Genomic DNA, 250,409 nt, shown 5'->3' with positions numbered 1-250,409 from the left:
CTTTCTGTTCTGCCTTCTCATTGGTTGTAAACCCAAACACATGACTGCCTCATCACTGCCTGTATGTACAGCCCTCCAGGTCCTCTATGGTATTGAGATTAAAGGTGTGTGTCTCCAATGTTGGCTGTATCCTTGAACACACAGAGATCTACCTAGCTCTGTCTACCAAGTGCTGGGATTAAAGGCGTGCGCCACCACCGCCACACTCTTGCTATGGCTCTAATAGCTCTGACCCCCAGGCAACTTTATTTATTAACATACAATTAAAATCACATTTCAGTACAAGTAAAATACCGCCCATAGTAGTCATTTAGGGCTGTGGAGTACCAAGGGTGGCTTTTACAGTATCTCACCTCTATAACTACAGCTCTCATCATGGCATCTTTAAAAGCATTTTCTAACACATCATGTTTATTCTTTGACCAAAATGTGTTATTCAAAGTGTATTTTTTATTTCCAAGCATATGGCTACACTCTGGCTATCTTGTTACTGATTTCTAGCTTAATTGCATTATGGTCAGACAATATGCTCTATGTGATTTTAATTCTTTCAGTTTTTTAAAAAACTTGTTTAGAATATGGGTGGTATTCAGAATTTCTGCTTGTGTTTAAAAACATTATGTCACTGACAGCAGCTTTCTAGATGAGTCTATCAGGTCAGGTTTGTTAATGCTAATCAGAATTTATGTGTGGTTAGACTTCACTTATTTGTTCATCTGGGTTTTTTTTCATTTTTATTTTATTCTGTATGCATAGGTATTTTGTCTGCACATATATGTGTGCACCATGTGTGTGCTTGGTGGCTGAGGAGGCCAGAAGAGGGCTTTGGATCCCCTAGGACTGGAGTTATAGGTAGCTGTGAGCCACCATGTGAGTACTAGAAATGAAGGTCCTTTGAAAGAGCAGCCAGTGCTCTTAACCATAAAGCCACCTCTCTAGCCCCCTTATAACTTTTTTTTAAAATATAAGATCTCACTATTCTGCCCAGGGTGCTCTGGAATTCTTGAGCTCAAGTGATTCTCCTGCCTCAGCCTCCTAAGTGCCACTATGCCCAACTACTAATAATTACTGAAACAGGGGCATTAATTTCTCTCATGATCATTATAGAGTTTTGCATTTTTCTTAATACTCTGTCAAATTTTGTTCTCTATGTTTTCAGTTATATCATCATGTACATATACACTGAAAATTCGTATGACTTCCTAATGAGTTGAATTCTTTGTACTGAGTGGTCATCTTTATTTCTGGAAATGCATGTTGACTTCAGTCTATTTTGTTAGATGGTAAGATAGATACACCTGCCTTAGGGCAGGGTTGTTGGGGGTTTATCCACAGTTTGTTTTCTCTGTTTCATTCACATTTACTTTCAAGATGCTTTTTTAGCGGTGTGGAGCGTGCTGGAGAGATGGCTCAGCAGTTAAGAACACTGACTACTCTTCTGGAGAATCCCAGTTTGATTTCGAGCAGCTACATGGGCAGCTAACAACCATCTGTAACTTCTGTTCAAGGGAATCTGATACCCTGTTCTGGTAGCCCAGGCATAGCACACATGTGGTACACAGACATACATGCAAAACACTTATACATATAAAATAAAAAAATAAACCTAAAAATTAAAAATATTAGAATGTAGGGCTGGAGAGAGAGAGTTCATTAGTTAAGAGTGTTTGCTGCTCTTGCAGAGGACCTAATTCAATTCCAGTGCCCATGTTGAGCAATTCGCAACTGCCTGCAACTCCAGCTCCAGGGGATCTGATGCCCTCTTCTGACCTCTGTGGGTACTGCACAGACGTGGCATACATTTATACAGATTCACACATATCCACAAATAAAAATAATAAAATAGATCTTAAAAAATAAATTTTAGGCCAGGTGGTAGTGGTGCAAGCCTTTAATTTCAGCACTTGGGAGGCAGAGGCCAGTCTGGTCTACAGAGTGAGTTCCAGGAAAGCCAGGGCTACACAGACAAACCCTGTCTAAAAACAAAACAACACACACACACACACACACACACACACACACACACACACACACACACACTGAATAAATAAATACTTTTTAGAATGTGCCTTTATTCCTGAGTATACTTTTTCTATTCTTTGCGTGTTTGTTTGTTTTTTTTCAAGACAGGCTTTCTCTGTGTAGAACCTGGCTATCCTGGAACTTGCTCTGTAGACCTGGCTGGCCTTGAACTCGCAGAGATCCACTTGCCTTTGCCTCCTGAGTGTTGAGATTGAAGGAGTCACCACACCCAGCTAAAAAAAGTCTTTTGCTTCACTTCCTTTCCTGAAGGGGATATTTTCTAGATACAGATTTCTGACAGTTCTCCCCGATTCCTACATTTTCTTCTTCCACGTAACTCAGGATGCCCTTGAAGTCACAGCAATTCTCCAGCCTTAGTCTCCCAAGTGCTGAATTGTAGGCATCTGGCCCAAGAATTCTTTTTCTTTTTAAAATACACAACCCTTCACAGGTTTCATGTTTTCCTTGTACAGGGACCATGCTAATCATGTGTCATCCCAATTTTGGTAGCAATACAAGTGCTGCCATGGTGAACACTGAGACTTCCTGTATTTTGGAATTCTAAGATTATGTCCCTCCTGTCTTCCATGTGTTCTGCTTAATGAGTTGTTGGTTTCCTAAGCATGCTCATTGTTTTCTATCTAGATGCTTTCAAAAAGAAAAGAGAGAAGGAGGAAGGATGGGAGGGAGGGAAGGAAGGAATTTGGAGTAGTTGGGCATGGTGATTCATGCTTGTAATCCTAACACTGAGGAGATGGAGGTGGGAGGAGTGTGAGTTTAGGGCCAGCCTGGGCTACATGAGACCGTGTCTCATGAATGAATAAATAAAACAATAAGCAAATAAGATGCAGGTAAGTTCTTCATGAATGAACTGCCTTGTCCTTGGTGTGTCCTCTAAGGACTGGACTGCTCTTGCTTTGCACCCAGGATTGGGTATTTTTCTCTCTGCTCTGAAAGCAAACAGTGTTCCCTTTTTGCAGCTACCCTAGAATCAGGCAGTGAAAGTTCCTTTTTCACCACCCATCACAGTGTAACAGAACCTGCGCTCATTGTGGGAGGCAGTGTTGTGTTGGGATCTGATGGCCACAGGGTTTGAACACCCTGTCTCCAGCAGGTGGTGATGCTTTAGGCGCTTGTGGAACCTTTGGACATGGAGTCTCACAGGAAGATGGAAACTTCTGGTGGTCCTGCAGGTAATAGTCACCTCTGGTTCTGGCCAGAACTTGGTTTTCTAATCCTCCAAGATATAAAAATCCATTCCTGAAGTTTCTCCCTCTACAAAAAAGAGCCTCTTCAGCCACCATACTTTCCCCACCAGATGGACTGTCTCCCTCTGAACTGGGAGCCAAAGTCACCCTCTCCTCCCTTAAATGGCTCTGCCAGGTATTCTGTGATAGCAACCAGATGTAACTAATACAGCGTGTCTTCATGGCCTTGATTTCACAGCTTGCCAACTCTGCCATCTGTGCTCTGTGCCACAATTTAGTCCCGAGGGACCCAGGCCAGTGACAGAGTCCTGCTGGCCATATATATTATTTATGTATTTTATGTATATAAGTGCTCTATTTGCATGTATTCTTACATGCCAGAAGAGGGCATCAGATCCCATTATAGACAGTTGTGAGCCACCATGTGGTTGCTGGGAATTGAACTCAGGTCCTCTGGAAGAGCAGCCAGTGCTCGTAACCACTGTGACATCTCATATTAGAAACAGCACATCTACAGGCTCCACAGGAAGGAAGCAGCAGCTACCCAGATGCCTGGCTACACACACAGGCATGCCAGGATGGGAGACCAAGAGCCCGTCCCAGCACTAGTTCCCGGGGACCCATGTGACTGGGGCAATGCTGCATAGTGAGAGGAGACAGCTCATTGCAAGTCTTGCCTTTCAACACAAAAAGTGAACTTTGGGAACAATATGTACAAAATTTGGGCATATGTTTCTGCTTGCCGAGTAAATTTGAGTGGGGCTCAGAAGGGAGAAGTGATGAGGGGTCTGTAAGGCAACACCCTTGCATTTGGCCCTTTTGACCAGCGAAGCTAGTCATGATCCAAGTGTCTGTGGCACATAAGAACATTGTGTTACAAACTTGATAGGATAACCACAATCACAGCATATGGAATGCATATATATATATATATATATATATATATAGTATATATATATATATATATATATATATGCACACACACATATACACAAACATTTTCCTCTGAGAAGTCACTTATGGCTTCCACATGGGATCTCAACAGACAATATATCCTACCATAGTTCATACATCACTAAGGCCATACAATATAAATTGCCAATTATTACTGGGTATTACTGGATCCACCAAATTTTGAAGATGGGTATGTAACACAAAACGCCACTGTAAAAGGGAAGAGGTATGTTTCAGACTTGTTATGGACTGAGTTATCTCTCACAAGCCACCAACAATTCATATGTTGAACCCTAGCCTTCAGTGCAGCTATTGGAGACAGGTCTTTAAGACACTGGGATGCGTAGATATAAAAGAAAGACTGTTTGAGGACACAGCAAGAAGATGGCCATGTGCCAATGGAGGTCTCAAGAGAAACCAATGCCACCAGCCTCTTGGCCTTGGACTTCCGGTCTCCAGGACCATGGATGATAGCTTCCTATTGTCTGAATTAGTCAGTCTGTGCTGTGTTATTAAGAGAGCAGAGACCAGACTGACCTGCTCCGAATCTATCTGAATGTGCCCAGCTTTGAATGATTCTGTTTTCGAAAGCAACAGCCTTGACCTGAGTCACTTCACTTTGAGTATAAATGCCAAGAAAGACTGACTCTATACACCTTGTTTACACAAGGGACAGCCATCACCTGTCAGCAAAGCAAAAGATACAAACTGGTGAATAATTTACTCACGTCAATCAATAACGCTACCTGAAAGTACACCAATTTATATCAGAAACGCCAGGTGCACGAGCTTATCAACCACAGCAGATGCAACCCTGTCATCAGGTCTATAAAAGAACAACTACCCTAAGACGGAGATGGAGAAAGGAAGTTTGGTCACCTGGTCACTTCCATGAGCCCCGCCCAGGAGAGCTGCTGGAGGAAAGGACTCCTGCCTCTGTCCTTGGGCTCCAGCCCAAGTGTATCTCCCGACTGACACTCAGTTCATACTAAACTAACTGTACCTTGAACAACCTGCCACCAGAGCTGCACCTGACATCACTGTCCCGGAACAGTTCTGTGGTCACAGGTTAGTGAGACTTCTTATCTGGACCCTACAGACTGTTTCCTATGTCTGTAGCCCATTATCACTGCTGTTCCCACTGCCCTCATCATTGTGGGAAGTAGAATGTGCCATCTGAAAAGCAATATTAGAAATTAAGATTGGAATGTAAGGGGCAGGAGAGCTGGCTCAGTAGTTAAGAGCCCCTGCTGCGCTTTCGGAAGACCTGAGTTCAATTCTCAGCACCCAGATCATACAGTTCACAACCTCCTGTAACTCCACCCTCTAGGGGGATCTGATGCTCTGCTCTAGCTTCTGCATATAAACACACACACACACACACACACACACACACACACACACACACACACACCCCACATACACACAGTAACTAATAAAATAAACCTTTAAGAAAAGATTGACATGAACCTGTGATTAGCAATGGCCAACTATCAGGCAAAATCAAGAATACTAGGTCCATTGTAGCCAATGAAACTGATGTAGCTTGTGAATTTTCAAATGTATCTACGTTTCTGATATAACTCACAATAGCCTAATAAACCAAAATCAACATAAGATTGTTTCCATTTGGGTGTGCCTGTGCAGTCCCAGCACTTGGGAGGTGGAGGCAGGAGGATCAGGAGTTCAAGGTTAGTCTCAGCTATGTAGCAAGTTCAAGGTTAGCCTGGGCTATATGGGAATCTGTCTCAAATAAAACATTTAAAAAATAAAGGATCTGGGTACAGTGGCACATGGGTTTTTATCTCAGCGCTTGAGGGGTGTAGGCAAGGTGACCAGGAATTCGATGTCATCCTCAGCTGTATGTCTTAGAGCTCTTCATCTTGTGGTATGGGCAGCTTCCCTCTGAGAGCACTTGCTCTCCTGCTCCCTCCCTGCCCTCCCTGCAGTTAAGGTTTTATGGAAAGGTCCCTAGAACAAGTTGGCTGAGGCATTCAAAGTAGAGCCAGGGTACAGATGATTCTGCCTGTGTGGCTGGTAGAGACTCCAAGACTCCTGGCAGCACCAGAGCTCTCCAACTGGCCTGCGATGTGGCCCCACACCTGGGGAGCGAGCAGTGATCTGTCTTCATTGGAACAGACCCTTGTTCTGGGTATGGCTTTGTGTGTGTGAGAGAGAGAGACAGGGCTTTTCTTGTTTGTTTGGGGTTTTTTTGTTTGTTTTGGTTTGGTTTTGGTTTTTTGAGACAGGGTTTCTCTGTGTAGCTTTGCGCCTTTCCTGGAACTCACTTGGTAGCCCAGGCTAGCCTCGAACTCACAGAGATCCACCTGGCTCTGCCTCCCAAGTGCTGGGATTAAAGGCGTGCACCACCATTGCCCGGCTAGGGTTTTTCTTTGTGTAGCCCTGGCTGTCCTGGAACTCACTCTGTAGACCAGGTTGGCCTCAAACTCACAGAGATCTGCCTGCCTCTGCCTCCTGAGTGCTGGGCTTAAAGACCTGTGCCACCACTGCCCAGCCTGGGGTATGGCTTTTGTTTTCAGTCCACTGAGATTTCTCTGGTATTGTTACCTGGAGACTCAGTGGCTCGACCATCCCCCCAACCCCCCACCCCACCCCCCAGTTTGTGTGTGTGTGTGTTGAACTCAGGGCCTCACAAATTAGTTAAGTGCTCTACCACGGAGCCAAACTCTGGCCAGGCTTGTTGCCATTGATGCTAACCCATCTACAACTGCTTCTGAACAAAAACCAAAACCAACCAACAAAACAAAACAAAAAAAACCCCAAAGAATCTAGGCGCTCTGCTGTTCATGGGACTTACAATTCTTTTTGTTAGCTTGTTTATTTTTCTCTTTAATAGAGAGTCTTGTATCTCGCAGGCTGGCCTTGAACTTGAAATCCTTCCATTTTAGCTCCTGAGTGCTGAGATTACAGGCAAAGCCACCACACCTGGCTCCTCATGGTACTTACATTTCTTCCCATGTAGCTGTAATCTCAGAACCTTGGAACAGCTTCTTTAAGGAATCCATTGGCCACAGCTGGAGAGCAGGCCTTGCAGGGCAGAACCCCGTGCTATCAGATACAATTTCCTGCAATCCTTAGTAAGCGGTTCTTGTTTCCTGCCGCCAGGATGGGAGACTGCAGGAGCTTTGGGAGAGGTGACCCTCAGCACTGCTTCTGAGGGTCCTACTTGCAAAAGCATCTGCTTCCAGGGCCCAGCACTCTGTGCTCTGCAGACTTAGAGCCTTGGCAGTGTGTGTGTGTGTGTGTGTGTGTGTGTGTGTGTGTGTGTTGCATGTGTTCTGCTAGATCATGGTCTACCTGAATGAAACTCTTCACTCCAGAGTTCACCCTCCCTGGATTTATCCTGTTATCCAATCCGTCAGCAGCTCAGAACTCACTCTGTCGGGTGAAGGCCCAACGAGAATATTTATATATATTTATATTCTGTTTTGAGACAGAATCTTATTCTGTAGCCCATGCTGGTCTGTTGTTGTTTTGTTTTGTTTTGTTTTGTTTTGAGACAGGGTTTCTCTGTGTAACTTTGCGCCTTTCCTGGAACTCGCTTTGTAGCCCAGGCTGGCCTCAAACTCACAGAGATCCGCCTGCCTCTGCCTCCCGAGTGCTGGGATTAAAGGCATGTGCCACCACCGCCCGGCTGCTGGTCTGATACTTACTATGTTGCCCAGGTTGACCTCTGACAATCCTCCTGACCCAAACTGGGATTATGCCACCACACCTGGCCACATTTAGAAGTGGGAAAGAAAACAAACATGGAGGTACAGACCTGTAATCTGAGCTACTTAGAAGGCTGAGGCAAGAATATTGCAAGTTCAAGAGCCGCCTGGCTACATAGCCAGAGGAAGATAGTGAGACCTGTCACAGAATAAAAAAAAAAAAGGCCGGGCTGGAGAGATGGATGGCTCAGAGGTTAAGAGATTGTTCTTCCAGAGGTCCTGAGTTCAATTCCCAGCAACCACATGGTGGCTCACAACCATCTATAATGAGATCTGGTGCCCTCTTCTGGTGTGCAGACATACATACAAACAGAACACTGTATTCATAATAAATAAATAAATCTTTAAAAAAAAAAGGGCCAGTTGTCACCGTGCCTGTAATCCCAGCACTCCGGGGGCAGATGCAGGGGCTCAATGTAAGATGAGGCCAGTCTGGTCAATATTGTAAGTTCCAGGACACCCAAGGAGGCTGTGCTATGGTTAGGTTATTCTATATTAATTTAGAAACAGTGTCTCATTATGTAGCCCTGGCTCCCCCTGGAACTCACTCTGTAGTATATAGACCAGGCGCAGAGATTTCTGTCTGCCTCAGCCTCCCAGTTGCTGGGAATGAAAGGTGTATACCACAATCCCTGGATGTGATTTAATTGTCAACTTGGCACAAGCTAGATGGAGTTACCTGGGAAGAGAGTCTCCATGAGAGTTTGTTTACACTGGTCTGACCTGTGGGCATTTCTGCAAGGAATCGTCTTAATTAATTGATGTGCGAAGACCCAGTTCCCTGTGGGTGGTACCATTCCTGTGCAGCACCCCCATCCCCCAACTGTATAAAAGTGAAGAAATGGAGCTGAACACAAGCAAGCCAGCAAGCCAGCAAGCCAGCAAGCCAGCAAGCCAGCAAGCAAGCATTCCTTCCTCTCAGTTCTTGACTGCAGATATGATGTAACTAGCTGTTCGAAGTTCCTGCCTTGCGCTTCCCAAAATGATAGACTGGAATTGCAAGCTGAAATAACTTATTGGTTCCCTAAGTTGCTTTTCATCAAGGACCCTAGGACTCCCTGTCACAGGACAAAACAAAACAGTGAGGCAACACAGTGCTGAGATACAGCTTATTGGCAAAGCACTTGGCCCTAGGTTCCATCTCCAGTATAAGAAGGGGCAGGGGGCAGAGAGAAGCGGGAGGGCAGAGCTGTGAGTGAGTGTTGGGATAGGAATAACAATTGCTTGCTGAAGCCTGAAAGCGTTTCTCTCCCCACGGAGCCTTGGAAAGCCGCTCTTGGAGCCGGGAAGCCAAGGGTTAAGGGTTGGAACACCCACGTGCAACTCGCGGGCGCTGCTCATGGCTGCTCACATCCAGCACGCAATGAGGGTGAGTGATTCCTACCACGGATAGTCCCTCACACGCGCGTGGCCCTCGGCGACCCGCAGGCATATTTGAGCTGGCTGGCTTTTAGAACCCCGCCTGGCGCAGCAGGGTCCTCTGCAGCCCCAGGGTCATTTTCCACAATGTCGTTTCTCACTTTAACGGACCTGAGACTTGTTTCTTACGAATAAGCGAAGCGATCTGGGGAAGCCAGGGGGCGGGCGACACTGGGCCGGCGCCGGCTGGAGCGCCCGCAGGGGCGGGCCGGGGTTCGGGGCGCTGCCCGCGGTGACGCGCGGCCCCCGCCCGCCGCAGCGACACTGCGATGGTTGAGCCGGGCCGTCGGACGCCGCCGCCCGAAGCCTGATCGTGGGGAACCTTGGTGAGCAGTGTCGCGGTCCTTGGGATCCCACGCACCCCACAGCTGACCGGGGAGGGGACGAGGGGCGCGCTCATCAGGGCCCTTTACGCTCCGCTCGGCACCTGGCAGCGAGTATCTAGGGCCGGCGGACGCGGGCTGGAGGTGGCGCGGGGTGCCGGGGATGACACCGGGATGGAGCGAAGTGGTGACGCCCAGAGTGGCGGAGATGGCACCGGAATAGAGAAGGGTGACGACACCCAGGGTGGATGGGATGGCGCAGGGTGGCGACTCTCGGGGTGGCACCGGGATGGAGCAGGATGGCACCGGGATGGAGCAGGGTGGCGGGGCTTGCTCGACCTCTCCCTCCCAACCCCCGTGATCAGGGGTCCGGAGGCCTTGCCTGGGTTGGGGGTCTTCTTTGCCTCTCTAGGAGATTTCTCGCGCTCCAGTGGCCATTTATTTCACCGCCCCGGTTTCCCGCGGTGTGCGGGAGCAGGGCCAGCCTTGCGCAGGCCTAGGGAGCCGCGGGTGACGCTGCGCTGGGTGTGGACGCGCAGGTGCGCCACCGCCAGGGATTCGCGACTTGTCTCTACAGTACCTCCACGGAGATGGTGCCGCCGGGGCCTTTTTAGATTTTTATTTTGGGGCAGGTGGCTTAAAATATTCCCAGGTCCCCCTTTCCGGGATGGACATACAGCAGTGGGATGCTGAGAACATGCGGAGGCCACCGAATTACTGTTTGCTTGCGTTTGGGAGTTGGTGAGAGGACACTGGCCTGGCCAGTTTACCGAGGAAAAAGATCTGCCTGTCCGTTGACTCGCCTGTTTAAAAAAACAGTTAAGATTTAAAAAAACAAAAAACAAAACCTTCTGCTTCCTGGCTAGATTCAGGCTTTCTCCACAAGGTGGTGAAACGCTCAAAGCCCCCTTTTGCAGGCTGCCTGTAAATATAGGAAGCTGGTGGTGAAGCCGGCGGTGACTCACAGATCTGGGTGCTCACTGGCAGAACAGCAGGACACCAGAAATGGTTCAGATCCATGGTTTTGGGTCCCAAACTAGAGAGCAGAGTTGCGGGAGGGAGTGCCTCCGGCTTGTGGTGTGGGTGGAGCGAAGAAGGCCGGGGCCTTCTTTCTACCAAGGTGCAGAATTAAAAAAGCAGGGCACAAGGCTGTCTTGACCCTCTTCTCTCAGAAAACAAATGTGTGGTTGTGAATTTATACCCTTATAGCATTCACCGGCAGTACTTCACTCTACACTGGGGGAGGAGGAACCTGGTTTACCTTCTTGTAACTAAGCTTTGAGGCACAGAAAAGCGTAGACATTGGAGTGTTTTCTGCAAGAAGAGCACTGGCCAAGCCCATGTGGTTCCATGTGGTTTCTGTGTCTGTGAGCCTGTGTCCCCCTGCCCAGGGGCTGCCCTGGCAGAGCCAGGTTCCATGGCTGTAAGGAAGTGCCATACAAACTGGTTTGATCCTAGTTTATAAGAGTCAGCCATGTGCGAGCCACCACAGCTAGTTCACATACTAAGTACACTTGTGATTTGGAGAGGAAAAGACGGATGTAGGCTGAGTCCTGATGGCCCCAAGAACCTCTCACTAGGGGTCCTTGCTTCCTTGCCTCTCTCATTTCTCACCCTGGAAGAATCTGCCACCCACAATGGCAGCTGATAGCAGTCAGTCAGCCAGTTCAAGGTCTGGAGTTTGGGTACTGAAGTTTGTGTTCATTATAATTTCACAGTCCGGTAGAGTGGAAAATGTTATCATAATTAAAAAAATTTTGCTGGGCGTGGTGGCTCATACCTATAATCCCAGTACTCTGGAGGCTGAGGCAGGAGGATTGCTTTGAGCTCTGGCTGGGCTATAGAGTGTGTTCTCCACCAACCTGGGCTACAGAATATGACCTTGTCTCAATACTGAATTCAATAAAAGTTATTATTATGAGAAATGGAAAGAAAAGAAAGAGGAACCCTGTCATAAGCAGCAGTGCAGGTATCCTCCTGATTCTCTTAGGGCGGAGGTTGCACGTGAATCCTTCACCATCTCCTTGCCTAGGTCTCTAGTGAGAACAATGTGGCCTTCTCCGTCAGAACATCCAGATGGGCTCTTTCCCCACCTCCCTTCTATTTTTGGCTTTATTATGGCAGGTGAGAGCACTTTTCAGGATGTCTATCCTCTTAACAGATTCTAAGCATAATGGTTTCGGTGTGAAATGTCTCCCACAGGCTCGTGTGTGAACATCTTGTCTTCAGAGACCCAGCCACCGAGCCCCCTGCTGTGAAACTGAACTACAAAAAAACCCCACTCCTCCTCTAAGTTCCCCTTGACCTAGTATTAGGTGGCAGCAACGAGAAAAGTCACACATAAAGTTCATAACACGCCTGGTGTCAATCATGGCCAATTATCAGCTGTAAGCACAGCGTCCTATAGTAGATATCTAGAGCATGTGTCTGCTCCTACTGCCCACCATTGCAATCTTATGAATGTCTGGCTTGACCGTGGTGGATACCTCACAAGTAGAGCCATGTGTCCCTTTTCTGTCTGTAATTGGCTTGCTTGACTTTCCATAATATCCTTAAGCAGCATGTTCAGCCATGCTCCTGTACATGGTGCAAATCCGTCTTTGTCAAAGCCAGTATCTCACCATGTGTACCCCATATTTTTCAATCCCTTCTTGATGAGTGCTCTTAGCCAACTTCATGTGGATTTGCTATGGGTCATTACAATATCATGAGTGTGTTTTAGGGAGTCAGGAGTTGGCTGGGAGGGAAGTGGCCTCAGGAGGGCCATGTGTGCTCCACTGGGCCTGCCTTGTCCTGGTGTGGTTGTGTGTGGGAGCGAGGAATGGTGCTGGGGAAGAGGCAGCACCGAGGGCTGTGTTCCCGGAGCTGCTGTCCCAGCTTGGGGACAGGTGCCACAGCCTGGAGCTGGGAAGAGCATGCTGCTAGCAGTGTTCACAGCCCAGTTGGGTGTTTCCTTTGAGTGTTAAGTATATAGGAGGCTTGGTTAGGGTGCAGTCCACACTGGCTGTTCTAGGCCAGTAAAACTACTATATCCACCAGGTCTCCTCACACCCTGTAGGTATACTCTACGGTTGATGGTTGTCTAGGAATAGAGAGTTTAGGAATAGAAGTCTTTGCCTGGTATGGCTGGCACAGCAAAGGGAACAGCTGAGCTGCAGAGGGGCTTAGACTGTCCCTGGCAGTAGGCGGAACTCAAGGGCAAGGTCTATTGTGGTGTCCACACGGATCATCACCTTTTAGGAAACCTGGTCTGCCCTGCTGAGGCCCTGGCGCCCTTTTCATGTTGTATATCTCTTTCTTCACTCCCCTGTGTAGTAAGCCAGCTGGGATTACCTAGTGTTTCTTGTCCCTCCTGGGACTGGAGAATCAGAGGGCAGGTCCAGCATGGAGCATTTTTACCACTGGGGCCTTGCTGACCTTACAGCTATGCTTTCATGCTTTGGATTCCTCTGCAGCTCTGATTCCATGTCGCAGAAAAACAGGCCACCCCAATCACTCTTCAGACAGCAGACATAAGCAGTGGACTGTGCGCCCAGAAATCCACTTGAGTCGGCACCAAACAGCACCATGAAACATCCCTTCCTACTGGCTTATTTGCTTTCTTTCTCTCTCCCATTCTTTCTTCTTTTCTCTTTTGTGTATGTACGTGGTGTGTGTGTGTGTGTGTGTGTGTGTGTGTGTGTGTGTGTGCACATGAGCGCACGTGAGCACAGTCATGATGGATGCACACATCATATCACACATATATGGAGGTTAGAAGTCAACATTGATCCTCAACTTCCATCTTGAGACAGGGTCTCTTGTTCTTTGCCACTGCACATGTTAGGTTAGCTGTCTCCAGAGCCTCTGGAATCTTCTGTCTCTACCTCCCATCTCACAGTAGAGGCACTAGGATCACAGACACACGACCCACACCTGGCTTTTCCACGTGGGTTCTGGGGATTCTAACACAGGTTTTTATACTTTCATAGAGTGGTTAAGACCTATTGAACTATCTCTCAGACCTCTTTTTCTTTTCCTACTTTTCCTTTTTTATTCCTTTTTTTCTTTAGTTGTTTTGAGGCAGTGTCTCGTTGTGTAACCTAGGCTGGCTTGGGTTGAACTGGCTATTGTAGCCCAGCTTGGCCTCAAACTTATGGCAAATCTCCTGTCCTAGCCTCTTGTGTGTGGGGATCATAGGTGTACAACACCACATCTAACTTTTTGACTGCTTGTTTTCTTTCTTTCTTTCTTTCTTTCTTTCTTTTTTTTTTTTTTGAGACAGAGTTTCTCTGTATAGCTTTGTGCCTTTCCTGGATCTCGCTCTGTAGACCAGGCTGGCCTCGAACTCACAGAGATCCGCCTGCCTCTGCCTCCCGAGTTCTGGGATTAAAGGCATGTGCCACCACCGCCCAGCGACTGCTTGCTTTCTAACTTGGCTGTTCCCCTCTGCTGATGTTTTATGGCCTTTGTATTGTATCCAGTTTTGTTACACACACATGCTCCGACTACACTCAGGCCATCCTAGGTTCTAGGTTGTGTCTTTTAGAGTGGAGACATGCAGAGCAGGATTGTGTTGCCCCAGTGTTCACCTTGGATAGGAGGTTGGCAGGTGCATGGTTTTTGCAACTTCCAGCGGGCATTGGTGAAGTCGGTGTCCTCAGCAGTTCACAGTGGAATGTCAAAGAATCACCAGGAAGCCTGAGTTAGGGGACCTTCCAGCCACCACCAGCTCAGCTGAAATTCTGGAGAGAGGAACCTTCTGGAGCCAGGGCTTGGGAGCCTGTGTGCGCTTCCCTGGGCTCCAAGGCTATGCTCTTCTGCCTGTCTCCCTACCCCCATAGTATATGAATTAAAATCTCAGGAGGAGAAGAACGTTTTGGAAGTAAGCCAGGAACTGAGATTCAAGATCTTCTCCTTCTGTGTACATGCCCAGCATGAACCCTGACTCTGTCTCAGGGTGGAGACAGGCCAGGTAGGGCTACCCAGGGGAAAGGTCAGTGGAGGCCTTTCTGGAGGTACCAGAGAAAGCTGCTGTCTCCCACTGTCCCTAGGGATTCCATTACATGACAGGCTTAAAGAGGGATGGGGGTGACTTTGTAGGCTGTGTGTGTTTTAACTGTGGCAACATATACACGTTATAAAATTGGACACCTGAATCTCTTGTCTTGAGCAGTACATGGTTCTGTGGCATTAAGTACATGTGTACTTTTGCAAAGCCATCATGGCTGTCACCTACCTCCAGCTCTGTTTTCATCTTGCAAAACCGAAACTTTAGGGGCTGGAGGAACAGCTCAACAGTTAAGAGCCCTTTCTGCTCTTCCAAGTGTTAGAAACAAAGAATAATCTTGGTGTCACACAAAGGAATTTTTTTTTTTCTGGAGCTGAGGACCGAACCCAGGACCTTGAGCTTGCTAGGCAAGCGCTCTACCACTGAGATAAATCCCCAACCCCAGGTTTTTTTTTTTTAATATAAAAAACTATTTCTTTTTCATGAAAGGGTGTGCCATGATCCAAACAGAGTTAGTAAGCACACCAGGGTAGGAGGAACCCTGGGTCTTTACTCTAAGGCAGGTGCTGACTGTCCACAGGGGCCTGTGTGTAAACAGCAACTTTAACAGGTGGGAGAGATTAAAGATGGGGGAGACTTGTGGGATACTGACCCTTGGCAGGCTGGCTACCTCTGACAGGATAAGCCTCTTTTCTCTCAAGAGGACCTGAGTTCAGTTCCCGCACCCATGTTGGGCATCTCATGAGTGCCTGTAACTCCAGCTCCAGGAGATCTGACATGCTCTTCTGGCTTCTGTAGAAACCTGCACATGTAGACACACAGACATATAAATTCAAAAGTAATAAAAATCTTTTTAAAAACTCCCAAACTTCATCCCCCTTAGATGCCAACTCTCCACGGAACTCCTCTGTCCCCGTTTCTGATCTGACTGTTCTGGGGAACCAGAAGTGAAATCACAGTGTGGGTCTTCGGTTGTGACTGACTTATCTCACCAAGCGTCATTTCTTCAAGTCTCACCCATGCTGCACGGTGATGTCCGTCTGCGTTCTAAGGGTGCTGGCATCCCCTTCTGTCCTCTTCTTTTTAATTGATTTTTTTAAATTCATGTGTGTATGTCTCTGGTGTCAACAGGCTAGAAGAGGGATGGCCTCAGGTTCCCTCGAGCTGGAGTTGCAGGCAGTGGTTAGCTGCCTGACATGGGTGCTGGGAATTGAACTAATATCCTTTGGAAGAGCAACAAGTGCTCTTAACTGATAAGCCATCTCGCCTTCCTTCCTTCCTTCTTAAGGCTGGGGAGGACCATTAACTGTTTGCGTTTATCCTTCAGTGTATGTGTGTGTTGTCCACATTTTTACCTTGTGTACAGTGCCTCTGTGGACATGGCTGTGTGAACATAGCTGTGTGGATGCCCGAGCCACTCTTTATTTATTTATTTTGAAATAGGGTATCACTATGTAGCCCTGGTTGACCTCAAGCTCACGGAGATCTACCTGCCTCTGCTTCCCAAGTGCTGAGATTAAAGGTGTGCGCCATGCTTATCCCTGAGACCTTCTTTTTGTTTGTTTGTTTGGTTTTTTTTTTTTTTTTTTGGTTTTTCGAGACAGGGTTTCTCTGTGTAGCTTTGCGCCTTTCCTGGAACTCACTCTGTAGTCCAGGCTGGCCTTGAACTCACAGAGATTTTCCTGCCTCTGCCTCCCGAGTGCTGGGATTAAAGGCGTGCGCCACCACCGCCCGACTCTTGTTTGGTTTTTTTTTTGTTTTTGTTTTGTTTTGTTTTTCAAGACAAGTTCTCTCTGTGTAGGCCTGGCTATCCTGGAACTTACTTTGTAGACCAGGCTGGCCTCAAATTCCGAGATCCACTTGCCTCTGCCTCCTAAGTACTGGAATTAAAGCTGTGCATCCCCACCCCCTGGCTGAGACCCTTTCCAAAAAACAAACAAACAAATAAATAAATACACATTACAAAACAAAAAACAAATAAAAAAACAAACCCCCAAAGCACTGCCTCCACCCGGAGCAGAGCCCCAGATCATATGACATTCTGTTTGAGGTGCTACCATGATGTTTCCATGGGGCCAGCCTCAGTTTCCATTCCCACCAGTGGTATAAAAGGTCGCAATTTCTGTGCAGCACTTGCTTTCTGTTCATGCTGTAGGCACTCACCTTCCTGCGGCTGCGAGGTGGCATCTTACTGTGGTTTGGATTGGCATGTCTGTGGTGGTTACTGACAGCAAGCATCCACCCTTGTGCTTGCTGCCATCTCTATGCTGGTGTCTTTCTTCCTCTTGACGTCTTTGGGGGGGCCCCATCTGCTTCTCCCAGTAGATTTTAAGCTTTTTTGAGAAGATCCATGCTTGACTCTCTTCTCTACCTCCTGGGTGCATTTAAGGAAGGCCACAGGTGGAGTACAGATCCCCCATATCTCCCAACTGTTAGAGAAGCCTGAAGTGTAGTGGGCAAAGTCGACGACAAATTAAGGCATTCATTTGTAGTGATTTACTAAACTAAGCTTTATGTTTAGATTTTTTTTGCGGGGGGGAGGGGATAAATGTACACAGTGGCATCTCTTGGTGGTAAGCACCTTTTCTCTTGGGGTTGCACAGATATGAGGACACATATCCAGCCCTGGCACACACAGGGGAATCCCCCATGCCAAGGCCCACCCCCCCAGCCCTACTGCCCCGACAGGAAGAGGTAGCTCTGTTTCCTTGGCACATTAGCTCAGCCCCTGCACTTCACAGGAACAGGCCCACCGGGCTGTGCCTTTGTGTCTGGGTTCTTCCATGAGTGCTGTTTCTGGGTTGACCCACTTTCATCCATGTCAATAATTCTTTCATCATTGCTGAGTAGCGTTCCGTTGTCTGGTTACATCTCTCTTTCATCCGTTCACCTGCCAGTCTGGGGCCCTCATAAAAAAGTGCGTTCCTGATATTCCTTCTCTTTTCTCCTCCTCTTCTTCTGCCCTAGCTGTCCTGGAACTCATTCTATAAACCAGGCTGGCCTCAAACTCACAGAGATCCACCTTTCTCTGCATCCTGAGTGCTGGGATTAAAGGCATACACCACTATGCCTGGTTTGATATTCTTTTTCTAAAAAGCAAAATTTTATTTTATTTTATTTTGGTTTTTTGAGACAGGGCTTCTCTGTGTATCTTTGGAGCCTGTCTTGGATCTCACTCTGTAGACTAGGCTGGCCTCGAACTCATGGAGGTCTGCCTGCCTCTGCCTCCTGAGTGCTGGGATTAAGGGGCAAAGTTTTATTTTTGCCCAATTCTGTTTTAGTTTTTTTTTTTTAAAAAAAAAAAAAACATTGATGTGTGTGTGTGTGTGTGTGTGCATGTGTGCATGTGTGTAGGTGGAAGGACAATTTGCAGGAGTCAGTTCTCTCCTTCCATCACGTGGGTTCCCGTCTTTGAACTCCGGGCATCAGATTGGTAGCAGATGCCTTCACCACTGAGTCATCTTGCTGGTCCTAATTATTTATTGTTCAATTAAATGTTTTAGATGAGCATACAAAGTAATGAGTTATACCAGGGTGCCTTCATACATATGTTAAAATTATAATTAAGTTTTGGTTAGCATACAAAGAAATGGGTTTCACTATGTCATTTCCAGACACAGATACCATGTTTTATTCTCATTTATCCCCTCCCCAACTTCCCTCCTCTGTCCCCTCTTCCTTTTGTTGGTCCCTTCCTCCCCAGTTTCCTCCCCTCCCCCCTTTCCTCTCCCCCTCCCCCTGATTTCACGTCACCCTTATCCTGTTACCATTTCCTCTCCCTACTTTCTCTCCCTTTATACCTCTTCTTCCCCTTTAATACTAGCACTCAGGAGGCAGAGGCAGGGGGATTTCTGTAGTCTGAGGTCAGCCTGGTCTACCTAATAAGTTCCAGTCAGGGCTACACAGTGAGGCTCTGTTTTACAAAAAAGTGAAAAATGGACTATCAACCTATCCTTATTCTCTGTCTCAGGTTCTACCAGTGGTATGTGCTCTGGCTCAGCCTTCCTGTTTTCCATGGCCTCGAGGCTTGGGAGGCCACTGGTGGTATTTGGAGATGTTTGTCACTTGAGTTTATCTGATGTGTCATGATCAGAAGGAGGATGTGATCTGGGACAAGAACACCTCAGCAGGGACATTGGGACCAACATGTTGGACATCCTGCAGTTCCCAGGACCAATGTCCCTGCCCTGTGTGAGGTGCTCTGTAAGGTAGCAGCTTTCCCTTGCACGATGTCAGGAAATGGCATGTGGAGCCTGTGCAGTCATTTCCTGCTTCTGACTCCAAAACTGCACACTTGCATCTTGTGGGCTCTGCGCTCCCAAGGCTGCAAGTCCCTTCTTCCCATTTACACCCACTAAGTGGAGTTTTGCGGTGAGGACAGGTGGTTCCCACTCCTTGGGGATGAACTTATTTCAATCAGCAGAGGACTCTGGTAGTTACTTTATGCCAAGGCTAACTTCCAGAGATAACAGCCTTTACTTAGCTCTATAAACGTCTCTAGCTTCAGCTTTCAGAGACAGGAAGGCCCCTGCAAGTTTTCCACAAGACTGGGTCAGGGGAGAGGCTCTCGCTCTGCAGCTCAGGCTGGCCTTGGGCCTCCTGCAGAGCTGGGATGACATGTGTGCACTGACTGCACCCAGCTCTGTATCCGGAGCTTGACGCCTGTTTGCTCTTGCTTCTGGAACTTAATTGATCTTTGTGCCTGAAAGCCTTGGAGGTCTGTCTTTAGCTCTGATGTCTCGTAGTTTTACTAATATGTGCTGAAGTCAATACTGGATTTAGTTTTCTAGGGGCCTGGTGAGCCCTTTGAAATTCAAGGTTTTTTTTTTTTTTTAATCTATATGGGAAACTTCCTTGTTATAGCTTTAAACTTTATTTATTTATTATTTTTTTATGTGTATGAGCATTTTTGACTGTGTATGTGCCAGTGCAGTGTGTGGGTGTACAGTGTCCAAGAAGGCCGGAAGAGGGCGTTGGATCCCCTGGAACTGGAGTTACAGAAGGTTTGAACCTCCGTGTGGGTGCTGTAATAACACATGTCCCTGGAAGAGCAGCCAGTGCTCTTAACAGCTGAGACATTCTCCAGTTCTCCTGGTTATAGTTTTAAATGGTCTCTAGCCATTTGTATATCTGCCTTTGCCTCTGTCTCCTCTCCTCTCTTCCTTTCCTTACTCTGTAGCCCAGGCTGGCTTGGAATTCACTGTGTAGCCCACACTGGCCTTGAACTCATTACGGATTCTGCACAGTCTGTTCAGGTGGCTGAAGATTAAATACATGAGCTCTGTAGACCAGGCTGGTCTCAAACTTTGAGATCCACCTGCCTCTGCCTCCTGGGTGCTGGAATTAAAAGCATACGCCACCACGCCAGGCCCTTTTAATGTTTTCTTTATATCATTTTATTTTCTTGGATTTCCTGCCTTACTGATCATCAGTGTCTCTTATTAAATTTTCATTTGAGTCTATTCTCCCTTGAGCATCTTAATATGAATTTCTCATTTTTAAGATATTTTTTTTCTTATCCCTGCACTTGGGAGGTAGAGGCAGGTGGATCTCTGTGAGTTTGGGGCCAGCCTGGTCTATGGAGTGAGTTCTAGGACAGCCAGATCTACACAGAGAAACCCTGTCTCAAACAAACAAACAAACAAAAGAGGCATTTTTCTTCTAGTCATTCAATAATTCTTTGATTTCTTTCTTTCTTTCTTTCTTTCTTTCTTTCTTTCTTTCTTTCTTTCTTTCTTTCTTTCTTTTTTTTTTTGTCAATTTTGGATTTGTCATTTTTCTTGTTTTATACCCTCATGACAGGATATCCTGTAGTCCAAGTCGGCCTTGAACTCATTGTGTAGCTGAGGTTGGCCTTAAACTACTGATCATCCTGCCTCCACCTCCGGAGTGCTGGGATTATAGTGTGTGACCCTCCTTCTCATTTTAGCTTTTGAACCGTGTGTGTGTGTGTGTGTGTGTGTGTGTGTGTGTGTGTGTGTGTGTGTGTGTGTTGTTGTTGTTTTCATGCCCTCAGACTGTCTTGGAAGGTGCCTTTTGCTCTGTGGACAGCTTTCCCGCCTCCAGTGGTTTTAGAGACAAGTGTGTATTCCTTGTTCAGTTTTCCTCGTGCGAAGTCTCGTTTCTCAGTCCCTCCAGTTCTCTCTATGGACTTGGATTTCCTGTACAGGATTGCTCTTTGGGCATACTGAGTCAGGTCGGTGGAATACAGGCATTCGAATGACAGCTTTCTCTTTCTCCTTTTCTCCCTCCTTTCCTCCATCATCCCCCTCCCCCTCCTCTTCTTCCCTCTGTGTAGCCCAGACTGGCTTGGAGATGGCCTGTTCTCTGACCTCAGCCATCTCAGGCTAGGATTCCAAGTGTGTACACTATGCCCAGCTGTCCTTGCCTCGTTAGGCAAGAGCTATAGCACTGAGATACGATCCCAGACCTTAGATTTTTATGGGTGGCTCTGAGTATTGAACCTAGGGCTTCAAACAGTTAGGCAAGCCCTCTGCTGTTGAACTACATCCCCGTCCCTACCCTTAACCTCTCTTTAAGTCACATGTCTGCTCTTTTCCCAGGAGGTGGCATTCTGGGTTCTTTGAGATCCCTGCTGTGACCTGGCCAGCAACTGCCCAGTGTCCTCTAGCTGGTGGCTCTCACTGCCCAGTGTCCTCTAGCTGGTGGCTCTCCCTCACCTGGACTGTGCACACCTTCCTTCCCCATCTGTTTCTTATGAGTTCTACAGGCCTGCCTTTGCTTCCTATAAGGGCCTGAGGCTGGAGTGGGTGAACAGCAGGAGCGATGCAGACTGGGATCTGTTCCTTTTCTTTTCCACTCACATTTGCTTGGCAGTTTGGTGTTTTCTGTCTTTAAGTGTAGATCTGTGAAGACTTCTTAAGACTGTGGAGTTATTTGTATGGTTTAGGGAGTTGGTTAGTCCAATCATGCATGACCTTCCAGGATGACCATTCTTGTACAAGTCTGTGGACACTTTAGTATTTCTGGGGCAATTCCTCAGAGTAGAACTGTTGGGCCATAGGGTAGGGGTGTGTGTGTGTGTGTGTGTGTGTGTGTGTGTGTGTGTGTGTGTGTGTGTGTGTATGTGTGTGTGTGTATGTGGTTGTGTGTGCATATGTGTGTGTATGTATGTGTTTATGTGTTTATATGTTTGTGTATATATATGTATATATGTGGCTATATGTGTGTGTATGTGGTTATGTGCGTGTGGTTGTGTGTGTGTGTGTGTGTGTGTGTGTGTGTGTGTGTGTGTGTGTGTGTTTTGTATAGTCAGAGGTTGATATCGATGTCTTCCTAAGTCCATCTTTACCTTATTTTTGGAAGCAGGGTCTCTCACGAAATCTGGAGCTCACTGATTTCACTAGGCTGGCTGACCAGCAAGCCTTGGGATCCTTCTATCCCTGCCTCCCAGCCAACTGTTCTAGGACTGACCACTGGCACTCTTGCTGTCCCTCTTGTCTCTCCAGGAGCCTTTCAATGGCTGTGAAAGTTGGGCTCTTGTCTGGGAAGTGGGCAGTGAGCTATTTCCACAAGAGTCCTTTGGTTCTTGGTAGGCAGAGAAGTTAGTTCATCACCAAAGGACTCTAGACTCGTCTCAGAGTTCTCACAGATGGCCTCAGAGAGTCTGGAGCAGGTGTGAAGTGGGCTGTCCCAGTATCCATGACAAATGCCCTCTAGTGATGCACAGAGCACACACCAAGTTGTACTTTGGTGCCTTGTGTGCAGAACATCAGCAGCACTGGAGAAGTGATGTGAGTGAATTAAAACACAGCCTTTCTCCCCCAGCACTAGAGGGTACTGGATGCCAGTCAGCTTTGCCAGAACTCCTGGTGGCGGCAATGGAACCAAAGGGGGAAAGAGACATTGTGGCAAAGCACTGTCATGGTCCACATGGCAGCAGAACCAGTGGCAGGATCTGGGCATGTAAGTTACCTCCAGTCTCAGCTTTAGTTAATGCTGGCTCGAGTGTGTCATGTGCCTGCCTGACTTTCCTGTTTCTTTCTTTCTGACATCTTAAACCTTTTGTTTGAACTTGAGAACGTTGTCAACAGGAGCTTAGCACTGGTGTCCTGGTTTTGACTCCTGTCACACCAAAGTTTGTGTGCCTTCATCTTAATAAATTAGCATTCTCCCCATGAGAACTGTGGGTCTCAAGCCCCAATTTCCTCATCTGGTTCAAAGACTCTGAGGAGAAATTTCAGCCCCACCTATACACTGGAATTTGACAGGGAACAATGTCATTTTAAATTAATTTTCAAAGTGTTGTTGACCCTGGTCTACCTGGGCACTAGTGCTGTCCTTGTCTGTCTGTCTGTCTATGCTTACAGCATTGGCTACAACTTGTCATTACGTGTGGGTGTTTGGGTGACTTTTCTGTTCCTATGATATTCAGCTTACAAAGAAGAAAGGTTTATTTTGTCATGATGGTAGAGGTTATGACCAACTTTCAGGATCACTGGGCCTTTGATGGCACTGCACATCATAGATGAGATGGCACTGAGATGGCACTGCGCATCATAGATGAGATGGCACTGCACTGCACGTCATAGATGAGATGGCACTGAGCAGCATAGATGAGATGGCACTGCACGTCATAGATGAGATGGCACTGAGCAGCATAGATGAGATGGCACTGCACATCATAGATGAGATGGCATTGCACGTCATAGATGAGATGGCACTGAGATGGCACTGCACAGCATAGATGAGATGGCACTGCACTGCACATCATAGATGAGATGGCACTGCACGTCATAGATGAGATGGCACTGCACAGCATAGATGACATGACACTGCACGTCATAGATGACATGACACTGCACAGCATAGATGAGATGGCACTGCACAGCATAGATGAGATGGCATTGAGATGGCACTGCACAGTGTAGATGAGATGGCACTGCACGTCATAGATGAGATGGCACTGCATGTCATAGATGGGATGGCACTGCACAGTGTAGATGAGATGGCACTGCACGTCATAGATGAGATGACACTGCACATCATAGATGAGATGACACTGCACGGTGTAGATGAGATGGCACTGCATGTCATAGATGAGATGACACTGCACAGCATAGATGAGATGGCACTGCATGTCAAGGCATGGGAGGCTGCTCATCTAATGGTGGTCAGGAAGGCTCTGCAGTCCCAGTGTCCCCTTCAAGGCACACCCTCTAACCTCACATCCTCCACTAGGACCTACCTCTTAAAGGTCCTACCGCTTTCCAGACTTTCAAACTGGGTCTTTGGGGAACTCCTTCAAGCCACCGCAGTGCTCACGGCTCAAATTCTGGCCCTCTAGTCTAAAACATGGGCACAGCCTGCCTTACTTCCAGTGGGTAGTGTGATTTGGGCACATCCTCTTTCCTTGTTGCATCCCGCCTTTCCAAAAATCTTGACCTTTTCCCTAGCTTGGCCTGTGAGGCTTGGATAAGGAAGGTGCCCAAGAGCCAGGTGTCTGGAAATGGTAGCTATGGTGCATCCCTAACAACTCCTACTGCTTAACTGTTGTCCAGGAGGTGGATAAAAGTCTTCGAAATGTACATGTATAAAAGTCTTGACATTGAGGGAAGTCCCACAGGGTGGGTCTCACAGCTGGAGAAGGGACACCAGGCTCTTAGGAGGTCGTGGGAGGTGTGACTCTTCCTGCCCCTGCCATGGGCTCAAGCGAATTCTCAGAAAGCCTTTGGGTGTGCTCCTGAGTATAAAGGCATAGAAACTGCCCTCTTTGCATTGCCTGCACGCTCTGTCCTCACAGTCACGGCAAGTGGGCCATGAAAGCTTTGAAAGAACAAAGCAGTTCTACCTTAGATTCAACACATAAAGCCCCAGACCAGACTCTGCCTGCTGCTGCTGTTTGGGCTGCCAGGTGTCTCAGGTGAGCAGGGCTCATGCCGCATGCTCTTGTATGGAGTCCCCTGTCACCTATGCCCTTGGTGCCTTCTAGCTTTGGTATGCCCAAGGTCTGCATTGGGTCCCTTGGTGTCAGATTAATACGCACACACGCTGCTCTTCTGCACTGGGTCCTGTTTGCATCTGCGATCTGCTCCATATGTATTATGGCAGGAGGTTGTGGACTTGGTTCAGAGAGGTAATAGATTTGTTCTGTGAACTGCTCTTGAAGGCAGGCATCTGAATTACAGGATTTCTGCCCCACCCATAGCCCACAGGTGTGACTAGCAAAGCTCCATTCTACATGCTTCCTATAAGATGCCAGACAACATATAATGGGATAAATCCCACAGAGTCTTTGACGGTCAAAGGAATTTATTCAGGGGTTAACTCACAACCAGAATAAAGGAGTTGATCACAGAATCCTGGAGGGGTGGGGCACCTTCCAATGCAGTTCTCAGGAGAGCTCTGCCTTGATCCGCACCAGCATCTAAGACCACGAGGTAGTGAAGAGAAGAGAAAAGAGCACACGTATGTGCATCCCAGGTCTGAAGGGTCCCTGGCGGCCATGCCCATGGCCAGGTACCTGCAGCTACCTGCCGCCTCACTAGGAGCGGTGCTTCAGGTCATGCCACAAACAACCACCCACTACAAACATAGGATCTGAGTCTGCTTAGATCTCTGTGAGTCCACCCTGGATGAAGCTGGGGCTCTTCACTACCTTGGACAAGGCCAGGGGGAGGGAGGATAACGGATGCCCCTCACATATGCTGACATGTTGTTGTCCTTCCTCTTTGCCATTGGAGCTTGAAATGGAGGTGGTTGCTAGGTGAATGGTGGAACAGATTGTCTGGGCTTTACTGTTCTGAGCGGTGAAGACTTGTATCGTTCATGGCAGCTGCCACTGGAGCATAGAGAGTTTCTCCTGCTCCTGACCCTATGGTGACCGGCTGGTTCCAGGTCTTCCAGGTGGACTGGGAGGTGTTGGTGTGGTTGCCCCCTGAGCCTCTGAAGCTCGTTGCTAGACCTTGTTCTGGAAAAAGGAGATTCTCTCTGGTGGCTCAGCCAGGGTGTGGGGTGTAGTTGTGGGGACCTATGTGCTGCTTCTGACTGTGCAGAGGAGGGGCTCAGTATGGAGGCTCTGCAGATCCAGGGCCTCTACCTGGAAGGTTTTGTGTGTGTGTGTGTGTGTGTGTGTGTGTGTGTGTGTGTGTGTGTGTGTGTGTGTGTGTGTTTCCCCCTCTGGAGGGATGTTAAAAAAAAATCTATTCACCCAAGGTAGACAGGCCAGTGACAGAACAAGGGAAGGGTTCCATCCATGTCCAGGTTGGTGATCCTGTGAGTTTATTAGGGTTACTTATAGAGCATGGGGGACTCACCTCTGGGAAGTTCCCTGGGGGACTCACAGGCAGCTGCACCTCTATCTGTTTCCCAGCCAACGTATTGGTTCTTACGGCAATCGGAATCTTGGGGAGTTTAAAGACTACCTGTGGATCTCAGGAAGGCCTTTTGAGTTTTGTGACCCTCTTCCCTCCTTCCACAAGAGGATGTTAACGGGCACAGACTCATGAGGTCGCAAGTAGGTCATCACCGCTGCTCTACTGCAAGATGCCATTGGTTATGACAATCAAATCTAAAGGAAACAGCTGTATAACACTTACTTCACCCACTACCTAGAAGAGCTCAACATCACCCTTCCCAGGAATCCTCAGAAGAACCATGCTTCTCTCCCCTGATACAGTCTCTGTGGTGGGTAGCTGCAGGCCCGGGGAGGGGAAGGGAGGGAAGGAGATCAGGGTGTACTTGTGACTAGTCCATGTGAGGCTGTAATTCTTCAGAGATTGGCTCTCCCTGCATCACATGGGCTCTGGATCTCTGACAAGCTTTGAGCTAGTGACTGGTGACACTTGAGGCATACTGCAGTGACGTAACTCCTGTGCTCACTCAGCTATGGAGCTCTGGGATCCAGCAGAGGCTGCAGCCCCTTCCTCCACCACTTCCCTTCCACCTCAGGTGAATGTTGGATGCCAGGGACAGGAACACCTCAGGCCCAGCAGGAGCAGGGGCTTACCCAAGCAAGTATGATAAATATTCTTTTGAAATCCCACTCACAGAGTGCCAAAATCTGCTCTGAGTTAAGACTCCCATCCTAGATCCCAGACTCCTATCCTGGGTTCCAGACTCCCTGTCTTGGGTTCCAGACTCCCATTCCTGGGTTCCAGACTTCCTTTCCCGGGTTTCAGACTCCTATCCTGGGTTCTAGACTCCCATGCTGGCTTCCAGACTCCCTGGGTTCTAGATTCTTGCTCTGTGTTCCAGATTCCCTCTTAAGCTCCCAGAACCACATTCTGGGGGCTTCTACCTCCAGCCCCCAACCCCAGGTAAAAGCTGTCAGCCTGCATCCCACCAGAGTTCCTCTCCTCTTCATTAGGATTTGAGACAAGGCTTGTAGGTGTTTTAGGAAGGAACCCCAGGGAGCAGGGACAGGGAGGACCACTTCAGGGAGGGAGGGTAGTACTGTTATTTGGCTCCTTCTATGGCTGCATTTTGGATGTAATCCCCTTGCAACAGAAGCAGGTGGGAAAAAACTCACATTTGCCAGCTTCAGAAAGGGCAGGGAAGTGTAGAATGCCCTCTCCTGACCCTGTTGGCAGAGCATTGCTTACAAATGCCTTGTGTGAAGGAGACTCTGCTTCTAGAGTGCTGAGCAGGCCTTAGGCCACACCCTGTGGTGGCAGCGAAGCTGGAGCGTGGAGTGTGCAGGAATACATGGCCAACTGCTCTGCTGTCAGGCTGTGCCAGACAGAGGATGTTCAGAACATACACACCTTCCCAGTGCAGAGCACATAACTGAATCCAGCATACCGCCGAGGCCAGGAGACCAGCTCTATGGCATGACAGGGATTGTCTGTGCCCGTTTGCTTTGGTCTTTCCACAGCTCCACATACAGTTACCTCCTCCCTTCCAGTGTGGCAGAAATGTGGGACCCTCAGTTCTGGGCACTCTGGGCTGAAGGCAGCAGCTGTGCCCCATATTAACCCACGTGAAAGTGGCACCATCTTCTTCTCCGCTCCACCAGTGTGAATGCCGGGCATTCTCTGCTCTGGTTTGCGTGACATATGCCAATTAGCAATGAACATAATGGTGCTGTGTTCACTTTGGGTACTGAGTACAAGTCAGGGAGAGGACTCAGAAGGCATCCCATTGAGAGGACCTGCCACCAGCCCTTCCCAGGGCCAGATGGGTGTTTTGTGGGATCCTTGGCCATCTTTCCTGTGAGTGTGTGCTGGCCCACATCCCTCCTGGGCACTGCTCAGGTCTTGGGGCTCCTGGAGATGAGTATACATGGTACTGCTCCCAGAATCTGTGAGTGCCATTTGCTCCAAAGTGGGCCCAGGTCAGGGCTTGGGGCCTAGCTAGTGCAGCAGATTGGTGAGTGACTTCAATTTGTGTGTGTGTGTGTGTGTGTGTGTGTGTGTGTGTGTGTGTGTGTGTGTGTACACGCACGCGTACATGGGAAGGGCCGTATCAGGGAGTAGGAGATCACGTTTTTCTGGGTGGATAGCACTGTTGAAAATGTATACCTTGGGTTCCAGAGTCCCAGCTGCAATTCACTAGCCATGCCTTCCAGGTCTGTGGTGTCCCAACCTTCAGGACTGGACAAGGCAGAGGGCCATTGTAGGGCTATCACAGCTCCATGCTGTGGGATTGTTGGGTGGCCCTGACAGATGATGGCTTCTAACCTGTCTAATCCTGGACAGCTGGTAACAGTGTTGACAATTGTATTTTCAGCTACACACCCGTACTTGAAGCTTCTTTGGGTTTGCAGGGGTGAAGAAGAGCCTTTCTCCCTTCTGAGCTTTGCTTCTCCTTTGGGAGGCCCCAGGGCCAGCCTTCCTGTTGCCAGTGCCCAGCAGGCAGGGTGGGGACATCATGATGCATCTCAGTGGCACTGGCTGTGCGGCCATCAGCCTCTGGTCTCTAGCTGGGGATGGTTCCGTGGAGTGTTGTTTTTTTGTAGAAGCCAAGCTTTTCTAGGGGGTGGGGGAAGGGACCAAGTGTTTGGGTCAGGAGGTGAGCACCCTGATGTGCCAGTGTCCACCGATTTCTACAGAAAGTGTTTAACATAGTTAACATGGCCACAGCAAGGAGGCAACTCTGACCATGTATGGAAGGAGAGGTCAGGATGAGGCCTACCACTTCTGTCTTCCCAGTTCCACCTCCACAACGATTATGGTGCTGAGCCAGCCCTCGGGATGTCCCAGCCTCAAGTCCCACACTTAAGCCATTTGTTCCGCAGTGGTGCATGGTGGCCTCAGGAGAACATGGCCGCTGATAGTTTTCAGGTTTCAGAGATTGTGGCAAAGGTCCTATCTACTCACAGTGGAGGCGGGGGGACAATTAGAGCTATGGCCTGAGCTATCCACCGCTATCAGCAGCTGTGGTGACTCTCAGTCAGACACCCAGAGAAAAAGCTTATTTGACCCCTGAGGGATGTTGGGAGGTTACCTATGTTTTTGCCTTTTGTTGTCAGAGTACAGGTGCTACTTTAAAAGGTAAATAGAATTGTTGGCAAGATTACAACTGTGCTACATTCTCCTTCACCAACTGTCACAATGCTGGGCTTAAATGCCACTGGAATTGGCTCTAGCCCCAGGGTTTCAGGAGGGAGAGGAAGAAATGGAGAAATAATAAGTGAGGGAGGAAGGGAGAAGCTGATTTAGGCATCAGAAATATGAACCCTGGAGCTACAAGGCCAAGAGCCAGAGCTACAGCTGCTGTGGCCAGCGCAGGTCTCCTCCAGCCCCATGTGTATTTTCTTACCCATTCATAGACAGGGGTGAGAGGGTAAACTCTACTGTACAAAGCTGCAGCTTAGGCCCTGCCCAGTGCTCAGACCACACCCCCAAGAGCTACCTGATATGATATCAGACTAAAAATCTCTATTAAGCCCCAAGAAAAACTCATCTGTCACTACCAGCTCTGTGTGGAAGCATTTTAGGGAGACTGTGAAAAGCCAGGCCTTTCCTCTCCCACATTTGAGGCTCGACTTGAGATTTCCAATGTGGAGGCAATGGTGATATGGGTCTGGGTGGTACCTTGGTCCAGAGGGACAGTGAGCAGCAAGCATGAGGTACCTCTGCAGGGGCATGGAGAAAACAACATAATGATTCTAATAGACACCAAGAAAAGAGTTCAGTAAAATGCAGTAACCATTCATGATGGCAAAACAGAAGAATTTAACAAAGTCAGAATGCAGATGGGTCTTGAACCCGATGGAAAGCGTCCGGTGGATCTGCAGGCAACATGGTGCTCGATGGGAGACTGTTGGGAATTTCTCAAGTCAGAACAGTAAGAGGCTCTCACTGTTCTCAAGTGTTACTGGTACTTCTGTAAAGCAATAGAAGAAAAATAAAAAGTAGAATTGGAAAGGAAAAAAAGAAGCTATCTTCCACCTATATTGTCTATGCAGAAGAAAGAGTATGGAACATACTTTCAGAACTTATTAGTTTATTAACTTTCTATTCCAACATCAATATCAAAAGGATCACTGGTGTTTTTGTGAGGGTTCTCTAAGAACAGAACCAATGGGAGATGTGTGTGTGTGTGTGTGTGTGTGTGTATGTTGTACATATATAGGTATGTGTGTGTATAATATATATTAGTTTATTAATTCAGCCTTAAATAATAACAGCTAAATCACACCTGAGATGCTGAGAACTGGATAGCTGTATATTCCTTGAGGCTAAATGCGTCAACAGTCACACAATAGCTGTCTCTCTTGAGGTAACAACTGTTAGTTACTCAGTCTACAAGGCAGGTTCCTCATTAGTTCCAGTCTGGTGCCAGAGAGCCTCTAACCTCAGAACACTCCCAAAGTCCAAACAGGACTTCACTGAACATGGCAAGCTGGCTCAGAGGGGTTAAGTCTGAACAAAATGGCAGAGGATCTAGCTTTCCATACTTCAGGCCTTCGTCCAGCATTAGAGGGGTGACCCTGGTGCTGGTGCCATTGCCAGGGGCCAGCTCGCTGTGAGCTGACTATGGCCTAGTGAGGTCCACCAGGCTGGTTGCTGATATGGGAAGACCAAAACAAAACAAAACAAAAAAAGACCTTCCAAAGAACACCTGAAGATTTTTTTTTTACTTTACACAATAAAGATTTGTTAAACAATAAATTAAAACATTATAAAACATAGAAGAAAAGATGGATAAAATGATTAACATCGCTGTAGAGAGAAGACAATCTAAAAACGGAAGGAAAAAATAAAAATAGTGACAACCAGTAAAGGGTTAATAGCTAAGAAAGCCTCATTCAAGGCAGTGAATGACTACTCCCACAGAGACAGAGGATGAAGGAAGGGACCACATGAGCGTGGACACAGAGGCCTGAGCAGCCAACAAGCGTGTCTAAGATGCCTCTCACCTGTCACTAGGGAAAGCAAACCTAACTCAGTCAGTGTGGCCAGCACGGAACATGGCCAGGTGTGGTGAGGAGGCAGCTTACCATGACTGGTCAGCACTTTGGAGACAAGCTCCGGTGTTTAACAACGTCAGGATTCCTGTTCTCCTTTGCTAGCCACGCCCACCCCACCCCTGGGTACCTGCTTCAAAGACACCTGAGCAGGTGGGTGTGAGATTCATACCAAGGTTTCACTGTAGCACCATTTATAAAAATAGAAACCGCCTAACTCCTCATCAGTAGAGAGGAGGAGGAAAACTCGGTAATGTGATTTTTTTTTATATCTGTGGGAATACAGTGGAGACAACTGAGGATCTGCACACCCCATTGTGGATAAACATCAAGAGCACAATGTTGGGCAAAAGGCTCTGCAGAGTATGACATCACTTCTGCCGTGTTCCACAACACACGGAGCAATAATAGGATGATCATGAATATGGGCTTGTGAAATGAAAGCCCGAAGCCACCCATGGGAGTAATGAAAACAGGTCTGAGTTATGAGCAATTGCCGTAGGAGGTGTGACCAGGGGTGGGACATTGGAGCTCCTCGCTCCTGGCAGAAGCTGATGTGGTGGTAGCTTAGATGGGTGATGGGTTCTGATGCTGGGTGGTGGGGCTGTGAGGTGCAGGAGAGGCAGGGGCCAGGTGTTCAGTCAGCTGATTAGTGGGTGGGGAATTAGGAGCTAAAATGGAAGGAAGAATGGCCTTTGGGTGTGGGGGCAGATCACCTGGACTTCACAGGTCTGCGGCATCCCTGAGTGGGAGGATGTATGGAACTGGGTTTCCAGTGATGCGCTGGCAGTTTGGGAATCACTGAGTACCCAAGTTCTCCTAAAGAGAACAGGTGACAGTGGCCCCCTAACGGGAAGGGAGAACAAGGGTGAGGCTGGCAGAGGTTAATCCAGGGGCCTCTTGGTGACAAGAAAGATGGTTCAAGATTCCCTAGGGGGTTACAGTTGCCCACGTGCTGTGCGACAGGAGTGGTCCTGTTATTGCTCAGGTTGGCCGTAGGGCCCACTCCGGTTAGTCTGTTGGTTCCACTCTGGGGGCTGAGCCCTGGTTCCGAGAGCTGCAGGGCTTCTGCAGGAAGTCCGTGAGGATTGCTGTTTCCTTATCACTCCTTTATTTTCCCTAGTCTCTACAATGAGGAGATTTATGTTTTTAATTATGTGTATGCACGTGTGTCTGTGCACATGAATGTAATTGTAGGCTGCCTGGCATGGGTGCTGGGAATGGAAATCAGGCCCTCTGTCAGAGCACTGCACGCTCTTAACTGCTGAGCCATCTCCCCACCATCTCTCCAGCCCCCACAGACTTCTTCCCTTTGTCCTTTCTTTTCTTCTTTCTTTCTTTTCTTCTGTCTTTCTTTCTCTCTTTCTTTCTTTCCTCTTTCTTTCCTTCCTTCCTTCCTTCTTTCTCTCTCTCTTTCTTTCCTTCCTTCCTTCCTTCCTTCCTTCCTTCCTTCCTTCCTTCCTTCTCTCTCTCTCTTTCTTTCCTTCCTTCCTTCCTTCCTTCCTTCTCTCTCTCTCTCTCTCTCTTTCTTTCTTTCAGGGTCTCACTGTGTAGCCCCTTGGCTGTCCTAGAGCTTACACTCTAGTCCAGTCTGATCTCAAACTCACAGAGATCCATCTGCCTCTGCCCCTCTCCCCTCCAAGCACTGGGTATATTTTCTTTGTATAGCTAGGAAACAGATATGTTTCAAATAAGCTAGCTGCTGCTGAAGGTTTATGTCTTAGTGTGGTGCCCAGACCCTGTCCCTTCTACTCCCAGTCAGCCTAGGGACTCTAGAAGGGGGCTGTCCCTTTCTGAGACCCAGGTAAGGACAGCCTTTGGGGAACACATTTGTTGCAGTGACAAATGAATATACCTAGTTAACACATTTGCATAAGTTTGTTTTAAAATAAAAATAGATTTTTCTGACTTACAATACATATTCATAGTCATAAAATACATGTAATTTAGAAATTCATAAAGCAGAAGGTTAAGTCCTCTGGGTTTCTGTGACTTAGAGGTAAAACCATGCGATGTTTTGGTATATGCATGTTCAGACTCTTTTAAAATGTGCGTTCCAGGGATCAGACTCAAGTTTAGGGCTTGTGCAGCAAGTACCTTTACCTGCTGAGCTATGTCCACAGCCTGCACATTTATTTTTCTGTGATTTTTCTGTGACTGCTGTGAAGAACCCATGCAAAGGTGTGCATGTACTCATGGGCTCACACATGCTTGCACACCTCCCCACCCTCACCCCCCTCCACACACACACACACACACACACACACACACACACACACACACACACACACACACTGTGCATACTTTTTCTTTTTCACCGTGCTGGGACTTGAGCCTGGGACCCACCATGTGGTGGGTGTGTGTATACATTTACAGCCAGCTTTTCAAAAGCTTAGCAATAAGCTGTTTCTGCCTTACCCGTTGGCAGCACAGACATGGGGCCCTGTCAACGGTGCCATTCCGCACTAGTGTTTGCCTTTTGCTGTTGGGGCGGATTCTGTCTCTATTGTTGGACCTTAAGGTTGCTTCCAGTTTTACATTCTTGTGCTGTTGGAAACATTGCCGCAAGCCTCTTCAAGGGAGTCATATTTAGTTCCTAGAGCACTGCCTGACTCAGGGTGTAACCAGGTGTATTGTGAAATAAAATAAAACCTGAGTATGTTCTAACATGGAGGGAAGGGGAGCTGTCCTCTGAACGGATGCTGAGACTCAGGATGGCCCCACTGTGTTGATGCTCTGGCTTCATGGTCCACCTTGTGCTACAGCACAGCGGGTGGTTGGGAACCTGACCTCAGACTCCCTATCCCGCATCACTCTGGTTAGTTGTGGGTTTGAGGGCAGGTGGCTTGACCTAAGTTTCCTCGGCTGTGAAACAGCAAGAACAGCAGTGACCAGTGGTGGGGATGCTGTGATTGGCAGGGGAGTTAGGACAAGAAGGAGCACAGAAGAGCATCTTTGCAGAGTGTTCCTGTTGCCACCGCAAACAGGCCATTTGTTCTAACAGATTGGAACTAACCAGACCCAGACAGACAGCAGATATCAGGCTCCCTGCCTTAGTGTGCTGCCTTCTATTATTATCTGTCCCCTTGTGGAGGGTGATGACTATTGGGTCTAGTGTGGGGGACATGACTTTGGGGCCTGACTAGAAGAGGTCAGTGGGAGGAAAGGGTGGTGCAGGCCAGGGCACTGGGAGTGGGGCAGGGCTGGCGGGAGCAGAGTGGGCATGCAGGGTCTCCCTGCTTAGCGCTGGAGAGCCAGGCCTGGGTGCCCATATCTCAACTGGACCTAGACTCAGCTGTAGCCACAGTTCTTTTCCTGGTGGTTAAGTCCCGGCAGGGCAGCCAGGGTTACATTGTTTTCCCCAATTCAAGCAAACCAGATGGAGCCAGAGTGCTGCCTGCTGCCGGGGGAACCCAGGAGACCCACACTTTCTAAGGAACTGCTTTTCAGGCCAGCAGTGTTCTCCAGAGTCACTCAGACCGTGGTGCTGAGCTCCACAGCACTCTTCTAGTTCCATTATTCAGTGCTCTACCTACGTGCCTTCAGAATGAAAATACCCTTCTTAGTGGAAACACATTCCAATAGTGACCTTATAGTGACGTAAAGTCCCTATGGGGATTCAGTGCCCCAGAGGAAGAGAGGAGCAGAATGTATGCAGAAGCAGCCCGAGATTGGGACCCACCCTGAGTAGGAGCTGTCCAGGCCTGGCCTCTGCTCCTCACTCTCCCATTCATGTGAGAGCCTGTCTAGATCCTCTCAGGAGTCAGCATTCGTCCCTTGGCTGTGTAGCTCAGAGCAGTCAGGATCCCCACAGCGGTACAGTGCCAGAGCCTCCCCGGCTGTGGTCATCCTGAGCTCTGGGCCTCCATATCCAGTGAGGGAGCCCAGAGTACTGAGAGAAGCCTCTGCGTTTGGGGAGAGCTCCAGCCACGCTGGCTGCAGGGCTCTGCTTAGAAACGGCTGGAGAAATGGTTCCTCCCCCTGGATGTAGTCACAGCATGGTAAGTTCCATCTGAAAAATAAAAGCAGAGTTCTTTGCTGAGTCATAGAAGCTTCAGAGCTGATTTGCACAAGCCGGGCCGAGTCTGGGCAAACAGAGAGAGAGTCACAGCATCTAGATGAGAGATGGGCAAAGAGGGCAGAACCTGAGGCTTGAGAATGTAAGTATGTGTTCTGAGTACTGCAAATGCTTTGTCATTTTCCATCCGGGCTAAGGTTTGCCTCTCCAGGTTTATTCTTCTTGAATTCTCTGCTATATTGAGCATGCACATATATGTGCTAAAAGTTAGTAGTGTGATATGTATCTTGAGTGTGCAGGAACATGTAGAGGAAGATGTTCCAGGTCTGCTTTTATATGCACACTCATATACTTGGGGGGTCGCTGGGCCTGATTCTCACATAGTGTTCCTTTAAACATGGCTGTCTGTTTAATTGACTATGCAAGTGGAACCTTCCCCCTGGCAGCTGGGATGGGGTGGAGGATCTGAGTGGCAACTTTGCTTGGTTCCATGGAGACAAAAATCCCATGAGCAGAGCCTCTGGAAACTCTGGGCACAGCCTGGGAGCCTCCACTGCCTTCCCCTTCCTAGATGAATGGGGTGATGAATTGGACTTGCCTCTTGTTTTCTTGTGTGGTTTTTGCTTCTGTCCTCACCTTCTGCCTGCCCTCTGATTGGAGGGTGTCTTCTCTTTAAAACTTAGTTTGGAATCACTTCTAAGCAGGGCACTAGGAGAAGCAGCAGCTTGTACCAAAAGATATCCTCTTGTTATCTTAGAAAGGAGCCATCATTATTACAGGGTGCCTCAGTTTCTCCACTTGCTCAGAGAAAACCTGGTGTTGACTGGGGCTGGCAGGGCCACAGTGGAAAGGTATTGCAGGTAACTGGTAATAACTAAGTTATCCTAATGATACCATGAGACAACTGAGCAGTTGTGAACCTGCGCACACAGGCTGTTTGCAGCCCATCACCTGTCATTTTTGTTATTGGTTTGTAGTGTGAGAAATGTAAAGTTGCAAACAGGTCAGTCTTCCTCATTCAAATCCAAGATCAGAGTTGGAGACTTGAGACTTCTTGGATTGTAGCCTTTGAGTAGATGAGAACCAGCACGTGATCTTTATCCCCTAGATAACATCAGGTGATGTGAGGAGCACAGACTGCATCCTCCATCCATATCCTAGCACCCAGCACTGCTTGCCCTGTCTTGGAAGGACACTTTATCAAACACTTGACCAGACTGAAGGCAGCTCCCTGCTTGCTCTGCACTTGGGTTCTTCTGGAAGGCCCCAGGAGCTGCACCAGGGCAGCTACACTGTGTGATAGCTTGAGAAGTGTGCCCAAAGTTGTCTGTGTTGTCATTCTGCTGCTGTCTCAGGGCATGGGTGTCCCAGGGACCATGTCAGCAGCACAGAGAGCTGGAAAGGCTGGCCTCGCAGGAACCGGATTCTTTGCCTGGTGGTTCAGTCCAACTTTGTGAGAAGGGCTCCGCTCAAGGAGAAGGCTGAAGCCATGGACCGAAGCTGTGTGCTTGATGGAGTGACTTCAGCTTCCGCTGGGCAAATGGGATGGTTAATCCAAGAAAGGAGAAAGCCTGCCCAAGGGTATGTTTCCCCTGGGCTGTTAACTTATTAAAATTCTCTCTGGGACCCAGTTATGGTGGTGCATGCCTTTAATTCCAGCAATCAGGAGATAGAGGCCGGTGGATCTTTGTGAGTTCGAGGCCAGCCTGGTACATAGAAAGTTACATAGACAGTTCTGAGCCAGCCAGGGCTACACAATGAAACCCAGCTTGGTATATTTGTTTGTTGTTTGTTTAAATGCTCTCTGAACCAAGAGTAGCGGATGTGAATGTCTTTTTTCCCCCTGTTTCTATAACATTACCTCAATGAAAACAACTTAGGGGGAAGGGCTTATTTTGTCTTACAGTTCAAAAGTTCAGTCCATCATAGTGGGAACATCCTGGCAGCAGGAGCTTGAAGTGGCGAAGGTTTGGGCTCGCTGGCTCCTTTTTTTTTTAATTTAAAGTATGAAATCCCCTGCCTAGGGGACAGTCCCACTCACAATTAAGATGGGTCGTTTCACTACAATTGACAGAATCAAGATAATCTCCTACAAGTATGCTCGTAGAGTTGTCTCCCAGGTGCTTCTTGAGTCTGCCTAGTTAACAATTAACATTAACCAACACAGCACACCTGTAATTCTAGCACTCAGGGGACTAAGGCAGGGGGATAGCTGCGAGTTTTAGACCAACCTACAAAAGAGGCTGTCTCAAAAGAAATAAACATCAACAACAACAAAACTGAATTTCCTCTGAGCCAGCACTTTTAAATTGATTTAATTATTCTTGTGTGTGTACACAGCATGGTGGGGCGTGTGGAAGTCAGAGGACACCCTCGAGGAGTAGGTTCCTTCCACCTTTAGGTGGGATCCGGGGATCAAACTCAGGGCTCCGAGCTTGTGTAGCAAGTATGTTTACCCACTGAGCCAGCTCACCAGCCCTCAACCACTGCTCTTACACACGGCCTTGACTTCTGGTTGGTTGACGGGGCTGACTTTGACTCAGAGGAATGCTAGGGTTTGAAGTCCCCACAAGAAGTCTGTGTGAATACCCAGTCAGGGCCAGCCATGCTACAGCCCGGCCAACAGGGTCTGAGCTGTGAAGAGCCCTGCGTCTATGTGATGTTCACACTACACAGGTCCACACCATTGTCTGCCCTGCAATAAACTGAGATCCAGTGTCATCTTGGCTGTGGGGAGGGGTGTCAGAAGTGGAGGGGCCTTTGTCTGCTTTATTCCCCTCACAGAACCCCTGATGACCTTTGTGGGCCCCTGATGAACTCTCTCACTGACAAGAGATAAGGCTAGGATAGTTCCTGAAGTTCAGGGCATGTTTGAAGTGGCTTCCTATGACTTGCAGAGTGCTAGCCCTGAGTGCTAACCTCAGGTCTCTGTGGTTGGCTTCCTGCTGTGCCAGCTGCCGAATCCCACTACAGTTATTAAAAAGCACAGTTGGCAGTAGTGTGGGTTTGGTTGCCTTTGACCTCAGAGCAGGAAGGAAATGAAGCCAAGGGCAGAGGCCCTACCTGAGACATTGATGTAAGAACGATGAGCTGAGTCGGAAAGCTTGGTCACTCTGGAGCTTTCCCTGACCATCTCTTCTGTGTATGCATCAGCAAGTGTCCTCTCCTGTCCTCCAACCCCCTCCCTTCCTTCCTCTCTCCTCTTCTCCTCCCCCCTCTAGCCTCCCTTCCCACTAGAGTCTTGCTAAGTGGTCCAGGATGACTTGGAATTTGTTATCTTTCTGCCTCAGCTTCCCAAGTGATCATAGCGTTACCATGCCCATTCAGGTTTCCACTGTTTATTTTTGTCCTAAGCAATCTTTTCCTGGTCCAGCATTCTGAAGATGCTGTCTGTTTTCATCTTCACATTTGCCTTTATCTAGGTGGTCTCTAATGGTAGTGGAGTGTGGTGCTTTGTCAAGTAGATGTACATAACTGTCCTAGCATGATGGAAAGGTCACTTTTCTTCATTAAATTTATAGTAGTTATCATTGTGGCAAAGTACTTGGCAAAAGCAGCTTAAGGAAATGTGGTGGCTTCAATAGGTATGGCCCCCATGGACTCATGTGTTTGAATGCTTGGCCAGTAGGAAGTGGCACTATTAGGAAGTGTAGACTTTTAGAGTAGGTGTGGCCTTGTTGGAGGAAGTGTGTCCCTATGGGGACAGGGGTTGAGGTCTCATATGCTCAAGCTATGCCCAGTGTGGTACACAGTCTCCTTCTGCTACCTGCAGATCAAGATGTAGAACTTTCAGCTCCTTCTCCAGCATCATGTCTGCCTGCGTACCATCATGCTTCCCACCATGACAATAATGGACTAAACCTCTGACCTGTAAGCCAGTCCAATTAAATTTTCCCTTTAGAAGAGTTGCCATGGTCACGGTGTCTCTTCACAGCAATAGATCACTGACTAAGACAAAGAAAAAGAATTTATTTTGGTTTAAAGTTTAAGAGAGCATATGGTCCATCATGGCGGGAAACTGTGGCAACACAAGTGTGAGAGTCTGGTCATGTTGCATTCAGTCAGGGAGCAAAGAAGTGAATGCTGGTGAGCAACTGGCTTCTCTTTCTTTTCATTCTGGGACCCCATTCTACAGGACAGTGCTGCCCACATTCCATGGTGGGTCCTCCCACCTTATTTAAACCTCACTAGGAATGCCCTCATAGACAGCTAGAGGTGTACCTCCTTGGTGACTCCAAATCCCATCAAGTGGACAAGACCGGCTATCACTGAGTTCTTTTGGACCCTTATCATAAAGTAGAGACTACATAGTATGAGGATGTATTTTCTTTCTTTCTCTCTCTTTTTCCCATATGTATACCAGTCCTTAAGCCAAAATACACCTCCATGGTTGCTATAGCTTAATTGTAAATTTGAAATCAGGTAGAAATTTCTAAGTCCAAGTTTGTCCTTTATTTTCCAGAATTGCTTTGGTAATTTAGATAATTCTTTTCCAATACTTATTTTAGAAGCAATTTGTTTAGGATTTTCACTGGCTCATTTTTTTGTTTGTTTTTGTTTTTGTTTTTGAGACAGGGTTTCTCTGTGTAGTTTTGATGCCTGTCCTGGATCTCACTCTGTAGACCAGGCTGGCCTCGAACTCACAGAGATTTGCCTGCCTGTGCCTCCTGAGTGCTGGGATTAAAGGCGTGCGACACCACCACCGGGCCTTATAAATCTTCTTTTTTTTTAAATTACATGTGCATTGGTGTTTTGGCTGCATGTATGTCTGTGTGAGGATGTCAGATCCCCTGGAAACAGAGTTACAGACAGTTGTGAGCTGTCATGTGGGTGCTGGGAATTGAACCCGCATCCTCTGGAAGAACAGCCAGTGCTCTTAACCACTGAGCCATCTCTCCAGCCCCACTGGCTCATTTTTTCAAACAACACCATAGCCATATTAAGTTCCTCAGTCCCTGAACATGGTTTGTTTCCCTGTGTACTTCAGGATTCTTTAATTTCCTCTCAAGAATGCCTCCTAGCCACAAGTGCACAAACACTGTAACAATTTAGTTAAATTTACACTGAAGTATTTCATTTTATTTTGGTGCTATAGTGTATGGAATTGTCTTGAAGCAAAACTGTTGCTGCAATCTAGAAATATAATGGTGAACAGCATTGATGAACAAATTATTTTTCTCTTTTGCCTTTCCAACATCTTAACTTTCCAAACTCTCAAATGTGCTCATGGTAGATTCCTTGGGCCTTTATATTTTGGGTTGTGAGCCTAGCCTCTAGCAACTGAGCCATCTTTCTAGCCCCTTTAGGCCTTTCTGTGTAAATGATCATATCCTGTGTGATTACCAATGAGTCTTTGTCTTCATTTGCCATGGCCCTGAACATCCCCCGCCCCCTACAATTCTGAGAAGTAAAAAGGAGAGAGGCCCTTGCATTGGTTTCTGTTTTAGAGAAAAGAAAACAGCTCTTCACTCTTCACATGTGCTGTTAGTTATGGTCTTCATCACATTTTTATATTTATTTGTTTTGTCAGGGGACAGGCACACATGCCACGGTGCACACGCGGAAGTCAGAGGGCCGTTTGTAGGATCTGGTTCTCTCTGGGTCTCAGAGCTGGAAATGAGGTGTTCAGGTGTAGTCAGGTACCTGCACCCACCTCGCCACCTCGCCAGCCCCACTATGGTTAGGTAGCTGCTGTTTATCAAGCTGATGGTGTTTCGTTTCCTTTCTAATTTGTTTACATTTTTTATCGTGGATATATTTGGAATGTTTTCAAAAACTTCTGCATCTTTTGAAGTTATTTTTTCAGTATCTTAGTATAGTGATAAATTGAATGGATTCACTTAAAATTATTATTTTAACCAATTTTCTCTAATGTGTCCCCATAATGATAAAACTTACTGATGAATTTGAGTAGCTAGTTTTGTTAAAGAGATTTTCATCCATTCTCATGAGGGATATTCATTCTCTTTTTGGAATATTTTGGCTAGTTTTTTTTTTTGAGTGTGTGTATGTGTGTGGTGTGTGTATGTGTGTGTGTGTAGTGTGTGTGTGTCCTTGTGCATGGATGCCAGAAGTCAACCTCAGATGCCATTCCTTAGGAGCCATCCACTTTATATTTTGAGACAGGGTCTTTCACTGGCCTCAAGAATTAGGTTCTGTTGTCTGGACAACAAGCCTGAGGGACCTGTCTGTCTCTGCCTGAACACTGAGATTTCTATCACACACTACCATGCCTGGATTTTTCCATGGGTTCTAGGTATTGAACTCAGATCCCCGTGCTCACTGACTGAGCCATCTCCCCAGACTAGTTTTGGTGTCAGGGTGGCTAACCTCCTGAGATGACCTGGGAAGTGCACTCTTTTGTGTTTCTGAAAACATAAGTACGGATTTGGTACCATTACACTTTAGACATTGGGTGCATTGTCCTAACAGATGCCTCTGTGCTGAGGGTTTTCCTTAGCACATGAAAAGCTACCCCAGTTGCCAGTGAGCATCCTTCTCTGGGGGATTTCAATGTCACAGGGTGAGTGGTGACACCCCTCTTCCATCCTGATGTTGATATTGTGTTTCCTCTTTTTATTTCATTAGTTTTATCAGATGTTTATCAATATTATTATGTTTTTCTAAAAAAAACTTTTGGTTTTATTTTCCTGTTTTCAAATATATTGATTCCTGCCAATGTCTTTCTTCATGATTTACTTTTTTGTATTCTTAAGAGAGGAAAATTTGCACATGATTAGAAACCTTTTTATGTTCCAGCTTAAGCATTGTAAAATTTGTATCACATTTATTGATTGACTGATTTGTATGTGTATGTGGGTGGGTGGATGCACACATGTCACAAGCCATGGAAGTCAGAGGACAGTTCATGGGAGCCAGTTCTCTCCTTCCGCCATCTGGGTCCCAGGGACTCCACTCAGTCCCTTCGGGTTGATGGCAAGTTGTTCTACCCACTGAGCCATCTAGCCAGTGACCCAATGTAAGAATTTAATTACAAATTGGTAAGAAATAAAATAGTTTATTGTCATGATGCTTCCTCTTTTTTTTTCTACTTTTAATGTGTTCCATAAATCTTGGTACATTTGTTTTCAGTTTTATTCAGTTCAAAAATAATTTTCTAATTTCTTTATTGGTAACTTTTTTTGTATATGAGTTACTTAGAAATTTTATTTGTTGTTGTTTAAATTTCAAGGTAGTTACCTGGATAAGGAGGCACACATCTGTAATTCCAGGACATGGGAGGTGGAGGCAGGAGGGTCAGGAGCTCAAGGCCATCCTTGTCTCCAGAGGGGCCAGCTTGGGCTACACGAGGCTTCGTCTCACAAACACACACACACACACACACACACACACACACACACACACACACACACACACACACACACATATATCTTTCTAGTACATGTTCCCAATTCAATTTCTTTTTGGCCAAATAATATACATTGAGTCATTTAAATAGTTTAAATATTAATTGTATTTGTTTTATCACCTAGCATCCTGCTGTTGGGAGGTAATTACAGCCTACCGATGTCAGTTAGGTCACATTGTTTGATAACACTGTTGGGGTCTTCTACATCCTGACTAATGTCTGTGTACTTATTTTATCTCACTGAGGTTACATGTCCCATTGTAACTGTGAATGTGGCTGTTTCTACTCCTGTTTCTGTAAGCTGTTGCCCTGTGTATTTTTGAAGCTTTGTAGTTTGAAGCACACACAATTAGGACAACTGTACCTCATTGATAAAGTGATTGCCCTTGTTGTTATAGAGTGCCCTTCCTGGTCCCTGGTCCGTCCCATGCCCTGAAGCCAACCCTTGTCTAACACCGAAGAAGTCACTTCAGGTTCTCACTGAGACTTGGATCCATTTACCTTTTCTGTTCTTTTCAGCAATCTGTGTCTTGCAGTTGATGTGAGGTGCTTTGCTGTTTGGCTGTTGAGTTTGGGGTGTTTTTTAATGATTTGTTTTTTTTTTGTGTGTGTGTGTGTGTGTGTGTGTGTGTGTGTGTGTGTGTGTGTGTGTGTGTCCACATGTGCCTTTGGTGCCCTCAGAGGCCAGAAGAGGGTATTATATCCCCTGGAGCTGGGGTTTCAGGTGACTGTGAGCTGCTCCACATGGATGCTGGGAACTGAAGTTGGGTCCTCTGCAAGAGCAGTATGCACTCTTAGCCACCTCGCCATCTCTCCAGCCCCTGAGTCTGGTTCTTTGAGACAGGCTGGCTTTGAATTTGAGCTATAGCCAGGGATGTCCATCTTAGTTAAGGTTTCTATTGCTGTGAAGAGACACCATGATCATGGCAACTCTTATAAAGGAAAACATTTAATTGAGGTGATTGCTTACAGTTTTAGAGGTTCAGTCCATTATCATCATGGTGGGGAGCATGGCGGCGTTCAGGCAGACACGGTGCTGGCTACATCTTGATCAGAAGGCAACAAGAAGTGGACTGTCTCACTGGGTGTAGCTTGAGCAAAGGAGACCTCCAAGCTCAACCCCACAGTGACACACTTCCTCCAGCAGGTCACACCTAATGGTGCCACTTCCTGTGAGCTCATGGGGGCCAATTACATTCAAACTACCATAATGCACTTGAACTGTTGACCCTCCTCCTGACCTCTGTTTTGTAGAAAGCAAAAAGCAGAGTCTTGCCTTTTACAAAGTCTGACCTGAAAGTGTCTTATGTAGTTAACTTATTTTGTCTAAGATTTGGTGATATGGTTGGATTTAAATTCATTTTTTTCTATTTATTTTCTATATGAGTCATCTCTTTTTTGTTCCTCTTTCCTTCTCTTGGGTCAAATATTCTTGAGGATGCCGTTCTGCCTCTCTGCCACCTTGTCAGTCATGCCTTTCTTGCTTAATTTTCAGTGCTTGCTTTAGAGTTTTAAGACCACTAGCTCACCACAGTCCTTCCTGAAGGTGAGTACTACTGCACACACCGTGACTTCCTGCCCTGTTCCTTTGGCTGTTTTAATCAGGTGTTTTATGGATGTCGTCATTCCCACAGTGCATTGCTACTGGCTCCACTATGAGTGACCTATTCTTTCAAGGGTAAAAAGTAGAAATAAAGCCTCCTGTGACATGCACCCTCACATTCACCACCCTGGGCATTGTTGGCTCATGTGTGTAGATTTAGCTTCCGTGCATCCATTTCTGCCTGGAAGACTTCCTTCAGCATTGTCTGTGTGCAGCTTTATCTGCTGCAAAAGTCCTTTCAACTTGTGCTCAGCTGGAAAGCAAGCATCTCCTTTTCACTTTTGGGAACTACTGTAATAAGGTACAACACACACACACACACACACACACACACACACACACACACACACACACACTACCTATATAAGTAGAATTCATGAGACTTTACATTAATGCATTAAGAACATTTCCATCAACCCTGAACTTTGAACCCTTCGGCAGTAAGTCCTTCGTCTGCCTGCCCCAGCCACAGTGACCACTCACTGTATTTCCTGCCTCCATGGCTTCACCCATTCTGGACATTTCATGTAAATAGAATCATATATGTGATGGGTGCTTCATGCCTGACTTCTGTCATTGAGAACAGTGTCTTCAAGGCTCATCTTGCGATAGCATGTATTGGTTCCCCATTCTTTATCATTGCTGAACAATAGTCAGTTGTGTGGATAGACCCCATTTGGTTTATTGGCTAACGATCTGGTGCACTTTTGGCCACCTTTAGACTAAAATGAGTAACACTGATGTGAATGTTCATGTGCAGGCTTTTGATTGGACATGGCTTTCCCTTTTAGGTATGCCGAGGCATGGCACTGCTATTTTGGAAGCAACTGCAATGCTGTGCATTCCTACCTGTTGTGTCTAAGAATCTGCCCTGGCAGCAGCCAGCTCTACCTGCTCTACAAAGGACTCTGTCTGGAGAGGCTTTCCCTTCTCCAGCCAGTGTTTATCGCTGATTTCTCCACAATGTCCAGTTCCTGGAGCAGGCAGAAAGGAGGAACTTCACCCCCTCCGTGGCCCAGCTGCCCTCCTCCCAGGGGCTTAGGGCTTCTGTGGTGTCTGAGAGACAGGTTCTGGGAGGTAAGAAGGGCTTCATGTTGTCCCCAGGGGTGGCTGTCCTTGCTGCACACTCCTCCAGTGCCTGTGCTTGGTCTCTCTGGTGGGTGTCTGGCTTGAACCTCTCAGGAGGAACATGGTCTGGACTCCTGGTGTGCTAGCATGTCTGATTTTGTTCATCTGGATCCTTCTTACTCAGGGCTTTCTCCTATGTTCTGCAGGTTCTCTGGGGTGAGGTTTGTCACTGGCATTTAACCCCCTGGGATCCCTTAAGTTCTTCAGTAGGCTGGAGGACAGGTGGGATTTTGTAGATTATGTGCCTTTTATCTTGTAATCTCCTAGATCTTAAGCAGAGGTGGTTATTCTCATGATTAATTCATATTCTCTCCCTCTGTATGTGTTGGCTGCAATTGAAACCCATGACCTTGTATATTAGGTAAATGATCTACCACTGAGATATACATCTAGTTCTATTAGATTCTTTTTTGTTTTATTTTGTTTTTGTTTCCCAAGACAAGGTTTTACTGAGTAGCCCTGGCTGTCCTGGAACTCACTCTGTAGACCAGGTTGGCCTGGAACTCACAGAGATCCTCCTGCCTCTGCCTCCTGAGTGCTGGCATTAAAGGCATGCACCACCACCGCCCAGCTCTTCTCATGATTTTTAAAATCAATTTTACTTCTCTTTTTTGTAAATTAAACTCATCTGGTATTATATCTAGTAAGGTCTTTTTCTTTTTTTCCACAGCCTGCTAACATAGTGCAGATAATTCCCATTGCATTCTTGCAAACATGCCCCCCCCCCCCCCCGTGTTATCAGCCTCCTAATTGCACTGCACGGCTATAATAAAGATATGTGGTGTGAAAGCTATTGATCTTTCCTGTGTGAGTCCCTTTCATCTGTTTAAGCCTGAAAGAAAAGGCTTTTCTCTCCAGAGCTTTGATGAATGCTCACTCTCACTTGGTCCCAGTAGCTTTCATGCTTTGATTTTTTTTCTCCTATCCACAATTCTCTTTAATCCACTTGGAGTTTTGCAGTAGAAAAAGAATATCCATAGGGCTATTTTCCTCTCCCATCAGCCAGCCAGCCCTCTCAGTGCTATGGACAATGTTCTGTACTTGCCCACTGCCTAATGTCTTAGTTGGGTTCCTATTGCTGTGATGAAACATGACCAAAAGCAACTTGGGAAGAAAGGGTTTATTTCACCCATAGTTCTATAGAAGAGTTCATCATCAGAAGCAGTGAGGGCAGGAACTCAAGCAGGGCAGGATCCTGGAGGCAGGAGCTGATGCAGAAGCCATGGAGGGATGCTGCTCACTGGCTTGCTCATCATGGCTTGCTCAGCCTGCTTTCTTATAGATCCCAGGACCACCAGCCCAGGGATTGTACTACTCACAATGAGCTGGGCTCTCCCCCATCAGTCACTAATTAAGAAAATGCCCTACAGCTGGATCTTTTTTTGAGACAGGATTTCTCTGTGTAACAGTCCTGGCTGTCCTGGAACTCCTTTCTTAGACTAGGCTGGGCTTGAGCTCACTGAGATCCGCCAGCCTCTGCCTCCCAAGAGCTGGGATTAAAGGTGTGTGCCAGCACCACCCAGCTCCTACAGCTAGATCTTATGGAGGCATTTCTTCAACTGAGGTTTTTTTCCTTTCAGATGACTTGAGCTTGTGTCAAGTTGACATAAAACTAGGCAGCACGGCTAGCATATTCCATGCTTACACAGGAAGGTAGGCCTGTTCCAGGACCTTGTGCTCTTTTCCAATCATCTGGGCTCTAATGAGGTCTACCTACCCCACTCCACCCCGGGGTTGCGAGCTTGCATTATGTAGAATAAAGAAATTATCATTTTTTCCTGTTAGAAACAGTTGTTTCCTTTGTAGGTCCATGCTAAGCGTGTCACTTTCAGAACCTCCACAGAGATTGTTTTCTGCTCTTCATGTACATGTTGTGACTCGTGGGCCCTTCATGGAGTCTGAGTATTAACCATGGCAAACCAAGTTGCCCTTGGCAAGCTGGTATATGGTCAGCAGGCTGCAGTGTTGGACAAGCACGGGCTGGGGTAGACCCGAGGGAACAAGTGCAGGCTTTGCATGAAGAAATGACCCAAATGCTGGTCCCGGTCTGCTCTGTCATCCTCCCTATCCCATGCTCACCTTTACTCCTGTGACCTGAGGAACTGGAAATAGGGCCTGGTTTGCAGATGGCTCTCTGTACAATGTGTGGTGCCGCCCGCAGGGAATGGTGCCACCTGCAGGGGACAGGTGCAGCACGTCAACCCCGCTTCTGCCACTAAAGCCTACACTCATTTTCTATTGCTGTTGTGAACAGTTGCCGTGTGCTTACAGTTGAAAACAAGGCAGTTTGTGTGTTAGAGCCCCAAAGCCAGCAGAGCAGGGTGGGCTAAGGCACAGTGCTACAGAGCTGCTCTCCTGGAGGCTCTGCATCTCTTTCCTTGCTCACTTAGGTGATGAGCTCCTGGTGGTAGCTGGGCTGCGGTCCACATCTTGTTTGTGGTTTTAGATTTGAAAGATATTTATTTAAACACACATGTCAATAGTTAGCTGTGTGCTTCCCAAGATAGAATCTGAGCTGGTAGGTTTGACTGTTTATGTACAAACAAGAATAAAGATGGTGTTTTGGGACACTGATTCACACCACTTCTTAAGTTTTTAATTGTTTAGATGCATGTAAGATAGAACTTACCTTCATCATTCACAATCGAACAACTTGGGCTGTTTAATGGATCCATTTTGCTGTGCAGCTGATCTCCAGAGCTTTTTCATCTTGGGAAACTGAAACGTCTCCATTAATCGACTCTTTGTCCCTCTGGTCAGTCCTACAACTAACTAACTCTCTCTCTCTCTCTCTCTCTCTCTCTCTCTCTCTCTCTCTCTCTCTCTCTCTCTCTCTCTCTCTCATGTTTTGTGAAGCTGACAATCCAGTACCTCCTGTGAGTGGATTCCCACGTACAGTGTCTTTTTGTGGTGACTTATTTCATTCAGTGAAAAGTCTTCAAGGCCATCTGTGCTGTGGCATGTGCTATCATTTCTTTCCCTTTTGAGGTTGAGTAACTGTTGCAGTTCGAAAGAAAAATGTCCACCGTGGGCTCAGTAGTTCTGATCTGGAGGATAGTGGAAGCAGTATAGAGTAGAAGCTTGCTGCAGGCAGCGGGTCAGTGGGAGTGGGCTTTGAGCCTGAGTGTTGCTCAGCCCTACTTCCTGTCCTCTTTCTGTTTCCTGGCTGCTTCTACCCTGTGACCAACCACTTCACACTTCTGCCTGCAGACCTTCCCTGCTGTGAGGAACTATACCTCTTCCTAAACATGTGCCAGAAGAGACCTGTTCTTAGCTTGCTTTTGTCATAACTAGCAATAACAATAAAAGTAACTAACACAGTGACATTCCTGCTTACCTGTGACTGCTCATCTGTAGATGGGCCCTCGGGCTTCCACCTCTGGGCTGTTATGAGTCATGCCACTATAAACGATGGTGTGTGGATATCTCTTCAAGATCCTACTTTCAATTCTCCTGAGTGTGTGTTCAGAAGTGGAATCACAGGGCCCATGGCAATTCTATTTTTAATGTTGTGGGAACCGCCAGACTGCGCTCCACAGCAGTCACACCATTTTGCATTGCATTCAGTACTGCACAAGGTACCAATGCCCCACGTCCTTCCAGCACTCTTTTTTGGCCGTAGTCATCTGAATTAGTGTCTGGTGTCATCCCTCAGTGGTTCTTGATTTCCCTATTAGTGACTCTGAGCATCTTTCCATGTATTTGACTGTTGACTATCTTCTTTAGAGGAATAGCTGTTCAAATTCTTTACCCACGTAAATCAGATATGTGCTTTCTCTGTGCCACAGGAACCACTGTGTGCTACGGATATAAACCTCATGACGTCCATGCTCTGCCAATATTCTCGCCCCATCTATGGGCTTTTTTACTTTTTGATGCGTGGAAGCATTTGCCCCAGTTCAATTTGTCTTATTTTCTCTGCTTTAATGTCGGACAAATAATCACTAACTCTAAATGTCATGAGGCTTTTGTCCTGCATTATCTTCTAAGCCAGTGGTTCTCAACCTTCATCATGCTGCAACCCTTTAATATAATTCTTCATGTTGTAGTGACCCCCAACCATAAAATTATTTTCATTGCTACTACATAATTGTAATTTTGCTACTGTTATGAATCATAATGTAAATATCTGTGTTTTCCAATGGTCTTATGGCAACCCCTGTGAGAGGGTCATTTGACCCCAAAGGGGTCACGGCCCACAGGTTGAGAACTGTTGGCCTAAGAGTTTCGTGGTTTTATCCTGAAGACTAATCTGCTTTAAGTTAGTTGTTGTATGTGATGGAGGCCAGGGTCCAGCCAGCTGTGCCATTATGCAGATGGGTCTGCAGTTTCCTCAGTACCGTAAGCGGGAAAGGCTGCCCAGTCTCCCCTGAGTAGGCGCTCTTGTTAAAATGCTTTACTTACATGCAGCCTGCAGAGAAGCTAGCACACACTCAGTGTTTGTGTATAAGCCTGCATACTGGAGGGTTTCCTTCTAGGTTTCATTCTGTGGCATGCATATTTAGCTTTATACCACTCAGTTCTTTTTTTAAAAGAGTGTGTGTGTGTGTGTGTGTGTGTGTGTGTGTGTGTGTGTGTGTGTGTGTGTGCGCCCATATGTGGAAGCTGAAGGACAACTTTTTTGGGGGGGTCCATTTGAAGCATGGACTCTCTTAGTCTGCGCTGCTGTGCAGCACACTCCAGATTCTCCTGTCCCATGATCCTCCTGCCTCTGTCTCCCATCTCCCTCCTGGGATTAGAAATGCATGCACTGCATCCAGACCTTTTCATGAGTTCTGGGGATCAAGCGGGTTGTTGGGCTTGGATAACTAGCATGTTTACCATTCTTACTAGCCCTGCCACTCAGCTCTTATTCCAAGGCTTGGTGATAGGTTTGCAGGCCCTCCTCCTTTGCTCTGTGTGACCTAGAGGTACGTGCTGGTACTTGGTGTAAGGTCACCTCCTCAAGGCCAGCCAGTCCTTCTTACATCCATCTGCCTGACCCTGTGTGGAAGGTGCTTGCTCTTTAGGACTCACATGGTTAGATAGAGCCACCTGACATCCAGGTCCTTAGTCATATGTGTAGTTCTGCTGTGTGATATAACACGATCACAGCCCTCTCCAGAGCGGTGGACAATATTGGGACATCATTATTCTGCCCAAAACACATAGTGTCCCCAGGATGTTTTCTGGGTGTTCAAACCTAGCCATTCACTCTCTGCCCTAAACTAGTGGAGTTTCCCGTGCTGTGAGAAGAACTGTGTTCCTGGGAAATCTAACATTAAAGAAAAGTGCTTTATCTAAATGGGTGTATTGTCAATTTTCTCATGGCTGCGATAAAGTACCTGGCTCAAATACTGTAAGGGAAGGATCTATTTTGGCTCACAATTTGAGCAAATTCAGTTTCATGGCAGAGAAGATGTGACAGAGGGAATTCACTCGTATGTGACTGATAGGACTGTCATGTAGCTTTCTCCCATCTGGGCTGCTGAGCAGGAAAAGCAGAGACCTCAGGTCACAACAAGGCACCTATAACCCTCTAGTTCTGCCCATATGATTGCCTTAAATCCACCAGCTAGACCCATTATATAAAATATTCCACAGTCCCCCAAACAGCACCACCAGCTGGAAACAAAGTGTTCAAATACATGAGCTTGTATGGGATATTTCACATTCAAATCAACTTACTGGGCATGTGGGTGCATGCCTGGAATCCCAGCATTCGGGAGACTGAGGCAGGCAGATTGCAAGTTCAAAACCAGCCTAGACTGCACATTGAATTCCAGGTCAGCCAGGGGTATATAACAGAACCCTGTCTCAAGCAAAACAGGACTAAAGATATCTAAAATAAATTGTTCCCATAGATAAAAATGCAGGGAACTATGGGAATTGTTCCCATAGATAAAAAGGCAGGGAACTATGGGAATTTTTCCCATAGATAAAAAGGCAGTGATTTTGATTGATAATAACAATGATAATTTTATAAAAAAACCTCACTAAAAAAGCATTTTATAACTCTAAGTATATTTTTATTGATAACTAAATGACATGTACTAGTTAATAAAAAATAGGCAAAATCAAACTTGAGTGGTATGCAGTAAGCTTTGCAAGCACAAGCCCACACCAATGAAGGAAATACAGAGACTTCAAGGGAATTATGGGACATTTTATTCCTGCCAGAGGTCCATGGCAGCAGAGCTTCTGGGCCCGTTGACCCATCTCTGAAGCAGCCAGTCCTTTTGGACTGCGCATACCAGGAATTAGTCTCTGATGTGGGATGCTAGTTATTAGTTAGTTGTCAGAACCAGTGGCAGCCTGAATGGTGTCTACACCCATACTTCCTCAACCAGACAGACACACTGCTGTATAGGTTCAAGGACTCCTGCGTGGGAGGAAGTATCCTCAGCTGGGTGATTAGAGGCACTCTAAGCAAGGCCCTTGTTTCCTAGAGAGCAATTTCTTTTTGGTTTTCAAGACAGGATTTCTCTGTATAACAGTCCTGGCTGTCCTGGAGCTCACTATGAAGACCAGGCTGACCTTGAACTCACAGAGATCCACCTGCCTCTGCCTCCTGAGTGGCTGGGATTAAAGATGTGCACCACCATGCCCGCTGTGCTAGAGAGCAATTTCAAGAGTAAAAGTTTGAGATTCAAGGGCTAGAGAGATGACTCAGTGGTTAAGAGGACCCCAGTTTGGTTCCTAGCTCTCATGTCAGGTGTCCCCAACCACCTGTAACTCTAACTCTAAAGGATGTAGTACCCTCTTTTTGCCTCAGTGGGTACCTGCACACACGTGGCAGGCACATAAACACTTAAAAGTATATGTATTTGAGGTTCAGGGTCACACTATTCTCAGCTCTCTTGTACCAGCAGGGAGCAGCCCTAAGGCTGTATGTTCCTGGCTTTCTCATTTCCAAGCTCCCATCACAACTCTGCTTTATAAACTAACATTATTCTTTTTTTTTTTTTTAGTTTTTCAGACAGGGTTTCTCTGTGTAGTTTTGGTGCCTGTCCTGGATCTCACTCTGTAGACCAGGCTGGCCTCAAACTCACAGAGATCTGTCTGGCTCTGCCTCCTGAGTGCTGGGATTAAAGGTGTGCACCACTGTCACCGGGCATAAACTAACATTATTCTTAAAAGGATATATATTTCTTTTCTAGCTACTTTTGTCCAAGAATAATACACCGAGACAGCCATGGTAGTATTTCCTCCTAAATTATATTTGCAAAATACTAATCATGCAAGGGTATCATGAAAAGAGGCTTGCCTGGATTTGTCTTGTGGTTGTGATAAAGCAACTGTTCTGAGCCTCGCTCAAGACTTTCAAACTGGTCGCCACAGTGACACTGCACCCACTGTCCTCAGCCATTAATCCTGGATGGTGCAGAGCTCTGAAGCTGGAACAGGAGACCCAGGCTGTGAGTCCAGCTGGCACCTGGCCTTTGACTGCTGCTGGTTGCCACAACGCACACTGAGCCAGACTGCAGGACTGAAGGAGATCTGGAGATGAGAGTATGCACAAGGGGAGGCTTGATGTGACCTGAATGGAGGTCCACCAGGCCTCTCAGAGCTGGCCTGACACAGGGCAGGCTCTGACCTCCATCCCTAATTTGGGCAGCACCATGGCCCTCCCCACCCGTCATGAGGAGCTCTTTCTGTGTCCCGCTGCTCTGCTCCTGACATCCCCCCCAGACCCATTCTGTGCTCATGGCATACACATGCTCTCTGGGAAGTGCCTGTCCATGTCTTTTGCTATTTTTCTACTGAGTTGTCTGGCTTTTCCTTATTGACTGTAAGAGGTCATATATATATATAGAACACAGCCCCTTGTGAAGCATTTGTGTTCTGAGTGTTTTCTTTGACCCAGGCCTTTTCATGATTCCAAACATTTGTCAACAGTTCTTTATTGTACCCTCCATTGGGTACAACCTTTCACTGAAGCAGAGGCTACAGGGCACAGGGCATCACATGAATCCTAAGCAAAGGTGAAACAGTGCAGAGTGATGCATGCCAGGTGCTTGATTTTTGGTAATAAACTAGAAAATCTCTCTTGAATGGATAGATCCTCATCTAGATCCAGTAAAACTTCAGGAGAGGTAGGAAGAATTGATGTGACTCCAGATGGAGGTCTTCAGGAAGGAGGAAGTGTGGCTTGCCTCTATCCTTCCATCTGCCCATCCCTGTCTACCTGCCAGCCCAGCTGTCTACCTGCCAGCCCAGCTGTCTACCTGCCAGCCCAGCTGTCTACCTGCCAGCCCAGCTGTCCACCTCACCTCAGGTTCTCCCTTCACTTGCTCAGACTGGCTGCTGTTTGTTCAGCACAGCTGGGACATGATAAGAAAGGCCCTGAGCACCCCAGCTTTCCCAGCCGTCTCCCTAAGTTAGGGCCATGATGTTCTAGTTCATGAGGCTGTGACCTTCAGTCTGGATGGTGGACTCTGGGGCTGGAGTTATTACCCAAGACTTTCTGAAGGTCCTGAGCTGAGGGGAAGCCTTGTCTGTTATTCTAAAACATTTCATATGTCTGAGTTTGTAGCAGGCTTTCTTTTGGGCCACCAACTAGCCCCCAAATCATGACACAGAGACTTATTATTAATTATAAACACTCAACCTTAGCTTATGCTTGTCCCACTAGCTCTTATAACTTAAATTAACCTGTCTCTCTTCATCTACATTTTGCCTTGGGGCTTTTTACCGTTCTTTCACTCTGTATGTCCTACTCCATGGCTGCCTGCCTGGCTGGCCCCGGGTGTCTCCCTCTCTTTCTCCTTTATTCTCTCTCTTTCCTTCCGTTCGTCCGTCCCTCCCTCCCCCTCACATTCTCTCCTGCCTAGATTCTTCCTCCTACTTATTCTCTCTGCCTGCCAGCCCCATCTATCCCTCTCCTGCCTAGCTATTGGCTGTTCAGCTTTTTATTAGACCAATCAGGTGCCTTAGGCAGGCAAAGCAATACATCTTAACATCATTAGACAAGTGCAGCATAAACTAATGTAACACGCCTTTATATAGTTAAAGAAATATTCTGTAACATAAACAGATGTAGCACATCTTTCCATAGTTAAAGTAATATTCCACAACATGTGTTCATTTCATAAAATAATTGTAGCTGCCCATCTTTTCTTTCATTTATTTTGTCTGTGTGCATGCATCCATGTGCCATGGCACATATGTGGATGTCATAGGACAACTTGAGAGAGTCAGTTCTCTCCTTCTGCCAACTGAGTCTCCAGGATCAAACTTGGATCATCAGGCTTGGTGGTAATAATCTTTACCTGCTGAAAAAATGTTTTACATTTTATTTATTTATTTGTTTGTTTGTTTGTTTGTTTATTGTGTAGTGTGTGTGTGTGTGTGTGTGTGTGTGTGTACACATGTCACGATGTGCGTGTGGCAGTCAGAGGACAACATACAGGAGTCAGTTCTCTCCCCCCACCACGTGGACCCAGGGGATTAAGCTGAAGTTGTCAGGTTCAGCAACAAGCGTCTCTCTGCTGGATTTTTGGTTTCTGCTTTTTTTTTTTTTTTTTTTTTTTTTTTTTGGTTTTTCAAGACAGGGTTTCTCTGTGTAGCTTTGCGCCTTTCCTGGAACTCACTTGGTAGCCCAGGCTGGCCTCGAACTCACAGAGATCCGCCTGGCTCTGCCTCCCGAGTGCTGGGATTAAAGGCGTGCGCCACCACCGCCCGGCCGGTTTCTGCTTTTTTAAAACATCAATTTTGCTGGTTTCTATGGCATAGTGGTTAAGACGTTTGTCTTACATTTAATTTCTTTGTGTGCACGTGAAGGTCAGAAGACAGCTTGCAGAGCTGGGATTTTTCTTCTGCCAGGTGAGTTCTTCTGCCTCTCAGCTTGCGAGGTTCGGCAGCAAATAACCTTATGTGCCATCTTGCCAGCTCAGCTGCTGCTCATTCTTGTGTCTCAAATCAACTAACCAGGCCCGCCAGACCTGCACAGCCCAAGGCCTTGCAGCACACCCTGAAGATAGCTAATGGGAGCCAAGAGGTACTCGGTTTCTTCACACTGGGTGGTGGGCTCTGTTAACAGAACACCTGCCTTCCATCTTGGGTAGAGCACTGGAGAATATTAAATCACACCTACTGTGTAAATGAAATAATGCTAAGTGCAAGCCCAAGATTCCATCCTTTGATTAAAAAACCACCACAAGACCGTGTATCTAGGAAGATGAGGCCAACAGATGTCTTTTCCCTTCTTCTCTTTGGACTGTAAAATCAGTACAAGAAAACACTGAGAAGGGACAGGGCGGCCAGCTGGGGCCTGGTGACCCCAGGAACTCATGGTAGGGAACTTCAGCTTTTCCTTTTATCTCAAATATTGCAGGGGGTGGGGGGAGTTGAAGAAGCCATCAATGGATAGACAGTACAGCCAAGGGGACAACTTGAGGCCTCTACCAAGGGACCAGGGAATGGCAGCCTACAGCAGATGCTTCACTGGGTATGCTGGTGGCAAGTAAGCTGTGCAAACACACCCGAGTTGTTAGAGAAACTCAAATTACAACTGAAATGCCCCATTACTCACTGAAATGGCTAAAAAAGAAAGATGACAATATCAGTTTTTCAGCTGAGGTTCCCTCTTCTCAGATGACTCCACTTTGTGTCAAGTTGACAAAAAAATGACCAGCACAAACTGAAAATTTAACCCGGCTCCTGTCAATCATAACCTCATAGTGGGCGTGGCTTGTCTGGCTGGGTTGTGAGTACCTCACAGAGACCCCAGATAGAAGCTAAAGCTTTTTCTTATTGGAAGGATTCTTTTCTTCTCTCCTCCCATTCCCACCACCTTTTTTCCTATCAACTTCATTTCTCCCGGGGGGGGGGTCTATAAATGATTAATATAAGGGATTCCTTTGAAATGCGGTTGGAAATGTGGCCACAACCCAAATCTTCGATAACTCCATCTTTCAGCCAGCACACTGACAGCTGCTATGCCTGTTTCCAAGGGCTGCTGTCAGCTCGTCATGATGAGCGCTTTTTCACACGTTCCATCGCACCTGCAGCAAGCTGTCCCATTGATTGTCATAACTGAAGGACAACATGTCAGGGGAAGTCCACCCGCCTCCCGATGACTTTGACAGTACTCAAATAGAGTATTTTGTTTTTCTTGTCAAGTTGGTAATATGCTACTTCCTGTAAATTTGTGGAAGGACCACATAACACAATAGATGTTCATGAAGTTGAATGCAGGACAGACCGGACGCGGGATGTTCCTCCCAAGAATAGCGACTTGGTGCCCAGTCTTAAAGGCCAAAGAGGAAATGTCTTCAGCCACCCGTGGGCCCGCCTGGTGGCAGCTTCGGCAGGTGCCTAGCCGTGTTCCTCTCTGTCCCAGGAGGCCGAAGGAAGTTAAACCACAGTGCTTTGAGTCAATGGCTTTGGAGAAAAGCCTCACTTTGGTGGCTGGCTTATATGTTGCCACTTCCCTGGGCCTTTGGATGCCCACGAGGGTCATCTGCTAGGCAGCTGTACACACAGAGGTCAGGCTGCCCAGCTGGGCTCCCCCAGTGCCAGAAGCCAATGCTGAATTCCTAAGAGAAAGAGAGGTCTTCCCAGTTACTCAGAGCTGTGGACTATTCTCATTCCAAACATGGGATAAAAGACAGGTAGGAGTATTTAGAGGCTTCAGCTGGAGCCTGGTGCTAGGTCTGGCCCTGGGGGTACTGTCCTTTTAGACACACAGCGGCTGACATGCTGCCCTGGAGCCACTCCTGTATCTGGCCAGCCTAGGGGACTGCCACAGAGTGACCACATGGCTCTGCTTCCACTTAGGGTCTCTGCCTCTAGCTGCTAGGAAACATATGTGGTCAGACTTGCCTGGATGTCCTTCCATGTACTGCCTGCTCCTCATGTGATAGTGTACCCCACATAGGACCCCCAGGCACTGAACTTTTAGTCCAAGGCTCTCTCTGGGATTGGCAATGGCTGCAGCCAGCAGAGTTGGGGGAAACTCTGGACACTGAGATTCAGCACATCTAATCAGACCTCAGCTTTGCTCTAAGTTGCTGTTTGCCCTCCTATGACTTCCACTCTAAGCCTCCTCCCACAGCACCCAGCTTCCCATCAGCATTCAGAGCCAGTCAGTGTTCCAGAGGCCCACTGTAGTTGGAAGTTTTCCTGTGTCCCACCTGGTCCCACAGCTGCTCAGACCCAATTAAACACACAGAGGCTTATATTACAAACTGTATGGTCTAAGGCAGGCCTCTTGCTAGCTAGCTCTTATATCTTAAATTAACCCATTTCTATTAATCTACATTTTGCCACATGTTCCGTGGCTTTACTGATCTGTTGGCATGTTGCTTCTCCTTCAGTAGTGGCTGGTGTCTCTCCCTGCCTTCTTCCTGTCTCTCTGAATTTCCCACCTGCCTCTAAGGTGCCTTGCCAAGGCCAAATGGCTTTATTTATCAACCAATCAGAGCAGCACATATTCACAACGTACAGAAAGATATCTCCCATCAGCCCATCTCTTCCAACAGTCCACCTTGCTAGCCTCTACTCCAGAAACTCCCTATTCCACCTGAGGAAGGTTCTTCTTCCTCTGGCTTCCAGGTTGGATCCTGATCTCTTGTCACCAGCATTTGCAACGAGACACCAATGGCCAATTAATTTGCCCCTCTGAGTGGTGGTTCTGTTTACAGGCATTTAGCTGCAGCAGAGGTGGTTCTATTTGACTACCATGGGCCTCAACCTGGTCTGCACCCCTGGAAGAAACTCAGATGTGGACTCTGCTGCCCTCCCCATGGCCCTCTATGTGTACCAGGGCCTCTGGATCACTGTGAGGGTCCTGCTCAACAAGGAAGTGCTGGCCCCATGGCCTGTGGCTCCTTTCTATCTCCTCCTACTTGTTCTTTCAGATTCCAAATTTGGTGGACATGTGTCACCGGCCTCCCTCAACATCACTTTATGTTTCCATGGAAATGAATTGTCAGAGTCATAATCTCTTCCCCATAAACAAGTTAACCAGAAAACCTGAGCCTGCTTTAAAAAAAAAAAAGAAAAAAAAACTTCTTATAACTTTTATTAATTCTTTGTGGATTTTGAATCATGAATTTTGATACCACTTACCTCCCTGTCTCCTCAAATCTGTCATCTGCCCTTGCAGTCTCCCCCTGAAAAACAAAACAAAATTTAAAAGAAAAACCAAAACAAACAACACAACAACAACAAAGAGAGAAAGAGAGAGAAGAAGAATCTCACTGTAGAAGCTGTATTGTGGCTGGTTGAGTCACACAGTTTATTTACCGTTTGGCACATTCATCTTTACTTACAAGTGTGCATTGCCACGAGTCATTGGTCTGGCTTAAGGCCTCTGACCAAGCTGCTTTAAAGACTGCAAGACTATGTGTGACAACCCAGACAGGACAGGAATGATGGAGCAGAGCAGGGAGGAACAGTGCTCCAAAGAGTGCTGGGTGTTGAAGGCTTACTCTGATCTCTCCATGTCCTTTAGGTCACACAGTGACATCAAAACACATATCATAGCTAAACATTAAATAAACTCAAGGGCAAGCAGGGACAGAGAGGGGAGGGTAGTCTTCCCCAGATAGGCCCCCAGTGAGCATCCTGAGGTTTACAGAGGTGATTAACCCACGCCAGGGTGCATCCATCAACCGTAAAGCTCTGCCGCCTGCAGTATCTCTTATCACAGAGAGACTGGCGGAGATCAGCCCAACCCTTCTACCGTGGTCTTGGGAAGAAAATTTATTACTTCCTTGGAGACCCCAAAACAAAAGATGGTAGATGGAGCTATTAATTTAATGACTTCACCAAAGAAAGCATGAAAAATTCAGTTCTGCTCAGCACTAACAGCGAAGCAATACGTGCCTGGGAGCTGAGAAGGCCTGGGATGGAGCACAGGCTTTCCCTCAGACTCGGAGGAGAACGTCCAGGGCTCTTTATTTCACTAATCATCAAACACACTTTAACAAACATTTGAGATACTCAGCATATTCTTTTAAAGACTTGTTTTTATTATACGTGCGTGGGTATTTTGTCTGCACATATGTCTGTGAGCCACGCTTGTGTATGGTGCCTGCAGAGGCCAGATGAGGCCATTGGATCCCCTGAAACTGGAGTTGCAGATGGGTGTGAGCTGCGATGTCAGAGCTGGGGCTTGAACCTGGTTCCTCTTGAAAAGCTGCCAGCGCTCTTAACTCCCAGTCACCTCTCTAGCACCACAGTCAATATTTTTATGCTAATTCCAATACAGAGCAAGTTACAGGTGCTTAACCAGAGCCACTCCAAGTGACTGTCTCTTGGCTGTCCCTGACCTGTGCCCTCCTGCATTGAATATAGTTCAGGACTGCCTAGTTCCCTTCCTGTGACTCCCCTCTTCACCCTCTCTGCATCTGCGGCTGGGGCTGAGCTGACACGAAGCCAAGGACGTCCTTAGTCTCCAGGTCTCTGCATCTCTGGGTTGCATCCCTTGGGAGCCCTTGCTCCATCGCAGCCTGCTGCTGACTTCTGCCTCCAGTGCTACTTCAGGCAGGCAGAGCTTGGCAGAGCTCCCCCAGTGGTGGCTCAAGATGGCCCATCTCAGACCACATGGGCCTGCACTGTCTCATAGCAACTTGGGCTGTGAGCACCAGGCTTCTGGAAACGACCCTGACACACACACACACACACACACACACACACACACACACACACACACACACACACACACACAGTATCTTCCTTGCTCCCTCTTGAAGTTGGTTACCTTTGTGTGTGGCTAATAACATGGCTTTATCGAGGCAAGGCCTATAGATTCTTTTTCTGTTTTTGTTTTTGTTTGAGACAGGGTCTCACTAGGTAGTCTTGGCTGCCTAGGGCTTGATTTGTAACCAGGGTGGTCTTGAACTCATGTAGCTCCACCTGCCTCTGCCTCCTGAGTTCTGGTATTAAAGGCATGTACCACTTTTTTTTTTTTAAGAGTTATATCTTAAAATAAGTAAAATAAACTACTGAAGATACTGAGTAAATGTTGGTGCCTTGGCATGGTCATGGTGGGCCCTACAGGGGCCCTGAACCTTGCTGGCAGCTGCTGAGGCAATGGGAGGAGTCAGGGGGATAAATTAAAGCAGGAATTTTATGTAGATGGCTCTGGGCTGTGTCTGATACTCTTGACTGGAAGCTGGTACAGAATTGCTCCAATGGGATGTGGGCAGGATGGGCAGCAGGCTTTGCTGGGCAGGGTATGGCAATCCAGAAGCTGTAGAAAAGTCTATACCTTGGTCACAGGTTAGTGAAGCAATATCAGGGCCCATGGCTCCTTCCATCTAGACCAACAGTTCTCAATTTGTGGGTGGCGATTTCTTTGAGAGTGAAACATCCCTTTCACAGGGGACACATATCAGATATCTTGCATGTCAGAATTTACATTACAATTCATAACAGTAGCTACATTACAATTCGTAACAGTAGCAAAATTACAGTTATGCAGTAGCAAGGAAATAATTTTATGGTTGGGGGTCACCACAACATGAGGAACTGTATTAAAGGGTCAGTGCATTAGAAAGGTTGAGAACCACTGATCTAGACCAAGGCCTGAGGAATCCTTGCCATGTGGCGAGTCCACCATTCAAGATAGCTCCCTAACCCAAGACCATTTGGGTACTTGAATGCCATCAGCCATTTTGTTGAGCTGCTTTTGTAAAATGCTGGTGTTTCTAGCCAACGGTATAAACAGAATAAATTTGAACCCATTTAAGGGACCAGCCTAGGTGGCCCCCAGACCCTAGGCATGGGTGTTGGACAGACAACTGGGAGGAGTTACAGCTAGTTGTGTAGCAACAGAGAGCTCACACTCAAGGCTTCCATTCCCAGAAGGGGAGGGCAGCAGGCAGCTGCCCAGGGCTAAGCTGGGTTCTAGTGCTCCAGGGAGCCCAACCAGGGTTTGTGGGTTCTTCCTTGGTGAGCTGGTACCCTACCTCCATGTGAAAGGACAAATACCTCACTGAGTCCTGTATGTTCTGTTTCCTTCCCCACCCCTCTCCTCCCCTCACCTCTCCTTCCCTCTCCCTCCTCTCCCCTCCTCTTGATTCTGCCTCCTCCCCGAACCCCTGCGTTTCCTGGATGAAGTTTGTGGATCCCTGGGATGACCCTGGGTTGTGGCCTCTGCTCCACCATCTATTCTTAGCTCATGGTTTACACTTACTGTTGCCATCATGGGTCTCACACGCACATATGAAACTCTAGGTTTAGAGTTATACACCAATCTCTTCTTAAAGGAGCAAAGGAATAGCATGTCCAATGCATGGAGTCCCTGTCTGAGGACACTGAGGAATGGCAGATGCCTCTGTGACCAGTGCTGGTCCTCAGCAAGCACAGTCAGGACCACAAACTCAGCTCTGGGATGAGAGTAGAGAGAGTAGATGTGCCCCCACCCCATCACCAAGGCCCTGAGCTCTAGGCTTGAAGGCCCCTGGCTGAGGGGCTACTGTAGCAGCTGGCCATATACAATCTGCTCACTGGGGATGTGCTTTTCCTCTAGGTGAGTGAGAAAATGTAGCGGAGTGGCACCTGCCAAGAGCTTGGCGTGGATACCCTGGCCCAGACGGAGCAGCTGCCCCTGGGCGTCTTTCTGGCCATCCAGCCTCACCATGTCAAAGAAGGGCGCGGGCAGCCGGGCCAAGGGGGACAAAGCAGAGGCACTCGCTGCATTGCAGGCTGCCAACGAGGAGCTGCGAGCCAAGCTCACGGATATCCAGATTGAGCTGCAGCAGGAGAAGAGCAAGGTGGGCGCTTATGCCTCTGCCCCAGGTCCCTGCCCCGAGCTCCTGCCCCAGGTCCCTGCCCCGAGCTCCTGCCCCAGGTCCCCTGCCCTGAGCTCCTGCCCCAGGTCCCCTGCCCTGAGCTCCTGCCCCAGGTCCCCTGCCCTGAGCTTCTGCCCCAAGCTCCTGCCCCAGGTCCCCTGCCCTGAGCTCCTGCCCCAGGTCCCTGCCCTGAGCTCCTGCCCCAGGTCCCCTGCCCTGAGCTCCTGCCCCAGGTCCCCTGCCCTGAGCTCCTGCCCCAGGTCCCCTGCCCTGAGCTCCTGCCCCAGGTCCCTGCCCTGAGCTCCTGCCCCAGGTCCCCTGCCCTGAGCTCCTGCCCCAGGTCCCCTGCCCTGAGCTCCTGCCCCAGGTCCCCTGCCCTGAGCTCCTGCCCCAGGTCCCCTGCCCTGAGCTCCTGCCCCAGGTCCCCTGCCCTGAGCTCCTGCCCCAGGTCCCCTGCCCCGAGCTCCTGCCCCAAGCTCCTGCCCCAGGTCCCCTGCCCTGAGCTCCTGCCCCAGGTCCCCTGCCCTGAGCTCCTGCCCCAGGTCCCCTGCCCCGAGCTCCTGCCCCAGGTCCCCTGCCCTGAGCTCCTGCCCCAGGTCCCCTGCCCTGAGCTCCTGCCCCAGGTCCCCTGCCCCGAGCTCCTGCCCCAAGCTCCTGCCCCAGGTCCCTGCCCTGAGCTCCTGCCCCAGGTCCCCTGCCCTGAGCTCCTGCCCCAGGTCCCCTGCCCTGAGCTCCTGCCCCAGGTCCCCTGCCCTGAGCTCCTGCCCCAGGTCCCTGCCCTGAGCTCCTGCCCCAGGTCCCTGCCCTGAGCTCCTGCCCCAGGTCCCCTGCCCTGAGCTCCTGCCCCAGGTCCCTGCCCTGAGCTCCTGCCCCAGGTCCCCTGCCCTGAGCTCCTGCCCCAGGTCCCCTGCCCTGAGCTCCTGCCCCTGGAACCAAATGGTCTTATATAAAGGAGGATGTGGCCAGGTCTCTACAGAGGTACCCACTCCTTTATCCTGGTGGATATCTTTGGGGAAGAGAATGGCAAGTGGAGAGAGTTGGGAGTCCAGAATCCAGTGGGAGTGCATGCAGGGACCCCTAACCAGTGGGACATCCCTCTCACAGAGGGCGTATGCCGTGGGTCCCGAGGGCCTTGTCAAATGGCATAGTCCTGGGGCCAACGCTGAGTTTCCCCTGAAGTATTCGTAGTGGACTTGAACTAAACAGAATAAGTTGGTGTGAGTACACATAAACTCGGGATTCGACAAGTGCTTTGTGAAGCCAGCCATGAACCAACACTGGCTGTGCATTGAAAAATAAACTACCCTCTGTGTGCATGCAGGAAAAGATGGGCCAGAAACCGAGAGCCTCTTACTATGGCTGAACCACACTTGTGACCATACTTGTAGCCCCAAACATTTCGCTTGCCCTCCTCCAAAGCATTTTGCAGCTAGGAAAAATGACTTGTTAGGGACCCAGCAGTTGCAGCCTTCTGTTCTCCTGTGACAATAAGGGTCTTTTCATATAAAGAATTGGGGGCCATGGAGATCACCAAGCAGAGCATTTCTGTCACATCCTCAGCTACTCTGTCACCAACCCCACTGCAGCAGCAGCAGCACGTGTGTTTTATGTGCAGCTTGTCAAAACACATCCATCTCATGACATCCTGAGGATACCTTCACCTGCTCATAGCATTTCCGCTGCTTCCAAGTTCCAGCAGCCCTGTCACTCATCTGGAACCATGTGCTCAAGGGATCTAGCAGGACAGGTATTTGCAAGAGTGACAGCAGCAACAAGGTACCCCTGGGCCTGTGTGGACACAGAGCCCACTGCAAGGACAGGAAGCTGCAGGAAGAGACCCTAGAAGCCAGATGTGCTTAGAGCCCTCAAGTGCTGTTTAGTCGGAAGACATGGGCATAGCACACCACACCACAGGGTGTGCTGTGCATCCCTGGCACTTCACCTGAGACCTCCTTTCCCAGGAGTCACCTGTGCTTTGTCCCTTCCCTTTCCCCAGTCAGTAAATGAAGACACACGTCAGAAGCAGCCTTCAAGTCTCCCACGAACTGTCGCTTCTCTCGGCAACTAGAAATCAGACTGAAGGAAACTATCAGGCATGCCTGTGGCTCGCATGGCCCCACCCACTTATCACTCACTGGAGGAATATTTGCTCAATGAAGTCATTGTATGAGTTATTTTCCTTGTGGCTGTCACAAAATAGCTGACAAAATCAGCTTATTTTTGGCTCCCCGTTTGAAGGTACCGTCCATCACGGTGGGGAAGGTGGCGTAGCAGGAACTCGGACAGCTGTCCCCACTGCATCCACAGTCAGGAAGCAGAGAGATGAATGCTGGTTCACAACTTGCCAGGGCCCCAGCACACAAAATGGTGCCACCCAATTTTAGGATGGATTTTCTGACCCTAACTAATTCAATGTAGAAACTCCTTCCCAGACATGCACGAAGGTTGATCTCTTAGGCGAGTTTAGATCCTGCCAAGTTGACAATATTAATATCAGAGTCAGGGCCAGCTAGGAAGTAAAGGATAAAGTTGAACATCATGGTCACTAGCAATGTTAGTTCTCTGGAGTTGGTCCTCCATAGGCATCAAAACTAAGATCTTACTTCCCACTAGCTGTAGAACTGGTCCTCTGTCTAGTTTTCAAGAGATTCCAGATTCTTCTGAAGCTTCTGGTGGATAAGGAGCACCAACAGATGGCCAGAGAGACCCTTCCTAGGTAGGTAAGCTCTCCCTAGACCTCCAAACATGTCTGGAAGAAACCTATAGCCCCTTGAGGCACCTGGAATGCCACTTGGTGGTCCCCATACTTCAGGGCAGCTAGCTAGACCTGTGCTGTGGGTGGGGACACAGGCGGGACACTCCAAGGAGTACCACTGCCCCAGCAGAGCCTGAACCGTCACAACCCCAAGGGAAGACCCAGATTCAGGCCCACGGAAAAAAAGGGCACAGATATAGATTCTATGAAGTCGCTCCCACTGGGTAATGCGATCTCAGTTTGGACCTAGCTACCCACATGTCTCAGCTGTGACCCTGGCCTAATGCCCACTGCAGGCTCCTTTCTCTGTCTGAGAATTCTTTGTGCACTGATGCTCCGAAGCAGCAATTTCTTACTCTGCAAGGTCCAGGGTCAGGTGTGGAAGGAAGCCAACAACTGCAGCCGCTAAAAGCTGAGCACCTCAGACTTCACCGACAGCTGGCTCCTTGAAGAGCATTGAGCGTATTAAGGCTTGTCAGTGAAGAACAGGAGGGCACCAAATCCAACAGGACTTTCCCCAGGCTCACAGAGCGGAGGCTGGGTAGTTCAATGATGGCTGTCGGCTGTCTGCTGTCTGCTCACTGGGGAGGTTGAGAATCTGTAAGGGCTATGAAGCCAGGTCCCACTCTCAGCAGTCCTAATGCTGGGCTGAAGGCCTAGAAGTTCCTCGGGTGTCACTGGCATTCAGTCTATGTAGGAAGGTTGAAGAAGCTGAACACCGAGCTCAGTAGAGAATGGCAGCAGCAGGGGTAGACACACTCACTCAGAAGTGAAGGCAGGCGGGCAACACTGCTTTGCCTCAGACCTCTTTTTTTTTTTTTTTTTTTTTTGGTTTTTCAAGACAGGGTTTCTCTGTGTAGCTTTGCGCCTCTCCTGGAACTCACTTGGTAGCCCAGGCTGGCCTCGAACTCACAGAGATCTGCCTGGCTCTGCCTCCTGAGTGCTGGGATTAAAGGCGTGCGCCACCACCGCCCGGCTGCCTCAGACCTCTTTATATTCGGACTGTGTGGTGGTTTGAGTAAGAATGACCCCCATAGGCTCATAGATTTGAATGCTTGGTCACCAGGGGGTGGCAGGACTGGACAGGATTAGGAGGTGTGGCCTTGTTGGAGGAAGTGTGTCACTGAGAGTGGACTTTGAGGTTTCAGAGCCCAAGCCAGGTTCAGTGGCTTTGCTCTTCCTGCTACCCGTGGATCTGGATATAGAACCCTCAGCTACTTCTCCAGCACCATGTCTGCCCGTGTGCCGCCATGCTCCCTGCCATGATGACAATGAACTAAACCTCTGAAACTGTAATCAAGCCCCAATCAAATGCTTCTCTTTTATGAGAGTTGCCATGATCATGGTGTCTCTTCACAGCAACAGAACACTGACTAAGACAGACTGCCTGTTGGGATGTGCCACTTTGTTTTTATAAAGACATAATCTTATTATGTAGTCCTGGTTGGCCTGGAACTCAATATGTAGACCACGCTGGTAGCCCGGAACTCACGATGATTCACCTGCCTCTGCTTCCCAAGTTCTGGGGTGAGCCACCATACCAGGCCACCATTCATTTTTGGTTTTTTGAGACAGGGTTTCTCTGTGGAACAGCCCTGGCTGTCCTGGAACTCACTCTGTAAACCAGGCTGGCCTCAAAATTACAGAGATCCACCTGCCTCTGCCTCCCAAGTGTTGGGATTAAAGGTGTGTGCCACCACCACCTGGCTCAAATGGTAGTTTTTAAAAATGAACGTCCTAACACACTACCATTCAAAATTATACTAATTTGATACTTACATGCTGAGAGATGATCGTAGGGATATATTAAAGATCTTTCCCCCCATAATTAAGTCATTATGTGTCTCTATTATGAGCAAAAACTACATACAATAAAAATTCTGTAACTCACAATATCTATGCCTTGCATCTAAGCCCCAGTGTTTCCGGCAGTATTTTCTGGTTCTGAGAATGGCTGATAGACTCTTTTGCTTAGGAAAAATCTCTTGTTCAGGACAGATGCAATTTTCAGTTTTGAATATTTCCTATAACCTCAGATCCAGGGGGCTGAATGCACATTGACAGATAGTTCAAAACACCAGCAGGGTATTGGGGGCGGGGCTGGGGAGGCAGTGTGAGGAGTTGGGAGGGTGGAGGGGAGGGCAGCTGGTACCCTGTGCCCTGGTTGGGCCCAGGCAGAGATGAGGATAAGGGTGAGCATGCATACAGGATGGTCCTCGGGTTTTGGCCTAAGGCACTGAGAGAAGTCTGGATCAGGAGTTTGTAAGGAGATCCAGAGCTGTGGTTTGGCAGGTGCCTGGGAGACCCGCCAAAACAGCCAAGTGGAGACTGTCAGCTGGGCAGCTGAGTGTCTGTCTGTATGCCATTCCTTGGAGAACACTGGGCCTAGGTGAGTGTAGAAGTTACCAGGTGTTGGGTGATGTCAATTTGAGAGTATATAGGAAGAAGGGGACGCAGTGCCAAGTGCGGAGCCTTCAGGTGGTTGGCAGTGAAGGAAGACCAGCACCAAGGAAGCCACATGGTGCTGGCCTAGTGCTGGAACTCTCTTTGGGTCTTCATTTCTTTTTATTATTAAGAAATTTTCTATTCACTTTATATACCAACCACAGATTCCCCCTCTCCCCACCCTCAGCCTTCCCCCCAAGCCTACCCCCACATCCCCACATTTCTCAAATCAAGGTCTCCCATGGGGAGTCAGCAGAGCCTGGCACACTCAGCTGAGTCAGGTCCAAGCCCCTGCCCCCTCTGGGTCTTGAGCCTTTCTTCTGCTTATTGTGCCCAGTCATGACTGATTTTGTGTTTTTGTCTGCACAGTCCCAGGTGGCTGTATTTCCACAGCACTTGATGCCAAAGTCTTGAACTTAAAAAGAACTCGCTAGTGTTTCCCTGGAGAAACATGTGCATATTATTCTGGGTAGTAGTGCTTCTGTGTTCATGGAGTGGGAAAAATATTCCCACAAGGAACTTTGGAGGTAGCCAGGGCTCAAAGAATAGGATTCTCCTTATTGCACAGAGCCATGGCTCTTTCTGCGTGGAGCAGGCAACCTGGCTTCCCTGACCCTGCCAGAGGCCAGCCTTGTTCTGTACATATATCAGACAAACCCATGCCCTCAGCTATCTGGGTATATAATCCCCTCTATTCCGTATCCCACATCTCTCTGCAGCCCTGTCTGGTTTTCCTATTTCCCTCAGTCCTCCTAATGAAACAGACAAAAGCCTTTGGGCCACTAGATCTGATACTGCAGTGTGGCTAGGTTTTCCCTTTAATTAAGTATTTTATGTGTATGGGTGTTTTGTCTGCATGAATGTCTGTGCATCACATGCATGACTGGTGCCCTTGGAATGAAGCTAGAGTTAAAGATGATTGTGAGCCACCATGTGGGTGCTGGGAATGAACTCCAGCCCTCTGGGAGAGCAGCCAGTGTTCTTAACTGCTAAGCCATCTCTCCAGCCCCATGGCTAGGTTCTGAGACTGTGACCTTCACACCTTTTCGTAGATGTTAGCATGACCTACAGGAAGAAATGTGCTTGCCTCATGATTGCAACACTGCACACACCTAGTCTCAAAGCATTTGGCACCTAAATTCATGGCCCACTAATGGTCTTGACCTGATTTTAGCAAATCAAGTTTCTCCTTTCCAGAAGTCCCTAATCCAGCTCAGGGAACCATAAGCAGTGACCAGAAGCTCCAGGGAGGTTTCCCCAAGGAACACAAATAAAAGCAAGTGTCTATCTGCCACATTGTTTTAACCTGTCACTAGTTCTCAAGTTCCCCGGGTGGCTGGTTGGGTTAACACCCTTAGAAGCTACTGAAGACTGTGGAGCAGGTCCCCTGCTCTGCAGGTGACTCCTCGGCAGGTACCAGGACATGGAAGATGCTGCTGGGTTTTCATTACAGTGAATCCTGAGAATGTCTGTAGGAGAACATTCAGGGATGTGCACAGATGTGTCGGGTACTAATCTCAGTTCTGCTAACAAGAGTGAGACCATACACAGTCACCTCATTATCCAGGCTTGGGAAGTGGCTAAGGAGATCAGGGTGTGCATAATACGTAGTGTGCCGATTTGGGGCTTTGGGACCTCACAGGGAATGAATGTTTGATGATGGGGAAACCGTTGCTGTGTGGTTAAGGAGGCCTAGGAAGCACAGGCAGGATGTCTGAGCAGATTTCTCTTGAGTTTCTTTGTTCAGAACCTTTCCCTGTGCTGAAGGTGAGAGATGCTTTCCTATGCTTTCTACTAGATGGTCTCCCTCCCTCTCTGTATATGTGGTATATATGCATGTATGCACATGTGGGTGTGGGTATGTATGTATGCATGTGTGTTCACCTTATATGTAGGACCAAAGTTGACACAAGTATTGTTCTCAGTTGCTCTCTGTCTTAGATATTGAGGCAGGGTCTCTCACTTGACCCAGAGTTCACTGATGAGGTTAGTCTAGCTACCCAGCTGGTCCTCTGTAATCCAAGCAGTAGGATTATGAGTGCATTGCCATGCTTACCCCACATCCATGTGCAACTTCTGGTCCTCCGGCTTTTCTAGCAGTGCTGAACTTCCTGAGTCATTTCCCCAGCCTGTCTGCTAGAAAACCGACATTTCACATATCCAAAACCCTCCTAGAGTTGACATTTGTGCCTCATGCAAGTAGTGACTGAGTCTTCCATATGAATGTGGAATAGCCCTGGCACCACATATTTACTTATTTAAAAAAAAAGGTATTTGTTTTATTTTGGGGAGGTTATAACATAATTACATAATTCCCCTTCCTTTTCTTCCATTCACATATTTATTTTTAAAGACTATAAAACAGAGCATGGAGGACACCCATATATGATCTCAGCACTTGGGATGGGGAGGCAGGAAGATGGCAAGTTCCAGGCTAGCCTACAATGCCTAGCAAGATCCTAATGATAAAGAAAGAAATGGCCTTCCATTCTGCACTACAGCACATGTTTATAACCAGCAGAAGACACTTGTGTGTGAGTCCATGCAGGGGTAGCACTGTGGACGGCATCCCTTGCCCTCCCGAGTTAATGCCCCAGGTCATGTGACTCTGCAGCCCTACTTTGCTTTGACAGCACAGTAGTGACCTAGGCTTAAGCCTGGTCCTCTGTTTTTCTCTGTTTAACTTCTTGCCTCTGGCATTACTGCAAGAAAGATGCATCTAGATTAACTGCCATTCCCAAGAGACGTGTGGTTTAGTCACCAGCTGCACCAGCCCCGTCATCGTGAGCCGGGGGTCTGTTTTCCCCGTGTCTGTCTGAGGCTAGCTCAGTTCCTAATTCTTCCAAGGCAGGACTTGAGTCTGTAATGAGCATGTTCTTGTTCTGCTCTTTTTCTTAAAAGCTGCTTTAGGGAGTCTTGAGTCTTTGTATTTCCATACAAATCTTAGAATATACTTGTTAATTTCTGCTTTCTTAGCACCCCTGTGGATTGAGTTGCATTGAATTTACAGGTCATTTGGGGGAAAGCTGACTTCTTTATAATATTGAGCATTTGGATTTATGAACAGAGTTGATTCTGTCTATTTAGCCCTTTTGAATTTCTAACAGGCTGTAGCACAGAGGTCCTGACTGTGTTTCTTAGCACGTGTTCACAGGCATTTGATCACCTAATATATGGTACATCCTAACATTTTCATTCCTAACGACACAGAGATCTAGTTGATTTCACAGTTGAACTTCTTGTCTCTCTTCACATTCATTCAACCAATCTGTAAAAACACACATTTTGTCAGGATGTGGGAGAGTCACAAGCCAGTGAGGGGGCATGGCCCTGGTGAGACGACATGCCCCTGGCAAGCAGGTGTGCAAAAACATTAACAGTGGTGCTCCAACCCAACAGATAGTTCTTAGACACACCACATGCCAATCTATTCAAATTAGAACCATCAGCTAATCACAGAACACAGCTCTGAATCATCCTACAGCCTAGTTGGGGATGCTCTGGGACTATTCTGATGAGCAGAGGTCACCTAAGGACACACACACACACACACACACACACACACACACACACACACACACACACACACACACGTTACCAGAGAGACAGCTGAACTCCTTCCTTTCCAGCTAATGGCCAGATGAAGGCCTCAGCAAAAGCCGCCACCTGTCATTCCTGTTGCTCATTTGGGTCTTCCCAGGCCAAAGCTTTGCGTGGCAGTTCTTTTTATTATCTTCCAACCATCTCTGGTGAGGTTAACACTGACAGACCATGGGCACAGACGTGGCAGATGGGTTCAGGTATATGTGTTCTGTTTGGTGTCTGTTCCTATAAAGGAATCACTCATCAGAGAGTTGATTGATAAAGATGACCTTGGATTCTAGAGCACTCATAATTGAAGGCTTGGAGACTTTTATTTTCATAAAAATACTCAGAGAGCATGTCCTTTCCAGCAAAAATGTGGCCAATTAAGCATCACTTTTGAGCTAAAGGCTAGGCTCAGACCCTGTCATCTGTCTGATTTAAAACCTCAAAGCCTTCAAGCTGTCTGCAGGTCCCGGCAGTATTGTTAACTATTATTTGAGAGCTGTAAATACTCTTGTAGCATGAATACAGATGGTTGTTGCATCTATAAACAACTGGGCTAGAAGCCCCTGCAGGATGAGATGTGGATTCCTGGGGGTATGGCACCCAAGCGGGTCCCAGCACCCTGTCTGACACAGGACCCCTGCAGCTTGCACCGCACTTCTGGCTCAGATATCCTCTGTTCTGAACAGCATCTTGCCAAGCCTTCCTGTGCGCTGCCTCTCAAGTCCATGTAGAAGTTTGCTGCTTGAGAGACGTTTTATTTTTAGATTTATTTTTATGTGTCTGAGTCTTTTACCTGCATACACATATGTGCACCACGTACATGTAGTTCCCACAGAGGTCAAAATAGGGGTGTCAGATATCCTGGAGCTAAAGTTATAGATGGTTATGAGCCATCATGTGGGTACTGGGAATTGAACCTGGGTCCTCTGGAAGATTAGCTAGTTCTTTTAACCACTGAACCATCTCTCCAGCCCCTTAAGGAGACCTTTCTAAAGCGAGCGAGCTTCAGCCTCCCTTTCCATCTAAAAGGGAGCCTGGTGTGTATTAGTCCACAGCACGAGGCAGAGGCAGTGTGCTGACAGCTGATGAAGCCAAAGGTCATGGGCCGTGCTTGTGTTCTGAGAAGTGCTTGGCTATTTCCTTACCTTTGGTGGGGAGGCATTTTCTCCCAAAGCTGTAAGTCTCAGGGAGTCAAACTGAACCACTGACCCACAGTCCCTGCATTCTAATCTGGGAGGATCAGTGGGCAAGAATTGGTAGGAAATGGCTAAGCTGGACAGTAGGTGAGAGGGGAATTATTTAAGCAGATAGGAGTACACACTATGAAGCTACCGTTTAATTGTTTTCCCATACAAGGTAGGTAATCAGATTAGAAAGTCCAGAAACTGACTTGAGTTGCAACCAGTGGCTGCTTTTGTAAACAGAGAGACAGGCGATGCTAGGAGAGATGTAATGTAGTGGTCATGTCTGGTGCATAATTTCACGGTCTCAACGAGGGTTTGGCTTCTGTAATTGGCTGAGGCTCAGTCACTTGGCTACAAGAGACAAGTCATGTTACATTGTAGTCCTGCTGGAACATTCAGCCAGGCCAAAGTTCACTATATACAGAGGTCCCTTTGGACCAAATTCTCTGTTTAAGGGTTCTGTGGTGATTGTGTGACCGTGTGTTTGTAGTGTCCCAGCCTTCAGCATCTGTAAGCAGAAGAAAACCCTATGGATGGAGCTGGAGATACGCTCAGTGGTTAAGAGTACTTACTGCTCTTGCACGGGACCAGAGTTTGGTTCCCAGCACCCATGTCACATGGCTCACAACAGCTTTTAACTCCAGCTCCAGGAATCTAGTGCCCTCTTTTGGCATCTGCAAGTACTCACACACAGGCACATATGTACATGCACACATGCATAAATCCAAATAAAATATGTTTTAAAACATGGAAACATGAGAGATGGTGTTCAAGTTCAACAGTAAGAGAACGGGCTCGAAAACATGATGGAATGTTAAGAAGCTCTTTCAGCTTCTAAAATGAAGATGATTTTCAAGATTTTTGTTTTGGTTTGATTTTTTTGTTTTTGTTTTTGTTTTTTGTTTTCGAGACAGGGTTTCTCTGTGAAACAGTCTTGGCTGTCCTGAAACTCACTCTGTAGACCAGGCTGGCCTCGAACTCACAGAGATCCGCCTACCTCTGCCTCCCGAGTGCTGGAATTAAAGGTGTGAGCCACCACCGCCCAGCTCATGTGACTTTTCTACAGCTGGTTACAGTGAACGTTTTGAACCTTTAGGGAAGAGGGAAAGGAAAGTACACAATGAAGCATCACTGCTGCTTACATCTGAGAAATGTAATTTAGGAACGTTTAGTATCAGATAGGGTGGGGCTGTGACCCTCATGACAAACCGTGTTCCTAGCCTTCCTACCACCCCCTCAGCTGCCACCCAGCTGCTGGGGCCTTGCAGACTTTGAGTCCCCATGTCCTCTGTGGTTTACTCCCAGGAGAGAAGGGGTGAGGCACATGGTGGTTGTCTCCCTGGAGATGAGCTGATTTCCTAAGCAGTTGTGCTGGGATGCTGAGCTGACCTGAGGTGGGTGATGATGGGGTGAGAAAATGAGCAGCATCAGGCACATGGAGAAAGGTGGTCACATGTGTAAAGCACCAAGGGAACCTAGCAGGCCCCACTGCCAGGGAAGGGACTCTACTGTGGGAGCCAAGCATCTTTCAAATGGGATTTTTTTTTTAAAGTAGATATGGTGGTAACTTCCTGTAGTACTGATACCCAGGAAGCTGAGGCAGGAGGCCAGCCTGGGCTACCTGGGTGAGACTCTACCTCGAAACTATATGTATGTGTGTATGTATATGCATAATGTATGTATGAATACAAGTTATATATATATATATATACACATACATACACACATATATAAAATATAAAAAACAAAAGGGCTGTGTGGGCAATGGTAAATACTGAACATGAGCAAAGTCACTCTAATGTAAGGACAGTAGAGGTCCCTGAAGATGATGGGGACATAAAAACAGAACATAGAAACCTCACACTTAAGAAAAATGTGGCTGTGTTTTAAAAGGAGGCAAGGGGCTCCTGAGAAGTCTCAGAGAGTAAGAGCACTTGCCACGGAGACTGGCAGCCTGAGTTTGGTCTCCAGAACCCACATGGTGGAAAGATAGAACCAGTTTCCACGAATTGCCATTGACCTTCACACTTGCAATGTAGCCTGTGTGCCTCCTGCCCACATGTAAAAGTAAGTAAATAAATGTAATTTTAAATTTTACTTAATTTTTTGTATGTGCATGTGTTTGTATGAGTTTATATGTACCACATACAAACAAGAGCCAGTGGAGACCAGAAGAAGGTCCTGGATTCTCCTGGAATTGGAGTTACAGGCAGTTGTGAGCCTCAATATGGGTCCTAGGACTCCAACATGGGTCTTCTGCAAGGGTAATGAGTTTTCAAGGAAATTTCTTTTCTTTTTTTTCTTTCTTTTTTTTTGTTTTTTTGTTTGTTTGTTTGTTTTTGGTTTTTGTTTTTCGAGACAGGGTTTCTCTGTGCAGTTTTGGTGCTTGTCCTGGATCTCGCTCTGTAGACCAGGCTGGCCTCGAACTCGCAGAGATCCACCTGGCTCTGCCTCCCGAATGCTGGGATTAAAGGCATGCGCCACCACTGCCCGGCTAAAAGGAAACTTCTTTTTGAAAGAGCATACATGAAACCAAGACCCAGACCAGCAATCCCAGAGTGTGCTCTAGTAACATGAAAGAAACCACAGGTGCCAGTGTACACTGTACATGGAGCAGAGGAGACTCCACGGTGACTGGGGGACAGCAGAGAGCGGCCATGCATGGAGAGAAGAGTGAGCAGCAAGCAGACGCTGAGGGGTCTGTGTCTGGTAGAGCCTGCATCCAGTCACAGAGCAGACATCATGCAAGAATCCAGGTGACATCGTTCCTATGGCTGCTCCTAAGGACTCTTCAGACACTGAAGTGGACAGGGACACCAACCGGGCTATGAACATGGAACCCAGAGCCCCTCTGTGAGTTAGACCCCAGTGAAGGCACAGATGCCACCTGTGACTTGTGCTTAGGGCAGCCTGCCAGGCTTGACATGTCTGAATCCATTGGGAATTATGAAGTATTTTGAGATTTATAAAGTACTTTGAGATTCCTCAAGGAGAATGTAAGTATGAAGAGAGAGTGTACAATGGCTGTGGAGCCGGCCATGCAGTGAGGGGGGGTTATAGAAAGGGCAAGAACACCAGCCATTCATGGTTATCACACCCAGGGGTGTCAGTATCAAAACTACCGAGTCCTGAAACAACTGTCTATATAACGTGGGTTTGGGGAATGAGTGATTGCATCCCCTCCTGATTCCTTGAGAACAAAAGTGCTCTGTGTGGAAGACCAGAGATTCAGCTGGGGCAGGGGGGCTAGGCAGAATCTCTGTGGTCCTGACTTTGAACTTAATGTTGATGTGAACTTGAAAGATGTATGTGCATGTGATATCAATACGTACATCTATACATCCATCAGTAACCCACCCAGGAGGAATGAGCAGTCCTAGGGCCATGGCTGAGACCTTGAAATATCACTTTCTATGAAAACGAGAAGCAGTCAGAGCAACTAGAGATAAGCAAAGCAAACCTGGACTGTGCCACATCCCACAGTTTGGGAAACGACTTGGGTCTCAACAAGAGGATTCAAGAGCCTCCTGAAGAGGCATTCACTGGCCCCAAACGGGACCAACACTCCAAGCCTCACTGAAGATGAGATTTGCAAAGAACTGAGGCCCATCAAGTGTGCTTGAATCCATACGCTCCTCGGGAAACAGTTAGTACTCCGTGGTTGGCAGGGAGCCAGTTTATTATCTCACAACTGAGTAATTAGAGGGAAGAATCAATTATTTATCTTGCTTTTCCACCACAACCAAACAGCAGCTGAAGGAAGCCCCCTGCCCCTCCCTCCCATTGCATGGTTTGGAAATGCTGTCAGGCCAGAAGCAACAGGAGGAAATGAAAAGGCATGCATGAGAATCCAGGGCCAGGCCCTGCCCCTCTAGCCCTGGAAGGCATCGGTGGCTGCCCTATGTCTGAGAAGGCTGTAGTGTTTCTCACAGCAGCCAACACCCCAGTGCCAGTCTCTGCCAGCTGTAGGCTTTTGTGAGTGTCAAGTGACTGTGATGATTAATCTTGATTATGGACCTGGCTAGATGGAGAGACATGTGCATCGGTAAAGCACACCTCTGGGCGTGTCTGTGAGGGTGTCCAGAGCCAGGTGGCATGAGGAACAGCAGCTAAGAAGAAAAGAATCACTCTAAATGTGGATGGCATTTCCCAGTAGTCTTTGGGGCGGGGAGCAGAGAGACGAATGTGGAAGGCAGAAGTTGGCCAGCATCGGCTTCTGTCCACCATGAGGCCGTTGACTTTGCTTCCCCACCTGTCCCCCCCAAGCTATGATGCTCTTCCTTCACACACACAGGCCTAGAAGCAGGGGAGACAAGTGACCATGGACTGACACCCCCTGACACTGTGAACCAAGGTCATCTGTCCTCCCCCAGCATGTCTGTCTTTACCCAGCTTCCCAGAATTCCAGGAGAGCTAGTTACCTTCTGTGTTGAGCCTTGAAGTTGACTAGTGGCATTTCTCCAAGGCACAAGGGAGACTCCCAAGATTCTCCAGGGCCTAACTTCTGCCCAGCTTTCATGGCTGTCCTGGGATGGGGATCTTACTCTGTCACATGCTTTGTTGGAAGCTAGTGGCCCAGCCTGGGCACTGTGAGTGCTTTGGGAGGGGCAGGAGAGGAGAGGGCTTCTGGTGGTTGGCTGGATGTTAGCCAAGCCTTCCAAACACGGGGCAACGTCTCAGGCCCTGGACAGAAGTGACTTCCTTATCTCCAACAGCTTCAAGGTGGGATAGAGCTTCACCCCACCTTGGGCTATTCGGCTCACACTGTTCTCCACTCTCCATAATCTACTCTGTGACACTGGATGCATGCATCTTCTCTTCACTCATTCCCACTGGGACGTTTTCACAAGGTCTGAATATGTGTCTGCTGAGAGAACAGAGCCAGGCTCTGGGCCATAGATACTGGTCTTGGTTCTGGCCTACCAAGTCCCACTCAGGACTCAATGTACCCTCAGGGCCTAGCCCTCAGGAGAAGCTAGCTATCCCTGCCCAACTCAGCCATTCATTCTTCCTTCCTTTAAACACATAGAACATTATGGAATCATCCAAAGGATCCATGGAAGAAGAGAAGGACTTTCTTCAAAAATTTCAGAAGCACTATGTGGTAGCTCATGCCTGTAATCTGTAGGCTGAAGCAGGAAGATTTCTGTGAGTTCAAGGCTAGCTTGGACAGCATAGTGTTAGCTCGGGGCCAACCTAAGCTACAATGTGAGACCCTGTCTCAAAAAACTGAAAGCAAACAAACCCCAGCTTTTTCTTTTCTCATTTCTGGGGTTCAGTTGAAACTGGAAAAGGAGGAGATGCACATTAAATGGGGGTACAGGTGCCTGCTTGCTCTTGCTTCCAGTAATGGTCTGTTCGGCAAAGCAGACATCCACACTGCTGGATGGCTGCCTACTGTCCAGTGTGCAGGAGGGACAGGCAGGGGCATGCTGGGCCATAAGAGGACAATACGGCCACCAGCCCTGGTGCCAGCTGTGTGAGTCAGTGTCACACGCCTGTCCTGTGGGGAAGCAGCAGCAAACAGCCCCTGAAAAGTTGCCTCTGGTGGGGGAGGGAGGAAGGCCAGCCTCAGAGGCAAATAAATCAAGAACAGTTTGGACCTTAACTGTCCCCAAAGACCCCTGTGTTAAAGGTTTTGTCCAGAGATCATGGCACTGGTGTAAGTTGGAGGAGCCTTTTAAGTAGGCTAGGGCTGGGGAGAGAGCTCAGTAGGGAAATGCTTGCTGTGCAAGCATGGGGACCTTAGGTGTACTTGGAACTGGAGTGGGCAGCTTGGCTGCTGTCCGGGGATGGAGGGTAAGGAAAGTGGGAGCCTAGAAGATGGATGGCTCCAGCAAGATTCCCCCCCAAAGAAGACAAGGAGAAGAACTAGAAGATGGGGTGGCATGCAGGGATTAAATAGACACCAGCACAGGAAGGACTTACTCACTATGAACTCCCAGTTGGCTGCTGTGGAAAAGGGCTATGTGGGAAATATCAGTCATTTCAGAACTGATGGCGCCCACTACGGGACAAGAGAGTTGAAGGCCGTCAAGACCTGGGGAGGCCAGTCTGAACAAATTCAGCATAGAGTGACTGTTTTAGGGTCCCATCAGGAAGCAGGTGGCTCCCCAGGTGTGTCTTTGAGATTCATAGTGGCACTGTTTTCCAGGAGTGGGTATAAGGACTCCGCACACCTACTATGAGCAGGAAATTGATCAGAACAGTAGCAGCCAAAGAGGGGGATGTTTTTCCAACAGAAGCAGGCTGCTCCTTCCCCTAGCAGTGGGATGCAAGGGGCTGTGACACCCATACCCTGCTGGGTCACTATTGGCTGATCCCCTAGAGGGCCTTAGAAAGCCAGGATAGCCTTTGGGCACAAAACAGTCTTCAGGTCCTTCTGGGCGCAGGTGATGGGTGTAGCCCTCAGTGTCACCAAGTAAATTGGCCCTTGGAGACCTGAGAGTCAGGACCAGGGAGAAAAAGAGTGTTTGGGGACCTGTGTATGTGAGTGCATGGAGCCTTGGGAAGCAACAGGAAAGGAAAGGGGTTGATTGGGTTGTGGGTCCCCTCCAAAGTGAGTGGCCAGAGAGGCATAGGCTGCAGAACTAGGGCAGATCCTGATGTGGGAGCAGCCAAGAGGGGCCTGTAGGTATCATGGAGGGACACAAAGTCAAATGCTGCCAGGGGGACAGACCACTGTGGACTCCACACTGTGGAGCTTTGTGTCTTCATCTGCTCATCAGGGAGAACTGGAGTCCTGCTTGGGTGAAGGCAGAAGGTGAGCTCCGTGGATCACAGGGGAGCCATGGGACAGACAGAGCACATGAGAATTTTAGCCACTATCCATTATATATCCATTATATAGTACTTGCTATAGTCAGGTGACCACCCAATCAGAGCCCCAAAATATCTGGATGAATAGGAAGCACATGGTCACATTGTTTCCAAAACCTAGACGTGAGGTGTCATCTAGAAAGACAACCTGGCTGCTAAGAGGCTTCCGCATTTGCCATAGAAGGTAAGCACAGCAGGTTCATTGTTTGTGTGAAGAAATAGGATCTGCAGAGAGTTAATAGAAACTGGCTTGAAGGCTCTGCCCAGGCACAGACCTGCCAGTGCCCCTCCACTGCTTCTGTGAGGCAGTGTCTATTGAGAAGCTCTCCTTCTCCTGCTCAGCTTCCTCCTAGAAGGACCTGGAGCAGATTTCCATGGACAGAGAGTGCCCATGACCACCTTTCCTGCTACGGTGCAGGGCCATGTATGCTGCCGGCCACCCTGCACATCCATTCCCTCCACCGAGCAGGGTGACTCTTGTTTTAATTGCCAGCTAAAAACACATTTGGAAGTCAGGTAACTCCTAAGTTTGCAGGAAAGCAACCTTTTAACTATGCAGGCCTGCCTCGGCCGTTGCAGGTGCTCAGGGCTCCAACAACCTCCGTCTCACCTATTTTCCAGGTCAGCAAAGTGGAGCGGGAGAAGAGCCAGGAGCTGAAGCAGGTGCGTGAACACGAGCAGCGCAAACACGCGGTCCTGGTCACCGAGCTCAAGACCAAGCTGCACGAGGAGAAGATGAAGGAGCTGCAGGCGGTGCGGGAGGCGCTGTTGCGGCAGCACGAAGCGGAGCTGCTGAGAGTCATCAAGATTAAGGACAATGAGAACCAGCGACTGCAGGCGCTGCTCAACACCCTGCGGGATGGCGCGCCCGACAAGGTGAAGACCGTGCTCCTGTGCGAGGCTAAGGAGGAGGCCAAGAAGGGCTTTGAGGTGGAGAAGGTCAAGATGCAGCAAGAGATCTCAGAGCTCAAGGGGGCCAAAAAGCAGGTGGAGGAGGCCCTGACGATGGTCATCCAGGCCGACAAGATCAAGGCCGCCGAGATCAGGAGCGTCTACCATCTGCACCAAGAGGAAATCGTCCGCATCAAGAAGGAGTGTGAGCGTGAGATCCGCAGGCTGGTACGTGGCTGGTGGGCAGGTGGGAAGGTGGGCAGCAGGGCACAGCTCTGGTCCCTCCCCAGCCCATTTTCTCCACTCACTTACCTCACACCCTCCCTGTTAGTTCTGAGGACTTCAGAGGTGCAGGAGTGCAGAGCCAGGTACCCACAGGTAGGCAAGACCCCATCTGCCCCTCCATCGTGGACAGCAGTGCTCCCTGATCCCCACTCAGAATAGGAAATTTTCAAATCAGAGTTCCTGTCCTCCCCCCGAGGGGCCGTGGAGGAGTCCCAGGTTAAGCTAGAAGCCAGGTGAGGCTCACACAGATGGCAGGAGGATTCTGAGTTGCTGGACAGATCAAGAGGGGAGAGACTAAGAGGTCTCTGTGCTGGTGAGGTGCCTGGAGCAGCTTTGAGATTCCTTGTGCCATGTGTACCTCTAGGAAGACATCGTCCTAGGCCCGACCCTGTGAGATGCTCAGGTATACTCAATGTCTGGAAGTGTCTGTGTATTCTAGGAAGCCCACAGACCAGGCATCCTGTGGCAAGGACTGGTCCAGCCAGTGTTCTCAGGCCCGGTACCAACAAGCAGAAGAGAACATCCAGGAGTTGTGGGGAGTGGGTTAGGTGTGACTCCTCTATTGGAAAGTGTACTTCTCAGGGATCTGGGGAAAATGGAGTTCTACCTTAGAGGCACACACACTTAACCTCATCTTGTACTGGTTACTTTTCTATTGATGTGATAAGACACCATGACCAAGAGAACTTATAAAAGAAAGGGTTTATTTGAGCTTACAGTTGCAGGGGGTTAGTAATCCATGGTGGCAGAGTGGAGGTAGCCGGTGATAGGCCTGGAGCAGCAGCTGGAAGCTTGCATTTCAAGCCACAAGCAGGAAACAGAAAGAATGTACTGGAGATGGTGGGAGGCTTTTGAAATTTCAAGCCTGCCTCCAGTGACACACCTCCTCCAACCAGGCCACACCTCTTAATCCTTCCCAAACAGCCACTAACTGGGGATCAACCATTCAAATGCCAGAGACTTATGCAGGGCATCTCATTCAAATCACCAAAAGTATCCAGATATCCTAGGCATTGAGGCAACTCCGTAGTAGGATGTAGCCATCTTTCTAGTTAGGGTACCCAGGGAGTCATCCTTCTTCCACTTTCCTGGGTTTCTGGTGTTCAGAGACATACTTTAGGCCACACCACTTCATGGAATTTCAGGAGATAGTAGCAATTTTCTGGACACCACCAGAAAGAAGAATTTGGGCATTGTGTAGGAGACATGACTTTACCATGATGAACACAGGGTGTCTGCCCTAATCCTAACCTGGAAGCCCTGCCCCTTTCCAGAATGTTCCCTGCTCTAATACCCCTACCCCCTCTCTTCTCTATCTGTCCAGAACCATATGCTGTCATTGCTTTTAGTAACCCCAAGATGTGGCCTGAGATCCCACATAATGTGATGTCACATAGTGTGACTCGGCCCTAGCCTGTCTATCTGGGGAAGTAAGGAAGCTGCCCTCAGGCCTCTAGGAAAGTTCACTCTGCCTGCTCCATCGGTCCTTTCCTTTGTCCTGCTTGGAGACCGTGTCCCAGTGTCCATAGCAGAGGAAGGCAACCTTACTTCTCCGCAAAGCTTGTAGGAAAATAACTGTGTTCCATAGTCCCCCTCCCACTCTGGTTTGGGTCCCTAGAGGCAAATAGCTGTGACTCCCCCAGCTGGTGGCCCTAGATTTTACCCCAGATGGTCACAGTATGTTTGAGCTGTTTCTCCACTTCGGTCTATGCTGCCTTCTCCATCCTGCACGCCACGCCTCCCTCCCAAAGTGCTGCCCCAGTGTTGCTTATCTAGCCCTGCTTCACCATAGCGTCCTGGGTACATCTCAGCAGGAAACAGATGGTGCATCCTCTGAGAAGCCCCCGAGGATGATGAAGGAGGGTGATGAGATGAGAAGAGTCCTGGGTAGGGTGAGTCGTCACTGGGTCTGGCCACCACCGGGGCTCCAGATCCAGAGGGAAGGGCAGCGCTCAGCACAGGAGAACATCAGGGGCAAGACTCAGCCAGCTACTGTCAACTCCCAACCCAACAGGGAGCAGGGAGCACGTGTCCAGACCACTCACCTCCCACTGACCCAGAGACCAGACCCGAGCATGGAGGAACAGGAGGCACCATTGCAGGGGCCAGCTCCCCCATCCAGGGTAGGGGTTGAGTCAAAGGCCTCACCCGTGCTAGGCAAACACTTACTGAGCCACATCCCCAGCCCTCCACCTTTTGGGTTACAGGGCCTGACAGGAAGGTCGAGAGAAGATCCAGGGGGCAGAGAGAGCATCCGGGGTGCAGCTCTATGTTGGGTGAGGGAAGGCTATACAGTTCCATTCCTGCTGCTGAGGGTTACACACCTGTGGCTCACATCCCATTGTATCATACAGCTCACACATCTGTATGCACTCCTTTTGAGTTATTTCTTCGTTTGCTTAGTCTCCTAAGCATCTGTCACTAACACATGCCACTTTTCCAGTAGAATGGTGAACCTCTCAATGCTGTCAAAACAGAATTTCAACCATTCGCCTTTGAGGTAAAGCTGTTAAGCACCGCCTCTCCTCCTGTCTCTATACCCAGCTAAACAGAGCACAACCCAACAATTCTGGACCTTTCTTCATTGCTCGAATACCCTGTCCTTTCTTCTGCCCTGTTCCCCACCAGCCCTGCCTTCTCCTTGAGCTTAGGACATCTCTGAAATGTCACTGAGCTGCATGGATAACACGGGCACCTGCTCATCTACAGCAGGCAGGTGGATGCTCTCTCTAACTGTCCTCCAGCTGGGGAAAAGACACTGTCAGGGTTCCAACCCCTTCTTGCCTCTCATCTTCCCTTCATATCTGCTCAGCAGAAGTTGGGCCTTTGAGTTCACACTGAATTTATTATTTTTCTCCCAACCTTGGCTTTCTGTTCTATTTTCTAGGAAACATCCTCAACTTCCTTGTTTATTTCAATCATTCTAAGTGTCAAAGATACTTGCTCTCTGAAGTAAATCCTTTGGCTCCCTCTCCCCCAGTCACCAATGTACCAGCAGCTCTTACTTACTGAGAACGGTCTACTCTGGAAGGTTCAGCTCCTTCATTGTCTGTGCCGACGCAGAGCCCCTCTCCACCTGTCTTTCCCACTGAACAATTCTCTTAACCTCTCCTTTACACCCCAACTGGGGAAACACGTGGTGTGCGTGTGCATGTGCATGTGTGTGTGTGTGTGTAATGTGTGTGTGTAATGTGTGTGTGTAATGTGTAAGGGGTCTAATACCAAGGGCTCTAAAGTGAACTTTCAAAAATTACACAAGTGGGGGAGAGTGGTTTCTTCTTTTTTCTTTCCAAAGAATTCCTGCCACTTTAGTTGGGGAAAGAAAAACTAAAGACCTCAGGCAGGAAAGGAAAAATTAAACCTTTAATTGTAGGGGAAGTGACTTTGTATGTAGAATATCCTAATACATACACAAAAATAGGACAGAAGATCTAGCTCAGTGGTGGAGTCCTTGCTTCACATGCTCCAGGTCCTGGGTTCGATTTTATTCTCAGAACTGAATAGGAAACAAGATCCTATGCAACCAAGAGACGGCTCTCAGATGTGCACCATACACAGGAAATGGCAGCAGTGTTCTCCATGATTATCATTCTCTCCGCAGAGCCATGAAATATCCAAGTTGAAGATACACACATGGTGTACCTCTCTACAATACTACACAGTCCCCAGGGGTCCTGGCATTCTAATGAAAGGACAGTCAGGAAATACTTTCGCCTGTTTCAAAGTCTCTCAGTGTTTTTCTCTATAGAATCCATATTTAATCTAGAAAATATCCTTTACCTGTCAGTTTAAAGCTTGGAGATATACACATCCTATTGACAAGGTCAATACTTCCTTCCCTCTTGAGACCATGCCTAGCAGTCTAAGAGCTCTGTTTCTCATCCAATCCAGTCCAACACTGAAGGGCCTTGGTTTCTTTCCATCTGCTGCATTACTCACCGTCCCCACCAGGTGTCACTGTTGGGAGACTCTTCATGTTTTCATGCTGGGCTAGGAGTTTTCTTCTGACCCTTGACCTCAGCTGCCCACACATAAGCCATTGGAGGTGCAGCTGGCCTCTCCCCTACTCCTGAATCCATCTTCAGCCACTGCTTCCAGACACCAGCCATGGATAAATTGTACAATTTGATGACATAATGAAAAACCCAAAGAACAGGCTTGATCCTGTGCCCAGGAGGCTGGAGATGCTAGAACAAGCCAGTGTCGCTCTGGGTCAAAGGCCCATGTCACTATTCCCTATGGGTCCAGAAACTAGGCCCAAGGCTCTGGGTGCAGGGCCACCTCTTCTTGTGACACTGGCCAATGGGGGCTCCTTACTGATGACCTCAGGACTGCCTGCATCATCTCACTCGGCCCCTAGTTTATAAGAGGACACCCTGTTTTCTAAATCCTAATTGTGAATTTGGGCTGACTCTCTAGACTCCACAGTTTGGATGCACCTGAGGTGGGTGTCAGGCTTATAAACTAGATGCTGGGTACTTTGAATGTCTCCCTAGAAGGGCGGGGCCCAGGTGCTGTAGCCTAGGGAGAGAGGGCAAGAGCTCAGTATGGACAAAGAGCCAGAGGTATTTCTGAGGACACCAGAGACAGAAGCTGTCTGGAGCAGAAGCTGAAGCAGGGCAGAGCAAAAGGGGGTGGGGACATCGCCCATGGGCGGGCTAACTCCGCAGGCTGAGGACAGGGCCGAGAGTGACTCTGGATCAGAGAAATTTAAGAACCCTTGAGTCCCAGTTCAATGCCAGTCTGTCTAGGTATACAGGTGTTGGCCAGGCCTTTGACCTAGACATGCAACCATGGTCTCCCTCAGCCCAGCAGGCCAGAGAAATCTTGTTTCTAAGTCCCTAGGCAGCAGACCAGCTCAGCTCACTCACATAGGGAGATATCATGAGCCCCACAAGGCAAGATAAACTTGGGATTCTAGGGGCATTCCCCATGGAGAAACCTTGGCTGCAGTTACATTTGCAAACATTTAACTGTCTATGTTCTTGCACTGTCTGGCTGAGACGCTGCCATTTCTTCACTGGGCATACTGCTAGTGTGGAGCCTTAGGCCAGTGTGGTGCGATAAAGGCCAAGAACTCCAGGTCAGGAGGGATGATGGGGCTGAAGGAAGAAGCAGTGGGCCTTGGGAGCTCTTCCCAGACTGATGTCATCCCTTCACATGCCATCTAAGCTAGAGTATTTGAACAGGGGCCATGGCCCCGAAGAGGGATGGCCCATTAATCAGTGGACCGGGCTACAGCTGGGGCTGCTGTGGGAAGCACAAGTCTGGGAATCCTGTTGGAGTCTAGGCCCTGGAGACAGAACACAGTGGATCCATCCCCAGGTGTTCTGGGCTGGGGAAGGGAACTGAGAAGGTCCTGGGTTCATCTTAGAGCCACCAAAGCAGATGCTATAATTTGAAGTTTGGCTTCTGCCCGGCCAGTGGCATTGTCTGACTACAATTCAAGTCTGTTTGAGGGAGTGCTTATAGTAGGTACCCAACTGGTCGTTACATTCTGACCTGCAGTCAGGCTAAGCCACACCTGCTATCAGAGCCAGCAGAGTGCTGAGCCCAGGGCCCTAAATGATGGGCTAGGATGTGGCCTAGTAGAACTCAGGAGCCTCAGAGAAAGACTGGTTGGAGAGAAGGAAGCATGGCCAAGATGTCACCTATAGACACTCGAGATACATCTGGCCAAGGCAGGGCAAGACTTGGGACAGCCAAGGCTTTGAGACTCCTATCTGAGTTCAATAGTCTTCTCACTTTTGCCCAGAAAGTCACAGCACGGGGAGGGAAGAGTCAGAACTGTCTGTCCACCTCTGCCCTGCATGGGAGTTCAAGACAGACAGACCCTCTCTGGTAATAGGTGGGTCCTGTATGGCCCCCTTGGTTTCATCTGTGCACACTGTACTCCGTGCTCCTGGGTAAGCCAGGCCCTGGGGACTTTCTTGGCCAAACTTTCAGTAATGTCATAGTGAAGTGGAAGGGGTGGGGAATCTCATGCTCGAAGGTTCTGGAACATTCTGCACAGGCTCACTGTGATCTCAGAGGGGGACGACTATCCACCTCACAGTCCTGCCTTCCTCAGAGTCTCCAGCCCATGATCTCCAAGGGCAGGACTGTGCTGAACACTGGAGCATTCGTGCAGGGTTGCCATTGAGTCCGGGAGGGTTCTGCTGTGCAAGCACACAGCAGTTGCACACAGAGTGTATTTTATAAAATACAACCTTGGACTATTATTCAAAACTCTATAAAATAGAGGAATTACAGACAAAAAGCAATTTCCTCTCCCTCATAAAAGTCTGTGGCTTACAGTATTAGCCCCTCCTGCCCAGCCATTAGAGCAGTTAGCTAATGTGATGTGCTAATATACAGCACTAATGAAAACCCTATAAAGAAAGCTATAAAAGTGAGGCCAATCCCCAAAGCGCCAAGTGCCTGGTGGAGGGCTGGGCCTGGCCTTGAGTATCCACGATTTTGTTTCACCGAGGACATGTGTCTCAGGGAGGTGGTCAGAAAGGCATGGAGGCCCTCTTCTCAGATGGAGCAGACAGAGTCACTAGTTCTTTTGAAAACAATGCCACCAGATGCGACAGTAGGTTTCCCAAGTCCCTGAGCACTCGCCAGCAAAGCTTCAGGTTTTGCCAAAAGTCCACGAAATCAATTTAAGCCACCCCAGCCCATCTGCCAATCTCACAGCTGATTTGCCTAACTTCTGGGGCCCAGTGGCCACTGCTGTGCAAGATGAGGGAAGATCCCAGGGGTGAGGTCTTGGCCACAGATGTCCACCGAAGATGCTTATTTGGAATGTGCTTAGGCAAATCAAGAGCCTTTGAAAATGTCAGTGCATAGATAGACTGTACCCAGACACAGCTGGAGCTGAACGCTGGACACCCACACTTGCTTTTCCACCCATCTTGCTTAGACTGAGGGATAACTGCTATGCAGGAAAGGCACAAATGCAGAGGACAGTGCAGTGGCTGCAGCTTGCAGCTGGGTGTAGCCATCATTGAATTATGAGACCTAGTACCTGCAAACGCTTCCCAGAGATGCCCTTCCCACATATTGCTCTTGCTTCTCCCAACTTCCTGGAAACCACACCAGCATGTTCCCTGGCAACCCGGCAGTGTGTTATCCATTCTTCTCTAAAGGGGTTCATGCTGTTTCAGGTTTGGGCTGTTGCAAATATCCCGTTCATGTCCTTGGGTGGCCTCATGTACTGGCTTCTCCTGCTATCTGTGTGGCCAAGAGAAGTGCTGGGCCATAGGAAGAGCCAGTGCCAACCTCAGAGCACTCAGTTGACCAGAGCAGGTGAACTCACTTCCTCCCTGCCTTTGGTGGGGGAGCAGGGCCCCCTTCATTCCGCATTGGGACCACATCCAGCACTGCGGCTCTGTCACAGTAGAGAGAACAACCTCCCCACCCTTGTGCCATTGACACACTGTCTTTTGTAAAGCACCTGTTCACACACATTGGCTCTTGGAGAATGTTTTTCCTGCTTGATTTCCATAACTTCTCTCTATATTCTGGCTAGCACAGCAGTCTTCTCAATGTGGCTGCCCCAGACACCCCAGCAGCATCTGTGGATGAACGTGGCTCCTGATATCAAGGAGATGCAATCTGTCCATTCTTGTAATGTGCACTTTGTGTCCTGCTTAAAAAAATCCTTCATGTAAACATGCCTGGGCTGTCACCAGACAGGATACTGTTTCGCTCTGTGGTCCATGTGATATCTGCTCTTGTAAATGGTATGAAGTGGATTCTTTCTTGCTCTATGAACGTCTGCCATTGTGGAACTAATTCTGGGAAGTCTGCTTCCTCCCGTTAACTGTAGTCTCATTCTAGCTCATATCACGTCACGTGTCCTTGCACTGTGGGTTGTTTTTGACCCTATGGAAATCTGTCTGCTTTTCTACCCTGCATCTTCACAGCATCTTAATCCTGTCACCGTGAAGCAAGTCTTGGTATCTCACCAAATGTAAATTCTCCAGCTTTGCTCCTTATCTCCTATATCATCTTCATGTCCCTGTACCATTTAAAGCAATCAGTGCATCAGCTTCCACAGAAAAGCATTTCTCCCTGCCTTTAGGAAGAGGTGGAGTCTGCTGTCCTGCTTTTTCTCTGATTTCTCTCAGCCTCGCTTCATGTAGCTCTCTCTAGGTCTGGTCTTCTTTTGCTGGGTTTCTTTGTGTTTAATATTTGTTGTTATTTGACTTGGCGTTGCTTTTTTACATCTAAAAATCTCTTTTCTGATTTTTGCTGCTGATGCATAGAAATATCGTTGGCATTTTAACTGATTTTGAACCTGGCAGTCTTTACTTGGTAATTCTGATAGCCTGTGTGTAGATTAGCTTTGGATTTGCGATGCAGAGCCAGGCCTAATGGCACAGGCCTATATCATTCCAGCTACTCCGGAAACTGAGAGAGGAAGGTTGTGACTTTAAGTCCTGCCTGGACAAGTTAGTGAGAGCCTGACTCAAAATGAAGAGTGAGAGAGGGTCAAGGTTATATCTAGGTGGCAGGACATTTACCTGTATGTGCAAGGCCCTGGGTTTAACCCTCACTACCAAAGAAACCCCATGATTTTTATGCATGTATTCGTATTACCATGGATAAAGACAGCTTGCTCCCTTCCTTTCCACTCTCATACCTCTGATGTCTATTCCTGTCTTAGTGCACTGGTTCAGATCACAAGCACAATTTTGCAGATTATTTCTGACTCCATCCTCTCCCTAATCTCAGGGTAAAGGCACCAGCCTGCACTTTATCACTGAGAATGCTGTCAGCTGCAGGGGGGTTAGTTAAGCCCTTGATGAGAGTAGGAAACTCCCCGAGACTTACCATGAGTGGCTGTGGAACCTCATCAAGTGCTTACTCTGCATAAACTCAGATGATGGTATGGGCTTTTTGCTTCTCTCATTGAGGGGAGAAATTGCACTCACTGCTTTGTAAATGCAAACTCAACATGACATTCTTAAATCTTACTTGGCCATGATACATTGTTTTGTTTTTCATCACTGCATTGAGGATTTCCTCCCACTTTATTATAGGATTCTTGCCAAGTTGTGCAATCTAAATTTGGCTGGCATTATAAAACAATTTTTAGAAACATCTCCTTTTTTTCTATTCTCCTTATGAACTTTTGAAGGGGTGGGCAGAATCTGGCTCTGTAGCCCAGGCTGGCCTTGAGTTGTATGAGTGCATAGCCTCCTAAGTGCTGGAATTACAGGGGTGCACCACCATCCATCTCTGCTTTGAGTTTCTTTTAGTAGTAGTAGTAGTAGTAGTATATTTCTTCTTCCAGTGTTTGGACAAATTCACTAGTGAAGATCAATGGGACTAGAATTTTCTTTGTGGAATATTTTCAAATTATGAATATAATTTATTTAATAAATAGAAACCTTTTCATATTTTCTACTTCTTGTGTCAAGTTGAGTAAAAATGTATTTCTAAAGGCACATGTTCAATTTATATAAACCTTTAAATGTACTGCTATAAAAATTGCTCTTAATGTTCTCTGATTGTACTTTTAATGTCTGAGGAGTCTGTCATGACATGAGTTTTCCTCCCCCCTCCTATGCCTTCTTTCCCCTCCTTCCCTCCCTCCCTCCCTCCCTCCCTCTCTCCCTCCCTCCCTCTCTCCCTCCCTCCCTTCCTCCCCTATCCCTGCTCCACTATCCAGGGCCAATAGAACTTCTTAAATCTGAAATGATGTCTCTCAGTGGGTTTGAGAAATTCATGACCATTACATAGGCAAATATTTCTCCTTCCTTCCTCTCTGTCCACTCACATGTGTATTAGACATCTTAATTACACCCGCTCCTTCCTTTTTATGTAATTTATTGTTATTTTATGTTCATTGGTGTTTTGCCTGCATGTACGTCTGTGTGAGGGTGTCAGAAGCCCTAGAACTGGAGTTACAGACAGGTGGGAGGCTGCCATGTGGGTGCTGGGAATTGAACCTGAGTCCTCTGCAAGAGCAGCCAGTGCTCTTAACCACTGAGTCATCTCTCCAACCCGCCACCCCCACCTCACTCCTTCTCAAGAAATTCTTTTTGTATTTCTTTTCCCTCTTTAACTCCTGGATATTTTCTAGGATTTTTATTCTGGGTTTATGATTTTATTGCATCCAGTTATGCTAATAAAATTCCTAATTTAGATATTGAGTGTTTTCATAGATTATAAATCTCAACTGAATTGCATTCTAACCATTTTCCATCTCTATGAGAAAATACTTGTATGTGACTTAAATTTGTATTTGTGTGTGCATGTGTGTACTGTGTGTGCTGCATGTACACATGTGTGCATGGGTGCATGTGCCCTTGAATGCATACAGAGGCAACAGGAGGATGGATGTCAGGTACCTAGTTGTACTACATTCCACACTGTTCCCTTGAGACATGGTCTCTCACTGACCCTGGAGAAGGCCAGCAAGCCCCAACAATCCTGTCTGTTCTCCGCACAACACTGGGGTTACAGGTGTTGGGATCAAAATTCAGGTTCTCATGCATCTGCAACACGTCTTCTTACCCACAAACCATCTCTCTAGACCCTCCCCCTTTTTTGAGACAGGGTCTCACATTGTCCAGGCTCCCCATAGCCTTGTTATGCAGTTGAGGATGACTTTGAACTTCTAATTGTTCTACTTTCCAACTAATAGGATTACAAATGTGTGCACTCACACCTGGCAAGAAAAACATTTTTTTAGAAACTTTATTTTTATCTTATGTGCATTGGTATTTTGCCTGTATATATGTGTGAGGATGCCACATCCCCTGGAACTGAAGTTGAAGACAGTTGTGAGTTGCCATGTAAGTGCTGGGAATTGAACCCAGGTTCTCTGGAAGAGCAGTCAGTGTTCTTAACCACTAAGCAACCTCACCAGCCCCAAGAAAAACATTTTAAGGCCCTAACCCTATTGATTATTTTCAGTGTGTTGATCACAATTATTTTTTTAGGTTCTGTTCTGCACCAAACTCCAATATTACATTCATCTCCAGGTCTGCTTTTACATCTGGTTTACCTCTGTGGTTGTTACTTTTCCAAGTTTTCCAACAAGTGTTGCCATTGTGGCACATCCCTGACACTGTGGGGGAAGTGTTGTTATAGCTCTGCAGAATGAGTTTCCTTCTGGGTCTGGCTGGGTTTTAGAGCAGATCTGTTTCACCCTCATTACCCTGAAGTTCTTGCTTATAGTGCCTTGTGTGGATTCTGCAGCAGCCTTTTCAGCGTCTGGCCAAATGCCCACCCCACTCACCAAGGTTAGCTGTTTCAGGGGAGGAGACCCCCAGGGAAAGTCTGGGCCAAGGCTCCCACATGCCTTCCTGTCTCCAGCCTCCCACTCCTGCACTGTGCGCTTGTTCAGCACACAGAGTTGCTGACTACACAAGGCTAAGAGCAGGGCCAACTTCCCCTCCATGTCTGGAACTAGCATTTCAAAGGATTTTTCTAGAAGATTCCAGTGACAATCCACCATTGTCATTCTGTTGACAGACTGCCACAAGATTGTGGATACCTGAGCATTCTGTCTGTAGTTCAAGTTCACAGTAGCCATGCCACAAATCCTCCTGTGTCCCTGAACCCTGAGGGTGGGGAATGTGCAAAGCCTAGAATGTCTTATTTGCCATCTCCATAACAACACTCAGACTGCCTCTGAGGATGACTTGAGGCTGGAGTAGCTGTTACTCTGACATCCCCAGCTCCAACTCAGCTAGTCCCTCTGTACCTTCTGCTGTCTAGGCTGCACTTGGGCCACCTCCAGGCTTTCCATCTGGTCAGCATTTTCTTTTCACCCCCACCCCTCGAGGACTCTTCCCTACTCTTACCACTTGACTAAGCCCTTCCAGGACCAGCTTTTAGGAAAACGAGTCCCACTACAAAGCACTGTGTCCTTCCTTACCTCTCACATACCCTGCTGAACAGCAGCATTCGCTGGTGCAGAAGGCATGTTTATCTGTTTGGGGTCATCTGCAGAACCTGGAGAGCCACTGGAAGAAGACAGGCGGTGTGAGCGCCCTCTGTCGTCAGTGAGAAGCACTGGGTAGCAGGTGCCTGTCCTAGGAACAGCTGTGGGGGACCCCCCCCCATGGTGAGAAGTGTGCCCTGAGTGGCAGACATGCCTGGTGGCCGTTTGGGGTATAAATGGATGAATGATTCTCAGTACGGCAGGATGGGGATAGATCACGTCTACTATCAGCTGTGACGGGGGAGGTGCCCCTAAGCTCTACCTCTGTGCCTGAGAGTGTGTCTCTGCCCATTGATGGGATTGACAGGGCCCCAAGAAGTTTTGATGCAGAGTTCAGGCCACCTGTAGGGAAGCATTGTAATGAGCATGCTCTTTGAGTCAGGATATGAGGTATTGTAAGTCCTCGACAATCATCCTCCTAAACACCCCTTCCTGGAAACTCAGAGTCCCCGGAACCCCTCTGTGGTTTCCAGACAAGGTCTATAACTGAGAATTAGAGGCAGCAGCAAGGGAGTGGCAAAGAGCAGGAGGAACCCTGGTGGTAACCAGCAGGCTCCAGCATGATTCTGAATCTCCACCTGGAAAGGGTGTTCCCGTCACAGCAGCAAGGACACACGGTTTCATTTGTCCATGCTGGTTCTGGTGCAGAGCGGACGGGTACAGGAGAGAACATGTGCCAGCATGTGGTTTCAGGAAGCTGTCACAGTCATCTAGGAGAGACAGTAGCATAGATGACCTGTTCCTCCAGATTTAGTGGGGCTTCCCAGGTTTAGTGGTGGGGACATGCTCTAGAGACCCCTCAGTCCAGACTCACAGGAAGGTTACTTGCCAGATGTGGGGATGGGTGTGGACCCAAAAGAAGGTAGTCTGCCCTGTGGACCCAAAAGCTACATGGGAGAAGGGGAGAGAGGGAAGAAGGGAGGGGTGGAGGGAGGGGCAGCATCGGCCTAGGACCCCCAGCCTCCAGCCTGTAATGACACAAGTCATACTTGGTTAGCATCCCCTCACAGAAAGGGGGTGACATTTGTGGGCACCAGCACACATGTGGGCAGGAACCCTGTGCTGTTTGCTATGGTGTCCTGGGCCATCTTACTCTTTGTGGTTCAGTACACACAGTAGTGTCTACCATGAGTGAGGGGCCATCTTGCTAGGCAGAACACCCTAACATGGGCGGGGGCCTGACATACATGCTCTCTTCCCATGAAGGCTTGTAGATATATCCCAGCATGATTAGGAGACAAAAGGTTCAGACAGGTTCAGCTTAAAACACTGAGTGAGTGCTGGACGTGGTGGCACGTGCCTTTAATCCCACCATGTGGGAGGCAGAGGCGGGTGTGAGTTCGAGGCCCGCCTGGTTTACAAAGCAAGTTCCAGGACAGCCAGGGCTGTTACATAGAGAAACCCTGTCTTGAAAAGACAACAAATAAACAAGCAAACAAACAAACACCACTGAGTGAGAAAACCATAGACTTGGGAGACCCGGTCACCAATCTCTACATGAGCGTCCTGTACCTATTGACCTCAAAGACAGGGCTGCCTTCACTCAAACCAGATGCTCAGGCAGCCATCTCCTGCTTGCACAGGGACTCTCCTGCAGATCCCCAGAGGAGACTATTAATGAACGGCTGGATGAGAACCTAGCCTCAGAACCTAGCTGCTTTCATAAGGTTTTATTTTTTACCGGCCTAGCTGTTCCGCCTCCCTGATTGACCATGTTGCCCTTTCAACACCATGGTGTGCACCACTGAACAGCAATTGAGCCAGTAAGGGTTTCTTTTATCTTGTTCTGCCCATGGCTTGCCTGGAATTTGTGGCCTAGGTTAATTACATATCTGTCTGCGTGTCCAGCTAACGTCAGCAAAGACTGGCTTATTGGTGTTTTTAAACCTTAGCCAGCAAGCAAAGAAGTCGTCTTTGGAAATCTGTTTTGAATTGAGTCTCTCCCCTCAGTGCTGTCCTGTTCCAAACCTAGTGCTGGTTGTGATACTTACAGCACCCAGGTCCCTCCTTCCCCTCCCATGTAGGGTCAGCCTCAGGCAGAGCACGCACCTGCTTGGGCAGCCCCAGTAAGAGGCCCATGATGCAGGTAGCATCCATGTCCAAAAGGGCTTCTTGCTGCCATAACTAGGTTGAGCACAAAGCACACTGCCCTTTGGGGAAGGTGGGAGGGCCGCCACTAGCCCAGCAGGGGCTGTGGCAGGTTAGATATGGTGGGTGTTGCCTTCTGGAGCCTGCTTGGCCAGCTGCCCCTACCCTACCCTGAAAGCCTTAGCCTTCAACAAGATTCACAGGGAGTCTATGTGGCCTGGAGATGCATGGCTGTGCAGTGTTTAGCTTTTGGCTGTACTTCAGAGCCAGCTCCACCTCTTACCTATTCCAAAGAAGAATCTTGTCCACCATGTCCTTAGTGGCAGGAGTGGATATGTCAGGGTGAGTCTCTGCTTTTCCCATTGTACTGCCGGAGGCAAGAACTGCAGGGCTTTCAACCCTGCCCAGTGATGCCCATTGCCATGGACATGCACAGCAAGGGATGGGGGTTTCTTGATGGGCCACTCTGACTGGCAGACACATGTTGCCTGGGGCCTCTAGAAGGGAGTCCTCACTGGGACCAGCCCAGGGTGAGCCAGTTGGATTTGGGTGGCCCAGGGCTGGGGTATTGTATAGCATGGGTGCCCAGCTCTCATCCAGAATATCTGCTTTTGCTTCTGATCCCAGAGCCCAAGACACTCACTGGTGGGGCCGCCATCACAGGGACTTTCTCTCCTAATGCCACTCTGCCTGTTTCTATAGTAACTGCAGATCTGTACCCTGCCTGCGCGTGTGATTGTGTTCTGTTCTCCTTGTAGATGGAGGAGATAAGATTTAAAGACAGAGCAGTCTTCGTGCTGGAAAGAGAGTTAGGGGTTCAAGCCGGGCATGCCCAGAGACTGCAGCTCCAGAAAGAGGCTCTAGATGAGCAGCTTTCCCAGGCCAAAGAGGCTGAGCGGCACCCAGGCAGCCCCAGACGAGAACTTCCTTATGCAAGCGGTGCAGGAGACGCCTCAGACCACTCAGGAAGCCCTGTAAGCAACCCCAGGTCTCGTGTCAGCCAGCCCCGAGTTGTAGACACGTAGTGCCATGTAGCTGTATGCCCCAATGCAGCAGCTCCATGGGGGAGTCCAGAACCTGGGTCCAGCCAGACCCTCCTGCCCCAGACACTGTACAGCAGGCCCCTACTTACCTGGCTCTGACCAGGAGAGCTGATACACTGTCTCCCTCCCTCATCAGCCCAGTAGAAGCACTGATCTCGTTGCCTCCTGGGCCCCAGGTTGCTAAAGGTCACTTGCCGATCATGTCCTACCCTTGGTTGGTGGGGAGAGCCCACTCCAAGCATGAATTGCTTCCCTTCCCTTCCATCTCCCTGTGCACGGGCTCCACCTCTCCTTCACCCATGTCTCTGGCTTGGGCCCTCTTGTGATTGTTGCTAGCACTGGCATTGCCAGTTACTGCCCACCTGCTTATCATGTGACCATGACACTTTCTGCTCCTTCTCAGGCTGCTAGTGACCTTGTGGGGCAGCCAGCAACTGTGTAGCTGTGAGCATATTCATTTCATCACCTCTCCTCATTCAGATTCTCTGTGGTGGTCTGCAGTACCCTGGGAGACCCTCAGTGCTAACCCTCTAAGACTTTGGTCCCCAGCCTCTCCTGCACCTGTTGAATGAGGAATTTGAGCCATATCCAGGACCTTCCTGGACATCCTTTTCTTTGATTCAGGGACAAAAGTTTGAGCTAATCCAGCCTTGGGCCATTGACTTGGGAGAATCTCATTTATGATCATATGGCTTACTTGAGTTCGAACCAATTCCCTGCATGCCCTGGGTCTCTACAGACCACTGCAATAACTCTAGATTCCAGACGTGCATTAGAATGTTCTCATTGATTTTTTTTTTAACATTCCTGTAGTTCCAAAAGTGAGTTTTAGAAACTCAATTTGAGGGAGCACACTTCTTGGGAAAACTACTTTAGAAAGTCTACCAGGAATGTCTTTTCCTGTGCTCATCCTTTGAGAATGACTTGCTGCTTGACAGGGCAGGCCCGTCTGGAAGGCGCAGCTGGGCAGCGGCCGAGAGGAAGCATGGGGCTGATACTCACCCACAATCGGGCTCCCGCACTTCACGCCCTCACCTGCCACATTTGCATATTGCAGACATCTTTGCTTTCCCATCTTGCTGTGTGCAGCGCATGAGCTCCAGGCCAAGTGCCTCTGCCAGGAGGGTCCTGCCAGCAGCCACGGGGAAGCAAAGGCAGTCACAATGCAGAAGTGTGTTGGTCTCCAGCTGGGTTGGGGTTCACAAAGGTTTGTATCTAGGAACAGTTATTTGCAGTTGATTTTTGTTTTAGGAACAGCAGTTGGATGAAAAGGATGCCAGGCGCTTCCAACTTAAAATCGCGGAGTTAAGTGCCATCATCCGTAAACTAGAGGACCGCAACGCCTTGCTGTCTGAAGAAAGGAATGAGCTGGTGAGTGGGCTTTGTACTCCATAGGTTAGGACTGCAGTCTGGGGGGAGGTGGAGGTATCGGTACATGAATTCCTTATGAAAATGAGGAGTGGTGATGTCAGGGGACAGCCTTTCCTCAAGGCTTCTTGGTCATGCTACAAGAAAACTTCATAACAAAAATGTGGTGGGCCATATCACGCCCCCACTTACTTCCTGGTGAGCAGAGCATTGGCCCCACCCTGCTGGTCTTCCCCTTTCTCTCCATCTGCAGGTGAGCTGAGACACATCTCTTGAGATACCTCTGGTTCAGCTGGGTGTGAAGTGGGCGGGAGCAGTGGGACTCTCCCTGCAGCTTGAGCCAAACTTTCCACCTTGCACTCCATACCTATAAATTCTGCACCTACAGGTTCTGAATCTGTAGGCCTCACATCTACAGATCCTGTACCTATAGATTCTGTATCTTAGACTCCCTCACCTACATATTCTGCATCTACGGTTATGTATTGACAGGCTCCACACCTATAGGTTTCATATGTGTCTATGAAGCCAGCCATGGGTCAAAAATATTTTTCAAAAATTTCATCTATCCTGCACAGTAAGTCTCTCTGTCTCTCTGTCTCTTTTGTCTTTCTGTCTCTCTGTCTCTCTCTTTCTCTCTCTGCTTTGTTTCCTAAACAGTATTATCCATCAACTCCTATATTTACTCTGTAAGTAGATTATCATAAACAACCCTACAAGGCACAGCACACCAGGAATGTGGTAGTCTCCATGCCAATACAATGCCACTTCATACAATGGACTTGAGCATCTGTGGGTTGGGGATCCTCAACATATCCACATGCTCGCCTAACACCCCAAGACACAGAGCTCCAGCTGGTCAGCTTGCTGTCTATGTGTAAAGACCTGTCAGTTCTATGTCCTGTAAAGGCTCACATGATGTAATAAATACTGTTTCAGCTGAAGCGCTTGCGGGAAGCTGAAAGTCAGTACAAGCCACTGCTGGACAAAAACAAGCGGCTCACTCGGAAAAACGAAGACTTGTCTCACACTCTGCGGCGCATAGAAAGCAAGCTGAAATTCGTTACGCAGGAGAACATCGAAATGGTAAGCACCTGCTAGGGGTCTGCAGAAACAGCTGCCTGGGCAGAGCTAGGCAGCATCTCCTCTCTGTCCTCCTGGAACACCAGGGGCTTGGGCAAGTCGCTTAGAACCCCGACAATCCTGTGCACAAGGTAGCAACAGGTCCTGTGTATGGAGGGATGGGACTTCCAGGCCGGCTGTGGAGCACTGGCAGGTGTCATGGTAAACTCCACTCTTGCCCCTGCCACTAAGCCAGACTGCAGAGTGGTTAGCGCTGCCTGCCTGTTCCTTCATGCCATGAAAGTCCCAGACACCATGAGGCAAGTTAGATTAAGAGTGACTCAATAGGATGTCACAGGAGGCATGTCGTTAGCCCTTCCAGCCAATAGCCCATCTCCTCAGACCCTGACCTGAAGGAAGAGCACAGATCGTTCAGGTGGCTTGTCTGGGCTGCCTGAGGCCTGATGTATGACCAAGATTTAGGCCTTGGTTTCCCTGGTGCCCTGCCGCGGGCTGCTCCAAGCCTAAGCAGAACAGTCCTTGGCCACACCGAGGAAACCTGATCTGTCACTCAGCCTGGTAGGGAGGTCCTCCGCTCTTACCCTCCAGGTCAGTCACTCTACCACCATGCTTGGTGTTTCAGAGGCAGAGAGCCGGAATCATCCGGAGACCCAGCTCCTTAAATGACCTTGATCAAAGTCAAGATGAGAGAGAGATCGACTTCCTAAAGCTCCAGATTGTGGAGCAACAGAACCTCATTGATGAGCTTTCCAAGGTGAGCATTGCTACACTTCCCTGCTGCCCTGTGCCCCCTGGAGCCACACCCCATGCTGCCCTGTGCCCCCTGGAGCCATGTCCCTCTGCTACCTTGTGCACGCACTGGAGGAAGCTGTGTTCCCCTGATACCGTGTGCCCCTCTGGAGCTGTAGCCCTGCTCACTGCATATCCTCTGCTTCCATGCCCTCTATCTGCACCCACATGTCCTCTGTTGCCACACCCCACTCCCCCATCTGCTGCTCACCCTCTGCTCTCTACTGATGTGCTCCCTGACTCATCTCTCTAGGGTAGAAATGAGGGGAAGGAAGAGCAGGGATGCACTGGTGGGGTCTCCTCAGCTGCCCTCCCCCATCACAGTCACTACTTAAAATGACCGTCTTTAAACAGCTCTCTGCCTCCGAGTCTCCTAACACTGCGGGCCTCAGAGCCTAAGGCCCACCAATGTTGATAAAACCCCTGTAGCCAGAAAGCTTAAGAACAGGCCATCTATTTACTCTAAGTTTTGGAAGCCAAGGACACAAGTCCAAAGTCAAAGAGTAGGTGGCTCTACTCCATACACACACTCTGTCTGGGACCACTTGTTCCCCTGAGCAGCCCTGTGGACTCCAGGGTTCCCTGCTGTGGCCCTATCTTTCCACTTAATACCACCATGGCTTCCCCCTCTTCTGTTCAAATAGTCTCCTCTTCTGTTTCTTGTGGCAATCTTGTTACTGTGTTTGGGATCCATGCTAGTCTAGCATGGTCTCATCGCAGCATCTTTACATAATTACATCTTCAAAGACCCTATTTGGAAATCAGGTTCCATTCACAGATTTGGTGGATAGAGCTGTGGACACCTTTGGGGGCTACCATGTCGGTGGTTCCATTTCTCTGTCCTTGTGTGCTGACAAGGGTTTGTAAGTGGTGCTTCCTGGAACTCTCCACTGTCTTAAGAGTACCTCCTGCCCCCTGCTGGAACCCTGGTTGAGTCCACAATGAGGCTATTTCAAAATGAGCTGCCTCTAGTCACTCTGTGTCCTTTGGAAGGCGGCAGCAGAACAGTGGCACAGATTTCTGTCTCCGGCCTGTCTTGTAATGACCAAACCTGCCCCCGTGAAACTACACAGGACGATCCTTCCCCCAACTCCCCAGACTGTGGGTGGCCTCACTGGGGTCTCACTTTGCTGGCCCTGCTGGGGACCTGAGTTCTTTTCTCATTCAGTCGCAACAATGATGATTGATGAGAGAAATAGGAAAAGTTGAAATCCTGGTTGCTTACAGGTACGTATCATGGCAGTTTCTGAAAGGCCTCTTTCTCCTGCTCTGAGGGAGTAACAGGATGCCCACTGTGAACAGAGACTCCTAGTATTCTGGAAGGTTCTGGGAGTCCTCAGAAGAGAGGAAGGAGTCTTAAGACCCAAACCTCCCTCTGGGCAGTGAGTACATGGCCCTTAGGCCTCTGCCAGCCATGTAACCCTGAGGTTAGAGTTCATGGATTCTGGGGGCCATTCTCTCGGGCCCCTGTAGAGCAAGGTCTGCCCTGTCCACTGCGTCACATGGCGTTTTCTTCCCCTAGACCCTGGAGACGGCAGGCTATGTGAAGAGCGTGTTGGTAAGTACTGACTGGCACCGCCTTGCTTGCTGCATGTAGCCGCATGGAGCCATTCTGTGCCCAAGGCCCTTTATAGTCGTGACAGAAGCAGCTGTAGCAGTCTTGAGTGGGACGTACCACAGTACTCCCTGACCAAAGCACTAGGAACCAGTTCTTGGGTCACATAGGAACAGCTGCCCCAGGTGACACAGAACCAGCTCTGGTGATTTTTCTGTTTACTCCCTAAAGGCCAGAACCAAGAGGCCACCTTTGCCACTCCTACCGGTTTCTCTAACTAACATGAAAGGCTATCCTGGCTGGTCCTCCTCACAAAGGCTCAGGGTAACTTCCCAACAGTGAAGCAGGCACTGGTCTGTACAGTGTCTCAGGAACTACTTCTCCATAAGCAAGGGCCCCTTTCCGTGGAGCAAAGGGGCCTGGACCAGCCGTCCTCCGTGAGTGTCCAGTTTTCCACAAGCCCAGGGCCCACCTACATGGGGGCTTGCTTGCCTCAGGCCGACAGAGGGTTGCTAGTGTGTGTGTGTGTGTGTGTGTGTGTGTGTGTGTGTGTGTGTGTGTGTGTGTGTGTGTGTGTCTGATCTCCGTAAGAAGCCTTCATGCCCAAGGCCACCTTCTACAAGATTCGGAGCAAACCTAGGCCCGTGAACTTTGCCAGACAGCCATTCAGCTACTTAAACAGACCCCTCCAACTGGCTTTTGCAGGAGCGTGATAAGCTGTTGAGGTACCGGAAACAAAGAAAGAAAATGGCGAAACTCCCCAAGGTAAAAGAAGGGAGGGCTCGGGCATAAGAGGCAAGCTTCTAAAACCTGTACAGGAGGGGTGAAGCTCTTCCTCTGCACATGAAAAAAAAAATTATTAAAAAGCGTCACTCTGAAATAACCCATGTAGGACTCAAAGCAAGTCCTCTGTTTATCATTTTAAATTTTGTCAACTGAGATCAGGCCAACCTGCCTTGGAGAGAAGGACCCTGTTTATCTGAGGGTTGCAGGGTCGTAGTTGGGAGCATCAAGTTCAAGTGGCCTTGGAAGTGTGTTCCAGGGTTTTTGTGTTTGGTTTTGTTTGTGGCCCTGGCTACTTTTAGAATTGTAGAATTCATTCATTATTTGAGAATTTCATACATTGTATTTTGGTCATATCAACCCCTTACTCCCCTCTCCAGCTCCTCCCCAATCCCTCTCCCCATCCACAGGCAGCACTGAGAGACTCAGTTATAAAGAGGCCCTGACTGTCTTTACAGCTCAAACCCCAAGGTGTCAGAAATGCCGATTATTCGGGTAAAACATGAGGAAGAAACTCGGGCTCTGACTGGCGGGTAGACAGGTGGTCTCACAGTCGCATAGACGGGCAGTGAGACTGTTTCCCTGAGTTGACGTTTGGCAAGTTCACCAGGTCGGTGGTCAGTGTGCACCCAGTGGTGTGTGCAGCCAGCTGAGTTCAACAGTCAGGGCATCAGACACACCTGGGACCTGTTCCACCAAGACATCCCCCACTCTAGGCTCAGTGTTCAAGAGGAGGGAAGTCAGAATCAAAAGGCCTGGAGGATAGGAGACGTGTGGCTGCAGAGTGAATGCCCAGTCCAGTGAAATTCCCTGGCCACCCTGTATGAGTTCAGCAGGCATGAAGGTCAAGTTCAGGAACCTTTTATCCAGGGACCATGGGTCACTTCCCCATCTACCCTCCACCATCCTTCCTCTAGGATAACCAAGCTGGCTAATAATGCCCAGGCCTCCATCTTGGCCCGTGGGAGACTAACCCCGGCCCTTCTTGAAGGATAGCAGCAAACAGAGAAGAGAGTGAATTGTATTAGAGCTGCCCAGTGGGGGGACAGCTACTCAGCTGTAACCCCACACCTGGGCAACAGAAAGAGGAGGCCAAAGGAGGCCGAGGGCTGCCAGCCACACCTGGCCGGGGTTTGCACTAATACATTGCCTTTGGGTCAGAAGCCAGTTGTTGTGGAGACCTTCTTTGGATATGATGAAGAAGCTTCCCTGGAATCCGATGGCTCTTCCATTTCTTACCAAACTGACAGGACAGACCAGACCCCATGCACCCCTGAAGATGACCTGGAAGAGGTAATTTGGGTCTCCCACAGAGTTCTTTGACTAGCCAGCCCTTGGGGGTGGGTGAGGCACTGAGTCAGGTGGGGCAAGGAGTAGGGTGGAGGTTTCATGTGAACGCTGTTCCCTTTGGATCTTCTGGCCTACCCCTGGCAGTCCTCCCATTTGTACAGTGAGGAACACTGTTCACATTGCTTGGGTGTGTGGCTGCTGAGGGCTGCTCCTTGCCTCCAGTGTCTGGTCATGCTTCCTCCTTCCATGCAGCTTGAGCCCCTTATAGGGCTTTCCACTCTCTTCAAAGGCTTCCCAGGAAGGTCTTAACCTCCAAGCAAGAGGCCAGCACCATTTCAGGCACAGCAGAGCCTCCATGCATTGAGCAGAAGAACCTTTTAGTGCAGAAAAAAACAGCCAAGTATCCTGGCTGGCTAACCCCTCCTGCCAGAATGATGGCCACCTCAAGTCCAGCAACCATCTCAGCTCCCAGGCTTGAAAATCAGGATTTGTCCTTGCAGGGACTGCTCTAACTTGGCCAGCTCCTGTGAACAGGAAGTGGTGGTTCACAACCTTGACCAGATCCAGTGGCAAGGCTATTAGACATATCCTTTCCTGGTAGATGCTGGAGCGTGGCCCAAAGGCTTTGGACTTGCTTAGAAATCTAAGCTATCATAACACATCCATTACCATCAGCCTTAGGGAACAGGTGGGGACAGGGAGGGAAGATGGACTCGTTCACTCCTAGATACGTCCTACTTTCCAAACTGAGGGACACCAGGACTGCAAGGTGACAGCAGACCCACTTGCATCTGCTCTGTAGCTGTGGCAGCAGGTGACAGTGTAGCTTAGAAGCACATATCTGGGGTGATTCTGCCGGGGTGAGCCTGAGGTGAACGATTTTGGCACAGGCCTGTGGGGGGCTGCACTCCCTGGGACCCTGTATTCCTTTTGCAAACCCCGGTGTACTTCTCCTGACACATTTCTGCCAGCAGAGCTGTGGGGGAGCCTCATCTGTCCTAAAGAGCCCTCTGGGTCAGAGCAAATAGGAGTTCCAACTGAGCCCTTGGTCACTGGCTACCAACCAATGAGGCTTCTCCTAGCTTCATCATGGCCAGTTCAGCCACCCACCCCAGGAGCCAAGGGTCACCTCCCAGGAAAACCTCCCTCTGTACATCGCTGGGTCCCAAGTAGTACCCCTCCCCACAGGCTTCAGAGTCCCTCTGGCGTGTTCCTTAGAATGACTATTCACTCTACCTCACTGGGAAGAGTGGAGTCTGGCTGTTTGGGGGTGCTGCCGTGTGGGGCCCAGGTTAATGCTACATCTCTCTTTGCACATGTGGTGCCTGCATGGCGCCCATGCGCTTCTTTAGGGTATGGCCAAGGAAGAGACGGAGCTGAGGTTCCGGCAGCTGACCATGGAGTACCAGGCGTTGCAGCGAGCCTATGCCTTGCTGCAGGAACAAGTCGGAGGGACCCTGGATGCAGAGCGAGAAGTTAAGGTCTAAATGACTTCTACTCTGCGACGATGTTCCAGCTCCCACTCAGCTCCTCCCCGCTTGTCCCCAAGGCTCTACAGGGACACTCGACTTGCTTAAACTTTTGAGCTACGCTCCTTCTGTCCCGCAGTTCCTGGGTCCTGGGTGTTAGCACTGAAGCCATTAAAAGCCAGGGTTCTGGAACGTGAGGTTGGATCAGTTTGAGCTAGGGGTGGAAATGGCATGGGTGGTGGCAGAGTAGATGTGGGTGAGGATCCTTGTCTCTGCTAACGGCTGTAGTCAGGGTACACAGGGCCTTCATCCTGTAAGATGGCGCCACCTTTGCAGCCTCTGAAGGCACAGAGAGAGGTTCAGGACAGTGTGGGAGTCAGGGTTTGTAGGCAGGGGCTGCAAAGCTCCTGTCTTTTTCATCAGTCAACAGCACCCACGTAACCCTGACCAGCAAGGCTGGTGGGTGGGGGAGGCGCTATCTGCCAGCTATTGGAGGCAGTGAGGGCACCAAGTCTCAGGGAGGGACACAGGAAAAAGGGATCCTCCTCACTGCTTTCCAGGGGCAGCTGCCTTAGATGTGGCTGGTGCAGTACGTGCGGAGGCAGGCTGCTTCCTGGGGAGGTGGGGCTCCCTTGAGCAGGCAGCTGTGAGGTCTTGGTCCTGGTTGGCCACACTCTCTCTATTTACCCTGCAGGACAAAAGGCAATTCTACCACTTAGGGTTTTGGAAACACAGCACGACTACTTATCAATTAACTGGACTGAGGCAGAGTGCTCTGCAGCCTGCATCTCTAAGTATGTCTGTCTGATTGTCTAGGCTGTTAGAGAAAATTTGATGTATTCTTCCTCCTTTCTTACAGACCCGTGAGCAGTTGCAAGCAGAAATCCAGAGAGCACAGACGCGGGTGGAGGACCTGGAGAAGGCGCTGGCTGAACAGGGGCAGGTGAGTTCATCTGGTTGCTTGTGGGGTTAGTATCCTCTATCTGTACTTGGAGGTCCTGGGAGAGGCGTGGCCCTCAGTGGTTTCCAAGTTTCCTGTTCAAGAAGGATGGAGGGGGATGAGCACAAACCTACATAGGAATTATTCACTGCATGCTGCAGAGCTGAGCAGGTATAGTATGTTTCATAGTTTCTAATATCCAGGAGGAATGTCCTAGCAAGCTGCGAGTGAAGTGAGAATCTGCCTACCCATGGAACAAGGCGTCTCCTTGGCTTGTCCACCATTGCTCTGAGCCAGGGCAGAACTTCAGGTCCCATGTTCCCTCACTATAAACATCAGATGCGCTGGGCGGTGGTGGCACATGCCTTTAATCCCAGCACTCAGGAGGCAGAGCCAGGCGGATCTCTGTGAGTTCAAGGCCAGCCTGGGCTACCAAGTGAGTCCAGGAAAGGCGCAAAGCTACACAGAGAAACCCTGTCTCGGAAAAAAACAAAAAACAAAAAAAAATCAGATGCAAAAGTCGAAAGCTGCTTCTGACCTGGGTTTCTGGGGACCCATCATCCCCCTAGAATCAAATGGCTCAAGGTGTTTGTTATCACTCCCTCATACCAGAACACCACTTCCAGAATCTCTGATCCCATGGGTGGACATGCTTCCTTGGTCCTGTCCAACCCCAATGCCAAGTGCCTTTCAATGTATTAACTGCTAATTGGAAAGGCAGGAAAACACTCCATGATCAGTGTCCCAGAATTCAGTGCGATTGAACCTGTGGTTTCTTGACACACAGAACCCACTTGCCTCCATTCCCTGGCCACCATGCATGTAAGCCTGAACTGATGGTGTTCAAACCACACCATGCACAGCCTTCACAGACCAAGGCGTGGTCCTGGCCCAGTGATCACAGCTGGGTCTTGTACCAGGTGGCTGCTGTTCTGTTGTTTGTATTAAAAAGAAATGAAAAGAAAAAAAAATGACCAGGGAAGAAGGATGAGAACAACATGTCCCAAGCCCCCATCCCTAACCCAGAAGCTATTTCCAATTGATAAGCACTTGCAAAGAAAAATTAGTTTTCTCCAACAGAGTCTCACTGGGTCTACAGACCACTCTCAAGGGCAGGCTGAATGCCCAGCAGTTGATGGTCAACACAAAACAAACTCAGTGGTATTGGAGAGGTTTTGTCTTAAAGCTTTGTCTGGGCTTTTTTTTTTCCTTTTAAATTTTTTTTAACCTTGCAGGTCCTTTGATTGTATATTATGGTTTCTGGTTTTGTGTTTTTATAGGATTTCTGTGTGTGCAAGTGTGTGTGTGTGTGTGTGTGTGTGTGTGTGTGTGTGTGTGTGTGTCCCGTGTAGCTCTGTGATATTCTCCTGCAGGGTATTCATGTCTGCATTTCAATTCCATTTTCAAGGATATGAAGTGGATCGAGGAGAAGCAAGCGCTGTATCGAAGGAATCAAGAGCTTGTAGAAAAGGTATGCCCTGCCTCCCAGGTGTGCATGCATCTGGCGAGATGCCTTTGCACTCGTGGAGTATGTGGTCGACTTCGTGGGCTAGTGGTAGACTTGGGCACGAGTTCGAGGCCTTTCTGTGGTTCACCATGTGGCAGCCCAAGGCAGCCCACTTCCTAGAAGAGGAAACCAGGACTGCTTTCAGGTCCAACAGAGCTATGTCTGCAGCCATCGTGGTAATTCTGTTGTGCTGATGGGTAAGGACGGCTGGAGAAATCACTGGAACCATCCTGGTCAGATGTTCACCATGAGACTGAATGTCCTCAGAGTAGAGTCCCCAGGTGAAGCTGGACTTTTGTTCCTGACTGTGCAACTCCAGTCGGGCCGTTCCTGGTGGTACCTTCAGCTGTGGGCTCTCTCGGTCATCTCTGCGAACTAAAAAAAAAAAAAAAAGTCAACTCCATTTCCCTGGCTGTGGCTTAATTGGCTGTAATATTTTATCTAATTAGAACAGGTCAGAAAACATGTGATAAGAGCCATTATTAGAGCCTTAGCGGCTGCCTGGTGCCAACACACCTTCCCCAAGGTGGGCCTAGACAGGAGAGGTGTGACTTCCACTTGTGGTACACACTAACACTCACGCACACCCACACTTAAACACCTGTGGGCACACCCGAATGCTCAGGTCCATTTAAAAATCTGTGCTCTCCAGGGAGCTGAAGAGATGACAGCCAGGAAAGAGCTTGCTGAGCAGGCAGAAGGACCCGAGTTCGGATCCAGCAATCACGTAAACCTGGGTGGAACGGCATATGTCTATATTCTCAGCACTGGGAGGGCCTCTGGGGCTCGTTGGCCAGCTGAATCAGTGAACTCTAAATTTAAAGCTCTGTCTTAAAAAACAAAGCGGAGAGGTTGAAGGAGATGCTCTGTGTCGACGTCTGGCATCCACATGCACACATGTAGATGTGCATATCAAAATAGGTATGAGCACATATGTGCACACACACCTACGCCTGTGCTCTCCTCTGAATTTGATGAGCACAGAGTCGCAACCTGGCCCTGCAGGTGCTTTAAAGCTGCCACATGCTCAGTACGAGAACTAGCACTGTGGAAGGATCTAGTGCAGACTGAATCGGCTCACTTACAGGATGTCCTCCTTGCTGGCCTCCTGAATATTAGAACAGGCTTACGGGTCTCCAAGTTCAGTGCTGGGAGAGGCTATAGCTGCCTCCTCCACAGTGGACATCCTGTCTTCATGGAGCTGCTGGGGATGTGAACCATGGATGGCAGACACAGTGTACCTTTGGTTTTGGTTTTGTTTGTAGTGACAGTGATCAAACCCAGAGCCTTGTGCATGCCAGGCATGTGCCCTGCCACTTAACACTGAGCTCCATACCAGCCCTTGTGTGTTACTCTCAGGAAGACAGGACCCCACATCAAGTTCACTCATCCCTAGTGCTGTCTAAACACACCTGAATTATCCGCATCAAATCTAGAATGTGGCCAGGCAACCACACACCCATCCATTCCTCCCCTGGGCCGTGGACCAGCCTGAGCTCCAGGAATGGCACAGGGGACAACTTGTCCTCAATAGCTTCCTGCCTTCTCCATCTGTGGAGCAGTTCTCTGGGCAGCCCTGTGGTACTGGGCAAGTGCCCTGTGCTCACAGAAGCAAGCAACTGTCCAGAAAGCCGGTCTATGCATTCTCTGAAAGAATCAGATGCCTTCCTCTCTCCCCCACTTCCTATCCTTCAGATAAAACAAATGGAGACGGAGGAGGCCCGGCTGAAACACGAGGTCCAGGATGCAAAGGACCAGAATGAGCTGCTGGAATTCAGGATCCTGGAGCTTGAGGTAGGGTAGGCTATGGGGGTGAGGGGCACACGAGCTGGTGGGGCCACAGGGCATGAGCTGGGATCCTCTTCTCAAACCTCTCAGCTCTTGTGATGAATAAAAACCCAAAGGTCATATGGGAAAGAAAAGAGGCCAGGTGGGGTCCACTGTATACCTCCCAGGAAGGGTGGGGCAGATGTGTAGAGTGCAGTCACTTGGGGTAGGGGTGAGGGGTGGCAAGCAAGAAACCAGCATTGTAAAGGAAAGGAAAGCAAACTAAGGCCTAGGACTGCTTCCAGACCTGTGACCTCAGCAAAGCACTGTGGCTGCTGCTGTACTGAGGTGACCAGTGGCAGGGACAATGCCCAGGCCCTGGTGCAGCCCAGCAGACATTCATTCTTGTTTGGAGAAGCCTCTTGGTGGGGAGAGGTACCATACAGTGGTCAAGTGTCCTTCAACTTTGCCCTGCTGTCCCTGGCCTGTGCCCTCTGTTATGACCTACAAAGGAGGAGAGGCAAAGATCCCTGGGTTCAAGGGGATGAGTCATGTCACTGTGCCACCTTTCACTGTGAGGACAGATGGGCAATGTTGCTCTCTAAGACTAGAGGAAGTTATTACACAGTGTGTCCTTAATGGACATTCCCACACAGCCCTGAGTCTTCCATCTCAGTCCAGGGGGCAGAAAGCCTGTTGGACACTGAGTCCAGATGGACCCTCTGCTCAGAGTCCTCCCATCCACCTCCCTGGGCACTGGAGGGCTATGACGCTAACTGGCTGTCCTCCTTGAGTCTTGGCTCCTGTGTGCATCCTCTTTGTAAGGGCTATGAACCCCATCCGTGGTCATTTTGCCAGTCCCATGGATGACTCTACCTGAGCTCTATCCTCTAAGCCTCTTCACAGCCCCTGGGACTTGGGGATGAATGAGCGAGTGAACCCTGGGATGAGTCCCAGTAGGCCACATGGCCGGGGCTCCATAGAGACAGCATCCTACCATCTGGGGCAGCAAGCACACAGGACCAATCTTCTGGACAGTCCATGAAGGTTTCTCCACTAGAGCCAAGTTTGGGAAACATCACCTTGACTCCCCAGTGGGTGGCCTTGGCCAGTGTTCTCCTGCCACCAGCTCAGCACCCGGGAGGGAGGAGATAGGGTGAGAACAGCTCTGCTCCTGCCCCACCCAGCCTCCTTCTCTTTGTCTCAGGAGAGGGAGAGGAAGTCACCCGCCATCAACTTCCACCATACGCCTTTTGTGGATGGGAAGAGCCCCCTGCAGGTGTATTGTGAGGCCGAGGGTGTAACGGTAAGACTCCCCTCCCTTCACCTTGCATGGCCCACCAAGCTGCTGCTCACATGTCACCCTGTCCCTCTGTCTGCCTCCTAGGACATCCTGGTCACGGAGCTGATGAAGAAGCTAGATATCCTGGGGGATAACGCCGTAAGTGTATGTTGCTCTCCTGACTTGTGCATGCCTCTCCACGCTGACCACCCCAGCCCAGCCCTCAGCCCAGGGGCCCCTGAAGCTCACCCCAGACCCATCATAGGCTACCCTGAACAAAAACCCTTCCTGAGGGGAAGCACCTGCTTAGAACGGCCCCCTGCATTTGGGAAAAGTCTGATCTTGGCTCATTGTGACTATACCCTTGGGGCCCAGTCTCCCAGTTTTTGCCACTTCTGGTCTCGGTCCCCTAGTGCCTGGACCCTCTTTGGATCATAGCTCTTCTGTGAGCACGGGGTATTGGTCCGGGGGAGTGTTGCTCATAGGCAACCCAGGATCATTGGGGTTCTCAGTTCTTCGATTTGAGGGTGGAAGCAGAGTCCATAGGTAATCTCCAAATCTCATTGGGAGAAAAGTTCCAATTTCTGCAACAAACTTCTCAAAAGACTACTAATTATCAAGTGAACAGAGTAAATGCAAGCCTCCACTGCACCTCCTATCCATCCTTCAATCCTCTGTGTCATCCTCTGTCCACACTCTACACATGCATACATACATCTTCCACTCCCTCATCTGTTCTCTCCAGCCACCCTGTGTAGTCATCTCCCCAACAGTTCCTTGTCCATCAATCTATCCTTTCAACCATTTCTGTCCACCATACCCCGCCCATCCACCTTTTATATATCTCCATCCATCCTTCTATCCATTTATCATCTATCATCTTAATCCCATCTGCCCATCCATCCTCCATCAGTCCTCCTTCTCTACCTCCCTGCACCTTCCCCTCTTCCCTCCGTTCACTCATCCTGCATCCACTTAGCTATTTATTCTCCATGCATTATCACATATTTGTTGACCCCCACCACCCCCGGCATTGACAGGAGCCTTTCTCTTTACCCTTTCATTTCCTGGGAAGCAGTGAGGAGCAGAGCAGGGAGAAGCACCTCCAGGGAATTCCCTGATGGCCACGTCCACCCCTTAACCACTCTTGATAGTTCCTTTATAGCAAAAATGGTGAAGTCCCATTCAACAGCAGGGATAGCTGTGGTGCATTGTGCCCTGGGGTCTAACCTTAGGTGTAGTTTCTGTCATGGATTCTAACTTCTGGTTTACAGCTAGAGTAATTGAAGCCTCAGAGGTTTACAGAGATGATTTAATGTCAGTTACGGTGATGGACCCAGCCAGTTCTGTGTCCGGGTTCTTCCTTAACCCAGTAGCTTCTCACTTAAAAGTACCACTAGCTTGATTGCCCCAGGATCACCATATAGCCTCTGAGGTCACTGTCACAGACCACCAGGGCAGAGAAGGATGACAATTGGAGGGAACCTGACCAGGTCTGACATGTAGAGACCTTGGCAGTTCCTGCCAATGGGCCAAGTTCTAACTGTAATTATCACAATCCAACAATGTACTGTGAGAAGCCTGAGCTTGTGAGTTCTGTCTGGAAGCACTCAGTGGCCCTGCTGGTGAAGAACCAAGTGACTGTCACCTTCATAATTAGGGTACATGAGTGCCATGGCTGCCGTCACCAGACATGCACATTTCCTACCTGCCTCAGGTTCGTCAGGAGCCAGGGTAGCAGGGGCAGAGTAGAGAAACCAGTGGGGCCAGGACAGAAGCCCACCCTTCATTGCGGGTGGTGCAGCTCAAGCTGCTGCAGTCATCTTGCTGTCACCTGGACAAGAGAGGGCTGTAGACTGATCAAACAGTGTTCCGACAAAGCAGGGCATTAGGGCATGACCTCCAGGGGTCAGAGGGTCAGACCGCATACCCCAAAATGGCACCAAGAGCACTTCAACCTGCTTTGATCCATCCAAGTAGATCCCTTCAATCACCTTGAAGCTACTCTGTTCAACCTCCCCAACGTTCATCGTCCTACCCAGCAGACAAAGCTATGGCCGCACAGCTCTGCTGTTAGGGGGAAGGAGCTTCTAGAAGCCTCTGAGGCTTCTAGAACAGGAGGAATGAAGAGGAGTGAGGGGGATGAGAAGTGAGGAAGAATGAGGAATGGTAGAGATGAGGAGTCATGTGAGGGAGAAGAGTAGGGTAAAGGAATAAAGAACACTGATGCCCAGCACTGGCAGTCAAGGCTCCCACTGTGCCCATTCCAGGCAGTGCAGTCACCTGCCTCCCTGCCTGCCAGAGCAATCACTTGTGAGGAAGCCCTTCTGACTCAAAGACTGAGAAAAAGAAGGAGGTGCCTGCCTTTAGGGAGCTCACCTTCTAGAGGGGGGAAGACCTAGTTTCTTGTGTGACTCAGTCATGGAAGTTGTAGGGGTGGAGTGGGGCTCCTGTTCCAGCCTTAGCTGCCCTTCCCTCCTGCTCCTCTTGGTGCATCTCACATGGGAACTGGGCAGCCAGATTCGACGTAGATGGCCGCCTTACTCTGAGTGTGTGGCTGGCCACATCCAGACAGGGACCCATTTGTCCCCAAAGTCAGACAAATCCTGCTCAGAAGGACCACCTGGAGGCCCTTTGGGGAAAAACATGAATGTAGAAAAAGGCAAAACCAAACACACACATACAGAAACTGGGATCCTTCACAGCCATGGATACTTGATCTTCACCATGGCTGCATGTGCATGATGCTGGCTTCGAGCAAAGATTGGGACAGGGCAGGCCAGAGGAACACTCGCCAGCTGATTAAGCTGCCCCGGCTGGTTCATTGAGACTTTGGATGTTCTGACAGTGAGAAGGTGATGTGGCTAGTACCCCAGAGTGGACAAGGTGGGGGTAAAGGGCATCAGAGATGCAGGAAGATGGTTGAGTAAAAGTGCCTTTTAGCTATAGCCCCAACCCCATGTCCATTCACCCCCCCCCACTCACCCCACACCTACCTCTGACACTGACTGTGTTCTGCTTTTGCACACAGAATCTGACCAATGAGGAGCAAGTGGTTGTCATTCAAGCCAGGACAGTCCTGACCTTGGCAGAAAAGGTAACAGAGATTCTGTGGATGTCTGGGAGGGGCCAAGCTCCTGTAGGTAGATACTCTCCCTGGGAGGAGGGCCTTCAGGGCAGGGGCATGGTCCCCTAGGTCTTGTCTGTCTGGGGAAACTGGCCCACACAGGTCCAACAGCAATGCCATGTACCTCTGCAAGGGGAGATTTGGCCAAACACTGGCCCAAATAGCTCTGTCTCCACCTCCTCCCACAGACTCTGCCCAGTGCAGACTCCACCTCTCCCTCCTCCCACAGATACTGCCCAGTGCTGACTCCACCTCTCTCTCCTCCCACAGACACTGCCCAGTGCAGACTCCTCCCCTCCCTCCTCCCACAGACACTGCCCAGTGCAGACTCTACCTCTCCCTCCTCCCACAGACACTGTCCCTGCGCCAACTCCACCCCTCCCTCCTCCCACAGACACTGTCCAGTGCAGACTCCACCCCTCCCTCCTCCCACAGACACTGCCCACTGCAGACTCCACCCTTCCCTCCTCCCACAGACACTGCCCAGTGCTGACTCCCCCTCCCCCTCCTCCCACAGACACTGCCCCAGTGCTGGCCTCACCTCCATCTCCTCCCAGAGGTTGGAAGCTCCTTGAGCCTGTAAAACTGACAGTGTTCCTTGGTTCCCTCATCTAATTCTGTTTAGCCTCTCAGCCTCATCCTGGTCCTGCCCCCAGCCTAGACTTGCTTAGCAGGCCACCCTCAGTCCTTCCTCAGACCTCCAGCCATGCAGGAAAAGGGGATCCTGGTACACAAAGATTTTGGGAAACAGGCCACCAAACTTCTGGCAGAGTTCTAAGATGCACCTGCTCCTGCTGCTCCCCAAACCAACTGTTCCTCCTCTCCCAGGAAAGGCAGGAGTGGCAGACATCCTGAACATCAGGCGGCAAGGGTCCTGGATCTGGGTGGCACCCACAATAGCAGCCCACCCCTAACTCCCCTTTCTTAGTCAGGTCTCCCTGATCTTCCAGGCTACCTCCTTGGAGTTGGGTGGGAAGTGGTTGGCATTGACGTTCACATGGGAGGTGCTTGGAGTCACTATCACCTGTTCATTGTGTTTGTGTCCAGTGGCTTCAGAGGATTGAAGAGACAGAGTCAGCACTCCAGAGGAAAATGGTAGACCTGGAGAGTGAGAAGGTCAGTGGAATCTCCTGGAGTGCCCCTGAAACTGATGTCACCAGCTCTGAATGCCTGAGGCCAAGGCCTGGCCCTCTGTGTTTCAGGAGCTGTTCAGTAAGCAGAAAGGCTACCTGGATGAGGAGCTGGACTACAGGAAGCAGGCCTTGGACCAAGCCCACAAGGTGAGCCAGTGGAGGGGCAGACATCTGCCTGCTGATCCACCCAGTGAACATCTCAAAGGCCTGTGTGGCCAGGCTCAAAACTTTTAGGAGGCATCAAGACTCAGTGTGGGCTCACTCTCGGCCTTTCTCAGTCTGAGTTCTGAGGACTTCAGCAAATACTTCAAGAGCGCAAGCACATAAGGAATCACATGGATACAGGCGTGTAGGCACATTGAGAATTAATATAGATACATTCATTTAGTTGATCTGTCAATTAATGAGCACATAGTGCATTTAGGAATTAACTGGAGACAAATGAGTGTCCATAGGGAAACATCATTCTACTGGATACTCCCCTTTTGTTCATCTGAAACTTGAAGAAATGCAAGTTTGGCCTGCTCTGTGTATCTGGTCATCCTTTAAGGACTCAGAACCTAAAGGGAATATCCCTATTTAAGGATAACATTGAAAGAGATGCTTCATGGTTACCTATATTACTCTGTATTCTATTGCTATAACAAAAATACTGGAGACCACATAATATATAAAGAAGACAGGTCTATTTAGCTCTCTGTTCTGGAGGCTGAAAGTCTAAAACTGGGCAACCACATCTGCTGGGCTCTGGTAAGGAATCTACCTATATTCCAACACGGCATCATGGTGGGGGTATGTGGAAGGGAGAGATCACAGCATGGCAGGCAGCCCGAGGGATTTGGAGGTCAGGATAGCCCCTTTTATAGCAGCCAGAGGGATTTGGAGGGCAGGATAGCCCCTTTTATAGCAACCCACATCTGAAGTCCTGAGAAGCACGCCGATTCCTTCTAAGGACAGTCCCCTGGTGATAAATGGTCTCCATAGGCTCTTGGAGGTTCCACCACCTTAGCACCATTATGCTAGGAGCCACACCTCTAGCACACAACCCTCCCAGAGACACGCTCAAGCCACTTCCAGAGCAGGTGGCACTTGTGTCTCTTCTGATAAGCCAGTCCTTGCTGGCATCGGCTTGGGAGCCTGAGGAGTTCCACTGGAACATTTGTCAACCTTTCTGTTCCAAGGACACTGAACCCAATCAAGTGTTGAATCACAGCTGGTGTAACAGAGACACTTAGTGGCCAGCTGCAGAGACCTCCTAGGGGAACCAAAGGCCACACCTATCCTTTTACGGGGATTAGTTACACTTGTACAAGATTGTTAGCTTGTGAGCGGTGTCTTGTTCAATTGAGTATCCTTAAAGGCACAGAGAGGCTATGGCGGTAATTCAGGAAGAGCACCTAGTGGTCTAATATGGCTGAGGGCAGGTGTGGAAGCTGGAACACGGCACAATGATCCTATGGTGATCTTAAGTGAGCAACAGTCTATAGGTCCTTGGGGTTATTCCCACATCATCTGCTTCTTGAGGCTGTATGTCAGATGGTAGTAACATTTACTCTAGGGCCATTGCTAGTTCAAGACAAGGTCTACAGACTATAGACTAACTAAAGGCAGGGAAAGTCCCTCCGATGGCATAGGCTCATCCCTTAGTTTATCCTGGACTATAAACAAAGTCCGTATGAAAGTTCTCACTAGCAGGAGTATGTGAAACTTCTGCAATGTGTACTCTAAACCACACATAACCATGCTTATTTTAAAAGGCTGGTGCTCAGGATCTGGATCTGACCTTGTTGATAGAGTTGTCTCCTGAGGTTCTGGGGGAGGGGGCGGGGTGCGGGGAGAGGTTCCCTCCCCAGCACCAAACAAACAAACAAACAAACATATAAACAGTGAAAAAGTGCAGTTCTGATCTCTCTAAAGTTCCATTTTTTCTGAGCAGCTGCTGAGGCAGAAACATAAGCACACTGTGGTCCCAGGACGTCAGCAGGGAGTCCCGGCTGGTGTTCGGGGCCCCACCTCTTCTAGGGTGCCTGCTAGATAGGAAGTAGGGGGTTTGTGACACTTCAAGCCCTTCCCCCAGAGACCGCTGGGCACACTTCCTCCCCAGTAGCAACTCTGCTGAGAGGCAAAGCTGTCCACCCTGGAGAGGGTGAGCCCACCCCTGAAGAAGGGGAGGGCTGATGCCTGTCTCCCGTCCCCAGCACATCCTGGAGCTGGAAGCCATGTTGTATGATGCCCTGCAGCAGGAAGCCGGGGCCAAAGTGGCCGAGCTGCTGTCAGAAGAAGAGCGCGAGAAGCTCAAAGTGGCCGTGGAACAGTGGAAGCGCCAGGTCATGAGCGAGCTGCGAGAGCGCGATGCGCAGATCCTGAGGGAGCGCATGGAGCTGCTGCAGATTGCGCAGCAGGTGCCGACGCCGCCGGCAGGGTGGGCGGAGAGGGTCAGCTGGGCTTCCCGAGACCCACGCGTCTGTCCAACAGCTGTGTCCTCCAGTGGCCACCCCCTCCATACTAGGTCCCTGCCCCTCCCTAACTAGCTCCTAATCTAGCAGTTGTGTTGCTAAAGCCTTTGAGTGGCAGCTCTCCGTGGACTCCTGGCTTCCAGGTCTCCCACGTGACACTGCCCCCTGGTGGTGTGAGTGTGGTCCGTGGACAGCGGCTAACCAAGCGTTACCCAGCCCTGTTGTGTGTAACAGTCTCAGCTTCTGCCTGTGGGGTTGGCCTGAAAGCAGCTTCTATGGACACAAGTCACACCAGACCCTCCTAAACACACAAACAAGCTCAGACTGCAGACTTCAATAAGCTGCTAGACTGGATGCTTCTTTCCCGTGATGGTCAATAGGCCATCGGACAGGGCATGTCAACCAGTAGGATGTGCCTATACCCCTCTACTCATGGGCCCACTCTGGGGGGGCTCCAGGGTAGTCAGGGTTAGGAAGGTCACCCCTGTCTTTCTTGATATGTCAGTGGACTGTCATCGACAGTCAGCTACTTCCAAGGCCCCAGGCCTGAGCTGCAGAAGGAAGGTTCTTCTAGTTCATAGCTCTGACTACTGGCTGCCTGTTGCTCTGTATAATGGCCCTGGGAAGGACATAGGCTGGCTCCTTGCTCTACCATGTAAACACTACAGTTTCTGACCTGACCAGGTCAGAGGACATTGGTCCCATGAAAGGAGAATGACTCTCACTCTATCTGAAGGGAAGTGGTGAGCTGGGGACCAGAAGTTGCTCAAGGCTGGATCAACACAGTAACTGCTCTGTGGGCTATTGTCCACCAAATAAGTGAGGGAAAACCTTGGCCCTTTTATAGCTGGGACCCTAATGCTCTGATTCTTGAATATCTTCCTTCTTTTAATGTTGCAGAGAATAAAAGAGTTAGAAGAAAGAATAGAAACTCAGAAGAGACAAATAAAGGAGCTGGAAGAAAAGGTAAAAATAAAAAAATTTAATGGGGGAAGGCGCAGCTGGAGGGTGGGGGCTGGGCTTGCCTGACAGCTATAGACAAAAGAACGCAAGCTCAGGTCTCACCGCCGAGACCTGGCCTGCAAGGGAGCCCATGCAAAGCAGAGTGGAGGTGAACAGAAAGCAGCCCATCGGGCAGGAGCTGTGGGTACACTGGGCCAGAGCCAGGAGCCCCTCACACAGCCTAGTCCTGCAGTCTTTGCACTGCCTCGGTTTCCCCTCTGGATCCATATGTTGGACCAGTGATCTAGGGTTCTGTTCCATGTCGGTACCCTGGGTGGTGCAGAAGGGTTTAACCCTCCAGGTTCATCATGCTTGGCTGTCTAAAGATCAAGTTCCTGAAAGATAGGCCACAATCCCCAAGAGCTGCTCTCAGGGCACAGGGATCTTTTGCTCCTGACCCCCAGGTAGTGTCTCCAGGACCAGAGATGCTGGGGTGCCTGCTCAGGTGTTTTCTCTGGACGCTGGCTCTGCAGCCTGGGGTGCAGGGCCTCCGTCCATTGGTATCAACAGACTCAGAGCTCCCCAGACCAAGTTGGAAAGCATGTGCCTAGAGACCCCTGCGCCCTGCGGGATGCTGTGCTTTCTTTTCTGTAGCCGGTGTGCTTTGGGGCCAGTTCCCAGGTTGCTGGGGTCTTGAGTCTTACGATCGTTCCTCCCCGTGGATAGATCTCATCAAAGTGACAAGACGCAGAAGGTGGCCGGTGGGACCCACCTCCTGCCTTGTTCCTTCTGGGGAGAACAGGAGGCAGGGCTTGGGCAGGATACCCTCTAGACCACCTCCTCACCAGCCTTAGCCATGGCCTGGGGGTGTTCTCTGCCTTCTGCAGACCAGTCCCTAGCAGCTGTCCATTTCAGCCAGCCCAGCCAGCCTTAGCAGTGACAAAAATGGCCATCGGTGGGGCATTTTGTCGCCACTGCCCAGGAGACCTCACATAAATTCCTAGGTCTGCCATGAAGTAGGACCCCAGAGTCAAGCAGGCATACGCTTTGAAACAAGGACTACCTACACACTCCAGGCCACATGGGCAAACACCCAACATGCACACTGGATGCCCAGCGAAGCCAGGAAGGGACACAGTCTTGTGGTTCACCTGAGCTTCTAACACTACAATTCTGACCTGACAGTCTGAGGACGCTGGTCCCACCAACGGTGGAGCCCTGGGGAAAGACTTCCACTCTTTAGAGAGACGTGGTAAACTGGGGACTGCTAGGTGGCCCAAGGCGAGGCCGACATGCCAGCTACTCGCCCACCAAATAAATGTAAACCCCTGAGGTGGCAAAGTCTTCCCCAGACGGTATGCTTGTTTCATTTTGTGTCTTAACCCAAGAGCACATGTTTGAATTAACACTAAAGCAACATTTAATGGCTGAATGTAATTGCTTGTTTTTTCTCCAAGTTAGTTGGCCCCCACCCCACCCCAACCAATCCTTCAAGTCAAATCTATTTAGGGTATCAGTATACTTGGTTGTTTATAAAGGAGCCACTACCAAAACTAGGGTACTTGTACATGCTGGGTCCTGGGAGCATCTTCCTGTTCTGCTATGGTTCGCGGCTCAGTGACTCTCCATAGACTCCTGGCCCTGGGAAGCTTAGCATGCTGTGTGGGGGTGTGGAGCCCACAACTGAGCCTTAAATGATACCTAGTCCTCCAATGTTATTTGGGGTGGCATTGTCACCCTAATCTTCGGGTTCTCACAAAGCCCCTTAAGCATGTCCTGTGCTTGCCTGCTCCCCCCAGCTGGCCACGGTCCCTCTCTGTCTATGATCATGGCTCGTTGCTTTACAGACACGCTACAAACTCTGATTTTTCTTTCTCTCTCCTTGTGTTTCTCCATCCTCCCCTTTCCTTTTCAGTTTTTATTTTTGTTCTTGTTTTTCTCCCTAGCTTTCATTCTCTGGTCATAGCTGTTCTTGGCACCCTGAGCTGGTGAGTACTTGAGAGGCTGTCATCTCCTGGTGTCGGCCCTGCTCCTTTTTCTGGGAGACAGCAATGGTCTCTGCCACCTAGCCAGATGCCCGCTGGCCCTCACAGAAGCAGAAAGGCCACTCCTGGGTCTTCCAGAAGGCTCCTTGAAAAGCTACCCTCCTTTCAGAAACCAAAAGCTTTTCTCGAGGCATTGAGTCCACAGGAGTATGGTATAAGGCATGCTCATGACCAGCACCCACTGCAGAAGTCAGTATCCACCAGGCAACAGAAGGTGGCTTCATGATTTTTCTGTGTCCTCTGTTGCTCAAGTCCCGTGTCCCCAAGTCACTGGGCCACCTACAGTCACAGGAATGGCACTAATGTGTAGAGTCACTGCTCTGCCTGCACACAAAGACCACACACCACACTTGGTCACCACTTTCTGCTCAGAGGTGAGGACACTTGGGACTTGATGACATAACTCAACTCAGGCCCCTATCTCTGTTATCTAGAGAGTACGGGGAGATCTTTTTCAGGGGACCAGCAGTGACGTTTACTATCCCTTCATCCCCTAAGTCCCACGCTTGTGTCTTTCTTCCAGCCCTCTGCAGAGGTGGACCTTTGTCCTCTAACAGGACCAGAGAGCAGCAGGTGCCGGAGAAAGCGTAGGAAATCGGGTCTGGACACTGACGCCTCCGGAGGGTTTGGGCTCTGTCTCCTGCCCTGTGGAGGATGAGGGCTGAAGCCCTGTGAGCTAAAGTCACTGTCCACTTGGGGCGAGCCAGGACAAGAACTTACCTTGCCGACCAGCGCTTCTCTAAGAGAGGCCCAGCCTCGGCTCCTGGGTCCTGGCGACCTTCAGCCCAGAGAGTAGGCCTCATCCCAATCACAGTGATGTATAATGTTCCCTGCCATGCAGGGGGAAGAACTGCTCCTGTGCTGGAGCCCACACTGAACACTCCCACCCTTGTTCCCATAGTGACTACCAGTACTCTTGGAAGAAGATCTCAGTACTGGCCAGACTTGTCCCTAATGGCAGGATGAAGGCTGTGGTCTCAGTGGTGACCCTGGGTGTCACACTAAAGTCACTCACTGTGGTCCTGAACACTTGCTGATAAACAGATTCCATGCCCAACCTTGTTCTGTCACATTGGTGTCTCTGTGAGGACAGATGAGTTACGCCCCCCGCCCCCCAACTGGCTTCCTCCCCTACCCCCAGACACAAAGGCTAGACCTAGCCTGGTCTGCTGGCCAGGAGCACAGTGGGAAGACGAGAGGAGAGGCCACAGAGTGGAGGCCCTCCTGGCCTGGAAGACCCTCAGCCGATGGATCTAACCTGAGAACTGCCGGTGGCAAGGGCAGGTGGTGATGTCAGCTGAAGATGGCCTCGTCCGGAGCCTGTGTACACAAGGAGCAGGATCCAGGAGAGAAGGTGAAGAGAAGATGCACCCAAGGTTCTGCAAAATTCAGAAGGCAGCCACCGTACAATGGCCTACAGGTAGGTGGCGACATTGGTCCCCTGGGGACAGCCTTCCTTCCCACACTGTTCGGCAGCCTGCTACTTTTGCTTGGTTGGATGTGCCCTTTGAGATGTGGATGAGGTCTCCCCTGCCAGAGTGGCAATGAGAGCCAGTGGGTAATGGGCTGGGGGCTTCCCGTATCCATTTCCAGTTGTAGCCCACAGATGTAGGGTCCTCGCCTTCCCTGTTCATGCTAACTCAGATGCCAGCACCCTCTGAGGAAGCAGCCGAGCTGCCATGGCTTCTGCACTCCAGCCCCGCCCAGGTGCTAGTGAAACTTCTGAGGCAAAAGTTTCCTGTCTCATCTGTGGACCCATCTGTGCCTGTGGCTGGACCCCACACATAGCAGGGACTTCCCTCCCCAGTGCCGTGATGTCCCCAAAGCTCAGATAAACACAGGGTACCTTCTTCCCCATCCCTACAGACAGGAAGCTCTTCCCTGAGACACAAGGTGCTCCATCCAGCCCGATCCCCATGGAAGATGGCAGAAACAGCTATAGCGTGGGTTAAAACTTTCCATCCACTGCACACATACCATGGATTGAACCCGGGGCCTGGAACATTCAAGGAAACTCTCTACCCCTGAGCTAGAGCCCTAACCTTCTCTTTTACTTTTTATTTTCAGTGTCTCATTAAGTTGCCCAGAACTCATTCTGTACCTCAGGGGTTGAAATGGTGATCTCACTGACTCAGCCTTCTGAATAACTGGGAGGACAACCCTAGCTATACTGTGTGTTTTGAATAGATACCCATGACGGGATGATTCTGTTGGCCCCAGGCCCTGTGACAAATCAGAACAGCTTGCCCCTCTGGGCTGCATCAAGACCCTTGTGGGGAGAAGGTGACTGAGAACAGGTTTCCCAGAGGCACTCTGAGGCTCTTGGAAATTGGGCAGATGCTGTGTGTGTGTGTGTGTGTGTGTGTGTGTGTGTGTGTGTGTGTGTGTGTGTATCTTGAGACAAGGAGGCCTGCCGCAGCAGATTTCATCCCCTGAGGGATGAAACTTGCCCAGTTTAGGGAAGGGCACAGAAATTTCAGGTCCGCACACCCAGGGCTACCTTCAGGTTGCAGTGAGGTGTGTGGCTCCAGTATGGCCTAGTTCAGTGGAGACATCCCGCCACCTAGGACTGTATTGTGGTTTCCTTGTAAGGAGTCCTGGGGAGGTCACTTGTCCTGCCACTGATAAATCATAGCCTAGAGTTTACCAGGGAACATGGAAGAACCTGTTGCTGAGCATAGGGGACAGGGAATGTATGGAGGCAGGGATGGGAGCTGTGGACACATCACATGTGGAGACCCAGCACATGCCCCAGGGTGGTAGAGGCTAGCTCTCTTTCCACCTACAATAAAAGAGAAATCCCGTCTAGCCAATGAGTGTTTTCTCCTGTGCACATGTTCCTCCTCATGAGCGCCCACCTCATCTGGCTCAGTGTAGACGAATTTCTAAACAGTCTTAGTAAATAAGAAACACAGAGCCAAATACACAGGCAAAGAGATCAGAGCAATAGCCACGACCACCTTATCTTACCACCAGTGGTAGCTTCCCCAGAGAGAGAGCTTCCTCCTGTCTGACTTGTCTTGTTATTGCCTTCCTGTTCTGCCTTCTCATTGGCTCTAAACCCAACCACATGATTTCCTCATCACTGCCTGTCTATACAGACCTCCAGGTCTCTATGGTTGGTGCTGGGATTAAAGGTTCATATCACCACGCTTGGCTGTGTCCTTGACCACATAGAGACTCTGTCTGCCATGTGATCGGATTAAAGGCATGTGCCACCACCACCTGACTCTGCTTATGGCTCGCTTTGACCTCTGATGTCCAGGCAACTTTATTTTTTAACATACAAATAAAATATCACATTTCAGCACAAATAAAATATCACCATAGGCTCAGCACCTGTGTGTTGGCCTTGTGTCCATCTCTCCCACACGTCTTTCCACTCTGGGAGGCCCTGTAGGCTGGGCTCTCTAAGCTGAGCCTCTCTTCCACAACAAGGGTGTCTATGATTCAGTAAGACTGGCACACTCTGGGGAGAGCGAGCTGACTCTTGTGAGCCACTCAGCAAGACGGTCTTCCCACCAAGCCTCTTCCTAAGGCTACGGGTGTGTCCCCTTGTGGGGCTGTGCAGGAGAATTCCAGGAGACAACCTTGTTCTGAAAAGCATGAGTTTGTGAGGCCTGTCTGTTCAGCAGGGCGGTAGGAGACGTTTACTCATATTTCACACCACACTCGGGTGCATGTTCTTACAAGCATGCTTTATATAAGTCCCTGGTCTTCAGTGTGGGCCAGGCCTCCTGTGCAGGGCAGTATGTGGTCTCTAGTGTCTGTAGACACAGTCAGAGAGCTGTCTGTCTGTCACAGAGGCTTGTTCTAGAAGGGAGCAGTAGGCTGTCTGGCTCAGTGCTACAGGAAATGCCAATATGAGCCACACGGGGGCGCTCCAACCAAGCAAACCCTGCATTGACTAAGCAAGGGTTTAGGCTGCAGATGCTCAGGCCCCTGCTGTGTGCCTTTTGTACCCCACCCCCCTCTGCCACTGTGGAGTTTTTCCACTTGCTTGGCAGAAACAATCCCAATCTCAGATCATCCCGTACCTGGCCTTAAAGGTTACCGGAAGCTGGGTGAAGGACAGTAGACACAGGTCAGCTCAATGCTGGCTTCCAGTGGAAACAGTCCTAAATTCCTGGAGGGGCCCCTAGGTGGCAGGGCGTGCCTGTCCCATCGGTTGCAACCATTCCTATGCTTGTGGGCAAGTGGGCCTCTAGGGTTTGCAGTTACTGCAACTTAAGTCTGAACAGTTCCCACATGAAGGCTATATTAGAATTTCCATTGCTGTGATAAACAACGTGACTAAAAGCAACTTGGGAGGAAAGGGTTTTTATTTCATGTAGTCTCTCATCCAGGGAAGTCAGGGCAGGAACTCAAGCAGGGCAGGAACCTGGAGGCAGGAACAGACGTAGAGGCCATGGAAGAGTTTATTTGCTCAATCTTCCTGGCTTGCTAAACCTTTCTGTGTTTTCCCTCCCTTCCATCCTTCCTTCCTTCCTTCCTTCCTTCCTCCCTTCCTCCCTCCCTCCCTCCCTCCCTCCCTTCCTCCTCATCCTCCTTTTCCTTTTTTTTAAATGTGCATGAATGTTTTACCTCTATATATGTATGTGCACAAAGTGCATACTGATGCTCTCAGGACCAGAAGTTGTTGCATCCCTGGGACTGTAGTAATGGATAGCTGTAAACCACCGTGTGGGTGCTGAGAACTGGGGTCCTCTGGAAGAGCAGCCAGTGCTCTTGACCACTGAGCCATCTCTCCAGTCCCCAGCATACTTTCTTATATGTCCCAGGACCACCTGCCTAAGGGTGGCACCATCCACAATGATCTGGGCCTCCCACATCCATCATTGATTGAGAAAATGTCCCACAGGCTGGCTTGCAGTCCGATGCAGGCATTTTCTCTGTTGTGGTTCCCTCTGCTCAAATAACTCTAGCTTGTGTCAAGGTGACAAAAAAACAGAACCAGGACAGAGGGAAAGCAGGGCCATGTGAGGAGTTCTGGGGGCCATAAGCAGGGACAGCCCCCTCAGAGATGCTTCTCTCCATCTGGACATTAATAGACCATTTATTATTAGACCCATCTGGACATAATAGACACCGCCATTAATAGGCAGTGTATTAATTATGTTTGTGTTGCTGTGACCAAAATAACCTGATGGAACAGCTCCCAGGTTCCAGAGGTCTCAGTCCGTTGTGGCTGGATCTAGGGTTTCTGGGACCGTGATGAGGCATAGATCCTGTTGGCAGGAGCTACTCATCTCAGATCAGACAAGAAGCAGCAAGGAAGGGGGACAGGAGGGGAATAGGGGCAAGACGTTTCCAAGGGCCCATTCCCTAGGACCTACTTCCTCCAGCTGAGACCCACCTCCTGAAGATTCTAGACCCTCTCAAGATAGCGCCACCAACCAGGTGTGATGGCATAGACCCATAATTCCAGCACTTGGAAGGCTGAGGCAGGAGAATCATGAGTTTTAGCTTAGATTGGGCTACACAGTGAGACTGTATTTCAAAACCACCAACAACAAAACAAACAAAAAAAAAATGCTACTAGCTAGTGACCAAGTATGATTGACAACATGAATTTGTGGGGATATTTTGTGTTCAAACTATAGCTATCGGTGTCCCCTTCCCCAAAAAGCATTTTGTGAGTCTAGGCTCAACTCAGACCATCTCCTGCTCCCTGGAGACTAAAGTCAGAGTGGTCAAGGTGGAGGGAAGGAGAGTGAGAAGTTGTGACTACACTTAGCTGGGGTGCCAGCATGCTACTGAGCAGCCTAGGAGTCAAAGCCAGAGGGTCTCTGAAGCTGGCCGGATTACCTGCCTATTATACAGCAAAAGGAACCAGGGATCTTGGAGAAGGGACTGATTCCAAGCGTGGTGCAGGGACAAGCAAACATCTCCCCATTCTCCCTGATCAGAGAGAGCAGCTGCTCAGACACAACTGGTAAGGAAAGGAGCATGAAACTGTAGTGCAATACTCACTCTAATGCCTGCAGAAGTGCTAGCTCTGGGGGTTCAGCAAGGGACAGTCACCCCAGGCCCGCCCTTCCGGTGAGACAGAAACCTGCCCAGCAGCTCCCAGAGCCAGCTGCATGGACCAGAGAGGGAAGAGGAGAAGAGCCCTGACTCCTGAGGCTCCAAGTGAGGGGGCCCGGAGCTGGCTGTGGGTGTGTCCACCATGGCAGCCCCTTACTCTACCGGAGGCCGCAGCACTAGGGTCCTCTTCTGTGGTTGTCAGTCCAGCCTATTTGTGAGGATTCTGTGCCATAATCACAGCTCCTGGTACAGGACTCCCACCCATGGGCTAGGAAAGCCTGAGACCCCTCTTGCCTGAGGACTGCAAAGCCAAGGTTCTGTGTCTGTTTCTGTCCCAGATGCAGCTCTGGGGACTGCTGGTTGATGTATGTTTGGCACAGTAAGTAAATGCAGTGACGGAACTTCACCTGCTTTCTGACTAAGCATCACCATTCACCCCGATGAGCTGTCAAAGAGCTCTTATTTTGAGATGATTTTTAGATATAAAAGTACAAAACTAGCTGGGTGATGGTGGCGCACGCCTTTAATCCCAGCACTGGGGAGGCAGAGCCAGGCAGATCTCTGTGAGTTCGAGGCCAGCCTGGGCTACCAAGTGAGTTCCAGGGAAGGTGCAAAGCTACACAGAGAAACCCTGTCTCGAAAAACCAAAAAAAAAAAAAAAAAAAAAATTGCAAAAATAGCTGTAGAGAAGTTTTGTTGCTTTAATTTTTAAATTACGTGTGTGTGTGTGTGTGTGTGTGTGTGTGTGTGTGTGTGTGTGTGTGCGTGCTCTTCATGCCATGGCACTATATGGAGGCCACAGGTCAACTTGCAAGCTAAAGCTCTCTCCTATTATGTGGGTATGAGGTAGGAAGTGAACTCACGCCGTCAGGCTTGGGAGCAAGCGCCTTCACCTGCTGAGACATCTCACCCACTCTGCTTCGTTCTTTCTATGCAGTTCAGACTGGCCTGGAACTCACTATCCTTTTGCCTCTGCCTATCCGAGCTGGGATAACGGGTGTTTGTTATGACATCTGGCTGGGGGAGTCCTCGTGTGCCCTTTGCCTAGCTTCTCCTGATGTTAATAGCATGCATAATAATCTTAAGGCATGTTCCAAACAACCAGTCCACAGACTGACTCAAGCTTTGACAGTTTTCCTCTGGCAAAGATGTTCTGTTCCTGGATCCCAGGCTGTATCAGTCATCATATCTCTCCACTCAAAGGTATCAGTTCTCAGTGTTTCCTCGTCATGTCTGACATGACACGCTGATATTAACATGTGGGCTATTTTGTAGTGTCCCTGAGTATGATCTACCTTGTGCTTTCTCATGGCCAGCTTGAGGGAAGCATACTGCACCTTGAGAACCCTCATGTACCAAACAGGGGTCCCAGGGGGCAGCATGTTGAATCATGTGTCTTAGTATTGATGCTCAGTAAGGTGGGATCCCTGGGTGAGATTTGCACACAGTGAGCAGAGGGCAGTGGTACAGTACAAACATGCTTTTTCTCCCCAAGCTCTTGGTCACCTCCAGTGAGTTTTCCCGTGTTCTTGTGGGAACGTTGTGTCTACTCTTTCTGCAGGTTCCAGGCCAATCACATCACTTATTTTCTAGAACCTCAAGTATTCTTTCAGGTTGACACTTGTCCTGGTTCCATGTCCCTTCCTTACTTATACACTTTCTGTTACCATGAGGTACTCCAGGCTCGTCTTACATTGTCCCTGGGCTAGGCCTGAGGTCTACCCCTTCTCCAAGGAGTGCTGGGCCCCTGTTGGAGAATATGGTTAAGAAACCAAGATCTCTAGGTCTGGGTGTTCTTGCTGCTGGGTGGCTTCATTCTCCAGTTTCTCTTGGGCAGAGCATGTGTCTTAGTCACTGTTCTATAGCTGTGAAGAGTCACCAGGACCAAGGCAACTCTTTAAAAAGAAAGCATTTGATTGGAGGCTTGCTTACAGTTTCAGAGGGTTAGTCCGTTTTCATCATGGCAGGGAGCATATCTGTGTGTTAAACTATGGAGACTTACCCATCTACTATCTATCTATCCGTCTGTCTGTCTATCATCTGTTTATATATCATCTATCCATCAGCTACTTACCTGTCAGTTTTATTTTCACCCATTTGTATATCCCCCCATTATTATCTATCTACTTCTACCTCTCCATCTATCATCTCTCAGTTGCTATTAAAACACCATGAGTTCAGAACTACACCCCCAGATTCAGACCAATGATGCCAGATTGGCTCTAACCTCACTCTTTTCTGGTTTCCCATCTCTTGCTTTGACAGTGGTGGCTCTCCCACCACAGTGCACTTGTTTATTATTCAGTTCTGGTGTATCTAAAGTCATCTCAGAATCACTAAGGCACAACTTCACTACTGAGAATGCAGCACATGTATAGTTCTGGCTGTCCTTGGTCTTACCGTGCCTAGACAAAAATGTTTCTCTCCAAAATAATTAGCTTAGTCAGAGTTACTATTGCTGTGATGAAACACAAGTCTTTATTGGGAGATGGCTCATTTGATAGAGTGCTTGCCATGCAAACAGAACTTGAGCTTGATGCCCAGAATTCACATTTGAAAAAAAAAGCCAATCATTGGTACATGTTTGTAACCTCAGTGCTTGGGGGGGGTGGGGGTGGGCAGAGACAGCTGGATCCCTGCCTACCCAGCCCAGCTCACTTGGCAAGTTTCAGGTCAATGAAAGAAGTCATCTCAAAAACAGAAATGGATGGTGCCTGAGGAATAACTCTGGGGGATGTCTTCCAGTCTCCCTCACACACACGTGCGCACATGCGCACCTGCACACCTGCACACACATGCATGCGCACAAATAAGAAAGAGCCTTGCTATGAAGTCCGGACACTCATTGTGTAGCCCAGGCTAGCCTCAAACTCACAGCATTTCTCTTGCCTCAGCCTCCTGTGCTGGTATCAGGGGTGTTAGCCAGCCTGTCTACCCAGGCCTTTGTTTCTCTTGAGTCTCTGGAGAGCGTGTTATATATAGAGCTTGTAATTTTGACGAAGTCTAATTTATCCACTGGGACCAGGCAGACTGCTCAGTGGGCAAAATGCTTAATGTGCAAACATGAGTGAATGGGAAAAAGGACATAAAAAAGAAAACACGACTGCTCCTAGGTATGGCGGAGGAGACGGTCTATTGTAGATATGCTAAGGGAGAGCATAGCTAGAGGCAGAGACAGGGACATCTAGGAGAATCCGGGGTGGTTGTGACCAGACTGAGCTGTGGGGAGAGAGGGGAGCCTTGTGCAGCAGCCAGGAGGCCCGAATGTACAAAGAGACAAAAAAGAGCAGGAAACCAAAATGGTTGGATTATATAGGGAAGAGCAGCCCCACCCCTGGGCTGGAGAAGTTCAGAGTAGGGGACAGGGTATGCCATCTAGGAGGGTCCTGTAACAGGTAGGGACTGAGGGATGCTGGGACCCCCTGGCAGCTAGGTCTGCTTTGATGTGTTAAATAGGCACCTCAGCCTTTTGTTCTGGTTTGAAACCCAACAATGAAGACTGGAGTTTCCAGGCCCAACTCCCACATAAATCCTGGGTCGGTGTAACAACCTGCCTATAACCTCTCAGATGGAAGTCAGAGACAGGACCCCCAGAGCAAGCTGACTAGCTAGACTGTCTGAATCAGAGAGCCCCAGGTTCAGTTAGAGACCCTTCCTCATATAAAGTAGATGGTGATGGAGGAAGAACCAGATGTCAACCTCTGGGCTCCACCTACATGTGCACACACGTGTGCCCACATGCATATAAACATGCATGCTCACACATACATATACAGATAAAAAAAGTATCAACATTTTTATAGTGAACTTTTTGGTGTGGGGGCAAAGAAAACACTGACTTGTTCTAAGTCACAGATATTTCCTTCAAAATGTCTGATTCCTTTTGTGTTGGAGGCACTGTGAAGGTAGTTCAATTTTCAGGGGTAGCATTGTTCCCTGAACCCCTTATAGGGAGCTCCTCCCCTCCCTGATTAGCCCTCCTGCTTGGCCGGAATAAGCCCCCGTTTGGTGGTACATCCCAGCTGGAGTGCCCCTGCTCTGTGCCCATGCTGGGGTACAGACAGGATATAGCAGCTGGTGATATCTTCCCTGCTGGTCCCATTTGATCCTGGGGACTGGGGCTGGATCTCCAGGGACCGTATTCCTTCCAGCTCTGGGTCTGAAAGCCCACCGAGTGTGAGATTAACTGTCAGCAGCCTCAGATTTACAGCTCCTCATGAAGCCAGCGCCCGAATGTCAATGAGCAAGCCCTTCTGAGCACAGTCTCAGGCTGCTCCCAATGTGCTGTGGCCCAGGCCAGCCAGAAGGGATGGTGTTGATCTTCAATCCAGGGATAAACTCTTCTTCTCAGAATATACCCATAGTCCACAAGCATTGTGCGGACATAGAATAAAAAAATTGTATATGTGTAATATTCTCCATTTTAACCCAAGGAATGTATCTTCTTACTGACTTGGTCTACATCATTCAGAAATAAAAAGATATAGTGGTTTAGCAATGGTTCCCTAGGTGTGAACACTGAGTTTGAGGCTGGCCCCTCTTAGGGCAGTTGCTATATTTGAAAAGATTTCCTCTAGCCTTTCCTACGGAGCATCTAGTCCCTGTCTGGCTCTAAGGGGCAGGCTGTTAAGCTGCCCCACCCTGCTACTGGAGCCTGCCACACAGTAGCCACAGGATCTAATCAGTTCTTGCTGTTGGGTCCTTTCATATTTATGACCTCCGTGAGGCCATTACATATAACCAACACCCAGCTCTGACACATGGCCTAGTCGGGCCCTTCCCCCACAGAGCTTTGCAGGGGACGCTGGTGCTGCTAAAGATAGCTGTCATTGGTTCTCAGGTCTTTGTGAAGGACCCAGTGCATGTGGGTTTTACATGTCACATCTTCGTGCTGAAATTCACCCAGAAACATCCCTAGACATGGGTGACTCCCTCCCTGACGGATGTTACCTCTCATCAGTGGACCTGCATGCACCTTACCTGTGAATGGTCCTTCCGAGGTGTTCTTGTGTGTGTGTGTGTGTGTGTGTGTGTGTGTTGTTTCTGGGTACCCACTGAGGAGTAAGATGCTGTGTCAGGTGACACCAATATCCAGCTCAAGGAAGTATTCCAGACCCCTTTCCAATTTGTTCCAGCTGCAATGCTTTTATTTGTGCTCTGCCTTTAAAAATCTTTGTTTTTCCTGGCAAAGATGTTTCTCAAATGTTCCTGGGTGTGTTGCGCAAACTCCCAGACCCGCCTGGAACAACCGCTGGGAAACTGAGGGTATCCCCTCCCCCTTACCGCCCCATTGTCTATTTCACTCTTTTCCTCGGGAGCTTTCGCCTGGGGGACAGCTGCCGCCCGTCTATAACGTGACCATCTTGGTCTGCACAATAATGGATCCTTTCATAGCATGACTGTGAGGACATTAATAAGAGACGTCATTGCTAGAGAGGTCAGTGTCAGAAACGGAAGCAGGACACCCCCACTGTCAGCTGAGAGCAGCTGCCAAGACAGGAGAAGAATCCAAGAACCAATAGGAAGCCGGTGAAAAGTGCTTACACCTGCGTGTACCTTGGAGGGATACAAGGGTAAGTGCTCATGTATTGGATTATGTGGGTGCACCCACACGTAAGTGCCTGTGCATTTGGTCGTGCGTGTGCACACCCACCCACTGGGTTAGTTGTATCTAGTCAGGCAAAGGGAGGCTGAGCAATGTGCTCAGTCAGGAGCATAGGCAGAGCCTTGAGTAGCACTGGCCTTAGCCATGTCCACCATGAACAAAGCCCTGGAAGCGTCTAGCCTGGCCCAACCCCTGAAATTGCTCCTGGGTAAAGACCCAGGCATAGCATCTCACTTTTTTTTGTTTTGTTCCTTGTTTTTGTTGTTTGTTTTTTCGAGACAGGGTTTCTCTGTGTAGCTTTGCGCCTTTCCTGGGACTCACTTGGTAGCCCAGGCTGGCCTCGAACTCACAGAGATGCGCCTGGCTCTGCCTCCCAAGTGCTGGGATTAAAGGCATGCACCACCACTGCCCGGCCGACATCTCACTTTTGACAGTTCTCTAAGAGCTGAGGCGGGGGAGGGGGGGGGCCCTGGGTAGGAACAGACCAGTGCTCCGTGTCTCCAGACTGAGCTGACAGGTTAGGAGGTGGGGACTGTGGTGCTGTGGGACTGTGTAATTGTGTCACTCTGCCGCCCCAGGCTCTCCAGAACTCAGGAGCTGTGGCCCTGGGGCTCTGGCTCCAAGCTTTAGGCAAGACCACCATGTGCCCTGGTGTGTTAAAGTAAGCCTAGGGCACAGCACAGATCCCCCTTCCTGCCTGGTGTGAGGCCCAGAGGGGGGGTTCTTCAGGTTCTAGTGGGACTGGGCTTCCTGGGGGCTGCGCTCCCTGGACTTCACAGCAGCCTTTTGCTGCCTCCGTCGCAGAGGGTCGGGAGTCGTCTGTCAGCAGAGAGGACAAGAGGACTCAGCAGCTGCTCCTAAGGCCGGAAGGGTCACAAAGCAATGAGAAACAGCAGGCAGAAAGCATTGGTGGCCGCAGAGGTACCGGGTCCCATACTACATGCACACCTTTCTCACAAGCATAGGGGGGAGGTGTCCAGAGATCCTTGCGTACCCTCTTTCATGAGCTTCTGATTCTAAGCCTTCAGATCACGGTGTGCTCTGTTGTGTTGGACCAAGCCTAGGGCATAGCACGATTCCCATAGTACAAATCCCTCTTCCTGCCTGGTGCTGGGCTCCTGTCTACCTCCAGCCTCTGCTTGCCTCCTCCTTACCGTGGTGCGGGAGTGCAGCACTCTATAGCAGTGACCCACCCTCTCTCTGTCCTATCCAGGGCCTCCCCTAGAGGATGGGACAAAAGAGAGATCACTAGAGGTCCCCAATGGTGAGCTTCGGGTGGGAGCATTGGAAATGTGAGGCCTTCTATGTGAGGCCCCAGGTCGTGGCCCAGCCTTCTCCCTGAATCCAAGCCTTTCTTGCCTGCCCTCTGGGGAATGGGTGAGGTCGGGAGATTGAGCCTAGGGAGGTCGAGCTCCTGGATTCCCACCTAAACAAAGTGTCTCTCAGAATCTTGAATTGGGTCCTCAAAGCATTGGGGTCCCAGAGACAACCACAACAGTTTCCCAGAACTCTGCCTTTACTTAGCAGGGAGGGCAGCAGCGACCCCACGGTGAGCATGGTCCTCTAGAGAAACAACCCACTGAAACACACACAGTCATATATACAGAACAGGCTGATTACAGAGGTTGGCTCACGTGACCCCAGAGGCCGAGACACACCTCCCCAGTCTGCAGCCTTCAAGCTGGAGCCCCAGGAGGAGGGGCCAAGAGGGCTGAGCTCGGTTCCCAGTCCTGCAGTGGCAATTTAGATGCTTCAAAGGGAGAATGAGTTTCAAAGGGAGCTTGAGCCAGGGATCAAGCTGAGCCCTGCTCAGGAGAGTCGGGGAAGTGAGTTACAGAGCAGCAAGAGGCCCGGCCTGGGCAGGATCGCAGCTGTGCCTGCCAGCTGGCAGATATCAAAGCAAGGAGACCTGAGACCACCCCCATCCCCCATTCCGTTTCAAAGGCGGGGCTCTTAGGGCCTTGGAGAAGCCTCTGAGTGGAGATAGCCAAATACACAGTTGTCAGCACCTCTGGGAAGCCCCAAAGGGAGGACAGGTATTGCCAAGAAGTCAGTGTTCTTCTCAGGAGGCAGGTGAGGGGCTGGACTGACCTGAGGCTGCGGGAAGCAGGAGACTGAGGGGAGCTGGGGAACTGGGCCCATGTGCTAGCCCAGGGGTTTAGATGGAGCAGTTGGGAGAAAGAGGGAGAAGACGCCCAATTGCTGTCTGATCAGTTTGTCTATTCCTTGATATCGCAAATTAGAGCGTTGGGAAGAAGGCTTTGGCTCCAAAATGGCCTCGGTATGCCACTTGGTTCTGTCTGGCCTAAACGTGTTTGGCTAATGTGACTGGACAAACAGAGCTCATCAGGAAGATTCTGCTTTCAGCCCGGCCTCTAGTGTCTTGTGGTGGGTTACTTTGGGAGCCCTGGAGCATAGTGTTCAGGGGCAGCAGGGTCCCAGCCTTCCCAGCGGGCTCCCCAGATGGGAACTCTTGTCTTTGCAGCCTGACAGAGGCTGTGGCCCCCCAGCTTTTTCCAGTGTTACCATCTGCAGCAGTTGGTTTTGATCCAAGCTGCACTCTTGGGGACCCGGGAAGGTGTTCATCTCCTTGTGCCAACAGCTCACTGTTTCCCAACAGCTGAGAGCCTGTGGAAGTTCTCAATGCAAACACAGGCGGCGGGCGGCGCTCCCTGCCTCTGTTTTGACATAAATCAGAGTGCTGTTTCCCCATCCATATGCCAGGGCCATTTCTTGCACTCCCCATGGGTGTCGCTTCTGCAGCTCCAACAGCCTGGGTCCTTGTGCCTGCTGGCTGAGCTCCCCACTGCAAGCAAGCGCAGGGGCAGGATCAGGGACAGCCCTGTTGTTACCACCCTACCCTCAGCCCCACCCCACTCTACCCATTTTGGTTCCACGAGCTGAGTCCCCAGATGAGTTACCAACTCACAGGGTATCCCCAGCCTCGCTGCCAACCTAATACTGAAGTTCCGTTAGCTGCTTGCTCACCAGAGAGAGGACAGGCTGTGGCCCTGGTGCTGGCCTTCTTGAAACATGTCAATACCTGCCATGAGGCAGGTATTGGCCTCACAGTCTCCGCTTTAAAGGGGCTTGGAGCTGGCAGGGGATTCCCAGCTGCGCTCTGTACCATGAGCTCTGTGCCCTCCACAGCCAGCATCTGCCCTGTGCACTGCTCAGTCAGTCCCTCTTGCTCTTCTTTGTAAACTGAGCTCTTGAGGAGGTAAGCGGCAGTCTGTGCCTACAGTTGTCACTGTGGAGTCCTTGGTATGGTGCCTGTTATGCCCAGATAAACACTTAGTACATAAAGGGCAAATCAGCAAATGACCACGCTCATGGTGGCCAAGGACCGACTCCTGTCCGACCACAGCCTCATGGCCCGCTCTGCTTCCCAGTGGCAGAGGAAGTAGATAGTCTAGGGCCACCAAGAGCACCCCCATGCTGGGCAGTTCACTAGGATTCACAGGACTTGACATGTGGTCCCACTGTGATTGAGTCATCATCACAGCTGTGTCATCGGACATGCGCGTTCTTCCACCCAGGGGGAGTGGGGAGCACAGTCAGGGCCACGGGGTCCTGAGCACGTTTCTGTGCTCTTCCCTTCCCATGAGGTTTCTATGGAGCACACTCTCCACAGAAGGGAAACACAGCCACATTTACTCAGCACTTCCACTGGGGGAAGTCCACCTGAGATGCATAGCTCCAGGCTTGGCGGAGGTTTGCTTGGTTGGGCCCCCAACCCCGGTCCACTAAGTTCCAGACCTGGGAAGGGAGGCAGGGCCTGCTGTAGCCTGATCCTTTGTGTGGTCCGAGCAGGTAGAGTCTTGTTTCAGAAGTTGTATTCCCAACTCTAGGTTGTGCGCAGGAGAGTAGCTTCAGGCTTCCTGACTACAGGGGCACTTGTGAGTCAGGAGTTGGGGGTCTGAGCTAGCACTGGGCCAGCAGTTACATGGAACACTGGGGAGCCCCATGGGCCACAGATACCGAGGCCAGACACACAAGATGGTTTTACTCTTGCTAACACTGTGCCCCGAATGTCTCCAACCCGAGCTGAAGCTGAGCTAGTGTCCAGAAAGGGAATAGATGAGTGGAGAATAGCATATTTTCACAGGCTTGGACTTGGGGAGTGGGGCAGAAGGGATTTGGGAGAACTAGAATTCTGGGACCAAAACGATGTCTCTGTGTATACATGTATGTGCCCAGTGTGCATGTTATATGGATGTATGGGTACATGTATTGTGTGTGGTGCAGTCACAGGTGAAGACAGAAATTCAACCATTCTAGAAACTGTGCCTGTGTGTATGGATGCATACTGTGTGTCTGTACATGTTTGTGAATTGCTGTATGCATGTGTATGTTGTATACAGATGTGCACAAATGTACGCGTATGTTCAGTGTGCCTGTGTCATATGGCACGGTTATGGATGAGGACAGAAAGCCACTCATTCTGGAAACTGTGTGTGTGCATGAGTGTGTGTGTGTGTGTGTGTGTGTGTGTGTGTGTGTGTGTGTGTGTGTGTGTTAGCACTCGTGTACCTGCACATGCAGTCACAGATGAAGGCAGAAAGCCACCCACCTGGAAACAGCAGCAATGAATGGAGTGTGTGAGCAAAGCAAGGCAGCTGCTCACTCAGAAAGCGAGAGAGGGAATGACCCGAGGCGGTTGAAGGTCCTTTCTCCCTCTGATTTTGGGAGTGGCTATTTAGAATTCTGAATTATTTTCAATGGATTTTTATTTCTTCTTGTTCATGTGTAGTCCATACTCTGGAGAGTTGATCACACAATTCATAGAGTCAGTACATGGGGTGGGAGGGTTGATGGGCATGTGGTAAGAGGCTTGGGTGGGAGGGTTGACGGGCATGTGGTAAGAGCCTTGGGTACGAGGGTTAAAGAGTAGATCCTCAAGGCCTCAGGCCTCATCAGCCTCAAGTGTCACCATGGGAATTCCCCCTTGGAGCTTTGACTTTGTACCTGCAAAATACAAGGTCTAGAATGGAAAGAGTCCCTCCCCCATTTTAATGTTCTAAAAATAGATGGTTCTGTAACAACTTATTCAGAAGTGAATCAGGTTAAAGGCAGAGAGCGTGTTGTGACAGAGTCGATTCCAATTATAATATGTGCAGAACTTAGCATATGTATAATGTGACCGTTTATTTTAATTCTTTCAAACTTTTAAATCTTTATTATTTAAAATTTTTTTTGTGTGTGGGTTGTTCTGCCTGCTTGTGTATCTGTGAAGAACATTCATGCAGTGGAGGCCAGAAGAGAGGACTGGATCCCATGGAGCTGGAGTTACATTAGCTGCCATGAGGTTCTAGGAATCGAATCCTGGTCCTCTAGAAGAGCAGCCAGTGCTTGAAAAGCCTGAGCCCTTTCTCCAGCCCCTACTTTCCTTTCATTCTACGTGAGGTAACATCCCTCTTAGGTTAGTGTTAGCATCTGTGGTCCTGAGTCCTCCTGCACCCCCTATAGCAGGGGCTGATCTACTTGAAAGAAACCTCAGCAGCTCTTTGGGTGGTTAGAAACATTAAAAATTTGAAGGTAATAAGGGAAAGTCAGAAGCTGGCAGGGGCACATTTTTTAAATTCAGAGAAGAGAAGGATATTGAGAGGAAATTGGCAGCCACTGGGGGAAGGTTCAGATGAATTCTCCACTGAGGAATACAGACTAATTCCACTCTGCGTGTGGATGTGCAGGATCCTAGGAGGTTGTCTGCTCAGCCAGAGGCTCCAGACGGGCCATTAGTGCGGGCTCCACAAAGCCAGCACCATCGTGGTGATGGAACACTCCTGCCTGCATGAAGAGCACTCTGCTTGTAACCCTCCCTCTTGGCGCTTCTCTTGACCCTGCTCTTCGAGTGCGGCCCCACATTGTGAACACTCCTGCGCATGTCTCAAGTACATTACACTAAAGCCCTTGTTTCTACTCTTTTTTCAGAGAGAAAACAGTGCATCCATGAGGACGGTTCAAGTGAGATTTCCATTATGCTGGCTGGTCCATCCACAGTCCAGGAAAGTCTTCCCTTGTGTGGACCAGACTGCGTCCTGGTTGGAGGTGGCTCCTCTGCCTCATCACATCCTTGCTAGTCTACGGTTGTCACCCTCTGTGCTGAAGTTAGGAGGGTGTGTGTATGTGTGTGTGTACATGTGTGTTCGTGTGTGTGCTTGCTCAGTGAGAGGTCAGTGAAGGGATCAGAGCCCTTTCAAAGCACTGGGTAGTGAGATGTGCAGGCAGGTGTGACTGTTACATTCAGCATTGTATATTACAAAGCCTAGTAGCCAGGGGGAGGAATGAGAAGGTTGTCTGAAAGTATTAAGTTCATTGTATATTTGTGTCAGGAGAAATGTTCCGGTGTGGTGCAGATGACCGAGTGGTTATAAACCCCTAGGTCAAAATCAGAGGAAAGCTTACAGGATTGGACACAAAGGCCTTTTCTTCAGTGGCTGCAGGATTTCTGCTGGGAAATGCAGTAAGTGCACTTGGTCCTTCCTTTTGCCATTCATGCCATGGTTCCTGATGTGCATGGATAAGGTTCTAGCCCAGTCATGGCTTCCCTAGCTGAGCCTGACATTGGGTTTGGCCTTTGAGTCTGAAATCCTCAGCCCCAAGTGCATGCTGTTGTCTGATTTAAATGACTGCCTTCTCTTGGTTCATTTGCTGTATACTCAGCACTGAATGACAACAATAGCCTGTATTAGCAATGCTGTCAGATCTGTAGGTGAGGTCAACCATTGGGTTAGAGACTGATGGACGGTGCAATACAGGCATCTAGAAAATGTTTCAGTTCCATGCAGCTCCCTACCCAGCTGAGCTCCTGGCCCAGCTCCAAGTGAACTCACAAGAGAACAGTAGCTGATTGGGAACAAAAAAGTTACACTGGAAACTTGTCCCACCTCACATCCCTCTGGTTTAGTTGGATCATGGCTTTGCATGTTGTGTGTGTGTCTGGAATAACTTCATAATACCCCTGACACTCTTAATCACAGGTCTGGGAACTTTGGTTTTGTTTGTTTGGTTGGTTGGTTGGTTGTTTGTTTTAAAGAAAGACTATATAAGACAGAGAAGCATGTAAATAGGTACCAATGATCATGAAGTCATTATTGTTTATGTGTAAAGTATATGTACATAGAAAGGAAAATGACTCAATGAATGTTAGATAATAGCCCACAAACCAAACTGCATTTCCACCCGGCTGTATTCCTGAAAGCATATGTTGAGCTGGGAGGCTGTACTCTCTTTAGATCTCATTGTTTTTATCCATGTGTCATATGCATCTTCTTGTCACATGATCCCAAAGTCAGATCTGAACTTTGGGGGGTGGGCAGTGTATACGTGAGCCTTTGTTACCGATTCTTGCTGCCAGTGAGCACCTGAAGAGCTCAAGCATTTCAAAAGTAAGGTGCATTTTCTAAATCCCAGACTGAACCTTTTACCCCACGTGCTGGGTTAAAGGGGCTTCCCTCCCACATCTGAGATCTTGCTGCTAGCTCCTAAAACAGGACATCTGTGTGCCATGGCACTGCCCCAGTGAAGCAAGAAGGGGGACCCTGACATGCCCCCCAGGAACTCAAACCGTGTCATTGAGGTGTGGGCCTCGACTTCATGTTGTGTTAGGTTGTCAGCCCGCCTGCTCTGTGTGCACGGCACAGAATGAACGGTAGGAGCATTTTCGTTTGTGTAAACTAGAAATCCACGTAAACTGCAGAGTCCTCTGTGAACAGCCACGTGGTGTCTACTTTGTTTCCATGGTCTAGCGTTCTGTTGCTGAAGGCCTATGGCTGTGACTTAAGTCTCTGCCCTCGCAGACTCTGTAGCCTTCAGGAAACCTGAGTGCCTTACATGGCTTGGAAACACCACCTGGGAGTCGGGAGGGAGGGTGGAGAGAGGCCTCGAGGCACTGACAGTTGATCAGCTCTTGCCATCGCTCCATCACTGAACCCTTAAGGTGGGCTGTGTGTTATAACACAGTGATGGGTTTAAGTTTAGGCTCAGGAAAATCCTATTGTGAATATATGTATCAAAGCATATATTTATTGTATCTTTTCTAAAAAAGCTTTATTGTAAACTTATGCAAAAAGGAGCAGAACTTGGTTTCCTGTGGCAAAGTGCCAGGCAGTATTTGTGTTCAATGAAACAATCCTTAACACCCCCCCCTCTAAACACGTGACCTTTCCGTTCAGTGCTAAACAGTATTCCCAGGCTTAAACTAGGTTTGTATGGTGGTCAATTACAAATTTTACACATATTTTTGTATTGTGGTTCCTATAATATATACCAGAGACTTTTTACTTATTTGTAAATTATTGTACAGTTTTAATAAAACTTGTTTTAAATCCTAGCTCAAGGTGTCTCCATGAGTATTATTAAAGTGTGAATTTATTGTCTATGCTAGCCTTTTCTGTCTGCACCATCTGGCCAGCAGTGCCTCTTTCCATGCCAGAAAGGGAATTTGGACCTTGTACCCACTGGGGAAGGAAGGACACACCTTACCTGCAGCCTCATCCAGAGATCTCTAAAGCCCTTGGAAGGACAGCCTTTTAGTCGGAAGAATCTGGCAGCCACTAGCTGAGTGAGAGTGACTACCAAGAAGGCCTCTCCCAGTGGCTTTACCCAGTCCTCTAGCGTGGAGAGGAATTCAAGTAGCTAAGGAAAGGAAAAGGGTTTTGGCATTTTAATAGGACAGTTGACTACACCCATCCTAGAGGCTCTCACACGGCTGAGGAGTGGAGGTTTACAGGTGCACTTGAGGGAATGGGAGTCCAGCGCAGGTGGGAAGGAAGACGACGGCCTTGGCTGGCCCATGGTCCCCCAGCAGAGTGTCACAGCAGCTTATTGTCCCAGCATGGGTTCTAAAGGAGTTGACTGAGTGGACAGTGTGAAGATGGGGTCTTTTTGTTTAAAATCCATCACAGTAGACTCCACAATGACAACAATGATTGTCCTGTGACCTTCTGGAGCTGGGGGTGTGTCTGAGAGCACCTCTGCCTTGTCTCATCCCAAACCCTTGACTTTGGCTTTAGAATAGGCTGCCCTTGCAGATCCTTAGACCCTCTCCTTGTATCATGGTCCAGCATGGATGCGCCCCCCCCCCCACCCAGTACCTGGAATAGAACAGACACCAGCTTCATGGCTTTCACCATGCCTTCTGAGTGTGGGGCAGAAGTTGTGTTCTGAGGGCAAACCACCAGGGTCCTATAGGATTGTAGGTGCCTCTGGTCCTGGCCAATGCATTCAGCACCCTCTGCACATGGACAGCATCAGCTCAGAAAGGCTTATGTGGGCTCTGTGGAGACTATGGGGCTGCTGCATGTCGGGTTCTATGTGTCCTGTGCGCAGACCTCATGTTGGGGGCTGAGGCCACTTGGCCGCAAATCTCCCACTCCCATCATGATGGCATCGTGTCCCTACGTGTCTGTGAAGCCTCTGGCTGGGCTCAAGCTCAGCGTTGTCTTCTGCTGCCTGGAGGACGCCTGGGAAAACAAGGCACTACCAATGGATGCATCATTTGTCAGCTGAAGAGGTCCTCGGGTCGGCAAGCCACACTGGGAACCACATGACCCCTTGGAAGTAATCACGAAGAGATAGGGCAGAGTTGATCCAGACATCGAAAGCTGTCCCAGGGCCCACTCAGCTTGGCCCCAGCCTGCGGGGTCCAGCAGGTAGAAGAAGCAGGACCCAGGCTGTGGGCTGTATGTCCTACAGACAGCAGGGACCAGGAACCAGCTACCGGTTCCACTGGATTTCTCTACCCTGAGTCTCCCCCTCCATCTTCCCTGGCAGTACCGAGTCCAGCAATTTCATCTATCTATCTCTATCTTGGCTGTTTCTCTCTGCCCCTCCAACTTGTTCTCTCCCTCCTGCCCTAGGCTGATGTGGCCTGCCAAAGAACAGTCTGTCTAGGCACCACGGTCCCACAGTCACATCAGGCCAGGCTCTTGCGCTCCAGCCTGAAGCCATTTCTTGAAGATGTCTGGATTTTGCCAGAGATACCAAGCTATATTCTGGCTCCTGCAGCGCCTCCACCCAGACATGAGAATTAGTTTTGAACCCTTTAGCCTGGGGTGCGGGCTACCACAGAACAGGCTAGGTGGGGCCAGGCAGGACAGGTATCTCTCCTCCTGTCCTTCCCCAAATGCAAACTTAATGCATGTTGGTCCCGACAGGTCACAAACCATCCCTCTCCACTCAGCACAGGCGGACTGGAGTGCAATGGTCACAGCCTGTGGCCTCCAGGGTGCTTTTGGAGGAGGGAGGGAGGGAAGGAAAAGGAGAGGGGAAAGGAGAGAGGGAGAGAAAGAGATCACCAGCAAGCTAGCACAAACTAGAGCGGGGAGGAGGGGCCAGGATGCAAATGAGGTTGGTGGGCGGGACCCATATGTAAATGAGTTGATCGGAGCTCTGCGCCCGGCTGGCTCACACTTGGACTCTCTAAGCTCCGCGCGTGTACCCCGCCGGCACGTCCGCGCCCGCGCAGCCCCTACCGGGGATTCACAGCCCACCCGCGGATCAGGATGTCCTTCCAAGGCAAGAAGAGCATTCCCCGGATCACGGTGAGTCTGGTCCCCCGCCCCCGCCTCCGCCCCCGCTGCGTCTGGCGCCCCTTGCCCACGGCGGGAGAGGCTTGCAAGCGCAGCAGATGATCCTCCCGGCCCAGCCTGTAAGTCCCACGCCTGCTCTAGTCCCCGGCCAGGCGCCAGCCTTCCCTGTCCTCTCCTTCGTGTGCCGCCAGCAGCGGAGCTCTCCAGGCCGCGCGGAACCCATTGCTCAGCGGGTTCACAGGCCCGGGGCCCGCCAGCTCTCCGGACTCGGGTGATTGGCTCGGAGAGGCGGGGTGAGCGGCCTGCTACCCGGAGCGTAGGTGGCCGGCCTCCTGCCCGGTCTTGCGTGGGGCAGATGGGGATCAAGTGGACACTGCCTGGAGCTCTGTCTCCAGGATGGCCGGCGGACGCAGCCTTTGTTGGCCCCGGGCCTCAAGGCACTCGAATGTCGGATGCTGTTCCTAGAACAGCCCGTGGGCAGCCTACCCCCCTGGACGCGCCGCTTCCGTGTCTTTAGTGCTTTGTCCGAGACAAAGCGATTTAGCCCTGACTACTAGATCTGGTGCCCCTGGAGGCCCCGAGTCCCTGAATGAAGCTGGGTTCGGAGACTCCACGGGAGGTAAGTACTAACTGGCCACTCTGATCAGCATCCCTCAGCACCACCTTTCAGGACAGACCTCCCCAACACAGACACGCAGAAAGCAGAAGGTCAGTGTGTCCAGCCGGCTGGCCAGGAAACAAAGCCTTCTCACGGGAGGGGGTGGGGGACGACGCCTGGGAGGAAGAGAGGGGGACTTCTGGGATCAGCTGGACCAGGTCAAGGAGCTCTAGGAGTTCTCATAAAAGCTCTGGACTTGTTCTCAGCATAAGAGCTCTGGAGTCTAATCAGGTTGTTGGGGAGGTCAGCTCCCTAGCCTTCTCGGGGGAGTTCTCTCCTTTAGAAAGAAAGGGGGAAAAAAAAGAAAAAAAAAAGCCTCAAAGAGGAAAGAGGCCCCTCTCACAGGGACCAGAATTAGTTCCTGCCTACTCCTAGGGATCCAGGCCTAAGGAGGAAGTGCCATCAGCCAGCTGGCAGTGAGTGGGGACGGTGATGGCAGACTCCTGCCGAGTCAGGCAGTCCTGTTCATGATGATGGAGTGGGCTCGCTGGAACGTCCATTCATCTAGATGGGGCCTGTCACAGCATCACGTGTTCTTTCTGATGCCTGAAAACTGGAGTCTAATAGAGGGACCCCAGAACTCAAGACTTCTGGCTCAGGGATTTCTCCTAATGGCTCAGGGATTTCTCCTAATGGCTGAGTTTTCCTGAGAATGGCTGGAACAAGGGGGAAGCAGAGGGGTGTGGTCCAGAGTAGCAGCCCGACCAAGTGGGTGGCCGTGGTAGGCCTGGGTAGACACTGGTGCTCAGTGGGACTGGTCAGTGAGCACCTGCAGCCAGGCTATGTATGGTCAACAAGCTACTTCCGCGATGGGCCAAATGATAAGTCCTGTCAGCTTTGTGGGCCATACCATGTCTGTCTCACTTAAGGGCTCTGGACAGGGTAGTTTCGTGGACACGAATGAATCTGTGAACTTCATCAGTAGACACGGAAATGTGGATTTTATAAAATGTTTACAAGCCATTCTTTTCAGTTTTCCCCCAACCAGTATAAAACTTGAAAGCTGTTTGTGATTCTGGGCTGTACGGGCAGAGGGCTGGGTGGCATGGGCTGGGCCATAGTTGCCAGGCCTTTCTTTGGAAGACTGTGGTAGTGGTAGAACAGGAAAACCCCGAGAATTCAGCCCAACACTCGGCTCTTGGTCAGAACAGTGAACTATACCCCATCCTTGTAGGCTCACAGGGTTCTGCTTGCCACACTCTCAGCTGCTTCTCGTGGCCTCAGACTATAGGTATAACAGGTAGATTCAGGTAATACAGAACTCAAGCTGGCCTGGAGGCCTGGCCCAGCTGCCACATGGACTGCAGGAATTTGTGGCCAGGCCTCCTTGTTTATTTAGTGAGGAGTGCCTTCCCTGGGCCGTTCACAGGGAGAGTTGTGGCTCATGATGGGTAGGAAAGGGACATCAGTAGGTCTCCCCCTCACATGTGGTTCTGCATGTTCGTCTCCATTTCCCGTGTGTTTCCACTGTTCTTCACCAAAGCTAGGCCATCAGTTCTGAGGTCCATGCAGAGTTCCCCTGCAGTTTCCTCTTTCTGCCTGACCCGTCCCTCCTGGTTGGTCTTAGACATGTCTTTCTTATGGGTGCTAAGCATGGGGACCAATCCGATTCCATGCCTCCATTTTGAGGAGGTTAGCCCACAGGGAGCTGGCCTTACCCAGAAACCCTTTCTTTATCCATGTGAATGTCTTCACACTGCCTCAGAGCCTGTGGCCATCTGATCCACAGCCCCTCCCTCCCATCCTTCATGCCCATGGCCTCTCTATTTGTTAGTTCTTCACATCAACTCCCAGCAACCCATCAAATCTGTTTTCTCATGCTCATGTACCTAACACTGGCCAAGAGCCTCTCGCCTTCCCTGAACAACCCAGGAAGCCACTCAAGCAGCTGTCCTGCCCCCCTTTCCATATCCTAATCCATTTTCTTCCTGACAGCCCAGGTGATCTCTGCATCAGTCAGAACCAATCAAATGCTTCTGCCCAGTGTCATCCCATCGACCCCCAAACCTTGGATGTCCCAACTTGCACAGCTCTGATGCCTGCTCTTCCTCTTGCTCTTCCCATTAGTTATAGCCCTCATGTTCTTCTGAGGCTTAAAACCAACCCAAGGTCGAGCAGCGGTGGTATACGCCTTTAAACCTAGCACTTGGGAGGCAGAGCCAGGCAGATCTCTGTGAGTTCGAGGCCAGCCTGGTCAACAGAGTGAGTTCCAGGACAGGCACCAAAAGTACAAAAAGAAACCCTGTCTTGAAAAAACAAAAAAAACAAACCAACAAACAAACAAAAAACCAACCCAAGCACTTTCCTGCCTCCGGGGCCTTTGTACAGCTGCTTCCAATCCCTCCACTTCTGCCACACCATGCTCGTTCCCCAGAAAAACCCTTGTGATGCTCAGGGTGGCCTCAATTCCTCTCATCCTATCTTTGTGCTCTTCTGTCTGTTCTGAGGGACTCTGGACGAGGAGGTCCTATGCCATGAACACATCCTGTAATTGGTCTTCCCACAGAAGCTGCCCTGACCATGCTGTCCTTAGTGGAGAGTGGTAAAGACACACTGCCTCCATCTCTCTGTCCCTAGGCTACAACCTCTGGAGTCAAGGCTAAGATGTCTGGAGTCTGCTCTGCCCCACACCTTCTGGCACCGTCATGGGCCTGTAGCATTGTGGTGTAACAGTTTGGCCCTGTTATTGCCCACCTAGCTTTGTCAGTACAGCCGTGAGGGACGCAGCCAGGTGCCCCTTGAGAATGGTGAGGTCACCAGCGCTCCCCGTAGGCGGGTCTTCTCTCTGGTAGTCAGATGGAAGGTCTCAATGCAGCAGCTGTTTCCTCACACTGTCACCAACACGGCTTTGCCGTGCTGTTCTCACTCAGCCCCCGCCCTCAGCATCTGCTGAACAGTTAGTGCCAGGGCCACACGGCTCTGAGTACCCTGTTTTGGAGTACTGCAAACCAACCTTTGAGCGGGTTCTCAGGGCTACAAAATGCATCGAAACATTTCAGTCATTCTAGGGGGAGCAGCTCCTAATAGTTCAGAAAGTCTCCATCAGCAACCCCTTGTTTTATCTCTTGTCAGAGTGACCGCCTTCTCATCAAAGGTGGGAAGATTGTGAATGATGACCAGTCCTTTTATGCTGATCTGTATGTGGAAGATGGTCTGATTAAGTAAGTTTCTACACAGGAGTATTTATAGATATGAGTTCGTGTGAATGTTGGTTACCTGGCACTCAGGTGTCTGCTTGGAGGTGAAAACCATGCAAATGCATTCTTTTCCAAAACCCTGACCCTGGGAACAATCCTTGAGGCATGGCAGTCTTGCCAGATAATCACAAGGCCTTGAGTAACACAATGGGTCCAGTGTCCATGTATCTTTATATTATCACAGCACTTAGTACAAGTCTGGGCTCCTACAGATGAGCGGAAAAAACTGACCTGTTCCTGTCTCTGCTTTCTGTGTCACGGAGCTCCAGCATGGGTGTAGACAACACCAGGGACTCCAGTTATGGTCAGTAGACAGCAAACAGGGGCTTCAGTGGAGACCAGGAGGAAGCCACGTTGGCACAGCCCTGGGCCCTACACACTGCCCTCCCGGGATAGTGAGTTTTAGTCTCTAGCATCTGGACAGGCAGGTTGTTGTTGTTGTTGTTGTTCTTCTTCTTCTTCCTCCTCCTCCTCCTCCTCATTTTCTTTTCTTTTTTTTTTTTTTTTTTTTTTTACTGAGACAGGGTTTCTCTGTGTAGTTTTGGTGCCTGTCCTGAATCTCGCTCTGTAGACCAGGCTGGCCTCAAACTCACAGAGATCTACCTGGCTCTGCCTCCTGATTGCTGGGATTAAAGGTGTGCACCGCCAACACCGGCTAAGCCCTCACTTCTTAGAACCACTGCATGGAGCTTGCTCGAGTTCTGATCTGCGCTCTCTATGAAGTGACCACTCTTTTTTGTTGCTTTCAGACAAATTGGAGAAAACCTCATCGTCCCTGGGGGCATCAAAACCATCGATGCTCACGGCCTGATGGTACTGCCTGGGGGAGTTGACGTCCACACCCGGCTGCAGATGCCTGTGCTGGGCATGACCCCAGCTGACGATTTCTGTCAGGGCACCAAGGCGGCCCTAGCGGGCGGGACCACTATGATACGTGAGTGTGCGGGCCTCTTGCCAGGCAGTCATGGAGTCTTGAATGACACAATGGCTCTGGCTTCTGTGTATATTTTTGTGTTATCACAACACTTAGTACGAGGCTGGGTTTCTATCGATGCTTAGGCGTGCTGGGACAGTGCATGGCCATTTCTTTGTTGCACGAAGTGGTTTTTCTCAGTTCTGTTGCTCTATTATATCTCCATCTAAAACATGCTGGGCACACCCGTGCCGTCCCTGCTTCTCTTTCTGGCCCAGTTGCCTTGGCTAGCCCTAGGATGCTGATGGGCTCTGGATAAGCAGATGTGTGCCCATTTACTCCTTCCAGGGGACTGGCTTCTGGCCAGGAACTGGGATTCAGAAATCCCAGTGCTCTGAACCAGGAGAGTTGAGCCTGAACCTCGCCTCTGATGTCTGTTTGCAGTAAGTTCTTGCCTGTATTAAGAACTGAGACTGTGCTGTTTGACACAGGACATTTATCCCACCCTGTTTGAACTCCTTCTGTGTACATCTCTGGATTTGGTCTCAATATTATGACTCCACATACTCATGCTGTATGCCTTCACGGCAGGAGGAAAGGGTCTCTCCTCTCCTCTAGGGTCTGAGGATGAAAGATTGACCACACAAATTTCTTTGTGCACCTGCAAACACGGTAAATACTGTCCCTGCTGCTACCAGGGAGTACAGTCTGGAGACTCCCGGGTACTTCACAACAACACTCAGCCATTGCTACCACCACAGCTTGGTTTGGTTAGCTCGGTCGCAGACTGGAGGAAAATGAGCAGCAAGGTGGTCACCTCAGGCTCCTGCTGCTGGAGGGCATGTGGTGGCCCAGGGCGGCTAGCACAGCTGCACTGTTACCATCCCCTGGTTGGGCGGCGTCTCTGGAAACACCAATGGCATGCACCCAAGGCTGAAGCATAGGCTATGTGGTGCTTGTGCTCACTCCCAGGATCCTGGCGGCTGATCTGTGCGATGGACAAACGGAGTGGGGTGCAGGGAGTATGGCATGGAGGTGAAACAACCGCTGGTTCCTGAAGTGCCACCGTTTGGTTTAGTAGCCCCTCAGCTCTCTCCTGGCACATCCCAGGATTTGGCCAGTGAGCAGTGTTTGGACCTTGGAATGGGAAGGAGACGGCATGATGGCCATGTACAGGAATGATTGGTGCTATTTGGGGCTTGTGGAGTCAGTGAGGCCGTGGGGACTGACTGACTCAGTGGAGGAAGTTTTCTAGAAGCATGCAGGTCCACAGGGCCAGCACTGTGGACAGCTAAAAACCCTGACTGTCACGGCTGTTCTGCGAGGAGCCAAGGTCTGCAGGAAGTGGGGTGATTTGAACTCAGGCTCTCCTCTCGGTGCTCTACTCAGAGAGGCTGGAGAGATGTGTGACAGAAGATAGCTATAAGCTGATGGGAACAGGGGACAGAAGATACCTATGAGCTGACTGGAAGGAAGTGGGAAGGTGGCAGGGCAGGACCTCCCTTGGCCATGTCTTCTCAAACCCCACTCTGGTCTCCAGAATGCAAACCCAAATCTCCCTTGGAGACAGTAGTGGGACTCTTCGGCCAGGCTTGGGGGCCTGGCTGAACATGCTGCCCTTCCACAGTGGACCATGTGTTTCCTGAGGCTGGTGTGAGCCTACTGGCGGCCTATGAGCAGTGGAGGGAGCGAGCGGACAGTGCAGCCTGCTGTGACTACTCCTTACACGTGGACATTCCCCGCTGGCATGAGAGCACCAGAGAGGAGCTGGAGGCCCTAGTCAGGGACAAAGGTGAGCGGCAGTGATGGGGGGGTGGTACCTGAGGATCGCTATGCCTACAGGCAGACTGAGATCCTTCTAGATCCCCTGGGATTTGCTGCCGTCTGCCAGCCTGATCTGAAGGCAGGCATGTAGGAACTGAGTTGGAGAAGAATCGCTCAAAGTCAATTGTACTTTCAAAGACTCCGGACGAGGAGGTCCTATGCCATGAACACATCCTGTAATTGGTCTTCTCACAGAAGCTGACCATGACCCTGACCATGCTGCCCTTGGCTCTCTGTTTTCTAGAAAAGAGATGCCCAGAAGACAAAGAAGCAGCCACACTTCCCATCACTTGGGTTTTCTATTAAGAGGTTCTTTAAAGCTCTGTATCGAAACTGACTCACCTGTAAATAAAGATTGGCTCCATTGTACACAATCGTCCTAAAGCTAAAACCACACCAGAGTTTCTCAGTGGGCTTGACAAAAGGTCATAGTGTGCTGGATGCTTGTCCTATCACTGCGTTCCACACAGTGTCTGTAGCTCATAGGCGAGCACACTCATAAGGGACTCTGCTGCCTGTGTGCTGTGGCCCCGAGGCCATCTCCTTTAGTCTGCAGTTCCCAGAGAATAACAGTCCTCACACTGGTGCCCTTTGGAGCTTAGGGCCCCATGCCTCCTCCACCTGGGTATAGTGGAATCTGCTGTCCAGAAACAGACTCCCTGCAGCCTCATATCTCTGAACCAGGTGGCTGCAGAGCTCCCTCTCCCTGTCAGGATTGCCTTCTAATCAGACATTGCCATCAGACATCACGTGCAAGTCATCACCTGGGAGGATGGCACAGGATGACTCGGTTCTCCCCAGTGTGACCCACATTATTACTGTCTATCCAGCAAGGGGGACAGGGCCCTGGGCTGGGTGGGTTTGGGGCTGCCTTGAGGCCTCAACGGACCTTCATAGGTCCTGGTCCTGGGAGGTGGGCAGATTCTGGCTGTCCCAGAGTTAGGAAGGCTCAGCCTTGCTCTGCTCCTGATTGGACTCCAATATTGTGAACCTCAGCCCCTCTTCCTCCTGTGTGTCTGAGGTCTCAACCCTGCCCTTCTCAGAGTTACCATGAACATTCACTATGAGCTTTGGTAGGCAGGTGACATGCCAGATGGCCCAGGAGAGGCTCCCCCAGCATGCCAGGCCTGGCTGCCATCCCCGAAGGGAGAGGATGGGGCTGCAAGCCAATTACACTGCTCTGTGTCTTACAGAGTGGAGACCTGCCTGACAGGTGGTGGCAATGGTGGGTATAGTCTTACCTGTGTGCCCACTAGGTGGACAAACAGTCCCGATCTTGAGCAGCAGTGAGGGAATGGCTGGGGCATAGCGGACTCTGTCCACATGGCTTGGCTTGTTGATGTGGGGAAGGTTTGCCTGCAGGATGCTATGCTGTCCAGCACAGCTTCTGTGGGAGACATGTCCCTGCCTCTGGGCTCCTGGCCTGGTGTCTGAGCCCCTCTAGCCTCTTTTCCAGGTGTGAATTCCTTCCTGGTCTTCATGGCATACAAGGACAGGTGCCAGTGTACTGACGGTCAGGTGAGGCCAAGTCCAGAGGGAATGAACAAGTGGGGTGTCTTGGGCTGTTGCTGGAGGGACAACCCTACAAACACAGGACTCTCTGTCTGCCTTCTTCACAGATGTATGAAATCTTCAGCCTCATCCGGGACCTGGGAGCCTTGGCCCAAGTGCATGCAGAAAATGGGGACATCGTGGAGGAGGTGTGAGAGGCTATGACGCCCCCGGGCTTGGCTGGGTGGGTCAAGCTGGTGCCTAGTGTGTGAGCCCCAGTGGGCAGGCAAAGCTGAGTGGAGACCTTATGAGAGCTATGACCTCTGTGATACTTCGATGGGAGCAAGATGTCTAAGGAAGAAGGGAATATTATAAGTCAAAGGTCAAACAGCCCGTGAGTTAGGGGGTCTTAAAAAACATTGAAACCACAACATAGGTTTTTCCACGATGTCACAGATCTTACCAAAGTACCCTTACCCGTCCCTTGGAAGACTGCAGTGTGATACCCAGGGTCAGGAAGGGTAAGGGGGTGCTGGCTGGCTGCCAGTAGCCGGCACCTTAGGCCAGCCTTCCCCAAGTCCACTCTGCTATGTGTTCTTTGTGGTTGTTCTATTCTGGGATGTTCAGGGCCATGGTCTATGGTCAAGGTATGGGGCTTGCTGCCAGGCACCTCATATCCAGGGCCTGGGATCCTTGGGGCTGGAGCAAAGCATCCTATTGGTCATTTAGGAACAGAAGCGCCTCCTGGAGCAAGGCATCACTGGCCCTGAGGGCCATGTCCTCAGCCACCCAGAAGAGGTAAGTCTGCCTGCTGAGAATACCATTTCTCCCCTGGCCCTGGGCTAAGTTGGCCCTGCTTCATGGCCTAAGCTGTACCTTGCTCATCCTCTCCTCATCTTGGAGGCTTAATACAATGACCCTCTGCCTTCCCAGTATCCATCTCAACCACTTGTCACCCCACAGCCCTTACCTGAGGCAAGAAGGCAGTGTGCACTTGGGCCCTAACAACTGTGTAGGTCAACCCACATTCTAGACACTGAGCCCGAGGCTGGGCCCTTGCTCCAACAGGGATGTGTGCCTCCAGTGCCTCCGGTCTTGGGGGTGATCTTTGGGTGTCCCAGAACTCACCTGGTCAGGAAGTCTCAAGGATTCTTGTGCTCTGATTGTCCTCTCCCTTCCCCATCTTCAGGTAGAGGCCGAGGCTGTGTACAGAGCAGTCACCATTGCCAAGCAGGCCAACTGCCCACTGTACATCACCAAGGTGATGAGCAAGGGAGCGGCTGACATGGTGGCCCAAGCCAAACGCAGGGGTGAGTGCCAGCGCTCGCTTCCTACATATTCCTACCCTCCCTGAGCTCTGCTGAGAATTGAGGACCTCCAGGCACTAAGGAGGAAAGACCCAGTGGAAAAGCAGGCCTCCTCATGGGGCACCTGCTTATGTTAGTCTTAGGTGAGCAAACTCAAGGGATGTTTAGGAGCCCTGTGTCCCCATGAGGGATGGGGCTGGACCTGAGTCTCCAGCCTTGTTAGGGTAATAACTGCCTACTAGGGGTCCTTAGCAAACTGGGGCCCTGTGTATCTGTTCCTGGATGACCCAAGGGCAGAATTCTGAGTGTGTAACTAAGAGGAGTTCTCAATTCCACAGCAGGGCTCACTTTCATATTTGCTATGGGTTCAGGAGCTGGGGTACACATCCTGAGGGCTGAGGGGCTCCCTGATGGTAACACCTAGACTAGCTGGAGGCAGACACCTATGTCCTGGCACATCCGTAGCTGTGGTTGCCAGGGCTAGACTGTGTGGCTAGAGAGAGTCTGTGAGCTCAGAGGGCCAGAGAAGCCCCAGCAGTCACCGGGGCACCAGAGAGGGCCAGGATTGGGGCATAGGACCAAGGTCATGTATAAAGAGGCAGCATGTTCAATAACAATGGAGGATCTGGCATCCATTCCCCACCCTGTCTCATAATGAGACCTCATTTCCTAGCCCTGCCTTGAGACTGTGGAGTCCTGGGGTGAAAATGGGTGGGTACAGGGACAAATGTTCTTCCCAAAGATTGGCACAGAAACCCACCAGGTTTACAGGTTACAAGATCAGTAGCGGTGGCAGCACAGGTTGAGCAGGGCCTGCAGGGCTCACCCAGGAGCCTCACTCCTCCTCCCAAGAAGATACTCTGCAGCAGGACCAGTCCCCATGCCACTCTGAGCCTAGTGCTTTCCCATCCATTTACAGGAACAGCCTCAGCCTAGTTCAGAGCTCTGGTACAATGCCCAGGCCTGGGACTCGGAGCCTCTCTGAACTGACAGGTTTAATTGGTCAAGTCCTATTCTGTGGCCCAGAGGGAGTGCCCAGCAGCCTGACCCCTAGCGGAGGTTGTGGGTATGGAAAGGATCGTTGTCTCAGCCACTATACCGAGAACCACTCCACAGGGCCAATGACTACTCAGGGGCTCTAGAAAAGAGCACTGGCTTTCCCTGGCGATGTTGACAAGGGACAGAGAGGTAGCAGTGTGAGACCCATGCTGTGCTCAGGCTCCTAGTGGGTGCAGGTTGGTGGGGTGCCTGCCACAAGCCTTGCTCACTTTAGGGGTGGTCGTCTTTGGGGAACCTATCACTGCCAGCCTGGGCACTGATGGCTCACACTACTGGAGCAAGAACTGGGCCAAGGCTGCGGCCTTCGTCACTTCACCCCCTATCAACCCAGACCCTACCACTGCAGACCACCTCACCTCCCTGCTGTCCAGGTGAGCAGCCACCCCACCAAAGCTCAGGTCAGCCTGAGGCCTCCAGGTGCCCCCCCAGAGGAATCCCAGGCTTCTGCAGGAAGGCCGGTTGGGGAGGTACAAGGCCCTCTGGTCCCAGCTGGGGTTCCCCACCCCTACACCCTGCTCTTAGCTCCTCATGATTCTGTTCTTGCCCTCCATATTATGCCCACATTGTCCGTTCTCTCCCTTCCATACTTAAGTACCGGCTCAGATCTCTCCTAGCCTTGGCTGGCTGCCTGGGAGGCTGGAGTTGACCCAGCGGTGGCCAGTTCGGGAGGGCCAGCCCCTGGGCCACTCTGACCCTGGTTTGTTCACAGTGGGGACCTCCAGGTAACGGGCAGTGCACACTGTACGTTCACTACTGCGCAGAAGGCCGTTGGCAAAGACAACTTCACGCTCATTCCAGAGGGTATCAATGGTATAGAAGAGCGCATGTCTGTGGTCTGGGAGAAATGTGTGGTAAGTCTAGGCCTGGGGGCAGGGGGGTGTGGCAAGGGCTGTCAGCAGCATGCTGTGGGAGGATTCCCCCGCCAGAAATGCTCATGAGAGAGACCAGCCTTATCTCTTCAAGCCTTAACTTAGCAGTCCACGGCACCTGGTATTCTCGAGACAATACTGTCACAGCTGTGGATTCCCCTGTGGAGGTTAATATTGTCATATTCACCACCCTGCACACCATAAGCATGTAATTGTTACATGTTAATGAAAAACTTTAAATTTTTAAAAAAGAATTCATTATAGCTAGGCAAAGTGGTGCAGGCCTGCAGCCCAGTACCCTAGAAGCTAACATAGAAATATTTAAAGTCAGCCTGAGCTACCTAGCAGAACCTTGTCAGGAAGAAAGGCAGGAAGGAGAGGAGGGAGGGAGGGAGGGAGGGAGGGAGGGAGGGAGGGAGGGAGGGAGGGAGGGAGGAAGGAAGGAAGGAAGCAGGCAAGAGGGTATACAGGCAGGCATGTACACAGGCAGAGGTTTAGAGGGCAGGTCTTCTTCCTCTGCATCTTGGTCCCTGTCTTGAGATCATCCCTCTGCCACACCTAAAAACCAGAGTGACTGTCACAGTGTCTCAAGGGGCACAGGTGTTGGTATCGAAGTATCGTCATTTATTCACAGAGGCAGCTAGAAACGAGGCTGTGTCCACAGGAGCAGTCACACCACTGGACTGCCTGGTCACTGTCCTTGGTGCCCCTGTCTGGGGGGGCATCCGCTGGGCTATTGCCATGGTGAGGCCGTGGCTGGAGCCCCTCCTGAGCTTGGGATACTCTGTGACACCTACAGCCCAACCTTCTCCTCAGCTGGCTCTCTTGCTTCTCAGGCTTCGGGGAAAATGGACGAGAACGAGTTTGTTGCTGTGACCAGTACGAACGCTGCCAAAATCTTCAACTTTTACCCCAGGAAGGGGCGTGTGGCCGTGGGCTCTGATGCCGACCTGGTCATCTGGAACCCCAGGGCCACGAAAGTCATCTCTGCCAAGAGCCACAACCTGGTGAGGCCTCCGTCTTTAGCAGGGCCTAGCTGAACCTGCTTCCCAGGGGAGTTACCAGGATAGGTGGCAGGTGTCCACCCTCCACGTGGCTCTTCGTAGCCTTGACCTGTCCAGAGCCATATCTGCCCAGCACCTCACTCAGCCAGTGTCTTGTCTCTTGCCCCCAAGGGTATGTGACTGGGTCTGTCGACCCATCCTAGAGATAAGGAGACTGAGGCGGAGGGTGCCACACCTGCTTAGGCAAGGACAGGTGACCCCCTTGCTCGCCTCCCTTTGACTCCATAGGAATCCCATGACTCAGGGTGCTGGGTCGGTTGTGGGTAATTCCTTCGGTGTGTCACTTGTCTGACTCAGTTGCCTTTTTTCTGGGTGGGGCCTTAGCACAGCACGTGCAGGTTACCTGTAGTGCTGGCCAGCCCGGGGGGGTCAGGGCTGAAGGAAGCTGCACATGTGGGCCTCTCCCCAGAATGTAGAGTACAACATCTTTGAAGGCGTGGAGTGCCGAGGAGTGCCCACGGTGGTCATAAGTCAGGGCAGAGTGGTGCTGGAAGACGGGAACCTGTTTGTCACCCCCGGGGCTGGCCGCTTCATCCCCCGGAAGACATTCCCTGACTTTGTCTATAAGAGGATAAAGGCTCGCAACAGGGTAAGAAGCTGACCTGGGTGATGGGACATTAAGTGGGTGGCAGGCGTCGAGGTCTCAGTACAGTTGGTGAGCCCTGGTGTGAGTGAGGTTCTGCCTCCTGGCTGACATGGCTTTGGAAGGCAGAGTGGAAGCTATCACTTGCCCAAGGCCTACTGTTCATTGCCTGTTGTAGGGGAACTGGCCAGAAGGCCCTCGGCAGGCCTGGTCCCTTCTGTGCCTATCATCAACTGCCTACTCAGTGGTGGTGGTATACTTCTTGTTACAGCTGTCTGTAGAAAATACGGACTCATTTATAACCATCTTCCTGAGTAAATTACCATAAAGATGCTAATGCCGTCCAGAGCACACCACCTGATCTCCATTCTCCACTCCCTCCCTGAGGGGTAGGGCAGGATTGGGGACCCTAGAAGGAGCCTGTAGAGGACAGCTCTGTATGAGGAAGGCCCAGTTCCATGTGCAGAGGGAGAGGGGAACATGGTGATGGGAAATGGTTCAGTCTTGCCCGCTGTCACCTGCTGTGTGGTGACACCCCTTCCCCCTTGCCAATAGGATCTAGTCCTGCAGGGCTGGCTCAGACCAGATTGTCAAGTAAGCCCACGAGTCCAGAGGGAGGTGCCAGCCAGGAGCACAGGCCCATCTAACTTCACTCATCGGGTCATTGGTCCATGCTGGGGCCCTGGGAAATGCCTCGAGCTTTGGGAGCCATTTTCAAATGTCTAGGCAGACAGTACCTAGAACCTGTCATCCCAAGCTGCCTCCTGACCACAGTTGTGACCTGGGTCTGGTTCCAGTTCCAGATGGGGTTGCTTTGTTCTCAAGTGGCCTTCCCTGAACATTTTTGTGACTGAGGTTACACTGTTCTGTGTGTGTGTGTGTGTGTGTGTGTGTGTGTGTGTGTGTGTGTGCGTGTGTGCTCACACATGCACACGCATTCAGGAACTCCTGAGAGGTATAGATGTAACCATGTGTGTTGGCTGATTGATATGCAGGGAGAGCACTGAGGAAGGAGATATGTATACTCCTCTGTTGCAGGGGAGCATGGGATTACTGAGCTGGGACGAGTTGGGGTGCAGAGCAGACAGGCAGGGTACTGCCCCTCCATCAACTTAACTGGCTAAACCCCCAACTCTCTCGGCCCCACAGCTAGCAGAGATCCACGGTGTGCCCCGAGGCCTGTACGATGGGCCCGTCCATGAGGTGATGCTACCTGCCAAGCCAGGGGGTGGCACACCAGCTCGCGCATCCTGTCCGGGCAAGATCTCAGTGCCACCCGTGCGCAACCTGCACCAGTCGGGGTTCAGCCTATCTGGTGAGTTGGGTCTGGGCATGGGGTAAGAAGCTCTTCTGCCAGGGCCAGCCTGTGCCCAGAGGGCTCTAAGCTAGAGACTTGGACCTGTACATACACAGGGCAGATCCCAGGGGTGGGCCTGTGGACAGCCAGTGTGGGTCCTGTAGAGTAGGAGGCACTGACCTTGGTGAGGGGTCTCATTGGGGGCCTTGTGAGGGGCAAAGAGGGGGTGCTGCCCTGCTGTGGAAGCCCATTTCTGTCCCAGCATTTGCCTTTAGGGTGCTGCTGAGATGAACCTGCACCTTGAATCAATCAACCTGAGGAGGACATGTCAGCCCAGGACTAAACATAGAATGTCCAACCTCCATGGAATGAGAGGTGTCACCTCAGTGGGGACCCAAGTTATAATATAGCTAGCTCCCTCAGCCCCACCATCACTAGTGAAGTATGAGGCATGGGTCTGAGGTATTTCCTCAGCACTTGGGGACACACTAGAATGTACCTGCCATGCTGACCTATAGAGTTGGCTTTTACTAGCTGAGGGGCTTCCCAACCCCCCATATTGCCTGCAGACCAAAGCCAGACCCTCCCCATCACTTTCCCCACCCTTGAGTGGGGGCTGCATTGCTATATTATCTTTTCTCTCTCATGTCTTTGCTTGGGAGGTGATGATAGTTCCTGGTCACCTGGTGACGTAGGATAAGGAGGAAGTCCTTCAGAATCCAAGATCATCTTGAAGGGGAGGGGCAAGCTCCTACCATCACAAGGACTCAAACAAGGCAGGCTTCCTGGAGGCTTGGCCTTTGCCTTCCTGACCCCACAGATTGTAGGGTCTTTGCCTATACTTTTCAGCCTTAGGGATAAGCAGCCTGCCTGGCCACCTGCCCTATCAGCCATGACTTTGGGGGAGAAAACCAACCCAGGATGCATATTGTATGAGGTTGCATGGATACTCTGTGGTCCTGGTTTAGTGGGTGCAGCCAGCCACGTCTACCTTCCATTTTGGATGGAAGGAGAGTTGGTACTCCCCACCCCCGCCACCCCCCTTACCACACTTACTTACCCTTTCCTCAGGGTCTCAGGCTGATGATCACATCGCCAGACGTACAGCTCAGAAGATCATGGCACCCCCTGGAGGACGCTCCAACATCACTTCCCTTTCCTAGACTTGGGGTCTGGCAAGCTGGTGCTTTCCCCACTGGCAGGGGGTGGGGACCACTCACTTCAGTTAGCTCCTTCCTTTGTAGATGTTATTGTGAAAGGTGCTCAGCCTTGCCCTCCTATACCCCATAAACTCTCCCTTTGGGATCCCAGATCCCACTAAGAGGTACCCCCTCCAGAGGGCTGAATCCAGGGAGAGTTCACTGCCAGAGTGAGAGGACTAGGCGTGGCAGTGAGCAGGCGCCTCTCGCCCACCTGCCCTTACCATGAAGGCCTTCCATGGGAGCTCTTTGCCTTGAGCCTCTGAGCCTTCCAGGGTCTGGGACTAGGCAGGGTGGGCATTTGCTGCTGCCTCCCCCTAAGGAATCACTGCCCTGTGGAAGCCCCCAAGCTTCCACCAGCTCCATGTTTCTAAGGTGCAGCTACCCCTTGGGGGCCTGTCCCCCTGAATCCCCTGGTGTAGGGAGGAGAGCCAGTGAATGGAGCCTCCGCCTTGCGGAGCTGCTGTGACTTCAGGGATCCACCAGTTAGTTCTTCAGTGCAGGTAGCTCCCTCCCACATAGACACTTCCAAGGACCAAACCTGAGCTCCTATAGCAGCCCCTTCTAGGGAGTTTTATGATCCCTTAGCTAAGACACTTTCCTTTTCCTACAAAGTGTGTTTCCATAAGTTTATTTAGAGTAGTGGTTTTGTACCGTGAGGAAACCACAGCCAGGGATCTGCATGCTGCTGTACCAGATGCTGGCCACCGGCCAAGCCTGATGTGAGTCGGGTCAATAAAAAAGTCTGGGTTAGAAGCTGCCTGTGTGTTACCAGCCAGACTTCCCTCCGTCACAAGCATTTGCACAGGGGCCAGGGAGCCCCTGCCACTGCTGCCACCTCTGGCCAGCTGCATGAGATCTAGCAGTGTGGTCTCTGCCTGCTCTAGGCCGTGGGCATGCTGCACCTGAATGGTGGAAAGGGATCTTCCTCTGAGAGGGTCTTTGGCTGTGACACACAGCCAGGTGGTCAGCAGGAGGACATCCATGCTCTGACTGGCCGGACTCAAACCACTCCAGCTGTGGTGAGGCAGTAAACAGGAAACTGAGGCATACCCTGCAGGTGGGATGCCGTGTGGAGAGCAGCCCAGGAGACCAGTGCAGCCGCTCATAGCCAGGCCCAACCCCAGAAGGAAAGCAGCTGGGCAGTTCCTATCAGTGCCTTCCTGAGGTTGGAATTGCTGGGCTAGCCTCCTGGCCTTAGCCTCTTCTCACGGAGGTGGTCTCAAGTTCTTCATTCCAGGTAAAGGAACCCTCTAGAAGCAGGAGATCTTTCCCACCCTGCCTGTCCCTTCTCCTCCCCACATCCATTCTCAGCTGCAGGAACATTTCAGTGGAAGCTGACAGCTGTTGGCATCCAGGATCATAGAGTTTCTCTGGTCTTAGCAGCAACTCTACTGAAGGTCTACCCTGCAGCCCTGACACCTTTTTTGGGGGGCACTTCCTCTGGGCCACATAAACATGGTCAGTAAGGCTTCAGACTTGTTGTTTTTGTTTTTGAAACAGTCTTATTATGTAGCCTTGGCCGTCCTGTAGACCCAGCTGGCCTTGAACTTAGACACCTGCCTGCCTCCCAAGTGCTGGTATTAAAGGTGTGCACTACCATGCCCAGCAAGGCTTTAGACTTGAACCCTGGGCTTTGGCTGGATGCTGTGCTCCATGCCAGTCCCTTTCTACTTCCCCCAGCAAGGACAGGGGTGATGAAGGGACCCAGGAAGTGACTCCATCCCTGTCAGAATCAAAAAGGAGAGTGCACTCTCCCCACAGTCACCCCTTACACACTTAGACAAACCCCCAGAATTATTCCCTTGTGTGTGCCTGACCTCAGAACCTGGCTGCCTGAAAGGGCTGCAGGGAAGCAGTGTGACTGGGTACTTTGTCCAGCATCCTCTGTGTGCCACGCTGTACTTCTTAGGTGTGGGCCTCACTAGGAGCCCTATGGTTAGTCAATCCCGCTGGGTGTGGGTGGTGGTGGTGGTGGTGGTGGTGGTGGTGGTGGTGGTGGTGGTAGTGGTCATGGTGGACCAGACGGGTCGGAGCTGCCTTCTCTCTCCTGGGGCTTCAGCTCTGTTCTCAGCACAGCCAGAAATTCAGATACCGTGGTCACTTTGGCCCCTGGTCACTTCACAGCCTGGCCAGGTAGGAGGGCGGCATTTACTGGGGTTGACAGGAATCTCCGACATAGGTTCAGATACTCTGTGTGGTAACCAGGGTCGGCTACCGTCCTGGGCGGGCACCATACGTGACATGGGATCTCCCAAGTGACCCCACGTAGGCCTGTGAAACCCTGGGATAGAGGGGCAGAACTCGTGCTCAGACAGGAGAGGCCAGCGTAATGACTTAATCAAAGTGCCCTCCGGCCACAGAACCCTGGGGCAGTGAGGGGCAGATGTCATATTTTTGGCTCTATTCCTCCTGCCCTGTAGAAGCCATGCTGTCCGGATGCTACTCCAAGGCTCCTCGGCTTTTGACAATTTTCACTTGGCTTAGACCTTGAAATTGAGCTCAGCAGCCCCACATTTACAGTGTCTGTAAATGCTGAGGTAGCCACCACAATGCCACTGTCCTGTGGCACCCGCTACCCAGCTGCCCCAGTCCAATAGACTTTCCCCATGGAAGACTGCAGGCATTGGATGCCATCACTCCACAGGCCCAGAACACACGCAGCAGGCGACACAGCAGTTCTTAGACTGTAATTCTCAGAGGTGAAAACTATACACAAATTGCAGAAATTGCCAGAGCAGTGTGTATCTCTAGAAAACGTTCTTTGCCATCCCACCCACTCCCTCCCCAAACCCCTACCCTCAATGACATGTCAGAATCAGCAAGACCTGTTCCCACCCCCACAGCCTTGAGCAGCAAGCTCAGGGACATTCTGGCCAGGCCACAAGGCTATGTACAGGCAATTCCAAAAGGGTCCAGAAAGCCAAGGGCTCCTGCCCCAATGTACCACTCGGGCCATCTGTAATCTGCCAGCCTACAGTTAGAGGGGCCAGCCATCATGATGGCTGCAGGACTCCCTCTATGTTGCAAGTAACCATGGTCTAGGTACCGAGGGCCCTCCTCGCCCAACCACCGCTCTCGACGGGCACCCATGGCTCCCAACAGCTTCACCATACTGACAGCCTCACGGGCAGGCTGGGCGGTCAGGTCTTTGCCCCACTGCTGCCTCCTCCTGGCCGTCCTGAGTCTTCAAAGCAGCCTGAGAGAGAACTGCCCTTGGACACAGTCCAGATGGCCTAGCTGCTCCCAGATGAGGGGCAGATGGAGCCACACATGGGCAGGGCTGTGGGCTCTGCCTCACTGTCTGCAGTGGAATCTGTCATATCTGAAGTCTCAGGGCATGGGAGAGGCTCGTTCATGAGTTCCTGGCTCCTCTTCAGCCTGGGGATGGGGGAGGGGGGGGACAACACACAAGTGTATCTATGTAGCCCACCAAGTGGCACAGCATCACTAGCATCCCCAGAGCCCACTGATGAAGAATATATGGCTTTTCTTAGGACCCATGGGATGTGTCCTTCAGGGATGCCAAAAATGTCCCTTGTTGGAAGCCCTGTTTCTGGCAGACGCTGGAACACAGGGAGCTGGAAAGTGGATATGGGTGCTGAGAACATTAGAGGTATGGGAGGCTTAGCCCTCTGCTGCTGGCCACAGAGCCATGAGGCTGGGAGCCACAGGCTCTGCATCTCAGCTCATTCAGAAGCTGTTTCAGTGTGCAGCATTGGAACAGCTTTTCAACGACCATGGCCAAGCCCATAATTCATCCTGTTCTCCAACCACAGGATGGGGCCAGTGTCCTCAACCAGACCCAGATTGCTCTCTGCATCCTCCCCAACCTAGTACAGAGCCACTGCCTCCAGGAAGACCTCCCTGCTTCCCAGGCAGGCGAGTGTTGACCCCTTTCTTAGGCCCCACTATACCAGGCTATCTCCACTGAGGCAGGTGTTAGCTGTCTGTGATCTGTCTTGCCCTGTCAGCCACCCATGCCCTGTCTCTGCCACTGGTACTAGATACTAAAGCTTTTCTGGGTGAGTGACCAAGTGGCAGATGTGACTGGAGGGGCCACCGGGAAGTGACTGGCTCTGGTCTGAGCCAAGTGTGTCCCTGAGATTCTAACCACTGGATTTAAGCTCACCTGGAAGGTCCCCAGGGAGCCCCTGCAGGGGCCTGAGAAGAGGTCACTCATTTCTACCTTCCATATCCACTGCTTGTCTTCCCAGTGAGCACAGGCCACATGGCTGCTGGGTCATCTGTGCTGTGTAACCCCTGTCCCCCTCTATGGTCCCACGCATACATGCACTCACTTTTCTCGGTTAAAAATCACAAAGTCTTGCTGGATGGCATCCAGGCAGTCTTGCAGGTACTCATTCTCCTGTGGACAGAAAGATCATCTGGTGACTTGTGCTGGACGCTACGGGCTGTCCCCAAGCACTGCTCCAACCACCCATTCCCAAGCTCTGGGAAGGAAACTCTCGGCTTCCAAGGAGCTCTGCTCTTTAGAAGCCCACCTCCTACATCTGAGAGCAGACTCACTAAAGACCAGCTGTGGGGGCAGGGGCATGACATGGGAAGGACAGCTTCCTCAACTCTCCCATACTCAGTGAACTTGCACATGGCGCCTGGTAGAGAATCTGGTAGGGACGCTGAAGGCACATTGCTCCCTCAATAGCTGCCTCCACTTACCATTCTCCCTCAGAATCATACTTGTATCTCCTAGCAGCACAGCCAAGCTCAGAGGTGAGGGGCCCTCTGGGGAGCTACAGGGCACAGCTACGGGGCACCAGTGAGAGCCAGGACAACAGCCTGGGAATGGGCATTAAGGCCATCGGTGGGCAGTAAGTCAGAACATGAGACTAAAGAGCAGTGTCTGCAAGATACTTTCTTCCCTGGCTCGGGATCAGTTTCCTGGTATGAGCACCCCAGTTGGGTCTCAAAACACTACAGGACAGCTTTTGGAACCCTGGCTATGGGGTTCAAGGGAAGATCCCAAATCGTCTTGGAAGGGTGCTGAGAAGTGAAAATGCATGCATGGGCAGGCTGAAGAGTAAAGTCTGAAGGACCTACAAGATGGCTACGTTCTACCACAAGGTGGTAAGCTGGCGAGGGGGTACTGGGATGGAAGATTCTGCAAGAACCCGGCCCTGGTGATGGCACATTCAAGAAGCTGAAGCCCAGGGGTGCACTGATTCAAAAGGAGCCTGTGGTGATAGCCAGCAGAGCCTGGGGCTCTTGGTGGTCAGAGAGATCAGGGTTAGATAGGCAAAGGCTACCAGCTGCCTCGGGGCAGGAGACACAGTTATATATTTGCTTTCCAGATCCAATAGCAGTCCTACAATCCTTTACCTGGGAGGGGTTAGGTCCCCTAAGAGGGAGGACAGCTAGGTCGCCGCAAATGCACACCGTGGGGACCAGGTGCCTGCTGCTGTCCCCACAAGGGAGCTGTCTAGTGCTTAGAAGTCTGCTGAGCTAGCCCTCAAGCCCTTCTCACGGGGCCCAGTGGCCACAGGCCCACCCTTTCTCTGGATGCTGAAGGCAAGACCCGGGTAAAGCTAATGGCATCTGTCAGTGCTGGCTTTCCTGCCAACTCGACCAATGGGCAGCAGCTGTCGTGATGAGGGAGAGGAGGGGGAAGCAGATGTAGGTTGAGAATAAAGTGGAAGTTGTGCAGATCAGCACATTTTAGAGACCGAGTGTGTAGCATGGCAACAGTAGTTAACAACGCTGTACTGTATACTTGAGATTCCTAAAAGGGTAGATTTGGAAATTCAGCCTTTTCCCCACATGCATACAATAATGATGTGGAAATGGTGGGCACATTACTTGGCTTTGCTTTGATGATTATTTACCATTTTTGCTTGAAGTAACATAGCAGTTTGTACACCTTAAGTGTCTATAGCTTTTCAGCCAATGATTCTTAAATAAAACTTTTTAAAATAGCTGTTATAGGGGACTTGGGCTCAGTGTATGCAACATTGCAATACCAGGAGGCGAGGGAGGCAGATCTCTGTGAGTTTGAGGCCAGCCTGATCTACAGAGAGAGTTCCAGGACAGCCAGGGCAGTTTTGCAGAGAAACTCTGCCTTGAAAAACCAAACCAAACCAAACCAAACCAACAACAACAACAACAAAAACCCACCAAACACCCACATTGCAATGTAATCGTGAGGATGAGGATTCTGATTCCCAGCACCCACATAAAAAGACAGGTAGGCATAGAGGCCCGCCTGCAATCCCAGTGCTCAGGAGGCAGAGGCAAGGGATTGCCAGAGCAGGCTGCCTAGCTGGCCTAGCTGCATCAGTGAGCTCTGGGTTCATCAAGAGATCATGCCTCAGTAAATCAAATCAAGAGAGTGAAAAAGATACAGGACATCAGATTCTGTCCCCTCCCTGTATACACATGTACCCACATACCCACACACATGTGTGCTCCCCACCACCAGAACACACACATTAAAAAACAAATGCTATAATAAATACCCCTAGACCAACCAGCCTACACCGTCACCAGGAAGCATGGCACCCAGGCTGAAGTAACCAAAAAGAGCCACAGAGACTTTTATCTTTACCTCTGTTTTTCCATTATGGTGTCTCATAAATTTGCCATTCTGCTCGCAAGACATTCTGCAAGAACCAAGGTCCCCTGGGAACAGCCTTCCAGGGGCAAGGATGGGTGGCTATACCTCACACCCCTTCTTACTGAGAATGTGCCACAGACCCTGGCCTGTTCCTTTACTTGTAGGAGGCAGCTAGTTTTCTTCATTCCTGTCCAGTGCCCTCCAGAACCCTTCTTGACACCATGTCAAGGTAGGAACATGAACTAGGTGTGTGTGTGCACACACCCATGAATGTTCACGTGCCACTTGATCCTTTCTTGTGGCTCTGTTCCCTGACTTGGGCGTCTCCTCTCCTTGTATCTACAGCAGGTACAGACCAGTCAGTACTTAGCTGAAGGCTTGATGGGACTCAGAAGACCTCCAGATCTCTTCAGGTCTCTCCTTTTGCATGAGATATCACACACCCAACGTTTTCCCCCATTGCTGTGGCCGCCCTGAGAGGGGCCTCCATTCCAGCAGAGGAACTGACTTTAATCACCAAGAAGAGGTTGGGCTCTGTTCCTAGATGGGCCTAGCTGTGTTTGTCTATGTACTGTCTGACTAGTCTGAGAAGGTAAAAGCCATGTCAGGGATGAGGGTCTGAATCACAGCCTTAGACAGGATTCATCCAACAAAATGCTGAGATTGGCAGGGGTGTGTTGTGAGGGTAGGGAGGAACCAAATTGGCACTGCGATACTGGTGAAAAACCCAAGTATCAGCCGTAGGTCTGACCACGAGAACAGTACCAGAGCAGGGGTGGTGGTCTATCCACTAAGCTCCACATTGGCATATTCCTAGGAATTCAAGTCCCCGGCAGCCTGAGGAGCCCCTACAAAGACATCTAGTAAAAGTGGCTCTGAGTGAGACAAGAGGTAGACTGCTGTGGACTCTGAGTGGCTCCATGAGCCTCTTTCCTACAGACTGTCCTCTTGAGTAGTCCAGGTGCTGTCCTCAGGAGAACTCCTATGATGTCTTCCTGTGCTGGTTCTACTGGGCCTCCCTGCAGAGCGTTCACATTCAGCTCTTCTCCAGTGGCCTATGGTAGGCTGTTGGAGCCCTTGCCAATACACACAGAGCCACCGAATCCTAGGTCAGGTACAGGAGCGTGAGAGCTTGGCTCCTTTGGAGCTGGTCATGTCTGCATCCCAGTCTGTACCCTTGCTGGCTCAGGCTGAGGCCTGGACCCTCAGCGATTGCTCCCAGGCATACTTCCTTAGTGGCTCATATATATGCATAAGAATCTTCTGGTCAGGAAGACATCAGCAAGACTGAATAAACGCTCAGACTCAGCACTAGACTGATGTGTCACTCATGTCGACAGAGAGCCTGGGGAATGGAACCAGTTCCAACACCTAACTCTGTTGCAAACAGATGTGTCAAGGAGCTCAGGTACTGTTCCTAAAGTGCTCAGAATTCACTAGAAATGCAAAAGACCCAGACCAGTGCAATAATCTCAAAAGAACAAAGTGGCCAGAGTCACAATTTCTGGTTTCAACGTTGACTTCAAAGCGACAGTAGCCAAGACAGCATGTGCTGGATGAGGACAGATCAATGGGGTAGGATTAATCCATAAATAAACCCTGCTATTTATGGTCAGATTGATTTTTGAAAATGGTGCCAAGAAGTTCAGTGGGAGAAGAATAGCCCTCTCAACACATTTCTGCAACCATCTGATATCCACAGACAAGGGAATAAAGATGAGCCCTCCTCTGACACCACACATAAACATCCGCTCAAAGTGGATCACAGACATAAATAGGAGACCGGGAGCTATCAAACACACAGGCAAAATCCTCCTGACTACAGGTTCGGAGATTCTCCCCCAACACAGCAAAACAGAAGCGGTGGATGCTCCCAGCGGCTCGGCATGAAAGACTCCAGCTGCAGATGACACACCCACAAAGAAAAGACAGTCTAGCAAGCACATGACTGCCACCCATCTGACAAGCATTTGCACCAAAGTGTAAAGAATGAAACAAAACATAAAGATTTCTGCACTGGGTTCTGCTCTGTAAATAGCTTCCATGTTGCCACTCCCATTCTTTCCGCCAAAAAAAAAAAGAAAGAAAGGAAGGAAGGAAGGAAGGAAGGAAGGAAGGAAGGAAGGAAGGAAGGAAGGAAGAAAGGAAAGAAAGAAAGAAAGAAAGAAAGAAAGAAAGAAAGAAAGAAAGAAAGAAAGAAAGAAAGAAAGAAAGGAGGGGGAGGGAGGGAGGGAGGGAGGGAGGGAGGAAAGAAAGAAAGAAAGAAAGAAAGAAAGAAAGAAAGAAAGAAAGAAAGAAAGAAAGAAAGAAAGAAAGAAAAAGAAAGAAAAAGCTAATGGTCAAAAGATCAGTGGTTTTTCTTGGACCTGTCAGAGCTGAAGACAGAGGGTCCCAGTGCCCCCAAATCTACCGAAGACAACAGAGTCCCAGATGAAAGGGGCTTCCCTGGAGCTGAGACTAGTGGATTAAGAGCTGCAGGAGTGCTTCCTGGAGGACCTCCGAGGCTGTATTCTAGGCTCCACTCACCCATTCCTTCCTGGACTCCATTCCGGGAAGTCAACAAGTATTAATGGAGAACCCAGAAAGGTTCCCCACTTAGGCCTGGAAGAAGAGGGATGACCCGCCAGGTGAAACACATCCAGAGTCCCCTGTGGAAGTAGAAATTGGTGTCCAAGGGAAAATCCACTGTAGTGGGGAGGAGATTTTTCTGAGAGCAAACTCCACTAGCCTTGGCACGTCACCCGAGGAGAGAGAAAGTGCTGGGAAATGTTGGTAAGGGCACAGAGTTAATACAGACTACAGACCCTCCCCACCCGACTTCTGCTCCGAGCGAATGGCGGGCGCACAGCACAAGGTGAGCGGTGCTGACAGAAAGGGGCTTCTTCCTACGAGAACATTCTCCCACTCGGATGAAGAAGTGGTGTTGTTTGAAGGTAAATTTTAATTGGCTAAAGGCATATTGCAAGTTCTACTACAACCACTGGAAATACTTTTACATTGATTTATGTGTCTGCGTGCACACACATACGTGCCAGAGGACAACCTCTGGAAATCAGTTCTCTCCCTCCACCATGTGGGTTTCGGGAATCAAACTCAGGCCACGGGCTTGGCAGCAAGCACCTCTACCCACTGAGCCATCTTGCCGGCCCTCCTAAAACTACTATTGAAAGAACTGTAATTGGTGAGCTGAGGGAGGAGATGGAGGAACATCATGTAATGTGCTTGATGAAAATCTGAGGCAAAGCTGGATAGGAAAGAGCAAACATGGTAAGTAAACTGGCCACAAACACAGTAGATAGGAATCCGACCGTGTCAACATGAGTGGTCCAAACACACCCGCGAGAGACAGATATGGGCACAGAGGACTTGGAAAGATAATCCAGCTTTAAAAGAACAGGAAAGGGCAGTTCTCCAGTAAGATATGTAGTAAGCACAAAAGATGTTCATTAGTCAGTAAAACTCAAAAAAGAGCTGTAGGAGCTGGGAGTGTAGTTCAGTTGGTAGAGCACCTAGCATGCATGGAACATTGTGGGGTATGGCAGGGCATGCCTCCAATCCCAGCACTTGAATGGTAGAGGCAGGAGATCAGAAATTCAAGGTCATTCTTGACTATAAAATTGGTTTAAGACCAGCCTGGGTTACATGAAACCCTGTCTCAAAAAAAAAAAAAAAAAAAAAAAAAAAAAAAAAAAAAAAAAAAAAAAACCCAAAAACCCAACAGAGCATGCAAACAAACAAAATATTCCATCAAACCAAATAAAAACTACAAAAAAAAAAAAAACCAAAAAAACCTAGTTAAAAAAAAAAACCTTCAGTGCTTCATACTCAGTGTAGCGGTTACATTGAAGACGCAAACTGAGCAATAAGAACTGGTGAGGACATAAGGAATTTACAGCCCGAATACGTGGCTAGTGGGGGGATAAAATGCAGCTGCAGAACACACCATGGTGGATTCCTGAAAATGGAGGCACAGAGGTGGCACAGAGGCCGGATGTCACACTAAGGTCCCTCCCACGAAAAAAAAATGAGAGCACACCCCTACAAGGACCTACACACAAATTCATAGCAGTGCTATAATGATTCAAAAGCAGAAGTGGCCTAAATTCCAGTCAGGTGACAAAGGGCTGAGGGAAATGTGTGATATAGTCATGAATAAAACACTAAACAGAAACGGGATGCTTTTCACAATCAGAAGAGGGGAAGAGCTGGCCTTTGGGACAGCATGGGTGAGCCTTGAAAACACGGCATCCAGTGCAAGAAGTGTGCAGAACCGCACACTCTGATTCCATCTAGGTGAAATGTCAGAGCGGGGGACATCCACAGGGACAGAGGCAGCTGCCATGCCTGCAGGGGAAGGCTGGAGAAGAGCGGCTTCTAAGAAGGGGCTATGAGAAAGCTCTCCATGCAGATTCTGGTGGCATGTGTGCTGGAAGCTAGCAACGTTGCACTTCGTGTGAGTATGAGTGTGTGTGTGTGTGTGTGTGTGTGTGTGTGTGTGTGTGTGTGTGTATTGTATGCTATGTGATTGTAAGAAAATAAAGGTATTCATTAAAGTGCCTCAGTCTCAAGGTTCGCAATTTTCCCTAAGAAAGTTGGATGCTTTCCCAGTGTTAGCCGACTTCCAGAACACTTCCCACCCTCCAACTAAAGCTCCCACCAACTGCTGCGGGATGGCACCGAGTTCCTCCCGGTGCGGGTGCCTACCCATTCAGAGCCTCCAGAAGTCAGCATGGCAGTTAGAGTCTGTACATGTCTGGATTCTCACACTCGGTACCCACTCCCACACAGAGCCAGCTTCTATTCCCCAAAGCCCTGGTCCTAAACACCCCCAGCAAGAACCTCTGCCATCCCTACTCTTGGCACCTGGCCCAGGAACTGTCAGGCTGAAAAGCAACACACAGACACCAGGGGTGCCATGGGCAGTTGACGGAGAGAGAGGACAGGAGACCCACCTACCTATCTAGGCCTGAAAAATCAGGGCATCTAGAGGATGACCCCAGCCTTGCATCCCACACCCACTCAGGAACAACACAGGGCCCATCAGATCTGGGAGGGCAGACTCCAGAGAGACAGGCCCAAGTACAAGGCAAACACTGACCATTGATGACTACTACTCTGACATCAACACACAATGGTTACTCTCACCAGCTGCACTGTGGTCTTACGTACTAAACTGTGATTCCCCCACCAAAAAAAAAAAAACAAATGTTCAGTATCTAAACCCTAGAACCTGTGAATGTGACTTTATGTGGGATGCTCAAGATTGACAGTCACCCCCAAAGCCAGAAAAGCAGGGAAGGATTTCCTTCTTGGAGCCTTCAGAGAGCAGAGCTTTGACAACATTTTGACTTTGGATACTGGTACACCTGAGCACTGATGCACCAGGACACAAGTTGTCTGAGCGCTAATGCCCCTGGGCATAGCATCAGGGGCTTTTCACTCTCAGTGCCAGCCATGGCTCACAGCTGGTTCTCTCTGCGTGATCACTGTCCAGAAGGAGCAAGCAGCTGAGGGCAGGTATGCGGAAAGGCCGGGTGTGACGAGGGAAGCTGGTAACGGTAGAGGGCAAGTCCTAAGCCTCCTTGGGACCCTGGGAACACTATTGCGGGACTATAGAGTGCATGCCATGACCAGAGGCCATGCAGAGTGCTGTGAAGGGACCTTGCACACCCCACACAGGGGTGGGGAAGACCCACAGCCTGAGCCCAGCACTCACCGACTGTGAACTGTCCCTGCTGCTGTCCCGAGACTTGTTCTTAGCCAGCCGCTTCTTCTTCTTGTGCAGCGGCCTTGACTCCAGGATCATCTCCTCCAACTCAAAGGTGGGGTCACAGTGCAGGCGGCCTTTCTGTGTAGAGACATGGGGTACTGAGCCCTGCCTGTGGGTGCCACCCCCCTCCCCCCCAGCAGCCTGGAATTGCCTGTCTGAGCGCACGGGCTTCTTACATTGGGCACAAAGCCCGGCTCCACCTTCTTTTCACTCAGGTCATCCCAGAGCACGTGGGCCAGCGATGGGGCTGTCTGCATGTCCTGGAGACTGGAAAACCGGTGCTCAGGGTTCACAGTGAGGAGCTGCAAGGAGACCCCCTCTCAGACGAGTCCCACAGAAGAATGGTCACCTGCCCCAGGTTGGAGCAACCCTTGAAGGTGTCCAGAGGTCTGAGGCTTGGAACCTCAGGATCGCAAGTGACACGTGAGGAAAGGTGGCACCAAGCAATATGGCCCGAGGGACTGTGTGATCCCAGTGCCCTGATGCCCAAGGACAACGGGACCTGCAGGGACGTCCTGCCAAGATTTGCCAGCAGGTGGCAGTGGTAGCCTGGCTAATGTCCTCTCACTGGCACGTGGGCCCAACTAGCTATAAGGCAAAGCCTCTTCTGTTATGATGTGGAACCTCCAGGCTCCAGAAACCCAGGCATCCACATTGGGTCGGGACATCAGGTCACCAGGGCCAGGTGCCTCCTGTTCAGGTGTCATATATAATAACCCTTTCTCACATCTGTCCTGATCATGGGCTCTGCTTTCTGGATCCCCCCTTTAGGATACTCCAATCAACATATTTAGAGAAAAGCTCTTCATGTGATAAACAAGCCCTAGTCCAGTCCCAGGACATCTAGTGTCCCTGTGTCCCTCCATCCTCCTTCCAGTCGTTATAGACAGAACTTGGCTGTGAGAAAGGGAGGGGGGTGGCTTTTTTCTTTGCTCTCTGGGAGTGGTGACCCAAGCCCGTGCACCTTTCAGGGTGGGTGGGGGCAGAGGCAGAGGAGCCTAGAGCACAGTCTGAGTCACGTGCCAGCCTGGTACCCTCTCCCTCCTACATGTGTGATGCAGAAGGTTTGATGCCTGAATTCTTTGCCTGGGTCTGAGCATCCTGTGAAGTAGGGGATGGCCACATCCTGACACATGGGTTCCTGCCAGGGTCACAGAGAGGGGTATGCCAAGGGCCATTATGAGGGCCCAGTCAAGCTGTCTGTGAGATGCACACAGACAGCTTGCTGCCTGCTGCTGAAACTAGAAACCCACTTCTCTGTGAGCCGGACAAGGTCTCAGAGTGGTTGTCCAGGAAAGGTTACAGCTGTGCTAGTGAAGGGGTCTGTGCCCATGGAAAGATGGGGTGCCTCCCTGAGATCCTCAAAGAGTGAGTGCAGAAGGGATGGGACTCTGGTGGCGGGGGGTGAGGAGGAAGGAGGCTCACCTTCCGCAGCAGGGCCACCATCTCCTTGGACCAGGTGGGCACATACTGGACACTCACAGTGCTGAACAGCTGAACAAGTGACTCCACAGCATTGTTCGAGTGGATATCGTAGGGCCTCTGTGGGCAGGGATGCACTGCACTGGGTGTCCCTCTCCACCCCTGCACCCGGATGCACTGCACCAGGTGCCCCTCCCCACCCCTGCACCCGGATGCACTGCACCGGGTGCCCCTCCCTACCCCTGCACCCGGATGCACTGCACTGGGTGCCCCTCCCCACCCCTGCATCCAAGTACAAGTGCAGGCACCCTGGGAGCCAGATACAGCTCCAGCTCTGAGAAGAGCAGCTACCTGATCCAGAGCCCAGTGGGGGAAGCTTGCACCAGGACTGAACTGGGTACCACAGCCCAGAAACTCATCTGTCAAGAATATGCATTTCCTACCACCACTAAGACCTAAGGTCTGGGTGGATCAGTCCCAAAGGCCAGGAGGTGCTGTGTTCATCAGGACTGGGGTTTCATGGAATGGTGGGGGTACCCCAAAAGAGGATACTGAGGGCAGTATGAGGCCTAAGCACATCAGTGTCTCTGCTCCTAGAGAAAAAAACCAAAGTCCCTCCCAGGAACCTGCTGGGCATACATCCTGTCCATTGCTGACCACCCAAGGAGACTCACTTGCTCAGGCATCTACCATACTTTGCTAAAAGCCTGAGTCCTCTGAGGTTTGGGAGTACCATCCCCCCTCCCTGGCTCTCAGCCAATCTGGGGCAAGGAAGTGGCTGGCTTAGGGTTACAAGGTTCCATACCCATCCTCGCAGCAGCTCGTAAGCCATCACCCCCACCGACCACCAGTCCACCTCGAAGGAGTAGCCAGTCCCGCCGTTGACGAAAGAGTGGAAGATCTCTGGAGCTTTTCCAACAAAGAGAGGAAAGAGCTGAGCTGTGGGGCTAGAGGGCCTGATAACCGGGCAACTCACAGTCAGGCCTGGAAAGCAGGCTGCACAGATCTAAAAGAGAACCCTATCCACCATGATCCTGCACCGGTGCACCCGCAGGGAGCAGCGCCCTTCTGGAACAGGCCACAGCAGTTACAACATCGTGTACAGCTAGGCCATTTGGTTCCAGCCCAGGTCCTCTGTTCTAGTGAGTGTGCAGGGACAGAGGGGGCCATCTCATGTTTCCATTCCATGACTCTCATGTACACCCACAGATTTTTCTGCATGTATCAGATCGATCATATAAAAAAGCCTTTCTGTCAATCCTCTTGTGACTCTATATCTGACGGTGGAGGAAGGACTGAGGCAGTGGCATGACCCTGCACGGCCGGGTGTCACCTGAGGCCTTTGGCTTACCCATGTATGGTTTGGTCCCAGCTAAAGCTGTCGCCCTCTCCCCATCCTTTATGATGGTGGCAATGTTGAAGTCGGTCAGGTGTGCGTGTCCTGTGAGGAGAGGGCAGACCTGGTTTTCCAGATCCTGGGCAGGGTGCCCACACTCCTCTCAGTGTCCCAGAGCTCTAGACACTCACCTTGCTCATCCAGGAGAATGTTGTCAGGCTTGACATCTCTAGGAGGACAGAAGGTGACAAGAAAATCAGCTTGAACCCATGCCATTCCTGCCCTGACATCTCTGACAGTCCGGGGCTCCCCAGATGCCTCACTAGAGGCAGAGGCCCCAAAGGCATGACTTGGTATTTAGGGTGGGTTCTACATAGGACCTGGTGTGAGGCAGAGAGGACACTATTCAGAGGGCACCAAGGCCACCCAGAAGCCAGCTACAGGGAAGCCACCAGCAATCCATCTTCTGGGTCTTGGTGACCAGAGAGCATCTAGGACTGTATAAAAGGGTACCTACAGCTGGAAGCCCCCAAGGACTGCAGAAGACCCTCAGGGCCAGGTCCCCATAATGCCCTCACTCCAGAGCCCTGGAACTGCATGGGAGCGAACTCATGTACATCGCGACCACAACTCAGTTTCAGTTCTCTCTCCTTGACTTCCAGACACACAACTAGTGTTCAGAAACCATCACACACCCAAATTATGTCCGGACAACAGAATCCCCAGGGCAGAGAGGCAGAAATCAGGTTTATTAGACTTCTAACACACCTCAGTTTACACCGAGGCTGCAGGATTTCAACCTAATTTCTGCTTCCTAATTCTACCTGCTTGCTAATTAGACATTTTACAATTCCATCTGTTTTGCAAGAACACCGCAATCAGTGTGAAGTCCCAGGATGTGGTCATTGGACAAATAAGAGCCTGGATGTAGCCAGGCCCTGTGGTCCACTCGTGAGGACTAAGTCCTCTGTATCCAGCCTCAAACTGGGTTGTTTGGACAGGGCCCACCACTGGGAACAGGTCCTTATGGGAGGGTGGGATGAGGAGCCAGACCAGACTCTGCTAGACTAGGGATACCCCCCTTAGGTGGTGTGACCCAAGGTTATTACCAACCATTCAACCCCGGTAGGTGCCTCATCCCCCAGGTGTTCACACACCTGTGGATGATGTGTTGGCTACGCAGGTAGTCCAGGGCCAGGGCCATCTCACAGATGTACAGCCTCACCGTGTCCTCTGAGAACTGGACATTCTGCTGTAGGTGGTAGCGCAGGTCTCCACCCAGAAGCAGATCCACCACCATGAACATGTCCTCCTCATCTTGGAATGAATACCTGTGGGCACCAGGGGAAGACTTGGTATATGAATGGCTGAGGAGCTAGAGCAATGGCTCCTGCCACAACTGGTCCTTCCTCCTTCCAGTCTGATCGCCATCCTGCCTAAGGCAGTGACTACATTTCTCCCTGCTCAGAGCTGCACCGGGACTCTAGGGAAAACAGAACAGCCATGCCCCAGAGGGTAGTTCAGCTGTGGAGCAGAGATGCCTGTAAGTGACATGGGAGACCCCAAAGAGTGCACATTCCTGGGCTGTTTCAGGTCTCCCTGGTTTCTTCTATGAGAATAACGAAACAAAACAAAAACACTGGCTGGGAAAAGAAGAACGTGAGTCAGTCCGAGCCAGGGAAATGCTTAGGACAGAGCCGGGCGAGAAATTGGTGTTTAATGACCAGAAGCCATGGTAATGATGGTGGTGGTGACGGTGGAGATGATGCTGATAGCAATGGTGATGATGGTTGTGATGATGGTGGTGGTGATGGTGATGATAGATGATGGTAACGATGGTTGATAGTGATGATGGTGATGGTGGTGGTGATGACAGATGATGGTAACGATGGTTGATAGTGATGATGGTGCTGGTGGTGCCGGTGAAAGTGACGGTGATGGCAGTGATATTGAGGGTGGTGGTAATGATTTCAATGGTGGTGGTGATAATGATGGTTGACCATGGTGACTACGGTGGTAGTGGTAACAGCGATGGTGGTGTGACAGCAATGGCGGTGATGATGACTGTAATAAGAGAAGCCGGTGGTAGTATCTTGCATGTTGATGATAATGGAAACGATGGTGACAGCCGCAGAGCAGTGTTTTAAGGACTTCCTTCCGCTCAGTACTCTCTTTCGTGAGCTCTCGGAGGCAACTCTAATTTCTAAACAACTGACTCTTTCATGAAGAAAGTCACAGAGAATTCCCTTTCGTGTGATGTCCCACTTCCTGCCCTCCATAAGCCACCCTGTCTCATCCTCAGTGGAAGGTGGCCTGGAGAAAGTGGCCCGAGCAGGAGTCTGCAGAAGGGGTCAGGAAGAGGGCCAAGGAGCAAAGAGACTTGGGTTGTCACGGTGGCCCCAGTACACAGAGCCCTAGATGGCAGGTGACATCCTCCAGAGGGCTGGTGTGTGGCAAGTGCAAGAGCAAGAGGAAAGGAAAAAACCGGGTGGTGGTGCACTCCTTTAATGCCAGCACTCGGGAGGCAGAGCCAGGCGGATCTCCGTGAGTTCGAGGCCAGCCTGGGCTACAGAGCGAGATCCCGGACAGGCACCAAAACTACACTGAGAAACCCTGTCTCGAAAAAACAAAAAAAAAGGGGGGGAATACAGACTCTGAACTCCTGGCTTGTGGCCCCCAAGTCACACCAACACCTGCACAGTTGTAACAGCCTCACTGGGGACCTCCTGTGTCACAAGTGAGAAGACTAACAACAAAGAGGTCAGAAGTGTGGTCGACAGCAAGGTAGGGAACTCAACCAGAATCCATGGACCCGACCATTAGGCAACACTGTCTTTTAGAAAGCCTGGGGAGGTTGGGTTGCTAAGGCCCCAAACAGGAAAGTCCTGGGCTTCCTTTTTCCCAAGATGTTTCGTTGTCAACACTGTGTTCTCACCTCACAGCAGACTGCCCTCCTTTCTCCTGACCCACCCCCGTGCCCAGTCCTGACCTCCTGAGCTACAGCATGACAGGGCAGGTCTGAGGGGTACTTCTCATTTAGACCTCTCCACTTTAGATGTCGCTCAGCATGCTGAAAACAAGATGATGTTTATCATAAAAATGCTGTCTGAATCTATCACTCTTCAGCCTGCCTGGAAAGCAGCAGCCACAGCACACTAGAGCTCTGAGTAGGAAGGAAGCCACTGAGTCATGCTGTGTAGCCTCTGGGAAATGGCCACTGTCCACTTTGAAGTTTCTTGGCAAAACAAAGCAGCAGGTTGCAGTTTGGGGGATGGGTCTGTGCTCTAAGCAAGTCTTAGGTTCACTGTCAAACAGAACATACTTGCTTTCCACTGCCCCAAACAGCAGTTGGCTGCTCCTTCCTGAAGCTCTGCCAATGGACACAGGGTCACCTACAGGAGAGGGACACCTATGACTTCTAGAGGCTACTTGGCCAGGGATCCCTACTGTTGGAAAGCCTGTGGTCCACGGAGCCTTTGTCAATCATGCCTGTCCAGGAGCACAGCCCAGAACAGTCTATATAGGAAGTCTACATAGCCCACTATAGGAAGTAGTCAGGGAGAGCCCCTGGGTCAGGGAAGAGCCATGTACCGGAGAGGACTCCAGTGTTAGGAAGGCCCCCTTTGAGTCAGGAAGCAGTCCTGCAAGGGAGAGGACCCTGGGTCCTTCCTGGAGAGGAAGGAATCAACCTCCCAACAGCTCATAGGTTCTTATGTGTCTGGCACTCATTTTGTGCAGTGTGGTGGCTTGAAAGAAAATGACCCCCATAGGCTCATAGCAAGTGGCACTATTAGGAGATGTGGCCTTGTTGGAGTAGGTATGGCCTTGTTGGAGGAAATGTGTCACCAGGAATGGGCTTTGAGATTTCAGAAACTCAACCTAGGCCTAGTGGCTCTCTCTCTTCCTGCTGCCTGCAGATCTAGATGTAGGACACTCAGCTACCTCTCCAGTACCATGTCTGCCTGCATGCCGCCATGCTTCCCACCATGACAATAATGGACTAAACCCCTAAACTGTAAGCTAGCCCCAATTAAATGTTTTCCTTAATAAGAATTGCCATGGTCATGGCATCTATTCACAGCAATAGAAACCCTACCCAAGACATGCAGGAACCTGAAGGTCCTCCCCTAACTTGGTAGTACAATTTAGTGCTAAACTCTGGGCTCCTCAAAGATTCTGGGGGGATTCTATACAAATCCCAGCACATCATTGGTCCCTGGGCCCAGCAGGCCCTGAACACAGAAGCTGAATAGATGGTGGGGGGCACGGAGGCCTGGGGGCAGAGGGCAGAGGAGGGAGGGGAGCATCCCAGTGGTATTAGAGCCAAAGAACAGCAGGGCCCCTTATCCCATTCCAGAAGGCAAATCACACTGCAAGGGGCATCCACAGCAGGTCCTGGGGTGGGCTCACCAGAGGTTCACCAGGAAGACATGCTCGATCTCCTGCAGGATCTCCAGCTCCCGGAAGACATTTCGGACCTCATCACGTTCGATGCATTGCTGCTTGTTCATGTACTTCATGGCATACATCTTCTCAGTGTCCCGCTTCTGCACGATGCACACCTGGAGGGCCAAGAGCCGTTGAGCAGAATGCGAGAAACCAAACTCTTCAGCTCCCTCCACCCTGAGAGAGCCAGGGTTCCCAGCCAGCAGAGGGACAAGGCAGTGAGCAGGCCCCCTCTACAGACTGGCAGAACCCTGTCTCCGTGCACCTAGACAAGAGTCCTAGCTTCATGGTGGGCTGCCCTGTGTGGAGTGCTAAGCCCCTCACCAGCCATGACCTGTGTAAGTGATCTCACCTTACCAAGCTTCAGCACCCCTTCTCAGCATGTAGCTTTGAGGGCCACTGGGGCTGCTGTGTGGTTTAAGTGTGAAATGCTCCTTCCACAGGTTCAAGTGTTTAAGCATCTAGCCTCCAGTGGGTGGCTCTGTTTTGGAAGCTTGCAGAAGCTTTAGCAGGTAGAGCCTTGCTAGAGGAAGCAGGTCGCTGTGCTTGGGAGCAGGGGTGAGGGGTAGGGTTTGGCCCTACTTCCTGTCTACTCTCAGCATCCTGGAAATGCCCTCACAGACCCATCCAGAGGTGGGTCTCTTAGTTGATTTCAGATCCCATCAAATTAACATTCAAGATAAGCATCACGGGAATGAAGGAGAGAACGCACTTAGCACAAAGCTGTGCGTCCGGGAAGCCTCCATCCACCACAGGATCACCGTTTCCACTGACCAGGGACTGTCCTTGATAGCAGGTCCCTGTGCAGTCCTAAGACTTTCTGAGCATGACACTGTCGTGGCCAACTACCAGCACCGGTACTACTTAGCAGAGAGGAACAGGTGATAAGAAGGACGAGGTGAGGAGAAAAGCAGCTGGTACCCCTTGTGGCCAAGAACCAAGGACAAAGATTCCCAAAAGAAAACAGGAAGTCAAAAAACAAAAACCTGGTGCCCAATCAGCACCCACCCTCACTGCACGTCACAGTGACCCTCTGGAGGACAGGTGACTCAGATAACCAGAGCCATTGCTGAGGGTTCCTACAGACTATGGTCTCCAGGTCTCTGTGGAACACTAGCCACAGGTCAGAATGATTCTGGACCTCAAGGTGGGTGAGACTCCCAGGTGTCACCAGAAAGCTCGGCGCTCACTGTATACCTCAGTGTCACCGGCCTCAGACCACCCTGAGGGGACCCACATTCCTTTTCCTGGGAATACACACAAGGTAAAAGGTCTCTAGGATCCTTTGAGGAAGCTGACATTTAACTCTATGTCAGGCCTCCTGCCACTGAGTGGTAAGCTTAATGACTGCCACTCAGCCATTGAAGAGTCGCCGAAAGGACTTTTAATGACATGCCACAACTGTGGGACACCAAGCAAGGACACTAAGCGGTGCAGTATAAACATCGGGGTGACGCACACAGTCTGCCTGGAAGCCAGAAGTGAGCCATGGAGATGAAAGCAGCTGGGGTGGATGGAAGCAGCTGTGCAGACACTTCTTGGCTATGTTTCTGTCACTCTACTGTGACGTTCCGGTGACAGCCGCTGCTGTGGCCCCTGCCCTTACAGCAGCGGCGGTAGGGCTGTCTGGCACTCTGGTCTTGGATGGAGGGTCTGTGGATGAAGTGGCTGAACAGCTTCTCTCAGTCCTGAGCCCTACATATCCTCCCACCATCCAGAGACACACCCTCTGTATCCACAGCTGCAGTTTCCAAGGCAACACTGAATACATAGCACCTTGCCCACAGGCATGGTAAGCCCAAGGGAGCTAAGCCTGAGACATGATTCCAGCAGGATATGGAGGGGACATCTGACTGCCTCTAGGAGCCCATCCACCTCAGCATAAACTCGCCAGTGGCACAAACACAGCCAGGTCCCCGCGCAGGCCACAAAGACCCTTGCGGAACTCTGCTGGAAGCTTCCTGTGCTGAGACTGATGCCCCAGGGATGGGAGCTCACCCTGAATATGCTCCAGCTCCTACCTCCAAGGACCACCACCACCCCTGTACCCCAGTCTCAGAACTGCACTGACTCTGAGGAGTAGGCCTTTGGGAACAAGTGTGGGGTTCAGGGCCCGTAGAGGACATACAGAGAAGGGGGTCTTGTCTCTGAGGGTGAGTTGGGGCAAAGATCCTTCTCAAATCTTTCTTTTCACTTAAAAAAAAATTAAAGCCAAGTGGAGCTGTCCTCAGTAGATAGAGCAGTTGTCTAACATGCACAAAGCCCTGGTTCAACCCCCAGCACTGCATAGAACTGGATGTGGTAGTGCATTCCTGTAAACTCAGCAATGAGGAGATGAAGGCAGTCCAAGGTCATCCTTGGCTACATAGTGAGTTCAAGACTAGCCTAGGTTATATAAGACTCTCTAAAACACAAGAAAGAAAGATAAAAGGAAGGAAGGTGTGGCGGTTTGAATAAAAATGGCCCCATGGACTCCTAAGGAGTGGCATTATTGGAGGTGTGGTCTTGTTGGAGGAAGTGTGTCACAGTGGGTGGGCTTTGGGGGTCTCAGAAGCTCAAGCCAGGCCCAGTGGCTCACTTGCTCTTCCTGCTGCCTGGGGATCCAGATGTAGAACTACCTCCTCAGCTGCCTTCCCAGCACATGTCTGCCTGCATGCCACCATGCTTCCCGCCATGATGATATTGGACTGATGTTTTCCTTCATAAGAGTTGCCATGCTCATGATGTCTCTTTACAGCAATAAAAGCCTAACAAAAACAGAAGGGAAAGAGAACAAAGGGGGAAAGACTGACAGATAGACACACTTACACAGAGGGGTGGAGGTGGGGGGTGAGAGGGAGATCAAAGGTTGTTCCCCCCAAAAAACCATAGAGCTCACTAGCTGGCTTCCCAGGATATATAAGAATATAAACCCAGGCTGGGCAGTGGTGGTGGTGCACGCCTTTAATCCCAGCACTCAGGAGGCAGAGGCAGGCGGATCTCAGTGAGTTCAAGGCCAGCCTGGTCTACAAAGTGAGTTCCAGAACAGCCAGGACTACTACACAGAGAAACCCTGTCTTGACTCCCCCCCCCCCACACACACACACAAAAAAAGACTACAAACCCAGAATCTCCCAAAAAGGCCTCAGACAGTCAAGTTTAACTTGCCTTTCTGTGTCCCTGGACCGTGTTCCATGGACTGTCAAATTAAGCCAGTCCCCCAGAAATCAGGCTAACATAAAGGAGAAGGTGAAAATCACGGCTACTGGGCAGCTGTGCACATGTGTCTGAATAAGCACAGTGGCACTCCAAGCCAGATCATCTGCTTGTTCACGCTTGCTCTGCAAATGCTCTCTCAGGACTTCTGAGCCTGCCGAGAAGACGGCTGGATCCTCCTCTGCCCTCTTGCTAGAAGAACCACATGTCCTGAAGGGAAAGCTGCAGGCAGTGCCCTGGGCGACAGGTAGAGCTGACCCAAAGGCTCTGGGTCAGAAAGGGTTCAGAAAGAAGGAGACCTCAGAATGCCTCAACAACCCTTCGGTAGCATCTGGCCACTTCTCAGAGTCCACCCACCCCCAAACCAGCACCTGCACAAGCCCAGGCAGGTTTGTGTACAGGCCACCGAGATCCCTGCGAAGCACTGCCTGGCTCTCAGCCTAGCTGGGTCTCTTGGGCATTCTGAACTTGGATAGACTTTGATACCAATCCCACTCCGTGATTCTAACCGTACAGCTGCAGAGAAGGACCCACAAGCTTATGGACTGGAATAAGGTGGCCTCTGGATACATCAGCTCAATCTAGGATGGGGGGTCAAGCCAAGTCAGCCATGGTTGGCTACTAAACAACATCTACCCATTCAACAATCCTGCCCACAAGGGTTCCCTCAAGTCAAGCATGGAGTTGTGACTGAGCGCAATGACAGCCAGGTCAGTGAGGGAGTTAAAACTATGCCACACTGGCACACTGACTATTTTGAATTAAAGGTACTTTAAAAAAAAAATAGCAGGCATAAGCCAATCTCTGACTATCGTGCCTCCTAAAAGCAAGAGCTGAAATCCCTTCCCTTAACTGGAAGGGAAGCAATATCCTGACTCAGAACCCAAGACCAGAATGGGAGGGCTGCCTAGACCTCTCTTGTAGGCTGTTCCTGTTTAATCCTCCTACATGTCCTGGCTGCTTCTTTACAGGTCAGTAGCTGTGTGATGCCAGGAGCTCTTGGTCAGACCACCTAGACAGCTAGCTGCCTTGGGTGCTGCCTAAGCCTTGGCCTTCACCACAGAACTGCAGCCCTGTCCAGAGGTTCTGTGCTGACATGGGGTCCCTCCCCATGGGCACATGGGTCAGGTCAGCAGCACCCACTATCTCCCGGGCAACAGGAAGTAGTCCCTTTTGGGGATGGCACCTGTAGAGGGAGCTTATGACATCTCTGGTTTAAGATGTCTCCAAAAGAAGATTGTGACTCAGACCTTCCAGGGGCCAGCAACCACCAAGGAGACCCAGGAACCTCACCCTCCTGTCTTCCGTTTCCCTACTGGTAACAGCAGTCCCTGCAGGAGCCATGGCCTTCAGGCACAGATGCAAGGGCTGAACTATCATGTGTCACCTCAGTCCTCTGCAGTATGGGGAGAGACGCTCTGCAGGATTTTCTAGTAAGACTGCCAGGCTAGACCTCTTATCCTGCAGACAGCCTTAGCCATGGCCCTCTGGCCCAGGCCTCCCGGCCCCAGCTTTCTGGTCATGAGATTGGCTGCAGATGAATGCCCCTCCCCCCCCTTGGAGCAAAGAAGCAGAAGGAGCCCTGTGCTAAGGTGGTCCTCCCTGCCTCAGGTGTCCTCACAGCCGTCCCCAAAGCTTCTACACCAAGACATTTTTAGCTGTCTGTTCACACTCTGCCACCCTCTCTTGCACGTGAAACCCATCCTGGACCATTCTGGAAAGCTTTGGGGGCTGTTCTGTGATCACAGAGGAACCCGCAAAGGTCAGCATGTGGCCCCTGGAGGCACCCATCTGGGTCCGAGGCTAGTTCAAGGGTGTCCCTGGAGTCCCTGCTCCGAGACTCACTCTTCCATCCCTGTCTCTCTTTCCAGGGTTATGGTGGAGGGGGGCCATACGGGAGGCAGGGCAGCTGCAGAATGCTTTGCAGAGGCTGGCAGCAAGCCCTTCTGATGGCATGTGAGGGACAGCTTATGTGGACTGGGGCTGTAGGGCGGTGGGTGCTGGAGAACGTGACCCAGTCACTCACACAGGTCCTAAGTGAGACCTCTCCAGAAAGGGGGCAACACAGATGACTTTGCCCTACTCCGTGAATGTGACAGGAAGAGCCTGGGTAGGGGCGACCACTGAGACATCAAGTGTGTGGATAGAGGACTCCTGAGGGTTTGAGAGGCCACACCTGCTCCAAGACTGAGTCAGCGGCAGGTTGGCAGGCCACAGTGTCAGAGGGACAGGGGAAAGCACAGGCGGCCAAGTGTTGAGCCGCAGATTTTTTTCCCCCTGAGCTAGTTACAATCCTTTTTCAAATTATTATTTTGAAAGCCTATTGAAAATTTCAGAATGAAAATAAGTGTCAGTCGCAGCAGGCCACCCAGCCTACCTGGTCCTGGCTCCAGGCCCTTCTCTGAGTGACGCTTCATTCTGCTCCCAGGGAGCAGAATTAGGGGCCTATCAGTCAGAGGCCAGGCCAGTCAGAGCATGGGCACCAGGGCTTCTTGTCCCCCCCAAATACACCTTCAAGTAGGAGGCAGAGAATGCCAATTACTTCCAAGACAGAAGTGAGCAGGCTGGGAAAGTACCCCAGGAGGGCCTACCTTTAGGGGTGGGAGGGGTCTTTGCCTAGCAGGTCGAGAGCCTTAGGTTATTCTGTCCCTTTTGTGCCTCCCCTATGAAAGCTGCCTATATACCCCCTACCTAGGGTCAGCCATACACACCCACACACACCACAGGCCCTTTCTCCGGGATCCAAGAGAAGCCAAGGGTCTCAGTCTCCAGAAAGAGTATGAACTGTGGCTGTTTGAAGCTGGCATGTGGTAGGACTTAGCTTCAGTCCCAAGAAGTCAAACTGCATGGCCATTCCGAGCATGCCTATCATGATACACCGGCTCCCTAGGGAGCCAAGACCTTGGTCTAAACTTGTAGTACACCCTCACCTGGGGCACCTTCTCTCTCTTTTGAACCTGCTGATCTAGTCCTTCTCTCCTTAGTGATCTAAACCTTCACTGTCTTCCCACATAGGCGGGCCTGCCCAAGTCACTGCTGAGTGGGGCTGGCTGCAGAGTTCTGGACTGTGGACACACTTAACACTTGCTAGGGATGGTGCTGATTTTGCCCTTGGAATGGGTCATTAATTGCATCTAAGTGCCCTTTGGTGAAGGCAGCTGAGCAGGTTGAAGCCCAGCTGGAAAAGGCTTCGAATGCCACTCCCTACAGAGAGGCTCCAAGGAAGAGTTTTAGGCTGCCCTGATTTAGAGGGACTGCAGGTGTGGCTGGTCCGGCAACGCAACATTTCAAAAGGTGAATGGAGACCTAGGGCCTCTTACAGCTAAGCCTTTGCAGCAGGCCCCACTGAACTGTTTCCTCAAAGGAAATTGGTCTGGACTTTCTGGGCCACTTCCTCAGTAATCCACTTACACCAGACAAAGAGGAAGTGAGATCAGATCTCAGAGGAGTGAGCCCTGCTGCTCCTGGGCGGCAGGGCGCTCTGCAAAATGCCACTGCTCAGCCTGGAATAAGCTGGTGACTAATGGCGGTGTAAGTGCCATTCTAATTGAACACTGTTTACGCATCTTGCAGATTTAAGTGATTCACCCCAAGCTTTTTTTCTTTCTAAGTCATTTTTGTTCCCCAGAAAGCAAAGGGCTGACAACAGGTACTTAAAGCCTTGAAACACTATAATGAAAGCACCTCCTGGGAGTAGCAAAACCCAGGGAAGGCAGACTGGACCACAGGGGACCAGATAAGGATCCTGCCTTTCCCAGGATTCCGTTGGTTGCCAATGCCAGCAGCACAAAAATCACAGGATGGGTCCTGGAGAAGGTATATGTGGTTGCCAGACCTAGGGAGGTGCCTGGGTAAGGCACAAAGAAAACAGTGTCCTCCCCGCACCTAACCTCTGTCCTTCAGAGACTTCAGAGGAATGCTTGTCCTGGAAGAGGTACCATTTGGAGGGGTAGAGGGACAAAAGAGGAACACACACAAGGAAGAGAGGGGACAAAGACGTGGCTTGCTCAGCTCTTAAGCACTGCTCCTGGGGCAGCAGCTGGTGGGACTAAAGAAGCTTTGGACGTCACTAGACATTAGTCACTTCTTGTCATTGTAACAAGACACCAGACAGAAGCATCTCAAGGCTCAAAAGATTGATTTTGGCTCACAGCTTAGTAAGGTACAGTTCACCACAGTGAGGAAGGCATGACCAGAGTCCACGGTAGCAGACACCTGAGGCTGGGACCTGCCATATCCCTTAGAATTAAGAAGCAAAGATGCATGCTGCTGCTCAGCTCTTTCTTCTTTTATTCAGTCTGGATCTCCAGCTCACGGGGTGGGGCTGTGCCCACTGGGGGTGGGTTTTCCTCCTGAGTTCAAACTCGGCAAACACTCTCATGCACACCAAGTGGTTGTTGCCTCATACACTGATACATGGAGATAGAGCAGGCCAGTGGAACAGAACAGAAAATCAAGAAACAGACCAAGCTGCACAGAGATACTTCTTTTGTCATTACAGGTGGCTTCTCAAACTTAAGTAAAAAAAAAGAAAAATGACTTTTTAATAATTGATGTTGGGAACAACTAAGTAATTGTATGAAAATTTGATACATGCCTGACACTACAAACCAGGATAAGCTCCAGGTTATGAGTTTTAACCTGACAGATAAAACCTAAAAGCAATAGAAGAAAACATGAAGATGTCTCTCAATGGAGGTAGGGACAAATTTCTGTGGCTCTGAATCCAAAAGCAATTTGGAAAATAACTGATAAAAATGGTTGCATAAAAGAAAATTTCTGTGCATGGGAAAGGGTGTATAAATGAACCTGAAAGACAAGTAAACTGAGAAAATATTTGCAACTTAGGTCAGATCAAGGTTGGCATTCCTAATACATGTATATCAAGCTCTAGAGTCAAAAAACAGAAATACCAACTAAAGAGGAACGTGAACAAAAAAATAGGCAAATTAGCCTACCATAAGAGAAATGCAAGGCAAAGCTAAGTGAGTTAGTTGTTGTGCCTCTTCTGTCAGGCTGGCATAAATCCAAGCAGCTGGCAACAGGCCCTGTGGCAGGCACCCTGCGGACGACATTGGTGCCACCCCCCCATGCAGGGAGACTTGGCAATTTTCAGCACAATTCATGTGTACCACCCTCCAGCCCACATACTCCACTTCTAGGAACTAGCCCAAAGACAGACTGCAGGAGCACACGGGCATGGCTAGTGCATGAAGCACAGGGACAGTGGGGCTTGTTGATACACCTTCAGATGTAACAAATCATGACATAAATGACTGGCAGAATAATGGCCTCCAGAGGCGCATGTGACCTAATCCTGGGACCTGTAGATGTGTTACTATGCATGGGAAAGGGACTTTGCAGCTGGGATGATGATCTTGAAAGACAGCATCCTGGACCAAAGGTATCTGATGCTGCCACATGGTCCTTACCAGGCAGTGGTGGAGGCGGGGGAGCTCAAGTCAAAAGAGAGACACAAGACAGAAACAAGAGGCCCGAGTGGCAGCAAGACCACCAGCCAAAGACTGAGGAACTCCTCTAGACATGGGAGGCAGATTTGAAATGGATTCTATCCTGGAATGTCCAGAAGGAATGCAATCCAGCCCACACTAGGCTGTAACATATAAGTGGTCAGCACTCATGGAAAATGACTGCCAAGGTCAGATGCACACAGGTCTCAGGCGGGAGCAAGGCTCTCTGATGACGGAGGCTTGCTTCAGTCTCAGACGATCTGATAATCTGATCTTAGACATTTAGAGATGGAGAGGAGCTCATAGGTAGGGTCTCTCAAAGACAGAGCAACCTGGGCCACTGCTAAAACCACACAGCAGGGGAAGGACGGGCAGATACAGAGCAAGGAGACCAAAGCACTCGTGTAAAGATGCACTGTCAATCCAATTCAGAGAAGTAGTAAGAACAACAGTCATGAGTGCTGACCCTGACCACTGCTCACAGGCCCACCGTTGGCTATCTTGGGTGTGAAAAGGTTCTGTAGCTGCATTTAAGAAAATGATCCTTGTGTTTTGAAGACACCAACTGCAGCACAGAGGGAAGAGGTGGGCTGTTCTCTGTAATTCCGTTTCATGCATAAGAGAGTCAAGGGAGAGGAACGGCTTCCACAGGGTGGTCAGGTCTACTTTTGCTCTGTGGATGGACCCAAAGCTGCTGTTCACAGTGGCCAGTGGAGAGGTACAGTCGGCATTAGCTCTGCTCTATGCAGAGGCCTGGAATCCAAGGCTTAGGATGAAATGAGGACAGCAGCCTTCCACGGCAAGGGTCAACACTTGCTCTACTGTCCTGGCCCTAGAAACTTGTGAATTATCATGAGGCTCCCACAAGGGCTTGACACACAGAGGCAGCTGATTCAGCTGTCTCAGAGCAGAGTTGGGCCTTTGGAACCCCACCCCCACCCCCGGGCAGAGAAGGAAATGAGGTACATGGTGAGCAGCCTCAACCTCATGCAAGATACCCACAGCCTCCTGTGAACCTCAAAGCATGGCCTGATTCCTGGACAGCTGTGTTAGCCAGCCCCATGAGCTTCACCAGCAAGAGGAGCTCCTCCAGGCCCAACAAGCTGGGGGCAACCACCCTGCTCCTGGCAGTCAGCAGGACCACCCTCAGGATACCCTTGTTTGGTCTTCCCAAGTCAAGGCTACACAAGGACCAGGTTTAGCAGGAGGATGACAATGGCCTTCACACGCCTAAGCAGGGAAGAAAGCAAGAGCTCTCTGCCTGAGCCTGTCTCGAGGGAAACAGCTATTTTTAAGGCACCAGCACTCTGCCTGGGTGACCCTGAGAGGCAAGCCTGGCACATTCACACCGTGTTTTGGCCCACTTAGGAGCATGTGATAAATACTCTGCTACACGCTGGCTCTGTGGGGCGGTGGCTAGGAGGCTTTCTTTGTCCTATGGCGGCAGCAGAGGCAAGTCCAGAACCGAGCTGTTAGAAGTGGGACTTGCAACAGGCTGCTGATGCCCCAGACCGCAGCATTCTCAGCCTTCACAGCCCCCATGGCATCCTTGGTGCTCATAGTACCCACAGTTCCTGTGGCACTCCTGGGCTGCCACAGCCCTGGTGGTACCCTCAGCCAAGACTCAGAGCACAGCCCCTCTCAGGAAAACATCTCTTCCGATCTAGTAAGGGAAGAAAGCCCCTCTCCTTGGTCAGCCTCTTGCAGCTGGTGCGGACCTCACTCACCTCGTGACCTTTGAAGAATCCTCCAATAGCTATGCTCAGAACTCCCATGGGTTTCTTTCACCTCCAATCCTGGAAGGGATGGAGTCCTGTTTGATGCTCAGCATTTTCCCTTCTTCAAAGCCACTGCAGCCAGCAGCCCTGGCTTTCATGGCTAAAGGCCACTGGTGCACACACACACACACACCCAGCGTGGGAGGGCACAGAGAGTGTCCTGGGGTGAGGACAGGGCCCAGATGGCTTCTAGAGAGGTCTGTGCTTGGAGGCCCACAGAAGAGAAGTTCATAGGACATCAGGCAGACTGAGTGCCCCAAGACCACTTCTCCAATGAAGGTCCGAGGCAGAAAAGTTCACCGTTCACTCAAAATTTAAATCTCAGAGCCAGCCTGGGCCTGAGTGGCAGAGTGGGGGAGGGGGGGGAGTGAGGGCAAGCACCCTGTAGCTGGGCCAGCTGTAAGAGACTCACTCAGACCTGACAACTGTCCACTCTGGGTGTCTCTACTGCCCTCCCGGAAGCTATCTGCTGCTGTGATCCCTTAAAAGGACCTCAGGTCCTGTGAGGCGTCTCTCACCTCTCTCCTCCTCCACTAGTGCGAGCATGTTTTCTGCCCTCTTTTTTTTTTTTACAATCAGCAAAAGTACGAACAAGAGTCAATTTCAAACCATCTTAGGTCACAACCAATATAGTCAACAGCTGCCATTGTTTTGAGGTCTCCAGGGCACACTCCCTGACAAATGAGATAGCCCACTCAATGTGCTTGGCCCTAGGAAGCTCTCATCCACCTCTGCCAGTGGGGTAGACGCCACAGGTTGTCTGTGAGAGGGGACCAGGCCGATGCTTTAGCCAGGGTCTGCGTGCTGCAGGACCAGACGGCCACAGCTGGGGAAATGAGGCTCAGGCACGAGCAAGGAGTGCATGTGCTCAGGGTCAGCAGCACCCGGAGCAGGCAGAGACATCTGTAGCTGTTACTGACATTGGTGACTCTAATGGCCACCTTGAGCTTACATTAGTGATGCTGGCCATAGATGCTACCCACATTGGGATAGCCGGTCCCATGATGGGACCACGAAGCAATGGCCCTGACATCCACAGCACAAAGATTTGAGATGCTAGACCCTAGAGTTCAGGATTCAAGGTCTGACTGTCTTGGGAGAAAAGAGTGGAGCTGATGGGAAAGTCAAAACAGTCACTTGACACTGGAATAAGCACCAAAGGGTAAGTTGCTGCCAACACACTAACTTCCATCCTGCTGGCGTCAGAGTCCACTGGCTGTGAAGATGAAGGACAGATGGTACCACCTGCCCAACTAAGTTGACACAGGCTGCCTCCGATTGACCTTCTCATCCTGGTGTCTTGGGTGATCCATATGGGCTGTAGGCAGAACTGGCTCCAGCAGCCCCAGAGGTGACCCAGGCCCCATGATTCAGCATTAACAACTGGGTGACATCCCAGTACTCAGGCATCTCTGAGCTCTCTGTGGCCATGACTGGCCTCCCGCTGTTGTGTGGACCAACTTAGAACCAGATTCTCTGCAGACAGACTCAGTGAACCATCGGCTCAGTGATGTCCCACAATACTCCTGGCAGGATGCAGCCGCTGAGAGGTTGCCATGGCAACCACAGTGCTTTCTTGTCTCTGAAATGCTGGGCAAAGCCAAAGTGTCATCACTGGGGGGGGGGGGCACGTTAACAGATCTGTCAAGGAAAGGCAAGGGGGCCCTGGCCCAGCCTCACATCAGCCTAAATCCCCCAAATTGCACGTCCACATTGAGGATCATTTTCCTCTGGCTGGAGCCTCTCCTGGATCTATCTGAGGATTTGGGGACTCAGCAGGGGCAGAACTGCTGGCGTGGCTGGGGACTACGTCAAAGGCATTTTGCCCCCAACTCCCTTAGTTCTTTCCCCATAAGCTTAAGGACACAGAAGCTGTCTGTGTGGTGGGCCTGGGCCTTTCTACCGGCGTGCACTCCCTCCTTTCCCATATAGTGGCTCCATCGGTTCTTCTGTGAGAGCTCTGCAGCCACAACGCTAGGCCCAGCTCCTTGGGGTGAGACCTCATGCCCAGACTGTAGTAGGGCAGAAAGGGACCAGGTCTCCCTCCCCAGAAATCACTGTGTCTAGGCACCCTGGAGCCTCTGTGTGAGTTGTGGCTGGCCATAGCCTGGGGACAGAAAGAAGGGGAAAGAGAGTCTAAGGAACAGAGAGTGACGAGGGCAGTAGGGAGGTTAGAGAGAAAGGTGAATGGAGAGATCCATCCAGTTTGAAACTGGGCCCATAAGGCCCTCGGCAGGAGGAACATTCCTGCCAAAACAGCATACAATGCCGGCTGTCCCAAAGCCAATCAAAGTACTAAAACCCCACCTGGACTAGGGCCCCTGGACTCCCTAAAGGACATCCAGACCCAAGAGTCATGCATCTCCTTGGACCTTCCTAGGGCTCCCTTGATCTTCCTCTTGCTGATGACACTTCAGATGATCTTCAGAACCGCCACTTTGCCCTATAGATAGCACTGACCGACATTAATGTTCAGCCTTGAGTGCATTTGGCACATCACAGGAAACATGCTTCTAAAACTCCCCACACCTACTGGAAGCCGGAAGCTGGTCCTGTCTTCCCAGCAAGAACTGTCCATAGGCTGCAAGATCACTATCTTGACTGCCTGGACCCCTGACTGGGTATAAGTCCTATATCCAAGGCTATCCAGCCTCTTCCCAGTCATAATGGAGCTCAAGAAAGCAGGCTTTCCCTTCACTATGGGGAGGTGTTACAGTGAGGGTGCTGATGGGCAGGACCAACGCTGGGAGGCACAGACCAACCAGGCCTCCAAATGGAAAACTGAATTCTTCACTACAAGAATCAACACCATACAGAACAACACCACACACAACTCTAAGAATAACAAAATATGGGGCACATAAAGGAAGGGGTCAGGTGACATGCCCAAGCCTGCCACTTTGTGGTACTGAATATTGTGAGGTAAAGGACAGAGAGCCAACAAATGCAGGGAAGGTTTTCCAAGAATGCCCCAGAGCTGCTGAGGACACATCCTCCAGGGTCTTCCCTTTCACCACAATCTGGCCTGCTCCAGGAGGGCCTGCCCCTCATAGAGACCCTGGAGGCAGACCTGCCCCCAGATAGGCTTGATCACAAGCCAGCGCAGCTCCCCTGTGCCAGCAAGGACCTCTGGGTGCTCCCAGGTATGTCATGTACTCTCCCTGAGTGTCCCTTCTCCCAGGAAGAGGGAACACTGATTCTCAGATGTCAACGCATTTTGGGGATACTCATTTTTGTTTGCCGTGATGTTACTATACATAAGAAATTAAAAGCTAATGAATACAGCTCTTTCTTTCTCTGTGGTCAGTTTACTCACACACACACACACACAGAGAGAGAGAGAGAGAGAGAGAGAGAGAGAGAGAGAGAGAGAGAGAGAGAGAGAGAGAGAGAGAGATGGTAGCTGGGGCTAGAATCCAATTTCCTGGAATTAAAACAAGAACAGTTTGGGGAGGGTGAACTTCTCAGATACAGCCTCTTCCAGCCTGAGAGGATACCAAGGTTTTAGTCAAATGAACGACAAGTGAGAGAGGACAATGTGGGGAAAGGTAGGTGCTGAAGTCTGAAGGCCAGACAAGCATCCATACCAACAGGAAAGTAGATTTATTTTCTCAGAGCCCTGATTATTCTCACCTGGATGATATGTCTTGGAATTAGTTATAGCCACATCACTCCCTAAACATCAGTCAGTGGAGAAGATGGGGTGTGGGAGGGGGACGTTAAGTGCTGTGCCACCTCCTGCAAAGGCCCTAGAACCCTGGGGCAGGTGCACACTGACCACACACTCATGGAGAGGAACCTGAATGCTCCACAGCTCTGAAAGAGGTGCTGCTGCAGACAGGAGAGTATCCCATCTGAAGCTCACTCCCTCCTGGCATCCTCTGAATGTAGCCAGGCTGTCATGATGCCCCAGAGGACCAGAAAAGAAAAAGGCTTTATTCCATCCCCACACCTATGAGGATTTCATTCCCATGGCTGAAGAATGAAGCTGCCCCAGCCCCAGCCGCCTCTCTTCTTGGAGAATAAAACTCCCTGCGCTAAGACGTGCCTTCTCTCAGTTCTGAATTACTGGTAGGTCTGATTATGTCTCCTGCTCTTCAAGGCCAGCCTGCCATTTCCAGAAGGCATGGAAGCCTGGCAGGACAGCAAGTCTGTCCAGCAACAGCACCCTTCCTACGGGATGTCCAGGATTCCGACAGGATGTTTCTTGGGGCTTTGGTTAAACAGGAAAGCCGAGTGTGAAGTTCTGACGCCCAAGTCAGGGGGCTACTGGATCCTGTTGCCACATGCAGGTGACCCTGGGCACCCAGCTCACACTTGATGAGGAAGGGCCTTGCAAAGCCCATGTTCAGAGGGTGGCTCCAATAGGTGGGTGGTCAGGGCCGAGGTCATTTGTGCTCACAACGATGATGGTCATTTCAGCCAGTGGGCTCTTCTAGTCTCCCCCTTCACTGCCATGCCAGTCATTTGTCTTTCTAGTTCTGTGTTTCTGACTTCAGCTGTATTCCCAAGCAACTGCCCGTGTGTCCCAGCTCACTCCGCCGTATGGAAACAACCCAGCAGATTCTGTTCCCAGGAACAGCTTTAAGGTGCTTCCTGCTCAACAAACCCATTACAACAAAATCAGCCCTCCCCAGCAGGAGGCCAGGGGAGCCCAGAGTTTCCAAAGCAGAGGCTTGAGTCCCAGACACCTAGACATTGCCCTCACAGGCTCCTATTGAGACATAAGAAACTTCATCAGCCTGGTGGGCAGCGGTGGTGGCTCCTGCCTTTAATCCCAGCACTTGGGAGGCAGAGGCAGGCGGAACTCGGTGAGTTCAAGGCCAGCCTGGGCTACAGAGTAAGTTCCAGGAATGGTGCAAAGCTACACAGAGAAACCTTGTCTTGAAAAACCAAAAAGAAAAAAAAAGAAACTTCATCAGCACACCTGTCTATCACCACCAGGGAAAACACGAAGTGACAGTCTCTCGCTTCCACTGGGAAGGTTACAACCAGAAACTCAGACCCTGACAAGTATGGGCAAGGATGTGGAATGGTGTGCCTTCTGTGGTGGCAAGGTAACATGATTTAGCCTTTGCTGAAATAGCGTGGCAGTTCCTATAAGGTCATACATAAGACTGCCCTGTGATATGGCAATTCCACCTCTCAGCAACAGAATTTAAAGCGGGAAAATCCAGCTACTGCTGTAGGCTCACATTCATGGCAACAGCAGGATCCACAACGGTTCATCTGTGTAAGCAACCCAAGAGTTCATCAACAGGAAATCACTGCACACAGGATCAGTAGGATCACTCTACCTTCAGAGGAAGGGATTCTGACACATGCTACAACAGACACACTTGGAGGATATTTTGCTACATGGACCCGACCAGAAACAAAAGACCGATGCTGCATAATTCCACTCACTACAGCATATTGAAGGCTTGTGTTCCCCCCAGATTTGTACATTGACATTTTAAGCAACTAGGTGATAGTAGCAGATCGTGAAAGTGGGGGGGGGCGGGGAGGGGGGACTCATGAATAGGACACACCCTGATGAGGGACCCCAGGGAACTCTGACCTCTTCCCACAATGTGAGGACACAGTCAGGAAGTGGGTCCCCACCAAACACCATATCTGCCTTCATTTGGGACTCCTGGCATCCATAACTATGAGAGATATTTATTGCTCGAGCATCCAGTATGTGGTGCTTCCGTCACAGAAGCTAGAAATAACCAAGGCAAGGTGTCCTGAGTACTCAAAACCAGAGATAGAAGCAGAACTCTGCTGCCAGGGCCTGAAAAGGGGGCAAGGGAGAGTTATCACTTATGGAGACAGCTTCATCCTTTTGCAAGATGAAAGTAACTGAAATCAGTCACACAACGTGACCATGGGAACATGGGACTGTACACCTGATACCGCGTAGATGACAAACATATGTTAAATGTAGTCTACCAGTTTCTTTTCAAAGAAATTGGGGGAAAAGTCAAGGACTAGTTATAACACATTTGTATAGCCCATCCCCAAGAGTCTTAACCCCAACAGGTGAAGTAGCCCTTGGTTACAGGAACTTTGATTGGAAACACTGATCTCAAATGCACATACTCTGCCACCACCTGGCACTCGGCAGGGCTTCCGTGGGCTTCACTTCACCTATAGAAGAGTCCTCTGCAGGGAACACACCCTCTGAAGCACAGCATACAAGTGGATACATTCTCAGATCTACCAGACATCCCAGCTTCCTTTCTAGGGCCCCATTCCTTCCTGTCTGGGTCTACTACTGTGGCCACTGAGAGTAGCTGGAAGAACAGAACCCAACCTGTGACAGGCCTTATTCTCTCAGACACCCACCAGGCAGCCAAAGACTCCTGGTGGCCTAACTAGGCAGCTGATTGGAATCAGGAAGGAGTGTCCCAACTGTACTTACTATCTACCATCGCAGAAAATGTGCCTGTCTTCTCGACCCCACAGCAACCTGTTCCCAGGCCAACAGCTTTTAAACCCAAGACTTGGTCAGAGGACCCATAATCCTGGGGTTCTGCAAATGTGTCATAGGACAGGATACCCCAGATGCCCTCTTGAGGATCAGGAATGCCCCTCCCCCAAGGAGTGTGGGGGACAGTAGATGAAGGAAGGGTTGGATAAGGAGTACCCTGAAACCCCCCAGGGGAAGGAAACGAGAAGATTTCCAGAAAACAGCATCTACTCCCTGTTCCCCATGACCCCAGCCTAGCCCACTAATGGTGGTCTTCATCGTGGGGTGCTACAACCTAGCCCTCTTCAGACCTAAGTTCTGAATGCCCCCTGATCCCAGTACCTCCATCAGCTGTTCTCCTGAACCCAGTTCCAGCTGCTGTCCTCTGCTATTCCACAAACCCCACCTGCCTGTCCCTCCTACCCACACCCTCCATAGCTCTGGTGACATCAGCACAGAGGAGTTTCCACTGGTCTTGGTCAGGCTAACCATCTTCACAGTCTCCCAGCAGTAGGCCTGTAGGAACCTTTGGGGCCCAGGGGATGTTAGCCACGCCTCCCTGTGGTGTGTTTTCAACCTTGCGCAAAGTGCTCATCTGCTCTGACTTACATTCACCCCAGGCTCCAGCCACCAGAACAGCCATCCTCTGTGATACAATGAAGTAGAGGCAATTAATCACCCTCAGTCACCCTGTGCTTTGTGCTCTGGTAGCTGTACAATCTCTTTAGAGAGGACTTTCGGAGCCTGAATAGACACAGAGCCCAGACAGCTGTGAGGCCGGAGGGGAGGGAAGTGCCCGGACAGCTGAACAGAAACTTCTGTAGAGGAAGGGTCCATCCACAGCACACCATGCTGCAGAAGCCGAGGGCTAATTCCAGCCTTTTCAGAGCCCTAGTTAAGTCTCTTTGAGTTATAATTACCCCCAATCTGTAGCTATCACAAGGCAGCAATCAGGAAGTTAGATCTGGCCAAGAGAGAACAAGGCAAGTGAAGACAGACTCAGCGGGCCGCCTGCCTGAGGGACAAGAGCTTCAGGGTTAATCTGAGAGAAGGCAGGCTGGGCCACCACTCTGGGTTCTGTCACCTTGCACCTAAGAAACAGACATAAGGACAGCCTGGCCTCTGGACTCCAGTGTGGCCTGAGCTGCTGTTACAGTTGGCAGGCCCATCAGATGTCACAGTAACCTCTTGAACCTTGGGGAGCTGCCGCACAAGGCAGCTTTTCTAAGATGCACCCCCTTCTAGGCCACAGTGCGCCCCTTATTAAGGAAATCGCTCAGACTGCAAGATGGCTACAGTATTGTGAATGGGTGGGTGACAGGACCTTACAGGGTGACCAGGCCACTCTCTGTCCTCAGCTGAGCCAAGAGACCCTGCCTGAAAGGTGGTGGAGGGCGGCACTGACGGCCCCAGAAAGGCCAGAGCCCCTACTGCTTCCCTGACAGTCCTGAACTTTTTGCCCCAGTGATGGGACTAGCTTCTCTGAGGAGAAATGGAGCAAGTCTGTGTGACTCTGTGGTCCCATATGTCCCCACCCTCCACTGGCCCATCCAGAGACTCTTCCTTACCTTGCCAAAGCTCCCCTTCCCAATCGCTCGAAGAATCTGGAAGTGGTCGAAGTTCACTGTGGAATGAAGCAAAGAGACACCAGGTGAGGTGGTGGAAAGGCCCTGTGCCAGGCGCAAGCGCCACACTTGAGAAGCGTGCCCCTGCTTGGCAATCCTGCAGTCCGTCAGAGATCCATCCACTTAACCCCTCAGGAGGGCTGATCACGTCTCTGGGTGAACTCCAGCTGTACAAAGGATGGTTCAGACCCTCCTTGCAGGATTGCCGTGGGGTGGGGACACGTACATGATGACAGGCAGGACTGGGGTTAATGAGCCAGTGCAGGCTCCCCGACTTCCTCTGCTGCAAAGCTGCACCCAGCAACTCCACTGACATCACACCCCATGAACAATGTGCAACCGGAAGCCCACGCATCTCAACACTTGGAGCACCAGCCCCTGCTCTGGGGTTCTCCAGCAACAGGAGGGAGCATTTGCCCTGGTGGAGCTCACTGGACAAGCCTGGGGTTGCAATGATCTCTTGGTGAACAATGGGGAGCAGCAGCACAGGACAAAATACAACACAGCCTGGTTGTCCTTTCCAGAGATCACCAGCGCCCTACTGATGAAGCCTCTTTGCTGCCACAGCCCTGGTGAGTCAGGCACCTCCTGCCTGTGCACCAAATCTTTGTCAGTGGAGGATTCTGAGTCCCAGACTTCCAGTTGTGCCCTGCCTGAAGCTTTTCCATGGGGTCAGAATGTGTCAGTCTCTTTTACTATCCTTTTCTCAGGTAAGGCCTGTGGGATGGGCTCAGGCAGCCCTGATTTCTGTCCAGCGCCACTGAGCCAGGCCCCTCCAGGCCAGCAGCCTAGTTCCCCAAGTGTATAAATCCACACTACACTACTTAGAGAGTCTACCCAGGGTCTTGGGCCTAGCTGCATGGACACTTACCCTGAAGAGGACCTGGGCTGCCTGTGGCTAGTGGTGCATTACTAATTCACTCCATAACCACTATCCCCCTGGAGATTTGGGGCCAAGTGGGGCTCTCACTTCTAGATTATAGGTAAGAGACAGGCGCTTTGCCGCTGCCCCAGAGTGGGGATCTGATTAGTACAGGTCTAAATGGAAACTGGGTTGGTTGGGGGGTAAGATGAAGTGGGCAGGGTGCCAAGCATCTGGACTGGCAACCAGGTCGGGAAGGCCTGTAGGGAATGAGTCCACTTTTCACAGATGAGAACGCACAGTCATCTGATTCAAGCCTGTGCAACATCGGACAGCACGTTCCAGGCCAGTATCTACTGACCCCAGGGCTGCCTAGCTTGTGGCCACCTGCCGGCAACCTCAGCCTCTGCCCACGGTCTGTGTGTTGCCCTCAGGACCCAAACTCATCCAAACCTCGTTGCTCAGTCACTCATCACTTTACAGCATTTTTTTTTTTGAGAAAACTGCAGACTGCAGAGAGAAAGCAACCACAGCAGGGTGGGTGGCGGCCAGCCCCACAGCCCCTCCTTGAGCAGGAAAGCATGGTTGCTGTTTAGTGTAAGTCGCTGCTGCATCGACCAGCTCGGACCGGACGCCTGGCTGTCCAAGCCCATTCATGTGGTGAGGACAAAACTAAAAGAATTAGCCAGGCGGTGGTGGTGCACGCCTTTAATCCCAGCACTTGGGAGGCAGAGCCAGGCGGATCTCTGTGAGTTCGAGGCCAGCCTGGGCTACCAAGTGAGTTCCAGGAGAGGCGCAAAGCTACACAGAGAAACCCTGTCTCGGAAAAAAAAAAAAAAAAAAAAAAAAAAAAACCAAAAAAAAAAAAAAAAACTAAAAGAATTAAGGGAGAGAGTGGTGAGCACGTGGTGGGTAAGGTGGGAATGTGCAGACACCGTCCAGCGGAGGCGCACATGGACCTTGCTCTTCTCTTAAGCCCTAGCCCGTCCCATAGGCCCGGCTCTGCCCAGAGCTATGAAGCAAAGATGCCATACGCTGCAGACACCACCAGGATCTCTCCAAACCTTGCAGTTTATGTACATCCATGACAAGCACTAGTACTGACTGGTGATGAGGTGCTGCTACACAAGGTTCCAAAACGAAATGAGCAGGGCTCGGGGAAGGGGTCTGGCATCAGGTGCGGGAGCAGCAGGCTGGGAGTGGAGGCCAGACACTGACCTTGGGGTCTTAAAATAAGGTCTGCATCTGGATGGAGGAGAACAGTATCAGAGGAACAAGCCTGGGCCAGCCACAGTGCAGCTTCTGGAGATGGGCTGTGCTAGCAAGCTTTGGGCCAGGGTCCCTCTGCCTGCCCAATCAGAACTCAGATACAGCTGCTGCTGCCTAGAGGTCCTTGGCCTCCTACAGCTGCACAAGAAATCTAACACACTCAGGCACCCGTAGTTAGGCAGCCTCACCCACTCCCAACAGTTGAAGAGAAGTGTGGCCTCCGTGCCCACCTCCAGAACGGCAATTTGGAGTCTGCTGGACCTGACCCTGGTCCCATTGGTGCTGAGAGTCCAGCCCAACACCACTTGAGAAACAGGTTAGGCATTCCCCTGCCCCTGGGAAGCTCACTGTAATGTCCCTGGCACCCTCAGCAGCCAGCACAATGTAGGGCATCAAGTGTCAGCCTCGCGGCTGTGAGTTCACGCAGGAACTCAGCCAAGACAACTAGCCTTTGCAGAGCCCAGGCATCATTTCCTGATTTAGCCTTTACTGGAGAAAAAGGATGAGAAATAAAATACATTAAAGAAGAGGCCAGAGGCATGTGGGAGTCTCCTAGCAGCTGTCCTGCTCCACGCTCAGACACCTACCTGCACAGCCGAAGTCACCATCCAGGTTTGTGGGGATGCAGCCTCCTAGGAAGGCTGGGTATAATTAATTGCACACGCTTTTAATCCCAGCACTTGGGAGGCAGAGGCGGGTGGATCTCTATGAGTTCAAGGGCAGTCTGGTCTAAATGTTGAGTTAAGGCCAGCCACGATACATAGTGAGACCCTGTCTCAAAAACAACCAACCAGCCAACAGGAAAGCCTCCAGGGTCCTAGAGAAGAACTGGCAGGATCAGCTGAGGGTCAAGGCCAGGGGGTGCACAGTGAGAGCTGTGGTTATGACACTGGCTTGTCTGCGGCCTCTCAGCAGCTCTCCGCTTCCTGCGATGGGCCGGAGCAGTGCTGGCACTGCTGCCCACAATGTGCCCACCTCCTTGGATCCTTGGTTTCCTCCTATGCCTACCTAGGGCACATAAGGATCTTGCCTGCCAGCTCCTGCAGTGGGTGAGGGAGACAGGCAAGAACAATACTACGCTGGCTGCAGCCTCGAGAAGAAGCAGGTGCCAGGTGGCTTCAGGTTTCAGTACGCAAACCTCACAGGCACATTCATTCCATAACCAATTCATAAAAACACACAGAGATGTGGCTGCCACGGGAGTTCCCCGGTGTTGGAAGTCAACATGGCCTGTACAGGGAAAAAACCCCATCAAGACAAGGGTGCTGAGTTCGTTAAGTTGACCCACCCTCCCAGGAATTGGCCAATGGCCACATGAAGATGCCCTTGGTGTAGAAAAAAAATCAAAACAGAGATTCTTGACTTTCACCAGACCTGCCTCATTCACAACAGCCTTGTCCTTCGAAGTGACCAGGCCCGTTCTCCTTGCCATCAATGCTAGCAAACTTAGCTGGCTTGGTGTCCAAGGATGCTCAGAACCCAGCCCTGCTGCCCAGCCCCAGATGCAGGCTCCTTTCCCTCTGTTTAGGTTCCCATAGCAGCCAGAGGTCTGGCTAAATCCCCACAGCACAGAACAGTCCAAAGCTCTGGGGTCTCTTTTCAGTCTTTTCTTCGCTGGGGAGACACAAAGAAAACTCTGGTGTGGAAGAAAACACACTAGACAAAGAAGTAAGTGGAGGGCAAGACAGGGAGGGAAAGGGGGTGCAGACTGACTATTTTTGAAGTGGACCCTGAGCCGAAGAAAGAGCCCGGGTGAGAGCTGATCAAGACAGTGTACACAACTCCAGGGCTCTTTGCTGTGTGATGGCAAGGTGAGCTCTCCCCCAGTGTTAAACACCCTGTGAATTATCAAGCAGATAAAAGGAAACTCTGGCTCAATTCCCCACAGGCCCTTCTTATATGTACACATCTCCTGCTCGAATCAAAATGGGTGTTTGAAGAGGAGACGGTCGGCCTTGTGCGCAAGGACATGGCCCAGCTCCGAGCTCCAGGCCCCCAGATGCTCTTCCAATCGTACAACCGACTGAAGCGTGTGGGTACAGACTCTTTCTGGGGCAGATAAATATTTCAAAATCAAGGGTCTTTAAAATATTTATTCTTCGAGGAAAGCTTTCATTTTGCAGAGTATGGCTGGAAGTAGTCACTGCTATACGGGGGACAAGTCACCCCTCTTGTACCTGGAGCTCTGCAGCTGCTTTCTCAAGGACGAGGCACCATGTGAGGTATCAGAGAGTCACACAGAGTGCTGTTCGGGTCATTGGCCGGGGTCACAACTACTAAGCTAAACCCAGCAGGAAGAGACAGGGTATCTCAGTGGCCGAACCCACCAGCACAGAGAACTTCCATGTTCTCTCAATGTGGCATCTAAGATTCCGAGTGCCCCCATTCGATACTGAGGCTTCCCTGGGTGAGAAACACCCACCACAGGAAAGACCAGCAGGGCTGCCTTCTTCCTCTCTGGTGTCCCTGAGACCACCGGCTGCTCTGACTGAGCGGCCTGGGCAGGAGTTTTCTACACACACGAGTCCTTGGCACCTTTGAATCATGCACAGAGTGCTGCCCGTCGGTCCTGCTGTGGCAAGCAAATCAGGGGTGACTGGAAGGGGCAGAGGGAACAATCACTCTGATGACAACATCAAGACCATGTGTCAGCTAAAAAAATGGTCAAGAAAGAGAAAGCCAAAAATATAGATTCTTACACAGTTAGCACAAAATCCTAAGCAAAACCTACAGGTCTTCTTTGAACATGCTTCTCCTAAAAACAAACACACACCCTGCCTGTGACAGGGCCAGGCCTCCTCCCCTGCCCCACGTGGCACCTCAGGTCTGGCACCGGGTTCAGCACACAGACCGTGGCAGGCACAGAAGCAGGTAAAGCTGCGGAAATGCTAAGTCACTAGGTTCTCAGTTAAAGCCGACAAAAGCGTGCCCCTGTGAGGAAGGCAGAGGGAAGATGGTCCCTGGGAAAGTAAAAATAGACCTGCGGCTGCACTGTGAGTCATGCTATTGTTATCGGTGACACAATCAATTCCCAGCCTGAAGGCCTCCCCCGCAGGCCTGGAGGGGCAGCCATGCTCTCCACATCCCGGAGACATCTCCAGAGAATCCTATCCAAATCCAGGACAGACCCGGGAAGTTAAGTGCCGGACAGAAAAAAGCCAGGGATGAGGGGTGCTACCCACGGCCTCTGATGGATCTGAGGCTGGAAGCCTTTCTTGATACAGACTGCCTCTCCTGGTCACCTATGAGAGCCTCCTGACCTCAGCGCCCTCCTACAGAGCCAGCCCCTCGCCCACAGGACAGTTCCACACGAAGGTAGAAACTGTCTGAAGGGATCTTAAAAGACTGCAGGTTATAAGCTGAATTTGCCATTACAGCCTATGACCCAGAAAACTCTCATGAGGAAAATCTCCCACCCCAAATAACTCAAGGCCTGGTTCAGCACAGTCCTGTGGCTTCTATGAAATGTGTGGCCCAACAACATCACGGGCTACCTGGGGTCCAGGCTCTTCCCTTGGTAGGAATCAATGAAGAGTCAGGCAGCCCAACTCTGTCCTGCAACAGGTCACCTACAGGGTACAGACGGGACCCAGGAGTGTCCCTCAGAGCTGCGCAAGGCTGTGATGGCTCCCCTTTCCTACGAGAGCAAGCTTGAGTGGGGCAGACCAGCTAGCTGGCCAAGGCAATTAGGTATCATAAGGGGTGAAAAAGAAGAATGTTCTCTACTCTGGCTGGATCTCAGGCTACCTCTTTCCTCAGCCGGAAGATGTCTCTGGCCCCAAGGGAAAATGTTCAGATGTAATAGTAGGGAAGTAGATGTCTGTTCTGGCTCTGACGCAGGATTCCCCGGTTCAAAGTCTCAAAGGTGCAGGCCACAGTGAGTGTACTACTTACTGCTGTCTCAAAAGACTCGCTCAGCCACCTTCCCCACCTCCCACCACCCTGGCCCCAGGCAGAGCAGGGGTGCAGCCCTCTAGGGCCATGAACTTGTGGCCTATGCTACAGCCTGGACGGCCAGTGATGCTCTCAGCCATCACCCCAGCTAGCCAGGCCACACCGAGAGGCAACCAGCCCCCTCTCCCCCATGCTCCCAAATGGGAACTGCTCCTGAGATCCTCCTTGCCTGGCCATCCGGGGCTCACCTTCAAGCCTTCTCTCAGAAGCTGGCTGAGGTCTGGCACCCCTCAGAGCCCTGCCTTGGAATCTTCTGCTAGTCTTTGTCTCTAGCCCTGGGGCTGGAGCAAAGGCCTCTCCCTGTGTTTCCCTGCAGCAGACACAAGATTTAGAAGTAGCTGAGATAAAGCTGAGGTCCCAAGGGACCCTGGATCCCAGAACAATCCAGTCGTCTCATAGACAGGATCATGCTGAGAGCCTGGGGGCCTGGTGCACCCCCACCACTCGAGTCCCTGGGGGCAGTGACCTGGCCCATCCCCCACCTTTTGTTTACAGTAAATGCTCCGGGTAATGGCTTCCCAGACTGCTCTGCCCACCCTGGCCCTGCCACCTGAGCCAATCTGGAATCCTCTTCCCGTGTTCCATTCTGACATCCCAGACTGCACCGGAAACTTCCATAAATTAATGATTAGGGCAGCAGCCAGATCAATACAATGGCTCTGGCCAGCCACAGCTCAGCTCCTGGGGCCTGCGGGGAAGCTGCCTGGGATGGGCAGAGAGCCTACCCCACAGTGGTCGGAATGTGGGGTTCTCCCGCAGCTGTGGGCAGTAGTACTTCCCCTGAGATTGCCCAGGGGAATCCTGTTGTCCAAAGTCCGACTTTTGCTAACCCCTCAGGTGCTCAACACCCTTAGAACCACTGGGACAAACCTGGGGAGTCCCAGGTCCATTAGTATCCCATTAGACAAGGGCCTACCTTGTTAGGTTCAGTCAATGGACACAGGCCACACTGTGACACAGGTGTGTGTGTGTGTGTGTGTGTGTGTGTGTGTGTGTGTGTGTGTGTGTGTTGTGTGCTTTACTTTCCCTGGCCATGACCTAACACTGACACCCAGGAGAGCACCCCTGCTGTGATACCCAACTAACTTCAGTCACCACTGGCCTTGGGCCTCCACCACCTCCTGGGCTCAGGAGTTTGGGGAGTCTGAGAGCCAAACCTTCCGGGACCTCCATCCTTCAGATCTCTGAGCTGGGAAGGCAGGATAGAGTGGGGTTCTTATCCAGGCTCCCTTCCCAGAGACCATAAGGATTTGGGGTTCAGCTGTCTCACAGGATCCCAGAATTACAGACAGGAGGCCTGTGAACTCACCTGCTGCCCCAGGTTCCTCTCCTCCCCAGAGCTGATCATAGCCACACATACTCTCTGTAGATCTCACTGCTAGGGGCTGTCCACACCCCAACTCTGCTCAGGGTCTCTGGAGCTCCCTGCACTGTGAGCCATCCTGACCCTTTTCAGTACCATAGGGCCCCTCTCCTCAGCAGGTGTGAACTCCAGGTTTGGAGTACATGGGACTCTCGAGTGCTGGGGTGGGTGCTGGAGTATAGCAGTGGCTTCACGCAGCAAGAGTCCAGGCAAGGGACCAGAACAGCAGACAGCTCTCCAGAAGTAGTACCAGGAATGTATTAGCCTCACATGACAGTATAGAGCAGACAGGCCAGCCTGAGAGGAACCTGAGATGGTCTCACCAGGACTGTTTTTTTTTTTGTTTGTTTGTTTGTTTGTTTTTGTTTTGTTTTGTTTTTTAACGCGAGAAACAAGTCCTCTGCCTGAAGCCATGGTTGGAGGACAGGGGTCCGGGTAGGGTGGGGCGTGGAGCCAGACCAAGGGCTTAAAGGAATCTTCCCAAAGCTGCCCTTCCACTGGCCACCACAGGCTCTGGACGTCACTGGCCACCACAGGCTCTGGACGTCCTTAGCTCCACCTGGCTCCAGGCCATCATCCCCAACCCCCCCACCCCACCCCCCGCCAGAGGAAGACAGGGGAGCTCCCAGGAAGAGGCAATCACCCAGCAGCCAGAGGCAATAGGTACTGGACTCCCAGTTGCAGGCCTGGGCTGGGCCTCAGCACTTCCAGACCTCTTCACATGTTGGGGAACCACATCCCTGGGCAATCTATGATACAGAAGAGGCTGAGGTCCCATGACCGACCACCCTGCAGGGCGAAGGACAAGCAATAGTAAGGGTCACGGCACCCAGGGAGGCCCCATACCTGTGCTTAACTCTGCTGCTTCTGACATTGATCAGGACCTGAGACAGCAACTGCCAGAGCACCCTGGGGGAAAAGCTGCCACCAGCACTTTCAATCCCCTGTTCCTCCTAGGGGATGGGAATGGAGGCCCAGCTATGTTAGATCCCAGGGCTACAGAAGGAAGCAAAACCCAGCAGCAGGTCATGCCCAGTCCTGTGCCCAGCACCTCCTCCTCTCCACCATCACCTGCAGACACTCACTGCACAGTGATGCAGGACAGAAAACTGCCAAAGGGGTACAGCGGCTGCCTAGTGCAGCAGGGCTTCGCACCCAGACAGGCGCGAACTCACATCTTACGCTGGCACACATTAGCACTTCCACAGAGGCGAAAACACCTTCCCGGCTGTCAACAGCACCTTCCCGAAGCAGCCTCCTCTTTCCTGGAATGAAGGGCACAGAGGGAGCAACTGGTGCCCTGCCTCCCAGGGCTGCTCGTGGAGGACAAGGAACACTTCTGTGCCCTTTCTGCTTGGTCTATGAGAATGGCACTGCCCCACACTCATGCCCTGGCCCATGAGCAACAAGTTCAAAGCTTTCTCTACCATTCCTCCATACCCAGCAAGGACAAGAGTTGGGGCTCTGGGATGGTCCACCGTGCATCTCCAGTCCCAGTTGCCAGCTCCTATCCACACAGTATGCACAGATTTTTCAAAAGGAGCCACTCACTGCCCCCTGATGTTTACATCTCTGTCCTACCTAACAGGCTGGGGCACACAGCCACACATCTGAGTGCTTGCTGAGGACCCAAAAACTATGGCCCCCCGATCCCAGAGAACCAAGGACAGGGACAGAAAACACTTATTTCAACACACTAGAATCTCATCCCACACACAGACTAGGGGTGAGAACAGGCCATTTCATCACGAAAGGGTTTTGTTCTAAAAATGTTAGCAATAAATGGTAGGAAAATATCAACTTGCTAAAAGCAGCCCCTCCACATTGGTCCAAGGACGTGACTCACTGCTGGAGATCCCTTCAGGGCATAGGGACAGCCATCTCCTCCTCGGTGGCCCACAGGACTGAACCAGGAGATATCAGAGTTGGACACTGCTGCCATGACACAGAGGGACCAGCCACCTCCACCTTTTGGGCTCAGAAAGCAGAGAGGGTCCTGGAGATGAGCCAGGTCACAGCCAGAGTAGAGCCAACCCAAGGCAGCCCCTTCATGAAGCCCCACATCCTATGCAGCCTCCTCCCTGCTAGAGTACCCTGACCACAGGACAGCTCACACAGGTTGGTGAATGGTGGAACTGTGCCCCCTACGCACACTGCAGGTACAAAGACCTTGCTCAGAACATACTCTGCTCTGCTTTCCCATTTGAGAGGAAGGACCATAGCTTACTTTGTGGTCTGAGCAGCCCAACACTCAACAGGAGCCCAAAGGTTCTGCCCCAATGCAGCCTTGATCTCTGAAGATCATGGGGCAACGCCAATCACAGAACAGGAGACCCCATAGATGTCTCCTGGAGGTGAGGCCCAGTGGCAGCATCCAGAAGAGAGAGGGAGAGAGAGAGAGAGGGAGGGAGGGAGAGAGAGAGAGAGCGAGAGAGAGACTGAAGGAATAACTACCTTCTGACCCTCACCACCAGGCACTGGGATGATGATACGGAGCAGGAGAGAAATGGCTAGGAGGTAGAGGTGGCCAGGTTCACCTGACCGAAGACAATTGTCTATCAATTCCCAGGGTACCAGCCAAGTCAGGAGGCCCCTGGGGAACGGGCTACAGTTCTCAGACATGCAACACCATGTGGCCCCACATCTGGGCTTTATCTCCCTGTGCTTTGACAGGTCCTGTCCCACCTCCCACCCCCATACCCTCCCCATCTCCTCCTACTGGAGGGTTGACCATGAAGGAAGCATCCAAGACTCAGCAGGATGCGTCTTCTACATCCTTCGACAAGACAGGGGCTTGCCAGTGCTCAGAAAGTTGCTAAGGCAACGGGCAAAGTGCAGTGTGAAAGGAGTCTGTGGGGCGCACATGAGCATCAGTGTCTGTACATACACCAGAGCAACATGAGACTGTCTCCCCACACTTATACCCATTACAACCCAGGGCCCAGAACACAAGACACAGTCTTACACACTCATAGCACAACTCACACCCACACACTCACACATTCATCTTACCCACACTGGCACAGGCACACTCACATTTTCACACATATTTCTATGATTTCACACCCACGGCATTCACACCCGCCCAAGACACACACAGACTCTATCTGCTCAGCACCCAGTCCAGAAGCCTGGGTGGCTTCATTTCCCACTGGTCACTTAATGCACTTCCTGTAATAACCAGGGAACTTGAAACTGTGCTTTTCAAGTTTCCACCCTGTAGGGACAGGAAAGGACCAGCAGAGGCCTCTGCCACAGAACCACACCTCTCCATCCCCAAGGTAACCCTGCCCCCAAGTTTGCCCCCAGTGACTACTGTGCTTTGAACCTCAGAGCCCACTCAGTTGCTCAACCCCAAACAGCTGATCTGAGAAGTCTTACCTGGTGCCATGAAAATATCAGCCATGAATGGATAACACCAAAAAGACTAGGCAGGCTAAACTTCACACAACAGGATCGGTCAGCTCTGAATCTCTGGGATTCAAAGAAAGGAATAGCTGGGATCCTGAAACCCAGGCAATATCCTCTTTGGCATTTGGGTAAAGTCCAAGGCAGGTGGAGGGATCGCACCATTTTATCTGATTTTTCCTGGCTCTGCCCAACAGAATCCCAAGAGACATACACTGCTGAACTCAACAAGCCTCCATTAAAGCTCAGCTCACAGAACTTACTATGTTGGGGACACTGGGCCAGAGCAGCCAAGTTGGGAATGCTGGGATTCCCTCCCCGCCAACAGAGTCCCACACTCTTCAATTCACGTTGGTTCCTCCGCCATTTTTTTTTTTTTTTTTTTTTTTTTTTTTGGTTTTTCGAGACAGGGTTTCTCTGTGCAGCTTTGCGCCTTTCCTGGGATTCACTTGGTAGCCCAGGCTGGCCTCGAACTCACAGAGATCCGCCTGGCTCTGCCTCCCGAGTGCTGGGATTAAAGGCGTGCGCCACCACCGCCCGGCTCCTCCGCCATTTTTAAACATGTCATGGAAAATTTAAGGCACTCAAGTAAAAAACAGAAGTACCGAGGCCAACAGGACCGGTCTAGAGCCTGTGGGCCCCTGTGCACACCCTTACCTCTCCTCTGCCAGACATCCCTTCTCTAAGCCGCTCTTAGCATCCCACTTTTACATCACACCACCAACAGTCTGTTCGGCATGATCCTCAAACCTTCTCCAGGATCCCCACGCCACATGTTTCTCCTAGAGTTTCATTCCTCTTCACAGTTGTGGATCTACCCAAACCAACCTGTGTGGTTCTTTCCACATCTGCATGGCTTTCTGCTGTGGGTGCACCCTCTCCCATCTCTCCTACTGGGGTGTCTGTGCCCAGAAATACTGTCAAGAGGAGCCCTTTGGTTGAGTCCCTGGGCTTCTTCACTTCCTACGAACACTAGCCGGTGACCACAGTGTGGCTTAACAGAGTACTCATTTGTCCTCTTGTGCTTCTGAGGGCTGAAGTGTCATGTGGGTCTCACTGAGCTAAAATCCAAGTGCTAACAAGCAGACAGCATGGGTCTGCCCAGACGCATATGCGGAACCTCCCCCCCACCCCCAGGATAATGGTACCGGGCAGTGAGGTGTCAGGTCCTAAGGGTGCCTCATCCCTTGGTGCATTTATAAGGGAAGCCTCAAAGGACTTCCTGCCATGTCCACCAAGTGAGGACATGGCAGAAAGACACCATTCATGAACCAAGAGGCAGACCTCGGCAGATGATAAATCTGCCAATGTCTTCATCTTGGACTTCCCACTTACCACACTGTGAGATATAAATGTTTGTGACAACAGCTGTGGGGACCAGGACAGCACATCTCCTTGAGGCTCCAGCGAAGAATTCTTCCTTGCTTTCAGTTTCCCGAGAGAGCTGAACCCTCCGCAGCTCCTCTTCCATCCTCAGCCAGCAACCCACCTTCCTCTAGTCACTCTCTCCCAGCCTCTGTCTCTGTTCTCCCAGCTCCCGGCCCTTCAGCCTTCCAGCCTCCCTGTCATGAGGACAGCTGCCGTGGCACTAAGGGCCCACCTAGGTATTGCATGGCAACCTCCTAGCCTCAAGACCTTCTGCTTAGTCACATTTGCTAGGTCCTCTTTGCCATGTAAGGTGACAGTCACAGCTTCTGCAGATTTAGACATGGACTCCCCTCAGAGCACTGTCTAACCCACAACAGCATGTGAGTGTATACCAAAGCCCCTCGCAGTCGCTGAAGGGAAGTAAAGGTGATGAGGGCTCAGGAGCTGCCGAGCAGAGGGCTCCTCTCTGAGGGACTTTCACTTGCAGCAGTTCTTACCAGGTGATGTTCCTGGGTGCCAGAGTCACATGGGGAAGAATTGCAGGGCCCTGCCTCTCCCTAGAGGTTACATACACACAGACAGAATCGGCAGGCTCCTGCCTCATCCCCAGGCTCTGGACTCACCGGACAAACATGACCTAAGAAGATTGTCAAGTGGTGACTTCTTCAGGCAGACTTCCTATGAGGCACTGTCCCTACCTGTCTAGTAAGGGTTTCTATTGCTGTGAAGAGACACCGTGACCACGGCAACTCTTATAAAGGAAAACATTTAATTGACAGGGCTTGCTTACGGTTTCATAGGTTCACTCCATTATTATGATGGGAAGCATGGTGGCGTGCAGGCAGATGTGGTGCTGGAGCAGCTGAGAGTCCTACATCTTGCAGGCAACAGGATGTTGACTGTCACACTGGGAGGTATCCTTAGCATAGGAAACCTCAAAGCCCACCCACATAGTGACACATGTCCTCCAACAAGGCCATACCCACTCCAACAAAGTCACACCTCCTAATGGTGACATTCCTTGAGATTATGGGGGCCACTTACATTCAAACTACCACATTCCACTCCCTGACCCCCATAAGCTTGTAACAATATCATAATGAAAAATGCACTTAGTCCAACTTCAAAAGTTCCCATAGTCTATCACAGTCTCAAAAATGTTTCGAAAGTCCAAAGTTCAAAGTCTCTTCTGAGATTCAATCTTTTAATGTAATCATCTGTGAAAATCAAAATCAAAAAGCAGAACACATATTTCCAACATATAATGAATGGCACAGGATATACATTACCATTCCAAAACATAAGGCAGGGAGCATAGTGAGGAAATACTAGACCAAAGCAAGACTGAAAACTCTGCATCTCCATGTCTGATGTCAACACTCTTCAGATCTCCAACTCCATTGAGCTTTGTTAACTGTAACACACTTCTCTCTCTTAGGCTGGTTCCACTCCCTGTTAGCAGCTCTCCTTGGCAGGATCCCACAACTCTGGCATCTCTAACATTTGGGTTCTCCAAGGCAATCCAGGCTTCACCTTCACAACTTCACACAATGGCCTCTCTACTAGGCCTCCATTCAGGGACACCCCTGACACATGCCTGGTCTCAGTTTCTTTCTTTAGTCAAGGAGGCAAATTCCATAACCCCTTTCTTCTATCCTTAACTCTAAAGTCAGAACCACAAGGCCAAAGCTGCCAAGTTCTGCTGCTTACTGGAGCTGGAACATGGCCCCCTAGTTCAATTACATCTTCACCAGCTTTCTATCCTTCACCGCCTAAGCTTGGCTGTCCTGAAACTTGCTCTGTAGACCAGGCTGGTCTCAAATTCAGAAATTGGCCAGCTTCTGCCTTCCCAGTGCTGGGATTAAGGGCATGCACCACAACACCCAGCTCTAAGCTTTTCTTTAGTTCCTTTTCACAAGTTGGAAACTTAGCTGAGTGGGATCTTGCCCTGAGGTCACCACTCCATTATTCCATTTCTTAATCTATTTATCTCCTTGAACACAGGATTTAGCTCCATTCCACTTCCTGGTGCTCTTTTTCTCCTCGAAATTTACATTTTGTAATTTATTTACTCACTTTGCTTTTTTTATAAATATTCATTAGAGTTACCACTAAAATCTACATGACAGAGTCTATATTAGGCTGTCTTAGGATTTCTATTGCTGTGAAGAGACACCATGACCATGGCAACTCTTTTTTTTTTCAGAGCTGAGGACCGAATCCAGGGCCTAGCGCTTGCCTAGCAAGCGCTCTACCACTGAGCTAAATCCCCAACCCCCCCATAGCAACTCTTAAAAAGGCAGAGCCAGGTGGATCTCTGTGAGTTCAAGGCCAGCCTGGGCTACCAAGTGAGTTCCAGGAAAGGCGCAAAGCTACACAGACAAACCCTGTCTCGAAAAACCAAAAAAAAAAAAAAAAAAAAAAAAAAAGAAAAGAAAGAAAACATTTAATTGGGGTGGCTCACTTATGGCTTCAGATGTTCAGTCCATTATCATCATGGTGGGGAGCATGATGGTGTGCAGGCAGATGTGGTGCTGGCTACATCTTGAAGGCAGCAGAAAGTCAACTGACAATCACACTGAGGGAAGCTTGAGCAAAGGAGATCTTAAAACTCACCCATCCCCCCACAGTGACATACTTCCTCCAACAAGGCCACACCCACTCCAACAAAAACCACACCTAATAGTGCCACTCCCTATGAGATTATGGGGGCCAATTACATTCAAACTATCACACTACCCACCACTACCTGCCTGCCAAGTCGGCTGCTCTGGCAACTCTGGGCAATCAGCAATGCTGCCATCTCCCAAAGCCATCATTACCCATTCAACCAGAAACCATTTCCATTTGGAGACTAACTGTTCACTGGGGAAGGTCCTACCTTGCCCAGCATGCCTCCAGTGGGACAGGCCTCAGGACCTGAGCCACCAGGGACAGTGCCACCACATAGAGTACCTCAGCCTCACTGATGCAGTGGTACTGCATAGATGCTAGCCAGCACCCTGGAAAGGAATGTGGGTCCTGGAGCCATTTGGAAGAGTCAGAGAAGGTTTCCTAGAGGAGGGGGCTGGGCTGCCCCACAGCTAACATAGAAGGGAGTCAGGTACTTTTGGGGGGGGGGGTTTCAGGGATCCTGTGGGTGTGGCTACATTAGCAGAATGTGGGAGCACACACTATAAAAGGAGATTCAGGATCTCAGTACCAGAAGCAAGGCTGGACCCATGAGCAAACAGATGCCCAGGGTACCAGGGCCACAATGATTTGTGCTGTCTGACTGGTAAGATCAGAGAATCTGAGCTCATGTGTGCTCACTGGTATATGTGCACATATACAGTGCTTGCATGTATGTGCCCATTTGAGTATTCTGGCATGGGTTGTGTGTGCCTGCATATTCATGTATGTATATTTGTATCGAACACATGTCTTCATGTTTATGCTTAGTTAAGGGTTGTGTGTGTATGTGTGTGTGTGTGTGTGTGTGTGTGTGTGTGTGTGTGTGTTTCTGTGCCCCGTGTGTATGTTGCTATACATGCATATGCAAGTGTGTTTGCATGTGGGCATGTCGTGTGTATCTGTACGTGAATGTGTGTGTCAAACACTTTTGTTCCCACATGTTGTGCTTAGCTGTGATCACCTGCATGTGTGTACACATGCATGTGTACTCATTAGTGTGTGTGTGTAAGTTTTTAGTATATGTGCCCACCTGAATTCTAGCATATTAATGCACAGTGGGACTCTCACTCCAGACGGACTGCCAGCAGTCAGCTCGGGCTGCAGGTGATGTCCCCACAGCACTGTGGACTTCTTCCTGAGTACTACTTTGACCCACTTTATCCAAGGCCATAACCTGGGAAAGTGAGCCAGACCCAGGGGGAGATTCTCTGCCCTGTACCCCCACCCTCCAGACCCTCAGTCAGGTGGAGAAACTGGCTTTGCATCTTTTCTCTTTTCCAGGACAAAACAGGGTAAGATAACATATTTCAAGAAAGCATCCAGAAGTCTCTCAGCTGGGGCTATAGGTCCCCATGCATTTCAATCTTTCTGGGACATGTACCCTGCTGAGCAAGTCACACTAATTGGGGGGCATGCTTTCAACCTTCCTTAGCACACACAGCTGGTCATTAGGGAGTGGTTGCTATAGTTCCCTGATGCCAATGAGTCTTCCATGTGGGCTCCTGATGGAAGCCATGTATCACCAAGGCTGCAGTATGCACATCACAAACACAAACAGCACTGAGTTTAGTCCAAGGAAAAGAAAGTCCTGGTGAAACTCTGGTGCTGAAGAGTGAGCACAAGGCTTGTGACTTCTGTATTGACACTATCCCATAAACAACTGCTTGCCCTGCACTATTCAGACATAGTCACTCTCCCTGGGACTTCTTCAGACCCAGGGGGATGCACCAAGTCCCACTCAAAAGGATCCAGCCATCGGTTAGAACAATGGCTGTCTGTGCAAGGACAGCCGGCTCAAAGGAGAATGGGGCATCATGAAGCCTGCCCCTAGTGGGGCTAGGTGAGCAGCACCACATCCCTCACAGCCAAGCCACGGCCAGTGTGAAGTCCATTCCCTGTCACTCACTCAGCCTCCATCAGCTCCTGTGGGGGACAAGAGTGGGCACTACCACAAACTCCAGTGCCCTGAGCCCCTCCGAGTAGTGAGGGCACTATCCTAGGAGTGGACATGGGGGCCTGGTTCCCACCCCTAATCTGGGAGACGACGACGTTAAAGGAGGCAATGCTGCTACCACAAACACTCTAACAGCAGGTACAGTCAGAGGCCAGTCAGGTCCACAGTGCTACTCTCCCAGAGCACCTAGACCAAGCTTCAACCTGTGCCCTGCTTATAAGAACTAGCAGTGGTCACAGGGCACTGTTTAATCCATATCCCAAGAGAGATGCCATCACCCCAAAGCCAGCAAGGTGTATATGATTTTCTCTTTGTGCACGCTGGTTACCCTAGTTGGAAGGTAGAGGCAGGACAAAAATTAACCATGAACAGTTAAAGCAGCTTTTTTTTTCTTTTCAAATGGCATTAAACTGTGTTAAATTAGAATTTGAGCCTTGCTTATCAAGCATGTACTTATACTGTATTTATACTCAGCCAAGTTCCAAGAAAAAACTGGGGATGCTGTCATAGCTGTTTGGTGCATCTCCACATCAGAGCAACAAGGGAGGCCATGGGCAATGTGACCATGCCTTGTAACTGTGGTCCCATGATCCAGCTTTGGGGCGGGGGGCGGGGGGACGACAACGGGACGGGACACCACCAGAGCATGGGGCCAGATCCTGTGGTTGTCCTTCCATGGGCAAACCCCCTTCCCCTTTCCTGCAATATAGCCCAGTTCTCCGGGGCCCAGCTCCCTGACACATACTGCCCTGGTCTGATGGCTTCTGGACCATCATGGTAGTCATTGAGATAATGGGCAGAATATGAGCTTGAAGGAGGCTGAGAACATTCCCTGCACTTGAGAGAAAGCACCAGAGCCTGAACCAGTAGAGAGTGCAGCATATCTGAAAAACAGAGGCTGAAAAAGCAGTTGGCAACAGCCAGCCTCTGAGTAGTCGACCACCCAGGCCAATGCAACTCCTTCTTACTGAGGCTTGGAGTGAGGGTCAGCCCCCAAACAGCCAACACATTAACAAACAGGGGATTAAAAGCAAGCAAAGGACTCAGACAGAAGGAGTAACAAAAGACCCAAGACAAGAGAAGAGACGCTGGCCTTGGTTATTCATCAAGAGATGCCAACTAGACCCCAACCACAGTCCTGCCCCTACAGCAGCCGTGAAACCCATGTCACATGTGTGAGCAATTCAGGGCACCACTGGAATCATACATCACGATGGGAGTGTGACAGGCTGCATTCACTGGGTAAAACGTGCACAGTTTCTTAGAAAGTCAAGCATATACTGGCTGAACAGCCCAGGAATTTCATTGCTGGATATCAGCCCAAGAGAAATGAGGCGTGCTGACAGCCAAGTGCCGGAAACCACAGGGTGTGGTCACAGGACAAGCGCTCAGGGGACTCTTGCTTTCTGTACTCACGCAACAGACACCGCTGGAGGACTTGTTGAGCTGCTAATATCACTGATACTGAACAACGGGGGTGAATCTCAAATGCACATGAACGACAGAAACCAGACTTAAGTAAAAAGCACTTATTACACAATGCCATTTGTGCAGGCTCAAGAACAGATACGTGGATCCATGAGATGAGCCTCAAAGCCAGGGTGGTGGTACACTCTCTAACTCCAGAACCCAGAGTTATAGGAGGATGGTGAGTTTAAGTTCAGCCTGGACTACACAATGAGAAACTCTCAAAAATGGAGCGAGGGAGGGGAAATAAAAGGAAAGAACGGAAAAAAAGTTCTTGATGTTTGTCACTGGAATGAGAGGAATGCCTGGAAGAGAACTTTCTAGAATGATGACAAAGTTCTGTACTCTGAGGGACCCCAGCTTCACAGGACACACGTTTGCCCACGTTTCTCAGCTCGTGTGTGATTTTGATCTGCACCTGTGATTCCAACTCAAAAAGTGCCTGACATGTTTATGGGTCTTCTGGGGAATGTTAGGTATTCAATCTGTATTTATGGAGAAGTGTTTGCTGTCTGAGAACAGTGATCCTTAATGACCTTGGTAGTTAGAATGACCTCTTCACAGTCAGCTGATGGGCAGTGCCAACAAGACCCAAATCTGTCTCTAGGATGAGCATCAGAGTCAGGCAGAAGATGAGAGAGTCAGACCACAGAACTGATCTGAAAAGGGGCCAGTGTGGGGTGAAGAGGGAGGGAGACTGGGTGGCAGGGTGTTGACCCTAAAGGCTGCAGAAACCAGGAGCGCTGAAGATGGGTACGACTGTGGGAGGGGCTACCAGGAAAGCCTTTAAAGCAGGGCTATTGTGGGTCAGAGCAGCAGAACTTCTGAGCCAGCCTGGGCCGGGGATGGCAACAGAGGCTGGAAGGGCTGGGGAGGGGGCTGCTGGAGGACAAGACCCCAAAGAGCCAACGCTCCATCTCTACCACTGCCTTGAGCTTCAGAAACTTGGGTCATCTGAGTGGACAGCAATGTCCACAACCCAAGACTGGGCCTATGGTGACCCTGAAGTCCCCTCTGGCCCATCCCCACACTACCTCGGCCCTCTGCCCCTGGGCTCAGAAGTGCACATCGGACCCAATGCACCGGGAACCACGCTCCCCCTTTACAAGCAGGGCACTTAGTATAGGTTGCTGGTCTGTCTTTGAAACCCCTGGGAAACTGGCTATAATGGGAGATGTCTGTGCACAGAATTCACTAGAGTTCTTAGGTAAGCCTCAGACCATACATGTCTGTATGTGCCAGTGAGTACAACTCTGTCCATGTGTGTGCATGTGCATGCTGTATCTGTGTGTCATGCATGAGTCTGAGGGTGCAGCTCTGTGCCCATATCTGTGTGTGTACATGCCTATGTATGTATGTGTGTGTGCATGTACTGCACACACAGTGGGGCACAGAGGTCTCTGAGTGGGTTCACTTTGCTTCAGGCCTCACTGACACACATACCCTTTCCAAAGTCTGGACACAGCTCTGTGGTCTGAGCCATAGGGGATATGGAATGAAGATGCTGCTAACTGAGTCAGTTCTTCCCTGGAGACCTCAGAGGCTCACTGCCATCCCAACCTGCTGTTGAGGGAGAACATGGGGCTCACAACCACTTATCACCATCACTACTCCGCCTGGAGCCACCACCTCCTCCCTGGGCTGGCTGCTGGGCCACAGCCAGCCAGCTGATGAAGGCTGCGCACTAGGCTGACAGGCAGTAGATGGTCTCACCCCCACAGTCTGGCTCACAAGTCAGACATCAGGCTGTTCTGCACCACATTCATCAGAAGCATTCTGAACCCCTACCTCATGTTGAAAAGGTGGGATAGCCCAGGTTCCCCTTCATCCTAGGCGTTCTCCTATGGGATCGCAAACCTTTCCGCCTGTGGAATCACAAATCCTAGCTGCAGCGGCTGCAGCCTCCAAGCCTCAGAGTCAGTCGTGGGGAAAATCTAGGTAAGGCCATGGCAGCTGACATCTGAAGGAGGCCTCTCTTGGATGTGACCTGCTGTTAGTCTCCCGAGCCAGGCCCATCCCCCAAGGCCTGCATTGTAACTCAGCTCCACATCCCCACTCTCTGGTACCTGCCAGCAGGGCTCCTCACCCATGGTCACAGTTTCCTGGCAACCATGCAGGAATCTGCCAGCTGATCCCTCATCCTGGCCTCATCGGCCCAGTGTTGACTAAGAGTAGCACCCATGGTTATGAGACTCTAAGGAGGCTGCCATGCTCAGCATGTGCTTGGCTGAATGATACCCAGAAGCTCTCTGGATCCCAATCCCTGGAGCCTGTGAATGAGTCACCTTCCATGGCAAGGAGGTGTGGTGGTATTGTGTTCCCCAAAATATTGTGCACCCTAATAAACTTATCTGGGGTCAGAGACAGAACAGCCACTAGATACAAAGGCTAGAAAATGGTGGCACTCACACCTTTAATCCTAGCATTCCAGAGGTAGAAATCCCTCTGGATCTCTGTGAGTTCAAGGCCACATTGAAAACAGCCAGGCACGGTGACACACGCCTTTAATCCCAAGAAGTGAGCCTTTAATCCCAAGGAGTGATGGCAAAAACAGAAAGATATATAAGGCATGGAGACCAGAAACTAGAAGCATTTGGCTGGTTAAGCATTCAGGCTTTGGAGCAACAGTTCAGCTGAGAGCCATTCAGATGAGGACTCAGAAACTTCCAGTCTGAGGAAACAGGATCAACTGAGGAACGGGCAAGGTGAAGTAGCTGTGGTTTGTTTTCTTCTCTGATCTTCCAGCAAACACCCCAATACCTGACCTCAGATTTGATTTTATTAATAAGTCCTGTTAAGATTCCTGCTACAAGGAGGACTTTGCAGATGTGACAAAGTGGAGGATCTTGAGAGAAGATAAGGACCCTGGATTATCCTGTTGGGATAGAAGCAATCACAATGGCTTTCTGTGAACGATGAAGCGGGGATGCTCCCAGGGGAAATGACGCCGGGGACAGCTCAGGAGAGAGGCAGCGGTGCTGCTGACTTGGAGAATAAATGAAGAGGCCGCAAGTCACAGCCCACAAAGAACAGAGCCTCCAGAAGCTGCATAGACAAGTAAGAGTTTTCCCCCCAGAGCCTGTAGAAAAAGGACAGCCCTTACCACCTGATCAGCCCAACCACACTGATCTTGTCCGGCCTGGAAGGCAGCTGACAGCCATGCCTGATTCCACTCTGGGGAGGGCACACAGGGTCTTAGCCGAACATCAGCCCCACGTCAAATGGGATCAAGAGAAGTGACACATCACTGCTGAGGGAAAGTTGCTATTTTAAATTCTACCTCACAGTAAATATATGGTTTTATTTCAGACTTTTCCTTTGTACACGCTCTGACGGAAAGTCGATATTTGAAGATTAACAAATCACATGGTTATTTATTTTTACAGGAAATGTATGTTGATAAAGCCTTTTACTGGGCTGCGGAAGCTGAATCAAAGAGCTGACATTTACTCAAGGTTTGAAATCTAATAGGATTGATCACAGACCCTACCCTGACCCTTGCCCAGCATATACTTACAGGCATCAATCCTTCAGGTACTGGCCTGTCTAAGTGCCAACCAGAGATAGCCTAGTCCAATGGCTCCTCAGAATATAGGGCATCTCAGGCTCCAGGTCACCTGAGTTCAGGGTCAAGAAAATCAGCCTGGAACTGGGTCATATCCAGAGGTCCTTCAAAAGGAGCCTCAATCCATCTTTCTCCCACTATTGGGAAAACACCTCAGATTTGGAGAGAAGCAACATCAGGAAGACAGTCATGACAGGGACTGTAAGAAATCAACCGCAAACCTCCACCACACACAAGGCCAAAATGCACACTCAGATGGTGAGGAGCTAACCCTTCCTGTCAGTGCCAAAGGCAGCTGAAGCCCCGAGGAGCTGTCCCTGGTGCTGCCCGCCTACCCTCCCCTGAACCAGTTCCACCCAAGCTTTCCCAGGCCTCAGCCCAGACTACCATCCTGGGGGCGGGGGGGGGGGGGGGGGGGGGGGGGGGGGGGCAGGGGGCGTCTAGCCTCCTCCACACACTCACTGTCTCCCAGGACCATGCTGCCCCTTGAGGCCCTCACATTCTTCCACATGGTCCTATAGCACAGCAAATGGAATCTAAGATACCGGGCTCCACAGAGACAAATACAACATTGTCCAGAGACCACAGCAAGGCTTGTGAAGAGAACAAGAGAAAAGGATGAATTCTCTCATCTGCCAACTGAAGAAAGCCAGGTTCCTGGCCTGGCTTTGAAAAGTCTAGCTCAATGCCAGGGATTAGTGATGAAAGGAAAGCCCCTTTATCTGAATCGTAGCAATGGGAAAAGCCTGCAAGCCCCGAACCCCACCAACTTACTCTCTAAAACCACATCAGTCTCCCTAGGTTCTCTGCCTCATTTCCTGTAGGCATATTTCCTTGAAGTATATGAGCCAGGTCAGTATGAACACCCAAAGCTAGTTCTAAGGTTTTAATGGGGTGCTGGTAGTATCCACAAATGCCAAGACACCCATCCACAAGGCACAGCTGTGGTTTTTGTGTGGCCAAATGATTTAAAATACAAACACCTTCAATCTCAAGGATTCCTCTACTGCCCTTGTCTGGCCTGACACTTCCTGGATATGTCACAGCAAAGAAAGGGTTCCCATTATCCCTGAGGATCTCAATCACCCTGGCCTGGTCCACCCCTCCTTGTCTGTCCAGCAAACACAGAGTGTATTGTTCCCAATGGCATCAATTAACCTGGCATGACCCATCCATCCCTGACTATCCAGGGCAAAAACAGCATCCAGCTATCCCTCAGGGCCCCAGTTATCCTGGCCTGGCCAATTCATCTCCAACTGACCAGAAACCACAGGGTCTGATAGCCCTGAAGACTCAAGGCCACAGCTATGCTCCAGCTCACTTTCCAAGGGAACAGCCAGTGGTGCCCCTCACCTCAGCTCCTTCCGTCCCTCCTCCTCCAGCTCAGGAGATGGGATTATTGCCCTGCAAAGGGGCATACCTATTTTTAACCAACTGAATTGAATTAAGGAAAGGCATTATTTCTACACAGAGCATAAGACTTCTGTTCTCTTTGATGTTTCCAAAAATAAGAGTCAAAGCCATCACAGAGCTAGGAGTCAGCTCAAGCCTGTGGTTTCCAGGATGAGTGTCTTGGCCAGACATAGAAGCCTGTGAGGGTTAGGACAAGGGCAGCCAGGAATTCTGGGATGGTTAGACAAGGACAGCCAGGTCTGAGGGCCTTCCCCGAAAGCCAATTCAGAGCCCAGTCCCGACATTAGCACTTAGGCCTCCAGACCCCAATGCTGATGCCACAAAACTAGCCCCGGCCTCATCCATACTCAGTTCAGGGAAGGAGGCCAGGTGGATAGGTGGGGCCACCCATGGTTCTGGACCTTCGGACTGTGCAGTGCCTTCTCTCCAGCCCTCCTGAGCAGTTTCTCTCTCCCAGGGACAGCTCTCCAGAGCCTCGAAAGTCGGCCTGACTCCAGCCTCAGCACCGCACCTCAGAGCCCTACAGGCAGCCACAGCTAAATCACCTCCTTGTCTACAGTCCCCATGGTCTGCGTTCCCGGGTCTGGAGGGATCTTTATTTGGCCCTAACTTGGGCTGAATCACATTACCTTCATGCTTCAGGTAACTGGTTATTTATCCAGTGCTCCATCACACCAACGCAGCATCTCAGGGCCAGCCTTATCTCTGCCAATTGTCCTGTAGAAGCAGAGCCTCTGAGTTCCTCCTGGCCCTCCAAGGTCAAGCAGGAGTGGTCATGATGGATACCATCCAGGGACAGAACCTAGACACAAAGTTCTCTTAGAGTCAGTCCCCTCCATCACTCCTATGACTTGGCTTTCAGCTGTATATTCAAAGGAGATACAGAACCAAAGTGGTCACTACAGAGCAAGATGAGGCAGGTCATCAGTTCCTGCAGAGTCTAGAAAGAGCCAGAATCCTGGGAACTCAGTATGTGAGTGACACAGGAGGCACTCCATCAGAGAAGAAATGCTGAAGAAAGCTGGAGTTCCACCTCCTTCCCAATGACAAAATAAACCACAGATGCAGCAAAAGTCGAGAGAGAGAGAGAGAGAGAGAGAGGTCTACAAACATTCTGTGCCCATGAGAAGTGGTGAGATTATCCTTAGCTCTATGGCAAGAAAAGCCTTTCCTAGCCAAAAGTAAACCCCAGAGGCTAAACGGGAAAACACTGGATTTTAGATGGATGGACATCTTGAAGTACCCAAAACCTAACACTTCTGAACAGAGAAAAACCAACACCATTCTGCAACCCAGAGCACTACAAAATGGAGCACTGTCTTACCATACGGTGCCTACAGGCATAGGAGGATGTGCCAGGAAGCCCCACGGGCTGGCACTAAGCTGAGCTCCTGGGCTTCCCAGCCTCCAGAACCATGAGCCAAATTTACCTCTATTCCCCATAAATAAACAAAGCCAGATAATGGTGGTGCATGCCTTTAATCCCAGCACTCGGGAGGCAGACGCAGGCAGATCTCTGGTGGGAGGGTCGAGGCCAACCTGGTCTGCACAGAGCAAGTTTTCCAGGACAACCAGGGCTACACAGAGAAACCCTGTCTCAAAAAAATCTAAATAAAATAAAATAACTAAACAAAAAGAAAAAAATAATATGAAGTGGGCAAAAACGATACATCAGCGCAAATTCTCTTAAAGCACAATAAACCTGTACGAACCAATGAGAAAAAGAACTCACCCAAGAAAGTGGAGATGCTCTGGGGACCAAGCTGCAGAAGCCATATGTCAGGTAGGAGCCTGCATCCTATCTGTCTCCAGCTTAAATGCAGCTGAAATTCCAAGGAGACACTATTCTGATTTACCAAATCAAACAGTGCTCACAGCCTGTATGGGCCACCCACACACCATAGTGGCATGTTATCAGCAACCTATGCACCATAGTGGCATGTTATCAGCAACCTATGCACCATGGTGGCATGTTATCAGCAACCTATGCACCATAGTGGCATGTTATCAGCAACCTATGCACCATAGTGGCATGTTATCAGTGACCGAGAGTTGAGATAACATTGTAGACAAACTCGCACCTTCAAACTGATCTCATCTCCCTGGGTCAGAGAGCAATACCCACGGTTACTAAGTGCGAAGCTGGAGCTGGGCCCTTCTAGGCAGCTATTTCCTGTGACAGAGTCCGAACATGGGACATAGTGTTAAACGTGAAGTAGATTTAGGCTGAAGAGATGGTTCCACAGTTAAGAGCATGTACTGCTCTCCCAGAGGGCCAGAGTTCAGTTCCTAGCACCCACACTGGGTGGCTCACAACCACCTAGAACTTTAGTCCCAGGGGATCCAAGACCCTTCTCTGGCCTCCTCAAGCACTGAACATACATGGTTCACAGGCATACATGCAGGCAGAACACACGTTCTCTTTCATATTTAGAATCTAGCAAATGGTGTGTGTGTGTGTGTGTGTGTGTGTGTGTGTGTGTGTGTGTGTGTGTGTGTGTGTAAACAAATGTACAAGTGGGTACAGTATAACATGAAGAAAACAAACAAGAAAATCTAAATATAAAGGGACAAGGAGAGACTGGATGGATACATTACACAGACCTGCACAAGATCTGTCATGAAAGGGAAGGGACTTACGAGACTCCACTCACAGCTGAGGAGCCAGTGACAGCTTTAGGCACCAAAGGCAGAGGAGTCGATTTTCTTTAGGAGTTTGGCTCCTGGTAGGTTGACCATGTTCCCGCAGAAGGCCCTACACTCAGGTATATAGGCGGCAAACTTTGGACTTGGTGGATCGTAAAAAACAACAAAAATTTTTTTTAAGGAACATGAAGTTGGGATGGGGGTGGGGGAGATCTGGGAGGAGTTGGGGGAGGGCTGGTGGTAAATATTATCAAAATAAATTGCATGCATGTGTTAAATTCTCAAAAAAATAATAAAATATTATGTTTATGTTATTATATCTATGCTTTTATGTTTTATATATATATATGTTATCATGTTTTAAACCCATTGACAGGCTGCTTAGAAAAATCACACGGTGACAACATAATTTACAGAAATTCAGAGCACGCTTCATGGGATGCCTCGCTTCGTGTACACTAGAGGCTCTCTGTAGTAACCACACATACACAAATGCACATGTGTAAAATACAGGAGAAGAAACATGTAAAGACACATAAAGGAGTGTATGCAAAGACACACGTATGAACAAAGGAGCGTGAGATGTGTGTGCACAGAGTGCACAGATGGTGAGAGCCTCACGTCCCACCTGCTCGCCTCTATTATGTCTGAACTTGAACATGAGGACCCTTTCTCTGAGTGTGAGTCTACTGGCTCTCCTAGGTCTCCTAGGAGTGTCTCTGACAACTAAAGCAGGGGCCTGCTGACCTTGTACAGAAACAGCCCCCAGTATCCCCAGCTTACCTTCCTGTACCCCTCCCCACTGGGAAAAGAGCGGCCATTGATAGCTCCATCACTGTCGTCCTGAACAAACAACTGCAGGTGTTTGTGAGAAAAAAACAATGCTTTAAGAATAAACACACATACTCAATCTAGAAAACACCATCTTCAGAAACTGAACTCTTGTTGGGTGTTTTACAATTGTTTTGTTGCAGTTGTTACTGTTATGGTTTTGCTTTTTGATAGGTCTAGGGATTGACCTAGGACCTTCTGCATGCTGGGCAACTTTCTACCTCAGAGGTATACCCCTAGTCGTCTTCTGCAAGTTCATTTTGAAACAGGGTCTCACCAACTTGCCCAGGCTGTTTTTGAACTTGCTTTGTAGTTAGAAAATAAAATCTTGCCTGGGGTAAATGTCTCCCAGGTAAAGGCTGCTCCCATTAGCAGGAAGTTCCCAGATCTGCTTGTCTCTATCAAGTGAAAAAAATGAACTTCGCAGAACACTTGAAGGTCCTTTGGTTTTTGACTCAGGGGTCTACAGAAGCCCTGAAACACCAGTGAAAAAAGTACCAACTGCGGTCAGCTGGATTCCACTCAAACAGTGGTCACCACAGACCTACCAGAGGAACCTGGGCCAGCAAGGGGAGGATTAGAACACACTCCCTGGACTGCATCTCTAGGGGAGCTGACTCTCCAGTAAGGGCTGTGGTCAGACGGGCTGCCAACGGGCCACCTGTGCACACGGATTAGTGTGGGGTGCCTCCCGCTAAGGCAGCCCAAGAGCATAGTCACCATCTGTATCCTACAGGTCTGGGGGTACCACACGTGCTGGGTGGGGGAGAGGTGTTAAATTGTATAACACTCCAGCCAGTCGGTGCATTGAGCAAGAGCTGGGCTGTGCTTAAAATATTCAGGCAGAACTTCAGAGGTGCCAATGATCTAGCAGCACCCTCGGGGCCTCACAGAGCCACCCACTGCCGCTCTCCAGAGAGAAGGAACACACCATGCAGCCCCTCCTGAGCCACGTGTCCTCATGGAGCAGAGTGCCAGTCCTGGCCTTCCCTGGGTGCCAGGAACAGTCAGCCAGGAACACTGTATTTATTTCTGTTTTGTTTTTTTTGAGACAGGCTTTCTGTGAGTAGTCCTGGCTGTACTGGAATTCACTCTGTAGACCAGGTTGGCCTCAGACTCAGAGATCTGCCTGCCTCTGTCTTCTGAGTACTGGGATTAAAGGCCTGCGACCATCACCCAGCTTGTCCTGATAGTTTCTTGAACACAGCTTCTCAGCGGCCGGATCCACTCATCTGTGGAATCCTATTTACCATAAGGTTGGGGCCATGACAGTGATGCTCAGAGATGGCCCAGCACCAATCAGCTGTCGGGAGCCAGTTCTCATCAGCTTGTCTCAGCCTCTCAGCTGATAACTGAGAAGGCCAGCCCCACCAAGTTCTCTAGGTCAAGAGATCCTCCCCACAAAGGATGGCCATCAACATGGCATTCTGCACTGGGCCCTCCAAGAACACACCTAGTCATCTCATTTCAACAAATGGTGCTGGACCAAATGTACACTAGACAGCAAAGGGAGAGAAGAGGAAGAAAGAAGGAGGGGGAAAAAAACCCTCAACCTTATCTTATATGGAATACAAACAAAAAATGGCTATAAAACACTAAAAAGAAACAGGAGAAAATCTTTGTAACCTTGGTTGGGCAAAGATTTCTTAGCAGAGTACAAAAAGAATAAACTATATAAGAATTGAAAAGATCAAAACACAAACACACACATCTTTTTTTTTTTTTCAAGACAAGGTTTCTCTGTCTAACAGCCCTGGCTGTCCTGGAATTCACTCTGTAGAGCAGGCTGGCCTCGAACTCACAGAGATCTGCCTGCCTCTGCCTTCCAAGTGCCGGGATTAAAGGCATGCGCTACCACAGCTGAAAGTGCCTATTTCTAAAACCATCATTTAAAAAAGGAATGTTGACCAGGTAATAGTAGTACACAGCTTTAATCCCAGCACTTGGGAGGCAAATTCAGGTGGATCTCTGTGGGTTCAAGGCCAGTCGGGTCTACAGAGTGAGTCCCAGGACAGCCAGAGCTACACAGAGAAACCCTGTCTCAAAAAAATAAATAAATAAAAGAAAGAAAGAAAGAATGAATGAATGAATGAATGAAAGAAAGGAAGGAAGGAAGGAAGGAAGAAAGAAAGAAAAGGAAAGGAAAAAAAAGAATGTGGCATGCACAGAATTAGTGGACTTCTATGTTAATTATGGCTCCTATGAGCAGTAATGAGCTACACATATATTGAGTCAATGGAAAGAAAATGTCCAAGAGAACAAACATCACAAGAGTTACCACAAGAGTCTTCACGCTCTGAGAGCACCCATCATCACATGGTGGTGTGATTCTGATAAAACCCACCGAAAGCTGGGTGTGGCCACTCATCCCCTTACTGCCAGCACTCAGGAGGCAGAAGCAGGCAGAGTTCTATAAGTTCAAGGCCAGCTGAATCTAGTAGCAAGTTCCAAGCCAGCCAAGGATACATAAGAACACCCTGTCCTCAAAACGTAAAATAAAAAAATCAAACCACCCTTAGAATGGATAAAATTTACATTTTTGCAGACTATACTTCAATAAAACTGATTTTAGAAATCAACTGTATTCATGTGTATTGACAACAAAATATCATATGAAAAATGTCACTTATAATAGCATCAAATAACCATAATTACTTAGAGTCAAATTTAACGAGAGTTGTGTATGACCTGATTACCAGAAAATACAAACCCACTAGTCAGAGAAATTCAAGAAAATCTAAATAAATGGAGAGAGTGAGTTCCAGTCCAGCTCTGTCTCAAAAATAAATGAATGAATGAATGAGTGAGTGAATGAGAGATATATTGTGTTGATGGATTGGAAGACAGATAGGAATACAGACATCTGGTCTCCCTAAAATTGGTTTTTATATTTAATATAATTCCAATCAAAACATCAGCAGGTTTTATGTGGACTCAAAACAAACTGATTCAAAATTTCTATGGAAATACTAAGGACCTAGAATGGTCAAAATAAGTTTGGGGTCCGGAGAGATGGCTCAGTGGTTAATAACATTTGCTGCTCTTGCAAAGGACCGGGTTTCGTTTCCAGCACTCACATGGTGGCTCACAAATGTCTATAACTCTAGTTCTAAAGGCTTTGACGTTCTCTTCTGACTACCACAGGCACTAAGCACACTTGTGGGGCACATACATACACGTAAGCAAAACACTAATATCCATAAAATAAAATAAATCCTAAAAATAAGTTTGGAAAATGAACCAATTGAAGGATACACACTACTACTTCCATTCAAGATTTACAGTAAAGTTAAATGTCCAAGGCAGTGTATTGCTGGCGTAAGGAAAGATAAGAAGAGGAACCAGAAAAAGACACTTATTTGCTGAGTTTTGTCCAAGGTGAGAAGGAATCCAGAGAAGAAATGTTAATTCCTTTCAGTGAGAAGGGCTAAAAATGAGTGGACATTCACAAGAAAAACATGAACCTCTATGTACATCCATTCCAACTCACACTCTGCACAAAAATACTATCTAAATGCATCTCAGACCCCAGAGGACGGGAGTGCAGTTCTCTGTCATGTGTTTGGAATGGAGTTTGATGCCAAGTGCCACAGTTGATTAAAGGACAAATAAAGATTCCTTAGTCAAAAATGAAGAAACTACTAATTGAAAAAGGTTGCTCATCAAAAGATAATACTGAAAAAGAATGGAAAAGTGAGCAATAACCTGGGAGACAGGATCATCTCGTATATTCATCCAGGAACTAGAATATGAGTTTAAGAAGCTCCTATGACTCAATATTCACACACACACACACACACACACACACACACACACACACACAAACACACACACACACACACACACACACACACGGTGCAGAAGACTTGAACACACACTTCACAAAATGACACTCTAATAAGTCCAGGCTATCAACAAATGACCATGGTCTGGGTAGCTTAAACACTTATTTTTCTTCTTTCCCATGGTTCTGGAGTCCAGAAACACAAGGTCAAGTCTAGAAGATGTCACAGCTGGTGAAAGTCCATTTTGGGGGTCATTCCTATCCTCTTCTGAACCCTCATATAATAGATAAGGACACTAATTCCATCACAAGAGATCCACCCATATGACCTATTCCCCTCCCAAATGCCACACCTGTTGTCTCAGGATCTAGGATTTCAACATATGGGGGGGGTGTCAAACATTCAATCCATCACAGAAATCAATAAGCACATGAAGGAATAGTCAATATTATTAATCATCGGGAAATGCAGATGTTCCCAAAGCCAGAGTTTCTAGGTCTTTACCTCTGAGAATGTCTGTCAGTGCCACAGAAGAAGCATCACTCTTGGGATCACAGTGTGGTCCTCTAGTAACAGGAGAATACACCATAAGGAACACCTCAAGTCGTATGACCTTCACGTGACCAAACTTTCACAGGGTGCCTGGGTGTCTGCTCAGCCGTCTTTTTTCTTTCCAGCCCAGCTTAGTTCACTGCAGTGATGGTTGACTAGTGTGCACAGACACCTACTATGCAAAGCTGAGTCAAGTCTTGTGTGAACATAACCTGGCCCCTGACTCACAGCTTTCTCAACCAGGTAGAGAAATGAGTTCTTGACTCAGGTGGTTCCTGGAAAAGTGTTCACTGAGGGTGTGTAGGGGTTCATGTAGCTCCTAAGAGCTATCATTTCAAAGCAGAAAGCCAGATCCCATGGCTGGACCATCTGAACTGACACTCAAGATGATGCCATCAGAAGGCCTTCAGAAGCCCAAATCCTCCAGAATTCCTTTGTGTCATGCCTGAGGAACTCTTTTGCCCACAGCCTGAAGCATCAGTCACTGCTGCCCTGAGGGCCCAAGGCTGGAGCTCTTTACCCAGGAATATTCATTATCCAGGGATACCCAGGAGCACTACACACAAGGAATCATGAAGGATATCACACCTAGAGATACCCATTCAGTCATTCACCAGACATTCACCCAGGGACACCAAACCTAGGGATGACCACCAAGTGACATCCACCCAGGTCACCCAAGGGGATCAGCATGGGCAAGGCACCACCAGACCTGGCGGGGGACTTCTGCCTCATCCATCTTACCTGGCCGCTTTTCAATTTTCTCCTGATGACTCCTTTGCAGCAGCTCACTGTGCAGAAGGAAGCCAGCAGAGAGACAACTGTACCAGTGAGAGAAAAGGCTGCTAGACGGCAGGTGTAATTAACAGAAACTTCTGAACTTTCCAATTAGCTCCGTCTGTGAGGAGCAGGCTGCTCTCTGGGGTACTACAAGGGTAATTGAAAGGAATCTTCGTTCGTTCTAGTGAAGGTTTCTTGAGATTACCCCATAGCAGAGCCCACTGGACACCACCACAGACAGAACCGAAGCCTAGAAGGACCCACCTGACTCTAAGTAACCACTGAACCCTCTGGTCTCTATCAGTCCATGTGTCCACTCCCAGACCGCACATATGGGGCCTTAAGATGTGTATCATTCTTGGGCCGGAGTTTAAGAGCACTGGCTTCTCCTCCAGAGGTTCTGAGTTCAATTCCCAGCAACTACATGGTGGCCCATAACCATCTATAATGAGATCCAGTTCCCTCTTCCGGCATGTAGGCAGAACACTGTATACATAATAAATCTTTTTATATTTTTGGTTGTGAGCCTAGCCTTTAATGACTGAGCCATCTCTCCAGCCCAAATAAATCTTTTTTTTTTTTTTAAAAAAAAAAAAAAAGATATGTATCATTCTTGTGAAAGGGCAGGCTCTGCCTTCCAAGGACCCAGGGATCCTCTGGACAAGACACCTCTCCTGTCAACCTTTAATAAGCCTATAACTAAGCTATGCTGACTGAAGCCAAGACTCAGTGCTGCCTCTGAGGAACAGGCTCCCAGGTGAGGATGGGCAGTGCCATGGATCATCACCCCATTGCTGACAGAAATCCCAGAAATCCCCTCAGTAGCCTGCTGTTAGTGTTACACCATATAACATCTGCCCTCCTCTATAGACATCTAAGGTCCTTGTCACCCACACAAAGTAGAATGCACCCTCACCTGGCCAGGTGCATCCAGCACTGCCAGCCCGGGCATCTGGCAGAGCCATTGGGTCAGAATTGTGGAGCATCGTTACCAAAAACAAGCGTGTAGAGAAGCCACTCCTGGGGCTCTGGGTACCCAGGACCATCCCCGCCCCCCAGCTCTGACCATGACTGCTACATTGGAGCTCAATTTGCAGAGCTGGTGGACTCGGAGTGTGTGCCCACATATTACCAGCCTAACCGCTTGCCTCAGGCAGCCTAAAGAGGTATGTGTGTATGTGTGTCAGGGGGCGTCCACCTCCCACATGCCTCACAAATACCTGCAAGGAAAGCAGGAGGCAGGGCTCCTGAGGTGAGGCTCGCACAGGCTGCTCACCAGCCTCTCTTCCCCTCCCCAGCTTGAGGGGTGGGCATGCTTTAGACCCAAAAGCTCTGGCTGCTATGGGACAGAGTACCTTCTGGCTCCGGTCTCAGGTCCTAGTGGACATAGCACCTTGATGCTCCAGCCACTTCTTGAAGATGCACCATGTAAAGGCTGCACTGGATAGCCAGAACCACCACAGGCACCTGCACCAGGTATCCACATGTGAGATGGTCAGGGTAGCAGAATCTGAGTGCAGGAGCCCCAGCCTAATCCTGGCCTGCAAACCCTGGGACCACCTGCCAGCCAAGGCTCCTTGCAGACACCACTGGCCTCCGTTCCCATGCACACACTCACATGCTATGAATGCTCACACTCACACCACCATGCATGCACACAAACATACCCACATGCACGGTCTTGTGGATTCGTTCTCATGCTTACACAACAAGAGAACACTTTATACATGTAATCACACCTTTACACACTCACTCTTACACAGGCTAATCACAGACCCTCAGTAATATCCTGGTTCTCTGGAACCCTTCCCCTGCATTAAAACAGGCCTTGTAGTTGGCAAACAGGCCAGCAAGGATGGGCTGTCCCATACAGCTAGTGTATAAGCCCTGAGAGAGCTGGTCCTTAGCCAGACTCTGTGATAATCATGAGGCCAAATGCTTCTCACAGCCTTTTTAGGACCATCTCTCTGCAGTTTGCTTTCAGCCCTGGAAGTCTCTGGAGCCTGTGAGCCCTAGTCAGGCTCTGGAAGCAACACCCACCTGCCACACTCAGCCATGGCTGCAACTGCACCCCTCTCCAGCAGTTACAGAAGTAGCAAGCCTCAGGGTTCTCACTTGCCTGCACAGCTGCTCTCAGGGTATGTGGCAACTAGTTGCAAACACAGAGGAGGCTGCTACTGGTGGCAGTGGACAGAGGCCAGATGCTGCCAACATCCCACAGTGCTGGAGGGAGCTTCTCGCCTATGGAGCTACCAAGGCGAGAATATCTACAACGTTGGGGCTGGGCCCAACCTGGGCTAAAATGGTTCCGGAACCCACTCAGCATGGGAGCCTCATCTCCAGCCATTCAGGGACACTCCTCCTTTAGTTCAGGGGCTACCTGTGACGACACAGAAGAAAGCCTTGAACATGCATCAAAGCTGCCCCAGCACAGGGCACGAGGCTCATGCCCTTTCCCTAAACCAGATTTTCAGCTCATGTTGACTCATAACCAGCTCCATACAGAGTGTCCCTCCCACCTCAAGGAAAAGACTTCCAGGAAGATGCGCCTGCAGTGACCAAAGCCCAAGAGTTATACTCAGATTGTCAAAAGGTGCTGGCCAGCCCCAGACAGCTCCTGGAAGGTCCAGGCAGCCACCCACCAGGCCGCTCTCCTAGTTCGTCCTAGCACTGAGATTTGTCAGTTTCTTCACGTCATGGGCTAGCCTGCAGGGTGGTAATAGCACTGGACAGAAGACACGCCCATAAAATGATGGGCAGGAGCATGCACAGCAGCCAAAAACTGATCTGCAGGCCCCGAGAGCCTGATAGTTGGGAAGGCACGAATGGCCAGACCCCCCTGACCACTTGACACCAGGTCCTCGCTACCTGCCACAGGAATCACAGCTCAAGTCACAGAAGTGCTAGGCCCCCTGGGAAGGGGCAGGGCGAGGACCCTGGGAACATTAGCTGAGGTCCGACTGAGTGCTATTCCCTGGAGCCTTCCATGGGTGATGTAGAAAGAGGGACATTGAGCTGACAACCTTTGACTACAGGGTTCCACACTCCATGTCCATCACCCTACAGACATCCCCGACACTGGCAGGAGCCACATGCTCCAGGAACTAAGTCCCTCAGGATACAGGAGTGATGAACCCCATGGGTCTGTGCCTCAGGAGCCACCTTCTTGAGAACACGTGAGATGCACTGTGGTCAGCAGCATGGGAGAGCATGAGGGAGAGCAGGTGTGGACTAAGCTAAGAGGAGGACCGGTGGTGGCCATTCTCCAACACCTGGCCTGGGCTTGGCGAGTGTCCCTGCTGACCTCTGAGATTGCCACTGTGACATTTTTGACGGCTAAACTATGAGCCACTCTCGGGTCAGGGAAATAAGAGACCTTCCAGAGTCCTACTGTCCTTCTGACCCTCTCCTTGGGCTAATGTGACAGAAGCGGGGCAAGCTGTGGCCCCGGCTGGAGACAGAAGAAAGTTCTGTGATCCTGAGCAATGACGGGGGACTTGTCACCCAAGTGTGTCCCACCACCCTGACTATCAGATAAGCCAGGAAGCCACCAAGCAGACAGAGCAGGAAGATGGGGCCAGTGCCCTGGGAACACTGGGGAGACGCCCTAGGGACACAGCCAGAGCCTGGGTGAGGATGGGGCTCAGAACACACAAGGAAACAAGGCAGAAGGCCATGCTGTGACATACTCTTCTGATTGTGGAGCCAAGAGGCTATCCTACAGGATGGCTCAGGGACATATGGGAGAAGAGAGACCCTGAAGATAGGTCAAAGGTCTGGCCCAGCATGGGAAGACAAAGGGGAGCCATTGCTTCGGGTGGTGGTGACCCAGGGAGATGCCAGAGAAGAACTTGGCTTCGGCCATGCTGAATGCGTGGCATTTTCAAAGACATATAGAGAACCACATGAGGTCAGAAGCTGGGCAGAACGTGTGGGACGTGGGAGACAGGACCCAGCTGGGGATGTAAATTTGAAATTGCTGGCATATAGACGACATTTGAAGCCATGAGATCACCAGCGCATGGTGGAGTGAGAAGAAGAGAGAGGGTGTCCCAGCCTGATGCAGCAGTCATGGAGCCAGGGGGTGGGGGTGGTCAGCCAAGAAGGCTGAGAAGGGGCCTAGAATGTGCATCACCAGCCACTGGACATAAAAGAAGGCGTATCAGGAGCAACCGATCTTGCTGTGGTAAAGATTGTCGGGGCATTGAACATTGGCCTTAGTCACGTGGAAGGGACCTTCACAAGACAGTTAGGGAGCAGTAGACAAGTCCTGTCTCATACTGCTGAGAAGATGGGGGTGCTAAGAAATGGGGACATAGGGGTGCTAAGAAATGGGGACATAGGGCCAAGTAAGTCTTCCTTACCATGAGAAAAATAAGACATTGCCTATTCACTCAGCAATCACATGTGGAATGCCACCCAGTGACTTGTGCTATGCTCTACTCTAGGGACACAAAAATGCATGGTTCACCCTCATGCATCCTCTGAAGCTTGTGGCATGGCAAGTCAACAACTAATTCAGCACAGTCCCCAGCTAACAGTTCCCTCTTGCAGCTCCAGGCACCCCCTTTGCCCAGGAGATGCCGCCCACAGCTGGTACCTTGGACAGCTCACAATCCACCAACACCACCTTCACCCCAAATCCTTGCACCCACAGATCTCTCCAGGGTCACTAATGGTACCTCCTTCGGGGTGGTGATGACTAAGAGTCCAGGGGTCTCTCTAACTTTCAGGTTGAGTTGTGAGGACAGGAAGGGCACAGAGAAAGCTCTGGTCCTAGACTGCGGATACCTACTAGAGGTCAAGATTCTGGGTCTGTAGCTGAGAGGGGCTATAGATCCACAGAAGAGGGGGAGTGATGTGACAGGCAGGGGTCACAGGGGCACAAGGTCACATGTGGGGAAGAGTTTAAGGGCAGATGTGCTGGGATGGGATTTACAAAATTTTATTTTGTTTGTTTGTTTGCTTATTGAGACAGAGTCTCACTCTAACCCAAACATAGCCATCATCTTGACTCACCTTTCTGAGTACTGGGATTACAGGCATAAGCTAACAAGCCTGACCACAGGACTTGCTCTTGACCATGCTGAATTTGGGACATCTCACAGGACACGCAGAGAAGGACGTCAAATCAGAGGTTAGAAAGTAAAAGACAAGCCCCAGCTGCGGGTGGCAGTTTGAAACCCCTCCCTTGAGCTTTCTTCAAGATGGAGCTGAGCAGCAGGGACCCTGCGCCCAGCTCCTTTCTTCAGAAGCATGGTTATGAGACTGTCATGTGTAGTGGGTCTCCTGTCCCATTAAGAAAGGGTTCTGTGGCATAAACACACAAGAATGTGGCATACATGTCATCTGGTTCCAACTCTTAGTACCACACACAGAGCCACGTGGGCATTCCCACTGGTGCCTCTGAGGACAAAGACACACACATCTTGTTGGGTCTCTACTTGGGGATATATTTGCCGGGCTATAGGCTCAACACTGCAGCCAGACAGAAGCATCCTGTGGTTAAACATGGTTGATGTAAGGCTCATTGCAATACAAGCGAACACACACCATGGAGAATATAGGGTGTCTCAGGAAGACGGTGCTAAAAAAGACACGTGACAGGTGTAGGGCTTTTTGCAGGTGAACTCCAAGAGGGTTTGAGGTACCAAAGCCTCACTGTACTTAGCATATGGAGTAACCTTATGATTGGCATCTCCATAACTCTTCATAGGAGCAATGAGGCTACCTGGAGCTGAGGCTGGCAAAGCAGCCACTGTCGCCATGTGATCCAGTACGAGAGATAAGCAGCAGCTCTCACTCAGGTTAGCCCAGAGGGGAGCTCATCATTTAGGTTGAGACATGTCGTGTTTCAGGCTGTGTTCAGATGTGGAGGTCTTGTTTTGTCCCGGTCCTAGGTAGCACAGTATCATAGGGTGTTCTGTGAGTCTTTTGTGTTCTACATAGAACAGCAAAGTCCCATTGGGAGTGGCTGCTGCCCATCCCATAGGACATAGAGAAATGCAGCTTCAACAGACAGACTGTTTTCCAAAGTGGGGCATCAGCCCATACGCCCACAAATAATGTGCAGTGAGTGCACAGGAAACATGATGGGCTGAATGAATGAAGCAAGGGGAAAAGCAAGATCCTAAGCAGACAATACAACCAGGCTTGTATTTTAAAGACAACTGTCCCCAGAAGCAAGGAGCACACCCAGTCTCCCAGAACATAAATCTCAGCCTCTACAACTTCCTTCTGAACACAAACAGAAGCTAGTGTTCCTTGGAGAGTTGGCTGACCCTAGGGTTGGGTCAGGAAATTTGCAGGCTAAGCCAGGAATGTGTGCCAGGAGGTAAGAACATTTTCAACAGGCAGCAGCCACAGTGTTGATGAGGCATGCCAACAGAGTCAGGGGACCAAGGCGGACAGCATACTAGGTAGAGCTGGATCATGTCCCCACACCATGAAACAAATGTCTATATGTAACAGTAATACAAGTGACAGAACAGCAAAATAATTGGAGAAGAAACAAATCCTCTATGCAGAAACAGGGGTCCCCTCAAGAAGGCATCTCTGTACAAAATCCTCATGGCTCACCAGCTTGTGCATGCTCACATTCTCTCTCTCTCTCTCTCTCTCTCTCTCTCTCTCTCTCTCTCTCTCTCTCTCTCTCTCCACACACACACACACACACACACACACACACACACACACACACACACACAGCCCTTACTGAGAACCACTCCACTGTTGTCTTCTCCCGAGCCAAGACAACAACAGTTCTTCCTCCCGCCCGATTCTGGGTTTTGAGCCTCCAACAGTGTGAACTAATAAACCTTGTTCTCTGTAACAGAAACCTGGGTCAGGTATTTCATTACAGTAACAAAAAGCTGACTCACACAACCCCTTAGCTGTGTGATCTAACCTGTGTCACGATGAATGGGGTGGCCTGTGTGAGCTCATGACAAATGGTCCCTTGCCTCTGAGGTCTTCCTCCCCAAATAGCACAGCCCCTGACTAATCCTGAGGCAAAGATGGAATTACTGCTGACTGGGGGTGTGCTACAAAACATGTGAGTGGCCATCAAGAACACAGGACATGAGATGCTGCTCTAACCATGAGAGGCCTAAGGACTAACCTCATGTGGGGTCCAGGTGGGGGTCCAGGGACAGAGGGGACACTGCAGAACTGAAGAAATCTGAACACAGCACAGACACTGTTCATCACAGCGGATCCCTACTGTGTCGAAGGCTTGGACACACATTGCGCTTTGTTTGGAGAAGGTTCCCACTACGTAGCCAAGGCCGGCCTCAACCTCACAATCCTCACAATCCTCCTGCCTCAGCCTTCTCAGTGTTGAGATGACAAGTGTGTACCATCACACCAGACTGCAAATATACCATATTAATGTAAGATCTTAATGTGAAAGAAAATAGACATTGGGTGGGTATGCAGGACCTCTACCAGCTTCCCAGCTTTCCTACCAATCTAAATATTCTAAAATAAATTTATTAGAAAAAAAAAGTGGTTAAGAAGAAATGCATGTGTTGTGTATGTTCAAGTGTGGGTGGGACCAAGAGATGACAAACAAAAAAATGGCTGCTCCACGAGAGCTGGGGTTACATAAGACAATGGATTTCTTAAGGTTTTTGTCACTTTCATTACATAAGAAAAAGCTCTAAAGGGTGGGGAGATCGTCTGGCGAGTATCTGGCAGTTAAGTAGAGGATCTATATAATTTATCACCCAAACCAGGACACTGTCACCAGGGAAAGGGGACACCATTAATAACCATGCTAGGTCAGCAGCTGGAAGCCATGTCCCAGGTGACCCTAGGTGCCTGATCACTGTATGGAAGCGTAGCTCACGGGTTGGCTTCAGTGACCCTGGGAAGGAACGTGAGGGTCATCAGCAGGGAGGTCAAGTTAGGCCAAGAAAGGCAGGAGGAGTCTCTGGAGATGGGAAGAGGGGATCTGATCTAGGAGAATGAGGTAAGGGCCTGGGCCTTCCCCTGGCCAGAACAGCTCCTCCTCCGTTGCCCCCATCCGCACCCTGCCTGTCAGGGCCTTTACCAAGCCCAGATTCAGGGTGACAATTCTCTCCGTCTTCCTGTCTTATGGGATAGGTTCGTCAGAACTCAGCCACGGAAGACCCATTCAGATTTGCACGCTACCCCTTCTGAGGCGCCACCTCAGCTCAGGGCACCCAGGGTCATCCTCTCAGCAACTGTGCCCTGTATGTTCAGAATAGCCAACCCATTCATGCCCTGCCCACCCACTCCCGGTTCTCAGCCCCGCTTATTGGGGACACCACAGCACTGATGGAAGGACCTGAGGTCCTGCCACCTCTTTTAAAGCCTTTTGCATCATCCTTTTTTTTTTTTGTTTCATTTTTTCCCTACTTCCTCTCTGTCACTGAGTTTTATAAACTCCCTTTTCTGCCTATGGAGCTAAAACAGGACTCTAGAGATACAAAGTAAACTTAATAGTCAAAAGAAAATGAAGAGATTGAGGTGGTGGCATATTTGGAAGTGCCTCCAGGGTAAACATGAGGATCTGAGTTCGGATCTCCAGCCACACACAAAAGGCAAGGCATGGTGGTGCACACCTATAACCCAGCACTTAGCAGGCAGAGACAGGTGTATCCCCAGAGCTTGCTAGGCAATCTATCCCCAGCCAGTCTAGCCAACCTATGAGCTCCGAGCTGAGTGAGAGATGCTACCTCAAAAAATAAAGTGGAGAGCCTCAGAAGACACTCAACATTGACCTCTGGCCTCTACACATGTGCACATGTACCCACAGGAACTCATGCATGTACTACACACCTATACACAAACACACAAATAAATAAATTGGAGGGAAAAGCAAAATAATGGAACTAAAACTAACAAGACCCATGGACAGCCATGGGCAGATCCTACAGAGGCCACCCAGGAACTGAATCCAGTCTTTAAGCGGTTTCCAGAAAAGTCCCCACAACCAGATGGAGACAGGGCCACAGCTGAGCAGTGACTCCCCACCCCCACCTCTTACACACACACACACACACACACACACACACACACACACACACACACACACACACACTGCCCCAAAGGCCTTGGTGCTTCAGGTACTGTGTGCAAGCTGGTTGGGGGAGTGAGTATTGAGTGTGCTACGTAGCCTTGGCCAAATGGGCACCATGCATGGTCCAGGTCTGCACTGCCAGGAGAAGCCTTGTATGGTATTGGGAAGGCTCTCTAAATGAAGGTCACTGTGGGTAGATGTGCTAACCATGGCGCTTCCAGTCCGTCTCAGCTACTCCCTGACCCTATTCAACTCTTGCCAACAGCCAGCCTTGACCCACAGCAACCTCAGCCCACCTGCAAGTTCCTTTCCTGGGTCCAAGTGGAACCTGGAACTGACCTCCACAGCAGATGCAGGAGAAGGGATTCTGCCGTCAAGCCTGCCCCTCGAGAAGCATCTTCCTCTTCTGCCCTGATATCCCTCCACAGAGACTATCGGAAGTGAGAACCCTGAGACCATGAGGACAACTGAGTTCAAATGTGTCCTCGGGTTCTTGGGTGCTCCCTTCAGAAGGCCAAGCCCAGCCCCACACCCTCCTGCCTAGTACACACTTAGTTCCTTGCTTCTAGAAGGCTGAGGCTAAGGCAGTGTGACTTCAGAGAGTGAAAGTTCATTTGGTGGGGACTTGAGGCTGGAAAGCAGATCCCATTGTCCCTCCACCCTCAGAGAACAGCATCCCAGTGGACATATCAAAGTCTCTGGAGAGACCTGAGCAGCTCTGCTGTGGAGGCCACCCGAGGAAACTACTACACTGTGTAGTGGAAGGCTACTAGGTCTTGAGGTGACCCATAAATAGCAGGATATCCTAACACACTAGCAGCAGCAGCAGCAGCAACTCTTGAGTTCTGACTCCCAAGTGAGGCAGCCACCTTGATGCCTGATCCCATGAATGTCACAAATTCCCTGGCCACATAATCACCACAAGAAACAATAAAGGTATTTCTGAAGTCACGATGTTTTGGGGTACCTTATCAGGAAAAGATAACCAGCATGATGGTCCCCAGAGCACCAAGGGAGTCTGTCTTGAGAGACACAATGCCATGGGGTCCTGTCAAGGGCCATGAATAGTTTTACCATAAGTAGTAGCTCCAAGGCTAGATATGGCAAGTGACAATGGCACCTAGGGAAAAGCAGAGGTGCCAAGAAGATGGCACTCAAGGCTGCCATGTGCCCTTTCCTACCTTCGGGACCTCATGTCAAAAACAACAACAAAATACCATACACACGAATGCTGGAAAGTGCCGGTGACACCCATGACGAACTCAGAGAAACTCCACACACATGCTATTTACTTCTTGCTGTGGTCACAAGTGAAACCCTCTGCATTCGAAGCATGAAGAGTCATATGGTAATTCTTAAAGCCCAGAAACCTTTCCAAAGTCAACTTCTTAAATCACTGTGAAAAAATGGAATGTGCCTGTTCCTATTTTTAATAAATTGGGGGCGACACTGCCTCCCACCTACAGCATCTCCTTGGCTTCGGGACCAAAATAACAGTGAGCTGGGGTTTCACACAATCCACGCGGGCCAGAGTATGCTGGGAAACATGCTGGAGATCAGCGTGGGCTCCCAGGTCACGTTTGGGGGGACAGGGATAGGAGGAACTCCTGCCTCATAGCTGGACCCAGGCAGGCTGGCAAGTGTCCGGCGTGCGCTGATTTCCCAGCCACGAAGACCTCTGTAACTGCCTTGGTTCTCTTAAACATCAGGTTTCCAGCCAATAGGAAATAAGCTTTGTGATGAAGCAGGCAGTTTTTCCCTAAGTGCCATGGTCATTTGCCATATCTATTTCAGTTTTTAAAAATAACAAAACTGCATTAATTACAGTTTCCTCCACATTGTCCTAAATTTTGATCACTATTATTATTCAACATGTGGGATGATGGTGATTAATATCAACAATTTGATAGGATCTAGAATCTGGAGAGACAAACTTCTGGGTGAGACTGTGAAAGAGTTTCTGGATTTGGTTAACCGAGGTGGGAAAACCCACCCTGACTCTAGGTGGCGCCATTCCAGGGGCTGAGGTCCCTGCGCAGCATAAAAGGGAGACAGCTGAGCATTAGCCTTCATCTCTTCCTGCTTCCTGACTGCAGATGCCACGTGACCAGCTGCCTCACACGCCTGCCATCATGCCCTCCCTGCCATGATGGATTGTGCCCTCAAATCGTGATCCAGAATAAATGCTTTCTTAGTGGCTTTTGTCAGGTATTTCGTTACAGCGATGGAAACAGGAACAGATACAGAGCCCCCGCTTGACTGAGGTGGGAGAGAACCACAGGCCCGACTCCAGCAAGAGTGAGACACCTTGGGAGAGCTCTGGGGACAGAATGGCCCTCTCACCCTGGGGAGACAGCACCAGACCCAATCCAAGGGGGGCAGCTGAGACGACCAGGGCCATGTCATGTGCCAGGGTAGCAGTAACAGCTCAGTGGCCCCGGAACTTGTGGCACAGAGCAGAGGGAGGGGCACAGAAACACAGCTCACCATATTTTCAGATACAAAGTTAAAGTCCAGTTAGAAAGGAAGAATGACACGGGTGGAGGCCCCAGCCTTTTGGCTAAAGTGAACCACAAATGCAACTCTGAGCATCCTCCCGAGACAGGAAACGTGACCAGGACCACAGGGCCCCAGGCCTCAGCATCAGGACCAGGGCAGTGTGGACAGCCCCGCCTCAGCACTCACTGGTTTGGAGGCTGGTTGGAACACACATCCCTCCTGCAGCTACATCTGCAAAACAAGGCACACTGACCAATAGGACAGCTACTCCTCAGTGGCCATGCCTAGAGTGGGAATATTGAGCAAATGCTAAGGCCCAACCCAGAGGCAAACAGTTGGGCTGCCGAACAAATGGACCACATGAGCATAGTGTGCCAGCCATGGCTTGGTTACACATGGGAAAGGAGTGGCCTGCAAGCCTGCAAGGGGCGACATGTAAATAACACACTGACTACGAGGTTCTAGTGACAGTGGGAACACACGGCCGCTCGGTGAGAAGTGCCGGCAGTCACAGCTGTGAGTCTCCTGTCGAGCCAGCACCCAGCAAAGCCAAGCAGGCGTCTACCTCGACACCCATAGCTCATTAGGGCCCAGGGCATGCAGGCCTTACCAGCTCCCCGTCCTCAACAATATACCTGCACCTGCTGCAAACTCACTGCGTACTTGAAGTTCTTGCTATTTGAACTGTGTCCAGGGACCAGTGACATATCGTGGGATCTGGCTGGAGATAAACCTGTCAGGCTTCTAGACAGACCCCCATGAACCAAAATCTGTGTCTTTAAACCCCTCCCCCAGGGGCATGTAGGCACCGAAGATGCTTTAAGAATCTATGCAAGCTATCCAATCCAACTATTTGGAAGCAATGCCCCAGGGGCATGTAGGCACCAAAGATGCTTTAAGAATCTATGTGAGCTATCCAATCCAACTATTTGGAAGCAATGCCCCAGGGGCATGTAGGCACCAAAGATGCTTTAAGAATCTATGCGAGCTATCCAATCCAACTATTTGGAAGCAATCCTTTCCCACAGCTTGGCCTCCCTCAGGACCCCCTCAGCATTTCCATCTCATCAGCAGAGAGAAGTCCCGAAAAAAAAAAAATGACTTCCAATGCTTCCTGCATTGCTTCTCAACTGAAAACTGGGTGGCTAAATTTTTAAACAAAACGCTGGCTTATTTTTAGCATTGTAAACTGCACAACCAGATGGATAGACACACAGAGATGACATTTGTTACATAAAAACGCCTGACAGTGGGTCCCAAGTCCACTCTAGAGGGGCCTCATTTGCCAGAAGGACAAGGAGCACTGGGCTCCACAGCCATCCAAGGATCCTCCAGGGCCAACGCACTGTACCTGGAACCCAGGAACTCAAGCACGAACAGCCAGAGAAGCAGCAAACAGTGACCAAGAGAGGAACTCCTGGCCAAGACCACATGTCCTCCTTCTCAACCTGACCCCAGGTCCTACCCACACCTGGGGGCCACTCAGACACGGCTACAACCAGGGAAGTGCCTCATTATCTGCAGCCAAAGGCTTCTGGACACCAAAGCCTCTCCAAGGTTGGGGAGAGAGAGAATCGTTAACGAGCCAGGCCCGAGCTACACAAAGTCCTCCTCCTCTCCCTCACCCCAGAGTCAGAGGTGAAGGGCTGGGGAGACAGTTCAGTCAGTAAAGTACTTGCCACGCAAGCACGATGGCCTGAGTTCGAGCCCCAGAGCACACGTTTTAAAAGCCAGGTGTGATGACACTCTTACCAACACTGGGAAGGCAGAGACAGGAGGGTCCCTGGAGCTCACTGGCCAACCAGTGTAGCCTACTTGGCAGGCTGCAGGCCAGTGAGAGACCCTGTCTCAAAAACAAACAAAACAAAAGGTGGGTAATGACTGAAGAACACCACCTAACGCTGTCCTCTAGCCAACCACACACACACACACACACACACACACACACACACACACACACACACACACACACACACAGGTGTTCAGTGCCTGAAGAACAACACACCTGGACTGGAGAGATGGCTCAGAGGTTAAGAGCACTGACTGGTCTTCCAGAGGTCCTGAGTTCAATTCCCAGCACCCACATGGTGGCTCACAACCATCTGTAATGAGATCTGGTGCCCTCTTCTGACTTGCAGGAATACATGCAAGCAGAACAGTGTAAACATAATAAATAAACAACATAATAGTAAAAAATAAAAAAAAGAACAACACACCTAAGTCACCTAAGGCTGTCCTCTAGCCAACCACACACACACACACACACACACACACACCTGCCTTGACAAGATCTCTTAGTAAACTGAGCCAAACAGGCACTTTGAAACACAGAAGAGCTTGAGTAGGGGCCAGCAGCCTGGGGCTCAGCCCCTTACTCTCTGCTTCCTGAGCTCTGGGTAATAACAAAAGAGAAGCAAGTGTCACCGTATAACTAGAGCCATGAAATACCTCCCAGGACACCCAACCAAAGTCACCAGAACACTACTAAGACAAGCAAGGGTCTCAAAAAGTATCCATATTCAAGATGAGTAGACTTTGGTTGGTTGGTCTGTTCTCCGTTAAACAGCCTCACTACATAGGCCAGCCTGGTCTCAAACTCCTGATCCTCCTGCCTCAGAGTTCTAAGTGCTGGGATTACAACCAATGCTTGGCAAAGGAATGTTTGAACCAGCAGTCTCTTCAGCCAGCATTAACCATGTGAAGCAGAGCCAGTCAAAATGCCCCCGCCACAGCCCAACAATACAAGAAGACTGAGACTCTGAGCCTACAAACACCTTCAACGTGTTCAACCTAAGAAAATTCGGAACTGACCAGCCTGAGTTTGAACCCTGGGATGCACATGTCAGGAGAGAACCAACTCTCTCAAGCTGTCCTCTGACTTCCACATGTGTGCCATAGTATGTGTACACAGCTGTCTGCTGTCTTTCAGACAGAGCCTCCATCCCTATCCAAGTGAGCCAGCCCTGGATACCTGTTGTAACATAGCTACGGCATTCCTGGAAATTCTTCCTAAGGGGACAGTGCCAAACACAGAGATGAGCATGCAAAGGCATCCATGGCCATGTAGTTCATGATATTTCAAAAACGTCCTCCAGTAGGAAATTAAGTAAACAGAGCAGTCACCTCTACACAGAGGAACATACCCTGACTGCTTCTCAGAGTCCCAAGGACTTAAGGAAGGAGATGCCTAGGCAGGCCATGGTAGCACACACCTTTAATCCCAGCACTCAGGAGGGAGAGGTAGGCCAGCCTCGTCCATAGAGCAAGTTCCAGGACAGCCAGGGCTACACAGAGAAACCCTGTCTAGGAAGAAAGGGAGGGAGAAAAGAAGGGAGGGAGGGAGGGAGGGGAGGAGGGAAGGAGGGAAGGAAGGAAGGAAGGAAGGAAGGAAGGAAGGAAGGAAGGAAGGAAGGAAGGAAGGAAGGAAGGAAGGAAAGGAGATACCTGAATCTCACCATGAGCCAGCCCACCTCCTCAAGGTGAACCTCAGCTTCTCCAGGAAGGGACTTGGCATCTTTCAAGAGTGTGTACTCAAGGATAGAGACATGGCTCAGCAGTTAAGAGGCTACTCTTCCAGAAGACCCAGGTTCAATTCTCAGCACCCACATGGCAGCTCACAACTATCTGTAATTCCAGTGATAGGAGATCTGACACCCTCACACAGACATGCATGTAGGCAAGACAAAAATGCACATAAAATGAATAAATAAATTTTAAAAACCAGATTGATTAAAAAAAAAAGAGTGTCCACTGAATGTGATACACAACCCAGGTGGACAACTGTTGATGTGAATCCAGTAGCCAGTTGATACTTCGGACCTCTTAGATGTTGGTGACATGTTGGTAAATAAAAAAGCAGGTTACAACAAAACAGTGTCTAGAACGTGATCCCATTTCTGTACAAAATGGGAAAGAAAAAAAGGTGTTTCTACACAGCTGTAGGTGTGATTGTATTCCTAGATCCCTGGAAGAAAGCCCGAGGACAGTACCCAGGCGTTCACTTGGGGACCTCACCATGCTGAATATGCACTTTGGCATCAAGTAGAATTTCTTTTTTGTGATGCACCTATAATTAGAAAATGGGTGTTTTTAAATTTTGATTTTACAGCAGTGTTGTAAGTGTCTGGGTCCCTGTCCTACACTGTGCTCTCTGACTTACTGCCCTGGAGAGGCACCCTTACCCATGTCCAGGGTTCTGGGTGGGAGCAAGCCTTCTCAGCTCTCAGGAACTCCCTATTGTTAGGGGGACACTACACTGAGTCTAAGGTGGCAAACCTCCACCAACGGGCTAGGATGGACCAATGCCCCAGAAGGTCACACCAGTGGGAAGGTGCTGGAACCCCTCAGCTTCACAGGAGCACCAAGGCAGTGACAGGAACTTCCTCTCCAAAGGAATTTCTAGCACAAGTCAGAGCAGAGGTCGAAGGCCAAGGGGAAGGAAAAGGAGCCCTTGGTTGGGGAAGAAGTGCAGGGCATTCTTCACTGCTCCAAACGCCTGTTAGGGAAGAACAGCACACTGGCGTTCGGGGAGGATTCACAGGAACAGAGGCCATTCGAGATCCTATTTGGCCCGCCTAGACTCTTCTAGTTGCAATTTACCTGCTACTTTGTTAAATTGCCCTCCTACTTTCTTCCTTTTTTCCCTCCTTTGCTGAGCAAATTTGATATATTAATTAGGTGTTTTAATCTAAAAAAAAAATTCATCAGAAGGTCTCACATTACCATGGCAACTGTACAGTTCCAGTACATGCAAGTCACCAGCACAGCACGGCCGCCTCTGAGGCCCCACTACATCAGGGGAAGGGGGTGACTTAGGCACAGGAGTCCAGGCCCTCCTCCCTCTCTGAAGGCTGCTCTTCTGCCTAGCTGCACCCTTTTATGTTAATGAATCCTACCTAACACCTTCACACTAGGCACTTCGCGAAAGGAAACACCATATCCTGAATCGATGTGTGTGCCCTGCTAACGACCCAGACAAGTGGTCACTCACCCAGAGAACATTCTCAGCCTCCAGGCCCAGTACTCCACTTGGTCTCTTAAACACACCCAAACCCAGTTAAGTTCTGGAGGTATGTCAATCCGGGGCCACACACCAATGATGAGCACCACCAGTGTGATACATCATACAAAACAAGGCCTGGCGAGCCACATCGGTGGATCATCTTCATAAGCCTGGAGCAGTCAGGACCTCTGCCATCCTACTATAACACAAGCACATACGGGGTTAGGTTCCCAAGTCACAGCGAGCACCACAGTTGACCTTGTTCCCGTGCCCCTCTGGGAACCCTCGAGTTCTGAGATAGCACACTGTGAGGAAGCAACAGTGGGCTTACACTACCGACCGACCACAGCCCTTGTACTACATCAATCTCTGTTTCCACCCTGCTGCCTTGGAGGCATGACGCAGAGACACGGAAGGGTAGCCAGCCCTTGGCTGGCACCAGCAAGTACTGAAATCAAATGTGTTTCCCAGACCACCCATCTTGTAGCCAGAAACCAGATGCAAGCCCATTTACTGATCTGATCCTTCCAACTGGGCAGGGTTTTTGTTTGTTTGTTTGTTTTTAACTCTGAATACTGACGTTGCAAACGAACGCATAGCATGTGAGTCCTGCTGTCCCCAAGTTCAGAGCACAGTGACCGGCCACCTCAGAACACACTGTGCCTGAAGCAGACAGACTTGGATGCCCATCCCCCACGGACGATACTCAGCAGAGGCCTGGAACTCACTGGCCTGACCCCATGCCTCCCATTTTGGAAAGGAATGCCAGCATGTAGCCCCATGTGCTCTCCAACACAGGCCTGGGTTCTGATTATTGTAATTTCCTAAATGCTTAAATTATTTATTGGAAGTAAGTAGCCTGGGCTCCTGTGCCGAGCTGTGTTCTAAAATTATAAAAAAAAAAAAAAAAATCCATCATATCTCTGCAGGCTGCCTACAAATGAAAATGCATATTTCAACTATTTTAAGAAAATGTCAAAAAAACATCAAATGTGTCATGATTGTACCATTTAAAATTATCCTTATGGCATCTGTAGAAAAAAAAAAGCTATATGTTGCATGTGATTCCATCACAGTTCCCCCAAAGCCACATCCAGCAGGTGCTAAGTGAAAGGTCCCTGTACCCAGCATGGCCCCAGCGGTTGTGCTTGCAAAGCCAGCAGTCTGGCACCTCTCATCCTCGGCTTCTCACCAGTGGCTACCTTGCCCTGCTATTCAAGAGACACAGGTCCTCCAGGTCAACAGCTATTCTTGCAGAAAGATTTCACAGAACCCGAGTTCCCCCGAGGGCGGGTCTCTGCACAAAGGCTGTGCAGCACAATCCAATGTATGTTCTGGGCTTGCACGGTGCACGGCAAACTGAAGGGTCCAGGCCCCTGTGCCACCTGTAGGGCAGACACCTCACTTCACAAACTGCACACCAAGCGAGCACCTCCTGGAATTAAAAGTAACCACGCAGCCTGCACACCACCCGTAAAGGAAACTGAAAACATGCGGTGTGCCTTAGCGGGTGGTGTCGCGCCCGAGCCTGGAGCCTCCACGGATCACCCACTCTCACCTCGCAGGGCGGACCAGAGCCTGCCCTGCCCGCTGCACTGTCACTGGAAACAGGACGCACATGGGGACTTCAGGGGTGGTCTAATAGTTTCTCCGGAAACGCAGACGCCCCACGCGGTCCCACCCAGGTGGCGACTGTGTCCCAACGCAGAGAAATGCCACCTCCGTGTCCGCCCTGCGATAGTGCGCGAGGTCTCCAGGGGCCCGGGTACCCGGCTGTCCCCGGGAGTCCCCAGTGGGCGGTTTCACTCACCGTCCTCCTTGTCGTCAAACACCGGCCTCCGCGTGCTGGCTGCCGATATGGACGACATAGACATCCTCTTCTTCCACTTGCTCCACTGAAACAGGGGGCGCGGCTGCGCGCGGGCATCGCTGGCGTCCCGGGCCCGGGGCTGGCTGGCTGCGGGCTGCGGCAGGGCGGGGGGCGCATCGGAGCCCGCGGGGCGCGCGCGACCGGGAGGAGGCGAGCCCGGGGGCGCCGCGGCGCTGCTGCCCCTGCGCTCGGCGCCGCTCCTCATCGCCAGGCCTGGGTTTGCGCAGCGGCCACAGCCCGGAACATGGCCCGCCGCCCGGCCGGGCAAGAGCAGCAGAGCTAGGGGCCGGCAGCGCGGGCAGTACGCCTAGTATCAGCTCTGGCTCTCCCGGGCAGCGGACCCGCGGATTGTGAGCAGCGGGGCGGGGCCGGAGAGGTGGACTCGGGGTGGAGTCCGGAACCTGGGCGGGGCCAGGCGGGGCCAGGGCGGGGCAGGTATTAGATTCAGAACAACGCGCTCAGCGTGGGTTACCGGTGGAGAAGGGTCTGGTTCGCGTGGGCTCGAAAACCCTTGCACCGAAAAGGCAGCGGGGATAAAAGCGAGAGCGGACAGATGTCAGTCTCCTTCCTTCTATCCTGAAGCGCCGGAAAGGCCAGGGACAAGGACTCTTTGCTTCACTGGGCAACGGAGACTTTTGGGGGCCCTGCAGGAATGCTGTGACCGGCGAGCAATCGGGAATCCCCTGGGCTTTCCAACCTCCGCTGACTCTGTAGAAAAGGTTGCGTGCAGATTTCTGTCACTCAATCCTTAGAAACCTCAAACTTAAGGCCGTGGCTTTGCGCTGTGCACATAATGGGGGTCGCAGGAAGTGGCTGCGCTGCCCTGCAGTGGCAGCAGGGTGCTATCCCTCTCCCAGGCCACAGGAGGCGCGGGATCTCGACGCTCGACGAGGGTGGGAGCAGGGCGGTATCTGGCACGCAAACTCCGCCCAGCGCGGACACGGGGACCCTGGCTACGAGAGCGCGCATACACACAGACGCTCGTGTCCTGAAACCTAGGTGTGCTGTACCCTAGTCTAACTCTGACCTCACCTAGTATGGCTCATTGGACACCGAATAGAGTCCCCTAGTGCAGTTTCGCGCCATAGTCCTGGCGAGGAGCACAAGTCGTCCAGGGTCCTGTGTCTGCCCCAAGATTCCCCTAGGCTCTTAGCTGCACATTGGAAAGCCTGGAGCGCAGTTTAGCCTCTCTTGTCTCTGCTCCTTCACAAGGTCGGGATGCTTGACTTCCGGCGTCTAAGGCCTGGTCACTTAGACCAGTGAGTAACCTAACCTTTGTTACTCACTGGTCTAACTTGTGAAAGTCTGCCTGCTTCCGTCCTGCCCTAAAGCCTGGTCACAAAGACAGCCCTTCTCTCCACCACCTGGAAGTCTGGGGTGGCCTTCCTTCTGCCCCTATGTGAATTAAAGGTGACCACAAGGCAGCAGGTTCCTCCCTCAGCATAATGTCTACAGCATCATTCCTTCAGTCATGGCAGGTTCTTCTCTTGGAAATTCAGTAAGGCCTCCCAGCTTTCTTGGCTGGAAAAATCTAAGTACAGGTGACCTTAGTCAGTAAGGCCTCCCAGCCTACTTGGCTGGAAAAATCTAAGTACAAGTGACCTGACTCTCTTCTGGGCCAACATTTTAGGAGCTAGAACCCCACTGGTTTACAATCCCCCACCTCCCCACCCCCTGCTAAACAGGAGCCCCCTCCTTTTCTTTCTTGGCTAAGACACAGAGGTACAAGGGAGGCACCCGCTGTTTGGAGGTTTTAGGGAGGATTTGCTGTGTAGCATAGCTGAAGGTCAGCCTGGCTATCTACCACAGGTCTCCATGGAGTCTCAAGGTAAACTCTCCAGGGCAGAGACAGTGGGATATATCCTGGCTGATGTCTATTGTTTTCTGCACTCGGCACTGTTTCCACTGCCTAGACCTACACACACCTGCTGCATGCCCTGCTCAGAGGAGCTCCTCAGCTTTCATTGTGGGGAAGAGAGTGGAGGCCAACCAAGCCACCCTGTACATCAGAATTCCCCAAGGGCCTTGACCCAAATAGTGGCAGCCTTTCCCTCCCCAGACCTCTGCAAATGGCAGGAAAGAAATAGAATCTACAGTTCTGTTGTCCCCGCGCCCGCAGGCCCCACCACCACCACCACCACAAGAGACAGAGGGAACAGAAGGAAGAGAGTTTCCCAGACAAAATACTAATGGGAGAGAGGCTGGGAAGAGAGCTTGTCTGCCACAGAAGCAAGAGTTCCATCCCCAGCACTCACATAATGAGTTCCACTCCCAACACTCACTTGCCTGCCACAGAAGCATGAGTTCCATTCCCAGCCAGACAGCATGAGTCTGTAGTTCTAGCATGGGAAAGCCAAGACAGGAGGCTCTCTGGGACTTGCTGGCCAACCAGTCTAGCTAAATTGAGTGAGTTCTGGGTTTAGTGAGAGACCTTGTCTCAAAAAATAAGTAGAGAGTGAATTAAGAGGGGCAATGTTGATGTCTCTGACGGTCCAAGTATTATGATTAATTCTCAAGGCACCTAAGAGGTTAATAAAGCGCACTTCCGTGTGTGTCCTGGATGGCGTTTCCAGAGAGGACTGACATGTGGTACCACAGCTGAAGGGGAAGGTCCACCCTGAATGTGGGCCACACAAACCCACAGGGTAGAGTCCTGAGTGGGATAAAGGGGAAGGAGGAGGAAGCCCACCAGCACAGACGTGCTGGCTCTGTCCCCTGCTCACCACAAGAGGAGCATCTCTGCATCACCACTGTTCTTATTTCATTCTGCTCTTGTGATAAGACACTCTAACCAAAAGCAACTTAGGGGAGAAAGGGTTTATTTCAGTTCACAGGTCACAACTCGTCATCCAGGGAACTCAGACGCAGACACCACAGAGGGATGTTTCTTCGTGGCTCACTCACAAGCTTTCTTTTTTTCTTTTTTAAAGATTTATTTATTTATTATGTATACAATGTTCTGTCTGCATGCATCCCTGCAGGCCAGAAGAGGGAGCCAGATCTCATTACAGATGGTTGTGAGCCACCATGTGGTTGCTGGGAATTGAACTCAGGACCTCTGGAAGACCAGTCAGTGCTCTTAACCTCTGAGCCATCTCTCCAGCCCCACAAGCTTTCTTATACAGCCCAGGATCACCTGTCTAGGGATGGTGCTGCCCACAGTGGGCTAGGTCCCGCTATGTCAATTACGAATGACAGTCCTCTACAGACATGCCCTCAAGCCGATTTTATCCAAGAAATCCCTCAACTCAGATTCCCTTCTCAGAGGACTTTGGACCGTCAAGTTGAGAGTCAAAGCTAACTAGAACACTCAGATATTTGTCACAATGACAAAATATCTGACTAAAAACTGGGTGAGCCAGGCTTCCAGCCATAGCTCAGGGTCCAGAGGTGCGTAGATCAGACAGTAAGAACCAGGCTAATGAAGGGCTTACAGCATAAACTGACAGGAAATGCTGCACCGAGATGTACGTTGCACCTAACTCCCCACCAAGAGGCTGGAGTTTGAGCCAACCATAATTAAAAAGTGAGCTAGAAGGCCAGTAGGGGGTTCCCAAGCTCCCTAATATCTTCAGGAGTCTCAACATAAACGCCAAGTCCCAAATCCCACCTGAGTATTTTCAGCTCAGATGTCTCGAATCTCCTCATCTAAATCAGGCACATAGCCCCTCCCCTCCATCCACACACATTTTCGCTTTCAGCAGCTCCAGTTATCCTGGGTAAATTGCTGTCCAAAAATCTTAGCTACAGAGACTGAGAGGATAATTCAGTCAGTAATGTGCTCACAGCACAAGCATAAGGACCTCAGCGAGATTCCCCCAGAACTCATGTCAAAAGCGAGGTAGGATGTTGCACACTAGTAATCCCAGCTCTGAGGAAGTAGGGGCAGGCGAGTGCTGAGCTAACCTAGCTAAACCACTTTTTTTTTTCCCCACTTAGTGCCCCCTCTCCATTATTAGACTCACTGTGGTGATATCTGGTACTCATAGTTAAGTAACCCTTACTTTACTTCACACTGGCCCCAAAGAGTAAATGTGGAAGTGACATTAGGATTTGGACATACGCCCAGGAGAAGGTATAAAGCCCTTCCTGTAAATAAAGGGGGAAAGTGCCTCACTTAGGAAGGAAATAGACAATCCTGGATTGAGACTGCTAAGATCGGTGATAATAATAAATCTTGCCTGTGAAATTATGAAGAAATAGGTGCTGGTTTTGCTGTCTCACCAAACTGCTAAACTTATATACCACAGTGTGTAACAAGTGCTTTGCCGAGATGGGAAAGCCAGGGAGTGTGTGTGTGTGTGCGCACTGCCCTCTCTTTAAGGCTCTTCTGAGGATTTTTGGATATACTCAAATCTGCTCTCCACCTGGGGTCCCAGCCGCTAGAAAACAAGTTATCTGCTTCCATGCTGCAAGAGCAGGATGGGTAAGAGGTAGACACTTCCATCCCAGGGGAAGAAATAAGGGATGAAGGAACCACCAGGTCCAAGTAAGATGAAACCTAGTAGGAAAAACCTAGGCCTGACAAGACTTCTCTGCAGTTCCATGCTCACTCTCTAGGCCTGGAGAGACCCCTGAAGCCCCTGCATGGTCCAGAGGGTGTTTCCTGTGGTGATATTTTGTTTGTGCTCTAACAAATAAAACTTCCCTGTAGATCAGAATGAGGAGCTAAGCCACTAGTTAACCATAGAGGCCAGGCAGTGGTGCCACACACCTTTAATCAAAGCACTTGGGAGGAGGAAACAGGAAGATCAGGAGTTCAAGGCCACCCTGGGCTACACGAGATTGAGAAACAAGAGTCAGGTGGTGGAGGCTCACGCCTTTAATCCCAGTACTGGGGAGGTGAAGACAGGAAGTGATAAGGCTGGACGGAGAAAGGAATATAAGGTGGGAGGAGACAGGAGCTCAACCCCTCTTCAAGCTGAGGAGTTGGTGAGGTGAGATGTGGCTGTGGCTTGCTCTTTTGTCTCTCTGATCTTTCAGCATTTACCCTGATATCTGACTCTGGGTTTTTATTATTAAGATCAATTAGGATTCACGCTACAGTTTCCCTCTGCCTTGAAGTGTAGCACACATTTTCAGGAAAATAATGGCAGCCCATTTTCTGCTTGCAGAATCGTGGAAGTCCAGCAGCTTTCCTGCGCTCTGTCCTGAATCTGTCCATTCCAGTCAAGCTGAGGGCATTTCTGCTGACAGAACGTTCTTTAAGGCCTAGTGAATCTCCTAGTTACATCAGAAAAGCACTCTGAAGACCAACCCTGTCTCTGCTTCTCACTCAGTTTGATCACTTCAACCACCATTTAGGATGTATTTTCCCCACAGTGGATTTCCTAATTTGAATAACTTTTGTGACCTGGATAGGCCAGCAAGCTCCCAGATAATTCAGTGCTAACTTGTTTTTACTTAACAGATCCTATCTGTCTTCCCTTTCTTCCCTCTACCTTTACAAGGGACAGTGAGAAACCAGCCCAAACACCTGTAATGCTCTGCTAGAAAAATCTCAGCTAAACATACAAGGTTCTCACTCTACATTATACTTTTCACCCAACAGCAGGACACTATTCCCTCTGGGTGTCTGCTGTATTACTTTGGGGAAGCATTTCCTCCCGTTTCTAGGTATGTGTTTTCACCTGTCCCCCCTACCCCAAACACCTTCATAGTCCGCATCTCTAACCATCAGTCTCAGAACATTGAGCCCATCCAGATTAGCAAGGACCATTTCCTGTTGTGGAATATTCTTTTAACTGGTCAAAGATGTGTTACATTTGTTTATGCTGCATTTGTTTAATGAGGTAAGGATGTGTGTTCAATTATAAAGATGTATTACATTTGTTTCACCTTGCCTGCCTAAGGTACCTGATTGGTCTAATGGAGAGCTGAATGGCCAATAGCTAGGCAGAGAAAGGATAGGCTGAGTGACTGGCAGAGGGAATAAATAGGAGGAGAAATCTGGACTCG

The 250,409-nt window shown here is 50.1% G+C and overlaps 3 protein-coding genes across 35 annotated transcripts; 2 read left to right on the top strand and 1 right to left on the bottom strand.

Annotated features, from left to right (window-relative positions):
• The first annotated feature begins 8,237 nt into the window (after positions 1 to 8,237).
• On the top strand, positions 8,238 to 138,415 carry Jakmip3 (Janus kinase and microtubule interacting protein 3). Of its 32 annotated transcripts, XM_052713895.1 has the most exons (25): positions 9,301 to 9,663; positions 54,903 to 54,944; positions 61,603 to 61,846; positions 79,280 to 79,777; positions 94,628 to 94,843; positions 96,164 to 96,283; positions 97,220 to 97,366; positions 97,986 to 98,117; positions 99,675 to 99,710; positions 100,413 to 100,472; positions 101,652 to 101,783; positions 103,133 to 103,261; positions 104,109 to 104,192; positions 105,598 to 105,660; positions 107,392 to 107,490; positions 108,671 to 108,769; positions 108,851 to 108,910; positions 111,777 to 111,842; positions 112,920 to 112,988; positions 113,075 to 113,152; positions 115,204 to 115,407; positions 116,362 to 116,427; positions 118,350 to 118,391; positions 118,972 to 119,868; positions 136,015 to 138,415. In XM_052713895.1, the coding sequence occupies exons 3-24, from the start codon at positions 61,712 to 61,714 to the stop codon at positions 119,104 to 119,106; spliced, it is 2,670 nt and encodes an 889-aa protein (XP_052569855.1). In that variant the 5' UTR covers positions 9,301 to 9,663; positions 54,903 to 54,944; positions 61,603 to 61,711; the 3' UTR covers positions 119,107 to 119,868; positions 136,015 to 138,415. The 32 variants fall into 32 exon arrangements, with proteins under 32 accessions (XP_052569853.1, XP_052569886.1, XP_052569855.1 ...); XM_052713893.1 differs by lacking the exons at positions 9,301 to 9,663; positions 54,903 to 54,944 and adding an exon at positions 8,238 to 9,287; XM_052713906.1 differs by lacking the exon at positions 54,903 to 54,944 and having other exon boundaries at positions 96,173 to 96,283.
• Positions 138,416 to 140,467: 2,052 nt separating this feature from the next.
• Positions 140,468 to 156,836, top strand: Dpysl4 (dihydropyrimidinase like 4). Of its 2 annotated transcripts, none has more exons than XM_052763129.1 (14): positions 140,468 to 140,627; positions 144,346 to 144,434; positions 145,220 to 145,404; positions 147,011 to 147,175; positions 148,664 to 148,725; positions 148,827 to 148,907; positions 149,428 to 149,496; positions 149,888 to 150,008; positions 151,279 to 151,435; positions 151,774 to 151,915; positions 152,770 to 152,940; positions 153,407 to 153,586; positions 154,730 to 154,895; positions 155,949 to 156,836. In XM_052763129.1, the coding sequence occupies exons 1-14, from the start codon at positions 140,589 to 140,591 to the stop codon at positions 156,038 to 156,040; spliced, it is 1,719 nt and encodes a 572-aa protein (XP_052619089.1). In that variant the 5' UTR covers positions 140,468 to 140,588; the 3' UTR covers positions 156,041 to 156,836. The 2 variants fall into 2 exon arrangements, with proteins under 2 accessions (XP_052619089.1, XP_052619090.1); XM_052763130.1 differs by lacking the exon at positions 140,468 to 140,627 and adding an exon at positions 140,685 to 141,234.
• A 1,915-nt stretch (positions 156,837 to 158,751) lies between these two features.
• Positions 158,752 to 244,840, bottom strand: Stk32c (serine/threonine kinase 32C). The gene is made up of 12 exons (XM_052762567.1): positions 244,392 to 244,840; positions 194,088 to 194,143; positions 175,586 to 175,737; positions 172,333 to 172,506; positions 171,367 to 171,404; positions 171,191 to 171,280; positions 170,645 to 170,748; positions 169,843 to 169,959; positions 168,594 to 168,719; positions 168,364 to 168,495; positions 160,378 to 160,445; positions 158,752 to 159,457 (listed from the first exon to the last, which is right to left on the bottom strand). The coding sequence occupies exons 1-12, from the start codon at positions 244,654 to 244,656 to the stop codon at positions 159,313 to 159,315; spliced, it is 1,467 nt and encodes a 488-aa protein (XP_052618527.1). The 5' UTR covers positions 244,657 to 244,840; the 3' UTR covers positions 158,752 to 159,312.
• Positions 244,841 to 250,409: the final 5,569 nt, after the last annotated feature.

The sequence above is a fragment of the Peromyscus californicus genome, unplaced genomic scaffold (assembly GCF_007827085.1).
Source record: "Peromyscus californicus insignis strain IS unplaced genomic scaffold, ASM782708v3 Scaffold_4__1_contigs__length_199733344, whole genome shotgun sequence".
In the NCBI taxonomy this organism is placed as follows: domain Eukaryota; kingdom Metazoa; phylum Chordata; class Mammalia; order Rodentia; family Cricetidae; genus Peromyscus; species Peromyscus californicus.
This window is presented reverse-complemented; position numbering and strand designations above follow the sequence as displayed.

Bases quoted from the DNA above. Each gene is read 5' to 3' on its own strand.
- Stk32c (XM_052762567.1), bottom strand. From the start codon at position 244,656: ATGAGGAGCGGCGCCGAGCGCAGGGGCAGCAGCGCCGCGGCGCCCCCG. The intron at 172,507-175,585 runs GTGAGCCCACCC...TGGTGCCCACAG, and splicing joins GTCTTCCTGGTGAACCTCTG to GTATTCATTCCAAGATGAGG. The intron at 170,749-171,190 runs GTAAGCCAAAGG...TTGTTGGAAAAG, and splicing joins TGGGACCAAACCATACATGG to CTCCAGAGATCTTCCACTCT.
- Dpysl4 (XM_052763129.1), top strand. From the start codon at position 140,589: ATGTCCTTCCAAGGCAAGAAGAGCATTCCCCGGATCACG. The intron at 140,628-144,345 runs GTGAGTCTGGTC...ATCTCTTGTCAG, and splicing joins AGAGCATTCCCCGGATCACG to AGTGACCGCCTTCTCATCAA. The intron at 154,896-155,948 runs GTGAGTTGGGTC...CCCTTTCCTCAG, and splicing joins GTCGGGGTTCAGCCTATCTG to GGTCTCAGGCTGATGATCAC.
- Jakmip3 (XM_052713893.1), top strand. From the start codon at position 61,712: ATGTCAAAGAAGGGCGCGGGCAGCCGGGCCAAGGGGGACAAAGCAGAG. The intron at 111,843-112,919 runs GTAACAGAGATT...GTTTGTGTCCAG, and splicing joins TCCTGACCTTGGCAGAAAAG to TGGCTTCAGAGGATTGAAGA. The intron at 118,392-118,971 runs GTGAGTACTTGA...TCTTTCTTCCAG, and splicing joins GTTCTTGGCACCCTGAGCTG to CCCTCTGCAGAGGTGGACCT.